The sequence below is a fragment of the Clupea harengus genome, chromosome 22 (assembly GCF_900700415.2).
Source record: "Clupea harengus chromosome 22, Ch_v2.0.2, whole genome shotgun sequence".
Taxonomy (NCBI): domain Eukaryota; kingdom Metazoa; phylum Chordata; class Actinopteri; order Clupeiformes; family Clupeidae; genus Clupea; species Clupea harengus.
The window spans coordinates 21,442,609-21,728,440 of NC_045173.1; the positions used below are offsets into that span (position 1 = coordinate 21,442,609).

The 285,832-nt window shown below is 43.2% G+C and overlaps 13 protein-coding genes, 1 long non-coding RNA gene and 7 other non-coding genes across 40 annotated transcripts in view; 15 read left to right on the forward strand and 6 right to left on the reverse strand.

Annotated features, from left to right (window-relative positions):
- zgc:154142 (uncharacterized protein LOC555481 homolog) overlaps positions 1-2,967 on the forward strand; it is a 34,251-nt gene extending 31,284 nt beyond the window's left edge. Inside the window, exons 24-25 of the mRNA XM_031560071.2 lie at positions 935-1,095; positions 2,383-2,967. Coding sequence (XP_031415931.1) covers positions 935-1,095; positions 2,383-2,586 — 365 coding nt within the window. The 3' untranslated portion in view covers positions 2,587-2,967. The remainder of the gene's footprint in view (positions 1-934; positions 1,096-2,382) is intronic.
- A 1,322-nt stretch (positions 2,968-4,289) lies between these two features.
- fam13a (family with sequence similarity 13 member A) lies at positions 4,290-68,164 on the forward strand. 5 transcript variants are annotated; one of them, XM_031559304.2, is made up of 26 exons: positions 4,290-4,530; positions 10,163-10,358; positions 11,388-11,597; positions 18,536-18,713; positions 20,830-20,983; positions 22,891-22,977; positions 24,514-24,606; positions 28,224-28,498; positions 37,129-37,170; positions 44,521-44,562; positions 44,819-44,998; positions 45,729-45,927; positions 50,275-50,348; positions 51,162-51,201; positions 56,663-56,774; positions 59,466-59,531; positions 61,439-61,655; positions 61,816-61,957; positions 62,075-62,156; positions 62,475-62,680; positions 62,850-62,933; positions 63,757-63,852; positions 65,102-65,185; positions 65,778-65,974; positions 66,094-66,195; positions 66,397-68,164. In XM_031559304.2, exons 1-26 carry the CDS (start codon positions 4,504-4,506, stop codon positions 66,518-66,520), a joined length of 3,309 nt encoding a protein of 1,102 aa, XP_031415164.1. In that variant the 5' UTR covers positions 4,290-4,503; the 3' UTR covers positions 66,521-68,164. The 5 variants fall into 5 exon arrangements, with proteins under 5 accessions (XP_031415164.1, XP_031415167.1, XP_031415165.1 ...); XM_031559307.2 differs by lacking the exon at positions 65,102-65,185; XM_031559305.2 differs by lacking the exon at positions 37,129-37,170.
- Positions 68,165-70,007: 1,843 nt separating this feature from the next.
- Positions 70,008-103,762, reverse strand: herc3 (HECT and RLD domain containing E3 ubiquitin protein ligase 3). 2 transcript variants are annotated; one of them, XM_031559310.2, is made up of 26 exons: positions 103,636-103,762; positions 103,158-103,252; positions 101,069-101,425; positions 99,113-99,272; positions 98,462-98,538; positions 97,973-98,194; positions 97,270-97,361; positions 96,846-96,976; positions 92,250-92,407; positions 90,996-91,069; positions 90,294-90,418; positions 90,087-90,146; positions 88,422-88,533; positions 84,710-84,899; positions 84,392-84,555; positions 84,055-84,168; positions 83,302-83,325; positions 82,878-82,967; positions 82,246-82,416; positions 81,570-81,713; positions 79,769-79,935; positions 77,888-77,954; positions 75,646-75,728; positions 73,385-73,568; positions 71,125-71,227; positions 70,008-70,716 (listed from the first exon to the last, which is right to left on the reverse strand). In XM_031559310.2, exons 3-26 carry the CDS (start codon positions 101,292-101,294, stop codon positions 70,508-70,510), a joined length of 3,147 nt encoding a protein of 1,048 aa, XP_031415170.1. In that variant the 5' UTR covers positions 101,295-101,425; positions 103,158-103,252; positions 103,636-103,762; the 3' UTR covers positions 70,008-70,507. The 2 variants fall into 2 exon arrangements, with proteins under 2 accessions (XP_031415170.1, XP_012674344.2); XM_012818890.3 differs by lacking the exon at positions 103,158-103,252.
- Positions 103,763-105,209: 1,447 nt separating this feature from the next.
- On the reverse strand, positions 105,210-116,290 carry LOC105892575 (probable E3 ubiquitin-protein ligase HERC3). Its single transcript, XM_042702979.1, has 24 exons — positions 115,934-116,290; positions 114,978-115,098; positions 114,819-114,895; positions 114,024-114,245; positions 113,677-113,768; positions 113,437-113,567; positions 113,210-113,337; positions 112,774-112,850; positions 112,566-112,681; positions 112,380-112,439; positions 112,183-112,288; positions 111,709-111,901; positions 110,986-111,143; positions 110,751-110,873; positions 109,136-109,213; positions 108,953-109,042; positions 108,705-108,821; positions 108,472-108,615; positions 108,141-108,307; positions 106,839-106,902; positions 106,668-106,726; positions 106,333-106,516; positions 106,145-106,244; positions 105,210-106,015 (listed from the first exon to the last, which is right to left on the reverse strand). Exons 1-24 carry the CDS (start codon positions 116,148-116,150, stop codon positions 105,801-105,803), a joined length of 3,039 nt encoding a protein of 1,012 aa, XP_042558913.1. The 5' UTR covers positions 116,151-116,290; the 3' UTR covers positions 105,210-105,800.
- Positions 116,291-117,426: 1,136 nt separating this feature from the next.
- Positions 117,427-127,198, reverse strand: LOC116218313 (probable E3 ubiquitin-protein ligase HERC6). Of its 2 annotated transcripts, none has more exons than XM_031559312.2 (23): positions 126,850-127,198; positions 125,872-126,022; positions 125,691-125,773; positions 125,385-125,612; positions 125,136-125,227; positions 124,826-124,953; positions 124,311-124,462; positions 124,133-124,188; positions 123,918-124,018; positions 123,755-123,811; positions 123,528-123,630; positions 123,225-123,405; positions 121,233-121,384; positions 120,599-120,730; positions 120,446-120,508; positions 119,908-120,084; positions 119,614-119,754; positions 119,353-119,519; positions 119,164-119,230; positions 118,992-119,062; positions 118,636-118,819; positions 118,190-118,292; positions 117,427-118,038 (listed from the first exon to the last, which is right to left on the reverse strand). In XM_031559312.2, exons 1-23 carry the CDS (start codon positions 127,070-127,072, stop codon positions 117,827-117,829), a joined length of 3,024 nt encoding a protein of 1,007 aa, XP_031415172.1. In that variant the 5' UTR covers positions 127,073-127,198; the 3' UTR covers positions 117,427-117,826. The 2 variants fall into 2 exon arrangements, with proteins under 2 accessions (XP_031415172.1, XP_031415171.1); XM_031559311.2 differs by having other exon boundaries at positions 120,410-120,508.
- A 2,764-nt stretch (positions 127,199-129,962) lies between these two features.
- LOC116218521 lies at positions 129,963-130,171 on the forward strand. The gene has a single exon (XR_004162911.1). It is a non-coding gene; the product is annotated as a small nucleolar RNA U3 (small nucleolar RNA).
- Positions 130,172-131,056: 885 nt separating this feature from the next.
- ppm1kb (protein phosphatase, Mg2+/Mn2+ dependent 1Kb) lies at positions 131,057-140,533 on the forward strand. Of its 2 annotated transcripts, none has more exons than XM_012818895.3 (7): positions 131,057-131,466; positions 132,297-132,804; positions 133,238-133,338; positions 135,191-135,347; positions 136,339-136,483; positions 136,788-136,922; positions 137,660-140,533. In XM_012818895.3, exons 2-7 carry the CDS (start codon positions 132,359-132,361, stop codon positions 137,789-137,791), a joined length of 1,116 nt encoding a protein of 371 aa, XP_012674349.1. In that variant the 5' UTR covers positions 131,057-131,466; positions 132,297-132,358; the 3' UTR covers positions 137,792-140,533. The 2 variants fall into 2 exon arrangements, with proteins under 2 accessions (XP_012674349.1, XP_012674348.1); XM_012818894.3 differs by having other exon boundaries at positions 131,059-131,366.
- Positions 140,534-144,441: 3,908 nt separating this feature from the next.
- Positions 144,442-161,693, forward strand: abcg2d (ATP-binding cassette, sub-family G (WHITE), member 2d). 2 transcript variants are annotated; one of them, XM_012818874.3, is made up of 16 exons: positions 144,442-145,465; positions 147,166-147,392; positions 149,067-149,126; positions 149,490-149,604; positions 149,777-149,929; positions 150,671-150,828; positions 151,113-151,264; positions 151,452-151,553; positions 152,278-152,528; positions 155,192-155,274; positions 156,962-157,051; positions 157,297-157,421; positions 157,636-157,790; positions 158,150-158,239; positions 158,541-158,638; positions 160,383-161,693. In XM_012818874.3, exons 2-16 carry the CDS (start codon positions 147,181-147,183, stop codon positions 160,528-160,530), a joined length of 1,992 nt encoding a protein of 663 aa, XP_012674328.2. In that variant the 5' UTR covers positions 144,442-145,465; positions 147,166-147,180; the 3' UTR covers positions 160,531-161,693. The 2 variants fall into 2 exon arrangements, with proteins under 2 accessions (XP_012674328.2, XP_031415821.1); XM_031559961.2 differs by having other exon boundaries at positions 144,442-145,461.
- Positions 161,694-161,958: 265 nt separating this feature from the next.
- On the reverse strand, positions 161,959-170,895 carry pkd2 (polycystic kidney disease 2). Of its 2 annotated transcripts, none has more exons than XM_012818869.3 (15): positions 169,722-170,895; positions 169,529-169,642; positions 168,818-168,951; positions 167,817-168,067; positions 167,372-167,596; positions 166,833-167,061; positions 166,226-166,396; positions 165,736-165,917; positions 165,244-165,364; positions 165,043-165,141; positions 164,780-164,901; positions 164,547-164,664; positions 164,055-164,215; positions 163,465-163,612; positions 161,959-163,149 (listed from the first exon to the last, which is right to left on the reverse strand). In XM_012818869.3, exons 1-15 carry the CDS (start codon positions 170,170-170,172, stop codon positions 162,934-162,936), a joined length of 2,742 nt encoding a protein of 913 aa, XP_012674323.2. In that variant the 5' UTR covers positions 170,173-170,895; the 3' UTR covers positions 161,959-162,933. The 2 variants fall into 2 exon arrangements, with proteins under 2 accessions (XP_012674323.2, XP_012674322.2); XM_012818868.3 differs by having other exon boundaries at positions 164,055-164,218; positions 169,722-170,894.
- Positions 170,896-177,363: 6,468 nt separating this feature from the next.
- On the forward strand, positions 177,364-177,577 carry LOC116218538. Its single transcript, XR_004162928.1, has one exon. It is a non-coding gene; the product is annotated as a small nucleolar RNA U3 (small nucleolar RNA).
- A 299-nt stretch (positions 177,578-177,876) lies between these two features.
- On the forward strand, positions 177,877-178,090 carry LOC116218519. Its single transcript, XR_004162909.1, has one exon. It is a non-coding gene; the product is annotated as a small nucleolar RNA U3 (small nucleolar RNA).
- Positions 178,091-178,393: 303 nt separating this feature from the next.
- On the forward strand, positions 178,394-178,607 carry LOC116218540. Its single transcript, XR_004162930.1, has one exon. It is a non-coding gene; the product is annotated as a small nucleolar RNA U3 (small nucleolar RNA).
- A 1,288-nt stretch (positions 178,608-179,895) lies between these two features.
- LOC116218539 lies at positions 179,896-180,109 on the forward strand. The gene has a single exon (XR_004162929.1). It is a non-coding gene; the product is annotated as a small nucleolar RNA U3 (small nucleolar RNA).
- Positions 180,110-182,626: 2,517 nt separating this feature from the next.
- LOC116218529 lies at positions 182,627-182,840 on the forward strand. Its single transcript, XR_004162919.1, has one exon. It is a non-coding gene; the product is annotated as a small nucleolar RNA U3 (small nucleolar RNA).
- A 937-nt stretch (positions 182,841-183,777) lies between these two features.
- LOC116218520 lies at positions 183,778-183,991 on the forward strand. Its single transcript, XR_004162910.1, has one exon. It is a non-coding gene; the product is annotated as a small nucleolar RNA U3 (small nucleolar RNA).
- Positions 183,992-186,240: 2,249 nt separating this feature from the next.
- vps37a (VPS37A subunit of ESCRT-I) lies at positions 186,241-192,893 on the forward strand. Its single transcript, XM_012818911.3, has 12 exons — positions 186,241-186,822; positions 187,274-187,348; positions 187,471-187,588; positions 188,300-188,400; positions 189,191-189,359; positions 189,518-189,588; positions 189,724-189,851; positions 190,089-190,147; positions 190,317-190,385; positions 191,511-191,654; positions 191,909-192,027; positions 192,487-192,893. Exons 1-11 carry the CDS (start codon positions 186,713-186,715, stop codon positions 191,987-191,989), a joined length of 1,125 nt encoding a protein of 374 aa, XP_012674365.1. The 5' UTR covers positions 186,241-186,712; the 3' UTR covers positions 191,990-192,027; positions 192,487-192,893.
- Positions 192,894-193,762: 869 nt separating this feature from the next.
- mtmr7b (myotubularin related protein 7b) lies at positions 193,763-202,677 on the reverse strand. 2 transcript variants are annotated; one of them, XM_031559615.2, is made up of 14 exons: positions 202,408-202,677; positions 201,633-201,752; positions 201,185-201,347; positions 200,827-200,984; positions 200,431-200,559; positions 199,520-199,654; positions 199,014-199,146; positions 198,720-198,829; positions 198,434-198,559; positions 198,029-198,078; positions 197,535-197,735; positions 197,013-197,147; positions 195,993-196,125; positions 193,763-195,232 (listed from the first exon to the last, which is right to left on the reverse strand). In XM_031559615.2, the coding sequence occupies exons 1-14, from the start codon at positions 202,429-202,431 to the stop codon at positions 194,885-194,887; spliced, it is 1,965 nt and encodes a 654-aa protein (XP_031415475.1). In that variant the 5' UTR covers positions 202,432-202,677; the 3' UTR covers positions 193,763-194,884. The 2 variants fall into 2 exon arrangements, with proteins under 2 accessions (XP_031415475.1, XP_031415476.1); XM_031559616.2 differs by having other exon boundaries at positions 195,038-195,232; positions 195,956-196,125; positions 202,408-202,676.
- A 4,543-nt stretch (positions 202,678-207,220) lies between these two features.
- On the forward strand, positions 207,221-209,146 carry LOC122128658. Its single transcript, XR_006151549.1, has 2 exons — positions 207,221-207,532; positions 207,999-209,146. It is a non-coding gene; the product is annotated as an uncharacterized LOC122128658 (long non-coding RNA).
- Positions 209,147-214,837: 5,691 nt separating this feature from the next.
- On the forward strand, positions 214,838-262,609 carry mtus1b (microtubule associated tumor suppressor 1b). The gene is given in 18 exon segments (XM_031560343.2): positions 214,838-215,535; positions 222,212-222,255; positions 222,592-224,518; positions 226,483-226,750; positions 230,465-230,677; positions 232,906-233,067; positions 234,469-234,561; positions 242,673-242,747; positions 246,841-247,121; positions 253,242-253,308; positions 256,815-256,999; positions 257,001-257,030; positions 258,284-258,389; positions 258,539-258,612; positions 258,860-258,955; positions 259,417-259,533; positions 261,026-261,123; positions 261,504-262,609. Coding segments are annotated over 16 exon segments (3,768 nt in total). The 5' UTR covers positions 214,838-215,535; positions 222,212-222,255; positions 222,592-222,823; the 3' UTR covers positions 261,712-262,609.
- Positions 262,610-263,205: 596 nt separating this feature from the next.
- LOC105892577 (fibrinogen-like protein 1) lies at positions 263,206-267,360 on the reverse strand. Of its 3 annotated transcripts, XM_031560161.2 has the most exons (8): positions 267,250-267,345; positions 266,652-266,731; positions 265,921-266,149; positions 265,258-265,417; positions 264,943-265,040; positions 264,768-264,856; positions 263,932-264,134; positions 263,207-263,702 (listed from the first exon to the last, which is right to left on the reverse strand). In XM_031560161.2, the coding sequence occupies exons 1-8, from the start codon at positions 267,296-267,298 to the stop codon at positions 263,528-263,530; spliced, it is 1,083 nt and encodes a 360-aa protein (XP_031416021.1). In that variant the 5' UTR covers positions 267,299-267,345; the 3' UTR covers positions 263,207-263,527. The 3 variants fall into 3 exon arrangements, with proteins under 3 accessions (XP_031416022.1, XP_031416021.1, XP_012674318.2); XM_031560162.2 differs by lacking the exon at positions 266,652-266,731 and having other exon boundaries at positions 263,206-263,702; positions 267,296-267,360; XM_012818864.3 differs by lacking the exon at positions 267,250-267,345 and having other exon boundaries at positions 266,652-266,816.
- Positions 267,361-267,385: 25 nt separating this feature from the next.
- Positions 267,386-285,832, forward strand: part of pcm1 (pericentriolar material 1) — a 36,457-nt gene continuing 18,010 nt past the window's right edge. For 3 of the 8 annotated variants that reach the window (XM_031560154.2, XM_031560160.2, XM_031560158.2), the window contains exons 1-14: positions 267,386-267,571; positions 269,560-269,680; positions 270,338-270,583; positions 272,344-272,640; positions 273,749-273,919; positions 279,158-279,277; positions 281,604-281,781; positions 282,377-282,486; positions 282,962-283,211; positions 283,642-283,792; positions 283,955-284,155; positions 284,297-284,466; positions 284,816-285,060; positions 285,312-285,430. In XM_031560154.2, coding sequence (XP_031416014.1) covers positions 269,579-269,680; positions 270,338-270,583; positions 272,344-272,640; positions 273,749-273,919; positions 279,158-279,277; positions 281,604-281,781; positions 282,377-282,486; positions 282,962-283,211; positions 283,642-283,792; positions 283,955-284,155; positions 284,297-284,466; positions 284,816-285,060; positions 285,312-285,430 — 2,360 coding nt within the window. In that variant the 5' untranslated portion in view covers positions 267,386-267,571; positions 269,560-269,578. Of the gene's footprint in view, positions 267,572-268,513; positions 268,654-268,673; positions 269,189-269,559; positions 269,681-270,337; positions 270,584-272,343; positions 272,641-273,748; positions 273,920-279,157; positions 279,278-281,603; positions 281,782-282,376; positions 282,487-282,961; positions 283,212-283,641; positions 283,793-283,954; positions 284,156-284,296; positions 284,467-284,815; positions 285,061-285,311; positions 285,431-285,832 lie in introns of those variants that run through there. The other 5 variants (XM_031560155.2, XM_031560156.2, XM_031560157.2 and 2 more) reach the window with 5 other exon arrangements.

Below are 285,832 nucleotides of genomic sequence, written 5' to 3' on the forward strand. Positions count from 1 at the left end.
TTCTGTTGGGGATTTAATAGCCAGCTCACAATTATTGTACATATGGATGGTCCTGATCAATTGTTGACATTCTCCAGCAATGCACAACATAAAGATTATACCGTGTGCATTTGATTTGTGACTGCATGTTCCTCCACTAAAATTAAACCTATGCTTTGTTTTAGTTAGAGTTCCTGAGGCTCTCAAACTAAATTCTGGTAATATAACAAAGTATTTCAGTCTTAAGAATCCCTAGTGCATAGACAAATATGTCCTTCTGTGTCAAATCCAAGGTATGCTCAGCATCCCAAACTCTGAGCTGAAGCTTAACAGGACTCCTGTAAGTCTGATGCACACTGATGGGGAAAGGGTCTCTGGTTGGCATCTGGCACAGTGTGGCAGTAATAAGGCCACTGTCCCTTGGCAGAGAAATGCCAACTGGCCTCATTAATACGGCATGGGCACTGCCCAAGAGGCTGTGCCAGTCTCTCCCCTTGCCAGCCTGCCTCAGTCAGTCTCAGGGGCACATTGTGTGCCTGTGACCTGTGGTTCTGGCACTGGGCATCAACGGGGATGAATGTAGGTGGCAGCTTTTTGGAATGTTTGTGTTTGTTCAGGCTGTTGTGGTGGAACAGATGGCCCATTTCTCCCTAAAAATATTGTAAGAGGGATTTGCAAGGGCTTTCCTACATCTTCACCATAATTAGCTTGGAGGAGCTTTGTATGTACCTTTTGGATGAACACAACAACACAGACGCACATATACATTTATTTTTAATCAACACACACACACACACACACACACACACACACACACACACACACACACACACACACACACACACACACACACACACACACACACACACACACACACACACACACACACACACACACACACACACAAACACACACATTGCGTCTCACCTCCCACTCCTCTGTCTCTCCCCTCCAGGTAGTGTAATCCCGAAGGTGGCTGAGAAGCTGAATCAGGCCCCCCTGCCCGTGGTGCCCTACTCCACCTGCAGCAAACCCCAGTACTGGTGGGACAGCCTTCGGCCCTCTATGGTCTGTGCAGGCTACGAGCTGCCAGATGAACTCAAGTCAGCATGCCAGGTACGATGCATACAATACAGGGCATAGGCGACATTTGACAGGGTGTTGGGATGGAGGTAGGGTTTTTCATCACTGACCTGGGGTTTGAACAAATACTGTATGATACATACACACACACACACACACGTACATTTATATGCCTGTCAATCACTTGCAAAGTTAATTTGCTGTATGCACAAACATGCACCCATGTTCAAGTGATGCAGAGGTGAAATGACCAACTGTCCACTGTCATGCAACAGAAATGATAGCAATAGCCTCTTGGATTATGTAAACTGGTCTATTTCCAGTCCCCATATAATTGGACCGTTACATAAGAAAGGGGCATGTTTGTCTGACAGAAGTGAGATATAAAATGGCCGTTGTCATGGTGGTTTGATAGAGTGATGTCCCAATTAAAGCCTTACACTCTACTGGTCGTTAATGAGAAACAGGAATGCAATCGTCCCACCCAGCAACAAGCACTAGGAGAGATAGCAATGTCAGTGTCACTGCTAATTAGTGTGACCTTGAGTAAGTGCAAAGAAAACAGTCATGCATGCCATAATCAGTTCTGAGAGAATGAGTGAGGTGGTCACGCACTGCACATTTTTTTTACAGTCAAACTTGAACACAAGGAAGCATTGTGATTCTGAGGTCCTTGCCACGGCTTCATTTCCTGCCCGTACATATTTGTTTACTTTATTTCCTGAAATGGAGCAGCTTGGAAATAAACGGATTAGCCCTGGGAAGTCATGTTTCCCGTTGTTTTAAAGGTTTAATCAAAGCAATTAAAGTAGGTTCTGCTCAGTGAGCCATACACTCCTGAGTGAAAATGGAGAATAGAACGAAGGGGTCTTGTTAAGGTCTTATTTGTGTTTTAGCGCATATGTTCTTTTCCCATTCTCCTTCCTGTTTTTTTTTTTGCTCTTCCTCCATTTCTCCTCCTCTATTCCTGTGCCACCTTCCTCCGGCCATGTACCTTTCTTATTGTATGGCTTTGTTACGCATACCACTTTTCAATGTGTGAATGTCTGCCGCATAAATCATGTCTTATTTGTTTCTTCTTCTTCGTGGTCTTTCTCAATATGTCACCCACCTCTCTTATCACCTTCAAACAATCTTCTCTTTCCTCTTCTTCAACAATCTCCTACTCCCTGCAATGTTCTTCTTCCGGCTCTCCGGTTATCTTTCCACCATCTCAACACCCACCCATGTCTTTTTTTTGTGCACAAATGGAAAAATTATTGTGTGCAAGAAGAGTTTGTTTAAATATATTCCATCTCAATCCTTGCTCCTGCTCCATAGGGTGACTCTGGTGGCCCGTTCGTGTGTCGGCCGGGGGGTACCAAAGCCTGGGAAGTCCATGGCATAGTGAGTTTCGGCCCATTCGGATGCATCCAGGACAAGAAGCCATCAGTGTTTACCCGCACATCTGCCTTCTCACACTGGGTCGAGGACAACATGAAGAGAGTTATCTACGAGAGCACCAGCAAGCCCAGTAGAGAGTGACATTCAAATGGTTTATATACCCAGCTTATAGAAAGACTGATACAAGGGGGATGAGAAAGGGGGGGGGGGTAGATAAGAGGGAATGAATACAGAGAGAGAGAGAGAGAGAGAGAGAAAGAGAGAGATATTTGGTGTCTGCAGATACATTCAACCAGTCACACCTCATTAAGTTTTACTGCTATTCCATCAGTACATGAGCCTCAGGAAGCCTGGAAGCCTCCACCCATTTCAGTCTGTTTTTTATCTCTCATATTTAAGGTATGATGTACAGTCTCTTCTTGCTGTTTTAAAACTGTCTGTTTGTTTTTGATTACAAATGCCTGAGTGTTAAATGTTAATATTGGAAATGCTACAGTGTCATATTAAAATCTGTTAATATTGGTTTGAAAAGTGTGATTTTGTCATTGGAATAACAACAATCATTATAAGGGGATAATTATTTTGTATTTATACCACTTCCTTTCTTCCTTTCTTTACTGTCAATTTCACAGCTGCATATATAATTTAATTTCACTTGGTCTTACTTATAGTTGTAGTTCACTGTTATGTTATAAATTATGTTATTGTGGGCCACTACAGTTCAAAAGAAATGTCCTTTTTTGGAAAGAAAAGAAGTACAATGTAGACTTTTTTTAATGTTGTAATGAATACTAAAGCTGGGAATAGCTGATTCTGAATGGAAAAGGCATAAAAGGTATATCTTCTGCCACCATCATTCCAGTGTTTCAATGGCACAATATGTTAGCGAATCCAAAATTATCATGATTAAAGGGGTAATCAATCATGAGAAAACCCTTTTGCAACTACGTTTGTACAGCTGAAAATCGTTGTGCTGGTTATGGAAGCAACCTGATTATCAGGAACACTAGAATTGATTATGCTCAGAAGGAAAGGACTGCATTAGTCTATTATTAAAATTAAGGTTATTTCATGCAAGAAATTGGCGAGAAACTGAAGATATCTAACAAAGGTGTGTACCACATCCTACACAGAACAGTTCAAACCGACTCTAATCAGAGAACTAGGAGGCCCCAGTCACAACGACTGTATGCCAGTGGGGAACATCAAAGAACATTTAAAATCTCTAGGTTGAGAAACATGCCCTAATGGTCCTTGTCCTGCACCTTGATTCATTTAATTTTTAATGTAATATACACTACTATAGCAATAGTTTTATTAATCTATAACAAGTCAGAAACCCAAAGCATCGCTCCAAATGTTTTAAGACCTGTTAAGTGAAGACCCACTCAAGCTGAAATACTGCAAATTTCCAAACACAAACTTGCCTTTTCAGGCAGAGATTGAACTTTGTCAATGTCTTGACTATATGTACGATTAATTGTACACCTTATTTGGTGGATAAAAATATAAGTTTTCCTAGTCTCATTTTCTGGGTGATACCAAACTTTTGAACTGTAGTGTATGAGCACAGACAAGATCCTGGACAGATATGAGATATTGTAGCCCAGACACATACCACATCTCCCAGCTGCCTCGGGGCCCTCATTCTCTGACTCAGCCTCCTGTGGTGAGACACTTTCAAAAGTTCCAGCCTGCTGGTCACATGGTTTGATGCACCAGCCAATGGCAGAGCAGGGCTCAGATTTCAGCACTGGAGGAGACACTAATCTGTGTATAGGGGTAGTCAGGGAGGGAGAGAGGGAGAAGGAAAAAAAGAGAGAGGGAGAGCAAAAAGGAGTCGAACTCGGGGAAACTCCTGCTCAGCCCTACTGACACTTCTAAAACTTTCTCAGGAGTATTGCAGGCCTCGTTTTCAGATGGCATTTTGGAGCTGTGAAGGGACTACTTCAGTCCATGGACCCTTTTACAGAGCATTCTCAGGAATCTAAGTGAAGAAGGGAGGATTTGTTGCGGATTCATCACTCGTCCTTTCAGGCTTCTGGGGGCAGAAGGAGAATGGGGGCCGGAGCACTCACCATCTGTGTAAGTACATAAAAGAGCCGGCCAGGCACTCAACTCAACAGGCCCATCAGGGATGGAGTTTTTCTGTTCAGGCAAAGGTTAAAAGAGAATGAAAGACATAGACTGTAAGAGTAAAAAAGAAGTCTCTGAGCTATGATTGCTATGTTTATGCACACATGTTTTCCTCACAGTGTGTGCGTGTGTGTGTGTGTGTGTGTGTGTGCGTGCGTTGGCAGAACTGCTATGCTTACAGTGGTCATTTTTGTTTGTCGCTCAGCTCTCAGCCCTCACAAGGCTACCTCATTCTCCTGGAACTTTTGGAAAATCCTTTCCGTGCCCGTCATCTCTGAGCAACTGTGAAACACGGCCAAATAAAGTTTGAAACGGCCACTATAAACATCTTTATGAGAAACCCCATTGTTCACAAAATGGGGATGAAATGTTGACTCAGGATGATGACCAATAAAACCAAAACAACTTCTGGGCTGACAAACTTTTCCTCTATCCCCAAAGATGTGTTCAAAAAACGTATTAACACATTTAAGGAGGAGTAAGCCAGCATTTGCAAAACCATAAGACTTACTTCCTTTTCATTTTAATTCGTCAGTTGATGATTGACCATTTAACACTTAAAAGACAAATATATCTTTGCTCTGAGGAGACAGCCGGGGGTGAGAGAGCTGTTGTGTAGTTTTGAAACGTTTTACTATTTGAGAAAATGTATAACAGGTTTATAAAGATTAAACTTTTGGCAGTTAGATAACAATACTTCCGACAGATACCTTTTTTTTTTTACACTTTTACTAAGAATGGAGGTGGCTACTTCCACAGGGCAGGAGTGGAGCAGGCACATGAGTAACTCTCTGTAGTGCAGCTGTTGTGAATGGGTCTTCATGCTACCCTGACTTTGCACCAGTTGCTCTCGGGGCCCACCCACAAAGACATCAAGAGAGACAGAGAGGGAAGGAGGGGGGAGGGAGAGAGAGCATGCTATGGCTTGTCAGGCACAAAATCTGGGCATGTGATGCTGTGAACAACAGGAGGAAGCAAACATAAGTTCACAGAGATGTTATAATACTGTGGAACAGTCAGTGGAGCTGCCCACACATGCATGAACAAATACATTTAGATTTCAGAAGCAGGAAAACATGCATTTCTACAGTGAAGCATTCCAAATCTTGAAGCTAGAAAAAGACGTATTGATTTTGTTTATTTGACTCTGTACACTGAACACCTGCAAATATACACAAACTGCATACAATTAACTTTGGGATAGTGGCCTACAACATTAGTCTAAGGCAATATTCTGTGAAAGGTTTTGTCTTGCTTACATGAAAGAAGTGTGGCATGTCAGTGTTATATGCCATCTGTGTATGACATGACAGTGAGGACTCACAGAATGACAGTGAGTTGGGGGTGGGGGCTGGTATTGATGGTTTAGTGTTGAGGTGTAGGGGGGGATGGGATGTTGTGAAGTGTAATCACCAACTTCCCCATGGGAAAACAATGGGTTGCCCACCTCCAACAATTACCATGAGCTTCCATGAACACAGTGTAGTGAGAATGGGGGGTAAGACCACATTGCCGGTGCACAAAATGCGTGGCTGAGAAATTTCACTCTGTGTTTGAGTGTATTTTGTAAAAAATCACGATGGATAAATGTATATTGCAGACCATTTGCAAGATTAGAGATGTGAGACACACTGGCTTAGAGGGTGAATGGCACACTTATCCCTCTTAGGACACAGATAAACCTGAGTAGTGGGCTGATCTCTCTCTCTCTATCTGTGTGTGTGTGTGTGTGTGTGTGTGTGTGTGTGTGTGTGTGTGTGTGTGTGTGTGTGTGTGTGTGGAGGGTTAGATTTAAGGGACATATGTTTGCACAGACTTGTAAAGACAGTCATGAGCAATATAGCTCAGACAGGCTTATCTTTTTTACACCTGTACTGGGTACCATTGACATAATATAGCACCCACTAAACAGGGAGTACAGCGTGATGTGTCTTGAATATTTCACAGGCCTTGTCATGGTTTAATTGTTTTGGCCATTCAGCAGTAATCTAAAAAAAGATTGGAGCCACCCATGTGTGGGCTTTTGAGAATATGCAGCAAACCTCAACAGATGTACTTGTTTTAAATGTTTCTTTAACAACTAATAATTACAATGTGTAGTTGAAGATACAGTCTGCGATTCGGTTTCATGAAGGGTTGTTGATATTTGAGCTCAACAGCCAATCAAATTACACTGTGTTTGCCAGACGGTTTATGGCTCTGTACGAGCCACTATGTTTGTTTTCCATTTACAGAGCCAGGACTGATTATGAAAACTATTTTTTAGGCGCAAACACTGAATGATCAACTAGATGAGAGTGAAGAGCAATTTGCTGAATTTGATGAAAAGTGTATGGGATTACAATCACAGACTATGCCTTTAAAGTACAACATTTACACATTTCTGCAATTATTATAATTATTATTTTATTGTAATATCTGAGCAACAAAAGCAAAGATCATTGACTCCATGAAGCTGCCACCAGTACAACCAGTAAAAACTTGTGTTGTCATGTTGTCATGGCCAGTAGCAGTTCTAGATGGTATGGCACCTTGGGTGAACTCACCCCTTCAGCCAAAAAAAAGTACCATTCTGCACTAGATTCCTCTGATCCTCCTACCTCCTTCCAGTGGGGACACTTGAGGTCAACCTAGCCCCCTCCCCATTTAGTACTTCTGAGTGGGAGACCGTCCCAGCTCACAAACTAGCATCAGGCTGCCCACTCTGAAAAGGTTAATTGACACACAGTGACACAATATCATTGTCATGACATGCAAATGAAGGATTGGAAATCTATTAAACAAATGTCACCATTCCGATTTTTTTTGTGCGGGCGTCCGGGGTCCCAGCAAGATGCCGACCTGGGCGGCTGCCAATGTCGGCCATACCTAGATCCGCCCCTGGTCATGCCAACCCTGCCAACACTAGAGCAACATTAACAAGACACATCCCTGGCAATGATTTCTTCCTCTTAGCTACTGTTAGACTGCCAGCCAAGCGTAACATTCCCTCAATCAAAAGGCCAAAGTCTTTTGGCAGAGTTAATGGATAATGCTCGTCTCTGTGATGCATTTCATGTGTATCAGAGAGAGCACACAGTAGGGACAGAGGCCTGCAGCACAGAGCATCTGCTTCTTCTCCCAGCCTGGTCTGAGCCATCTTAAGTGCCATCTGTGAAGTTTACTTCAGCAATGGATGCTTACTCAAGCCATGTTTGGTCATTGCCATTACTCCAATCCCATCAGGGCAACTGGGGTGTTTTCCTAGATTAGCATTAAATCTGGTTTGGGGGTTAACGCAGAGAACTGTATTCAGAATGAAATGCTGTCCTAGAATTCATAAATAAATTAATGATAATTATATATGTGAGTTGTAGTGTAAGAAATTACAGTAAGAAATGGCACAGTTTCACAACAACGCCAGGACTAGTTGTGGAAGGCTGTTAGGGGAGAGGCACAGACTTTGCTAATGAATGCTGCATTTTTGAGAGATGGCAGCTAAAAGGCCTCTAAAAAGAATCCCACCATTGTGTTGGCATGCCACCATGACCTCCCATTCACCAGGGGAATAGATGCGCCACCCTCTGGACTGGCGCTACCGTGGGCAGGAGTTAAAAGAGTCTCACTATGCCTGCTTTGACATCCTTGGAGTGGTGAGTCAGGGTACTCTTTCCTCAGGGATGAGGACTGATCCAATTTGGCCAAGTGCCTTTCAGTGAAAGACAACTGGCCAACAGGTAGTATAGTGTACGTTGCTATGGGTGCTTTGGAATAGATATAAAGAGGGGCGTGATCGAAGTTAAGTGCTGGAGGCCAAAGTGCAAGTGTTATCAAAGTGCCAGTCAGGCAGAAGGTCAGTTAATGAAGAGGGAAATTAGTTTTAAGTCACAGCTAAGCTGTTATTTAGAGGGATCTGGTGTGCAGGGTTTTATTCAGATAATATATAGAGACCTTTTCTTGTGTGAAGGCAAGGGTTCAGGTAAGTCCCTAAATAAGCTGGGTAAAACAGGTGTATTAGATAGCTGGGTCAGGGCCAGGGTAAGTAAGCCTAGCAAATGACCAGCGGATGGCTACTCTTCCACAGGTGTCAGTGTCGGAATGTTTGCAAGGTGATAGGATCAATGTGGAAATTAGTTGGTAACCCTGCACAACGACTTTTTTGTATTTCCGCTTATTCCATGTGCTGTCAAAAACATCAGTGCAATGACACTCCCAGAGAATTTCTAAAAGCACCATTGTTACGCCCCTCTGAACCCCCACTGGCTTTGCATTGGCGGGGCAAATGGGTATAATTAGCTTGATTGTCCACACATGAGGAGGTGTGGATAAAGCCAAGCTGTTGGCGTTCAGAAGGTGGGCCTTGCGTTCTCACCCTGCTTTTGCTGGTGCGCACTATGCGGTTTTTTTTGTGTTTTGCATTTACTATTTTACCCCCTATTTTGTTTTATTGAAATAAACCACTATTTTTGTATACACTGTGGTCTGTCTCCAAATTATGTTGCGGCTCACGAGCCGGGTCGTAACACCAAGCGTTTCCATGGATACAGGTAATCAGATTGACAGCTGACAACAACTGTTGCCTCACATGTGAATGTTGTCAATGTACAGTTACCATTTACAGTCCGTGTAGTTTTATGCTTTGTGTAATCGTTAGTTATATTAAGCAATATATTTCACATTTTGTGTCATAATACTGTGCTTGAAAACAGCGGAGATGCCACTCTGGCAAGTTCCCCAAAAACGTCGAACGTTAGGCAGAATTAGCAGATCTATGCAGAGGAGATGGCTGAACATGGTGAGTTAGTTAGCGAAGCTATGGACCTGGTGAAGGTCATCTTAATTCAATTTAGTTCACTTGAATTTAGTAATCATATGTTTGTACGTGTAAATGAGTTTGTTGTTACTGAGTTAGTTACTATCAGAAAGCTGTCCTTAAACTGTAATTTTAGGTCAGTATGACCATTACCATTGGCTAGCTTGCACCTCCAAACAGTGGAAGTTTAATTTGCATAGCAATAGCTCAATGTCAACTATTGTAAAATAGACATATGCCTACTCTAATACGTAGCCATATCACACTGGGCTATGGCATCACTGGTTTTACTCTGGACTTGATCAACGCTTAACTGTGTAATTGTCTTAGGTCTACCCATAATAGACTGTATATTATGGTAGGCTATCTTGGCCCACCTAGGCTCACCAGTTTCACAAGAACACATTCTCAGTTTTCTTTACAGAAGGCAGGCTGCTGGTTGCAGTTTTTCTCTGTGAGCATGAACTCCATTACCTCGTCTGGCTTAGCTCAGCCCATTTTTTTTATTACAGCTAGGCTGAGTCAGCTGCCAAAGCCGTCTGTTGCTTCCGGTGCGTTTCCCACTTGCTGCACACACCCCCTAGATACAGGTGCACGGCAACCGAGGTAACAGATAGCCTACAGGTCAGGGCTCTCCCTTTAGCCGTCGGAGAAACAGTGCGAGCCTGGTAGTGGTCCACTGGTCCACTGTATGCCTGTTTTAACAGGACATCCGCAAGTATGTTTCAGCCAGTCATGGCAGTGCCTGTGGTTGGACAGCTGACCTCCTCTTTTTTGTGTTCCCGAAAGCACAACAAAGCAGCTGTGCAGATAAAGGAGGACATGAAGAAGATGGTGCAGCTGCCTATGATGAAACCCAGGCCCACTGCCACAGAGGGGAAAAGGGTGTTTGGTGTGTCCCTCTTACAGCTGAGGGAGCTGGGCTTGGTGGCGGATGGAGTGCCCCTGGTGGTCCGAAGCATGGTGGAGTACCTACAACAGCATGGTAAGGAGACATAAGATATCATCTGCTACTAGATATGCTACTAGCATCACTTTATCGGTATATTAAAGTAAGGGGCTGGTGCATGATTATCGTTTAAATAGCATAAGGATGTAATAGATTCTCCTGTGAGTTGTATGCAGGAGTCTGGAGCTGGGGGGGGGGGGCCCATCTTGCTGGTTCCTTGTATTCAGTAACAGACAAGCTATATTTTACACTGATGATTGATGTAAAGACAGAATGTGCAGTCTCTTCATATAATGGAGACATAGTCATGTTTGGAAGAGAATTCCCTCCTCAAAGGCACAAACTAATTTTCATGTGACCTTTAGATAAGATGTTCAGTTGGAGTTTAAACACTAGGTGGCAGCAGATTGCTTTGCTGCGCCCATGTACCCATTGCTTTTTCTACCTAAGCACAGGTGTGAATGACTCCAACAATCACTTGGTCCTAGACTTCAAATGGTCGATCAAGTCCATCTGTGGTGAAATGTGTTGCAACTCCATGCCTATGATTGCTGCTTAGCCCATCATGAACTTGTAAACAGTATAATGCATGTTGAGAAATAACCTTGATGTTTCCACCCTATTACCGGTTACCATAGTTAAAGCAACACTATGCAACAATTAGCCATTTTTTTAGGTATGTTTTTATAAGCAACCACATTTGGTATAATCTTCAAATTCATGTTGATGGTATATAGTCATGGTTGTTGCATGCTTTGTGGGTAGTTAGGTTCCTGATTTTAGACCAAAACTCTATTGTGCTGAATTGTGCGTTAGATGAACTAAACTAAACACATGAACAGAGCTGGTTGTCCAACACCATCTGGAGAATACTGTTGAAAGATTCTTAGAGCTGAAAGATTTTCTGCAGAACTGAATAAATTGCAAAAAAAAAAAAAAAAGATGCAAAGAACCCACCAGAAAGTCTCTATACATCACCGATTTTTAATTGATTCTAAATGGTACCTCTTTTTGTAGGAGTGTACTGTTACTCTCTGGTCAACAGCATCCCTCTTCTCCCTGTAGGTCTTCACCAGGAGGGCCTGTTTAGGGTGAATGGAAGTGTTCGTGCCGTGGATGCTCTGAGGCAGCGGCTGGAGCGCTGTGAGGTGGTGGACTTGGCCCAGGAGTCTGAGGTGTGCACAGTGGCCAGTCTGCTAAAGCAGTTCCTCAGGGACCTACCCGAGGGCCTGGTGAATTCAAGCGTGCAGGCCGCACTCATCCAGCAACACCAGGGTGAGCTATGTCTGTAGCTTAAAGTAGAGGAGCAAATTAAAACAGCAAAGTTGACTGATTGCTTTTGTCATTGATGCTTTTGTTAAAAAGAAAAGTCATCCTTGTGAGTGTTGGCAATACCAAACATGTCAAAGATATGTCAAAACATACACAGTTACAAACATACAAGACTAAAGATTCCCCAATTTTAGTTATACACAGGCCAAGAAATGAAATTCCTTGTGCTAGTGGTTAGCGTCCAGATGTCTCATTATCATTCGTTTGTTCATTCATTTGTTCTGGACTACAAGCACCAGGTCTAGAGTTCCTGGTACATTTACATTATGGTTCATGTAACCAATGGCAAACATTGCAACAGTTGAGAAACTATATAACATTAAATGGAGAGAACAATTAAATGGAGAAAAAACGGTACAAACAGTACAAAAAAAATGTGTTGTAAATAGCAAAGCATTTACATCCAGTTGCCAGTTGATTAATGCCGATTATTACCAGTCAGCTCCGTACTCATAGCCAATTTGCATGTATGCTCACACTGACTCCCAGCTCTCTCCAGGGGCTCCAGTTAACTTTGCTGAGTGTGTCATCGGCAGCTTGGCTGGATGGTTTGCTGTGTCAGTGTCTGAAACTCTCCCCACGGCCTTTTTAAGTGTTCTCATACACACACCCCTACTGCACTGTGTGCCCAGCTCTGATTGAGGGCTCCATGCCAAAGAGAGGCTCTGGCCTCGGCTTGAACCAGTCCTCTGGGAGGACAGATGGGGTCTATCTGTAGTGCTAGTCTATGGATGCGGTAGAGTGGGTCTGCGGCCTTAAGAGATTAGATGGGGAGCGAATAAGTGGTGTATTTCTCACCACCGCTGCCAGGAGATGCATTTATTCTCAGTAAAGAGGGGCTCACTCTGCCCTTTTCTGTCCGTGTACTGGAAGGCTTAGCATGGTGGTTTAATTTATTGATGCTGAGTAAGTGGTAGGAGAAAACGAATATGACTTTTACGTTTAGACAAAAGTGATGGGAGGATGGATGGATGAATGATGAATGAACTTCTTTTTAAAAAAATGTATAAATGTTCTTTAGTATCTTAGAATTAAATCTCGTAATTTATTTACAGCCTATGTTTGATTCAGTTTTTTGGGTGTTGTAAGGCCTATGTAACTGGAACTTTATAAGTATTTTTTGGCTTGGGGGCTGTCGTCTCTGAAGTAATGGATTTTTTTGGCTGAAAGAAACCCATTTGTAGACCAAAGTGGTCGTTCATATTTTGTGAAACAAAGCCTTCTTTTACTGGACATTCAGCAAGTTTGATTTCTGCTGGGGAGTTTGAATTATTTGATTCTTCCAAAACCCAACTGATCAGGTTATTTTGTTCTGGTTCAGTAACATGAACATGAGATCCACCCTTTTCTCACTGACCGTGGTTACATGGATTCGAATAACTGCCTTAGTCGGACTGAAATCGCATTATCCGTTTCATGTAAGCACCTTAGTCGGATCGTAGTCGGACCGCACATAGTCGGACTAACACCCCTGGATAACTCGATCCGATCCAGTTGATAGTTCGACTATTGCGGCATGTAACGGTGAATTGGATAAGGAACTGGACTTTGCGTCTTTGCGCATGCTCCCTCTCTCCCTGCCAGGTCGTGACCCGGAAGACGAAAGAGGGATAAATTGTCTCAAATGTTCATACTAATGACACGGTTTTTTATGAATATCCTGCAGACTGTCTCACAAGCTTATTCTTGTTGATTATGAACAAACATAACAGAAGAGGACCGAAGATATGAGCACCTTTACAACCCCTCCTTAAACACGTATAAGGACGTTCCACATTTTATTTGCTTAAAACAACAGCAGTACTGTCAAATCAGCTGTCACTCGGCTATTACCTGACCAAGGTTCCATGGCAATGTTCCGAAAGCCCATTTTTCCGACAGCCCGCTGTTCCGAAATTGTGAGTACAGCAACGTGAACCACTATTGCCCACATGCACATCCCAATGAATCACACAATCATAAACATATAAATGCCTTTATTTCACAAGCATTAACTTGAATTCAGAATATTATTATACACACATGCATTTGCATCGCGATGATACAAAAATATTTGTATGATTGCCAACGCATGCATGCTTTGTCAGTGCTTGACAAGATCTGCGTAATGTCCTGCGACAATCTGCCGGTGATTTCCTTCGCATGAGTGGTAGCCTACCCCATATTCAAAACCAGAGTAGGCTAAGTTAACAAATATTGCCTAGGAAAAGTTATATGCGTGATAGCCCGGTGAGCGTCTCCGCTCTGCTGTGCAAACGAAATGCTTTGAGTGTTTTGTGCCACTTAAAATATTTCTAAATTTTGCCAGGGGGACTATTTTTCGGAATATTGAGATTTCGGAATATCGGGCTTTCGGAACACTGGGCCGTCTCCCCTGACCAATACCTGTCAAACTTGGTGATACTATTCACAACTAATTTGTCCTTCATTTTATCAAATATGATGAAATTTGGTATTGTGCCCGCGAGGCACGCCTGACTTTAGTTGTGTTCAGTTATCTGGCGCTGAAAAAAACCACGAAAAGGTACTGTCAAATCAGAAAGCAAATCAGCTGTCACTCGGCTATTACCTGACCAATACCTATCAAACTCGGTGATACTATTCACAACTAATATGTCCTTCATTCTATCAAATATGATGAAATTTGATATTGTGCCCGCGAGGCACACCTGACTTTAGTTGTGTTCAGTTATCTGGCGCTGAAAAAAACCACGAAAAGGTACTGTCAAATCAGAAAGCAAATCAGCTGTCACTCGGCTATTACCTGACCAATACCTATCAAACTCGGTGATACTATTCACAACTAATATGTCCTTCATTCTATCAAATATGATGAAATTTGGTATTGTGCCCGCGAGGCACGCCTGACTTTAGTTGTGTTCAGTTATCTGGCGCTGCCCTCTAAAGACAGAGACGTGACAGGTGGATCGAGATATTTTCCCGTAAATACCTTTACCTAAATACCTTTATAGACAACATCGATCATACACTCCCATTGCACTCAAACAACCACACTCAAACGAGGAGATATTGTATCAATTAGCCTATTAAGTACTGTATTTATTGATTGCAAAGAGTTCAACGTTACAGCAACATAACTTTGCTCCGGTCGCTAAATCTGATATATCCGTGTGCATCATCGCTCTCCCTCTCTCTCTCTGCCACACCCACCCTGTAACCTACGTGTTTATACATTATAGAAGCAAGACCATTATATTGTAACAAATCACGGAAGCGTGGTATATTTGTTATGGCTTTTTATTAAACACAACACACTGTCACAATGGCACGGGCTTTATGCCCACGAACAGACTGTGCTACCGTCACCCACCTGTATAAGCTCTGTCCCAACACAGAACAACGACATGTAATTAGAACGGTAAGGAACATATAGCCTAGGGAACGTCATGCATAACATAAAGTATAACAGTATGCGCCCGCTGCACGGCATTACGGGGCGACTATGCCGGCACGTTATAATATTCTGGTGTAAAGTTAATGCTTGTGAAATCAGCTGTCACTCGACTATTACCTGACCAATACCTGTCAAACTCGGTCATAGAAAAATATCATGAATGCATATTTATTACGATGGGGAAACTATAAAATCGGAGTACGGACAACTAATGCCCAGCGTTGACGATGCAGATATAGAGCTGGAAACAGCTAAATGAGCTACAGCCCAAATGCAGTGAGCTTTATCAAGCCCTGGAAAGTTCGGCACATTTGCCCGTTTCCACAGCGTCTGCTGAGCGGTCATTCAGTACAATGGGGCGTCTTAAGACATATCTTACGAAGTACGATGACTGACAAAAGACTGACTGGACTTGCTCTTATGAATATTCACACAGATTTGGAAATCGACAGCGAAGAAGTACTTAAACAATTTGATGCAACTGGCAGAAGGGCAATGCGTTTTGGCTGTAACCCATTATTTGCGCGCGTGTGTGTGTGTGAATGTGCATGCGTTTCTCTCGCCTTTTATCTTTCACCTTTGAATAATGTAACTTATAAACACATCGGCCTGGCAGAAACAAACAAACAAACAACCCAAGAGGCAACACGCATTTCTGGACCGATGAACAGACGCGATTCATGCTCAATCAACTGTTGTTGTTATTGGTAGTGGTGAAGAGGTCAAGCGGAAAGGGCTGTATCACCACTAGTTGTAATAAAAACAGCGCCACCTATCGTATCGGATATGACATGCTTTCGGCCAATGATTCGATTTATTCACTGCCATGTACATTGGGATAATAGCACCTACCCTCGAAAGAAAGCATAGTCCGACTAAGCAAAGATTCGAATTATACCATCATGTAAACACACTGACTGCTTTTCCACTGTCTGTCTAGTGAGTTATTCTTGTTTCTTGTCTGGTCTTTTTAAGTCTTCCTTTCAGCCTTCATGATTCTCTATTCTTTTTCATACCTCTGTCTTTCTACACTATATCATTCATGAGAGTTCTCTCTCTGTCCCCCACAATCAGTTCATCCTCTTTTTCTTTAATCCCCCCTCTCATTGTCCATGTGTGTGTTGTCCAAATCCTAAACTTCCATCGCCTCTAAATTAAATCTCTTTCTCTTTCTCTCAATTTCACCCTTCAACCTTACCCTTTATTTATTTCCATCCCCTCTCTCTTTTCCTCTCTTTCATTTTATATTTTTCTCTCACTCATTCATTCTCTCTTCCTCTCTCTCCCTCTGGTTCTCTTCTCCATCTCTCTCTCTCTCTCTCTCTCTCTCTCTCTCTCTCTCTCCCCTGCTGTTTTCTCCGCTCCTCTCTCTCTGTGGCACGTGTGTCTTGAGCATTGTGCACAGATGGTGCAGCCTGGTAGCCAGGACAGCCTCATAAAAGGCCTGTTTGTTTGAAGTGATAACATGCACTGTCACAGGTAATGTTTCACTGCCCTTGCTGACGTCTACTGTTTCACCTTTCAGGAAGCATGTGACAAAATCCTTCACGTGATAGAATCCTGGAGTTGCTGAAGTGGAACATTGCGATTGTAATCGGATTAAATGCGATCATTTGAAATCGAAAATAAACAAGGAAAATGTGTAATAATAGAACTGAAAAGGAACATCAACAGCAACGTTCATCTGTTTTGGGTTTCTGAATGAAAGCCTTTTAAGTAGTGGGATTTAATGCTAAAGACAAACAATCTGTGTTGAGACGTCGATTCAATTTTTCCCCAAAGGAAAAGGATCAGGAGAGATTGGGAACAGATTGAAAATCAAAATAGGATGGGGAGAGTGTACTTAATATTAAAGCTGGACATTCTCCTCCTGTTAAGCTACACTGATCACTGCCCAGCCGATGGTCCTTTGAGTAATCCAGATTCTTTGTATGCCCCACACTGATGGCCCTGGCATGACCCTCTCTCTTAGCCTATGCTGTATGTTTTTGTTTCGTTTTTTTTTATTGACTTCTTTCCCTGTTTTGTATAGGATAAATGCTATAGAAAAGAATAACACTCTTAGGGTAATATGTTCATGGCTGTGATCTGACTGAACATAGTTGGTCTCTGTTTGAAACATTGTTTCTTTTCTCTTGAGGCTGTTGCCTATAACTGAGTGGTAAAAAAACACTCAAAGTCATGTAACACCCTGATAACACCCTGTGTCAGCTATGTGGGCACCACGTGGGCCTTCCAAAAAAGTGTGATTAGTGAATAGTGGATAGTGAACTCTTCTAACTTCAAGGTTCAATTATGTCTCAACTAGGCATTCAGCCAATGAAACAATCAGTAAGCCCATCAAGCATTATAAACACAGTATTCATAATGCATTATACCAGCCGACATAAGTCTATATAACTATTTATAAATAGACATGACTGCACTCATAAAGCGTTATGATGTTTATAAGCCCAAGTATTATTATGGAAGCTTGTATGGAGTCACATATAGCTCCATAAAGAGCATTTGATGAATAAACAGCTTATGACATAAGGCAAAGATGTCATCAATACCGTTATCAAGAGGTAAAAGAAGCTTTGTTATGCATTCTGATACTTCAAGCTGTAAGGGCTTATACTATAACTGTAATATTTCAATTACATTTTATGAGTGCATTCATTACTCTGTATTTATAGTTATATAGACTTAAACCAATCATTAAAAGGCATTATGAATACTTTATAACCCTTTATGAATGTGTTTATGATGCTTTATGGATACTGGGTTTAAGTAAAATGTTCTTAATCTTAGTAGTGGAATACTCAGCTGACAGCCTTTTTAGGATAATGAACTCTATATCATGTCTCTCTCTCTCTCTCTCTCTCTCTCTCTCTCTCTCTCTCTTTCTCCTCTCTGACAGACACACAAACACTCTCTCCTTTTCTCTCCATTCTCTTTTCCCAGTAACAACCCCATCGGCCATTTCTTTTGATCCAGCTCTGACCCAATTACCAATGTGTGCTAATGGACTTTGTGGGTGGGTGGACCAATCCTCTGGATATGGAAATTAGCTATTTATTGGTCATAAGCTGAGAGACTGTCACCACTTAGATCCACTTAACACACATGCTCCAGAAGTTTGAACTGTGAGCTCAGTTCATGCACAGATGATTCAGAACTCCTAAATTGCCATTATGACAGTTCATAGTCAATGTACTTTTGATTGAAGTGCCATATATAAAATGATCAATAACAATTAAGGTGTCTTTGTATCAAATGTATGTAGTTTAAGAGGGTATAATACATGGTGCTGGTCTTTGTCATTCGTCATTCGCTCTTTCGAGAGAGGTCGCTGGTGTCAGCTATATCGATGTCAGTGTCTGACTCACTTGTACGAACTGCCCTCTCTGCATCATCTGCGTGTCATTAAAGCCCTGTGTGTCTGTACTGCCCCCGTCTCAGGAATGTGCTCTCTCTCCCACAGAGTCGTCTGAGGAAGGGTGCTCCCAGGACACGAGGGAGCTTCTGCAGCAGCTACCAGACCTGCACCACAGCCTGCTGAAATACCTGTGCCACTTCCTCACACAGGTGGACCAGCGGAACAAGGAGAATCGCATGAATGCCCTCAATCTGGCAACCGTCTTCGGCCCCAATGTTTTCCAGTGAGTCACTATAGCCAGGACTGGGAACTAATGCAGAACATCACTGCGTGCTGCCAGTTTCACATAGCGGCAGTGTGACCTGACTCCATCACCTGTCGGAGAGATTAATGGAATAGGTTAGACCAAATAGAAAATAAACCCTCCTAGATAAAGTTTATGGGGAAAAACACTCTTGTCCGCCTTGGTCTGGCACAGAAGGTAATCTGGCACGAGAAGGCTTAAAGCCCCCTGACATTTCTCCTGGCTATGTTTGTGTGAGTGCCTTACTTCTATATCCTGCAGTATCTGAGAAGTGGGACATTATATCCCTTTTCCACGTGTGTTAAAAAACGTGGTGGCTTGTTTTGTATCCGTGAAGCCTGTGGTTAATGCTCGTGTGCAGCACATCTATCATCCTATGTGATCCCCACGGTCACAGTGTCACAGGCGGTTTGCAGGCTTGCTAGGGTGCTCAAGTAGAACCTGTGGGCTGCCTGGAGACATCCGGCATCAGACAGACGCGTAGTTGGTGTGGGCCACCTAATTTTAGCTTTTGGGGGGTTTCCATAGACATTTCTTCCCCGCCAGCACTGCACTGACACCCTAGATTGGCCACTAGATTTCTTCAAGGTACACACCGACTGGTGAAAATGTTGATACTCAAAGAGAATTTCACTGAGAGGTGAAACAGGAGATATATTTTCTAGTCTTTGGCAAAATTGCCTACGTCTTCTGGTTCCTTGATTTCACTGCTAAAGGACACATGACTCCCAAGAGAGGGTGCTGTACTCCAGTCAGCTGAAGCTAGAGGCTTCTCACAGCAGGGCTCATCGTATTAGAGCCAGCGTGAAGAGCATACTTCAGGGTTGGAAATGACCCTGTTTCTTAGCTCTCCAAATTGATTTTGGACAGTGATTCCATCATTACAGCTCACAAATCATTCCTTATTTACCATGAAAATGCCTGATGTAGCAAGGCACAAGAGAACAGATCACAATGGTGCCACAACTATATGGAGTTAGAAAGGTATTTGTTGTCATTTCAGTTTTGTTTAATCTAAAAAAAAACAAGTGTAACTCCCTTTAATCCTAACTTGCAGTTTTGGTTGATAGCGGTTGTGATTTGTCTTGCACCAGTTATACCTAACTAGTTGTATTCCTCCTTGCCATGTGTAACAAAGTTAAGTCTCAGACTACTGATACTGTTGGAAGTAAATCAGCAGGCATGCCGTTTCATGTTTAAGAACACTGCTTGCAACAGCAAAGCATCTACCTATTAATACATCAGTCTTTGGCACTGCCAGAGCTTCCTTTGCCAAGGTAGATGAGGAGCTGCAACAGGAAGTGCTGAGTGGTTTGAGGGATGCGACAGCATTTCCCTCTGAACAACGTGTACCCTCTATCATTCCAGCACTCCGATATTTAAACCCATAGTGTGTGTGTGTGTGTGTGTGTGTGTGTGTGTGTGTGTGTGTGTGTGTGTGTCTCTGTGTGTCTCTCTGTGTGTATGTGCATTATTAAGTGAGTGTGTGTGTATGTGTGTGTGTGTGCATGATTGAGTGAGTGTGAATATGTATGTGCATGATTGGGTGAATGTGAATGCATGTGTTTGTGTGTGTGTGTGTGTGTGTGTGTGTGTGTGTGTGTGTGTGTGTGTGTGTGTGTGTGTGTGTCTCTGTGTGTCTCTCTGTGTGTATGTGCATTATTAAGTGAGTGTGTGTGTATGTGTGTGTGTGTGTGTGTGTGTGTGTGTGTGTGCATGATTGAGTGAGTGTGAATATGTATGTGCATGATTGGGTGAATGTGAATGCATGTGTTTGTGTGTGTGTGTGTGTGTGTGGGTGTGTGTGTGTGTGTGTGTGCGTATGATTGAGTGAGTGTGTGTGTGTGTCTGTATGTGTTTATGCACACAAAAGTGTGCACCATCTGCACAGTTGTTCACGTAGGACTAAGCATCCCATGACAAGATGTGCAAATCTAAATACGGCACTGGGTTTGCTAAAAATGTTTATGAACATATTGTTTACCTGAGAATCTGAATATCTTTTAGCTGAACTGAACTGACTAGATTAGCAATGGCACCCTCTGACATTGGTTTGTGTCTCCTCAGGGTTTGACATTGGTTTGTGTCTCCTCAGTGTGTCCTCAGGGTTTGACGGTATACAGGAACAGAATATCTGCAACAAGATCATGGCCACGTTGATCCAGAACTACAGTGCCATCTTTGAGAGAGACATAGAAAAGGGCAGTTACATGCAAGAGATAGAGACTGCCAAAACCATCATAGTAAAGGTGAGTACATTTCAAGATCATATTACTAATTTACGCCTAGTGCCTCCACAGAGTACACATGCACATCCTCAGATGTAAAAAATTAGGTTACCTCACTTCTGCAAGTGAGAATTGTGCAACCTGACAAAAGATACTGTTGAGTCTTGGAAGAGGTACTTTAGTGTGAAAAAACCTTGTGTACAGGACTGGCATTACTTCTCTCTCCTATATAAACCTACTGTATACCAATCCATGACCTCATGTCCAATCTTCTTGTACATCTCCATATGGCTGTTAAGTCGATTCATCTTTTTGATAGGCAGAAACAGCCCAGGCATGCAAGTCACCCCTCCGAACCTGAAACGTGTTGTTGGCATTGGTACAGGGGGAAAGTCATTGATCACAACCAAAATAGTCCAGGGTGCTTGACACTTATGTGAGTGCCGGGTCACCCCCCTCTCCTGTGTCAGACATAGACCCATTAAGGAGGAAGGAGGCAGGGCGCCCCATATCTGAAGGAAGCCTTTGAATCAGTTGAATGTTGTGCTGAAGCATCCCCTGTGTTTTGATTTTCCCCTGTCCAATGAGATATGATCCGATTAACTTAATTTCCAGATGTTTGGAGACACTCACAGGAAGGGTTTCTTCAAATAAGATCAGCAAAGGTCATTATTGCATCGGAATTTAAATAGTGTAAAACACTTAGTATGATAAATAATCATTAATGATAATGATTTATAGATATACTATTTCTGTGAAACTAGAATTTTAACTGGACCATAGGTGAACCAGCCCATTTCTCATCATGGTGACTGCCTGTGGGCTTAATGTATTTCCATGACCTGTAGAAACCAAGATTTCATGTGACTATATATAGTTTTTCTGTTGGCTTTCTGGAATGGAAGCCTTAATTTACCATAAATTGTTGAATTTTCGAGAGGTGGCGGTTATGGTATCAAAATGACCACCAGTTATTATCGTAGTAAATAACAGGCCATTTATCAAATACTATTTCCAATTCCTCATTATGCATTTACTACTTATGGGTAAACTATGTTTGCTTGAATGCGTTTGAAATGGAACTTCGGTGTTGGACTGCATTCCTGCAAACCTGCAAAATTTCAAACACAAATGATTCTGCACCTGCACGAGTCCTATATGTGCAGCATTAAGGCCATTGTATAGTCCAGGCAACAGTTGTCGTTTGACAAAAATAGTGGGGGTCTGGTGGCGGTGCAGCACCTGTGGGATTTCATAGTCTGTTGCTGATGATGAAAAGTCGTATTAGCCATGGAAGCCAGACAGCACAATCCGATAATAATAATTGATAAAAACCCATTTTCCCTCAATTGACAAAATTACATATTTAGATGTTTTTTTCATAACGTTTTTGTCATTGATACACTGCAGTTCAAACATGGAAATATTCAGCCATGGTGTTAACTGCTTATTCTACTCATGATATGTTGTGTATCAAATAAAAACCCCATATGGACATGGTAACAAGTTTAAAAACTTGATTTTCACTGGAGGGAGTCTTTAAGAGGGGTGTGTGCCAGTCTGACTGATGGCCATGTTGATGATGGGGTAAGTGACCCCAGGTGACCTTTGCCCTTTGACCTTCAGTGCCCTCAGCATTTGATACCACTGGCTCCTTCTCAGTACCTCAGCTGAAGGTTTAGGTTGTCCAGCCCAACTACATCTCATCACGTCATTATGTAAGAGATCCAGTGTGCCAGTGACACCTTGCATCCCTTGAACCTGACCCCCTGTGACGTAAAACCTAAACTTGTATTCTTTGAAAGTTGTTTTTGGTCCTCCCTGAGACCGCAACCACAATCTCATTCACATGGCCTCTTCTTTTGGTTTAGCTGCATTTGATGACGTGAGACAATCTGAGCTGTTTGTCCTATTTTTTGCCCTCCTAGGAAGTCCAAACATCTACGTCAGAAAGAGAGAAGTCACCCTACTCGCCCACTCCAAAGGCACGAACACCAGTTCCCAGAAAGAAAAAGGTGTGTGTGTGTGTGTGTGTGTGTGCAGAGATGGGCAAAAATACATCAAAATGTACATCAAAATGTATTTTGATACAAAATACAAAATACCCCTCAAATAAATGTATTAAAATAAAATACTAAATACAATACATGTATTTTGTATTTAAAATATAGGAAATACTTTTTCTGGATTTTCCGTTTTCTCACAGTTTGGTATAGCAGAGCATTCAGGTTTTGGCTATATAATGTACACAAAGCTCTGGTGAACCCCACAAAAAGGAAGAACAGTCACAGAATGTCAGTGTAACTAAGCAAAGCTATTAAAAGACAACCACTTGATTGATTATGTATATATATTTTTGCAGGCAGCAGCTGTGTGACTCATGTTTTCACAAAACAGGGCTCTCAATGCATCTCTATGGCTCCCGGGAGGGCTCGCCCCACCGTGCTTTCGTCATACGTAATTGCGTATAAGGACGTCATACGGCTTTGATCAAGTCACATTCTGTAAAGATGGCTAACGTTCAGTGCAACAACTCGATTCGCTCTTTGAAAGAACCTCCTTTTAAGTCGGCGTACTAATGAAGATAAATTGACAAGGATCAAGACAACTATCTAAGTTTTCGAACACAGCCCTGTATTGTGAAAAAAAATTGATTTAACATGAGAGTCAATGAGAGAGATCTGGGGCGATTTCCATTTCGCCCCTAAAAGGGCCATTTGAAGCACCACTTTTGCCTGACTGTTGCCTGATTCGACAATGACATTTAGAGGCAGATCAGACGGTCTAGTGGTAGAATCCGACAGGAAAAAAATCTGCCTAAACACTGGAGAAAGTATTTTGAGTATTTTAAATGCAATATTACTCCACTCTAAAGTATTTTGTTACGAATTACGTTAGATTTTTTATCGGCCCTATCAAATAGAAATGACAAAATACTCAAAGTAATTGAAATACGTATTTCAAATACAAGTAATATAAATACTGCCCATCTGTGTGTGTGTGTGTGTGTGTGTGTGTGAGAGAGAGAGAGAGAGAGAGAGAGAGCAGTTCTAAATGCACTTGGATGCATTGCTAAAATGCATTGCTAAAGGCTGACAATAATGGCTGATTTTCTGATTTGCACGTTCTTTTTAACCCTTTTTGTGTTATCTTCTTCAATTTCCACACACTCTTATTTTTGACATCAGTCATGTGTCTGTTGTTGGTGCACAAAGCAAAAACAATACAGAAAGCTAAAAGGCAGGAAGTGGCTGGACCTTTAGTCAATTGTGTATTCAAGTCAATAAAAGGGTTGATGATTCCATACTAGAAGCATGAAAGGCAGATGTTAAATTAACCCTGAACCAGTTTGTGGCATGTGTGGAAGCTGTTATTAAAACTGTTGCACATTCTTCTATATCTTTTTTAAGGTTGTATGTGCTGTTTTTTAAGAATACAAGTGCTGTGTTAGTGGCAGCCCAGGGTAGTGAATGTCTTGCCATGTCTTTAGTTATCAAATTACAGATGTTCAAGTGACAGGTCAGTTCATCGTTGTTTTCTTGTCCCCTCAGGCCTTAACCAACAAATCAGTGGAGAACTGCAACACAAATGCATCTAAAGATTTAGCCTCCGAAAGTCCCACAGTCACAACAAGAAAGAAAATGGTAAGCCTCTCGTACAGCACAAGAGGAAATGCCAAATGTCCACTGTGATACAAATGGGTAACTGTCTAACCATTTTAGAGTCCAGTATTTGCTGTCTCTCACAGAACATTGCAATGACACTTCTATATTTAGTTTTAATGCTGAAGCCAAATAAATTCCTGGTTGCCAAAGCTATTGTAGTGGCATAATTATTATTATTATTAGTATTATTATAATCAGTAGAAGTAGTAGTGTAAGTAGTATTAGTAGTAGAAGAAGTAGTAGTAGCAGCAGTAACAGTTACAGTAACAGTAACAGTAGCAGCAGTAGTAGTAGAAGTAGTAGTAGCAGCAGCAGCAGTAGTATTAGTAGTAGTAGTAGTAGCAGTAGCAACAGTAACAGTAACAGTAACAGTAGTAGCAGTAGTAGTAGTAGTAGTAGCAGCAGTGGTAGCAGTAATATTGGCAGTAGTGTCAAGTCAAGTCAAGTCAAGTTTATTTATAAAGTGTGATCTTATGTGGGGGAGCTAACCCTGTGGATGCACGTAGCAGTTTATTGATCTGGCAGATTTTCTGTGTGTGCATTAAAACTAGTAGCTTCTGACCATCCACCTATCTGTTTGCTCCCATCTGCATAGTTCAGCAAACATCAGCTAAAGTGGAAGATAAGTGGTGTTTGCCAGATAAATACAGTCAAACTGATTGAGAAATGCCAACAAAACTGACGCCTTGCTGATGTTCTGTTTTCCGACTCACACAAAGCATCTCACTAGTTAGCACACTAGCTGTGGTGGCTGTGATCAGACTTAACATTTTGGAAGCATTTATTGTTATTAATTTGCAATCCCAATTCCAGCACTATGCAGCCATTGGGTTGCCTTTGAGTGATCAAAGTAAAGCCAGCGCTCTGCAGCCATTGGGTTGCCTTTGAGTGATCACAGTAAAGCTTTTCTAGCGATCTCTGTGGCGTATTGTTAACAGTCCAGATCGGTCTAGCTTTATCAGCACAGATGAAGAATTGCCACAGTCTAATCTATGGGGTTATTTCGGTTTTTGGCAGCTTCATCTGTTTTGTGGTCCATGAAAAACAAGTGTTAAATAACCATCAGCAGAGATAAGGGAATGATATCGCCACGGATCAGGTTTAGGCAAGAGTTTTGGATATAGAAAGCTTTGACTGGCAGCAAGTCCTTATATTACTAAACGGTGTGAAGCCACTCTTTGTGCTGATTACAATGATTACAACAATCACCGACATTTTTCCTTTTTTGTCTTTGATTGTCCATCCTGTGCAAATTGTAAATTATTAATTTGAATAGTCACCACTGCATGGATGTTTTGTTTGTGTAGTAGTGTAGTAAAATAATAGTGTTATCAACTGATTTATGTTTAGATTATTTGAATAAGCATAGTCCACTAGAAGTAATTAGCCAGGTAGAATCTGGAACACTCTCAGAGAGAGAAAACCAAGGACAGGCCTAATGAAGAAATTATTTGCAAGACTTATCAGTGCCAAACCCCTCACGGGGCTGAAGGTTATGTGTAAATATATAACCAATAGAGATCGGACTTGTGATTACCATGGCTGTCAATGGTGATTAGTGCCTTTAAAAATCCTGAGGCGATGACTGAGCAGCTCACTGAGCTCCCTTCAATTGTCGAAAGAGGATAGGTGTCTGCTATGAGTGTAGCCCTGTGTGGCTGGACATCTGCCCTCGAGTAAGATGGGTTTGCACTGAGGCCAGGTAAGATGAATATGAGATCAACAGTGTCACTATACTAACACTACATGCTGGGTTAGGCATGAAGTGTAGAATTGATTTTTTTTGTAAGGGAGGAATGGTCATTTTATGTGCTGTTTGAATGGTGGAAAGAAAGATTTCTTTGACATTCCCAGGCTTTTCCCCCTGCAATGTAGCTGCCCTTGTGGTGAGTTTCTTTGATACGGTGGTCTTGTTTAAACTGTGGGTTGTGGAGCAATGCACTGGTAACAGCAAATTCCTAGATTAAAATCCTGGATGGAAAAACGTGAGTGTGCAGTTATCTGATAAAAGCCGTGCTACTGTAAATATGGACTTTGTGCAGGTCACCTTCCGTCCTTCAGACCTGCCAGTGCTCACATCAGATTAGCTAGAATGTCTGAGTGAGTTGGCTTGACCTCAAAAACCCATTTTAATGGTTTAGGTTTAGAAAACATTAGTTTATTTGATAACAATAACTTTTCAAAGCCAAAGTAATCAATACACATGGTTGGCACATTGAGTGGGGCAAGGTTTGAGATTTTAAATGGTAAAATGATTAAAACACCAAGCTTGTTTTTTTTTTTTTTTTTTTTTTAGGGATTTGGCATTTTTGTTTTTATTTTGCTTTCATTTGGTTGAATATTATTCAGTTTGTTTGTTTCACTCTGTTTTTCTGTAGTTTGATCTAGGGCACGCTTTTCCCCTGGTACCACTCAGAGCTCGAGCACAGAGCTTTTATCCACTGGCCCACATCTGTGGTTTCAGATCATTGGATCATTAACACAGTTCTACCAGACCTCACTTCCTTCTCAGTCACACTCTGACAAATCTCATCACCACCACAGTTGAGCTCAGTACTTTGCCCTCACCCACCCTTGCCCTCTTTGAGGTATGGGGAGGTGCTTTTGTTATTAAAATCGGAGGATTTAATGGTACTGGTGAACATTGATTATGAAGTGTCTGAGGAGTAGAGACAGCTTTGGAGAGGTTGAGGGTCCGAAGAATATTGAAACATTATCTGTTATGAACTTTCTCTTCCTCTTTAAAGATGACCCTTACCTCTATGATGGCAGCAGGTTGGCTTATGCAACAATAAGCAAATGAATGACATTGCTGTCACTGTGTCTGTCTTCACCAGCAACTGGGGAAGAACTGAGTGCTTAGCACAGAGCAAGCCTATTATGCCTCTAATCAATGGCCTAACCCCAGGCCTAAATTAACACATTATTAAATCAGTCAGTGTGAGACATTTGCAGGGACGGTGTGATTCTCTCGACTGGCAGCACTTGCCATGCATCATGGAAGTCCTAATGGTTTGGCGATCGACTTCTACGGAGTCTGACCCAAAAAAGCCCCAGAAAAGACAAATGTTGTTCATTGCTGTTCTTTCGTTTTCTGTGGCTGTTCCTCTCAAGCTTTTCTCTTCGTCCCTTCACTGTCACTTTTGCTGCATTTCACTTCTCTGTGTGTGTTAAAAGCTCAAAAATCGCTTCACTCAAAAAGTCTTTTATAGCATGAATTGTAACGAAGGGAGTGACTCGGCTTTTCTCGACTACAGTAAGTTAGGTGTCAGAGGAGATGGCACATTCGGGCTTTGATGTTGCTCTGATTAGGGTTCGTTTCTACACCTATTCCATCAACCCTCAGAATTTGCAGCCGCTCTGTGTGGGAAAGGTAAGAGAGTTGTCAGAGACAGAAACAGAGGTTTTATTCTTCAACCGTGCTCAGGTTTCATATCTTAGTTTTTCCACTATCACTGGCTCTTTGAAAGCATGTTTTTTTTATAGTTACCTGACCAAAGGTCGAACAATTTGATTGGCCATCGTGTAATGGCTCACCAAATCTTTATGAGGAGTTAATTTGTTTGATTCTCTTTTTCTCTTGCTCTTTCCGTCAGGTGAAGAAGCTCAAGAGTGAGATGTCAGGGCAGCAGCGAGTCTTGCCCCAGCCTGCTCTCTCGGCAGGTCTCCCCAACTCCAGACCTCTGCCTCTGGCTCCAGACCCATCCTCCAGCCCGAGGGCCCTGTCACCATCCCTGCTCACCCAGGACTCCAGCCCCAGCACCTGGACACCCACGCCCCAGCACTCCCAGACCCAGAGCCAGAGCCCCGAGGCGATGGAGCTGGCCCCAGAGGGAGTCAGCCTCAGCAGGAGCGTGGAGACCTTGAGCAGGTCAGTGTGTTCCATCTGAGCAGGATGTATCAGCAAGCTCTGAGAAGAAATGTAAATATAAGTGTCTTGTTAGGGTTGTGTGTCTCTATTTTGTTTGATGCAACCATAGCAGATAGGCTATTGTTATTTGAGAGACAGGGCATCATAATTCGTTTAAATGCAGGTCTTGAAACACACTATTGCTATTTCTTTACTTGACAGGAATTTGGTTTGCCTTGTTCGTAATCAAATCTCCACATGATTGAAAGAACGTGATAGCACTTGTCAAATGACTGCAAGAACTGCAAGCAGTTCACCCAAGCCTGCCAAATCTTTAGATGCTGTTAAGGTATACTGTGACAGATCTCGATGAAATATGAGCTTGCTTTTATGCACTTTATGGTTTTACAGTCTGTGCTTAATTGCAACCCACTTTCAAAACAGACATATCAGACAGCAATCAGCTTTTACAAGAGGTTAAAAGTCAGACCTTCCAACCATCATAAACATAACCCTCCTCTGGTATAAGAAAATAAAATGCTTGTTTATTAGTCATGCTTGCGAAGAACTAAATCAGTGGTCTTCAAACGCCAAAACGAGCAATTCCATAGTATCCCGGTACATTTCTGTTGCTGTTGTGTTGTTTTGTTGTCGATACATCCCCATATTTGAGGCCCAGTCCTGGCTGCAGTGCTCCATAGTGCCTATTATAAGCCACTGAAAGCCGAGCGGAGCCAGGATCGGGTATCTCCAAGAATAGCACCTCTGCTGCTGTTGTTTTTTCTTTTTGTTGGGTGCGACCCTTTCTCTTTTGTCCTTTCTGCTTCCCTCCTTCTTTTCTCTCTTATCATGTGTTGAGGAGGCTGCAGCCCCTCTACCTCAGCACACCTCTCCTGTGTCTGTGGCAAGTGGCTCTTACATAGCACTTAGAGCTTACACTTTAAAGCAACACTATGAAACAATTTGCCTCTTTTTGAGGTATGTTTTCATAAGCAACTACTTTTAGTATCTTCTTCAAATTCATTTTGATGGAATACGATCATGTGAAGGACAGATAAACACACCTGTTGTTCCCACTAGCCGTCCAGGATATGCAGTATGTAGTTCTGTGATCCGGGACGGAACACCACGCGAAAATTAAAGAAAAGCCTTCACAGCACGACATCACAAACAATACCACCAAAAGATGCCAGGTATCGTGTTAGAAAGCTTTTATCAATGCCAGCCCAGCTGTTGGTGGTGTTTACAATGTTATTGCATGCTTTTAAGGTAGTAAGCTTGCTCGTTTTAGACCAAAACTCCATAATGCTGCTTTAAAGTAATACTGTTAAAAAAAAAAAATCTTTGAATTATGTAATGATTTACTATTTTTAATCTGAGTTTGTTTTCATAATATCAGATTATGGGCTCTAATTTCATTGATAGGCAACGCGTCTGACAGCACATAAAGTCCGTCGCACATGACCTTAGGCTAATATAATTACTAGCAAAATGATTTTGCTATTTTTATAACATGATCAAGGTTCTTATCGCAAACATGGGTGAGTCAGTGCTATGCTGGGATGGGTCCCGCACAGACATGGAAGTTCCATGTATAAATGAGCTCCCTCAAAGCCAGAGACCTTTTTTCTGTGAAACTTCTAATCTAAATGATTTCACGCACAAGAACCTCCTTCTCCTCTGGTGTAAACCACTGCACTCACAACAAGAAATGTGTTGTTTACTCTTCTGTTGAACAATCACTGAGCTCTGTGTGAACATTAATAAAGTATGGTCAAATCATTATGATTAGATAATAATTACTTCATTGCCACATCCACTAATTACTCAACCCAATTATGATTGATTCCACTCTGCTTTGTGTCAATGAAATTAGCGAATATAAGCATCCCCGCCTATTCTCACTGTGCAGTTGCTGATGCACAAAGTCTGTTCCCTGTCCTTGTTGTCCTATGAAATAAGGGCCGCTTATCTTCAGCAGTACAGCTAATTGGCTAACCTTTGACTATCACAAGTTGATTGTGTGAACGTTTTACACATGCACCCAAAATGTGAAAAGTGATAACAGCCAGTATATGAACACGACTGTGGGTGGGGTCAAAATATGTTTGCTGAGCAAACAAATGCTGGAAATGGGATGGGTCTCAGGTTAGTACAGTAAGCAGCATGTCCAGATCACAGCGTGGCAGAACCTAAACATAACTCCGACCTTTCCCGATCATTATGCCATTATTGTCAGGATCTACGTGTTACATAAAGCAATGCTCAGTGTCAGTTTACGCACTAAGGCACTGGTTGTACATCTACTCACTCACACACACACACACACACATAAATCGTACCCAGCATGCTCTGTAATGCTGCAGGCATTGGGGGGGGGGGGGGGGGATAGTGGGCGGTGGGGGTGACGGAAATACTCCTGACACATTAGTGAGCGCTTGATCATGCCAAGATATGTTATGCTATGCTACACTATACAGGGCTGGGTTGCACATTCATGTCTTGTGACCTTTAGTCAGGGTTCAGGAATCAAATCTGGGGTTCCCTACGACACATAAACCTAGTCTGGCTGTTCAGCTCTGCCTTGGTGGAGCGGGGCTCATATTTAGATGTCCAGAGGGAAACGTCTGAGTGGCTGCTTTGTTTGTTGTTATGGTTTTCCTCATTTAATTTGTCAAGTAAATATTAAATGTAATTCATATGTAACGATTGTATGGCAGTCAGGGACGTAGACGGAGTTGCAGCTTTTCTAGCTTTATTCTGGATTAAACAAACATGCAAAATTCGTTGGTGTACGTGGGATCTCAGACAGGCATAACTCTTCTGCCTGGCTATGGCAACAGCACACAAATATAACTTGTAGACCTGCAGTACATCACATCCCCAAAGGTGGCTCCAAAACACTAACACTAACTAAACACGCTTAATTATGGCGAAACTCACACTCTTATCTATTTACATTTCTAACTCCGTTACACATACCATACATTTGCCATATTTTGCGTCATTTTGCGTCATATAATATATCACATCACATTATATGTCGTTTTCATATAAAGGTAAGCTCTAGAACCCAGATGCCCACCTGACATGTGGGTTTAAATTCAGTGACTATATGTCAGTGAGCTCTCACATACTGCTGTTGAACTCCTATACAATTCCCTGTTTGTGGAACTCTCTGCAGTCAGCCTCTCACAAGTTTAAACCGGCCAGGTCCAGTGCTGGCCGGCACCGGGATCCCATCCCAGCAACCAGCGTGCCTCTGCTCAGCTTATGAATGAGACTCAAGGCTTCATGCTGGCGTCTCACCTAAGTGGAAAAAAGAACTGGCCCTACTGTAACGCCCTGCTGCATGTGTGCATTTAACAGTGACATGCCTCTGTTCCACCTCCTCTGCAGGTCTAGAACACCAGTGCGACAGGAAAGGCAGCGTCATATTGGGTATTGTATAACTACAGAGCACTAAAACACTGCTCTTATGTCAACGTGCAGGCGCTTATGAGTGGTGGAAGTTGCTTATACAAAATCAGGAACAGCTGTACCTTTGTAGTCTCAGCTATTGTTGTTTTCTTCTGGACTGAGGGAAGTCTTGCAGTGGCAATCCTCCGCCTGTTCTACAAACACCTATTCATTGAGGGGTTGCTTGTAGAGCGTCATGGAGGGAATTTGCTCAGCACACAGTAGCACGGGTATGGTAGACCATTAGCACATTGTCTATGCTACTAGCTGCATGGATGGGCAGATAGTATGAGGCACCTATACAGTAGGTGGTTGCCATGGGAATGATGTAACTAGAGAGATCTGGGGAAACTAGCAGTGTAGTGACACCTGTTTGGAATCTCTTTCACCCAGTGATAGGGTTCATCAATCACTCGGCTAGACCACAGTTAGCCAATGAGCTGTTCAACCGGAATGAAGGAGCCAGAGTCAGGGTATTTTAGACTGTGCATTGACTACAGCATATGTTTACAGAGGTGAGAGGTCAGAAAATGCATTTTGATAAAGAGCGTGAAAAATGCTATGTTGATGAGCAACACCATCCTTTGCCTTCACACTTGTTAGGGCCTGGAGATTACTGTACTCTTGTACACTTGCCATGTGGCCATGCTTAACAACCAGATTCTTAGAGCCATGCACACATGCATAAATACACACATGCATAACTTTCACATACCTGAGAGGGCAAGCCTGCACGTACACACGTACCCCACTAGACCCTCCACACGTTTCTCTCTCTCTCTCACACACACACAAAGACACACACACACACACACACACACACGCACACAGTCACATATACACACAGACACACAAATAGCTGTTGACACATGCAATTTGTTCTCTCTCTCCCTCTCATTGAGACACACATAAACACAGAAAACAACTAACGCACATGCAGATTTAGCCTTATCCTCCTGTTTTGTTGCTAGGGCGGTGTGTGTACGTGGACTTGACCCCAGTAGCCCAGGGTCTCTAGCACAGGTCAAGGTTCCCCTCACTCTATAATAAAGCCCCCAACGGGCCCCCACTCACAGCAAGTGTTCTGCAGCGGTGTCTTCTTCCCGCTTACAGGCAGGACGCCGTCCCTTCACGCTGACGTTTGGCATGTGGTGTCGAAACTACCTGCTTGCGTAGGTGCTGCACTAACAAGCCAGCTCAGAGAGGCTTACCAACCATTTGCTGTACTGTACTTTTGTTGGACTTACAGTTGAAGCATTCTGGGAATGTGTGGCAAGCTTCATCCTTCTTACCCGGTCTCCTTTTATGGAATTGCATTGCCGAGTGAGAGGTAGAGAGTACAAGGGGACACAACCAAGTTTTCCCAGTTTTCAAGCTCTCTCTCAGGTCTATTTCATCTCTCTGTGGGCCTATTGTTGTATTGAGCTGATGCATATTCTTAGCTCTGTTGTGGATACTCCTGAAAGCAAATACCTGAATATGTGCACTGGTATAGGTACATGCTTACCCTTGTTGTTCAGAGCCCTCTTTCATCTTTTGGCTAGACGTGTTGTATGGAATGTTTTATGTGATGTCACATAATTACATACAGTACATTGGATGTGTCCTTGGAATGTACTGCAATGTGTGTGTACCAACATTTGCAACACTAAAGCAGGCTAAATACACATTAGTCAGTATGGATCGTATTGTAAATATGAAGTACAAAGCACTTTTTAAATGAGTACATGATGTGGTCCATGGGGTTAGGGTCAGGATGAACGGATCAGATAGGAGACCCCTCTACAATGCGTATTTGAGCACCTTACAGATCCTATCAGCTGGACACCTTTGGCTAAAAACAAATGCAGTGGTGTCAGCAGCATCAAGAAAAAAGAGATTGATTACCAATTGTGGGTATGTCAGAACTGCATGGAGTGCACTGCTCACCTGTGCTTATTAAAACTTTGTGAAAGGGCTTTGTTATTCTCTTAATCAGGTGATAGGAAGTAGGGATTTTCTGTTTTGAAATGCATGACGGCACACATATTAATTTAATACTGCCAGACTGTGTAACACCACTCCAAGTAACAGTGAAAGGGAAAACACACTCTTGTCCAGAAGCCTGGTTGTGAAATGTCACATTGTGCACCTGGTACCTTAGACCTGATTTCTAGAGAAGTCCAGAAATGGTGTACAAGAAATTTAAGCGCAACTCTCACTGATAATAAGAACAGGCATCAGTCAATATTACTGACATTATGAACCTTTTGATGACACTATCACATTAATATTACCGTAGTAATTTATTCTCTCTCACACACACACACACACACACACACACACACCTCCATTCACTTTCTCCCAATCATGTAAACACACTTTCCACACAAACACACCTTCTCACTCACTCACATTCCTCCAGAGGTGCCGTCATGTGATGCTGTGAGCATTTTTAAAGTGGGCTTGAACTTTGGCCTTGTTTTCTTGGCTCCGGGGTGAATGGGACCTAAATCCTCTGTGAGGCTGAATCGCAGAGCCATAGTACATACACAGGTTGCACCAGTCTCCTTCTTTTTCCTCCTCCTCCTCTGTCTCGGCTAAGGCATTACAACACTGCCGGTGGAGGAGCTGCATGTACAGTGGAACTTACCATGCCAAGGGGAGACGGGAATTGAGTGAATGGGCCATTTAACAATGCAGCTTAGTGTCGTTAACGCCATTGTTTCGCTGTGTCCCTGTGAATGGCTCAAAAGCACTAATGCGGATCACTAGGGCCCTAAGCCCAGTGTAAATGCGCCTTGTACAGTACCCACATCCTGCAAAAGCAATAGAGTGAACTGATTCTTTTTCAAAATTAATTAGGTAAATCTGGTTTTTGGGCTTGTATCTGATTGACTAGCATAACTGCAGGAAGTGGAGGGTATACCACTGTCACTGGAGTATACCTGTCACTGCACTAAAAATATCACATAGAATTTATTAAGAAATGGATTGAATTTGAATAATAACTTGGAGTGACTTGGAGGAGGTCTGACCTGTAGTGAAGGCAAGAAATATATGATCGCATTGTGTAGCTTTACCAGTCAACGCTCGGCTCAAAAATATATATATATATATATTTTTTTACTTGAATCAGTTTTACCTCATGTCTGTGGAGATTGGTGCTATCAGAATTACTGAGAGCGACTTTGGTCAGTTTTGACAGGTCAGGGCTCCTTAAACTATGCAGGGTATGACCATGAGGAGGGCAAACCATTGGAAAAATGTTTTGTTCGTTCATTTATTATTTATTTAATATTTATCATATAATGATTTGTGTTCATTTAAAATGTCATCGATTGTCAATAGCATGACTTCAGTCTGTTTGCCTAGCTAGCTGCCTTTTCTCTAACAGTAGACACTTAGGCCTAGCTAGTTAGTGTTACTGGTTACTGACTGGTTACTGAGTTCTTATCTTTTTTAGCCAATGCGTACATAGGCTAAATACACACACACAGTACATGATATTAGTGGACAATACACAGTTTACTACATACGTGTAACATTCCAGGAACCAGATGCAGGGTCTTTTATTTAGTTCCACCCAAACAAAGGAGATCAGAGAAACAAAGATACGTTCTTTTAAATCACTAAACAGATAATCTCATCAGGCTCTCAACAATTTAAGGCAATCTCATCAATACTTCACAATGAATAACTGAAACTGCAGACGTTTCAAAAGCAGTTCATTAGTTCACAAGGCAGGTGAGTCCTGAATGCAGACCAGGCGACCTGTCACTGTTGACAGCAGTGGATGAGACTGGAGAGGAGGCTGAGGGTGTGATGGTAGAGCAGGGGGCTTGACTGAGCGTGTGATGGCAGAACAGGGGGCTTGCCTGAGCGTGTGATGGTAGAACAGGGGGCTTGACTGAGCGTGTGATGGTAGAACAGGGGGCATGACTGAGGGTGTGATGGTAGAACAGGGGGCTTGACTGAGGGTGTGATGGTACGCATCCTTCAAAGAGGGAATCTTTCTACGTATAAGACATTGTTTGCAGGTGTGGTGTTCAAAGCTATTACTTCAGATCTAAACTGATTTGATGGCTATTTTAGGTGTATTTGATTACGCCAGTGTGCATTACCTTTGTGTATAAAATATCCCATAAAATAAAACTGCACAGCCTGGTCTAGCTGGAAGGCCACATAACGGTGCAAACCCATGACACTGTTACGAGCGACGCGATATTCTAATCCCATGCATTTCAACTGGAGCCAATTCATTGTGACGTAGACCACCGTTTTGGGCGACGCGACCGATAAAAGTAGGAAAAAGTCGAATCCTATGCAAATGAGGAGTGATTTTTCCCGGCAGCGGCCAATCAGATTATTTCCACACGCTACAACACGCCCACTCAAAGCGATGGAAGCGTATCGCGTCGCTGTCATGGGTTTGCACCGTAAGTCATAACTAATATGAATAAAGGAAGTGACGAAGTCCACTTCATTGCACTACTAAGTCCAACAAGAATCGTTTGCCTTAGCATTTTAAAGTCATATTTGTCGAATTTCTTGATAATATATTTAACCTTTTCCCTTTTTAAATGTTCCCAGATGTGTTCAGCTTAGATCATATCAGCTAGTTCATCTAGTGGATTTAGCCGGACTATTTTTCACAGAACAAATTGCTGCATTAAGTTAGGCTCTTGCGAAATGTCCAGCCTGAGTGCATCAGTATGTGAAAGTTAAGCAATGTAATCATTAAGTTCCTCTTTTATCATTGCATAATTCCATCATGTGTCACTGGCAGAGTTCCAGTGTGCATGGGTGTGTTTGTGTGTGTATGTGTATGTATGTGTGTATGTGTGTGTGTGTGTGTGTGTGTGTGTGTGTGTGTGTGTGTGTGTGTGTGTGTGTGTGTGTGTGTGTATGTGTGCGCACACTATATTTTTGCTCTGGGCTCGACCGAGAGCCAGTCAGAGTAATAAGCGGAGACAACCACAACAAAGGCACTGGACTGTAGCGCTAGGTGCTCATTGTTCCACACACAAAAGGCGTTCTTTTTTTTTTTTTAACACCTCCCCCTCAGTTTTTCGTTGCACTCTGAAAAACAGTTTCAGGAACATATGAGAGGTGGAAGGGATAAAATAACCCCAACAACAGCCAGCTTGTTTGGGTCATGACGAAGCCTAATCACACCGTAACCAGTTGCTTGTTTGTTTTTCCCAACACAGCTCCCAGGAAGAGGAGAGACCAATATCCCCATTCTTTGTGAGGTAGGCCCTCCCCTGTGATATTAGTTTGTTTGTGTGTGTGTGTGTGTGCAATGATTTCTACATGCTAATACAGCTTTTATTTGGAATAGGAGAGGGGGGTAGTATGAAAGAAGGAAGAAACTAAACATGAGTGGGAATAGACAGAGTGGGAGGGGTGTAGTTACAGACAGACATGGCAGAGCGTGTGTCAAACTGTGCAGCACTGTGCAGGGCAACAGAGCCAAGCAGCACCTACCTCTTCTTCATGTTATTGTCATGTGGACGAAAGTACACTTACCTAAATCATGTCACAGTACTTAAACAGCTGACATAACATTAGGCATTTGTTTGGAACCCAGCCTGTTAGAAATAACCACATGATTGATTGTCTGTAACCAGTATAAGACAAAGAAAACATGCACTGGGAGTGATGCACTTGCGGTGAACACTTGGGGCATCCTTTATTGCGCAAATTGTAGTATGATGTAAAACAGGCAGGAAGTTCACAAATTCTTACTCTACAGCTTCATAGTCATCGAATATAAGGGAGGACGTTATTAGAGCAAGATATTATATATATATATATATTTATCTTTTCCCCGAGAGATTCCTGACCCCTTAACACGTCCTTGACAGTACTGTGCCACTTCAGTCCAAATAGCCAAGTGACATCCAGTTTTACTTCCAATCTAATCCAGTCTCGAGTCCACATGCCCTTCATGTTCTGCTTTTGTGGCGCATCAGCCTATGGCCAGTCAGAGGACCATGGTGCCTGATCTCCACTAAACATCACCGCTCGTGCTTACTGTGTCCTACTGTCCCTACATGCACATGCAGCCTGTAGCCATGGGACTTCATGCTGCCCACAGTCACACACAAACGCGTGCGCACGTGCGCACGTGTGCACGTGTGCACGCACACACACAAGCTCAAAGAAAGTCTGCACATGTGCATTAAGACACATACACACAAACAAATGCTTGTCTGACAACAAACAGAGTAACGCACGCATACATGGCTCACAGATCCCTCAGACTCTTGACGTCGGTGTGTGGCTCAGCCACAGCCCCACAATATGTCCCTCCCCCTCCTTCAAGCACACTTCCTCTGCCTTCTCCTTTGCCTCTGCTCCCTCCATCCTCCCATCTCCCCACCTCTTCTCTCCTCCCCCCTTCCATTGTTCTGGTCGGCCTGGGCCTGGGCCTGGGCCTGGGCCCGGTACCTACTTGCTTTTAGTCACATCCACACTTCAAAAGGTTCAAAACAGACTAATCCATTTGCCAGTCAAGAGGGGAGGCGCCCCAGACCAGACCAGCACACCTCTTGATCATAAGCGTGTTGACAAAAGAAATGAGTGTTCTCAATCCGACCTAAAGACTGACTTCAGAGTGGCGTAACATGGCTGGGATTACTTAAATGCTTTATTGCACGGACTGCTTACATATATTTTCTTAACTCCACGTCTCCTGGTGCGAGGAAACCAGGAACAGCGGGGAATAGTATTTCCTGGAGCATGTGTGGGTGTGTTTTTGTTTTGACTTTAGGGGTCCAAACAGAAATACTGCTGGAACCCTGTTGTTTTTGTTCTCATTAGGAGTCCAAGCAGAGAAGTTTTTGTTTTTGTTTTGTTTTGTTTTGTACAGTTGATGCCTTGTGTCTTGCCAACATATAGTCTGATTTTCACGAAACTTCACAAGTGCAATCAACAGCATTTCATACAAACGGATCACTAGGAGGCACTATAACAAAAATAGAAACATTTCAGTAAAACTTCAGATTGGTACAGTGGCTCAGAGTAACATTTTCAATTTTTTTCTCAAAACATCGCTTTGATAACTTTGTCAATTTGGCTGACTGCAGCGAATCAAATTTCAGCAGCTTGTAAAATTCAAGGTTTTCATGAGGAAATCAGTTGATTAAATTCAGGCATCAAACATTCACCCTTAGCATGATCCGAATTTCCCAGAGTCCAAATCCAAGTCCCCAATCTCAAGGTACAGGTCTTCAAAAAATCCTTGGTATTTTGTATACTTGCGCACACACACATTTAAACTCTCAGTTGTTTAATAGAGAGGTAAGGCATTATTCTCTCAATCTAAAGGTCGAGGGTTCAAATCCAGCTTCTGGCAGATGCAACTCTGAAGTGTCTGCTTTCTCCTCTAGTTTACAGTCACAAAAAAATATTTTGCAATGAATGAATTCTTCAATAAGCAACAAGGGTTCTAAAGTTCTCATTCTCTCTGGACCCCATTATCGCCGCTTGTGGATATTTAAATATGTTTTTGTTTTCAGGCCACTTTCTCTCACCCTTTAGCTTCTTTGCAGTTTTTCTTTTTTGAGCTCCACGTGGAGTGTACGTGAGCCCCTGCATGTCTTTGGATGTGGGTGTCAAGTGTTAAGTATGTGTGTGTGTGTATTTATGTGGGCGGGTGGGTGTTTGGAGTAAATGTATTACTCTCACTCCTTAGGGCAAATCTGTCAGCAAGTATGTGGAAATGCTCTTGTTGTTACAAACCTCAGTAGAGCTTACATATCTGGTTCTACCACTACTCTGTGACTTGTCTGTTCAGGACACTATCTTTAGAAAGTACTTACAGCCATTTCTAGGCATTCCTAATGTTTACTACTGTAAGTCCACATGGTGAAACTTTTAAAAGATATCCAGTTATGTTGCTACTTGCTGTCACAAACCATTCTTGAGCGTTACTTTGCAAGACTACGTTAACATCAATTGCCATTTTTATCAGCTAAGTAGAGTGACCTATTGTGGAGGTCCCTAGTTGGCCCAGTAATTTTTGAAAATCATGTTTTTGCATCCATGCTTTCCTGTCATATCATTTGAATGCACTGACCCATTTTGAAGAGAATTCTTGATGGAGCACCGACTATCCTCTGTGTAATGACCTTCTGTGCTCGCTACAACTGTACATATAGTAGTGTACTGTACAGAACATCCAGGATTGGTGCTTGTCTCCTCTAGTTAGTGTAGCACGATGGTCTTGGTGGTGGTCCACTGTAAGTATAGTGACCTGGTAGTTGTGTCATGTGGACTCATTATTGAGTCTTCCTCGTTAGCCTGTGTGTGTGTACTCACCCTTGCTGTAAAGTCATATTTCTTGTGAAACCAGATCTCATCCCTGTGTGTTTTCAGCTGTTTTGCAGAAGCTTTGTGGAGAACATTCTCTTTACCTTGACAACATCTGCCAGAGTTAATTTCTGGTAGTCTGTCTGTGAATGGCTGTTGCTTGTTCAGTGTGCTTAATTCTGGTCCTTTATACTGATAGGTCAGTTATGTAATGGTCAAGGGCCATCATTGTGACTATGACTCTGTAATGCTCAGCACTTCAGCAATAGCACAATGAGCCTATTCTCAATTTGGATTACACTGGCACTCTTTTAAGAACAGCCTTTATGACAGAACTGTCTCTGACTGGTACACTATCTCTCTTTTTCCTTTTCTCTCTCTTTTTCTTTCGCTCACTCTTCACTCCACCTCCCAGTCTGCTTCACTTTATGTCTGGACTCTTAAGACTCTCCATCTCCTTCTTCATCCACATGTCTACCTTTCTGACACCTTTTTTGCTTCCTCTCCTCCTCTCCCTTTTTCACTTTTCTAGTGAATTCTCCTACCTTATGCTGCCCTCTCCCTCTCCCTTATAATCTCTCTTATAATCCTTGCCTCACTGTTTCACCATCAGGCTTTCTGTCTGTGTTAATGTCAAGGACTCCTTTCTGTCACCACCTCTAGTTACAAGCACCAGACACTTCCTGGCACTGTCCTTCCACCAGTGCCTCTGGTCCCAGGGAAGCATTCCCTTGCCTGTAGTGACCAACCCCTTAATGGAAACCAGCCGTCTGGTGACCCTTTCTACGATCTAGTAACTGAGGCCATCAGCCTGGTATTGGTGGGATTTACAAACGGTCTTCCTGTTGTTGGTAGGAAGCAGTTGTGGCACACTTCACGTCTGCCAGTCAATGGCCTCCCTGGGAACTTGTTCCGGGAACGGTCTAAATATGGACGACACGAAGACACAACAGAAGATAGTGCTCAGAGTACAAATAGAAAGTGCCAGTGCACCTGTGTATGTCCACGTACACAGAGGGCATTACAGTGAGTGCCCGCTGTAGTTCAGGGAAAGGGAGTCACTGTCACTGTTGTCACAGATGTACTCAATCAGAATGCTTATAGCGACCCATCTCTGGCTACATTTATTTATTTACACAACTTTCTTTTTTACAACACTTAGTAAATCCCCTAAATCAATTACCTCTCAACCAGCCCTAACTCTCAACTCTCCATGAATTAGCTATAACCCTAACCTGAACCTTAACCTTAACCTTTACCTCACACAAACCCGTAACCCAGTCTTTACCTTAAACCTCAGCCAAACCTTAGGTCTAGACCAGTTTGTATTTCTAATTGTCAGCAGTTTGTGAACAGAAAAGTGCTGTCTAAATTCAGTGGGGCAGAAATTGTGTTAACTAAGCATGGTATAATAACACAAATTCCACAGATTGAGGGCATTTCTTGAAATTCAAATTTCATTTACAGCCACACACACACACACACATTCCAAGCAACAGTTATGAATGACCAAGAAATACCCAGTGGTGCATAACGGTGCATACTTAGCCGGAAGGACAGAAGAAAGGTTAGTTAAGTAAGACCTCTTAACTGCTATGGGTGTCGGGTCAGAGAGTGTGTTAATGATTCTCACCTCAACACTTTTTCACAGTAATCAAAACCATTGCCCTGTCTCAATGTCACCTGTCGTATTCATTACACATTAAGCCGTCTTTGGTGAGTAACCGTTTTGCTGAACGTAAACCATGCCTATTTTAGGAAATCCTGCCCTGACAACTGGTCGTTATTTCACCTTAGTCATTCTCTTGAACTACATTTCTGTTAACGTACCCAATGTGATTTTCTGGCAATGTCATCGCCTTGATCTTCATAGTACATGAAAAAACGGTTTCTGGTATCTCTGACTCTGAACTTTGTGGTAATGTTTTGTTTAGTGTTCTTTACATCACCGTTCTCAGTATACAGCCCTTTGCCCTGGCTTGTGGAATTTCACTTAATCTGAATGTCACTCTTGTTGCTATCTGATCATCATCTGTTGCCTTTTCACAAGGCCTCATCAAAGCTGTGGTGTCACTGTCAACATCAGTGTTTATGTAGAACCAGGCCCAGGGTCACCCGTGCTCACGCTCAGATATACACAACCTCCCAGACATAAGAGTACATATATATATTTACATATGAATACTAGTGCTGTCAGTTTAACGCGTTATTAACGGCGTTAACGCAAACCCATTTTAACGGCGTACATTTTTTTTAGATTTAGATTTTTGAGATTAACGTTCTTTTTGGCCTCGCAAACTGTGTAGTATGCTAACGTTACGGTTTGAGTGAATGGTGAGCGCGATGCGGCGAAATGGATGATAAAAAGCTTCTGAATGGAAAGTTTACTTTTAAAAGTTGTGTTGTGCAAAAGAAGCGAGCTTCACTGTTGTCTGAAAATGTCAACAGGCAGCTGGCTGAAAGCAAAGAAGTAGTAGGCTTACCTTTTATTGGTAACCTAACTGTTACGGTTCATTGTTTCTGAAATAACAGGCCTGACTGCTATGTTCCCAGCAAACTTGAAAAAAAGAAAATATTAAGCCATGGTTTAACTGCACTATAGGCTGAGTCCTTGTTTACCTGAAATGTGCACTTTATAATTTTATTTTGTACCGCCCTGTTTGGCACTGTTGGTTTTCAATCAAATAAAACATTTGCATAAAGCAAGCCAATCCACTTTTCCATGTTGATAAGGGCATTAAAATAAAAGTAAAATGATGGAAAAAATTAATAAACGAAGGGACATTTAGAATAGATACAAATTTGCGATTATTCGCGATTAATTTTGAGTTAACTATGACATAAATGCGATTAATCGCAATTAAATATTTTAATCGTTTGACAGCACTAATTAATACCTTACCATATCATAATAATAATAAGGTTGTAAAAGAGACAATGACAGAACAAAAATGGTAAACATGATTTTAGTTTTTAGTTATGAACTGAAGATAAACAAGAAGTCCTAAGTATCATACAAGGCAACACATTTTTCAGGACAAATAATTAAGATGGCTCCAAATCTTTTCGGTCCTTGTAAGGAGGACACTGTGAGGCAGGTGATTCCTACCAGTGTTTATCAGGTTGCAGTGTCACGTAAGAGTCATCCTGTGTCACGTAAGGGTCATCCTGTGTTGAGACATCAGCCCAGTAGTCATAAACCAATGGGGGCTGCCACGTGTGCAGGTGTGTTAGCTGGACGACTGTCTCAGAAAATCTGTCTCAACACAAGGCTGTTTGGGGAACACAGTTGCTCTGTGCATTTGTGTAGAGACCAACTTGTCTTTGCTCCTGAAGAACATCGATAGCAATTCTGGGCTGATGATTTCAAATCCCAGAAACCCCATGTACTTACATCACACATGCCTTCACTACTCTGTGAGTCCTAATTGCTCTAGTCTTCAGATAGATGACTTGGGTTTATTTCATATCCACTGTAGACAGAAGAAGGGACATGGCAGTGGTACAGGAATGAGGCTGAGTTAGAGCTCAGCTGGCCAGACAGGTGTCTGAAAGACGTCACACTTGTACACTGTTCTCACATGTCTGTTTTCATACAAGGCCCCCCCAGACAAGCAGACACACACCAACCCACACTCACACACTTCTTTTCATCCCCTTACTTTTCACATTCCCCACACTGGCAACTTGGCACTGGTGCAGATTCCAACTAGTACTGTATGTCTGTCTGGGCATGTAGGCGCCATGCCCAGTCAGTGGTGTGTGTGCTGCCCGTGTTCTGACAGTGCCTGTGACTGGAACACACAAGTGTTCTGCAGAGCAGTCTCCGAAAGACTCTCTGTCTCTGTCTCTCTCCCTCCCACGCACGTGCACACACACACACACACACACACACATACACACACACACACACACACACACACACACACACACACACACCACGTACACCATATTCTCACAGGAATATTACTGAGACCTAAATTTTTATGTGGGGAAACACACTCATATCCATTCATTTATCTTACATGTATCACATTACACACATGGCTTGCGTTTTCCTATAGCAGAATTGGTATGAGGGGCAGGGGATAAGGGTTAAACGATGGGTTCATATGAGGTTGAGCACAGAGCTGAATGACACTGACAGAGACTTCTCCTGTGCCTGATGCTAAAACTGTCAACAGAGGCTTAATTTGCCTACTCACTGTATGTACTGAATGCAGTCTCTCTAACGCTCTCTCTTCTTCTCTCTTCTTCTCTCCCTCTTTGTCTCTTTCTGTCTGCAGCCCTCAGATCTCCCAAGATAGTTGCAGACCTGACCTAGCACAGTAAGTAGCGAAATCATTTTAGGTTATATTAATCAAACCCAACTGCAGAGGATCATGCCTTGTCTCAATCCATTCACTCAAATCAAGTTGTTACATTTCTATCGTCATAAGTAAAAGACAAGAAGGAGAAATGTCATGTACAGTGTGTGTGAGATGCAGTGGTCCTTGTTGTCGCATATGGAAGGACCACTCTTCTTTTTTTGTTCTATTGTTCATCTCTCTCTCTCCCTTTTTTCTTCCCTTTGTTTTCCTCTAGATTCCTGGAGAGGACCATTCGCTCTGCAGTTGAACAGCACCTGTTTGATGTGCACATGCATGGGGCTCAAAGTTCAGACGACCCCGACACGACCAGTCCACTGGCATCTCCTGTGTCGACGGCCCGTCAGAGGCGACGCCAGCAGCGTGAGCTAGACGAAGCCCAAACACAGCGAGACAGGTGAAATAAGTGTGGCATTATACTATGGCAGCTGTTCTTTCCTTCGCCCAGTACAGAATTGTTGCATGTCCCATTTGACCATATTAATGGTAAAGTCTGGTGTGTGTGGTTTTCTGACATTTCTTATCACTGGCTTTGTGGTAGAGTATGTCAGATAAAAGACCCACGGGAGCACAGGAGACCACCTGGGGCCAAAAATCACTGGATGTAGGCCACGTCCTTTGGAAAGCACTGGGTTGTTGTCCAAAAACAGTCCAGTATAATGACCAGTGTTTCCAGATTTCATCTCATAGTCGGTGTGAGTTTTAGGGGAAATGTGTGTGCCTCGGTACCCTTCTAATCCCTGCTGATACAGACCTCAGGGAATCCTGCCAAGCCCACACTGAAAACAATGGCTTAAGGGGGAAGTGTTAGGTCTTGATAGCACACTTTGGTCCAAACAGAATTAGGAGGGGGGGGGGCATCATAAGAACTTTGTTGTGTTTTGATATTTTGGACGTTTTTTTCTTCCTGCCTCTGTATTTATATGTGGTAGTGACACCACTGTGGTAGTGAAGTGGTCATTTTACAGTGCCCTCATGAGTCGATCCCCAGGGAGAGCAGCGGAAAAGGAGAAAATAAATAGTTCCTGATGGTTTCCTTCCATGGCGTGATCTGAAAAGCAGATCTGTTTCTCTCTCCCTCTCTCTCTCTTCTCTCTCTCTGTCTTGCTTTCTCCCTCCTGCTCCAGGGAAGGCATCAACAAAGAGAACGATCCCTCAATAGGAGTTATCAATAACGTCAGTGTCGGAGAGCACGGCCCGGAACACACCCGCCCGCACACACAGACGCATGCCCAGAAACACTCTGTGGAGGGGCCTAGACACAGGAAGAGCAAACACGTCGTTCCCACGCTGGCTGAGCTCAGGGACAACCAGGACTCCCCCTCGGTGAGTCTTACAGCCTGCGCTTTGATGTGGAATGATTCAGCCAAATATGGGTTTTCTCCGTCTGTCTGCCTCTCCCTCTCTCTCTCTCTGTCTCTCTCTCTCTCCCTCTTCCTCTCTCTCTCTCTCTCTCTCTCTCTTGCTCTCTTGCTCTCCACTGCTTTGTCATTTTCTCTCTTATTTGCTGTTTCTCTCTGTCTCAGTCTTGATTGGTTGTGAACTTGTCATAATCTTTAAAGAGCTTGACCTCTCCCTCCGCTTGTTTCTGTTTTTCTCTCTTTCTCTCTCTCTGGCTCTGTATCTGCTCACTCTAATTTGCTTGACCCTGTTCAAGCTCATGTTTTTCTTCGATACCCTTGCCTCCCTTACAGTCTTTATATGCCCTTCCTCTGTCTGCCTCTCACTAGCTATGGTTTTAGTTAGATGCAGATCAGTCTGGTAGACGGAAGGTGTGCAGGGATGCTCTTGCACTCCTGAATACAAATCAGACAGGCAAAGCCTCCAAAGAAAAATCAGTTTGTCCAGACAGTAGACTATATTATGGTGCCTTTCTGACCCCCTCATATTTTACCAACCGCCTCTGACTTACTCAACTGCCCTCAGGACAGTCTTATTTAGTTTGTACAGTTTATTGCAGTGTCTTGAGTCACAGTTTTGGAAGGACCATATTGTTGTGGAAATCTCACAGACTGTTAATGTAAGTTGCTATTTTTCAGACAAAATAGAGTCCTATTGTTGATCATAAAAATTGTGTTAATATTTCAGTGCTAATATGATCACAATCATCCACTCATTCTATTAATAGGAACCCTATGAGAACAAACACATTGCATACCCATTAAGCTGTTTTTTTAACCTTTTCTTTGGATGTTGGCCCTCCCTTTTCGCCCCCGATCAATCTTGTATGTATCATGTATACCATGTTATATCGCATATATACTCTGCGTGCATGCTAATGTGTTATATCCTGACTGACGCGAGGGCAGATGGGTCCCCCCTTATGAGCTGGGTTTTGCTCAAGGTTTCTTCCTGTTAAAAGGGAGTTTTTCTTTGCCACAATCGACTTACGGCTCAGGCTCTGGGCACTGTAAAGCGTCTTGAGACTATTTCAATTGTTATTGGTGCTGTAAATAAAATTGAATTGAATTTAAGTTAAACAAACTTATATTTTGTGAGAGTAATGTGCTTAGTTGTTTTGTTGGCTTGCTACACTTAGCCCATCATAGTGTACCATACAATTTTGTTTTGAAGCCTGAAGTTCAGCCGTGAAACCCTTTTCTCGGAATTCACCCCTGTGAGTTTGTGCTGGAAAAACCTCACTTTTGTTTTGTTTTTGTTTTGGGTGTTTATGTTTGTGTGTATTTTTAAATCCTTTCTTCTAATGGCTGGGGCCCATGCCAAGCCATTGGTAACAGGACTGTTTCCCTTTGGAAGGTGAATTGTGTTTGTAGGGAGAGAGTTGGGGGGGGGGGGCTGAGAGGCAGTGACAGGAAGAGACAGGAAGAGAGGGACGTGGGTAGACAGTGAATATGAGAGAGTCGGGAAGGCAGGAGACGGGAAATCACACGCTTCATGCGCTAATATAAGCAGACTGGTGAGACGTGTGTGTGTGTGTGTGTGTGTGTGTGTGTGTGTGTGTGTGTGTGTGTGTGTGTGTGTGTGTGTGTGTGTGTGTGTGTGTGTGTGTGTGTGTGTGTGTGTGTGTGTGTGTGTGTGTCTGTGTGTTGCATCATGCAGAGCCAAGCAGGGCTGTGGAACATGATGAATGGTGTAATGGCACCTCAATTAGCCAGAGCTTTTATCCTGATTCAGACAGCCCCTGGCCAATGTTTTTCTCCCACACACACCGTGTTTCTATGGTGCTGTGGTACAAAGTCACCAGTGCTCTAAAAGACACACACATACACACACACGCACACACACACTGACGTACACTGACACACACAAACATATGCACACACAAACACACATATTTATAATGTTTTGTGGCCTGAAAGAACAAATGGTTCATGACTAGCTCATTAAGTGAAGAAGGGGGAAAAGAATGGAAAGGACATCTAAATTAAGGGACAAAAACAAACAACAGCATGGGGCTTCACTTCAAATCCATGGCCCTTTGAAAACATAGCAGCTCCTCAGACATGGCAGGATGTGATCCAGGACACATGAAGTTCCCCAAGGTTTATTATTTTTCCCCCTTATCCTTTGGCTTTGCCAAGAGGACTCTCAGACCCAGATAGAGATACCGTCCACATGGTAGCTGCTTTTGAAGCCCAGCAGTTTGCCATAAAGTAAAACGTCTCTTAAAAAGACTGTTACTACAGGACAAGACTTTCATTTTTTGTTTCATTGGAAACCCCCGTGTGTGTGTGTGTGTGTGTGTGTATTTTAGGGTGCTAGTACTTTCTGGGAATTATGGCACCCCAGGATAGATGAGTCGGAAGAGGACTTCAGAAGTGGGTTGTCAAGGCACTGCTCCAAGAGGCCGGTGGCCACCCATGTATGTCTGTGTACTTGTTCTGTGGCGATGTGATTATTTACGAACTCACTGTACCTCTAAATCACTTCGCTCATATCTCATTCCACCCTCATCAGTGGCCCGGCTCCCTAATGTAACCTTGATCTTGACGACAGCGGTCTAACACTGATGAAGCCCTAGCCGAGGCTCTAGGTGGCTTTTTCCATGCCACGGCTTACATAAGAGCCAAGAGGACACTTGACACTCTGACACACATCTGATAGCGTGGGGAGCAGACCACCGACCCCCACTAACCCCAAACAGCAGCAGATACTTAGCCCATATGCCCAGGGTGTGACTGGGGTTGTCTGTCCTTAAACCTAGAAGAGCAACAAACCCATGGCCACCTCAGCAACTTTCAAGAGACTATTTATGGAATGTGTTAATGTAGTGGACAGCCTCCAGTTGGGGGGACAGTGTGTGTGTTTCTGCATGTGTGTTGGTTGGTGTTGGGGGGCTGGGGAACGGGGGCAAAATGTTTCTCAGGAACACCTGTTACAGCTATTGGCCATTTTTGTCATGCTACTATTCGAAGTATTGAGGCTATCCTCTTATTCTCACTGGTGTTGAAGAACTTTAGTGAGTGTGTATGTGGTGGTCTATTTGTTTATGAATGGAAAATGACTAGTGCTGTCAAACGATTAAAATATTTAATTGCGATTAATCGCATTTATGTCATAGTTAACTCAAAATGAATCGCGATTAATCGCAAATTTTGATCTATTCTAAATGTCCCTTCATTTATTTATTTTTTCAATCATTTTATTTTTATTTTAGTGCCCTTATCAACATGGAAAAGTGGATTGGCTTGCTTTATGCAAATGTTTTATTTTATTGAAAACCAACATTGCCAAACAGGGCGGAACAGAATAAAATTATAAAGTGCACATTTCAGGTAAACAAGAACTCAGCCTATAGTGCAGTTAAACCATGGCTTAATATTTTCTTTTTTTCAAGTTTGCTGGGAACATAGCAGTCAGGCCTCTTATTTCAAAAACAATGAACCGTAACAGTTAGGTTACCAATAAAAGGTAAGCCTACTACTTCTTTGCTTTCAGCCAGCAGCCTGTTGACATTTTCAGACAACAGTGAAGCTCGCTTCTTTGCACAACACAACTTTTAAAAGTAAACTTTCCATTCAGAAGCTTTTTATCATCCATTTCGCCGTATCGCGTTCACCACAGTTTGCGAGGCCAAAAAGAACGTTCATAAAAAAATAAAAATAATAATATCTCACGTTAATCTCGCGCTAAAAAAATTACGGCGTTAAAATGGGTTTGCGTTAATGCCGTTAATAACGCGTTTAACTGACAGCACTAAAAAATTATTAATAGAACATGCTTTCTTGGTAGAAGTGCTGCGTGCAGCTGCAGTAGTGATATTTATACCAGGGGACTAACATACACATCCAGCATGGATACTCTGTGTTTGTGCCACCTTGGAACTTTTCCTTCCTCTGCATAACCTACTTCAGAGCACTGCAGTTGCTCTTTTCTGATTTTCCTAACATAATTATCTATTCAGTCATATAGAGAAAGAGTTAAAAGAAGTTCAAATGAAGTTAAAATCAGTGGGTTTTAGATGACTGAACTACCTCTACCTCTCCTTTGGTCTCAGCTGGGCAAGCAAATTATTGCTAAATGTGGTTAAAGAATTAGTCATAATTGAATAGAAATGATAAATACAATTATGTAACTGCGTCAGCAATATGTTACCTTTCTCCATTTCCCACTGTAAATGTCCCCCATTTGACAATGTACTCATTTCCAGCATGGATGCGGTCATCTCATTCTTTCTTTTCTTTTTCTTTTTTTGCTCTTTTCTTGTCACAGCCCAAGGAATGTTTCAAAGCATCGAAAGCACATGACCACACACCAACAGAGAGCATGGAGTACACAGATGACTGGTATGTAGTCCGTAAAGGTCCCCTCAGTTTGGTAATCATGGCGGCATGAGGAAATGAGATATGCAAAGACACAAGGAAACAAAAGACAATGTAACCGTACACAGTAGCACCTAGCAGCTTATTTGCTGAGTGGGATTTGACATGTTTTTTGGCTAAAATAACATGGGAGCATTTCACCCCTCTTCTCCCATGGCTGTATAAGCCATCACATCCACCCATAACATTTGAAATACTTAAACACAGGATTGTAATTGGATATAGTTGTGAGAACTGGTACATATTAGAACATCTTGCGATCTTGCATCTATTTTTTTGTTTGTTTTTTTATTTCCTGTGGTAACGCCTAAAAATTGTAATCCCACCAGGATCTTGCAAGAGTTTGTTGTGTATTTCTTGTTGCCAAAAGTAACTAAATTCTAAATAATTGCAGATAAAATTATTGTGATATGATGATTTTAAACTAAATAAAAACAATTGCAAATAATGTAGGAATTCCATGACTTTTTTGCCAAAATATTGTGGTAACAGCCTTGAATTTGTGTGAATTTGGGAAAACTCAACATGGCAAAATCCTGGAGAGACTGCCATGTTTTAGTAAAAGTAAAGTCCTCAACACTATTGCCATCTTGTGTTGGCTCCCTAATGGCTTAGATCCCAGTGTCTTATCAGATAGAAGCTACTTGCCATAATCAAAAGGCAGCTCTGTCCAAAAACACTCCAGTGCCTTTCTGTGTGCTCTGGCCTGCAGAGGCCTGTGGAATGACTGGGAACCTGGAACATCAAAATGAGATAAGTTTGCCCCTCTTTTCATAGGGATGAACATCACAAAGACGGAGACACCAACTCAGCACCGGTGAGTGTTAACCTCTTGATTTGTTCTGTTGTCTTGCTTGCCTCTTTCGCCTAGATGTCTCCTGTTCACTGCTGATTTGTTTATATTCATCTCTTTTAATTTACTATATGCTTTCATTGAAGGAGATGTGTCTTATGTTGTACAATTTAATCTACCCTAAATACACAAAACTGCCAAAACATTGGACAAAAGGACAAATAAGTAAAAAAAATCAGTATTATGTTCTTTCGTTTCCATTTGCCAAGCATTGGTTTGCCATGTGAGGCTGGTGGTCAGAAACATGTCGACTGGTTCTGCCACCTCCTCTCTTGAGGCTGTCTGCGGTATCAGGGAAGGCTCTTTCCGCATGGTCTGTGAGAAAAAAAGGAGTTCCAAAAGAAAGCATTTACCACAAGCATAGTTTTGCCTAGCTAAAGGAAAAGAGAAACTAGTCCCCCAGTACCACCAGCATTAGTCATGTTTCATGCGATCACTGGAGATAGCAGTAGCTTGCACAACAGATGCCCTTCCCAGGCTCCAACGCTGAGTGTAAAACAGCAGTAACCCACACACCAGACCGGCTGTGAGCAGGCGGTCAGCGGCCTCTAATTCGTCTCTTGGCCGAGGTGTTCACCTCTGACACAGATTCCCTGTTTGAAGGGCGCGGCGCTCCAAAAACAAGATTTTACTCAATTGCCTCCAACCGATCCATTGTTTTCAATGTGAACATCCTGGTCCTGCGGAGCCAGAATGGTGGACGTGTGCCTGTCCAGACTCACAGTCTGCGTTCCAGCTATCATGTTTGTGTGTGCATGTGAGTGTGAGTGTGATCCCGCGTGTATGTGCGTGTGTGTGTGTGTGTGTATGCGTGTGCTTGTGTCTAAATGGTGCGCTCATTTCTCTGTGTCCCTGTATGTGTATACTGTGACACTGTGTTTTGCACCAGAGAGGAATCTCCGGCACACGATCCACAGATGGTTGGGGTGGAGGTTGCACTCCTTCCCCTTCGCCACTGACTCAGGCTGGTGCTGCCGAGCCATCTGTTGCAGCATGGCAAGCTTGGTGCACTTGGCATGCCAACAAGCTCTCACTATGGTTTTTTAGCACCAACCTAGTGATCCCATCTGAACCTTAAATCCACCATCTTCATCCTGTCTGCTCCAATTCGGCTCGTCAGTCCTCCTGTGCAGTTCACTCCTACCGCACATTTCAGTAATCAGTGTCCATTAATGAGCATAACTGTCCGTTGAAAGACTAGTGCTAGTAAGGCCTAGAAAATACTTTGTTAAATAAAACAGGCATCATATTCACAAACAGGCGTAATTATATCCTTGGATTTGGTTATACAATTGTTTCACAAGAGTGCTGTATTATGTTTTTATCACAATACTGGACTGGCTTAATGGCTGTATTTACAAGACACTTGTTTATCATTTGTGTCCTAGAGTGTTTGGGTCTTTTTTTTACATAGTAAGTGAGCACTCAGCATAAACATGCTGACACACACACACACACACACGGATCCAGATCACATGCTCCAGTGGCTAGAACACGCTGTCCCGTACTATGCCATACATACGCTGCTCCTCTGTCACTTCAGACATGCTGCCTCACATCTAGAGCAGGCAGCAGGGGATTAAGAGATTACTCACTTCAACACCCACCTCTCTAAGTCCACCCAACACTGGGGAACAATTCAGGGCTTTAACCTTTAATCATTACAAAAGTGAATAAAGCCACTATAGATTAAACAGAGCTGTTATATTGAGTGAGTTATTTATGAAGGACACTGTAATCAAAGCGATGCCGATACTTTGTGTTTATGGATGGTTTGGTTTAGCTTCCTTGATACAATTGCAGTATGCACATATTTTAGACTGATAATGTCACTGTTCACGAGTGTCTGGTCGTATCTTATTGATTTAAACTGTAAAGGTTTGAGATATATTTAAGTTTTTACCAGAGTTCAAATACAATTCAATTAGAAAAAAATCAAATGTGTGAACAACATCTGTCACCTTCACCTTATACTCAGCACAAAGTGGACAGATGGGGCGACAGTTGCTACATTTCTGTGCATCAGGCACATCAGGCAAAGTCTCATCCCTTTCAATCCCGTGTGTGTTTGTGTATGTGTGTGTGTTTGAGGTCGTAATTCAGCAGTGCTGGGCCAGACCTCCCATGCATAACCAGTAGAGATTATGTAATTGGAGCAGAAATGGACAAACTCAAGCAGTGCCCGCCATCACACCACAGCTGAGGGACTTTTATTGGAACCCCTTAGCTGAGTCACACAAGACACTTATTGGTCTTTGTGTGTCGGTAGTCATTGCACAAATGGTCAAGCAATTAGCACACCAAGGCAGCTTCTTTAATTAGCACACCAAGGCAGCTTCTTCAATTAGTACACCAAGGCAGCTTCTTTAATTAGTACACCAAGGCAGCTTCTTCAATTAGTACACCAAGGCAGCTTCTTCAATTAGTACACCAAGGCAGCTTCTTCAATTAGTACACCAAGGCAGCTTCTTCAATTAGTACACCAAGGCAGCTTCTTCAATTAGTACACCAAGGCAGCTTCTTCAATTAGTACACCAAGGCAGCTTCTTCAATTAGTACACCAAGGCAGCTTCTTCAATTAGTACACCAAGGCAGCTTCTTCAAGGTTTGCTCTGTCCTTTTCAAAATAATGTAAGAGCCTTAAATGAATAATGGCTGCCATGTAACTTTTAAGTGGGCTCTATGCCAGTTTTGAATGTCACACTCTTCAGTAGCATAGCTGACCTAATACCATGATGATAAATGATTTGCTAAATGGCCCTGAGTCACCCTCCTTCCCAGTCATACACAACACCTACGGTCGTTACTCACCTGTTTTCACCCTAGTTCATACCATTTCAATCAACTGATTAATGTGTTGTCATTGTGGGGCAATTGCCACTGTGATTGCATCACGGCCATCTTAACCTGTGCCTAGGATTGAGTACAAGATTGGTGAAATGGGTCTGTTATTGTTGTGTGTTTGTATAGCTGTACCAAGTTTCTGGGACACGCATCACGTGAGTTTCACCTCAGAAGCTCACTGAAGTCAAATGGTCTCCATTGTTCTCCCTGGATAAGTGCTAATGGTTCATTCATTAGGTTGTCAATGAGCAATTTGCTTTGAGTTTGTTTTTGTCTAATACAAATGTGTGGTTGTGTTAATGACATCATGGTTGATTACACTCCTACCATTTGATGAAGTATACTTTTGATTTTGGTTCAAAGTTTCAGTGTACAAATGATGGCCTACACCACTTTATTACCCCTCCTGAGATTTACACTAGCTCTTGCATGCACTCACTTTCCCAGTTAGAGCCCTTGGTAAACAAGAGGAAGGATGGAACAGCAGATAAGGGTGAATACATATTTTGAAGTTCTTTGATAAAACAGACCATGGCAAATCTTCTTTCCCAACTGTTGTTGTGACAAAGTAAACATGCAACAATTGTCAGTTGTGGACGGATTCCTCGAGGACAGCTTTAACATCGAGTCTGTCATGTTCAGTAATGGACTAGGCTTCTACACTAATGCGGCCACAAAAATTAATGTTGTTAAAAATAGACACAAGCAAATATGATTCATTTAATGTATTAATGCTTGGCTTACTAATGGTGACCAGGTTTCACTGCATTTTGCATAGTCTTTTATTTGATACAAGACACCTAGCATGATACCCCCCCGACCACTGCCTTGAGTTTTTAAGGAAACGGCCGGTGAACTCCTAGTGTACAGTATGTTTTTATTTATTTTTCGGAGCCAAACAGCATGTCCAAGTAAACAGTCACAGTAAACAGTCACTATTTAGAGAGAGAGAGGAAATTTCCACTGCTACAGTGTGTGTGGGCCAGAGCAGATGTTGTGGGGCATAACTGTCCTTCAAACTACTACGATCCACATGAGGACTCTATGGCGGCTGACAGCTGGAGTGGGCAGCTTGTATTTCCATCTCCGTGGCGGCGTTTGTGATGTTTGTCACTCCTTGCACGAAGCTGCCGTAGCACAGACATAGTAGGCGAGGACGCATGGTTCGACTTGAGGCGCAGTGGATCACATTAAACTAATGAAGATGAATGAAGATTAGTCTCACTGTTCAAGCAGTCGTCTGTGCCAAAGATGGCTGTTACTCATAGGCAAGGCAATACCCAGATCCTTGCCTACTGGCATATGCCAAATGGGTTACATCCATTGGCTATCTGGGTCTCAGATAGCTTTTGGTGTACAGTAGTGATAAAAATAGCAGTGATGGTCACAGTGGTTTGAAGAGCTAGTAACATGCTGTAATTGGAGTTTGTTGTCATGGATCCCGACCGGTGGGGTAGCTGGGGGTGGCCGGGGTGAGGTTAGGTCTGGTTTAAGAGTGGCTTGTGACTTGCTTCCAGCAGGTAATGCTCCGGTCTGATCTGATCTGATCCAAAAATAGCCCCCCCCCCCCCCCTCCAAGACCCATGCACCACGGCCGGAAGTGTGAGCCAGCATGGTCAGGGCTTAACTCAGGGTCCTGGCTGTGAGCACGCCCTGCCTGCATGGTCAGAGAGAGAGAGAGAGAGAGAGAGAGAGAGAGAGAGAGAGAATGAGAGAGAAGGAACACAGAGAGAGAAGGAATACAGAGAGAGAGATAGAAAGAGGGGGGGGGGGGCATAAGTCAGAATGTTCAGGAAGGAAGACATGAAAAACACAGTACTGGTGATTGACCAGTGAATGTAGCATATTTTCTAAAATAGCTGTGCAGAGCAGATGGATAGATTGGTAAACAGTGTTTGTGAGAGAAAGAGCAGGCTAGCTAGAGAGAGGTATGAGAGACTTGATCATGTCAGTGAGCAGGACTTCCAGGCAATCCTGCCTGTGGGCTTTGCGTGCTCAGCCTTGCTGCCTGCTCTGCCCCTGCCTCCTCCCTTTCCCCCTCCCTCCTCCCTCCTCCCTCCTCCCTTGCACTAGTGAGACAAACAACTCTGAAGGTGCAGTGAAGCGGTGAGAGTAGGCAAGTTTCAAAAGAGAGAGAGAGAGAGAGAGAGAGAAGAAGGAAGAAAAACATGGCATATGCCAATGTACTGTCATGTACACACACACACACACACACACACACACACACACACACACACACACACACACACACACACACACTCACACACACAGGCATGCACACACACACACAGCAGATGGGGGGTGAGAGGGGGGTGAGAGGGGGGTGAGAGGGGGGTGAGGGGGGGGGGGGGGGGGGGGCTTGTTTTTGGCCAGTAGCCTCAGCCAATCAAGCAGCAGGGGTTTGGGGTTTGTCCCTGCTGGCCCCACCCCTTCTCTCTGTGACAGGCTGCTGGAGGTGGAGCCAGGCGGGCACAGACACTGCATGGGAGAACTTAAGGAGCACGCAGCCCCCACTCTCCTCTAATTTCTCATTATCCCTCATTCCCCTTTTTTTCTCTCGACTGCGTGAAACAAACGGCAGACGCCTGCCATGAAGATCCAGGAGACTCTCAGTGGCTCGGATCCGGGAGAGGGCTGTGCAGACGTGCCTCGTCTGGACCTATCCTCCCTCACGGAGGACAACAACTGGGGAGGTGAGTCTCTCTCTCTCTCTCCCTCTCCCTCTCTGCTCTCTCTTTCTCTTTCATTGCTGCGTTCGTCCTCCCTGCCTCTTCCCCTTCTCTGTGGTCTGGGTGTGTAGCACATGGGTGGCAGCTGCTAGGCTGCTGCATCGACTTGAGTTGTTGCCCCATGTAAGGAATTGAAGACCAGATGCATGCTTATTTTCAACAAGGCTTGTTTTTTTTACATGGGCTGTGTCAGAACAAGGCTTATGTTTTTGAGAGCCTCACTCCCAAATGCTGGAATAACAGGAAAATCTGGATTTCACAGCCAATGTTTTTCCTGTTTTTTTGTTGTTGTTATTGTTTTTGTTTTTTTGTCAGCTAGAAATATTTTTGATTACTCAGCTGTTGCTACTGCAGGGAGCTTCCGTGCAAAGATGTTGTGTTGTGGGGCTAATGATTACTCAGAGATATCTAAGGTGTGAATGGTCAACAAGTGGCAAGGAGTGGCTTGGGCTGCTTTTTAAAAACATCCTCGTTGTCTCTTCACTTTTACTGGGTTTCAAGTACTTATTTTTTCCCGTAGTAAACTGGTCAGCTGTACAATCAGCGTCTTTACTGATGAAGTGTTATTTTGATCTGCGCTTAAATATGAATTCTGCCAAATTCATACTTTAGTTTGATTTTATTCTATTAAATATAAGAAATGTAATCAGAAATCCACCCATGTCTCATGTCTCACCAGTAATACATTTCCATGAAGGACTTTTCAGATTAATGTTTGCTGGGACAGGATGCAATATTGGTTGGATATTGGTTGGATAAAACATTTCTTCCCTGCCTCTGGCTTGAAACCCAGCCCTTGTTGTGGTTATTCATTGCCTGTGATCAGTGCACATTTAACCAGAGGGCAGTAGAGAGTTCGCACATTGGCTGACTGTTACCACCGCCAAGGAGGTTAAGTTTTCGGTGCTATAGGTTTGTTTGTCAGCAGGACTACTCAAAAACCCAGCCCGATTTTCATGAAACTTGATGGACGAGTGTAGCATGGGCCAAGGAAGAACCCGTTAAATTGAGGTTTAAATTACCCGTTAAATCCACATGAATCATTGTGATATTGGCCTTGGCGGAGATCTGCGCTCTCCGAGTGCCCTTCTAGCTATTTTGTGTGTAGAGAGCAGTATGGTGAAATACAGGAGGAGGATTGCAGTTTGAATGTGTGCTGGGTTGTTTTGCTCATTTAGCTTTAGGAATGGAAAACATCTGACCTGGAGGGGGTTAAATCCTCTGTCTTCCGCGCTCTGCATTGTCTTTGTCCCTGGGCATCTGCAGATCTGCAGCCTTGCATAAACATGTTGGCGACCTTGGTAACGTGAATCTAGCCAAAACATAGTGTGTCTTGTGTGTTTGTGTATTACTTTGTACAAGATGGGGGTAGGTATGCCTGTCGTTTGGCAGCGCAGGTGTGGCAATCTCTATTATCACCAGTCCTCACATACACACACCCTCTATAATGCTCTTGGAACGCTGAAGAGCACCCATCACAGGCTCAGCACTCAGCTGGCACCAAGTGCTGTCTGTTGCCTCTGGCAAAGCCCATAAAACCCTGGCATCCCATGCCACACCAGAGACTAACTCCCTCTAGTGGTCACAGCGGCACAGCACTTTACACCACTGCCCTTTGGCAGACATAGATGAAGTCTTCTTAATTAAATAAGGACAAAATGCTTTCCACTATGCCACATGGAGAGATCTCCCTAGCAACTCATCTGGGAACTGGGAGTGCATTTCCTTGCTCGTGTGTGTATGTAGTTTCAGTTCTCTCAAATTAAGAGTTGATTGGAAGGAGAAGAGAGCTTTCACATGTCCCCATAGACCAATGCAAGGATTGTCTCTAAAGGTGCCTCTCTACCCTCCCAGTAAAATCAATACTAGTCCTAATTCTAAAATCAAGCCCCTAAGAATATCTGTCAATACTCTTTAGCTCTTGGCTTATTTTCCCTGCTGGTGTCTTGATGGGTGTAACTGTCTCGCTGTGGTCTTGGCCTTTGGCAATGGTTGCCTTTGATAGTCCCCTGTGGTATTTGACAGTTTTGAGAGATACTCTTTGCACAGTCACAAAAATCCTCCACTCTGGATTTGGCTAGGCAGTAGGTGGTCTCCTGGCAGTCACAGCCCTCTGTGTACTCTCTTGATGTGCCCTCTTGAGATGCTATGTCCTTAAGACATTGTTTAGGACAGCAATACAGCAAAACAGGCTTCTATATGTGGACCATTGCCCCTTCCCAGATTCTAGTTATGAGAGTACTTAAATAGATGTAGACAAAGTCTAGGGAGAGCGGCACGAGTGTGAGTTTGTGTGTGTGTGTGTGTGTGTGTGTGAAGCGTTTAGGTGAGGGACCTTTGGCCCAGTGGTGGTGCTGCCAACCCTGTTTGTCAAGAGCAGCGACAGGTGTCCATGCCAGCGCACTGCCCAACTGTCCTCCCTGCTGCCAGGCAGACAAGCACCCATGTCTCTGTCACACAGATGGACTCTATTCTACCTCTGTTTTCCTTTCTCCGCTCCTGCCACCTCTCTCAGTCTCTTTCCTGTCCTCTTCTCTCTGTCCTCTTCTCTCTTCTTCTTCTGCTGCTTCTTCTCTTTTTGTTCCCTCCACATAGATGCTCACGCTGTTTTTCCCCCTCTCTGTTCTTCTCTTCTTCTCTCTCCACCTCTGCTAGATTCGCCGTTCTTTAGCGCCCCTTTCCTTGATTTCAAAAACTTCTTCCAGCAGTGTTACTACGAGGGTAAGTGGCTGTTCCAGAGGGCCGTTACCTTCTTCAGATCGCTTGAATGCCTCTGCCCCCCCCCCCCCCCCTCCCCTCCCCTGCCCATGACATTTAATTCTGCACGGCAACATCATAAAGCATGGCGATCTGTCACGTTCCAGATCCAAATTAAATATACTTGCAACCTTTTAACTTTCCAAAGACGGGACAGAATTATGGGCCCTTTATGGGGCGTTGCTACGGAATAACAGACTGGCCTTCATTAAAAAAGGCCCGGCATCCCTGCTAAGATGGTATTTCAAAGCCGACACACTTGGACTCCATTGTGGAGTCAGTATCCATTAGGAAGACTTTAATGCTTTGCATGTCGATTGAGCAGTTTGGTAGTCGCCTCCTCTGCCCAGACATGCCTAGACATGCCCCGTGATAACAGCCCTGGTAGCTCTCGGAAGCCTCGGCCATGGCCGCTGTACTTCCACTCTCCCCGTGCATATACTACATCCAACCAAAACACACCCTCTGCCTGCGGGGAGCCAAGCATGTGCATTACATGTCGGCCGTGTGCGGAGCGGTGGCTTTGTCCTCCACGTGGCTGTGTCCTCTGACTGCTGGTTTCTCATCTCTTGGCTTGGGCGAGAACTACATGCTGCAGAGCACCATTCAGTGCCAGAAGAATGGAACTATAAACAACAACTCCACAACAGCACAGAACAGCGTTGTCATAGGAACTGTGCCAAGCTCCAGTTACCCCCACGTGTCCTCCCCCATACCATTTAACCCTGACTGTCTTCCAGTTGGTCCGTCCTATTGCCTTCATGCTTGTGACTCAGCCCAGCTATACACGAGGTAATAAAGAACAAAGCAGTAAACACAGAGCACATCAAATGAACAGCTGAACAGCTGTGTACGATTGTCCCTCACTCTTAGATAATCGTCTTTGTATAGACCGACCCATCTAAGACCTCTGCTCCTTACAGTCCTGCCTCCCCCATCATCCAGTGGTGGATGCAATCAAAATGCCCCCTCTGTCAGGTTATTTACAGCAGCTGGATCACTGCAGGCATCTGGTGTGGTTATTTTCACTGGCAGTCGTAATCATCGTCTTTGGCCCAGAGTTGCCTTTGGCCAGAGTAACATCTGTCACAGCCTGTGGAAATTTACTCGACTCGTAAAACCCAAAGCGGTGGCCTTGTTGAAGGGTCTTGTGACCAGTGTGGCGGGAAGGACATTGGAGGAGTTTGTAGGTTAGGGAACAGTCTAACAGTAACAGTCACTATAACAGTAGCAGCACCTCACACTTAGTAATAGATATGCCTATACACACACACACACACACACACACACACACACACACACACACACACACACACACACATACACACACACACACACACACACACACACACACACACACACACAGATAAACCTGTACATGTGGAGTGGTTGGCTCCTCCAGCAGCAGATAGTGTTTGCTCGGCTTCTCTTGGTAGCCTTGTGATACGGTTGGCCAGCTCTCTCTCCTCGGCCAGGCACTGATAAAGATGTTTGCTTTGACCGAGCGCACTGTCATGCCAAGTTCCACAGTCCACGCATTGGCCTAGCGTGTCTGCCTGCGACCCTCTGCCACGCTATACTCGCCTTGCTCATCTAAGTGCTGCTCTGTCATGCGTGATGATGGGCGAAGCATCGTTAAGAGTGGAACTCCAGCTCAGCGGAAGACATTTGAGCCACTTACATCCTGCATTTGTGTGGCTTAACACGATAGCAGTTTACGCATGTAGCATTGTTGTAAAACTGTGCCTTGTTTCCTGCTGTGTGGTTTCTGTTTGCTCAGCCTGAAAGTGACCTAGATGCCGAATTCAGTAGTGCTTTTTAAACTTAGCACGAGGTATAATGTGTGTGTGTGTTTGTGTTTGTGTGTGCAGACCCAGTGCCAGCGTACTCCTCCTGGCAGAGGGAGAGCATGGACCGCGAGGAGGCTCGCCTTTCGCCCCACGCTGGGGGCAGACTTATCCGACAGCTCTTGGAGGAGGACAGCGACCCCATGGTCTCACCACGCTTCTACGCCTACGGCCACTGCCAGCAGTACCTGGACGACACAGAGGTGCCTCCCTCGCCTCCCAACGCACATTCCTTTGCCAGGTGAGTGGGGAGGAGTACAGAATGGACATGCTGGATGCTGGAATTTTGGGAGTTTTGTGTGTGAACTTTGGAACTGAATCTGAACATTTTCCATGAGTACCAGGAGATTGAAATTCATAACTCTTATTTATCTATCTTTCTTTTTTTTCCCCCCTTACAGTCGGCGGAGAAGTTCATCTCTTGGCTCGTGCGATGATGACCGTGAAGAGCTCACCTCAGCTCAGCTTTCGAAAAAGATTCACAGCCTGAGAAGGAAGATTCGCAAGTTTGATGAGAAGTTTGAAGAGGAACGCAAATATAGGGTGAGTACGACAAAATACTTTGCTCTGATCAGATTACAAAATTGCTGCCACTCATTTGATACACTATAATGTGACCAAGATAAAGAGTATTGTTTTCCATGTTGTTCTCCTGCACAGCCCTCTCACGGCGATAAAGCTGGCAACCCTGAGGTCCTGAAGTGGATGAATGAACTAGCCAAGCTGGGCAAAGACCTGAAAGGTAAAAAGAGGAAAGAGGAAACGATTACCATTATTAGTGTGATTAGCATGTCGTAAACCACATTAATCCAACTCTCATGACATTTGTTCAACCAACAAATCAACACAACTCTATGAGACGTCATTGTTATCAGTCTAATGCTCCATTCATTCAAAACAAATCTTTTTTGGGGGGGGGGTGGGGTGCATTAGAGGAAGTCGCACCGCCAGGGACTAAATCCAACTTTTCCAATCCAAAACAATTTTTTTTTTCCTCCCCCGACTCCGTGACCGTGTGAAAATGGGTTTTGTTTATTGTTTCCTCTTCTTGGTCTCTCAGAGCACAAGCTGCTGAGGTCTGAGGAGGACCTGACCCCTCTCCCACGTCAGCGGAGCAACACCCTGCCCAAGAGCTTCGGCTCCCAGCTGGAGAAGAAGCCAGCTGAGGCCAAGGCCCCCAAGCCACCCGTGGAGACCACCCTGGAGACCGTGATGGCCAAGCTGCAGGAGAAACGGCTGGAGGTGGGCCGCCCAGAGGATGTCAAGGTACGGGCCACAGCACTTAGCCTCCAAACTATCACCTTTCCCCTGGGGAGTCCTACTCGCTCCTTTTCCATCAGTCATAACGTTTATCTTTGGAAGGACTGAGGAGACTGATCGTGAATTAGGTGCACAATGGTAAACAAAGCAACCGTGTTTCTGTGTGGCCATACAGGACATGACTCGTGAACAAATTGCTGCGGAGAAGGTTGCCCTCCAGAAAGCCCTGCTGTACTACGAGAGCATCCATGGGAGACCGGTAGGTTCATATGTGTGTGTGTGTGTGTGTGTGTGTGTGTGTGTGTCTGTATTTGTGTTTGCCTTACACGTGATATATCTGTGTAGTGGTCCTCTGTCATTTGCTGCACTCACTTTTTCAACAAGTGCGTTATACTCAGCCTCTTCTCCTGACCCAGTTTAGTGTTAGAGGGGTGAGTAATCCCATGGAGCAGGTTGGCTGAGAGGGTGAGGGATAGTGTCTGTTTGGCATTCCACACCCACTCTCCCAGCTGTGCGCTTCAGCCAGTGGCCCCAATTCTGTCCTTAGGCTTTCACACAGCTCTTTATATAGCTGCAATATTTACTTCTCATGATGCCCAGTTTGCATGAGTATTGAAATCATCCAGTCATTATCATTGTCTCAAGTGTTTATCAAAATCTGAAATAGCGGTAATTATAGCTGTAAACAGGCAATATAGTGGACTAGAAAACATCCCAGCACCCAGCATCAATAGCAAATTCTAATGGAGCTTGAAACACAAAGTCGTATATGGCATTGATTCTAATTGAAATAATTGCTATTACCAAGCCAAATGCAGTTCCACGGTTGCTCTGAACCTCATGAAAAAGATGAGCTGAAGGACGTCGGCCCTTTCACTGACCTCAATCGGTCTCTTGGGGACATAATGTACAAGGGGGTAGTTCACGACAGAGATGCCTTTTGGACTGGCTGGAGGGAATCTAGGTCAGGCTGTCATCTTGCAGTATTTTAGAATGAGAGGTAGGCTACAGAAGATCCATCAAGACAGCTGTAATTTAATGAAGTATGCTCTCTGTCTATCTCTCTCTCTCTTTAATTCAAGGTCACAAAGAGTGAGAGGCAGATCATGAAGCCCCTGTATGACAGATACCGCCTTGTCAAGCAGATCTTATGCAGAGCATCCACCATTCCTGTCATTGTGAGTATAAACCTTCTCCCCTCCCACACCCTTTTTTCCAAAGCACCAGCCGAGTCATTGTTTGAAATATTAATGTAGCCGGGGCAAATATGGTAACAGTGCAGGAGGTCGTCACCAGTTCACTGCACTGCATTGATACGAAACATGAATGACCTCATATTGTTAGCAGAGCTGAAATATGTTTTTCAGTCATTGTTAGCCACCATGCTAGCAGGTCTTCATTAGCCTCAGAGCTAGAAGTCGTTTCAGCCAAGGTGTTTAGCCTCAGTGCTAATGTTAGCATTAGCTACAGTCTTGGCCCCATTACACGGAGGGTCCTTTGAAGAGATGCTAAACCCTGGGTTTAAGCTGGCTCAGGCATGACATGAAAGGGTCAAATCTCAGCAGGAATCGTTGGACAACACACAACCACACAGAGATGGAGAGAGTGTGGCCTAAGAGAGAGCATTTTAAAAAGAGGTCACATTTTCATCCTGTAAAGGGATTTGACATGGATTTCACCTAAGATGAACAGTTCATAACTCGTAGCATATCAATATTTGTCCAGTCTCATTTTCTTCAGATCTACAGACAATACTAACATGTTTGTATTATAATATCAGGCGTGTTATTATATAATCTGTAAGCTTTACACTAAATATCTATCCATTATATAATACCTAAATCCCTATTATATAAATTGGAACACTGACTTGCACCCCAGAGAGCAGATTGTGCACAGTGGAGTTTGTGCCACTAACAGTAGTGGAACTAATGCCCTGTTCTCTGTCAAAGAACAAGTCAGCCTACATTGTAGTGGAGTGACATCACCCTGTCAGTTTTGAACAACCGCTGAAGGGTTTAAAGCCTGATATGTCTGCACTTGGTCTTAACAGCACTACCAGGTGCTGACGCAGACACGGCACTTAGGTGTTTATAATGTGAAGTAATGTTCCTGGTTCCCACGTGTCTGCTCAGATAACACTGTACTAGAGTGAGTCCTTTGGCCTCATGTGTCGACGGTGCATAAGCACTAAAATCATGGTAAACATGTGTACCTCTGCGCATGTTCTCAATGTGGCGCACGCATTATATTTGGAGTGTGCAGGCTGGCTACACCAAGAGAAAACGAATGGTGATGCGGGTAGCTAAACGGGCCGTGTATCAATAATTGTATTCTCGCCCGCATATTAATTGTGTACGCCTATTACTGCCGTAAGTGAACTGTCAACGTAGCGTTAATTGTAGTGTTAATTGACATCTACAACAGGGCTCCCCTTCCAGCAAGCGCAGATGTCCTCTGCTACAGCCCATTATTGAGGGCGTACCAGCGCTGTTCTTCGATGACATCAAGGTGAAGAGCCACCGCAGCTTGAAAGCTTGAATCACGCCTCCCCTGTTACCCTCCCACCCCACTCATGACCCCCATCCTCCCAAATCCCCCAAGAAAACTTGATTGCAGCCTGTTCAAATCAGTGTGTTCAATCACTAGTTGGCCTTGATTGACTGATTGTGTGACTTCTCAGATCAAATCAGGAGCAGTAGGCTTTTGCTCGTGTGTGGTGTGTGAATTTACCCCAAGGACAAGTCATCAAATCACATCAAATGGATACTACACATGTTCCAGAGTTGCGCAAACTTCCCTAACAACCCTTTCCCCCCCTCCGTAAGCAAAGCAAGTGGCTGTGATTGCTAACGTCTCCAAGAAGAAAGCAGTCCCCAATCAAAAGCTGGCTAAGAAATAGCTGGCTTTTCCTTCAGAGCATTTTTCTGTTGATATGTTTGGGTTTTGGATTCGTTTTTCTCTGCGTGAACCACGGTGACTAACACAATGCCTGATTCTGCAGTGAGAGCAAGCTGCCTTGCCTATAACCCTGCCGTTAGTCAGAACTTTCCCCAAACACCAGGCACTTCATTGCTCCATTTCTCTCATTCTTCCTATGCAGGAGGAGGAGGATGGCTCTGAGGATGACGCAGAGTGCAAAACCCAGTTCACAGTGACGGTGAAGCCCGAGCTGAACATGCTAGGCTTCCTGGACCAGCTAGATGAGGGGGGAGACACCTTCATCTCGCCCGTGGATGAGCTTTCGCCTTCCAGGAACAGCACAGACATGAGGCTTTCCAATCTGCACGCAGCCACCATGTAAGTTACACACCAGGAGGGCACCATTTGGTAGTTGAGGTTTACACGGTTGGTTCAGATCTAAAAGGCAGTGGAGTTGAATACCCTGAGGTCACCAGGTGCTCCTCCTACCCACACAGGCCAGAACTGGTGGAGCACCTGCAAGAAGCCCGCGAGGAGAAGAAAAGAATCCGTAAGAACCTCCGAGAATTTGAGGATCAGTTCTTCAGACAAAATGGAAGGTAAGGACAGATTGTCTTGCTTTTTCTTTTGAAAATGGCCATACACAGATTGAAATTTTATTTACATTTCTCGACTCTTGAGAGCACTCCCTGTTGCAACACTTCATTACTCTGCCAGTCTGGCACTTAATTACTGGTTGTCAGCCATTTCCTAATGTCTGTATGTTGTGTCTCCCTCCATCCCTCCACGTGTTCCCATAGAAACGTGCAGAAGGAAGACCGCTCGCCCCTGGCAGTGGAGTACAACGAATACAAGCACATCAAAGCCAAACTTAGGCTGCTGGAGGTCCTCATAAGCAAACGTGACTCTTCCAAGTTCATCTAGAGATGCGCGCAGAAGCAGGCAGGAAAGCCGGAGACTATGCTCCCACACTATAATCAAGCACCAGCCACTCATCCATCCACTCAAGCATCCGTCCGTCCGTTGCTAACACTTAGCCACCAAATTGGACACGTTTTTTTTGCTCTTCCTCTCTCACGCCATCTGTGTCACACATGTACATTTGGCCAAAGGCGGGGTGAAGTACGGCCTGACTCCATCAAGATCTCCCCGACCAGGCCAGCCACAGTGGCCCAGGCACAGTCCTTCAAGCTGGGCCCGGTGGCGCTCCCCTGTTGGGCCTCATCGACCTGGAACTCTGCCTCCCTTTCTACACTAACAAACCCACCGCAGTTGTAACGCTTCCGACCTGAGGCAACCGCTGGAGAAGGAGCGTGAGAGAAGAGGAGAGACCCAGGGCGAGAGGATGAGACAGGCTTGTTTCCAACAGCAACGAGCTGTAGTAAATGAAGATCTTAAACCAGACCTGGAAGAGCCTGTGTGGAGTGCTGAAAACCACCCAGTCTGTGTTCATCCATGAAGTGGATCAGTGGTGCATTTCAAGTATTATACACAATATGTCGCTTTTATTTATTGATGTACTTCTTCCATTTCATATGTGTTGACATATATGTGTTGCAGTTGTTCGTCTGATCAGGACACAAACTCAATGGGTTAAGGTGGCATCTGAGAGAAAGTCGAACACATTTTGATGTGGGGATATTGTGACAAGATTTTGATTGTCTTTATTATGTGATCGAAAATATGATGAGAGTAATATTGGTAATTATGTTGAAGGGAGTCTTTCTTTGTACATACAAGTTTAACAACAAATGCAATCTGCCTACAAATCATTTTGAGAACTATATAGGCATTTGGCGGGGAAACTAAATGTTGAGTCCTCTGACTTGTTTTTAGTTGTTCATTGACTTGTGATTGGTGCCATAATGCAGAAAATGGTTCTGTTTGACTTTTCAACTAGAAAACACTTTTTTTACTCACTTGTATTTCATTTCAGATTGTTTTGTAATGTTAAGTTCTTGATTGAGTCTGTTTAGATAGAATCATTATTTACCTCGAGGTAGATAGTTTTCTACCGTTTTGAGTTTTTCTTCTGTTCAGAGACGTGAAATCAACATATTTGGATGTTTTTAAAAACCAACATAACGTAAAGAAGATTAACTTGTGCAGAATAATAATCCAAGCTAATAAGGTAATCTATTATTGTAGATATGCATTTTGCTTGTGTAACTTTCTTTGGCATATTTTTCTTCCAACTGCAAGATAAGCTCCCAAGTCTCACACTGGTTGTCAGACCTTTGTTGTTCCTGTTCATTGACGACTCCAGCTCTCACAACCCCAATGATCAAAACGGTCGCCATGATTTGCATGGGGCGATCTCAATTCTCAAAGAATTTCTGAGTGACTTTACTTACCTATTTCTGTCCGATGGACATGGGGCTACACCAGCGTTTCCGGGCCTAAGTAGGCATATACCCTATCCTTTTTTCTCTCCAGAATGGATACTTCCAGTGTGACCCGTTTTTACTGAATGTAAACACTGATGGATATAATTGATATGAGTGTGTACATTTTAGTACATGATTGTATTTTGTACATATTATATAAAGCAAAACCTATTTTTACTGATGATTTTTTATGTGTATTTCATTTGTGTGTGTGTTCTGGATGAGGGCAGCATACTGTACGCGAGCCATAACAGACTCATACTAAGCTTGTATCATGGATGTGTGCCATCAGAGTTTAATAACCAAAGTGGAGACCACAAATTGAGGTGGAATTAATATTTTATTTGCTTTGGAAAAAAATAGATAAATAAAATAATGTCTTTAATTTGAAAGGTAAAAAAAGTAAATATACTAAAATAATCCGATAATAGCCACACAGAAGCCCTTGTTTGCATACATTGGCAGGGAGATTTTTTTTTTTTTATAATGAATTACCAAATCAGCACAGCACATGGCTGGAGCTGAAAGTTTACAGTATTGGGGGTTCAACCCGAATCCCCCAGACCTTTCACCAGCAAGTTTCACACCAGCTCAGCAGCAGTGTGTTTATAGATCTGTACAAAAGTGTTTATGGTTGAACACAGCTGGGGATTGACAATAGGAACAGAACGATCACTTCAATTAAATGTCCTGTGTACATATCTTCAGGTAAAGAAAAAATTATCCTTTAAGCTTGCACACCCCACATTATTTGTCTCTTTTGGCAGAATAATTTTAGAAATCAGAATTTCATGGTGAAGGTATTTGGTAAATGTAACAGAGGAATAGCGGTTATGGACACAAAAATGACTTGACAGGGTAATATTCACTGATGAACTGCATATCACACTTCAGTGAAGAGGTGATTATTACTTATGGTGGAAGTCTCTATAACTCCAGCTGCAGTTATCACTGCATGGCTGTGTGTTATTGCTATCGCTTTAAAGGTCAGTTCTTTTCTAAACAAATATCAGACTCCAGGGCTTCCTGTTCTTCGCTGTGTGGCTACTGCATACATTCCTTTTGGTGGCTCCTCTCTGAGTTAGTGCCACCGCAAAGACAACCCTGAAGGATGTGAGAGGAGTTTCATGTGTCAGACAAACTTAATCAAACATCAACTCATGCTCTTTCACATCCATCTGTGTTGATTCCAAAGTGGTCACTACCTGTGGTCAGGACTGCTGGGAATGTGCATTTACACTTACACACACACACACACACACACACACACATATATATATATATACCTTAAGGTGTTTATGTGTTTGTGTGTGTGTATTTTGTTAATTATTTGGATTTGTTTTATATATATATATCATACGAGCAGGCTGAGCTTTCACTCCCAACAACACGCTTACATGCACACTTATTATAAAGTACAAAAAGAAAGACACCCTAGGCTTCTTTCCCCCAAATCATCATGATGTAGGTTTTCCAGTGGCTCACTGTACTGAAGGCAAAAAGGCTGCTAAATGCGAACTGGGGATACACTGAACTCATTAATCCCCCCCAAAAGCCGGAACAACTACGGTGCCAAACACAGGAAGAACAAATATGATTAAAAACAGCAGCCTGTTCTCTGGGTCTCAGCCCTTCAAAGAGCCAGTCTGGTGCCATTGGCTAAAGGACTGTTCTACATCGTTGTCGTCGTCATCGTCATCATCTGCAATCTGTGCTGTCTGTGCAGCTTGATCCCAGAGCAGCTGGCTGCACTAATGGTAGACATGATGCACAGGGATCACTGACCTGAGGTCAAGGGTTACAGTAGGAGGGGATTCTGGGATAATTCTGTGAAATCCAGCTGAAACGATTCATCAGCAGTTTCAATGTCCTCAGTGCCCCAACCCTTAAGCCTAACCAGACCCTCACCTAACACACACGGTCCTTTCCAAGAGGGAACAGAACAAAAACAATTATGACATCACGAGGCTCAATAAATTAGCTGATAAGATCATTAGTGGAAAAACAAAACCCCCAAGGTTGGATTCCAAACCCTCCATTTTATTTACAATGTGTATGTAAAGGGTCAAGGATTGGAAGGGGTTGTTAAACATTTCTGTTTAACTATTTCTGTGTCTAAGATGGCAACCACCCACAGGGAGAAACAAATAAAAGGAATTTGGGATCCTCTATAAGAACTGTTGTATTAATAAGTATGTGCATCTCAATCATATGTAAATTAAAGCTCATAAAAAAAAAAAATACCAAAAAGAATCACTTTCCTCAGTATTCTCTGTAGGTGCTTAGCCAAGGTTGCTATCTAGAACTCTCTCCATATGGTCCACAGGTTCCCACACCTCTATAACTCTCTCTATATCGTCCACAGGCTCCCCCACGTCAGTCCCACCCACCACCCCTCTTGTCTTTTGGTGGTGTTGGTTAAAGTGCAGCATTAGTGACGTGGCGGAGAAGCTCCTCCGCCTTTCTCAGCACTACCGAGATCCCAGCTTCAGGCCCCGTCCACGGAGTCCCGGAGGCCGGGCCGTCACACCAGGCTGAAGCCCTCGTACTGCTCCACGGCCTGGGTGAGGCGACGGCACAGCGTTTCTTTGGTGCGGTAGCAGGGCATGTCCAGCAGGTTGTAGCAGGTGTGTGCCACCGGCAGGTAGTGCTCGTCGGCCGAGGTGGACTGGATGGCGATGTGCAGGCTGGCCATGCCGTGGATGGGGATACGGTCGCTGCCAGTCAGGAACACTGGAGCGCCGGGAGAGAACACACAGATACCTTTAACCACCAACCAGCCTCAGTGTGCTGAATGTGAAGAAGCTAAAGAACTAAAAGAGCTCTACTAGCTTTGTCACCAACACGAGAGGGTTGCTAGATGTGCCTGCTCATTTGTAGACTGATTATAATACACAAATAAAAATCCATTAATTTAGCTGAACCCTTGATGCTCCTATGATGTTCGTACAAAATTGAGATTTCAGCATTCCCATTGCAGTGAAGGCATCAGGTCTAAAACTGTATCGCTGTCGAGCGTCAGAAGTAGCATGTCGTGAACTATGTGGAGGACCTCTGCCCAGAACCCCTGACACCATTCTGTAACTTTAGAGCAAAAGAGTCATAAATCTCGGAGCTGATCATGCGTGGAACCACTCTTACATAAGAACTTCTTTTTCTTCTCCAGTGGAAACTCGTGGAACACCTCCCAGAACATGCGCACGGTTGGGTGGGACGGCGAGTACTCGCCCTTATAAACAGCATTCTGAGAAAAACAAAAGAGATGGGTAGATAAGCATGGTGTATACATGGTGACTTGCATGAAGATGAAGGTGCGGTAAGATGCAGGTGCGGTACAGGCCCACACTGAGTGAGAATGCGGGCTACTATATGACAGAGACACTCTTCTACTGGAAGAGACCCGTGGGATTTCTATCACTAGTGTGTGAACGACAAGAATGTGTGTGTGTGTGTGTGTGTGTGTGTGTGTGTGTGTGTGTGTGTATGCCCTTGTGTTTTAATGTGAGAAGACTTAAGTGTGACTGGCGAGGGTGTCCATGATAAATGGTCTGGTGAGGCACCCATGACTTTGTGTGTGTGTGTGTGTGTGACTTCCAAGATTCAATACAGTGCTGTGAAAAAAAAAAAAAAACACAGAAGCGGGAAAGAAAAAAAAAGAAAACGTTCCCTGGAAGAGCTGACACAAAAGACTCACAGCACCCTTCTTCCCTTACGCAACATGGGGCCTCGCAAGCTCCACAATTACGTGCTAGGCTACACGTCCAACCGCACGTCCCCTCAGCTGAGGGCAGGCGGGGCGGGGCGGCCCCCTGCCTGGGCATCCCTCTCTGGTTACCCTCCCCACAGGGTCTCCTCTCCTCTCAGCCCAGCCCAGCCCAGCCTCAGACCTCCCTCCTCAACCAGCAGCTCTGAATCAACTCTCCCACCGCCCGGCGCCAACACTAATTTCGGGTTTCCCGTTTCCCTGTGTGTCCGTGGCAACAGAAACCCACAGCAATGGCGATGACTGGCATTGCCATAGCAACGCTCTGGTGCTGCGGGAGGAGGATGCGGAGGAGAGTAGCCATGGTGAAGAAGCGCGTCCTTGTTTGTCCCAGCTCGTAAAAGAGATCAAAGTTTATGAGACTTGTGTGTGTGTGTGTGTGTGTGTGTGTGTGTGTGTGTGTGCCTAGTGACTGTGCTTGCTTGTGTACGTGTTCTTCTTAATGGTTTGTGTACCAACCCCTGGAGCAATAAGGCAGTGAATGTCATCACTGGGACCATTTCCTCAAATATATGAACTAGACAGTAAAACATACATTCATATACAGTCAGAGCCTATTGGATCTTATTGGCAAGATGTAGGTTATAAAAAACATAGATATACACATTTAAGCAAGTATTATGGGCCTGAGTGAGGTTGATGGAAGCTAGACAAGAAGTAAATCTCCACTCAGAGCTCTGACTGTAACCTTGGTGAAGGAGAGGAGAAGAAAAGGACAAACCAAGATTCCTTGGTCTACTAAGATAGAAAGGAGAAAAGGAAAGAATAGGAGAGAGGAGGAGAGGAGAGAGAAGATAGAGAGGAGAGAGAGAGAGAAAAAGAAGGGAGAAAGGAGAGGACAGAAGAGAGAGAAGGGAGAGAGGAGAGAAGAGAGAGAAAGAAGAGTGAGAGAGAGAGAGAGGGGAGAGATAGGAGGAGAGAAGAGAGAGGAGAGAGAGAGAGAAGAGAGAGAGTAGAGGGAAGGAGAGAGAGAAGAGAGGGGAGAGATAAGAGGAGAGAAGAGAGAGGAGAGAGGGAGAGAGAAGAGAGAGAGTAGAGGGAAGGAGAGAGAGAAGAGAGAGAGTAGAGGGAAGGAGAGAGAAGAGGGAGAGAGTAGAGGGAAGGAGAGAGAAGAGGGAAGGAGAGAGAAGAGAGAGAGAGAAGAGAGAGAGTAGAGGAGAGGTGAGCTGAGGCTGTCAGGAGTCTGAGCGCATGTGAGTGTCTGGTCTGGCTGTGAACTCTGTCTGCCAGAGAAAAGCCCACTGACAGGATTAGTGAGGGGGGTGGCTTATTCGGCAGCCTCCATGTGGAACAGGAGTTCTGCTACCTGCCGTGAGGTTCCCTCAAGTGGGCCGAGTCATGGATGCTTCCTAACAATTCTCTATTATGTGTGTCTCGCCACTCATCAGCTTATCCAATTCAATTCAATTGTACTTACATAACGGCCAAAACAATCAAATGGTCTCAAGGTGCTTTACAGAGCCCAGGGCCTGAAACCCCCTATATGCACATGTGACTGGGATATGTGTGTAGCATGAAGGCATATGTTTCTGTCTATGGAGCGGCCACTGCTCTGCTCTGCTCTGCGTTGTATTGTGTTGTGTTGTGTTGTGTTGTGTTGTATTGTGTTGTGTTGTATTGTGTTGTGTTGTTGCTTACCTTCTCCATCTCCTCCCAGTTGTAATTGCAGTTGCCCACTACCATGGCCATGAGCTCGCAGGGCTGAAAGAGGGAGAGGATCTTCCCCCCACACACCTTCAGGAAGCCACTGGAGAAGGCTGCGTAGAGCTCCTGCACCGAGTCCACAAACACGTAGCGCAGGTACGCAGACACAAACTCCATTCTGGGGAGGGAATACACACAGGCATGTAAACAAACACAGACACACACACACACACACACTTGCATACATTGGCGCAAGTGCACTGACACAGGTCATTTGCATGAAAAATCCTCCTGGTGTTGAGGAAGGTAAATAACACACACACACACACACACACACACACACACACACACACACACACACACACACACACACACACACACACACACACACACACACACACACACACGTGGGGCACGTACTCACACACACACACACACTCACATCTCGCCCCTTTTTCCTCTACTTGAGATAACATATCTAGCTTTGATTGTGTGCTCCTTGCCTGAGAGGTCTATATCGCTGCTATCCACGTAATGGAGAGCGCACACACACAGACACACACACAGACACACACACACACACACACACACACACCCCCAGGGTACTCTTCCACTATTCTGGGCGCTCTAATAGAGGGGACATTTCTGTCTTTCTCTCTGGGCTTTGAGAACTGAAGTATCTTCTCTTGTAGTCCCCAGTCCCCTACATGTCAGTGGTCTTTCATTTATGAAGCTGCCTGTGTGACGAGGATGAGGCAAAACAGCAGTTAAACTCCTCCCACTCACTCACTCACTCACTCACTCACTCTTATCGGGTCATGTGCAAGCTGCTCTCACAAGCAGGGGACAAGCTCCAGACATCGGCCTGTGTCCACCGCATGTCACACCAAGCAACTTAATCCACCCACCCACCCACACACACACACACACACACAGCTGAAAAGTGTATTAGGATTGATAATCTGGCCTTGTCTTAAAGGCATGTAATCTCTATAACAAATCAGATGGCAGAGTCAAGGCTGTGTGTGTGTGTGTGTGTGTGTGTGTGTGTGTGTGTGTGTGTGTGTGTGTGTGTGTGTGTGTGTGTGCGCGTGTGTGCGAGAGAGAACTATGATGAAGCCTCACTGTGCCCAAGAGGGTTGGACACCTGTCCGGCTTCCCATACTGCTGGGCTGGAGTGCAAACCTGACCCATCAACTCCTCTACTACCTCTCTACTACCTCTCCACTCCCCCCCCCCCCCTCCCCAGCTCCCCCCTCCCCAGCTCCCTCCCTCCCCTTTCTCTCTCCCTCCCTCCCTCCCTCTCTCCCTCTCCCTCCCTCCCCTCTTGTTCTTTTCTCATCTCTTGCGAATGACAGTGACACAAACACATACACACTTTGGCTTTCCACAAATGCAAAAAGCAAAATGTCCCATCTTGGTATGAAATTCAAATGATCACAAGTTGGCAGGACACACACAGACACATACACACACATACACAGACACACAGGCAACGCAGACACACAGACACACAGGCACACAGACTCTCTGTCTGGTGTGATGCCCCTGAGGATTTGGCCCTGAGACCAAATGGAATGAAAAATAATAATGCGCTCGTTGTGGATTTGTGGAGCGGGGTGGTCCAGTTTGTCCCTGTGTGTGTGTGTGTGTGTGTGTGTGTGTGCATGTGTGGGGCTAGGTGCATTTAAATGGCAGCATGCATGTCACTGTTAGGAAAAGAGTGATATGTGTATTTATTGAGGGTATTTATGGGTGTGTGTGTGAGTGAGAAAGAAAGACAGAGGGAAAGAGATAGTTTGTGTTTTGTGTGTGTAAGCTTTTTTTTTTTTTTTTGGAAGGTCCAATCTGTCCCAGACACATTCTCTTAGTGCTTTCATGGCAGCACAGCACAGGGAACACACACTCTCTCTCTCTCTCTCTCTCTCTCTCTCTCTCTCTCTCTCTCTCTCTCTCTCTCTCTCTCTCTCTCTCTCTCTCTCTCTCTCTCTCTCTCTCTCTCTCTCTCTCTCTCTCTCTCTCTCTCTCTCTCTCTCTCTCTCTCTCTCTCTCTCTCTCTCTCTCTCTCCTCCATAAATCCATCAGACAGATTTTAAAATGCTAAAATGCAGAGTAAAACATGGGGATTTCTTTTTTTTTAGGATTTCAAACCATTTGGAGCATGACACCTCTGACACCTCTGGTATTTGGGTCATGTATTTCTCCACTGCATGCTTTAGTCAGTAAGGCACTTCTGTGTCTCTGTCCACACACACCTGTTGGACTTGTCCACCATGATGCCCTCTCCTCCTGGAACCAGCTCTTTGACCTCTGTCAGCCCATAATACTCCCTGGTGATCTGGAGACAGACAGAAAGAAAGAAGGTATATTTAAGGTTTAAGGTATATTTAACAGTATGGAGGCTGATAAGATTTGTTTTGCAGCATTGTCAGGTTCACAGTGTAATTGACTGTACACTCATACTGAACTACAGGCACCAAGAGAGAATGATCAGTTTCATAACGAAAAACAAAAACATACATTAAAGCAATACTCAAATGTAGTGATTTATTTGAGACTCCTCCATTGCATTTAGAAATGTTGTAGCACAACGACCTGGTTCACGTATAGTTCACGTTTTTACACCACTGTCTTAAATAAATAAATTGCGATTTGAGACCCCCTTATGGACAGTGGTACACATACTTTATTCTTCAGCTTGTCAACAAATACAACATTAGAAGCTAAAGAAGCATGTTGACTGACAAGATAGAGTAATATTACAAGATTTTACACAAATATGACTGTTTTATTTATTGCGACATTGGAGATGAATGCTAACAAAACCAAAGAATAACTATTTTTAGTTCTGTTGAATATACATTGTTTTCTAAGCGTTTGAATGTGGATTATGTGTAATCTAATAAAATGTTGTTGGCAACATGATAAAGGTACATATTTTGCATAATCTACATTGGACAGTGTGATTTATTACACGCTAGCCGAGTTAGGTTTTCCAGGGCTTAGACTGACGAAGACTGATCAAACGTATTGCCGTGAGATAAATGTATTTATTTGGATGTTGGAGACGGATACTTTAGGCATCTGGAAAAACTGCATATATCTGCAAGACAGGGATCACACTGTTAAGGTTACAGTCCATAGGAATACAGTCCAGTGTTACCTAAATTTCCCTCGGGATTAATAAAGTATCCATCTATCTATCATGTCACATTCCTTCATAAATAACATTGGCAGGGATATTTATAATAAAAACTAGAGTTGACAACTTTCCTAACACAGCCAAACATCAAGCAAACGCAACACAAGACATAGCCAGACAGCTAATTTGTTATTACTGACTAGTCCAAAAGAAAGAAGGCCAGCTCGGCATCTGATTTGCATCCTTCTGTCTCTTTTAGCTCTCGCCAATAAGTAAATGCCAGTCAGAGACTCTCTCGTTCAGTCTCTTGTTCGGACACTGTCTCTCTTTCTTGCTTTCTCCAAAAATGATTTTAGGCTCACTTTCAGATTTATGAAGAGATTGGGCGTATGTTGTGCGGAAAACCTCTCATGGTTCTAGAGCAAGTTGTACACAAAGAGTGATACATTTGGCCCACTATCTTTCACCTCTGCCATAGTCTGCTAGTCTCTAGTCTCATGTACTACTGAAGATGAATGTCAGACTTGCTCTTTCCTTTACCCAGAATTCTAAGGTGGCTGCCTTTCTGGAACAGTTCAGCAGCAGCGGTCTCGCAACTGTTGCATGGTCAAGTTAAATCTCCATTAACCACTTTGCAGCAAAGACCTTTACATAGACAACTCACCTGCCTCTGCCTTAGTTTATCTGCCAACAGATCACCTCCAGGCTTGCTAGCCAGGTGGGAGGACTGAGAGCCCCGATAATTGGGTTAATGACATGCTTCGGTGGCAGTGCCACACGTCTTCATGCTAGAGTGCCAGGCTCAGACGTTCTGATTGGCACACCACACATTTGAACCGTCACCTTTGAACCGCACTCCGCCCCGCTTTGGATAAAAGCCGAATGAGTGAACGCTGTTCGGAATGAAGATTTCCACATCTCTACTGGAACCAGTAGATGTTTACAGCTGGAGACTGAGAGCAGAAAGCTGACTCATTAAACAGGGAGATGACTGGCCTCTGATCTCCAGGCTTTTTCTGGAAATGTTTGTTGCACAACTGGTGCCATATACGTCTGAAACATTTCCCGTAAGACAGCAGCCTGAGGCTTGAAGGGTTTCCCCAGAGATGTTTGAGGGATCCGTTTCTTTTTGTAGGGGGCACTTCAGCTATGTAGAGGCCTGGTGCAGGGGTAGCAGAATGTCACTCAAAGAGGGGGGGGGGGGGGGGGGGGGGGGTGTTACAGACTAAAAGAGTAGCAAAGCAGGTGAGGGTATTGCAAGGGGGCCGCTATGGTATGAGAGGGCAGTACTGCAGTTTGGGCAGCAGAGTGGAGCTGAGGGAGGTGGTTGTGCTAGTGGAGTTAAAGGGACTCACCGCAAAGTTCAGACAGAAGGTCTCCTGAATGTCATCTCCCTCATAGTCCACAAGCTGCTGGAGACTCCTGGGGTGGAGAGGAGGAAGGTGGGGTGGGGGAGAAGATCAAGAAAGAAAAGCAGTTAGAGCTCTATCTTAAATTGTATTTGTATTCTATTTATTGTATCTAAAAGTATTGTAAATATATATATATATATATATATATATTTTTTTTTATATATATATATATATATATATACACACTAAATATAGTATTTTTTTTTATCTACATCACTAATATATATATTCTGTCTCCTGTATCTACACTGAAAGTTAGACTCCGCCAACCCTCATTCCATTTTTCTATTCCCAACCTTAATGTTCATAGGGGCTAAAAAAGGCTCTCTGCACTCCTCCAATGCCATAGTGGAAAAGAAATCTGAGACTGCAGACTCAGGCAAAGAGTCCAAGCCAAGAGTCTTCTCATACTCTCTACACTACACAAGGCACAACGTCCAGAATGTTCTAACCCGACACAGCAGAGCTTGAACAGCGACAGAGTGAGGGAGACTTAACCAAACATGGAATAATTTCAATTTACGGTACTTACATTTAAAACCAACTCGTTTAATTAACCGGGATTAATTTGGTATGCAGTATTCAAAGATTAAACCAGATTCTGGAACCATTTTGTAATGTTTCGTTAAGTGCCGACATTTAGGCTTATCCTTAACAAGCCTAGAAAATGTAGCTACTGATGAACCATACTCTATGTGTTATTATTGATAATGTTATTGCTTGGGAGATGATTTAGTAGACACATTTGGCCTATTCATCTACTAATCACACATGTCTAATGAGCAGGAAAAGGGTGAGGCTTTTAGGTAGCCAGGTAGGGGAACGGTGCTGAACACAGGTAAAAGAGAAGGGTTTTAGACCATGCACGAGTCATGCAAGGAAATAACGCGTCTCTTGGTCAAGCTGTACTACTACTACACACTGGCACTCTCATTAGGTCTTTCTTTGTTTTTGTGAGTCAGTTTTGAGGGATATTTGGGATATATAGGCTATATTTGATCAATATAGTACTTTCAGTTTCTAAACTGCATGGTCCATACAGACACACAGACAAAACACACACACACACTCACACACAAATAAACAGAATCCATCTTTCGTTCCCCTTTTCCTTACTATCCAAGACCAACAACCACAAACAACTTTGTTAATCACAAGCTGTTTTTTCTGTCATCCAGACAAAAGCCAAAGAACATGCACACGTGCTCCACCAACCCATCCCCACAGGAGGCTGTGCTTTCAAGCAGGCGCTAATTACACCCTTCCTCTGCTGAGGGCACATCTGCACACAATTACGCCCCAATCACTAAGCCAGCGCATGGCCGGGCTGAGAAAACGTGCTGTGGAGCAGACAACAGCTCATTTAGTGTTATGTAAAAACCCCTGTTACATAAGAAGAAGGTACATGGGGAGAGAGACAGCACGCTCTGGTCACAGATGAGGTGGCGTTGAACATGCTCGCCTTCTCAACTCCCTGCTTATTTCAACCCTCAGACTGACTCCAGGCCTGGCATTTTTACACACACACACACACACACACACAGACACACACACACACACAGACACACACACACACACACACACACACACAATCCCTCACTGCTGTGATCAACAAATGGATACACCATCGGATCTTTGACCAAATGACCAGCCATGAGTAATATGATATGTACTGACCAAATGGTAGTTACGGTATTTTGGGTTTTGGTAAATGTTAAAACATAATTCTCAGAGAGTGGGATCAGCTCCTATGTAATGTTTTCTATGCTTGTGTTTCTATGACTGCACCTCCAACCTGTGGTTAGTGTTGCTGTGTTCCAGTACCTGCCCTCAGTAGGAGACAGTTCCTTCAGGTCCTGAAGGGTGGGGAAAACGTCTAGAAGCTTCTTGTAGAGCACCATTGGGAAGTGCAGGTCCACCACCGTGGAGTTGTAGATGGCCAGGCCGCAGATAATCCCGATCAAATGGAACCAGTTGTGCTCAACAAAACACTGTGTGCCATAAAGCAGAGAAAGTTGCAGTCAGAAAATTCATCTACCATCTGACAACCTCATTCTATTGACTCGATATTTAAGGATTTTCACAATCAACGTCACAGGCAATGCAAAACAAATATTTAAAAGTTAGTAGCTATTTCAAGGAGTAGTGAATACTCAGTGAGAAATATGTAACAACTTGTAAAAGACTGACTCTGAGGTATCATTTCAAAAGGCGTTGTCCCGGACAAACATTAGGCCAAGCTCTGCACTGCATTTGGCTCGGCATGTGGAATCTCTGGTGAAAAAGCAATATATTCCGACCCAAGCCCTAATCCCTGCCTGGGAACCCGGCCCACATGGACTAAATCATCATAACATGGGAGCTGAATGAGGAGGTGAGAGCACCAGTGCTCAGGGAGAGACGGGCGGCATGTTTCCCACAGGTGCCTTGTTTGGCACACGTCGATGTTCCCAGTGCCATCACGCTTCAGTTAATGCTGAACACGGGTCATTTCTCTTGGGGGAAAAAAAAGCCTATCTAAGCTAAACGCAACAGGCCCTACATTAGATGCTGCTTTGCAAACATTACGTAAAAAGGTTGACATTCACGTGCCTTCACCTTGAACTCATCACCCGAGAGCGTCGGTATGGTAACCTGAAGCCAGAGGGCTAAGAGTGATTAAAAAGGAACAGTAAACACATGAAACTGTGCTGCACATGAAGGCCATGGGGGCTCTGTTCTCCATTAATAAACAACTCCTATGAGGGAGGGCAGGACTCAGCAACAATGTGTGTCAGTCAGACACAACGACACATTTCCAAAACATCAGTGACCCGCTATAGACAAAACTATCTGTGTCTGTGTTTGGGTTTTCTATCAAACTTGTCCTTTCATAAAAGTGGAACACAAGTATCCAAACAGTCTAGTGTCTCCCCACTCTAACCCACATTACCTATTCATTGTGAATGACATGAGAATCAAATGTACACGTGTGAGGGGGAATACATATGAGAAATTGTGTCTGGCTCTGGCAGTGAATGTTATCTACTTTTAGCTTTACATTGATTCAATCTGACACGACAGGCAGAGCAAGGCCTACATACATTATTCCAATATCCATATTATATATCGCAACAGAATATTCACACAGCTGTAACATGCATGTAGTATGCCACTGAAACACAGGAATATCAGATGTCATGTATCTGCATAATGTGTCTGATTGGAACAACCTACACATCTATAACAGGCTAATTAGACCTAAGCAATAATACTAGCTAGTCTGAAGCTGAGGGGTTTCACCTTTTTTGAGCCATGTTTTTGCTCAAGGTTTCTTCTGCTCTACAGCAGTATCTATCCCATTGGTTAGAGCAAAATATCTAAAGCTTGAGGATCAGGAAGAATGACCTGCTCCCAATACAAAGCAGACAACCTTCCACACTATTCATTCTAAAGGAGATCTCCATTTAACAGGAACATTAACCAACCCAGCACAGGTCTGCAACATGGCTGCCTTCTTTTGAGAGTTAAATGTGAATACTTAAGGATTAATCAGTCTTCATCTTGCCCACCCCAAAGGTGCATCCACAGGATAACAGTGTACAAATGCATATTAACTCATGTTTGTCCAGTGCACACCACCAACCTTGTCAGAGAACCAGAGCAGGTTGGACTCGGGGTAGTGCGTGAACATGCCATAGACCGGGTCCATCAGCTCCTTCAACAGCAGCAGGAAGAACTCCTTGGTGACTCCTCCCGCATCCACAGCCTCCTCCCCATCAAAGATCACCTGCAGTGGAAGAAGGGAGAGCTCAGCCAGAGAGCAACCTAGCCAGCCAACTGCTCACTCTCTGAAGTGTCCCTATACAAACCAAAAATGCTATTAACATTTAAAATGGGTAATCGTTATTTGAAGTGGAATGTAGTGCCATAGCCACAGAGTACAAAAAAATAAGTTTACTCACTATATCAGTAAGAACCTAAGAAACTCTATTGTTCTGGGATAACTACACTGCAGCTGGGAGTGCAAAAGCCTGTTCATGTGTGCTTGAAATGATCAAGTATCCAATCCAGTTTTTCACTCTCAGTATTGGAGTAATACGATACTGTTAGCTGTGCTGAACTTCAACTTCTTATAAACGGAAAAATTCAAGTTTGACATTTTCTGAGCAGTGCTGATTTGCTGCATAACGTGCAGACTTTGCTTCTCCTTATGTCACACAGAAGAGCTGGCCTCTCCCCTCCCTGACTGACCGGCGCATCGTTTGACACCCATGTGTATTAGGCGCTGATCAGCAGACCGCTGACCCCTGAACTCTGACCTTTAGGGGCTTCTTGAGGTCGACGTCAGAGTAGACGGTGAGCTCTCGCAGCGCGTCGCTGACCAGGTGGTCGCGGCGGACGTGCAGCACCAGGAAGGGGTTGCGTGCCAGCAGGGGCTCCAGCGTCAGCAGCATGAAGACGTTGTGCAGGTTGGCACCGCTCACCGCCATCTTACCAACCCAATAGGCACACACACGCCGTGCACACACACACACAAGCACGCACACACAAGCACGCACACACAAGCACGCACACACAAGCACGCACACACAAGCACGCACACACAAGCACACTCACACACACACACACACACGGGGGAGGAGGAGGAGGAAGGACAGAAACACAGAATGACAGAAGAGAGAGACAGAGAGAGAGAGAGAGAGAGAGAGACATATTCTATGAAATGCAGCAACCCACTAGCAGACTATTTCAACACATCTGACACATCAGCTAAAATGAATGACTCTTGATGTTTGTGACTCTGACAGTCAATAAATGGAATGCACATCACAACTTACATATTAGCTGAAATTTTAAAGATTTTGTAAGACATGTGCCAGTGATACTTTGCCATCATTTGCTGAATGAACCCTTTAATTAATTGCAGACAAATCACAGAAGGATCCTTCACCTGCATTTGCAGCTCTGCGTCCGTTTGCAGCATGGTTGTCTTGGCTTTAGCGTTCAATATGAACGGGTAGGCACAGAGGGTCACAGAGTTCTGAAGGACACAGAGACAGAGGCTCCATTAGAGACAATCTACCATTCCATTCCACTTACACCGGTCTCATGGCCATTACATTAACTGAACACATGAGGAATTAGGACTTCATACAATTCCACTTCCACTTCCTCAGAAAATCGGGAGAGCGCTCTCAAATCATAATGGCAGTCTCAAAACCAGATGTTTGGCCTCCAAAAGCCAATGATTGCTGAGGCTAAACAAAGATTGTGGATTTTAAACAAAATCACCGAATCAGAGACTCGGTTAGTAAACTGGTTGAATTGTTCCTGTTCCTATTTCAAAAATAAATCAGAAGGTTGATATCCCATACCTGTACTGCAGGGGTCCTCATTTTCTGTAGACAGAATGAAAAAAGAGAATGTGTCAATGTGACGCATGATTCAGATCAGGACATCGCTCAGGCCAACACACACACACACACACACACACACACACACACACACACACACACACACACACAGACACAGAGAGAGAGAGAGAGAGAGAGAGAGAGAGAGAGAGAGAGAGAGAGAGAGAGAGAGAGAGAGAGAGAGACACACACACACACACACACACACACACACACACACACACACACACACACACACACACTAAATTCCACGGTGTGCCTACTGTTGACTACTGTAGCTGAAGACTGGCTGAGTCCTAGGAAAACCAATCCGCAGTATTTCCAACCATACCCAAGAAATATGTGTGTACACACCCACACACAACCCCACAAATACCCCAAACTCCAAAGGGAGTCTACATTTCACAACTGTGACTAGAGCCTTGAAAAACACTGCAACAAACATTAACTTAAAATTCCCTTAAAATACATGACATGATGTGTGTGTCAGAGGAAAAGCAAGACAGTGTGTTAGAGAGACAGAGAAAGAGAGAGTGAGCAAGAGAGAGAGAGAGAGAGAGAGAGAGAGAGAGAGAGAGAGAGAGATAGAGAGAGAAAGAGAGAGAGAGCAAGAGAGAGAGAGAGAGAGAGAGAGAGAGAAAGGAGGAAAAGAGAGTGAATGAGGGTGAGTTCAGGAACCCAAATAAAGAGTGAAGAGACAAAAGTAGTTCTTACAATCTCAGCTTTGCTCAAAAACCACTTGAGGTAGTCCTCCTGGATGTCCACCAGGCTGGTGATGTCAGGGATGTAGAAACAATTATACTCCACATGCTGAGCTTTCAGGTTCACCTGCCACAGAAGGAGAGAGCATCTAGATGAGGATGCAGCAGGCTGAGCAAATATATAGAATCAACACCCCAGCAGCCGGTCTCAATAAACAGACTCACTCATTGCACATACTCATCACGGTTTTCAATGTCAATGTGGTGGCGACTTTCAAGACACAAGTAATGTTTCTCATTCATTTAAAACTGAAACACCAACTTTACTGAGGCTCTTGCCTCAGAATTACCTTGTGGAGTTTTTCCAGGAGTCTTAGCGTAGCGCTAATGTAACTCTCCAGAAATGCAGGGATGAGAAGGGCTTTCCCTCCTGTCAGCAGGAACACCACTATGCTCTTGTACATTTCCACCAGCCTGGAGAAGACCTCACCGTCCACCAGCGACCACCAGTTATCTAGAAGAGAGGAAATGGAACAGTGTCTCTTAGCACCTGAGACAATTAACATTGGAATTCGCTACGGACTACAACTCTCAAGGGCCACAACATCACCATGGTCTAGAGCTAGAATGTCACCACCAAGAGTCAAAATGGCTGCCTGGAAGTTTACCTAGCACTTTACTGGGGTTGGCGTCGAGCCTGAGGATGGCCATGGCGAGAGGGATGGTGAGGGAGATGTAGTTTTTTGAGTCCTGCAGAGCGGGGCACTCGTACAGGATCAGGTAGATGCGCATGGCCTCCACATCTGGAGGAGAGACGGGCAGCTGAGGGATCAGCAGGCTCTCAAAGCTCTTGGTGGCCTGAAGAGGACACAAACGGGGATGATGGGTAAACACACCAGCAGTGTAAAAATCATGCACTCTAGCGTTTGGGTGCTCAACCCTCCTCTTGGTGATCTGCCGTCCAGCACAGTTTTATTAGCAACCATAATCTAACGAGCCTGATTCAGAAGGTGTTCAAAGGCGTGTGAGTATGACAGTCAGGTGAGTTAGGGCTGGAGGCCTACCAGAGCTGGGCTTGGGCAGGGCTCTAACAGCATGTTGACTGCAACGCAAAGACTGCATTTTATAGTATTATAGTAAATAATTCTTGACACGGCTTATTTGACTCCACATCTAACAAACGGCTTGGAAGTAATCACTTTTCAGAACATTCAGAAGTGTCAACAAGAATTATATTAGTTAAGTTTCCTGCAAGGACAAACCCTTGTGGTTTGCTCAATTGATTCGTTATATTTACTTGCATAAGGCACATGAAGACATTATGACAACATGGAACTCGCATGAAAATAATGCAGGATACCGCTGAGACTACGCTGGCTACAACCAAGGACAGCAAGATTACCACATTCTACCACATTCCCACAAGGCATTACGAATATCATATAATAACATAGTGTAAAGTTCAACAACATCATTATCTCACAAAACGGGTTCCAACAAGCTCTGCAGCCACAAATCCCCCCCAAAAAAAAATAAATAAATAGAAAAATAAATACACCCTGTCTGGACATCAAATAGAATCATGAATCATGTTGAACTGTGGGAAAGAAAATCCTACACACATTAGTATTAGCTGTCTAGCTCCACACGGCAGTAGTGGGGGGGGGGGGGGGCACGGCAGTAGTGTGCACCATCTAATCTCCGCACCACAGCACCGCAGCAGGCAAACACACACACCAGAGCAGAGCAGATAAGGATGGAGCAGAGGAGGAGAAATAGCGGGAGGAAAGCAAAACGAGTGGTGACGCCGTCATCGGGTTCGCAGATGGCACAACAGTGGCGGGCCTCAACATCAACAATGATGATGACACAGAGAGGAGGCAGAGAGGTTTACGGATTGGTGTCAGAACAACAATCTGTCTCTGTGTGTGGAAGAGACAAAGAAGCTGATTATTGACTTCAAGTTCAGGACAGACTTGCAGTGACTGCATCCACTGTGGTTCTGCTGTGGGAGACAGACAAAAGCTTGGTGTGCACACTGCAGGCGGCCACGCCTGGTTGTTACAGAGCATCCTGACTAGCTTCATCACTGTCTGGTGAGTGAAACTGCAAGATAGTGGTGCACATGCCTGTTCAGAAGACAGGAAGAACCTCTTTGGGCTCTCTCTTGTTATACTTGAAGAACCTCTTTGGGCTCTCTCCTGTTATACTTGAAGAACCTCTTTGGGCTCTCTCCTGTTATACTTGAAGAACCTCTTTAGGCTCTCTCCTGTTATACTTGAAGAACCCCTTTAGGCTCTCTCCTGTTATACTTGAAGAACCTCTTTAGGCCTCTCTCCTGTTATACTTGAGAACACCTGCTTTGCAGAGCCTGCAAAGAACCTCCACCCACCCAGCTCAAATGCTCAAATATCTGACAGGAGATACAGCAGCATCCGGCCAGCCACCAGACAGCAAAACAGCTTCTTCCTTCAGGCAATCATGCTCCTAAACATCTTGCTCCCTCCCAACATCCCCTGGCTTGACAACTGAGCAATGCACACATATACTACACTGTACTACCCATCTACTCACACAGACACTATGGCACTATGCCTGAACATTACACTATTGCCTTGTTGCCACTGACTAGCACTACTTAAACTAAACTATGCCCATATTGCACACATACTATTACTATCACACATACAGTGCCCTCCGCAATTATTGGCACCCCTAGTGAATATGAGCAAAACAGGCTATAAAAAAATATGTCTTTGCTGTTTATCCTCTTGGTTTTTCACTCAAAATATTCACAAAAATCGTACCTTTTCATTGAAGTAAAATTATTGAAAGAAAAAAAAACTGTTGACATTACATAAATATTTTTCCCCAAAACATGTGTGCCACAATTATTGGCACCCCTAGAAAAATCTTATAATTAAAATCTAACTGAAGTATATTTCCAGTCATGTTTTACATTTTTAAGTTCACCTGTTTGATAAGGAACTCTTAAGAGGTCAACCATGACTTCCTGTTCCACTGGCGTACAAATATGAGGTGACACAGGCCAAATTTCATTAGTCATTCATCACTATGGGAAAGACCCAAGAACACAGTGACGATGTGCAACAGAAAGTTGTGGAGCTGCACAAATCAAGAAATGGACACAAGAAAATCTCTAAAGAGTTGAAAATACCCATTTCCACTATCATGGAAATAATTAAGAAGTTTAAAGCGACAGGAGATGTTAAGAATCAGCCTGGAAGAGGACGTGTGTGTACATTGACCCCATGCATCGTGAGGAGGATGGTTCGACTGGAAAAATAGACAGAAAGACAGAAACATAGCCATACAGAAAAGACCCCCATACCCAATGTGAAGTATAGTGGCGGATCTTTGATGTTGTGGGGCTGTTTTTCTTCCAAAGGCCCTGGACATCTTATTAGGATACATGGTATCATGGACTCCATCAAATACCAGCAGATATTAAATGAAAACCTAACAGCCCCCTCCAGTAAGCTTAAAATGGGCTGTGGTTGGACCTTCCAGCAGGTCAATGATCCGAAGCACACCTCAAAATCAACACAAAAATGGTTCACCGACCGCAGAATAAAGGTTTTGCCATGGCCATCACAGTCCCCCGACCTAAACCCCATAGAAAATATGTGGGATGAGCTGAAGCCGAGTCTTAAAACGTTGACCTCAGAATCTGAAAGATCTGGAGAGATACTGCATGTAGGAATGGTCTCAGATCCTGTGCCATGTGCTCACCAACCTCATCACGCATTATAGGAGAAGACTCAGAGCTGTTATCTTGGCAAAGGGAGGCTGCACAAAACATTAAATTAAGGGGTGCCAATAATTGTGGCACACATGTTTTGGGGAAAAATATTTATTTAATGTCAACAGTTTTTTTTTCTTTCAATAGTTTTACTTCAATGAAAAGGTAAGATTTTTGTGAATATTTTGAGTGAAAGACCAAGAGGATAAACAGCAAAGACATATTTTTTTATAGCCTGTTTTGCTCATATTCACTAGGGGTGCCAATAATTGCGGAGGGCACTGTACATACTATTGCACCATGTCCAGCTGACCTATCTTTTATGTCAAATATTTTGCTGCCTACCATTACACTGTTGTATTTTCTCCTTTGTAGTGTCATTGTTACACCTGCACCCCTTATACTTGTGCCTCTGTCATGACTTGCACAGCTTTGCCTTCACTGGGTTCTGCACCTTTGTGATCCAGGTCGTAAAACAATCCAGGGAGTGATGTGATTGTTCAGAGTACGCTAGCTAGCAGGTCCTGGCTCAAATTCATCTTTCAGGAAAGAAATGAATACAAATCTGACATTTTTTCGAGAGAGTCTGCAATGAGGTGTCGATGTGGCCATTGTACCTGCTCCAACAGTCTAGAGAAGTCTGGCTTCATGAGCATGTCAAACAGTAGCCGCACAGAGTTGAGGTCGATGCCTGGGATTTTGGGGTTGGTTTTGAAGTGGCCATCATCGCTGTTGAAAACAAAGAGGTGAAGAAAAGTGAGAATGATTCTAATGACAAACAAACATATGAGAGGAGAAATTAAGCATAATTTACAGAAACCCAAATGAACTAGACTCATTAACAAACATCACACCGTTTCAAAAAATGTCTGGGCCTCTTATTGTTACCTACCTGTTTATACAAATCCAAGACAGATTTTCAACTCAACACCACTTGTACTTTTTTTCAAATAATTATATGAAATGTTACTCTATGATGGCCTAGTCACAGGGTATTATGGCATGTCCTTAAAACGTTCTGCAATACTGTACATGGTGAACTAAATTACGATATTTGTACGTAAAAAGCCTTAAATCCTGGCTGACTAAAGTCAAACTAAGCACACGATAAGTGAGAGCATGTGTTGGGCTGTCCTGACTAGGGTGTTGAGAGGAGGGTATATTTTGGGTATGAGGCACAGGCTGGTAAATCGTGGCACGTGGCAACATTGGAGAGGCAGGAGGTTGGCGAGGTGGATTTGGGTTTCTATCCCTCCACCCCCCACACCCAATCCCTGCACCTTTCCATCTCTGTTATATCCCTCCCTCCCTCCCTTCCTCTCTCTCTCTCCCTCTCCCTCTCGCTGTGCTCGGGATGAGCATGAGGATCACAGCACAGGGAGTAAACAGAAACGGCAGGTATTTAAGCTCATTCCCTCATTCGAATCCACTCACCGTGGAAACAGTACCGAAGACACCCGACACCAAAGCACAGTGGACAAGCAAGGGAAAAACACCCTGCATATTTAAGCAGCCCCCTGCATGTTTATAAAGGCCATTAATTGTAAAGTTGTGTCGAATGTCAACAGCTGACTGACAGCACAGACCCCTGACGATGGATATGTGAGATTTCACTCTAATGCCAGGCGATACCTGCTGCCATTGCTTGTGTTGGCACAAGCACAGTGATTCCATGACATCACATCTACCAAGGCCAAGGGCTAAGCATGCTACAATGCTTTCTGGGTAAACGTGCTCTTATGTCGGTGGTGTGCCAAACGAGCAAGCACAAAGGATGGCAGATGACAACCATGTAAACCATCTAAGAAAGTGAGGGGTGAAAGGAGAAAGGTCTTTTTATTTTGTATTGATTTATTTTTTACTTACAAAAACAATTCCATTTCCACTTTTGAAAAGTCAGCTAAAAGACACATTCTCAACTCATTGTCTTTTTTTTAATTATTATTATTATTATTATTATTATTGTAATACTGCTTTGTTTGGAGAGATTAAGGGACGACAGAGTGTTCTTGGGATAATAAATCATTCCCATGACCTAAATTCATGACTCGTAGAGCGTAGAGCTTGTTGTTTTTGTTTTCACTTTAAAGACGTAGGTCTAATAACTGACCACAGAACCTGACCTGGCTGAAAAACATAAAATCATGTCATCCTCTGGCGGCACCATCTCTTCAAGACAGCAGATGCGAGGAGTAAACATAACCACCCACACCACACTCCAGTGAGTCCACCCTTTCACCCTGAACCATGTCCCAACAGACAGAGGAGTGGACAGAGCTAACCTTTGGTCCAGAAAGCTGGCGTTCCAACATGCAGTGGATGAGAGCAGTAGAATGGCATCGCTATGAAAAGAAAAGACGGAGCACACTTTATTAATCTGTGGAGGTGTACGGCTGTTTGATAGCTGATTAGCTGACAGTTCATAATTCACTGACGATAAAACTCACTTAAAAGCACTTTTGCAGACACTTAATCTAACACACTCTTACTTGGTTATGCTGGAGTCTGCGCTGTCAGACAGCTTCAGTCTCAGCATGTTCAGGCTCTCATAATTAATTAGCGAGATGCTCCTGGAAGTGTTGATCATGCGGAAGTCTTCCGGGACTGCAGAGTCCTGTAAACACAAGCAGAAGCGGCGGGAATGAGATCTCCATGTTTGATCAAAAACACTCTCCTCAGACAGCCACAACAGGACATCTGTTTGGGCTGACTGCCTCCTCAGTGAACACACAGACGAAAAACAAGAGCGAGGAGAAACAAACATACACAAGACCAACACAATGCCTTTCCTCCTATCATTTCATGGCCCTTCCATTGACTGTCTGCCTCTTGGATAGCAAGATTTTGAGGGGTTTCCTATTATTAGTTTGTCATATTTAGTTTCACACTGTTTTACTCAGTGTAGTTAGGTAAATATGTATTGGAATAAATAAATACAAATGTCATGACTACACCCAAGGCCTACAATGCTTACATAACAGCACCCCCTTGTGGATCATGTGTAGGTCTCTCCGCAACCAAACCCAAGAAGCAACATTTTTTCCATGTCCTGAAGTTTATGACGCCTATATTTTCACACGGCTCCAACCATGCAGTGGGATCATGCCATCTGCATGCCATCAACCAAACATCAGCTAGAGTCAGAGTGGTAGTGCGTGAGGCAGAGCCTGGCATGCAGAGTGATTACTCACTTCATCGTTGCCATACAACAGGAAGTTATGGTCTCCCCCGCAGTAGATTTTCCTAATGACGAACTGCTCCGGATCTACAGAGGACGGAGGGAAAGAGTGGAACAGTAAGAAAGGATGAGGCCACAAGGAGTCAGGGGCGCACAAAGGTGTCACGACATGAAAGCCTACAGGACCAGCAGCGATTCATGGAGAACACACAAGGACCGGTGCGCTGATGCCATGCCACGTGAAGACGGTGGACACTATTCTCACACAGCTCACAAACATGGAATACTTTACATGTGCATCCTCATCATTCAAGACCTTACCATGACTGCTTTGGCGAAAGGTCTCACAGAGTTCAGAGTTCGTGCCCTTTATTACCTACTGTAGCTTTGGTAGCTATATGCTAGCGCTGCCAGAGTGGCCTCTTAAGGCTCCTGTTTACCCTGCACTGAGCTGCTCCAGCAGCAGCAGAGAGCTTCCCTGGCGCTGTCCCTCAATCTGTCTGTCCTGGATGCCTGTGTATCCCCTTACGAAGAAAGAAGTTAATCTTAGTAAACATACTAAAAACCAAAATCACAATTGGCTAATTTTGTTAATTTATTTCAAGCAAATGGCATTATTGTACTGTGTACTGTGTGTTAAGATAATATACCACACATTTATGATATACTGGCTACAGTACACTAATTTTGCAATTTGTTTGAAATAAATTACCCAAATTACCCATAAATGGAATCCAACTGCCAAGCCACTATATGTTTGTCACCAAAAAACACACAAATACATCATTAGAGCTGAAGACCGTATAAAAGGTTGTGTCAGCTGCTTGGGCACCAGTCTCCAATGCTGCTTAGGGCCGAAATAGCACCTGAAAAAAATCTCAACTCTGTGATCACAACAGAACTAAAAAAAAAAAAACTAAAAAAAACATTTACACAAATGATTAAGGACAACTGGCAACCATGGATAACAATTGTTGAAATCTGTAAATACACTCCTGACACCTGACACATTTAACCACTAGAGGGCAAAACTAAGGTGAGCAAGTATGTGCACCTGAGTGTGTTTGTCTACACTACGTGTGTGTGTGTGTGTGTGTGTGTGTGTGTGTGTGTGTGTGTGTGTGTGTGTGTGTGTGTGTGTGTGTGTGTGTGTGTGTGTGTGTGTGTTAAAAAGCTGAAGCCGTTTGGTGGTTCGAAGGTGATTGTTCAGCTTGTGTACATGTCCAGACGCAGCTGCACTAACTCAGTCTGCTCCTCTCCTTCTCACCTGAGGACTGTATCCTGGCTATGCAGGAGGGAGGGACGCTGCGGAGAGGAAACGGGCTCATGATGTCAGTCGTGGCACCGATGCCCAGCTGGCCATCAGCGTTGCAGCCAAAGGCGTACACCAGGCTGGACGAGGGCACAAATGCCAGGGTGTGGTGCCTAGACACATGAGCAGCGGTATGTAGTCAAACCACGAGTATACACGTCTGAAACCAAAACACACTCAGACAAGAGGGCAGCCTAGAACCAGCACGAAGAAAGACAGGAGCCACATACTCACATCATTTCTTAATAAAGTGCCTGCCTTGAAATGCTTCATGTAGAAAAGACCCTGAGTTGCCCTGAGCGTTTCTGCGTTTACCGTCTGTCTAATTAGAGGAATGCTGACTAAGAGTCCTTTAAAAGAACAGCTCTTTACAGGATCCTTCTAACTTTAGATTATACAGAACTAACTTCAGCTATACAGAAATGTTAAGCAGTGCCAAATCCATTTCATTACTGAGTTGTATGTTCAAAAAAATAAATGACTGAATGGATGAATGATAAATACATTACGGGACAATAATGACTGAATGGATGAATGATAAATACATTACGGGACAATAATGACTGAATGGATGAATGATAAATACATTACGGGACAATAATGTCACCTGAACTGGCAAGGGCATGGGGGCCAGGGTGTGGCGATATGGGCACATACAGTAGCTGAGCGAGGCATGCTGTCAAACTACCTTCACTTTACTGTGGGCAAATACCAGCCTACGGACAAGAGTCTTTGGAAAGTGAAAGTGACTGATTCCAAACAACCCAAACATAGGTTAGTATCTAAAATAGGAATTAGATGTCTGGCACAGAAAACATGTACTATACCTATACGCCAAATTAGGGGTGGGCGATATTTCAAACATACTCGGTTTGCTCTACATGGGATGTAGTAAATGGCTAAATCGTGAACACCAAGTACAAGTTGTCACGGAATTTTTTTTAAACCACTGTCATGAGACTTGCTTGGTTGTTTCACTTCTCACACTCTCTCCCTCTCTTTCTCCAACCACACCACTCTGCTTGCCTGAAACTCCACCTACACCAAATAAAACACCGAAGCAACCAGCCAAGAAGCAAATGACTCTGGCTTCTTTGTTTTCCAAATAAATCCCATATGACAAAAAAAAGTCTGAAATAGAAAGAAATAATGACCGCAATAACCAACTACATCTCCAAAGACATGGCACTAATTAGTGTAGCAGAAAAGCCCTGATTCAAAAAACTCATTAAGACACATTTTTTTGCAGAGAAAGCTCTCCCTGAGTTTTCAGTGAGAGAAAAGTTGCTCTACCAGCTAACAAATGTGACCTTCTCCACTATCAATTGGGGGTCCAGCAGTGTGGGCCATATCGGAGTTTCAATTGGGAGTTGAAGAGTGCGTGCCTTCAAACAAGCTTTTTACTGGGAGATCACACTGGCGAGATCGTCGCACAAGATTTCTTTACCATTTTAACATTTTAAAATGTTTGCTTTTATTCTCAGAGAGGAGCACGAAAGACTGCAATATGGAACGTATTGTTGCTGTTGCAAGATTGTGAGCAGCTTCACATTCAGCTGGAAGAGGAAGAAGACCAGGCCGCAGCGCAGAAAGAGCTAAATATCCCTGCACACCAGCTGATCAGCCAATTACAACAGAGTTATCTGCATACTTCCAGTCTGTTGCCACCGACAGTGAATCAGATCCCTTTGCAATGGTTGAAGGACCACAGGGAAATGTTCCTTAACCTGAAGTTTTATTTTTGCAAAAGTATCTGTCCACTAGTTCCCAATCGGAAAGGGTACTTAGTCCCAGTGGGCACATAGTTACATGCCACCGGGGCAGCTCTCTAGCCAGTAGGCTTGTGTTATTGGCACACATTCCCTAGACGGCCTGTTGGTACTGACGGTTGTCACAAACACACGGGACGCCAAGCACAAAATAACAATTGAACACCTGTGCACACACACACCACACCTTTGCACACACCACTCTTGTGCACACACACAAGCACATACCCACACATCCCTCTCAGGCCATATTCCCTCACTGCTATGCAGAGTAGCTTGTCACAGCACACACACAAACATACATACATACAAACACACACGCACACGCACTTCTGTGATGTTACTGTTGTTGTTCTGTTATTCTGTTATCGTTTGCCACAGTGACAGCCAGGACTTATGCCTATGACTAATGTTCACACCAAGGTTATTATCGTTAACGAAAACTAACGAAAAAACGAAAACGAGGTGTGATTTTTTTTTTCGTTAACTGAAATAAAAATAAAAACGAGGCTTTATAAAAACACGATAACTAACTGAAACTGTATTGTGTCTTTATAAAACTAACTAAAATAAAATAGAATTATAGAGAAAATGTCTTTAGTTTTCGTCTTTGTCAATGTATTTCATAGATGTCAATTTATTTCATACATAGCCTTATAGTCTATCTTCCGCCGTACCACTTTTAGTACACGCCCCTCACCTGGTTTCATAGCGGCAAAAATCGGGAGAAAGCGACAGAGTCCTATTTGGGATTACTTGGAACAGTAACGTGCGGTGAGGTTCGTGGCTGGTGAGGCACTTCAGAGTCAGATTTACAAATATATAAACCCAATACAGTAGCTTAAATCACCATTCTATTGGCAGCTTGCACTTTGACTACTGGTTGTTTTTCATATCAGCATTCTTTACACACACATAGTCTGGTAAGGTGGCTACATACAGTTGGCAGCTGCTAGCTTGTGATGAACTCGTGTTAATATGTGTGATTATGCACTCGTGAATATCAACTCTTACGAAGTTGCACAGGCCCCCTGAGGGTCTCCGTTGTACGTCCAAAATCTATTATTGAGGTTCAAAATATTTTCAAAGCAATTTGGCTTTGGTTGTGAGAAGTCGATCGAGTTATCTTCTGTCCCGTCGTTTGAAGCATATCTTTTAGCTACGGCATTGGTCTCCCATTATTGATCAATTCACGTTTTGATTGAAAGTCTAGTTATGAGAAATGTTTTAGCTTAGCTATAGAATCTTCCATTTTCGTAGTCAAGGTCAAATATAAGAAGAGTAACGGCAGAACAAGCATAAACCCGACCGGTGGGCTCTCGCATGCTCCCTTCATTGAAGCAGAGGTACTGTTTGCCTCCTCTCCATGCTTTTTCACTGCGGCTTTACGTCAGATCAGCAAGGCTAAATCAGTTCTATCCATGCGCTCAAACCAGTTTGTGAGGGATTGCGCAATCTGAGATGAGGCACAGCTCGTCGCTGCCTCACCGTCTCCCTGTCTCCTGTCTGTTTGAACAGGACATGTGCAAATTCTGACTGACACACGTCTGACACAGATCTTTCATAGTTGTCTTTTGTGGATGGCTGTTCATCTGTCCTAAGTGAATATTTTTTTTTAAATAGTATGTTTGGTGAGTTTTTATTACATATGATTTATTATAGCTTGTATCTTCTATTCATTTTGAGCATTTTGTTTTGCAAGCAAAAAAATTAAGCTTCCCTGACTGGCCCCCCCTTGGTCTGTTGCATTCCGTGGTAAAGACTAAAACTAACACTGAAACTAATAAAAACTAAACTCAAACTAAGCATTTTAAAAAAATAGAAACTAAACTAAACTAGCAAACCGCTTTAAAAACGAATTAAAACTAAACTGAAATTGAAAACAAAAAGTCAAAACAAAATAAAAATAAAAACTAGTGAAAAATGCAAAACTATAATAACCTTGGTTCACACACTACGCTATTTTTATTTGATTGTTTTTTAAATGACCTGTTGTCACAAACATCATGCACAAAAAGTGCACTTAAATATATGTAGTTTTGAAATCTCTCTCAGGGATTCTTGAATGTACATTCTTTTGAGCTCTGTTTTTGCTAAGGGTATGTTTTTGTTGCCTATATGTGCAATAGCCTGGTTGGAATACATATTGTTTTGTTAAACTTAACTTGGTTGTGATTTTTCCCATTTTTGTATGCAAGTTACAATTTTTCAATAGGAACCACTAATGCACATAAACAAGAATGTTTGAATGCAGACATACGTGGCAGGGACTAATAGAATCATCATTATGGTGTGATTGTATGAATCAAAGGATTAAATCGAGCATTTATGAAAAGGCTTTAGAGAAAAATCCGCCAAATGATATTAAAATCTACACAGCAAATGGCAGTATTCAGTTGAGATTTGCGAGACTGCAAAGCAGCAACACTGCAAAACACTGCACTGGTAACATGAGGGCTTTGGTAAGTCTGCACATATAAGGGTACACTTTGAGGTGGAATGACTTGACAATATGTTACGTGTTATTACAGTAATCTGAGAACGCCTGCACTTTCCCTGTGTTATTACTGTTCAAACCTTCAGACACATATAGAAGTGACTTAGTATGAGGCAGTAGTGACACTCCTCTATCGGTGTAGGGGTTAGGGGTTTGGAGGGGGTGCAGTGGTAAGGTTAAGGTTAGGGGTTTGGAGGGGGTGCATTGGTAAGGGTTAGGGTTAAGGTTAGGGGTTTGGAGGGGGTGCAGTGGTGAGGTGAGGGTGAGGGTTAGGGTTAGAGGTACCTGCCACAGGCAATCTGGGACACCTCTGTGCCCATGAGCTCAAGGACTCTGCGGGGGAGGGGCTCGTTGTTGATGGAGTCGTGGCCCAGCTGGCCCCTGGAACCACTTCCAAATGTGAACAAACCTCCGTCCTGCCCCAACACACAGACACAGACACAGACACAGACACAGACACAGACAGTCAGAAGATACAAAACAGAAGACATCAGCAAAGGATTGTGCCCTGCGATGAGTAAAACCTGAAGATGATGACTGTATTATTAGTAAATGAGGACAATCAAATAGGTCCTTCTATTTTGGCTTTCTCTGCCTCACCATCATCTCTGCAACGTTCTGCCATTGTCCAAGGAAAACAAGAATTCCTAACACGGAAAATATGACTCTGAAATCTCTACTAGCCATGTGATAGAGAGATGTACCACACCTTTGTCAATGCAGCTGTATGCTCTTCTCCACAGCTGATGTACACTACTTTCTGGGATCTGAGGAACTTTATGTGGCAAGGGACGGCACGATCTGGGGAGGCAAACAATAAGGAGCAATGAATGTGCTGAACCACTACAGTGACTGAATAAGAGCTCAGTACAACACACTAGAACACTGGATTTGTACTGCTGTTTGTGTATCTGAATTATCAGGGCTAATTAAAGGGTTTATCTTGTACTGATTTTTTTAATGTCTAATGGGTAACCCATTTCAAACAAGCATTTGCTAACCCACTGACATTGTGTTTGTACTTAGATGAACCTAAGGCAGATTCACTTTAAACATTGATCTAAGTCCAAATCTTAAAATGCTGGGTTAAGATCGCTGCATGTAACAGGTCATAAGAGTGATGTACGTAAGGTGACCTCCTGCCCCATGGGGAGTTGTCTGCTTCTGCCTGGTCCATTATATTAGCAAATCAACAGCTCACTGATCCATTATCCTTCTCCTCATTCATGGGAACACTCAAAATCCTCAAAAAGCCTAGTACGTACATCACCAGAGCTCCTTTAATTACTTCACAAAAAGCACACATCAATCCTTTTCATAGCAGTTTCTGTACAATTCTGTATGTATTGCCAAATTGTCGATCTGCACCATGTATTTTCCATAAAGAGAATTGAAACTCCCTTTATGCTTACCTTGCTCATCATTCAGGCCCAGCTGGCCAGTGCTGTTTTTGCCCCAGCCAAACACGGCCCCTGAGAGGGACAGGGCAAAGCTGTGGTCTCCTCCAGCACTGATCTGAGACAGGGGGATCCCCACCAGAGACTTGAGGGGTTGGGGGGACAGGGTGCTGGACTCCCCCTTCCCCAGACCCAGCTGACCGTTGGAGTTCTGGCCCCACGTGAATATCTGCCCGTCTGAGGATAGAATTAAAGGGGAGAGATCGGTACAGGGATTGCATTCATGTGTCTCAACTAGAGATGTGTGGCAGAAGCTGATGAACCTGAGCGTTAATAATTATGCGTTCCTGATTAACAGAGTTGCTTTTTAAGTCTGTAAATACATCAAAGGAGGCTTTTGCCTCGAGAGACTACCATGTGTCAGTGAAATGAAAAAAGGAAAAAAACAATAAGCACATATAATCCCTATATTGGACGTTAACGGCTGAGGGTGCAGGGTACTACCTTTGGAAAGTGCAATGCAGTGCCGGTTGCCACACATCACCTGTGTGATCCGATGCTCGCACAGCTTCTTGATCAACCTAAACAATATCAGTTGTGAAAAATACAATCTTCAGCAAAAATCTCAACTAAAATCAATATAAAATACATAATATGACAAACGTCCTTTAGTAGACCCTAAAACGTTCACATCTAGAGAGGATGTACTAGGATGTACTAAGAAGGACCAAGAAGAAAAAAACCTGAGGACTTTTTTTTTTTTTTAAAGGGTGTATCTCTCTGTAACCAAAGATGAAGCCCTGTTCCCTGTTCCAGCAACATACTGATCAAGTGATACAGGAACAAACAGATGAAGTTACATGCTAAAGAGACTAGGCATAAGATGCTGCCTCTACCATGTTTCAGTGCTAACAAAAACACTAGCTGAGACGAGATGTTCCCAACAAGGGACATTGTCATACAACACACCCATAAACATTGAAAACTGGGATAACAAGGGTGGCATTTGAATTTCAAGAGGGCACTGGACAGTTGCCTTTCCTTTTTGCCACTGCATTATTCCAACAGTAGTATTTGATTGTAAGAAATTGGTAACATGGCCTACACTTGCCATGATGCCTTGATAAACCCACCAGCCCGTCAACCCTACTGTACCTAGGCACTCTGACGACCTGCTCTGCCATGCCCAGCCCCAGCTGGCCCTCACCGCCGGCCCCCCAGGCAAATACTTGGCCCTGCTCATTCACTGCCAGCGAGTGGGCAGAGCCGCACGACACGCCAGCAATCTTCTGAGCATCCAGAGCCCCCACCAGCTCTGTCGGTGGGTGGGGCAGAGAGACAGAAAACCAAAAAGGACAAGAGGAAGGAAGACAAGAAGGAAAGGGAGACAGTTTTCAGCATTGAATTCCAATAGCAATATTCGTGCATGGGCTATTCTCATTGTTATTGGATGGTTCTGAGATATGTGTCTACCCAGAAGTCAAGTGTGTGTAGCACCAGGCTGATATACACTGTGTGTGCGTAACACTACTACTGTGGTAAGCCCTCTAGTTTTAGCGCTCTTGGACTGCCATGTGTTCATCAGTTAGACAGACCTTACCCTTAATGATAGAGGAAGGAATGTAGCTAATTAGCATCACTATTTAAAAAGCAAAAGTCAGCACATCATGTGCAGATGATTCATGGAAATGACTGAATGACACTTTAATATTCAGCAGCAATTCTGATATAGGCCAACAGTTTAGGAGTTCACTAGTACACCCAGCAGAGTCGGAACTGAAATACCAAAACAGTTTGTAAAACGGAGGATCCCAGTGTACAGTTCTTTAATGGTCAGAAAATAAACCGAAAAAACTACTCTTTATCCCACTGGGTGTTTCTAGTAAGAAAATGACTAGTCCTAGGTGCAACTGTTTTTTTTTAACTAATTACATTTTTTAACCTAATTATTTAAACCAAGTCTGTCAATATATTGTTGTGTTTGAACTTGAGGTCACAGCTATCAAAGTAAATAGATCTGACAACGGATCAGAAACCAGCACCATGGCATATCTGGAATTTCCCCAAGCTTTTCTTACTTTCATTACTAGCTCACCGATAGAAAGTAAGCTGCCCACATCCTCTACTGCAAATGCTTTTCCTTTCCTCATGTCTTTCTAAACCAAATCAGGCTGAAAGAGAACTACGGATGGCTTTTAAAAGGCACTTAATTTAAGCATTCAGCCCGGGGTATGGCTTAAATAATGCATCGTCTCGGTGTACGAAACGCAGAGGAATTTGGTGTGTGGCCACCGCTGCAGCTTGTGGTGAGATGGCAGGCATGCAATGCTGTGTGCAGCGTGCTGCAGCCTGGGCCAAGTGAAGCTTTCTCACGCTCGAAAAGCCAGATTCACCTAACAGGTAGACAGAGATGTGAGAGGAGATGTGGCACAGGCTCCAGGGGAAGCAGCTAACAGCAAAGTCATCGTGAAACAGGTTCATTTTGGCTGTTTGTTTTTGCTTTGGCCTATGACTCTTGTTTTGATACCTGACAGCCTGATCTCCCTCCTGCTACTGCAGGCACATGATGAGCCCACTCACATGCAGGCACACCTGATCAAAACAGCGCAGCGGAGTGGCCGAGGCCATCTGGATCACACGTGCACGTGAAGCTGTGTATCTTCCTGGGAAAGAGGCTACGCGTCTCTACAACCTGTAGCCTGTGAGGGATTAGACACCTGGGTAGAGAAACTCAGAGTAAGTGCTAAAATAAGAACCCTATGGCTTTGTTTTGCTTGGAAAATTAAGCCATGGGCCTCCTCTATTAGGAGGTTTACCACTTACTCTGAGTTAATTTAACCTAGGTTTGTCACTAAACCACTTAAACCAGGTTTATCACTAAAGCACAGTCTCATAGGCATTATAACTAGCGCTAATGTGTGAGGGTGACTGAGAGGGTGCAGACGGTACAAACAAGATCATGTGTGCCAGGCTCTAGGTGTATGTGTGTTTATGACAGTATGAATTATGTGTGTGTTCTCCCTCAATGTGAGTGAGTGTGAGCCTCTGAGTGAGTGTGTGTGTGTGTGTGTGTGTGTGTGTGTGTGTGTGTGTGTGACGCGGGACCCTCACCTGGCGTGCTTCCGGCCTTCTCGTGGCCCAGCTGTCCACTGCAGTTGGAGCCACATGTGTACACACTCCCATCATGCAACAGGAAAAGCGAGTGATACCCCCCACAGGCCACCTCCCTCAGGGCCCTCCCGCTAAACACCCGACAGGTCCGTGGCTCTAGGACCGAACTCTCCGGCTCCCCACCACCAAGCTGTCCAGAAGACGCACTACCCCAACATAGCATCATGGCTCCAAAAGTAAGACGGAGAGAAAGACAGAACAAGGGCTAGAGAATGGATGGAAGAATGAGGGGAGAGAGGCAAGGGGGAGCTTCAGGCTAGGTCGCCCTGCCTTCTCCCTTTGCTGAGAACGACAAGCCTGCAAGGGAGAAAAGAAATGCTGGCATTAGACAGCAATAAGCAAGAACTCAATACAAATATGGAGGGCGGAATACACCGCGTCACTTGCTCTGGTCCAAAGCGTCAAGTGGTATTTTCAGAATGACAGTGAGGTGAGACAGGGATGGGATGCCTGGAAGGGGTGGGGCAAGTTGACATGTGGCCATGACGAGATAAGGAACCTTCCCCAGTGCAGTTAAATAAAACTCAGCCTCCTCGTTAATCCCCCATCTAAGCAGCTTCAATCTGCCAGGGCTACTCCAACCGGCACGATGTCCTCAGAGCATATACCCAGGGACTGCGTTTATGTGTTAATTTACGAGCTTGGGCTGAACAACAAAAAGGTCACGAAGCCACAAGTTCATCCACCCAAACCCCAAACATCCCGCCCACCTCCATGGGAGACTACTAGAACCAATAGTAATAGGAAGAGCTATGTCTTAAACAAGGACACATACACAAACTGATCCGACAAAAATATGGCAAGACATGGAAACTGTTGAGTAACGTTACTTTGTGGTTGCTTCTGACTGTGACGCGTGATAAAATAAGTTTAGGCACAATGTAATTGGCAAAAATATGTCAGGTAACGTGTGTCTTGTGTACCAGTTTTATCTGGCAATTCAACCTCTGGAACGGCAAACAAATGTTGTTGAATATAACTTACAAACGTTCACTGTTTCGACATTAACATTTGAATAGAGAGATCTAATTGTATCGGCTAGGTTAGCAATGATATCTCCTACCAGCACTGGCCAGCACTGTCATGCTTTTCAAGTCATACTGCTTCGTATCCAGGGAGATGTACTTTTGACCAGGGAGTAGAAGAGACCAGGGGGGTATTCCACGTACGTGGTTTAGTGACAAACCTGGATAAGTTAACTCAGTGTAAGTGGTAAACCTCCTAATAGAAGAGCCCCATGGTTTTGTTTTGACTGGAGAATTATGTGATAGGGCTCTGCTAATTGGAGGTTTAGTAATTATTCGAAGTTCATTTACTCAGGTTTGTCACTAAAGTAAGACACAGTATGCACCAATTTAGCAATTTTTGAAGCATGTTTTATTGGCAACTAAAAAAGGTTTTGCTTCGATTTTTTTTAATCATATATTGACATATGAAGAACAGATAAACACACCACTTTACAACTACAGCCGCCTAGACTAAGCACTATAAATATATGTGTTTTGGGTCGTACCACCCCGCGAAAAAAGGTTTTACAGCAAGACCTCGCTAACTATATCGCCTAAATATATGAGTTAGCATGCTAGCCTTTCATTGGGGTCAGCTGTGCTGATGTTGGCATTTGGAAGGTTTTTGCATGCCTTTTCAGTACTGAGTAGTAGTAGATTGCTAGTTTTCGACCACAACTCCTTACTGTTGCTTTGATTTCTGATCATATCTGACTAAAGAAAGCTATCTAGCGTTGGTGGTGGATTTGCACGGCAAATTACGTAATAGCAAACTAAATACGTCGGTAACTAGCTGGCTAGCTTCACTGTATTATTTAATTTTTAACATAGCAGAAACTGAAACTGCAGTGGTTACCGTTACTTGCTCATGTTATCCAACAATATTACATTATAAACGTTAACAGATATTGGATACCACTTCGACTATCGAGCCATGAAGTCAAGAACCAAGCTATTAGGACAGCTTACGTATCCTTTCTTTTTAAGTTATTCAAGTAGACAAGAAAGAAATGTTAACTTACATTATAAACAATGATAGTGCAAACTCACTACGACATCCAGTCGTTCAATACAATTCTGTGGTTATGACTACTGATGACACTGACGAATTTCCGACCTGAAACAGTAGCGATAGATATCAACTTAGCCAGCTTGATAGAAAATGACTGACAATCACTGCAGATGCATTAGAGCTAACGTTACCGACGAACCATCACTTTGATAATACAAACATAATCATAACACAGACATAATCGTGTATTTTTAAACGATTTGCACAGCCAGTTAGTTAATATAGCTAGATAGCTAGCTAGTTATGCCAGGCAATTTCTTTCATATGCTACCACGCAAACAACTCGGAAATTGTCTGCTAGCTAACAACTCTGTGTCACTTGGAGGTTTGAATTCTGGCAATAGAAAAAAGTGCTGCTATCTCAGTGTCAAATTATAGAGACGGTTCACAGGAAATACAGTTTGTGTAGGGATAATTTAAGATAGTACCTGTGTTGACACATTCCTCGAATCCTTGGTCCAAACGTTTTGACAATAACAAGGAAGTTATGATTCAGATAATTGTCAAACGTCATCCGTCACGTGACTGATCTGTCAACGTCAGTTGCAACACCCTTCACTGCAGTTTCCTCCACTGCCGCTGCGCTCATATCAGCAGCGATTCGCCAGCCTATCCTATGACATTGGTTTTTGGCAATGGCGGCTGAAAACTGTTCAAAACATGTCAAAATACTAGTCTACAAGACTCTCGTAACGAACGATGAGTGTTGAAAATTAACGTAATTAAAAAGCCCATCATAATTTGCATGTCTGACTGTCGTATTTAAGACAGTGATTAGTATTTTGGTTATCATCTGCTTTGCTAAAGTGTGAAAAACTTAACATGTAGGTCTACATAGCCAAGAAATAGGAGTGAGTTCATTATTTTATTTCCAAATTAGATTATTTTTTTCCATAATAATAGGCCATGTTCACGTAGCGTACGCAGCCTTTCGAGTGTGTGGCCTATTGGCCTAAAAATGTTACCCCCTAAATAAATGGGTCAAATTTCTTTATAAGAAGGGGTAATACATGATTCTGAAATAAAAAGAGGGGAATTGTCGTCCGTGTGGCATCCACAGCCTGTCAAGTGTGTGGCCAATTGACCTCTATAGGCCGAATTGCAAAAGAAGAAAACTAAAAATTGTACCCCCTCAATATATGGGTCAAATTTCTTTATTTGATGGAGTAGAACATGATTCTGAACTAAATACTGGGGAATTGTCGTCCACGTGCTGTACGCAACCTTTTAAGCATATGGAATTTTGTGCACAATCATGTTTTACACCTTATAATAAATACATTTGACCCCCTATATTGCGGGGATACAATTTACATTTTTCTTGCAGTATCAGCATATGTCAATTACACCTGTAGAGGTCAAAAGGTCACACGCTTGAAAGGCTCTATATGCCATGTTGATGATAATTAACAATTTGTTTATTTCAGAATCCTGTTCTAAACCTTCTAATAAAGAAATTTGACCCCTATATTGATATGTCAATTCGGCCTCTAGAGTTGAATAGGCCACGTGCTTGAAAGGTTGGACTGAACTTTTTATTTTAGAATCTTGTACTGCACCTTGAAACAATAAAATTTTACAATCTATGTACCTCTCATATTCAAGTAGTTTTAGTCGATGTAAAAAGAGCATTTTAGCTTATTCAGTTCTCAATTCATGTATATCAGATCAATTTGGCTAAATGTTTGCTAAACTATTATAACTTCCTGAATAATACAGCTGTATTAGGCAATGTTTGCTTGTAAAAATATGTAGAAACTATTTTAATGTATAGACCATTCTGGTGTCTGGATGTTATTTATTATTATAAATTAAGCATCTGATTCAAAATGTTACATAGTAATCTTTATTTGTTACAAATCAAATCTGTGAAATTAAGGGTCACATATGTGAAACATGTGAAATGTTGACAAGGTGAAATGTGAGATTTGGCCGGTCATGTAACCTCGTTTGTGGCAAACGCATGAAGGGGTAGTCTCACAGATGATGGACAAACATATTGAAATGTTTATATGTTTATTTCTTTGTTTTTGTTCATATCACAACTTGGATAACTACATGGAGATGTGAGTTGCACGTCTCGCAAATATTGTAATTACCGCAAATTGCTGAAGTATGGATAGATCAAGCCTTCTCAAAGTTGTTCTATTTATTATTTATTTTTTTACTTCATTGTGCAGTGACATAAGTGCCGTTAGAAAGGAGGTAGGCTATGGTTTTTGTTTTACGATGAGATATCTCTCTGAACAATTGCGAAATTTGTGCAGTTTGATATACCACACTAAAACAACAATGGTGCAATAGGGTGATGTGGTAGGAGTACATATGTTTTTAGAACATTCAATGTCAAAATGCTTTATCGCTATGTGGATTAAACTAAAGTTAGATCATTTAATTCATGTTGTTTCTGACCAGCCTACAATTTAGACTTACACGTAGACTTTGAAGGATACCAAACAACAGGCCAACTCTTAGCCTACACAAATTTATTTAATCAGTATTTACAAATGCTTGGCGTTGACATTTAAAATAATTTAGCTATCAGTCTAAAACAGTAAAACTGTGCATAACTAACAGACAGGAACTTTTAGAGCTAAGCAATTCCAAACACATCACAGTAGTTAATAGCATGAGTAAGCTTGTCGCGTAATATGTCAATGCTACTGTAATTGGGAAGCTGTAAAGTGCCATAACAGGTGTTGGCCCTGGGGAAGTATTCGTCAGCGCTGTCCATGTTCACCTTCACAATTATCAGGTGGCGCTTGGCCAGCCCTCCAATAGGAAGCCGGTTTGTTCCGTAGATGAAGGCTGACATGAAAGAATATTGGAAAAGTTCTTAACAAATGAAAGGGTTTTTCTCAAATATGTCTGAAAAGTTGTTCTCAAATATATTTCAGATGATGTCTTGTACTTTTAAGGTAAATGATTTGAACTTACTCAAAAATTTCAACTTGTCCTCTTTCGACAGCTCAAACAGAACTCTCCAGAAATTCTGAATCAACAAATCTGCACTCTCACATCCCTCGTACTCAGCAATCTGCAAGTGAGCAAATCAGTACACACTAATCATTACTACACATATCATTTAACTTCCTGGTGTTACAAGGTGAGGTGAAGTCATTTACCTTCCTGAGATCCTCCCACTCATACTCTGCCTCTCCTAAGCTGAGTATCCTTAACTCATCAGGATAGAACATCTTCCATGTCTGGGCAGGGCATGCTCGAACAAACCCTTCTGCAAAGGCCTCAAACTGTCGTGCCACGGATTTGTTAAACACAAAGTCCACGTACAGATCAACAAATCGTTGCCTGATGATAAACAGTAAACAGTTTGTTAGCTCTTTACTATAGGCCGATTCACCGTTTCATTGCTTCACAGTTGTTCACTGTTGTTGATCACTTCTTTTTTTTTCTTCAAACAACCATTATAAAATTAAGGCATACAAAAAGGGCATCTAACCTGTTGCCTTTGGTCACTAAAACCTCTCCCCCGTTTGGAATGAGATCATGTCCTTTCACCTAAAATCAATTAAGAAGTAAATCAATCAATGTCAGTGTGACTGACAGAAAAACAACTGTTCATTTTCTACATATGCCAAATGCAATCATGTTCTTACATTTAAATACTTACAGTGAAATCTTGCTCCAACTGTTCTAGGATTTCATTCTCATAATCCAGTAATGCTTCTAAAGACCTGATGTGATCAACAACAAGATAACAAGAGACATATACAACATTAACCTCACTGTCAGCGTTTACCTCACGGGAAGGCATTATTAGTACTTATAGTAATTAGGATTCCTCCGTCAGGAGGAAACCTATTGTTATTGTAGGTATTATTATTATTATTATGTTGGTGCAATGGGAAGTCAATGGCAGCCCCTAGAACCGTATGGTAACTTTTTCTGAAATTTGGCAGCACTCATTAAAGGACAGTCCCCTTTCTTTTACTCACACCAAGTTTCATGTCTCCCACTAGACCACACTAGCGCCACCAACGGGTCAAAGTTGAACTTTTGTTAACGCACACAACTTTTGAACCGTTTGACCGATTTTCAAAAATGAGGTGCCATTGGATTCCTTGGATCAAGACGAATTCGACGTTCAATGGCGCCAATTTTCGGTTATATATATTTTCCGTTATTTACGGTTTATCAAACTGCTTTGAAAGCCTACTCTTCCTACAACTTTTCTCAATCCCATATGGTAACTTTTTTCTGAAATTTGGCACACTCATTAAGGACAGTCCCTTCTTCCCTCACAACCAAGTTTCATGTCTCCCACTAGACCACCACTAAGCGCCACCAACGGGTCAAAGTTGGACTTTTTGTTTAACACTGTAACTTTTGAACCGTTTGACCGATTTTCAAAAATGAGGTACCATTGGGATTCCTTGGATCAAGACGAATTCGACGTTCAATGGCGCCAATTTTCGTTATATAGATTTCTGTTATTCCCGGTTTTATCAAAAAACCTTTGAAAAGCCTACTCCTCCTACAATTTTGGTCAAATCTTCTTCAAAATCACCAGAGATGATCTTCAGACCAAGCCTCACAAAAAACAAAGAATAGAATTTTGATCCTCACAACCGTTTGTCCGGTACAGCCACTCAAATTCAGCAGAAAAGCAAGAAGTGTAGTAATATCTAAGATAATCTTTGAGATATTAACCTGGCTGTCAGTGGTGCAGGGGTAGAGAAGTCGTTTCCTAATCAGAAGGTTGTAAGTTCAATTCCCTGTCAAACTGCCTTTAGCAAGACACTTCTTTCTTTCCCTTCTTCACTCTTCTTTCCTTCTTTTACTCTTCTTTCCAAAATTGTGAAGAATATAGATTTTCCCCTGGTTTCGCAATCTTTGGAGGAATCCGCATCGCTGCTTGCAGCTATATTTAGTATTATAATTGGTAATTATAATACTGAAGTTGAAAACATACCTGGCCTGACATGGTGACAGTTCCTCCAAGTCTCTTAGTGTTGGCTTCTCCCCCAGAAGCTTTTTGAACAGCGCTGAAGGAAAGGGAATGTTCACTAGACGGTGATTGTAAAATGCCATTCCGAAGATGGTGCCTATATCCCTGTAAACGTCAACAGCTTTGCATTCCTGTAAAATATGAACAACGTGTAGCATGTTAACATGTTTGTGTATATGCTTGTATGTATAGTCTGTGTTATATACCTTTCCATTTATCAATCTATCTACGTTCTATCTGTGTTAACTTCATATTTTATTTTAAACTGTACATTCTTGAAGTTTCAAAATCTCACATCTGACATGAACCACACAAGTTCAGATTCCTCAAAGATCTCTAGCAGCTTGGAATCCTCTGAGATCAGAGCTTCACCGAAGAGGCTAAAGAATTCCTGGGATACACCACCATCATCAATGCCGTTTTCTTCCATGAATATCACCTGATAGACACGATAAAACTCATTAAATAAGTAATTTCCCCTGTGAATGAATATTGCTACATCAAATTGATCGTGCTAAACAGACAGACCTTCAATGGCCTGCTAAAGTCATGGATGTTCCTTCGCAGATACTCAAATGCGTCCTTCAGTAAAGTCTGTCTCCTTACATGCAGCGCGTTGCCATTTGTCTGCAGCATGATAGAAGACTAATACAAAATGGAATATTATTGACCACATTAAATTGAATGAGCATTCTTATCAGCACAACAAACATGTTTCTCGGGGCCATCATATGTATCACATGTTAGAAATTATCAAATTAAAAGTCTGGACTCACACATCTGATTCTGATGTCCACCATAAACACATCCTTCTTTGCATCCATGTCAAAGATGCAAGGGAATGTTGTTACAGACATGACTATTTTCTAAACATGTAAAAATCACAAAACACTGTATTAATAAATTGGTAAGCAAGTTAAGGTAACCTTTAGAAAAAGCCATAATATATATTTATGTACCATGTAAAGGTTTATAAATTGCCTGAGCTCTGCAGGTTCCCAGCCGTAAAAAAACACATTGTAAAACCCTTGTGATACCTTTTAAAAACACAAAAATACAGTATTAAGTGTAGTTAGTTTCCATCTACAGTGCCCTCCAGAATTTTTAGATACCTTGTTAAGTATGAGTAAAAAAGGCTAATGAAAATTATAAGAAAACCTCAAGAAGAAGTCACAGCTGATCACAAAATTCACATAATCACATAATTCATTCAACATGTGTGTCGCAATTATTGGCACTCCCGCATTTAGTATTTTCTGCAACTCCCTTTTGCCAACAGAGCTGCAGAGTCCTGGCTCTTCATGAGCTCAACCCACAGGTTTTCACTTGGATTTAGGTCAGGGGACAGGGGACAGGTCACGGCAAAAGCTTGATTTTGTGTTCATTTGTGTGGTGTTTGATGTGTGCTTTGGATCGTTGTCCTGATGAAAGATCCAACTATGACCAAGTTTTAGCTTCTTGGCAGCTTCTTGATTAAAATCACCAGGTACTGGAGGAGAAACAGTTCCACAATATCACATATCCTCCACCCTATATTTTTCTTTTTTTTAGATTTATTTTTTGGGGCTTTTTATGCCTTTATTTGGACAGGACAGTGAAGTGTATGACAGGAAGCGAGCGTAGAAGAGGTGGCGAGAGGACTGGGAAATGACATCAGGCTAGACTTGAACCTGTGTCCCCGTGGGCAATGAAGTGTAAATGGGGGAACTTATCGGCTTGTGCCACCGTGCCCCCCATCCTCCACCATAACGCTTGGTTTTAAGTGCTTTTCTCTGTAGCTATCTTTATTGGTGTGTGGCAAACTCTGAGCGCTTTTGCTTGTGAAGAAGAAATAGAAAGTCTTCTTTCTGGCATACCTTCCAAACAGTTTATTGGCATGGCCCGGGTGACGTGTTATGATGGATTTGTAGACATGGTGACCCCAAGACGCTACCAAACTCTGTAATTCTGAAACTGGTCTTTGGAGTTTTTCACTTCTCTGACCGTCCTCCTCACTGTGGCTGCTGACAAACTGGCCTTGTGCCCTCTTCAAGGCTGGTTCATGATAGTTTTACATTTCTTAAACTTCTTAATGATTGCCCTGGCTGTTGATATGGGCATTTTAAGCCAACCAGCTTTTTTTCTATCCATTCCCTGACTCTATCCAACACACTTTTGCCTTATTGCAATGGAATATTATTGAATCTTTCCCATGTTGATGGATGGATTTGGGCCCTGTGTCACCTCATTTCTATACAACAGTGAAACATTAAATCATTGATGACTGCTTAACATTTCCTAAACACTTAGGCCAACTTTAAATTAGTTAAATATGAGTAGGATCATACTTAATTTACATTTCCTTCAGTCAAATTCTTGGGGTGCCATAGGGACATTTGTGATTATTTTTCACTAATGGTTGCCTTATTCTCAGACTAAATTTACCTCAAATAAAGGTAAGATTTGTTTTCTGTTTTCAATATATCATTGAGATTAATAACTGATACAGTGATTTTTTTTATAAGCCTTTTCAATCATCTTTATTTAGGGTGACAATATTTCTGGAGGGCACTGTAAGTATTCTCATGTTTAAACACAGCTTGTATGCTGACTACTGTGTGGGGGGCTATTAATAATACTTACAAATGTGAAGAAGTCGTTAATCTCCGTCACATGAAAATGACTGTCACTCAGTCCACTGTGTCTTTGGCTGTTAACCTGCCAAAGGAAAAAAAAAAACAGGGAGTCATTTCATGTGTTTGACAGGATGGAGGGGTAACTTTTTAAAAGCACATCACATGTCATTAATGCAGTCTGGAGAGGGGCTTACTTCATAAAGCTTCTGTAGCAACTCCACAGTTTTCTTCAATGGCTGTGAGTAGTCTCTCTTCTCATCTCTGATCCGCTCAAAGAACTTTATGGATACAGAGTGGAAGTTCTTGACCACAGTTCTGAAGAAAGAATACCCAATTCTGGACCAGTAGCTCTCTGTAAAGTGAAGATATTTAATACTATTATTACATCTTGTGTGTGTGTGTGTGTGTGTGTGTGTGTGTGTGTGTGTGTGTGTGTGTGTGTGTGTGTGTGTGTGTATATATATATATACTGTATACCATATCACAAATGTATACTACTTTGCTGAGCAAAGAGGATAGATTTTGCAATAAATACTACCATATCATATAAATAAACCATATCATATGCATAACAATTCCTATATGAATACATCCATATACATGAATTTACTAATAGGGAACTATTGTGACATGTTTTGCATTGCCCTTCCTGCCACTACTAACCTACTTAATGGATTAAATTGATGAAAATGTGTCACATGCAGGTTTTTGTCTTTTTGCAGTACAGTACATAATGCTAAGGTTCTGTATACATTTGTGCGCTAAAGTTCTGTATACATAGAGGTACATTAAAAGTCAAACCACTGTAGTGCAAAGTCATGTTGCATATTAATTCAAGTAATGTTACTTCTCAACCAACGAAATTACCACATAGCTAGAGTTAAGGGTTAAGGTAAATAATATCAGTGGCTGCTCACCAAGAACCTTCAACAAATCAGGATGCAGCCTGAGAATGGCCTCAGCCAATGAGACAGCGAGGTCTGTCCCCAGCTGCTGTTTGAGCAGCACCCTCAGCAGCTCAGGCAGGATGAGGTAAACCCTGAGGGCCTCCACTCCAGCAGGGCAGTGGCTCAGGGAGGGGAGCAGATGCCGCTGCACCACCCTCTCAACCTGAAACAAACACAGACAGGCAGAGTGGAGTAGCCACAGTCTTCACATTGCTTAAGGGGCTGCAGGTGTGAAAACTAGGTTGAGACTCACTGTTCTCTCTCTATCTCACACACATACACAATAGTATAAAATATAAAGATTGAATCATCCCATAGCAATACATTCTTATTGGTAAGACAATATTTAGCAGAAATCAATATGAACGTAAAACAAGATTTGCCATTACATTACAAATCTCAAATTGTCGTAAATTGAGCAAAGAGAATGAATATGAATGTTACCTCTTTCAGAACCTTCTCTTTCTGTGACAGCTTCTCAAAAAACTGGCGAGTCATGGACAAATCCAAACCGCACTGATGTTCTGAAGTCGAGTAATGTTTGTCAGAGCTGCACACAAGTACGGAAGGTCTTAAAAGGGTGTATGTAAGAGAAATACTGTGTATAGATCTATGAAATATGATGAGCAAATGACCTCTACCTTTTTTCAAGAAAACTCCCATTGATACATGAGACAGATGAGAAAATCTTTGTGATGTTCCTAGAAGTATGGAGTGAATGTGTATTTTATTTTGTGGGTTATAGTATTTTTTTAAGTTTTTTTTACCCTAGAGTACATACAGTTAAAACCAAATGGTAACATAGTAACTGAGCCATAATTGGTTACCTCTTTGTCTTTGTCCAATGTTTTGGGTTGCTAGAGATCCATCTGTCTGCTATCTCTAAATCTAACTCCCATGCCTTCTTCATTGGATCAAAATTAGGATGACCGGCAACCCAATTCTGTAGAATAATGTAATGTATCAAGTCTTGGAGTACAGAATAAAAGTGCAATAATGCAAGTTTTCAATTGAAGGATTTTTCAAACAACATACCTCTCCAGGCCTACTAACAGCAAACGACTGGTTAGCCCCTGCAAAAATTCTCTTCATGGTGTTGTCATTGTTTTGCTCTGTCAGGGTTTAAAAAAATTGCTGCCACTCAAAAAACAAATCTATTTATTTAGCAAGTTTATATAGAGGACTTTGACCACCTTGATTCAAGTGCAATACCAAAGTAACAGCCATGTCTAGTGTTACAAAGGTCTACCATAAAAAGTGCTTATTGCCTTGAAGTATTAATGTTCCATCAAAAGTATATCAATAATATTTACACCACTGCCAAACCGTTGAGCTATATGCTCCAATACACAACAGAAGAGAACAGCTAGATCAGAATGTGCCTGTTTACCTAAGAAACAACTAACAATAAAATTGTGTAAGGATGCACAGCACAGGGTTAACTATGTGTGAAGTGAAAGAGATGTTTTACCTTGTGGTAGATCAACAGGTAGAGGAACAGCCTGATTGTTCGTCTGGCCACTCCCAAGCTGTCCTTGCTCTCCACATCCAAATGCATAAATTATGCCTTGGGGCTCAACAAATGCCAATGTGTGATATCTTAGACAAAAACATATGTGCACTGAGATACAGCATTGATTTCCAAGTTTTGCTTTTTCATTTTTTCTGTTCTAAATACATTTCACAAATGAATGTTACCTCCCACAGGCTATCTGAGACACCTTTGACCCCCAGAATTCAGCCACCAGTCGTGGTCGTAGTTCATCTCGGAGAGAGTTGTGCCCCAGCTGGCCATAGCGTCCTGATCCACATGTAAACACTAAACCATCCTAGACAAAGAAACACATGAAAAGTTTTTCCTATTCTGTATGTCAGGAGTACACACACATATATACATATACATCCAGCACACACAGACACAATGAAATATCCCTTTACCTTGGTTAACACAGCAGTATGTTCTGCTCCACAAGAAATGAAAATGGTCTTCTTCTGATTAAGGGAGACTACAGGGGCAGGACTGAATCTGTCTGCACACAAGAGTCACAATACGTAAAATCAGACCTACATATAAACAACAAGTACCAGTTCCACCCCAATGATGTAGCATCCAATACCATCCCAATGATGTAGCATCCAATACCATCCCACCCCTAGTTATTTGGAGATGTTATAGAGGGCAGTAGTCAACATAGAATTTACTGATGGCTTAAATGAACCATTATACAGTATAACTTATGTTGCTTCACTGTGAGGCAACAATCCTCTGCTTCCCCTGTACAAACCTGAATCATCTCCAAGGCCCAGCTGGCCAGCGCCGTTTTTGCCCCAGCCAAACACGGCCCCTGAGAGGGACAGGGCAAAGCTGTGGTCTCCTCCAGCACTGATCTGAGACAGGGGGATCCCCACCAGAGACTTGAGGGGTTGGGGGGACAGGGTGCCGGACTCCCCCTTCCCCAGACCCAGCTGACCGTTGGAGTTCTGGCCCCACGTGAATAACTGCCCGTCTGAAAGCAGAACACATCTTCACAGTGTTGGCTTCAGCAAACATCAAATAACATCCGTTTTGTTAAATGACACAAAATACATTTCCTGCCAGATCTTCCTTAATCCTCCATGGGTAATAAGAAAGGAAATGAATGCTCTCCAAAGGAACATATATCTCATCGACCATGTTTACTGTATGGCATTATTAAACTAATGGTTTTATTTAAAACAAATATCACCCACTGAGAATGTGTGTATGCCAATAAAAGTTGATTATATGTGTAGCGTGATGGGGGTGTTCCCAGCATGCATTGGGCGTGTGTGTTTGTTGTGGTTATTTAGTTGTTATCGTTCTGGTAAGTTGTCCCTTTTGTGTCTAGTAGAGGTGTTTGTAAAATGTCCATAATTTAGCTTGTCTCTTGCGTTGATTCACATCTGTGTTAGTTTAGTTGTCCACCATTAGTGTAATTGTGGGTTCCTTGCTATGCCTCGCTGCAGCCAAAACCAGAAGCAATGCTGTTTGTTGTCTCTGCAAAGAACCCTTTGAGTGACACAATATGCTTTACATTTTTTTATATATATAACATTAATACCTTTGGTAAGAGCTACTGAGTGATGGTCCCCACAAGCAATCTGTACAATTTTTCTGGTTTGAAGGTTTGCCAGACACCTGAGTATGGAAACCAAAGACATGTGATGAGCTTGGCAAAGTACATGATAGTAAACGTAGCTGTGGAACTACTTTCACCTACTTTGGGAGGCTGGATACATCGGAGGAATTCCAATGAAGCAGTGTGCCCTCTTCAGTAAGCAATGCAACATGTGTTGCTCCAACACAAACTGCTACAATCTTGCCATTCGTTGTTAGACTGACTGCAGAGATAGAAAGTGAAAGGTGGGTGAAAGGTACATTTTCTAAATTAAAAATAATGTTGACTGTTATTTATATAATAGATCAAGAATGACATCTGCTTTTAAATGTTTTGTGTATTCGTATATACATAATGCACATGCCATTGCCAAATATATGGAATGTCAATGTTGTATTTGTGTACTTTTGTGTCACAAATTCCTTCCACAAATCAAACTGTAGATCCTGCAGTAGAAATGTAAAGCTGTACAAATGCCCTTGCCCGGTAAGCGAAAACAGGGGTGAGGTATACTGTAAAAAAGAGTAGTTCCTTGAAAAACCACTTGTTTGTGTGGCCATCGAATGTCCATTCCCATTAGATTAATGAGTATAGAAACTGGTAGATAGAGGGCGCTATTAAAGCAGATATTTTACTTCAAATTCCTCGACAGTTGTTACACGCCTAATTTCTGTTCGTGTTTACATAATCCGATGAAACTCATATTAGAGCTGGCATCAGCATGTCACGTTCAGAATTTCAGCTTGTAGGGCAGATTTGTCATTTTTAAATTTTACGCACGATGTTGACTGCACAATTGTTGCGTTTTGACAGGCAGCAATTAGTCATTTTGGAAATACGATAGCCACTTTTGCGAGCAAAGATTCGACATGCAAATGAAGATGGCCAAGCCTGATAGGCCTAAATAGGCTACACTAAACTTAACCATAAACTGCTAAACCTGTTTTACTTGATGAGAATACTTAAAAAGCCTCCACTTTGAGATTAATAGTAGGCTACCACCTTGTTGGTCTGTGTAATACCCTTTACACCACCATAACTTCTCTGACGCCACTTACTTTTTTTCCACGTTGCTCCCTTTTGACTGTTTAATCTCACTGCCACTGATGCACTTCCATTTTCCCTCAGGATCGCGGTCACTCGTTCTCCGATAGAGAGGTCGCTGATTGCTGCTACGGGGACAACCATCTGTACCGCATCGGATGTATGACAGCACTTATCCTTCTTGTTAAGAATATTAAATTCTTGAAGTTTAACTTCCCCCCAACAATACATCTTAAACTGTTTGGTCTAGTTTTACATGTAATAACGACACTTAGCCTACTACTGGCAAGGACATCAAAAACATAGATTCTGAGTAATCTGAGAGCCATCTGTGAGTGTTCATGAGGAGGCAAGTCAACACATAAGTAGTGTTGCTGACGTCGAGACCGAAAATGAAACTCATCGCCTAGGCTACAACAGAAATGAAACTCGCTGGTTTCGAGACAGCTATACTACTCACAGAGCAAGGCCTTTTTGTCATCCTTTGAAAGCTCCTGGACTGCCTCCCAGAATAAGAGTTTTCAAAGAATCCAAATTCATACAGTGCATTTTGGAGACAGATTCACATGCCAACAAACTGAAATAATGTACACTACACAGTATACTAAAACATCCCCCAAAGAACATACTCAAGTTGCACAGGCAAAACAGTGATATTTTACTAAATGTTCCAAACAAGGGACATATTTGACCTTTAAACAAGTTCAAGAAACATGATGGTAATACAGAGATTGCTTAATAACCTCTGTAAATTCATGCCCATTACCAACTTGACAGTGGTTTCCAGAGGCTCACTATTGTAGAAACTAATTGTTCATTACTGATATATATATATTTATGTAAAGTATGTACTTTATGTATAAAGTATTTTTTGTTTTGTTTTGTTTGTTTGTTTGTTAGCAAAACCTACTTGCCCGATTTTCAAGAAAATTTGCGGAAAGGTGTAGCATGGACCAAGGAAGAACCAGTTACATTTTGGAACGGATGGAACTACACGAATTTAGTTTCGTTTTCGCTAACATTGCGCGATATGGGGCGCCTAGGCGAATTCAGTTTCGCTTTCATTAACGTTGTAATAGACGGCATTTGCCCTTGGCAGACGAATACGCTCCACTGTGTGCCATTGCAGTTATGTAATGAAATAGAATATGGCCATGAGGCAACTGGATATGAAAGAAGTGGAAATTCTGAGCCCGTGAGGATTACCTTTTTTTGTAATTGACATTGCTTTATCTGATTCTGAACATGAATACGGATTAATTTCAAATACATTACATTATTTTTTTTTATCAAGGAACTGCCTGCAATGCAAGACTGGATTTATCTGTTTTTGCTTAACCTGTTTGAGATTGTTCCAGTCCAAAGTCTGGACTTGACTCTGCTTGTGTAATCAATAAATACATTTGTCTTTTTTCTGTTGAAATCAGCCTGCACAGGTAAAATGAGCATGAGCGCACTTAAACATTATTGCATAGTGGAAGGAAAACATAGGTAAACATAGGTCACCTTTTAAGAGTTCATCAGATCTTTATAGTCACTCATGATGATGAAAGTTCTCTGTTACATTACATGTACAAAATAAGTGTACGTCATTTATGCTCTTCCAGTACTGCGCAGCCATACCTCAGTTAGTCAAAAATGCAACATACAGTGCTGTCAATCATAGTCATGCATTGCTAAATAGTCACTTATCTGTAAATAATACACTTCATCAAAGAAACAGCATCTGTTAGTGCACATGAGTAACATTATTCGATGATTTAAAAGTGAATCTTATATTTCTTTTCAGAGTCTACATAAACTGAATAGGTTTCATTAATGTCAAAATGTGTGATACAAATGCAATGTGATACATGTGTGATGCAAGAGATTTTTCTGTGACACCATGTAAGGACTGTGAGGGTTCGTCATTCTTTCCAGAAGCCTCTGTTGTGGTTCAGAGCCTCAGTGAGCAGAGTCTGGAGTCTCTCTTTGGACTGGTACATGGGAAGGTCCAGAATGCCCTGACATGTGAGGGATTCTGGGAAATGATTCTGAGATGACTTGCGCCTGACGCGTATGGTCATCCTAATCTGATCCATGCCCAAGATCGGCACTCGACCACAGCCAGTCAGGAACACTTAAGGAGTACAGGGATGGGTAGAAGACAGAGGGAGAGTAAGCCAGTGGCGAAGAAGAAAAACAAACAGAATCAGATCATACATCCATGCACCTGTTATGTCCTGAGATTGTCTACCAATACTATACTGGAATGTGTGTGCTGGACTTACAGAGGAAGGCTTTCTTTTGATCATGAGAAAGCTCGTCAAACACCTCCCAGAACATTTTAATCACAGGGTGGTTTCCATGGTATCCTCTCTCATACACTGTGTTCTACATGAGATTAACAGTTAACAGTTTAGCAGTGTAATAACAAAACAAAACAAAAATGAAATGATATGCAGAATGGCCTAGATTTTTTGCATCAACAGTAATATAGATAGATAATGTAGATACTGTTGCTAGCAGCAACAGTGATATAGATAGAAAGCTGATAATACACTAGGCACTGTTTCAATACAAAAAACTGCTTTTCATCAGGGCCATACATCCATAACACACATTATATGCCCAGAGGTTCAAATTCACTGTAATGTTTGAAAAGAATACTAACTATGAAGTAGTCCAGTGTATCATTATTGTAAGACTGCATAGTCATAATAGGTAGACTAATCACCTGTTTTAGTCTGTCCCAGTCGTAGTCCTCCCTCCCCACCATCATCGTCCTCAGCTCCTCTGGGTAAAACATTTCCACCACATCTCTGGCACACACTTTGAAGAAGCCCCTCTTGAACTCCTCAAACACCCTCTCCACTGATTTGTTTAAGGCATAGTTCACATAGGACTGCACAAACTCTTTCCTGTTGGCAAGAATAGGCAAGTATGACATGAGATGCACTGCAAAAGGAAATTCCATGTCCATATCTGGATTAGACTGGTTACTGATTATGTGGAGGTAAAAACATGAGAAGATCAACCTCAGTCAGTGTCATTAGAAATGGAGAAAAATAAGGTAAATATGAGGTGAAGTACTTGTTTTTGCTTGTTACAAGTTTTCCCATTTCTTTTGGATCCAGCTCCACTTTAATGTCATCCCAGGTAATCTGTCAATATGATGTACATGAATTCCTTTCACGTGGCTGCAAATTATTTGGTTGTATGCTTGCAGTTAATGATGATTGTACTTAACCTCCACAATACTTACTGAATAGGTCATGTCTAGATTTTCAATTTCATCATCAGTATAGTCGTACAAGATGTACCGCAAACTCCTTTAGAAACAAAACACATATGAATACAATCCAAAGATGTATGTTGCACTAGTATTGCATTAGTAGTAAATAATAACTCCATCAGCTGGTTAATGCTTATTAAGTTATGTGTGCATACTTACTCTCCAAGAACAGGACTGAACTCAGTCAGGTCTTCCAGTGTCACTTTGACACCCAGAAGTTTCTTGAACATAGCCAGAGGAAACGGCAAGTGTACAATGTTGTTGTTGTTCAAGGCTAGACCACAAAGTATTCCAAAAAGGAAGTACTTTTTGGTTTCATGTTTTGGCTGTTAAGGAAGAGAAAAGGTCAACAGATAAAGAAGAGTTCAACAGAGTACAAGGGAGGCAGCTCTCTGTGGTTAAAAAAGGAAAATAATTTACCTTAGATGGGAACCAGACAAGAGTTTTGGTGTCATCGTACATGAACATGCCAGAGTCAGGTGCAAAAAACTCATCAAACGTGTGAAGGAAAAAATCCTTTTGGTGCACAAGTGTCAGTTTTGACTCGTCAACAAACTGGACCTAAAAACACGTCATTATTGGACACCTCTACCACAAATGCAGTGAACACAAAATGCAAAATGACAATGAATATCAGAGATAAAGCTATGACAGTCCTTATCATTCCTAACAACATAAAATAAACCAGTTGATCCACGAGCAATATGTGCTTACCTTCAGCTGTTTTTGGAAGTTTTCATGGTCACTAGCGGCCAGTTGCCTAAATGTATCCTCCAGGAGATGGGTGCGTCTGATTTTGAGCATGAACACAGGAGTAGGGGTCTCCTCAGGGATGAAGCCAGGACCTTCCCTCCCAGTGAAAGATTGCTGATGCATCAATTGGTGGGATGCCTGACATACAAATAACCCAGACAATGTCAGGATTATGGCTTTAAAGCAGAGATGCAAGTGTTGTGAATGACTGTATATTCATTCTTATCCATCATATGGGACCTTTCAGCCCTAGGTTCATGCTGTAATAAATTCTTACAACCTATTTCTTATTTTCCTAGTAAGTCAAGTTACTGCTGACCTGTTATTCTGAGTAGGTGACATCATTTAGCTTTCGTAGACAAGTTATAAGGTAAGGCGCTCAAATGTTTTATGATGAGTAATAAGAATATAGAATAGCATAACAAATATATTGAGAATAATAATTGAGGAGAAAGAAGTATACCTGTGTAACATGAGCATCATAAAGGTAAATTAGCACCTTGCTCTGAAGATCTAAGAGGAATGGAAAACGGCAGAAAATCGCAGGTGTCAGTTCTACTTCCTACAGGAAACAGACAATGAATACATTAGCTAGTATCCATGCAAATTCATCAAGATATGGGAATATTGTTAGAATATTTGGCACTGATACCTGCACTTGTGACCATTTAATTTGTCTCCACAATGTCACATCTGTCTGAAGCATGATAGGGTCTTGGCCGAGCTCCTCTGTGTAGAAATCAGTGAAAGGAACTTGCTTAGACTTCTCAGGTTTCCTGTTTGCCTTCAAAGAAAATTTGAGAAATTTGATACATCACCATGACAACAGAGCTGAGCAGGTGTATGTTCAAAGCTCAGTACATCTTATTACAGTACCTGATTTTATTCATTTATGGGTTTTACCTACCAAGCCTCGATTCTGGCCAAATGAGAGGGGGTTTATTTTGAGAATATGGATGGATAGACAACGCTACTAATAAACCAGAATATACAGCAGACCTCACAGCTATACAAATGTGTACTTCTTTAATAAAAGTGGCCCAGGTGGCGTAAGGTCCCACAAATGATCTTTAATCTACCCCAAGTCTATGTGCACAAATGAAGTAACCATTCATGAATGAGTTGACCCTTTTATTGTGCACTGTGTTCATGTATTGGAGCAGTGGTTAGAGGGGGGCAGGGGATGCACCCCCCGCATCAGGTTTTCCATTCCTGCAATGCTGCAGTAGTACCTTAACATTTCTTAGACTCATGAAATGCCATCAGATGGCTAAAGAAACACTCACTCTGTGAAGGTACTTGAGGACCTCGAGAGTAGCTTTCACCTCAGGGATGTAGTCCTGCATCAGGTTGGCTCTCAGGAGGAAGGACAGGGCGTGTTTCCACACCTGGATGTGCTTGGACATCATCGCTTGTCCCATGGATCCCCACCAGCCCTCTGTGTGTCACAGACATCACTGTGACATTTACCATGTCCAACGGCTTTCAGGTACTAATGTTTCAGTTATTGACTTCACAATAAGACGAGAAGAGAGGAAGACAATAAGAGAATTCAAACTCAAGAGTTGATATAAAACTCAGCACCTATCGGGTAAGACAGAAAAAAGACAGAAAAAAGTGCATCCTATAGCCATAAGTAATTGCGTCAACAAACCCATCACCTGCTGGGCCAGCCAGTCAGCAAGCATAACTAGACATAACTGAACACATAAGAAAAATAAATAAATAAATAAATAAAAAAATGTATATCACTGGGCTACAGACAGCGTATGTTGTACCCTGCAACCCTAACAAAGCTTACGACTAAAATCTCCACATGTACCAAACCAAACTAATTGCTAAATGGCAGCATAACTAATGCTAAACCAAACTAAATGCTAAATGCCAGAATAGCTAAACACATCTAAAACACATGCAATACCCCCCTAATCAACATAACTGGGCTACAGACAGCGTATGTTGTACCGTGAGGAGTGCGGAAGATCCCGGGTACAGCACACGGCGCGTATTGCGACTGTCACCAGCCAACTAAATACTAAATAAAATCCCCATACACCCAGCCAGGCAGCCTCTCTCTCTCTCTCTCTCTCTCTCTCTCTCTCTCTCTCTCTCTCTCTCTCTCTCTCTCTCTCTCTCTCTCTCTCTCTCTCTCTCTCTCTCTCTCTCCCTCTCCCTCTCCCTCTCCCTCTCCTTTCTTATCACATTGCTAATACCTATAACCCACTCACTCTGTTCTTTTTCTTTCTCTCCTAATCTAGACTATCTTCGCCATGGACGCTGCTGTAGTCTCTCTACCCGGTCTACCTGCAGAAACCCTCGACCCAATTGCACCCACCGCCACTGCACTGCCGTACACTTACTCTACCTCATACCCTATGCTAGCATTTATATACAATATATATTATTGCCACCATTGACATGTTTCTCTGTTCCTACTCCCCTTACCCTGTAATAGTAACCCTATCAGCACAGTGTATATCACTAAACTGGTCTTGTCTGTATCATGTATTTACCACTGGATGTCTGTATATATATTATGTACATCTACCAAATGCAGGCTATGTACAACACCTGTTGTTTCCCTTCCCCTTCTGCCACACAACCCTCCCCCCTTCCTATCTCCACCCGGCCGACCTCAAGCAGATGGGTTCACCCCTATGTGCCGTGGTTCTGCTTAAGGTTCCTTCCTGACTAACAGGGAGTTTTTTCTTGCCCGTGTTGCCATTGTGCTTGCACTAAGGGGGTTTCAGGCTCTGGGCTCTGTAAAGCGCCTAGAGATAATTGTATTGTTATGGCGCTATATGAATAAAATTGAATTGAATTGAATTCAATTCAATTTAACTATTCAGTCACTGAATTAAGTTTCATGAGCTTTTGTTGGTCTGATGTGACTTTACGAGTCAAAGCAGGAGAGATCCAAATATCACAGCAGATTTCTGAACGGTCAAACATTATTTGGTTCATTATCATTTCCACACAGCATGTATGTACTACATCAAGAACAGGAAATCTCAACATAATTGCAGTTATTACAAAGGTCACATGTGTTTTCCTCATATACAGGTCACATGCAGATCAGATGGATGGCAACCAGACAGGTTATCAAAAGATAACGGTAAAGGCCAGGTATTTAGCAGATGCTTTTATCCAAAGCCACGTACAGTCCACTTACAGCGATCGAGAAACAAACCCTAGTAAACCAAAAGCAGCAACGCTAACTACTGCACCACCGTGCCATAAACACACCACACGGTTATCAAAGGGTCACATGATCTTACGTAGAATTTCCATGACAGAGTCACCAAGGTTAGTTATGGCCACTGCGAGTGGCAGAACCAGATTAATGACATTCCGGTCTTCATGGAGAAGGGGACAGACAGGAAGTAGTAGGAAGATGTCCGCTGCCTTCATAGCTGATGAGGAACAACAAAGGGTTTTCACCAGTGGTCTGATGTCTATCTGTGAGGACCGAAGAAAACATATCAGTAAAAGAAAACAATGTTTAGTATCTTCATAGACATTATTCATAGATTGTAGTTGATTATAGTAAAATTGAATATTGAAAAGGTTTATGACTTAACTGCTTTGCGGATCCAAGAAACTTGCAGCAGTTTGTCAAATGCCTCACTTGCAGCTTGTAAGTCTATTCTAACAGAATTTGCTGTCATCTTAGCTTGAGGCTCACTGCAATTATTGAGACCACATTAATGAACATACATGATTAAACTTTATATTCCTGATCTCACAATATAGTGCATTCATCAGTTCCACCTGATCCTGTTGTACTGGAAGTGACATAATAACTTACATGTCCTTTATGAAACTTCCCACAAGACTTGAACTTGATGAAAATATCCTGGAAATTCTGTAAGAATCCACAGTAAACTAATCAATGTATTTGCATACTAAATGTATTAATAGGCAATGCTGTGTTGAGAGTTAGGAGGCTGTAAAAAGACTACTTAATGCACCTTTCAGCCTCGGCACAGTTTTGATCACCATTGGTGATTGTTAGCCATCTCTGCAGCTGGGCATCATTCAGTTTTCCAACTGGTTGCAATGGTGACGTTGCCTGAAAGAAATAACACCCATGGTACAGGAATGCTATTGTTTCATTATAATATTATCCATTATCACCATAGTACACTTAATTGAATTGTTTGCCAGCACTGCTTATGACCCCTACCTTCTCAGGTCGGAAGAAAACAAAGTTGGAATTCCATCCCACTGAGATGTTGAAATCTAGTTGTTGATGAGACAGTTTAGTTCAAATAAAACATATTCATCAAATCCATTGCCTAAAGATGGGCACAGTAAAGACAGCTAAATAATAACTGCCATCTTGTGATAGAGGTCTTCATTACCACTGACTGCTTGTACTTCCACACCAGCCCAGGTCGGTTCCACCATCGTGGGCTGTGTACTGTTCTCTGAGCGGCCATTCCCCAGCTGCCCTTTGACTCCACTCCCAAAGGCCCAAAGGCGATTAGAAGATCCCAGCACCAAGGTGTGGTGGCTGCAAAGGTAACATCAGCGATGAGCTGCCTCTACCTTAATACCGAAACTGACATGCCAGTTGGCTACCCACATTTAGTATCTGAGAAGTGACAATTTAGTAGTGGGATGGATGATAATTAAACATGATTGTGCATCGCAACTTCAGGAGCATTGTAATGTCAATATGGATGTTGTGTTTTTAAGCAAAACTTTTTTTCCGTAATGCTAAACCAGTGGCAAACCCTGCGGCATCCACAGGAGCCAATAAATGATAACCTGCAGCCTGTGTAGAATGTTTTGTCAATAACACAAATGTGCTTCTGCTTACATATAAGCTACACTACAAGGAGTTCTGTTGTTTACAAATACACTTAAGTACCACCTGCCACAGGCTATCTGTGAAGCTGGCCCATCTAGGCCTTCCACCATCCTGGGTTGAAGCTCATTGGCTGTGGAGCTGTGTCCAAGCTGCCCTTGGGCCCCCTCTCCAAAGGTGTAAACATGTCCATTCTAGGCACCGAAACACAATGACAGTTAAAAATAATAAAGTTACTGATTTCACATAAGGGATAAATAAATCCACAGTCTCTCTATCTCTCGCTATGTGTGTGTGTGTGTGTGTGTGTGTGTGTGTGTGTGTGTGTGTGTATGTGTGCGCGTGCATGCACGTGCATGTGTGTGTGTGTGTGTACCCGGGTGAGAACAGCAGTGTGTGCTTCTCCACAACAGATAGACCTTATGTCACGATCTCTGAGGGCAGGCACTGAGCATATCCCAAAGCGACCTGTCAGGACGGCAAAGAGAGAGAGAGCCTTAAAGAGGTAGACTGTCAAATAGTATACAAGTGTCTCTATACCACGTATATCCTTGAACTCTCTTAATGTCATACTTTACAAAAGAGCGTGTAAAAGATAACAAATGAAATTGACAGTGCACTGTACCTTTCTCATCCACCCTTTTGAGGCCCAGCTGTCCTGCATTGTTGGCCCCACAGCAATATACCAGTCCATGGAGTGTGAGGACCAGGGTGTGGGCTCCTCCAGCTGAGATTTGTGTCACAGGCACCCCCAAAAGGGCACGAACTAGACTAGGCACGGTCTGGAAATCCACTGCCTTCCCTAAACCCAACTGACCATGGCTATTCTTACCCCATGATAAAACATCCCCTCCTGCAAGAATTTAAATGTCATCATCATCATATTGATCATCATCTTTTTTGGTAACTTCCGTAGATTTTAAATATTTACCTGCCGATAGAGCCAACGAGTGAACATTTCCACAAGCAACTTGTGTGATCAATACTGGCCAGGGAGCTTGTATCGAAACACATCTGAAAATGAAATAAAGAAAGAAAGAATGAATGAATTACTGTTCTAGGCCTAAATTATTACCACATAAATCAATTATTAGTCCACAAAGTTGCCATACCGTGGCTGAGACATCTTTGACCGCTGATAATCTATCCCTAGCTGTCCTTCATCACCACGACCCCAGGAGTAGACCCCTCCAGACTCACAGAGGGCCAAACAGTGCTCCTGACCACATGCCACTGCCACCACTCCCTCTAGACCCTCTACCACTAGGGGAAAAAAGGATATGCCATTTATTATGAGGATGGTTATATAATCTTAGACAGGTCATGAATAAACTGGCCATTCATCAGACCGACATCTGTTTGTTACAAAATCTACATGTAACGTAAGTGGCACTTTAAAAAAATATATATATATTATTATATTATATTAAATATATATTTGATTACGTATCTTTTTTTAAATAAAAATTTACATATTTGTAATTTTAATATCATTTTTTGACTTCTTGTAATCAAGTCTGGGTGGGATGGATCTGTTTCTAATGTTAATATAAAAACTCATGTAACTCTACTGACCTATCTATGTTTCTAATCTGCGTTTTAATAACAAGAGGTTTTTAAAAAAATACATATGATTTGTAAAGAACAGGTATACTATTCAGTGGGTGTGTATGTGTGGGTGTGAATATGCCACGTGAGTATCGAATGGTCTGGATGCAAGGTTTAAACTTCCCAAACCGGATGAAGAAACGAAACTAACGACATGTGCTAACATGTCGCCTCTACTCTTCATGAGCTAGTATGTTAGACTGCTAGCGATTATTGAAGAAAATACGTAGGTCATGCTCCCACCTTTGTGAAATGAATTGATTTATATAGCACTGCTACAACTACAAAACAAGAACAAACGTTACAATCAAATAAAACAGGTTATTTAAGAACCCCAGAACTCAGCCTATTGTTTGATTACTTACTTCTACTTATAACTGCATAGGCTATTTTATTAGGACTTATTTGTTTAGTTATACTTATTTGGCTCATTTTTTTCATACCTGTCTTTGCTTTGTCATAGGTTTAACCGTTTAGCTTACCTCTAGAATCTTTACTTTTCCCTCTTCCCAGTTGCCCTTTATTATTGCGACCACATGAAAGGACTCGGCCATCAACTGTAACAAAAAGGGTATGCTGCTCTCCACAGGAAACCTCAGAAATGGTTTCTGAGCAAAATACGACAGGTTGTGGTACATCAAAACACGTGAAATCCTTTGAACGCGAACGCAGCTGTCCTCTCGACCCATCTCCCCAGCTGAACATTTCGGAAAAACTCGGCGTACTGTGGGTGTCGCACTATTCACACGGTAAGCTCAAACCTCTGACCCTCTGTCAGATCCTCCCACACACACATAAACTCACACACATACACAGGTTAATTGGGGTTGGGATCAATGTGGGCTATGCTACATAACATATTAAGTATGATAGCAGGCATCGTTATCATCAGTGTCTAGCAATTGGACGAGCTATGTATAAAAGAAGAAATTATAGACAGTTGACATTTAATGATTCCATACAATGCATTTATTCAGTATTTGCAATTGTTCTCTGTTGTCTTGTCTACACATAGAAGCAGGCAGTTGTTCGGGGGTTGGACGCTTCTGAATGGTAGGCTACGTTTTTTGTCATATAGTGTTTCCGGTAACAATCCGCGCCACAGGTATGTTAATAATAATAATTAATTTTATTTGTAATGCACTCTTCATTCAAAAGAATCTCAGAGTGCCAAGTTAGCTGTAATACTTACACTTCAGGCTAGTAGCCACAACAACGAACATTAGCATAGCCATAACTTATACATGTTAGCATTCTAACGACAAAATAGTAATTATTTTACAGCTCTGTTAACAATAATTTACGATGGTAACTTCGTTATGCAGTTTGTATTAGGAACTCATGACAGCAAGGGCAGCTCCTAAATGTTTTGTTTGTTATGAATTGAGAGTGCTGCTTTCAAATTTCGTGACGTATGTAGGCTATCAATTAGATAATTGTTTAGGTAACCAAAGGTAGACAACATAGAAGCCTCTGGTCAATGTCAGTATCACAGACTTCGTAATGTTTACTACTCCCCTGCTGTATAGACTGATTAGGTGTCTTCTTAGTCTACCATTAATAAATAAACTTCAATGGCTATCAATGTCTTTTTCTCGCCAGGTTCTTGAGGAAACGGCACGCATGTCCCTGGAGAGAGAAAATAAACCACAGGTAACTAAACTGGATACAAATTAACAGACACTATCTGATCTAGTTTTGAAATAACTCATCATAACGAACATAGTGATTGATGTGACGCCTTTATTGTGCTTCAGCATCATACAAATATTACCCAATAAAACACTCACTCACTAATACACTCCTAATAACGTTACAGTTATGGTCTTACTGTACTTTGTTTGATTCAGTGTGGTGGAAATTATTGTTATTGTGTTGAAAAGAAAACAGATTAGAGACTCCTGTTGTCCTTTTTGGAGGTGAGGAAAAATTCACGTTCAACAACGCCTTGAAACTAGCCTATATGTTAGAAAAAGATGGCTAGGCTCATTTTTAATAGAGCGGACATGCGCCTAAGATGGAACGTCTATGGATTGATCACCCAGTGAAAAGCTAAGAAAACAATGAATTGTTCAAATGTAGAAACAATGATTGAGGAAAGCTATGCAAGAGCTGATGGGCTCTTGCAGGTAATATGTGAGTGTCTCAATCTTTGCAATATGGTGGTGGTGGGCCTGCCGTGAAAAGTTGGGGAACCACTGGTGTTTCGCCCCTCTGCACCCCCCCTGGCCTGACAGTGGCAGTGCAACTGCCTATGGGTGGTGCATGGGAATCATTTGCTGGATTGTCCACACCTGAGAGGGGCTTGGGCCCTGTTCGGTCTTTTTTGTTTAGAAAGGTTCCTAACTTAGTGAAAAGACCCGGAAGTTCAATCCCTGACTCCGGCCTGACAGAAATAACAAAAATGGCTTGCTGTGAAGGATAAATAGAAGTTAAAAAAATGCTTGCTGTAAACGATAAATGTAAGATGAGTTGATTATCAGAGTAACACTGTTTCAAACTAAATCTCAATCAGGTTCATCCAACACTCTATTTTTCAGTTCATAAGCATATTCATTTGTGTCATGCATTTTTCTGTGTGTGTCTGTGTGTGTGTGTGTGTGTGTGTGTGTGTGTGTGTGTGTGTGTGTGTGTGTGTGTGTGTGTGTCAAATTGCAATGCAGCAAAATCATCATTGTGATTCATGTAATTCAGTATGCCATTTTTTTGCATTGAGGACTCGAGGCCTTTATACTTCCATAGCCTTAGAACAACTTGTATACATAGCCTACAAGTAGAAAGTAGCCTATAGCCAACAAATCTTCAGTGCATTTGGTTTATATAGGCTGCCATGTATTTACAAATATGCAGTCTGCAATGAACAATATGCACAATTTCTTAGTAGGAGTCACAAAGATCGCATGTCGAGGCACAAATGTACATAGACATACAGTATATAGGTCCTATATATGTCTATGCAAATGTAGGGTACAAAAAGGAAATAGACTCACTGGTCTAACCTGTCAATGGGGCCCACAGGTAAATAGCTATTCTAAAGTTATGAAGAAACTGCAACGTTTCATAAGACCCGACCTGAGACTAAAGAGAGCACTGCATGGGACATGAAAGTAAAATACAGTTTAAGAAACTTAATTTTCAACGCTATACAACCCGTATACAGTGTTTCATTATGGGTAAGGACAGTAAATGTTAAATTGTATAGTATTACCTATGGCAACGATAACACTGTTGACACGCTGGCTACAACGAATACATATGTAACCAAGAACATATTCAAATCGATTAAAACGAAGATATATATTTAAATGTTGGTGTTGTTGTCTTCTTCATCTAATCATCTCTATAACATCAATAATACTTCTTCTTAATACGTGATTTTGAAGGTGTGGATGGTCTTGCTTGATTAGTTCAGAAGTGTTTGATTACATATATGTATATACGTTCTATTGGCATATAATTAAGATGGGAGAGTAATTTCGAAGCGAAGTTTTTGTTGTGTGCCCCCCTCGGTACCGTTAATATCCACGTCATCACAAACGTTACTGTGAAATATAGGTAAATAAGACACTATCTTCAAGAGAACAAGTACAGTATTATGACTCTACTGTCAGGGATCATTTCTACAGTGCCTGACTTAGACATGCGTTTCGTAAGTTTTAAGTCTTGCCACCCACGATGATGATCTGGGATATTCCTTTCTGTGCGTGAATCTGACAGAGGTCAATGTAAAAACTCCACGAGATGTTTGTCATTGATGAACGTTCCCAATGGTCTTTGTCATGGGAGGAAGGGAATAGTGATGGGCAAATGAAGCTTTGGTGAAGCATTGAACCATTAGGCACATTGTTTCAAAAATCGATTCATGACTTGAAGCTCAAGTAACAGTGAACTCTCCTGGTGATGTGCCAAGGCTGCAACTAAATTAGCCCAGCTAGACAGTGGCACAAAGCTTTAAAACAATGACAATCTAGTGTGCACGCACCAAATCCCCCCCCCCACACACACACACACTCACACACACACATGCACCCGTATACAAAGATTGTGATACCATTTTTTTTTACAAATAAAGATTCATTCTTTTTTGTATATTGTGTTATTGAAGAGAGAGTGCTTGGGGAAAGGATGTGCTGGACAAATATGGCACAAGTTGGGTGTGCTTGTGTAACCATGTTGGATAGGGAACAGTCAAAGATTTTGATTTAAAACATTATTTGTTCTACACTTTTTGGACTGAGCCTGTTGATATAGTCTACTTTTCCTATAGCCTAAATATTTAACAGCCAGCGCACCTTATCATGAGCGATCAGAATAAAGTGTTCCCACATGTCAGAACGACCTCTCTTCCTAGATGCTTTCATAATGATGATAAATCAATACGAACGTAATGACTGTCACAGAATGAGATAGGCTACTACGAACCAAACGCAATATTGTGCGCGGAAGTTTTTATGCTTTGAAGGCGCTACAATTCAGACTCAAAACTAGGCAACTGACTGTTTCGTTCGTGGCGCTGTGAACCACTCATCTGGTTCATTCGGAGAAAGAAGCAGTTGCTGTTTCGCACGTAATATGTCACGTGATTTTTCCGTACCAAAGCAACCTTCGAAGCAGTGGTTTTATGGTTGGTGTAGTTTAAGGTATGAAGCACGTTCCGGCGCTTCAGTGTCAGGCTGCCATCACTAGAAGGGAATATGGTCAGAGCGGATAGTTTATGTTGTGGAAAAATAAAGTGTGGTGGTGAGTGTAACATTGGGGAGGATATGCGACTTCTTCTATGGATTGGATACCTCCCTCTCGTATCCGCGTACCAGATGCGGACAAGGGTGTGGCTTTACCACTATTGCCGTGTTCCTATTGGAGGGAATGAAGCTTAGGGAAAGCCTTCCAAGAAAAAACATGTGAAAGCGATATGTAAGCAAGCGTTGAAACTATCACAAGGACGTTGGACGTGAACGACAAGCGTAGGATAATTGGAATTCGACTGAAACAGATAAGGGTATGAAGAATATTGTTCTCGTGAAGTCATAGTTACATAATCTACAGCTTCGGGACGGGGCTACTTTAGTGAAATGGCTTCTCGCTAAATACAGCTAGGGGTAAGGTTACCCAATGGTGCTAACTTTCAATCGCGCAATCAATCGTCCCTGAGCAAAATAATTCAGTTTTTAAGTTAGTTGAGCAGCTGCATGTATGGACGTTATTTATATGGACGTTTGTGCATACAAAACACAATCGCTGTTTGGCATTTGTCAAGTTGCTGGTTTAGGAAAGCCAGTTCGCCGATGCTAGTTGCTAGTTGAATAGCTCTCTATCATGACATTTAGCTTGATAGCCAGCTAGCTAATGTAGTCCAGAACCAGATGGAATGGGGAGGAGGCGTTGCTGGTACTGCGAGTAACCATGTTATCTGCCGAGCTTGTTGCATCATGCGGTAAACTATGGTGCATGCTAAGATGGTAGTAGTTAAAAGTCTATATTTATAAGCTATACGTGGCTTTAAGGTGAGCTAGTTCACATTGGTATGTGCCACTGCTGGTAGACATGTAATACATCAATAAGAAGGCATATAGATACATATAAATCCATAATGTTAACTTTAGTTTGTTGTATTTTAGTGTACTGAAGAATCGTATTTAGTTCATTGTATATCAGGTGACCCGTGCAAATCCTTGCGTTGTTCGATGCTAGAACAATTCGTGTTGGTAAAACGTTAACTGCTAGCTGTCTATTTACCAGTCCAACGGATACCAAAATAACTTGATTTGCTGATATACTTAGTCGTCAGTCATCACACATTTTCTGCGGAGTACCAAACAAAACCCGTGGTGAAGGTGATGACAAAATGTAAGATGTCATGCAAGTAAATTGTTTCAATTACTGCACTGAGATGTGCTGACCTACTTCTGTTTTTGTTATATCCTCAAAGCATTCTCTGAACTGAACAGCTGCGGCCTGTTCCTTACTGGAGGGCATTCCACCCCTGAGGTTATGTCCACAGCTGTACTCCTTCGCCTGGCTAGGTCTGCAGGAGGGCCCCAGCTATGCCATCGTGCCGCCCGGCAGATTGCCTGTGCCCAGCAGCAGGAGAGCCCGCGGCGGGCATTAAGCACCTCCAGCATGCCACTGTCCAGCAACTCTCGCTTTGACCCAGACAGCAGTGGCCAACCCACTACCTGGGACTCGTTTGGCATCTGGGATAACCGCATTGATGAGCCCATCTTGCTGCCGCCCAGCATCCGCTATGGCAAGCTCATCCCAAAGGTGAGCCTGTCTAAGGTGGGCTGTGCCTCGCTCATTGGCCAGAGGAAGGAGAATGAGGATCGCTACCAGCTCTCGCAGATGACTGACAACATCATGTACTTTGCTGTGTTCGATGGCCACGGCGGGCCCGAGGCAGCCGACTTCTGTTACAAGTTTATGGCAAAGTACATCAAGTAAGAGCCCCTGCAAGACGTCACATACTCTTGCTGTTCATTGGTGTCTGTCGTGGCCAAGGTGTAAATAAGCTTGTGTTGGTTAGGAATATAAATGTTAGGAATCACTACAGGTCCTATGATATGACCTGATGTGATTATTAAGGATTTGTGATATGTATTTTCATAGTAGGCCATGTTCCCAGAGCAAAACTCTGATACTTGGGTAATCATTTCAGCCCCTCTCACCCCTCTACACAAATAGTTCACTGTTGGTAAGGCTCAGAAGTAGCAAACAAGTTATTTGTTCTACTGTTACAAGAAGGTCAGAAGTTCACACTTTAGTTCAGACATGCAAGTGACGTGTAGAGAAAAGTATACACTGGCAAAGTCAGGGAAAACACCATGCATACGCAAAACTTTGCCCCTATAAACCGTGTACTTGTTGTTGCAGAGATCTTGTTGGTGGAGAGGAGAACTTGGAAGTGGTTTTAACCAAAGCATTCCTGGAAGTAGATAAAGCCTTAGCAAGGCATCTTCACTTCTCCCCAGATGGTACGTACTACATATTGAGATGTGAAATACCACTGTGTCTTGCACATTGAGTTCTTAGGGTGCTGCCGTCTGTGTTGCGTTTGGCCCTGTCTTGTCTTAGAGCATGTAGGGAAGCTTCTCTAAACTGACAGTATTCTGAGTAGATGTCCACTTAAATTTGTCCATATCTGCCCATATACTTAAGACAGAATAACATATCTGTAGATGATGTACGTAATTGCTATCCATACTTTAAACACATTAATCATATGCTAATTGATGTACCCTGTACTGCATTACTGAAGGCTTTAGTCAGAGCAAGTAGATCTAATCCCATTAATTTATCATTGTTTAATCTAGCTTGTTTGACTCTACATCCACATACTGCAGTAGTTCAACTCCATCAAGACCTAAAAAAGGTGGAGGTGTAGGTGTTAGATCTGTTAGATCTGCTAGATTCTTCTGTCGGTGCATTGATTGTGAGGCCCAGCCCTGGGTCCTGGTGCGTGCAATGTACAATTTTGCCCTTGTGTGTGTGCGTGTTATTCACGACAGCTACGGACCCAGCTAAAAGCCTCTAAGAGCTGAAGCTCACCGGTACCTTAATGGAAGGCGGGGGGCTAGATTGGTCCAGCGGGTCCTTGCCTGGACTTCTGGAAGGTTCCACAACTTTCTCAACCTTTTTTTCTTCCTCTATATCTCTCACATTCTCTTTATCTTTTCTATTTTGCTCAAGTGGCTTTTCTCCTCACGTGCAGTGTTGGTAAACAGACACTTGGTCTTTACTGTAGTAGTGCAGGTGTCTGTATTAAAGTGTAGAGCTATATTTGTAGCCTGCTGCAGGCTGCATTTGATTTATAACACACATGGCCTTTCATTCCCCCAGAGTACGCTAAAAGATGTGGCCAGGCTGATACCATGAGCCAAGATTGGAGAAGTTGCTCATTTGTTTTAGTTAATGGTTGCACTAAATGGTTCACAAAAAAGAGGAACTTTTTAAAAACCTAAATACACATTTCAACCAAACATAGAAAAAGCACACAGAGCTGCAACATATTTTACCGTCTCCATTTTAAGGGAGTATACGCTATAGGTACCTCTGTTAAAGTGTATTTAAAAGTATCGTGATTTGCTAAAATTCTTTGAAAATGTTTTAGTTCTATAGACAAGACTTCTTGGAACAATCAGCTCCATACTGTAACCTTACTGTGAAATCTCTCCAGATTATTACATTTTGGCAGTCAGGTACCCTGCCTTGGGCTAATTATACCTAGCTACCGTCCGGTTAAAGTGTACCCTTTGAACTCAGACTGTATGCTATCGTGTCATCCTGCCTGACTGACCACCGTAGTGCTCCCACACTCTCCACTCACTCACTCGCTCAGTCTTACTGAGGAATCTCCTGTCACCCTTCCAAAGGAGGCCCTGCATGCCTAATTCTCTCTTCACTGCTCAAGTTCATATCCTGTTTTGGAAACAGAACCTCCCCTCCTCTCCTCCTTCAACCCCCCCCCTCCCCCCCTAAAGTCCCCCCCCTGTCCTCATACTGTGGAGTTCAGTAGCTAGCGTGATGGCATCAGGTGTCTGAGCGAGAGAATGTGTATATTGCTATGTGGTGTGTGTGACCGAGAGTGGACTAGATAGCTGTGTGTTTGTGTAGCCCATATGCATCCATGTTTTGGAACAAAGTGCTTACTAAGAAAGTCATCCTTGTGCATGCCTTTTTGTGCTTGTGAAGTGTGTGCTTGTGAAGTGTGTGCTTGTGAAGTGTGTGCTTGTGAAGTGTGTGTGCTTGTGAAGTGTGTGCTTGTATGTGGGAATGGGTGTGGATGAGCGTGCTCGTGTAACCCTTCACATCTCTGGTGCATTGCAGCCACTCCGGGCACCACGGCAACTGTGGCGTTGTTAAGAGATGGCATCGAGCTGGTGGTTGGCAGTGTGGGTGATAGTCGGGCAATGCTGTGCCGTAAGGGCAAGGCCCTCAAGCTCACGGTGGACCACACGCCGGAAAGGAAGGACGAGAAAGAGAGGTGCACATACTGATGAATATGCAGACATACAAATAGCCCCAGTGTATGAATATACAGACATACAGCTACATTTCTCAAGGGGTTTGAATAGTTTCAAGCTCCTCTCACACTGAAACATGCATGCATATGATCACACTGGTCTAACACATAGGCATTTGCAGTCACATGTGTACGGTCACAGCGATTTACACGCACTTGTCAGTAGGGGTGGGAATCTCTTGGCACCTCACGATTCGATTCGATTCCGATTCAGAGGTCAACGATTCGATTCTAAACCGATTCTTCGATTCTAAACCGATTCTCGATTCTAACCGATAAAACGATTATCGATGCATCTCGATTTTTAAAAACATTGAGTTTGCTACTCAGTCTCAAATCACTTCCTACTTTGTGTTTGATTAATAAAGAAAATCAACAGATCTATTTTTTATTAGAGAAAAAGTGTGTCCTTGTCACAATTATGACTTTCTATGAACAATGCAATAATCGATGCAGCTTGCATTTCAACAGAAAATGAATGTGTAAAAAAAATAATATATATATATATATATATATATATATATATATATTAATATTTTTTTATTATTTTTATTTTATTAAAAAATCGATTATGGACTTTTCTGAATCGAGACAGAATCATTCTAGAGAGAATCGAGGAGAATCGACTTGTCAGTATAGGCAGATGAAACCAATGTAGCAGCAGCTCCCATTTAGAAACGGACTAAACTCCGTATGTTAAAAACATCAGTTGTTGCTGACTACTGACATTAGCTAAACTGCAGTACCATTTCACAACATTCTCTCTCTACCTTCCCTGTATCTTATCTTGCAGTAAGCGCAAACAGTGTTTAGGCCCCACAAGTTAAACATTTAGGGAATTGCCTTGAGTAGTGTGTGCCCTCCAAACAGGTCTGTGCCTCCATGTGTTTGTGTGTTGTGGCCACAGTTGATTCACATGTTCTTGATGCGTTTTCTTGCTCTGTCCCCGCAGGATTCGTAAGAGTGGGGGCTTTGTGACCTGGAACAGTCTGGGGCAGCCGCACGTCAACGGCAGGCTAGCCATGACCCGCAGCATAGGCGACTTTGACCTCAAGAACATGGGGGTCATCGCTGAGCCCGAGACCAAGCGTGTAACGGTGAGCAAACTCCCTTTTACACGTGCACGTACACGTTTTACATGTTCTCTCAGTCATCTACCAGCTCCATTTTGGTAGTGTGTGAAAATAAGATGTACCACAACAAAATGGCAACATTAATGGTGGTTTATATCAGAAGTCAAACAAACTGGGTCTGAAATCACTAATCGCTCTAAAATGTTCGGTGCAGTGGCTCCATAGGTCAGTGCTTCATGTTTCTGTGACTGTATGTGCATCCATTGCCTTGTGTGTGTGTGTGTGCGAGCGTGCTTAATTTTTCTGTGACTGTGTGGTTGTCCACCAGCTGCATCATGTCCACGACTCCTTCCTGGCACTCACCACTGACGGCATCAACTTCATTATGAACAGCCAGGAGATCTGCGACATCATCAACCAGTGTCACGACCCCAAAGAAGCAGCCCAGAGAATCTCTGAGCAGGTATGTTATGTCAACACACAGTGATTACACATAGTGGTCACATGCTTTGAGTAGCACAGGCCCCAGGTTAAACCCTGTTTAATTAACTCGCTTAATCCTTCAGTAACCGCTAACCTCCTGAGTTCAGATCATTTAGGCACTGATTGTTTTCAAAATGTATATTTAGTCTGTTTGATTACATAAGTAAAGAGACCAAGAGACACTTTCTGAAGCATGTTTTTATAGGAAACTAGAACTGGTATCATCTTCAAATTCATATTCATGGTATACGGTCATGTAAAGGACATCTTGAAAAAAAATTGCAAGACATCGCCCACTATATTGCCAACTATATTGTTTGTCAGTGCCGACTGTGCTGTTAATGGTGATTTAATAAGGTTTTTGCATGCCTTTTCAGTAGTTAATTATTGACCAATTATTGACCAAAACGGCTTACTGCTGCTATAATATTGTTAATTGCTCTTAAAAATAAGATCTACTTATCATTTTTTTTTTCTTGTGGATCTGTAAGATTTAGCCTTTATGACCTGGAAAGCAGCTGATGTACAGGCAGGTCATGTTACAGACAAAACAGAAAGGGCATGCACACTGAATGTGTGTGTGTGTGTGTGTGTGTGTGTGTGTGTGTGTGTGTGTGTGGTGTGTGTGTGTGTGTGTGTGTGTGTGTGTGTGTGAGTGTGAGTGTGAGTGTGTGTGTTTCATTATGTGTCAACTCATGTGTCTATTTGTCCTGACAGGCAATACAGTACGGCTCAGAGGACAACAGCACCCTAATTGTAGTGCCGTTTGGCGCCTGGGGAAAACACCAGAGCTCCGACGCCAGCTACTCCTTCAGCCGAAGCTTTGTGTCCAGTGGCCGCTGGGCTTAAGGTGGAGAGAGAGAGAGAGAGAGGTGATGGAAGGAGAAGGAGAATGAGAGGCGATTTTTATCCCCCCGGAATGGGATGCGTCCAGTGTGCAATATGTAGAGATCCAATCCAAGAACCATGATCCAGCGCCTTAGAAATATCACATGTTCTAACGCAGTATGTAGTGTAGGACTGGGAGGAGAGGGCTTAGAACTGGGAGTAATGTGCACTTACCAAGGGACATGTCCAATTCATCAACACGCTGCCACATCATTTGACTCCTGACTCTTCAGGCGAGTGTTGCACAGAATGATTTTTGACAGTAAGGTCATTGTTAAGCTGTAGAGTAACTGTTTCTAGCAATGTTTCCTCTGCTTGTTTGTGCCACAGTGGCAATTGCGATTGCAAAAGGATTTGCACTCTGTCACCACCTACAGGCTTGGACCAATTCAGACAGCAAGTGATATTTGGTGTTGCATAATGGCTCACATGTTTGAAAATGTGCAATCATTTCCCAGCTGAGTCCTTTACCATGGGCCAGAGTCGATTGGTGCGGCGGCCACTTACACATGAGGGCCGAGTTGTCCTCAGCCGTTTTGAACTGTGGTTAATCATACTGTGTGTGTGGCAGATGTAGGCAGTATTCTGGTTACTGAGTTGCAAGTTTTGGCCCTGGGTTAGAAGTTTTCTAGTAAAAAAAAAAAACATCCAATGATGTTGCCAGTCCAAGGTGTTCAAATATTACCTGGGTATACATTTTAAAACTTTCATTTTGCATTTACACACTAAAATCAGCTGTTTGAGTTTGCACTTCAACTGTTCCTCTTAATGTTCGGATTGCCTGTCTATAGCCCTGCCTATTGATAGAACTGCAGATAAGACATTTGCACAGTTTCCTGACATTTATGTCACATGCTATAGTTTGTGAAATAATTACCTCAGCCTCAGTTACAACAACATGTTAAAAGTAAGCTAATTGCTAATTGAAGGAAGATTCAATCAGCTTCTCTTCAGTGGCATTTTCAGCACTCTCATAATTATCAACTGGTTTTATGTGTGTAATTCCCCATGCTTCCGCATGAGGTTGTACTTCTCCTGTTTTCTTGAGTCATTCTCATTCTGTCAGTAATAGGCTGTGCTGTGTCTCTTCTGGTTTTGAAATGAGTTCAGAACTTAAATGGATGACCAGGTTGTTCAGTTAAAAAAAAAAAAAGGAGAAAAGGAGAAGGTGTAGTTTTTAGATGTTCGAATGCATTAAGAACAAAGAGGTCTTGATGGCAGCTCTTTCAATGATTGGCCTTAGTGGTGACTTTGTGGAAAACTCCTTTCTACGCACACCATACAGACTTAGTCCAAAAAGTAATGTGAGGATAGGATGTGAACAAAGTGATGTAAGTGATTTGCACTGTCCTGGAAATGACCCCACCTCCTCAGTCTATTCCATAAACCTCATCGGCTAGTCTGATCTACTGAACATGTTTAAAGTAGTTTCTATGCCTATGGCATTGCCATTCTGTGGCTGTGTCAGTGGAAACGGTAAGCACCAGCTTTCAGTGTCAGCCACAGAACTAGCAGCACCTATAAGGGTTAAGTTTGGTTCCATTAAGGAACTCTGTTGAGGAAGGACTACTAAGGCCTTCATAGAATGTCTAGTTTGATGAAGCAGACATGCTTTCTGTCCCAGTCAAGTAAAGGTTTTATTTATTTTCTCGATCCCTGAAAAGTGCATTGTATGTAAATCCTCTTGTCATTTTTGTATAATAAGGTTTTTGTATATAACTATTTATATATTTGATGTCAGTATACTAAAGTTGAGTTCAGTTGGACAAAAAAAATGTATACTATTGTATAGTGGTTGCTCAATTGAAATTTTCAAGTATTTGTGTGGACTACATTCGGTTCTTGTGTTGAGTGAGCATGTAGAACAGAGTTCTGCTGCTGTCATGTTGAGAGAACTAAGAGTGAGGTAACAAAGTGGGGAACTGTGGTTGAGTTCGTTGCTCTGTCTCTGTGAACAGTGTTGGTGTTGGGAGCCTTGTGTGACATGAGAATGTTTCAGTGAACTCATGCAAGTGGGTTGAAATCTTTTGAAATGACTGATTTGGACTTAAAAGGAGAAGGCATTATATGACTTGGTACGGCTTTATGTCTTCCCACATGTGTTCCTTTTTCAGCAATCTCTTCTAAACAAACTAGCTCTGAACTCTGGCTTTTGGCTTTGTGGGCCTCTAATGTAGTTATATACCAGGCACAGCATCTCACAAACTTTCTATTTTTTATGTACCAAAATACATGTATCAGATTGTTCCTGTCAATGTGAACAACTACCAGTAATGAATGTATGAGGTGTATTATGAACACATTTGTTCTCAAAGAAGGTCCTAATTCAAATCCTCCTGCCTAGACCAGAGTGCTACTTCCAGATTGCTTCCTGTTTTGGCTTACTTTTGTTGTGTTTGTTAACAAAAAGATTTTAACTATCAATTCAGTCCACTCTTCAGCCCTCCTGACTTTTCCCCCACTATTAACATAATGTAACATATATCATCAACATTCAGTGCAATTAGTGAACCTCACTATCCATGGTAATGGGAAGTCTCTCAATATGAAACCAGCTATTTTTACTTCCTATATCTTGGAAGTAATTGAAATATTATGCTGTACAGTATGTTTAACCATTTCGCCTTCCCAGGTACAATATACAGTTTGTTTCCATGCTGTGTACATGTGCTAAAAATCTCTTAATAAACTCAAAATGAGAAACCGTTTGTTCATCCTCTTTTAATGCAACTGTATAGTCGGTTACTTGTGAATGCCTCTCACTTGCCATTATAGGCTTTGTTTTACTGGTATCAGCACATTGTGCAATTCACACCACTTTATGCAGCTTAGCTATGTGCTTTCAGCTTTATTGAAAAAGATGTGCTTCTCACTGACGCACTCGCAGTCTGTGATGAAGTGCAAGTGTTTCTGTGGATTAGCGGTGGGATATGGGCAGGTGATCTCGGTACGGTTTTAATTTGAGGCACGTTCAGGCACTGGAATTGGAGCCATTAGTATACTTTGCAATCATCACATTAACAACCAATTGACTATGAATTTCAGAGTCAGTTCAGTTGTTTGGGCTACTTTACACTACACCAAAGGACTCCATTTAGTGTACTGTGCAATGTACATTTGAGCTTTTAATGTGAACCCAACGCAGATTTCTCCTTTCCTAAACAACATTAAAGCCCACAAGATGGCGTTGTTATTGCACTCCCAACAGCATGCCACAATACCTAGAGGGCACCTCTTGTGCTGCAATACCTCATCAGTGATGGGTCAGTATAATGGAAAATTATGGAGTGGTGATTTATACCCAGTTTTCTCCTTCGAATGAGGCCAACTGGCTGGTTTGAACTTGAACTGTTCATTAAAGAAAAAGAACATCCTAATCTTATGAAAGGAGTTGCGCCACTAGACTAATACCTAATAGGTCTACTTTGGCCATCTGTACCACAGTGAGGAGTGAAAACCTCTGGGTGTGGATGACTAATATAGTGTGGCAGGGGTTATTGAACTTAACTATTTACGCCAGTCTTTGGCAATGCCCAGGGCTCGTCACCTTTTCTTGATGTGATTCACAGAAGTTTATCAGAGGTTATGACAGGTATGAAGGCAACCCATTTGATTGTGTTCAACAGAAGAGCTTTAACAAGATGTTTTAAGCTGGTGCCGTAAAAACACACTGGTCGGACTTACTATGATCATTAACTAGGATAAATCTCCTTCAGTGACATTTTGTGATTGGTTCTATTCTTGTTAGATGTGTGCTTTAGGTCCTGGCTATTGTTTAATGGGCCAGTCATGTTTGACATCAGCCAGCAATAAATCAAAGTTACAAAACGGCAGATAACTTGTTTCATAACGTGAACGTGTGGTGTTATGAAAATCGGAATTATGTCAACATTCACTCTTACAAAAGCATACATTTGTAACTAGCCATGTGTGAAGGTCAACGAACTAAAGTCAAACTCAAACCAAAAACAGACAAAACCAGCCAGAAAGACATGTTATCTAATATATTACATACTGTAGTCTATCCATTATCCTTTGTATTACTACAACACTTCTATTCCCATAATGTGCAGAGTAAATAGCATAAGAGGTCTGTTTATTGTGCATGTAGCCGGGCTGGATGTGTTTCTGAATTCTGAAGTTGTTTTTCCCTTGCTTTCTCTGTCTGTGTGTTTGTATTTTTCCCCTCTGTGGATCTGGGGTTCAGTGGTGGCTGTGGCGTGACGTTGTGTTTGGGGTACCACGCTAAGATCCTGGTTTTACCCCATCCTCTGCCTCTTCAAGAATTGTCCGGAGGCAGAGGTTGTGTCTTATTAAAATGTGTATTGCTTCTGTCTTCATGTTCACCAGATGTATTACGTTATCTATAATATTGTATCTTGTATTGAGTTATGCAGGAGTCTTTTTTTTGTTGACTTCGATGTATTTTTCGGTAAATTTGCAGAGTGATAAATATTCCCGCAATGGGATACAATTTGGTACCATGTAAAAAAAAAAAACGTGTGGGCCTGTCTGTTCAAGCAACAGCCGGGCGTTCTGTATGTGTGTATTGCAAGTGTGTTTTTACAGGCGGCCACGGTTGGAGTGGGTCGCAGCTCCTACCTGCTGCAGGTCGTGTGTCGTGCCGTTGACAACTCTCGCTCTTTAAGCACTGTCCCGCGGTAGAGGAGCTCTGACGCGGCTTGCTGGCTTCCAGCCTGACTTTGTTTATTTAAGTTTTAAGTTTAATTTGTAAATGCATTTAATATTTTTGCTGTACACTAAAGCATGAATTACTCAGACATTACAACAAACATATTGCTCTTTCCAAAATGTATTGAAATATAGTTTAATAATAAATGTAAACTATAGCCTTTTATTTTCCCAATCAGTATTTTTATTGAGAGTTACTGTATCCATAAAACTGGACTCTATGGAGGGTGGCGAAAGAAAGTTATTGTTTGAGGAGATCCACATGAAGGTTCCTTAAGATGTGACAAAGGGTTTTTAATGGTCATTTGAGACCAAAAAAGAGCTTTCTGGACCATCCTCAAAGTGCTACATATGTCGTAAATCTGTAACTGGCAATGAATCAAGAAACACCATCTTAATAATTAATTGGCAGTGGTAACATCATGCTGTGGGGATATTTCCTGTCTGTAGGAATTGGGAAGCTTTTTAGTATTGAAGGTTGAATGAAAAAGAAATATTGCAAGAAAACTTGTTGCTGTCTTGGGAGAGGGATTTTCTTTCAGTTGGACAATTACCCAAGCAACACATTACATTACATTTAGTCATTTAGCAGACGCTTTTATCAAAAGCGATGTACAAAGAAGAGAGCAATCGAGCTACGAGCAACAATAAATACTATTTTACATAACTAATAGAGTGCAGGAAAGTGCAGGAATGTAACTACTGTAAGTGCAAGTTAAGTACTAGTAGAAGTGCAAGTTGTGCAAGTTACACTGAAAAACTGTAAAGTGAATCTTCTGGAATGGCTCTGTCAAAGTCCTGATCAAAATCCTACTGAAAATCCGTGGCACTACAGATGTGGACAAAATTGTTGGTACCCTTCCGTTAAAGAAAGAAAAACCCACAATGGTCACTGGAATAACTTGAAACTGAAAAAAAGTAATAATAAATAAACATTAACTGAAAATGAACTAATGGAAATCAGACTTTGCTTTTGAATTGTGGTTCAACAGAATAATAAAAAAAAATAAACTAATGAAACTGGCCTGGACAAAAATGAAGGTACCCTTAGAAAAGATTGAAAATAATTTGACATGTTAAACTAAGGTGTGTCCTCTAATCAGCATTACAGGTGTCTTCAAACTTGTAATCAGTCAGTCTGCCTATTTTAAGGGTGAAAAGTAGTCACTGTGCTGTTTGGTATCATGGTGTGTACAACACTGAACATGGACCACAGAACGCTAAGGAGAGTTGTCTCAGGAGATTAGAAAGAAAAGTATAGACGAGCATGTTAAAGGTAAAGGCTATAAGACCATCTCCAAGCAGCTTGATATTCCTGTGACTACAGTTGCACATATTATTCAGAAGTTTAAGGTCCAGGGTACTGTAGCCAACCTCCTTGGAAGTGGCCGCAAAGGGAAAATTGATGACAAATTGAAGATACGGGTAATACGAATTGTAACCAAAGAGCCCAGAACAACCTCCAAAGAGATTAAAGGTGAACTCCAAGATCAAGGTACATCAGTGTCAGATCGCACCATCCGTCGCAGTTTGAGCCAAAGTCGACCGAGGAGGACACCACTGTTGAAAGCAAATCATGAAAAAGCGAGACTGGAATTTGCCAAAATGCATATTGACAAGCCACAGGGCTTCTGGGAGAATGTCCTTTGGACAGATGAGACAAAACTGGAGCTTTTTGGCAAGTCACATCAGCTCTAAGTTAACAGACGCAAAAATGAAGCATACAAAGAAAAGAACACTGAACCTACTGTGAAACATGGAGGAGGCTCGGTTATGTTCTGGGGCTGCTTTGCAGGGTACAATGAAATCTCAAGACTATCAAGGCATTCCGGAGTGAAATGTGCTGCCACGTGTCAGAAAGCTTGGTCTCAGTCGCAGGTCATGGGTCCTCCAACAGGATAATGTCCCAAAACACACAGCTAAAAACACCCAAGAATGGCTAAGAGCAAAACATTGGACTATTCTGAAGTGGCCTTCTATGGGCCCTGATCTAAATCCTATTGAACATCTGTGGAAGGAACTGAAACATGCAGTCTGGAGAAGGCACCCTTCAAACCTGAGACAGCTGGGGCAGTTTGCTCACAAGGAGTTGGCCAAAATGCCTGTTGACAGTTGCAAAAGTCTCATTGAAAGTTACAGAAATCGCTTGATTGCAGTGATTGCCTCAAAAGGTTGTGCAACAAAATATTAAGTTAAGGGTACCATCATTTTTGTCCTGGCCAGTTTCATTATTTTTTTTTTTTTAAATTATTCTGGTTTTTTATTTCAGTACATTTGTATTTATTATTACTTTTGTCAGTTTCAAGTTATTTCAGTGACCATTGTGGGTTTTTTCTTTAATGGAAGGGTACCAACAATTTTGTCCGGGTCTGTATAGTCCATGAATGCCATCCCATCAACCTAAATCTTTTATAAAAATTCTACCCAGAATAATGGGGGGAGACACTGCAAAAGAACAATGTGTAAAGCTGGTACTTTCACTTCAGAATACTTAAGGATGTTATTTAGTAGAGAAACAACTTATTTAGCCTTTAGACATATGCTACAATATAAGTGTTCAGATAAATATGTCAGTATCTTTTGGAAACCAGAAAATAGTGATGACTTCAGAGGGGTTGAATACTTTTGCAAGCCACTGCACTTAAACAGGCCTCCAAAGGCAAAACGCGTAGCCTAGTTAAATGTAGCATATGGTCTAGGGGTCTAGGCCCATAGCATAACATTCTTCTTTATACCTGTGACTGTGACTTAAGTCACACTGAAGTTTTCACGGATCATCTGAGGCGAATGTGCTCTGCCCACCTCCCGTTTAATTCAACAGCTTCTGGAGTCTATATAAGCAACGCGTGGTATGGCACTGAGTAAATCCACTTGAGGACACTCCGGGAACAATTGCAAGGAAAAGTCTGCCTGTTACCTCGAAACTGAATTTCTTCAAGGCAGGTAAGGCATTTTGTCTTTTTTGTGTCTACATTGGGCCAGTTTCAGCAGTCGTGGTTAGAGCGCTCGCCTATTCTCCTATTCCACATTGTAGTCTAAGCTCGCGAGGCATAACGCGCGGATCTGTCGAGGAAACTGCCGGTGACACCTCGCGCTTACGGCAAGCTTTCGTAACCGTAGCCTAACATGTGCACATTTTATTTTCCCTATGAATACTGTCAAATCATGTTGTGGAGTCATTTTTGACCGGTTTATTTAGTGGAAAGTCCTTGTCGATGGCTACTGTTCCCCCAACCCTTAGGGTGCCAAATTCATCAGTTTGTTTGAACAGGGAATGTATGTAGCAAAGTAAGCGCCCATACATTCCTCTCAGAGTGATGCTTAGCCTATCTTGTATACGGGAACTACTTGAACTGTGAAGGGTAGTATGAAAACTGTTAGCCCTTAAAACTCACTTCTCAGAAGAATGCTTCAAATATATTGCGTTTCACGATCTACAGAGGTCTAGTATGACAACTACCACCCAAACATGAGGTGTGTCGTTACAGTGCGTTTGTGAGAGAAGCTACCTCAGTTCGTACTCAGGCAATGATCAATGATGACATGCGATAGACTTGCAATAGCTTTAACTTCCATGTGAGGAAGGATCCTAACCCTTTTGCTCTCTGTGTTACTGTCTCTTTGAATCACTGAGATCGTTTGCACAACATCTCCAAACTCTGGATTCTCGCCACTCTCCAACTCTGCTGTTAGGTCGCATGATGTTGATTTCTGAACATCCCATAATTGAATACACTCAGATATGTGGATGGTGAACAATGTAGCCAATGTCTGTCACTGCTCAGCTTTTGAAGAGCTTGCACGACGATAATAGTTATAGTCATGACTATGAGCTTCAGAAAGGTAGTAGTGGGAACACCAATAGTGAAGATGACTCTGCACACTGCCTGGCATTATTGAACAGAGCACCTGTGCCCCTGAATGCCACTGCTGATGCTCCGCATCTATCACATTTTACTTGCTCATTTAGATCATGTTAAAACAAAGAGAAAGAAACTTATCTGCAGTCAACTCAACTTGCTGTTTCACTTATTTATTTAATTTGCCCATATTTACATTTTGTACAGGTGTTTGTCATATCATTAGCACAAACCTCAGCCATCTGTTTTTCTTTTGTTTTCTTTAATGATTTACACATATTAGACTAATGTAAAAAATTCAGTCATTTTCTACAGAAACAGACACTGAAACTGGAACATAAACATAATTTTCTACAGTTTCTTTACAGTTACAGGCACAGGTCTATCTCTGTAGGGATCCTTTCCATGTTGTCAGACACAAGTCTTGACTTGACTTGTCAGGCCTGTCAGTGGCAAAAACAAGCAGTTCATTTTGACGCAGATGCCTTCCCCATGGAAGTAAATTTACATTTAGCTGTTGCCGGTTATAGTGTTCTAGCTGAATACTGAATCGATCTTCAATTGTCCTTAGTAAAGGTTTGGACCTGAAAAGATCTATGAAATAGGGCCCAGGTAATGTGAAAAATCCCAAAGTTTCCCTTTAACAAGTGGGTTCTCTGTTTAGTAAGCTCAAATATAATTCACAGACTGACAACCACTACATAGGATTGAATTGGCACTGCTTTCTCCATGCTGTTGCCTTGTCACACATGTAACTGTAGTTGCAAATTTGGTTTGGTACAGAGACGGCCATAGGAGATGGCGGATCGGGCAAATCATGTCAACATACAGGTGGTTGAGGACATGGGCACCAATGGCCTGGTAGGGCCAAAGGTCATCACTATGGAAACAGGCAAGACTCAGCGTGGTGCTGTTGTCAGCTTTCACAACATCCAGTACAAAGTGGAACTCAAGAGTGGACCCCTATGTAAAAGGAAGACCACCGCTAAGGAGATACTTGTAGATCTCAGGTGAGTCCAAACCGTATAGCCACTCCCTTTAAAACAGTAGTTTACATAATGCTGTGTTATATAATGTATGACATATTATGTAAAGTGAGAAAGACCGTAGCTCTCATCTAGCTTTTTTATGTCACTGAAGAATATAACTTGTTTAAGTTAGGTTAGGACTGAAGTTAGCCTCACATATAAATAACAAATGCCTTCGTCAGTATTAATGACATGTTTACTGTATCCTAAAACTGAGAAAAAAGACAATCCTGTACCTGTATTTCTGAATCAAAATCATGAATTAAACAACAGCCTAACACAAAGGATAGATAGATCCACAGCTTATTGTAATTGTACATGTTTTAACTTGGTAGTTGTGGGTCCCAATGGCAGTAAATGCCTCTGACGTTTCCCAGGGCAGCTCGAATGCATAATTTTGCCTTTCTCCATAGTGTTAATTATAGGCTATTAAGCATGCCTCCTTGCGTATAATCTCTTTGATATACCAGAGTGCAGCCTGCCAGGGAATGGAATTAAATGTTGTCACGTGAGAGGCGACAAGACTCTACTTCATTTAGTTCCTTTTTTTTTTTTTGGCTGAAGGACTGGTTTGTGTAAGTCCCCGATAGAACCTTTCTTTGCAGTCTGAGTCTGTGGAATGTACCAAATAGATGTCCAAGTGCATTTACTTACCATTAATTCATTTCAATGCTTTTCTAACAGTTAAGTGTATTTCAGATCACACATGGTCACAAATATGCTTTACAGAGACCATGAGATAAGCCCACTATTGCTAAGTGCCCGTAGATGTGTGTTTTGGATGTGTTTTGCTACACTGCTGGGCATGAGTTTGGCACTGCTTTATTAAGTATAGCTACTAAAATCAGTACTGTTCAGTACGGTTCCTGTTAAACAGGAGGACAGGCTTGTATATTACTTCTGTTACCTTCTTGAGTAACAAACCTTTACAGTGTAACTAATATTATTGCTATTCTAATTAATACTGCTGAACACCTATATAGTAGACATACGCAATGTATGTATATTATATGTTTGTACAATACCCCTATATCCTTGTGCCACATACCACTGGAAAGTGTTATCTGCAAAAACATTTGGCTGCCAAATACAAATGAAGTGCAGTGATATTTGGTTACCAAATGGAATTCGTTGCCAAGTGTGAGGATGGTCTATGTGCTCTACTCTTCTCCTGACACCTTCAGGCCAAGGCCAGGTAATTGGCTCGGCTGTTGAGAAGCTGGATTATAGCACTTTTACTCAAAGAACTGCCCAATTCAATCGTCCTGCACCGCAGCTAAAGATTTTGGCGTGAAGGCAAGGTTTGTTCAATAAATGAATAAATGTGCTCTGTCCAAATTTGACTTTGGGTGAAAGTTTGCTTTGCGTGACTGTGTTATATCTGTGCACACTCCGTAGGGTGTTGTCCTTTTTCATCTACTGATTGTTTCACTGTTTTTGAAATATTTGTTTACATCCCAAATTTGAATGAAAGTAAAATGACTATTAACGTTTTACTCCTGTCTACTGGCCATAACGTTTAACAAAAACACGCTATTATCAGACCTGACTTCACTCTATCTGAAAGTGTCTCTTATGCCCTAGTGCACTTGAGGAATTTGACAAAACCAGTGAGTTAACTCTGATCAGATCTCTCTCTCTCTCTCTCTTTTTCAGTGGGATCATGCGACCTGGTTTAAATGCTATTTTAGGACCCACAGGAAGCGGGAAGTCTTCGTAAGTACATTGAGACATTGAGACATTAAACCTTACGAACATTTTAAAATCCACAAATGCACTCCCCCCTTACCAGGACTGCTCAGTCCTTCACTGAAGATAATATTTATTATTATTATTATTATTATTGTTATCATTTACTTATTTTTAAGAATTACTTCCCTCCTTATGTAGTTACATGATTTTATATGTGTGCACTGTATTACCGTATGTCAGTTCCTGTGAAATGCCATCACTCATGCAAGAGGGGTAACCTGGATGCTCTAGCCCTTCCATGAGAGAATCAGAAGCCGTAAAATGTTATCTATGTGCGCTTGACGTTATCTACCCTTACCTATACACATTACTTCATTATTTCTTAAGGTTCCTGGATGTGTTGGCTGCCAGGAAGGACCCAACAGGTCTCTCAGGAGAAGTGTTAATAGATGGAGCACCCCAGCCCCCCAACTTTAAGTGCCTGTCTGGCTATGTGGTCCAGGTAGCATATACTTCCTGGCTCTCACTGTCTGCATACAGTATACTCGCAGAGAAATGGCATACTCTGTATGGCTAATGCCGTACCCCATACTATGAGACCCTGTATTGTTATGTCTGTAATGCAGAGGTTTGAGTGGTGGTGTGGTGGTGGTGTTTGTGTTTTTTCTCTGCAGGATGATGTGGTGATGGGAACGTTGACTGTTAGGGAGAATCTGCGTTTTTCCGCAGCGCTGCGTCTGCCCGCCTCAGTGGACCAGAGGGAGAAGGAGACGCGTGTCAACCGGCTCATCGAAGAGCTGGGACTCAGCAAGGTGGCTGATTCAAAGGTGAGGACACTGTCTTTAAAACAATTCAAAATAAAAATCTCTCTCTCTCTCTCCTAGTAAGGTTTCTGGGTGATTATAGATCACTCTGAGGACCCAGAGAAAAGACTGCTGAATTTCCTTGGGATATAGGCATGTTGAATTGTCGAAATAACTGAAAGCTGTCATAGAATTTCCCCAGATTCTCTTGGAGAGAAATCCTTAACATGCAACCGCTTGCCTTTTATCATCACGTGCATTTGTTCGAAGGCTTGGAAGTCAGCCACGTTTGTGTTAAGGTGGCAAACACATGGACAATTACACTTGCATAACTCACAGTTACGGGTAACTGAACACACACAAGAGACTCCATAGCCACTCATCGCCCCACAACACACTCACGGGCAGATACACATAAACAGAGCATATTTCTCTTTGTTCCACACATACATATACACAGAAACTCTTACCCTTTCCCTCTCCTACTCTCTCTCTCTCAAAGACACACACAGTCCCTTTCTCTCACTCCTACTTGGATAAGAATGATCTTATTTATATTTACTTTCAATAATGTTAAGTTGAATGAGCTGAGCATAATATAAAAAAGAAATCTTCAAAATTAGTCTGTTTGTAGTAGCTGTGTGTTTTCTTGAACATGTGTTTTTTTTTTCATGTCAGGTGTGTTGTATTTTCTGTATATGTTTGTGTCTGTGTGGGGGTGTGCTGTGTGTGTTAATATGTTTTGTGATCTTGTGCGATGTGCAGGTGGGCACCCAGCTGATCCGGGGCATCTCTGGAGGAGAGCGTAAAAGGACCAACATTGGCATGGAGCTGATCATCGACCCCTCTGTTCTGTTCCTGGATGAGCCTACCACTGGTCTGGACGCCAGCACAGCCAACTCAGTCCTGCTGCTGCTTAAGAAGTACAGACATGTTAAACCCATGCATATGATGCAGATACTCACACACACATATACACAACTAGTCATTCACAGAGACCCACACATGCAAATACAAACAGAAAGGAACGTAAACATTGGTTTGTGCCCACATCATATGTGTAGAGGTATAGTCCTTCAAAATAAAACAAACAAATGCCATGCAGTAACATTACCTGTAAAATGGAATAAACAGAAGCCTAAATTATAAAATAACATTCTTGTCTGAGGCCAGAAATTATAAGTCTAACTCTTTTGTGTTCCTCTAGGATGGCTAACCATGGACGCACCATTATAATGTCTATCCACCAGCCGCGGTACTCCATCTACCGCCTCTTTGATTCCCTTACCCTGCTGGTCAGCGGCAAACAGGTGTATCATGGGCCAGCCCAGAATGCACTGGACTACTTTGCTAATATAGGTCAGAGCTATGTGTACTGTTCTGCTGCACCTCCATAATCAATAATTCTGCTTAGTTCAGACTTCTTAGAAGTCTGTGCAGCAAAACCGATCACAGGTCAATGCAGTTGACAGGCAGGATAGACCTGTCATGCTTTCCATGAAAATAAACGTCTGTGTTTGCTCACACTTCTGATATTGTTCCTCAGGTTACGCATGTGAGGCACATAACAACCCGGCAGACTTCTTCCTGGATATCATCAATGGAGACTCCACGGCAGCCACCCTTAATAAGATGCATACCTCTGGAGGTACAGTTATGTTGTGCTGCATGTGTGTCTAGTGGCAGACACAGGGAGTGGCAGAGAGACTCTTGTGCTCTTTTTTTACATACATACTATTTTATCTGACATGGTGTCGGTGTAGTAATTGCAACAATACAAGATCACCTTGTTCACTTTCTAAAAGGGTGGGAATCTCCTATTTCTAGTGTGTTTCCCTGCCAACTAGCATAAGCCCATACGAGAAATTAGACACAAAACAAGCACATTATGAAGAGCAGAGGCTTTGATATGGCCTGATGCAGTCAGACAGATGAACCTTAAAACTCAGCGGTGAGCATTGGACAATTTCCCACTCAGGATGTCTGGATGTTGCCAAATCTTTAATCTGGAATCAATAATATTGGGCTCCTCTAAGTGAATAGCAAGAGGGTCAAACAGTGGGACTGACTAGGTTTTCTTTTAATAACTTAAAAGTAACTAGGGGAAAAAAACATTGCGCCCATATAATCATCATTGCATTTAGAATAATATGAAGCAATATAACAATGTTCTCGGTCACACCTGATAAGTGGATTCATGCCCTTCATCTTATGAGGCCTGAAGTAGACCTATACCTTTTCTGAAAGCTGTGTATGTTGCTTGTAGCTTTGTGTTACCATGTTTGTACAGTTTGAGGAGAACCCTGAACCATGTTTGTTCTGACTTGTAAAGTTTGAGGAGAACCCTGAACCATGTTTGTTCTGACTTGTAGAGTTAGACTTTGAGGAAGGAAGCAGCAACCGACGGAGTATTGAGGACCGATTGGTCGAAGAGTACCGTAACTGCAGCTATGCCCGCAACACCAAGGCCGAACTGGAACGCATCACCAATGGCAGAGACTACACAACTCTACACAAGGCCCGCACCATCACCTACAACAGCTCATTCCTGCATCAGCTGAAGTGGGTGCTCAAAAGAACCTTCCGGAACCTCATGTTGAACCCACAGACCTCCGTGGCTCAGGTAATCAATGTTGTTAAATGCCTGAAAAAAAGATACAAGCTAATAGATCAAACTGTAGAAAATGCTGCAACTTGCCTTGCTACCAACCTTGAATGTAAAGATGCAGAGGTGGGGGGAAAATGTATGTAGCAAACAGCTCCTTGACAAATTAAGCCACATATTTGCAAAGATAATCAAGAATCCACATTCTGCTTAGTGTACTTAGTTATATGTTTTAAGGAGGACACTCTCTTGACCACAACATTTTTGTTAGATGTTGACAAAGACTTTGTCTAAAGAACTATAAACTGCCTGGCTGATCACTGTTATCCTGACTGGCTGCTTCCTCAGGTCAGGTCAAAGCATGAGTGCGACCCTGGGGTCAAAAAGTTGAATCTGATGAACTAAACACCTCAGGAGAACTTGTGTGAGAGCAGGGGAGAGCATACGAGGACCTTTGTCTTTTTTTTTTTTTTTTTGCTTGTTATATTCAGCACTAGTTTAACTTGCTTGCAGAAGTACCGAATCTAAGCTAAAACACACACCACATTATCATAGGCACGCTCTCAATCCTCAGAGACTCCTGAGCAGCTGTTTAGCATCATGCCATGCTACTTATGGACTGAGGTACTGTTTGGCACCAAACACAGTGAAATGTTTCACCACTCCATCCCTTCCTAAATAGAAAGAAAGAAATCAGAAAAGAAAAGGAAACAATTTTGTGAGATCCTGACGCTGACGACCTTATGACAGGACTTACCCGGCTTGAGTAAGTGACTCAAGAGTAAGCCTGGTACTAATTGCCCACCCCGCCACCCTGTCCGTCTCTGAAAGGGAACTTTATGCCCTCATTAGCCCCCCCCCCCCCCCCCACTGCAGTGAAATGCCAGCCACTGGAGCCCTCACTTGAAGCATTATTAACAGCTAATGGGCTCACGGATGAACCAGACTAATCCAGGGCGTCCTGGCCTCCTAATCAGATTTTGTGACTGCAGTGACCCCTTGGTTGCCCCCTTTGGCTGGGATCTGAAGTGATATCATATCTGGCAGGTGGAGAAAGGGAAGGCATTGGGAGAGAGCGGTGCGGTGGGGTGGGGTGGGGTGGGGTGGTGAGGGATAGAGCGGTTTAGTGTCACATGACTGGGGCCTCACCTCTGTGGTGGTATGTGTTTGTATCTGCTGGCCAGGGATCAGGGAGTTTTAAACTGTCTATCCCCTGTCAGTCGAGTGAAGATTTTATTTTACATCTCCAATCCTCTCACCCCCATCCTGCTTCACCACCAACTCAAATGTTTCCATGTTTGTCCAGGCATTCTCACAGTTCACACCTTTTCCCATTCTTTTTTGACTGTTTTATTCAGTTGGCCTCCTCATGACTTCAGAGGCTCCATTCCTCAGTATGGAGAGGGTTGGTGGCTGTGGGAACAATTCTCAGGGGGGGGGGGGGGGGAAACCCTACCACCACCCTCTATCCACCCTACTCATATGTGTGAACAAGGCCAAAGATACGTCAACATTCTTGGAAGACTAATCCCCTATGCTAGCCCCTCACAGCGAGTGTTCCGGTTCTCTTCACAGATCAACTGGCTTCATGTAGGTCATGTGTGCCTCCTCCTCCATAGTAAGTGCATGTTACCTTGCATGCAGTTAGTGCTCAATTGTGTGGAAACCCTGGATCCCTTTGTTTTTATGTAATGGAATACAGGGGTGTAAGTTGTTGGCTACATTATCATTGCTAATGGGGCACGTTAGCTGCCAGAGCATGTCACTTGAAGGGTCACGGGACTGTTTGGGACCACAAGGGCTGAGAACATGGCTTTCCAAACTTATGTCAGTCACGGTACAGTCACTCTGCTAGTATAGCAAGTATTCCCTGCCCTCACCAACCAGTAGGAGTCACCAAAACAGTCTACAGTATAGCCCACAACTGCTGCTACAAGAACTGCTCCCAAGGCATGGATGCTCATGTTGATCAACTAGCAGCAGTCTTTCCTGTGCACACTCGGTGATCCTCCCTGATCTTTGCGTTGGTAAAGCACTAGGTTCAGCGCTATGGCCCCCTTCGTTCAGTTCAGTTTAGTTCTGTCCCCAGTTCAGGTCTCAAGGTGTTTTAAAAGAAACTTGGGTTGCGGTCGGATAGTGCGTCCTATCGTCTTTTCCTAACCTTGGTTTTCCTTGATGAGGTGATTTTCCACTTTTCCTTGATGGAAAACATGATGAGGTCAAGGAAATATGTGAAGTAGAATTCACAAGGACTTAAGTGCTAAGAGAATCCGACTGCACTTACACTAGGCTACTAATTATGTGAAGGCGGATGATATTGACATGGGTCACGCTGATCAGATGTTGATTGGGTTGTTGTTGCTGCCGCAAGGACCTGCGGGGCAATACTTTAGTAAAAAGGATGGTCCAGTGTACCCTATGCTGAAGGAGATTGGAAGCACTGAAGCATCTTTCCTAAGCATTTAGAGAACCCTTACCCTAACCCTTTTATCAATGCTGCCACTTGCCACTTATGCTGGTACATACTCCTGGGTCATTTCACTCAGTTAGGAACCTTCCTAAGCAAGAAAGACAGAACAGGGCTTTAACAGCCAAGAGTAAATGTCACATTCTTGTTGCCCATGAGACATGAAGGCCACAACCTTTGACCTCTCTTGTCCTCTTCTTTGTTGTTCCTGTAGCTTGGCGTCACCATCTTCCTGGCTCTCATCGTGGGGGCTATTTTCTTTGGTGTGAAGGATGACCAGAGTGGCATCCAGAACAGGTGAGTGGAAAAATCACTTCATATATATAATATGTGTATATATAGCATGCTATACCCAGTGTGAAGTATGCACATGGATGACAACATGCTCAAAAGAAACTTGCATGCATAATGTAGACACTTGAATCTCAGGTTTTTTCACCTGAAATTGTGATAATTTATTTGATTTCTTAATGCATGACAGTTTTAGTCTTTTCACATGTAAAGATTGAGGACAACCACAACAAAAACCTAAAAAAGAACTTGAACAGTGCACAAACTAAGGAAATTAAAATGAAAACCTCTATAGATTGACAAATTCACAAAGTGGTCTTGTTTTCAGAGTTGAGTACACAGACACAATGGCAAACAGCAAGCCAAGGCCAAAATGGCTGCCAGGGCATTTGATCTGATTAGAGTCCATAGCAGTGTTAAGGAATAGGTCCTTAGATAAATGCTTTAACCTAAAGTGTTATAAGCTGAATAACATACCCTTTGGGACCCTCTTTAAGGTAAGAGGCTTACACTTGCCACTTAATCACACGCAATGCACATTATTTGATTGGGCCAATTACTGGCCCCATTTCTTGTGCTTTGAGGTGCAGTGGAGCACATACGGTCTACACACGCACACGCACACAGACACAAGCATGCACGCACACGCGCACACACACAGACACACACACACACACACACACACACACACACACACACAGGCATGCACTTATACACATAGTTTCATACGTTTTCATGTCATGATTTATATGTGCACAACATCAATCAAATGATCCAGCTCTTTCCTCACCTTGGCTGGCTCATGGCGGTGTGTTTCTCATGCCTGAACTGGCTAAATGGAAGGATTTAAATTTTAATGCCACTCCAGTCACTTGACATTTCGTCTGGCTTAGAAAAACCCTTGAATTGTATTATGGTTTGGTTTGTCATTATTCAACAAATATGTAGGAATGTAAGAACCACAGTAATCCATAGGTCATGGGTTTTTATTTGTGTGCATTGATTTATTCACAATAACATGAGGCTCATTTGCCACAGTATGAGTACAGTTGGTTTAAAGAAGCGGAGTTATTTATTCATCATGGAGACGCTACAGCTCAGCACAGTGCACAGCACAACCTAAACTAACCCTCAAAGCATAGCAGTGTCTCCCTGCCTTTGGCCTTTGGCAGTCCTGCTTTTGGACGTATTTATGTACTCAGACACGTAGGGCCAGCAACCGTCAATATTGTCGTGTACATACAGTACATGGCCTTAATATATACATCCTCTCTGAATAGCTAGTAGAGAGCATGACACCACAGGTTAAAGCAACAAGAGACAGTATGCAACATTTTACCACTTTTTGAACTATGTTTTACTGGCAACTAGTTTTGGTACTATCCTCCAATTCATTTTGCTGGTATGCGGTCATGTGAAGGATTCCCACTGACCACCCAGGCTAAGTGCTTTGTTGTTCCAGCTTTCACAACACAACATCGCCAGCTACCCTGTGTCACTTAAAGACACCTGTTAGCATGCTACCAAGGTTTTAGGACCAACTGTGCTGTGTTTTGCATGCCATTTAGTCCAGTTGTAAAGGTGTAAGGAAAAGTTACATTGTACCATATTTTTGTAATTATAAAAAAAATTCAGTTTCTTAAATGTTGTACAGCAGTGGGGTTTTACAAGGTGTGCTGATCTCCTTCTGCAGATTCGGTGCATTGTTTTTCATCACAACCAACCAGTGTTTCAGTACGCTCTCAGCTGCTGAGCTCTTCATCACCGAGAGGAAGCTCTTCATGTATGTACCACAATGTGTGTGCGTGTGTATGGCTTGTCATGCACAGGTGCATTTGTCATTAGGGGTTTCAGGAGGATTACTTGATATTATATTGATGTATTGCCAATACGTGATATAAATTCCCTCCTTTAGTCAAGTGGCTTTCTCTTATATAAACAGTGCTGATGTGTAAATAAGGGTTTCTGCATTTTATTTGGAGGCTTAAGTCCCTGATCTGAGAGACGATCTATGTTATCTCTCTCCAGTCATGAGTACACTAGCGGTTACTACAGGATCTCTGTCTACTTCCTGTCCAAGATTCTGTCTGACATCATCACTCTGCGCACAATGCCATCAGTCATCTTCACTTGTGTGGTGTACTACATGATTGGTATGTCTGCTTGTATTATTAGTCCACAGCAATAGTTAACAGTAACCAGTAAGCAGTAGTCACTATTACAGTTATTTAGTGGCTGTAGATGTGTTTTACTTGATTATAGATGGTTGAATGGTGATTCTACATTGGAAATGCAAGCTTCTACCATTAAGAAATCACTGTGTAATGTTCATCACTCAAGAGTTGAAGTTACAGTGTTATTTGACAGGGTTCAAGCCCACTGCTGGGGCCTTCTTCCTCTTCATGTTCACGGTGACCCTGGTGGCCTACACCGCCACGGCCATGACCATGGCCATCTCAGCCGACCAGACGGTGGTGGCAGTCGCCAACATCTTCATGACCATCAGCTTCGTCTTCATGATGGTGAGTGCACCTCCTCGGACACATCACTTACATTCAACACTAATTTCCTGACAGATGACCAATACCAAATATGACCTATAGAACTAAGGACCGAAAGAGAGAGAGAGAGAGAGAGATTGATCCTGCTTTAAAGTTTAAACACATACAGTATGTCTTCCTTGGTTGGTTTTGCAAATGGCAGATTAGCCCATCTCAGTAAGTTCTTGTGTTGATATCAAGATTCCTGAATATTTGCTATGATTTTGACAGGATGTCATAGCAATTTATAGAGCGCATACTTTTCCTCCAATTCTGTACTCTATGGTACCGAATCCTTAAAGCATCTAATTGTTGTCAGCTTTGGCATATTTGTTCTATAGATATTCTCTGGCCTACTGGTGAGATTGACCAGTATCATGGACTGGCTGGCCTGGCTGAAGTACTTCAGTATTCCTCGCTACGGCTTAACAGTAAGTACAAGTATTGCTAGCTCCCTACAAAACAGGATGAGGTACAGGAACATTCAAGTAACAAAAAAGATAGAGCCACAGGCATTGTAACACAAACGCTCACCTGATTCAAATGCTCGATGTATGGATTTGAAAAAGACAGTTTCAAAAAGACAGAAACCAAGTGGTAATATTCAATATTTACTTTACTAGTCAAACTTTTTTGTTCACTATTTGACTAAAAAGCATAATGAGCAAGAGAGTTAAATAAAACGTAAACCTGTTAAAGCATTTCTTGTGTTCACCATGTTCGTTTGAACAGGCTTTGGAGATAAATGAGTTTGTGGGTCTGGAATTCTGCAAAAACCTCTCCATCACCTCTCGCATGAACAACTGCACCATAAACCCTGTCGAGCTGACGTAAGTACACACGGGGCATACACACATACAAGTATGTGTTCAGGCACACTTAAGCACAGAAGCACACGCACACACAAATATGCATGCATACTTGCATTAGAACAGCGGTACTCAATAGGCGGACCGCGGTCCGGATCCGGACCCAGACGCAATCAAATTTGGACCGAAGCCAAATTCAACATTCTACTTTAATCACGATCCAAGCGAGTTTTCATTGGTGTGTGATTTCGCGCTATATATAGTTTTCCAACTCGATGTGGTTTCAATCTTCCGTGTCCAATCCAGAGGTCCAATCAGGAGCTGTAATAACAGTCACTATGACAACTCACTCACTCAATGTTGACCACGAGCTCTGTGGGTCACGCAGGTTGTGTGTGTCAAAGGCAACAAGATAGAGGTAACAACAAGGCAGGTAGATTTGTGAACGGTATCTTTTTTCTCAGCAAACGGAAATCATCGCGTGCTTTAAACCCGACAAAAAAAGTAAAAGTTGATTCCAAAAATCGCTAATTTAAGACAGAGTGGACTGACAAGTATGCATTTGTGCTGCGTGTGGGGAGCACAAAACCGACGTGTTTAATCTGCAACGAGACGGTTGCCCTTGTCAAAAGTGGTAACGTGAAACGTCACTATGAAACAAAGCATGCACACTTTGAACAAAAATACCCGCAGAACTCTGAGGTAAGGGGCAGAAAAATAAACCATCTGCAATCATACCAAGCAACATGCAGTGTAATAGTTAGATCAGCCACACAACAAGAGCGTGCATACCTCAACATACTGTTGTGAGTCTGCCTTTTCAACCATGAATATGGTGAAAAACAAATACAGGAGCACACTCATTAATGAACACTTACATCAGTGCTTCCGCCTGGCCTTCACACCTTTCATGCCCAAGTTTAAACCACAAAAAAGTGTCACCTTTCACACAAATAAGGCCACATCACCTTTTGTGCATAGTTCGAACGTTTTTGTTGGAGTTATGTTTTTGGATTTTGACCTTCACTGTTCCGGACCCTGGACTGAATGGAAATTTGGCGAGTGGACCTTTTGGGTTTCTAATTGAGTACCCCTGCATTAGAAGATGCACTCAACATTAGAAATTAATAACTTCAATGGCGGTAGATGTGACATGCCTCCATTTTTAAAGGTATTGCATTCCTGTCACTCAGTTGTCACGCTTTTTAAAATTCAGATGCAGTGGTCTGCAATTATTAAATCCCTGAATAGTCGATTGCTTATGTTTATCCCAGTCCTCTGACTGTGAACTGCACTGTCTTTCCTGCGCTTAGAGCTCTCTGGCGCCATCTCTTGACAGATACCCAGCAGTGCACATCATTTCCATCTAGGGATCCCAACTCATATGCTCTCATGACTAGAGCCAGAAATTCACAGAAATTCATAGTGTTAAGTACAGTCTGGCATACTTAGAGACGAAAAGTTCATATTTCATATTTATAGGAAAACTAAAGTTATGGTTGAAGTGAAGATTATGGATGGGTAAGTACAGGAAATCAAAGTGCTGTCATACTAAATAGTGTGTTACACTAACTAGTGCTGTCCCTTGTTAGTGTAACACTAGTTAGAGTGAGTTACACTGTATGTAGTTAGTGAAGTACACAAACATTACATTTGAAATGTAAGGGTGACCAATGGTGTCTGAAAATTGATCCTGTATGTGGTGTGCTGCAACTACTGCACTGTCTGTTATGACTAATTGGCTGCTGGTCCATCTCATTTGTAGTTGCACAGGCGAGCAGCACCTGAAGGCCCAGGGCATTGATTACTCCACATGGGGGTTATGGGAGAACCACGTGGCTCTGGTAGTGATGACCATCATCTTCCTCACCATTGCCTATGTGAAGCTGCGCTTCATGAAGAAATTCACATGATCACATAGGATTCAACAGCTCACCCATTATGCTGAGTAGTTCTGCTGTTTTGGTAAATCACACTGCACTAGCAAGAAGAAATAAAACTGCCCATGTGTACAGTGTTGAACACAGGGGTGGGGGGTTTACATTACAACCGAAGTTGAAGTTATTTGTTCTGAAATGTCTCCTTTTTCACTTTGATATTTAATCTCAGTATAATGTTGCTTTATTGTATGTGCTATTTATCCTTACAAATCATATTGCCTTTGTTCTAATTCTAAGCCAAATGTTTCAAAGTATTTAAAAAAAAAAGCTGATCTGAATCATATATGTGTGTGTATATATAGCAAATTGAAGTGCCTTTTATATTGAAGATATGTTTCTGTTTCTTGTGCTTTTTCACATTTTGTTGTAAAACAATACTGAATGTTTTATTGTAATTGTTCGCTTGTGAAATTGAAGTGCATTTTGTATTCAGGATTTTCTGAAAGCTTAATTTAAGTTCTCTTTTTGCTTTGTGTGTGTGCCCTGGCGTCTGTTTGAACTAAAGCTATACTGTTCTGACTGGGTAGTGTTGCTTCCTGATGACAAACTTGCCAAAGACTAACTGTGCAGAATTGGTCTTTGGTCCATCTAGATGTTCTAAAAGCTGTTTCGTGATTTAGTGGGAATACATGTCTGTTTGTTTTTAACACATCACTTTGAAGTGCTCCAAATGTCAAATATGAACAGGTTAATGATGGTCTCAAGGACTCATTGCTGGCAGAGGTCACTGAGTTCTTGACCTTAAATCCAAAGGTCTCACATCATCCTAATCTCTCTTAATCAGTTTAATCAGTCCACATCAACAAACATCAGTCGGTGGATTATCATAACACGATCTCATGGTCTGCACACACATTTCACACCATTGCTGTTGAAAGCCAAATCCAGAGATTTAAACTGAAATCCTTTAAACCCCCCACGGCTGTTCACACCTAAATTATTAGCGATAGGAATCCGTTTTAATGTGAGGAACCCCTGAACTACATGAAGTTAAATCACAACTCAAAATGGTCTTTCTGTGAGATTTTATTGAGTATCAGCACAGTCTCAAGATAACGTCAGGAAATTATATTAAACACACTCAGGCTTACATTAATTCCGCAAAGTACAAAATAGTACCGACAATTTCACATGGGCTTCCCATGAAGCTAAGATGCACTCCAAATCGAAGTTTGTTTCAAGTTACAATGTGTACCATATGTGTTCCAATATAAAAGAGTTAACTACGACCAAGCTATATATATATATATATAAAAAACAATACCTAACCAAATGTGCCACACTTCTGTGTACCTTAAATATAAAAATGAATTGTGAATCCAATATTGGTAGAACCTGCATATCTAATCATAGATAAAATAAGACAAAGCTCGTGCCTGACACAATGCAGATGGGAATGGGAATGCAGATGAACATTGTGAAGGTGGACTGTAGTTCCCTTTAAATTCATCATAACACAAACTTTGGCATTGTCAAACTATGGACATGCACCCCACAATAACCCACAGGAAACTCTGCGTCTTCAGGGCCAAACCAGCCCTGTATTCCACCGTGTGACATTTACATATGGATATGGGATTGTGCTACATAAGCTTGATAAATGCATGCAATACTGAGTGTAACTCAAAGAAGGTGCGTGACTAACAGACAGACTGCTCCTCTGTAGAGTGAGACTAATGGTGCCTTCACTTAGCTTTTTCATCCCCAAGTTTCACACCATGTCTTCAGTGCTTGCTGATGTTGAGGAGTTGTGCAAATTGCTTCATCATATAGCGTGATAACCATATCAGTCATCATGTAACACTGCATCATTCATTATTGTATAATAATACTATTAATAACACCATTGGTAATGGCAATGCTGCCTTCTGTTCTGTATTGCACAGACGTGAACACATGACTCCTTCATAAGATTAGGCATAGAAATTAAAATTTGAGCTCAAACTGCACTTTTTTTCTTTGTGCCACAGATAAGCCAGCAATGCAAGCTTGACTGAAGAAATAGTTGTACTCAGTGAGCAGGAGCTATATGTGTGCATAACCCATATTTTTGGTACATGTTCCTTTCATCCTAGTCCGTTCATAATTATTCATTGGCCTCATGATCAATATAATGAAAGGAATGTTTTTTTTTTCTTCGCTTTGAAAGTTATGTGCTAAAGATCCGAATCCACTTTAACAAAGAATAGCATTCCAGGGTCGGGTTGCTAGTTGGTATCTAAACATTTAAGCCTGGCTAAGTAGTAGAGGGACCATCTGTTTGAATTCTTTCTCTTGGTCATAATTATTGTAATTATTATAATCAATGAGCTATTTCTTTCATTTGGTCCCTGGTCCAGCATATTCTTCATTGTAGCATCACAAGGGGGAGGAGTCTCACACGTTGCCCCCGGCGTCAGTTCCCTCAGTGGACAGTGAGGAGGTGGGGCGGGCACTCCGTGGGCGGGGCTGAGCTCCTGGACTAATGGGAGTGCCCTGCTGGTGACTGACTTGGGAGATGGTATCGTCTGACTCCCAGCGCTCCAGTTCCTCCCTCACCAGTCTCTCCATCTGCTCTCTGTGCTGCTCAGGGTCCCTGCCTGTGCGCTCATCCTGACAGGGAGAGAGACAGAGAGAAAAAGAGAGAACTCAAAAGTCGTTCTGTGGAAAACAGGAGGACAGTGACAAGTCTGACAAATCAATGAAAAGTCTTGTGATCAGTGATTGCCCAATAGTGCTTTGACTGAAGAGTAACAATGTCATTCCACATGACACACGTGTATGTCGTTTAGACAACAGTCAGGAGTCACCTAATCAAGCTACTCTATACTATTAGCACATTCACTGAAGATACAGAGGGAAATGCACAGAACAGTGCCGCCCTGCTCTGATCGGTTAACAGTGCTGGGCTTTTGGTTCTGTCCTCACCTCGGTCATTCCATCCAGCAGTCTGCCCAGCACATCCTTCCTCTTCAGCTTGGCTCGCTCCATGGCCTCCAGCTTCACAATGACGGCGTCGATCTTGGACACGATGCTGCCGATGGAATGCTCCATACGGTCAACCCTCCGCACCAAGCTGAGTGGGTGGAGGGTTACAGGCATAGTTCATAAAAGACATTCCAGTATATTTAAACATATTAGTAAGGTTTCATGTAGGAAAGGAATATAATTTGAGGTTCCAAATTTAGGTCAAATTCCCTAAATAACAAGAAAACTGTGAAGTACTGCTGCACAACCAAACCTATAGTTCTTGCCGCTTCTACTGTGTATATAGTGTGTACTTGTTTATGCTGAATGTGTTGATTACTGGAAACTAGGCCTATACATCAATATTTGCATTCATGTGACAAGATGCAAAGAAGGTTGCCGTGTTGGAACAGTTTGGGTAATGACATTCAAATGTCTATTGAACTGGTATGCCTTGTATTGAGAGACTTAGCTAAGCTTGTGATTTTTGTAAAGTTCATCAGTGTCAGTGGGTCTGGGGTCTTTAAAGGCACTGGCTCTTGGATACTTACACTTGGAACTCCTCATAGGACACGCCTCCAGAGCTGCTCCCACGACGACGTGAACTGTGGCCACTGTCCTCGTCATCATCCTCCTCCGAGTCCTCATGGCTACGAGAAAAGCTCCGGCCACTCATTGGCCTGGGCAGTGTACTCCGCTCCAGATCCAAGTCCTCCTGGCGTGTGTGCGAGAGACACTGAGTATCCGAGTGTGTGTGTGTGTCAATGTATGTCAGTGTGAAAGACATTGGGCATCTAAGAGTAAGCATACATACCAAGAAACACAGGAGTATCTGAGAAGTCTGTGAGTGTGTGTGTGGGTGGGTCTGTGCTTGCATGTGTGCAGACATGCTTTCTGTGTGTAGGAAACACTGAGTGAATGAAGTTCTTTTGTTCCTGTTCCTTACCAAGCCATGAGAGTCTTCACCATACCTTCTATGTCTACACCAAAAGCTCTACTGTTTCTTTTTCTCACTCAACCATACAACACCGTTTGTCACGCACTCTCTCTTTCTCCAGGTCGTCTCTCATCTGCTGGTGCTCATGCTCAGTCAGCTCCTGGTCTCCATCAAGGTCATACTTGGCAAAGATGGCCTCTATCTCAGCGTCTGTGTGTCCCTTTCTGCAAGACACAGGCATTCTCACACTCATTACTGCATTCAACGTGGAGACACTGAGTTTTAACATTTCTCCTTAGGAGCATAGTTTGAGTTTAGTTCAGGCATGGCTGTAGTCACCCTTTGAGGTCCTGACGGAGCTCATCAAAATTCAGCTTCCCTCCTGCCTGACGCAGACTGTCTGAAATGTCGTCCACAGTGGTTTTCTTCAGTCTCAGTTTCACCATGGCTTTGTAGTACCCCTGACAAAAAGCACCAAAGGAAAACTACATTTGCGCTGTCCACTACACATACATATATAGTTTATAACTCCCGCTCACTGTCAGTGTTAGGAGTTACAAACAATGACTTTACACATTGAATGTTTCTTTCTCTCGTCATACCTTCTTGATGAGGTCGCTCATCTCCATCTCAGACCGCTGTTGGGACATGTCTGTCTTCACTTCAGAATAGGTGTCATTAATGATGGCCAAAAACATGTTCTAGCATACAGAAAGGAGAGAATATAAAATCACTCAGAAAAAGTGGCGTTGTGTTTATGTGGCAATCACAGTAGCTCAGGAGCTCCAACTCAACTGTCTTACCAACAAGATGAAGAACATGAAGAAGACAAACGAGGTGAAGTAAATTGGCCCGAGAATCCCATTGGCCTCTTCAATCTCCGAGAAGTCAAAGTCTCCCAGAATGATACGGAACTGTGTGAATCTGAATGTCAACACACACTGGGTAAGCTTTTATCACGTATAAGACATAGGTCATCATCTGAACACCATCTTCAAAACACAAGGACAATTTTTCTTTTTTAGCTAATGTTACCCTGCTTTTATTTTTTATTAATTTTAACTCTCTTTGTGATATTGTGCCTCTGTTTTACTTCCACAAATAAATCTTGCTTTCACACAAGCTACATCACTGCCAAGACAGTACTGGATGTTACAGAAGGGACGGCCATAGTTAACAATCCAAAGACATCATGCATCCTTAACTATAAACTATAGCTTGACGATATGTACAGTGTGATGTTATCATATGGAAAACAGACGAATGATACACACACTGCAGCCAGAATAACTCACATGCATGCTTGGAAGGTACTGAAGTCATTCACTTGGGTCCCAAACACCAGGTAACCCAACTGCGCATAGGCCAGGAAAATGATGAAGAACATGATGGCAAAGCCAATGAGGTCTTTTGCACAGCGTGACATGGTGGTGGACAACTGGCTCATAGTCTTGTTGAAGTTAATGAACTTGAAGAGCTGTGGGTAACAGGAGGTTCAGATCAGCACAGAGGAACATAAAGTGTACATTTATTATTGCTCCCACAAGGATCAGTGGTTTTAAAATCAATTTGAAAAAAAAAACCTCAGCTTGTGTACTGAACTCAAGTTATAGCAAACTGGTTATATGAGGGTAGTGAGTTGTACCGTAGTAGTCTCACACCTTATCCAAACCATGATGTCTTAAGGGGTTATACAGAATGCCACAGCAGTGACATAACTGGGCATCGAATCATCCACCACTTTACCACACAATCCACATTCAAATGATACAATTTTAGTCTCACCTTCACCCAGGCCAGGAAAATGATGACGGCTGCCAGGTTGTTGAACTGCACCTGGAGTCGGGCCAGGGACACAAAATTGGGGTAGGTGGTGTGGTTCTCCAGGAGGTACTTCAGGTTGCTGTTCACCATGGCGGTCCTGCAGATGTTCATGATGATGGCCGGGACACACAGCTAATGGAGGAGAGCAGAAGAGAGGATGAAGTGGGATGCTCAGATATTACACATCAAACACACATTGACCATATATGCACAGCTGATGGTGCATCACTGGATGGTCTGTGGAGGTTTTAAGACCATACGTGAACATACACAAGGTACGTATGTCTTCTGGTGAGAACAATCCTCCAAATTACAAACGTAGCAAAGGGTAAACCCACATATTTCTTGTGTGAACTCTCAACAGTTTTGCTCTCGGGTTGTAGCATTTTTATAAATACTCATTTCACTTCTGCCTAGTCATCTACATAAGGTGATACCATGACTGCTCATTTCACTTCTGCCTAGTCGTCTACATAAGGTGATACCATGACTGCTCATTTCACTTCTGCCTAGTCATCTACATGAGGTGATACCATGGCTGGTATGGATAGTTCAGAAAGGTGCCCACTATGATGATGAGGACATCCAGGCAGTTCCACAGGTTTTTGAAGTAGTGCAGGCGGTGCAGACGAATCTCCAGAGCCTCCTCTACAACATAGTAGAGCACGAAGAAGCAGAAGGCCACTTCACACAGCCCAACAAAGCAGTCCCAGCTGGACGCGTAGCGAATCAGACGCACAGTCTGGAATTGCCAGGAGGTGATGGCGCCCCCTGTGGCTGGGAACTCAATCACTAGTCTGAGGAGGAAGGAGTGAAATCATGTCATGAATGATGATGAATGAACTGATTAATCAATTAAAGACACACTAGGCAACACTGAAGTATGTCTTTATTGGCAACTAGTTTTGCTATCATCTTCAAAATCACTTTGATGGTATATGGTCATGTGAAGGTCTAAAGACACAAGTTAGCATGTTAGCAAGCTTTTATCAGTGCCAGTGGGGGCTGTTGGTATGGTTAAAGCCTTAAAGGATTGCAAGTGCTGTACAACTGCCAACAAGTGTTTGATGAACTCGTGAAATTGTATTATGATGTCAATTTCCATACCTGACAATGCAGAAAAGATTGATGTTTCCATTGTAAACAGAGAAGTCCAGAAACACTGCCCTGGTTCCGCGGTCCAACCAAAGATTTTCCTTTAGCACTTTCAGCTGATTGGCTGACTCATCTCGGACTCGGGACAGGTCCTGGTAGTACCCACCCCCACCATAAGTGGCCACCTCCCCCCAGTGGCTGCCTCCTCCGAGGCTGCTCTCGTCTGAGTACACCCACCTGGGAAGCACACACGTTCACATCAGCTCCACCCTGCTAGAGCAGTTTCCATCAACAATCTTGACATATGTCTTGCCTACACACAGTATCCTACAGTATCCAATATTGTATAACATACTGTACCTGGAGCAGGCTCAAATACAATGCACAACAATGAGTAAACAAACATTTGAACTGCTGTTTACGCCACTTTGCAAAAAAAAAATTAAAATATACATACGCAGTGCCCTTCTTGAGCCCGAATGCTGCTTTGTCTTCACTGTTAGGAGAGTACATGCTGTAACATTCCTGGACCTTGTCCCTCAAGTCTTCATGGACAGTGCAAGATTCATTTCGAACTTTGACCTGGTGAAGACGTGGAACCCCCAGCAGGAGGTTTTCGTAGTAAATGAGGCTCTGGTTCTCCTGAAGGGTCTTGTTGTTATACCACACCTCCCAATACATGCCATTGAGAAAGGGCCCTTCTGCAAACTGGAGAGACCACAGGATTTCAGCTGCATATCACTTAAAAGACTACAAACCTCAAAACTGTTGATTCTAATCTACTAATTCTTCTATCATAAGCAAAGACTAAGGCCTGAAATGAAATGTCAGTGTAACTTATCTTAAAAAAATATGCGAAAACATGGGTGATATGTTGCAATTCATATTACCAGATTTCTACTACAGCATTTTTAATGTATATAAGATGTCCACAAGAACAGTTGCAAAATCCACATCTTAAAATGCAAACTATTGCACTTTGCATCCACTCCAGTGGATATTTTTGCACTTCCACACAACACAGTCAAAGAAAATCTATACATTTGACATTGCATGTCATGCTTAAAAAGCATTCAAAAGCATAAATCATTTCCCAAACATCCATACTTCTCCAAGCTCTGTAGCTTATGATCTGGAATTAACCATTTACGACGTACCAATCATTTTGTACAATCCTCCTTTTCATTAAACATCTTATTATCACATACAGTATATTACATAAAACACTTTGTTTATTATAATCAGTGTAAACTTCACTTCTAGGGCTGTGCAGCAGTTTCAGATACAACATGGAGAATAGGCTACTTTTTGCCCTTGCCATATTCTTAAGATAGTTTCATACACCTGGGTCAGTGTGTATCACAAGACTTACTTTGACTCCGTTGCAAACCCCTAGTTTAGGTAAAGGGTAATGTCTGCAAAGTGAATGTCTGGTGGTGGAGTAAAAATGATTCTTACCCTCCAGAAGTCATCCATGGAAGAGATGCTTTTAAATGAGGTTGGATCTCCATTGGCTACTGGTGTGTCCAGGAAGAGCTGAGACATTACTTTGGTGTAAAAGTACATGTTGGTGCTCACCATCCCATATGTCACTAAAAAACACATTTAAAAAACTGTTGGTTAAAAAAAACATTAGACAAGGTTATTGCCTAAGCCAACACTGAAATTGCATTGACTTGTTAAGATATCAGCAGGAGCACTCTGCAAAGGGTTCTGTCAGAGACTTTCCATCAAAGAGTTCTAAGTAGAGAGGCGAGGGTTCTTGAGTATACCCTTTTTTTAACAGTGTTCCTAAATCATTCCTCTCTCTGAATGTGCCTGCCCTCTCGCCAGGAAATTATTTCCTGAGCCACCCAAAAAAAAACAATTTTGGCTCTCAGCCTTTTTTCCGCCTTCATGAATTCCTTCCAAAAGAGTGCGGGCAGCGAAGAGTAGGAGCAAGCGAAATAGACCAGGACAGCCAGATGAACCGGTGTCCTACTACTCCATGGCCTTGGGACAGCCTGCTGCTTAACATTAGTCATATGCAACAGGATTTCAGTGCTTTTGATAGCAGAATAAGCAGTGGTTTCACTTCATCTTTGTAGCAATTAAGACACAAACAAACTACCATGAATATTTGAACCATTTCGAATACTTTCTCTAGAGGGCATACATTAGGTCACTTACAAATGCAGAGAGTGATGAGGAAGACGATGTAGGTCATCATCTCGCGGAGAACATTCTTCAGGTATCTCTCTCTGCTACTATCACTGTCCTCTAGAAGCCGTGTACCCCACAGAACTGAATAGAAACGTGTTAAATGAAAACACTGAGATATTCCACATTTCAATTTAGCAAACAACAACTGGATTTTACATACTTCTTATTTTTTCAAGAATCCTCTTTCCACAACTACGGTGATCATGCCTCTCTTGTTGGGGGACATCCACAATAGGTGTTGGGTAAAGTCCCCTGTGTATCCGCGTACTGCTACCCCCAGTGAAGCTCCCAAGACCGCTGCTCCCACTGCTACTCGAACCCGTGGACACGGATCTTCGGCCAGGACTCGCCGGCGGCCAGTCCGATTCCATCATCTCCTCTTCGGGCTCAAACCCTGGGTTGTCACGGCTCCAGGCTTGCCTTGAGCTTGAGGTAGGGGGTGATGGCGTCCCCGGAGTTGCTCCAGGGTCCAAGTTCGGATGATGTATTCTCTCCATCTCAATGCCCTCGCTTGGATCTAGTCTATGCGGCAAAGACACACCCGCGGCGTCCGCTGTTGACCGGCCACTCTGATTTTGTGACTGATTCGTTTTGATTCGGGGGGAACTCATGGTTTGTTTTAGTACAATCTGAACTTTGGTGCTAAGGTAGTAGCCTAGATTAACTAGAATCCCTAACCCACGTTTACAGACTCAGATAGACTCCCCAACCCACGTTTACAGACGCTGTGTAACTCCCCCCATAGAAAACAAAGTTTAAACTACCTATTTGAAGCAAGTGTGAAATACTCAAAACAATTACAGTAATTTCGCTTCACTGTAATGCTATGCTATAGGCATAACACTGCATCGATTGAGCATGAAACAACCTAAATTCAACTTAACTTTTTAGAGGATCTTGAAGCGTCTTCGCAACTGCGTAAATATAATACCAGCAGTTAAAAAGATATTTTTCTGATTAACAATCCCAAAATCTATAGTTGCTTACAAAGAAGCAAAACAAACTCTTCGTTTTCAGACAGCCATCTTGTTCCCAGTTGTTCCCCCAAATCGGTGAATCTCATTTGTTGGGGAATCAAATTACATTAGAATCCGTTGCGTCACTCCCACAGTGGCACGAACCTATGGAAAATTCAGTCACCGATTTTACTCCTCAGTTTTTCAGTAAGCTAATGCTTTTTTGTTTGAGCGAATAGGACAGTTTGCAGTGTATGAGTTTGCTGTTTGGCAGGTCTACTTTAAGCTGCTCGTTGTCGTTTTTGCTCAATAAACTAATTGCACAGAGTACTGCTCGAGTGTTATATGCATATGTGCACAAGAGTTCACCTCGAAACATCAAAGCCGCCAATGTATCTCTCCTAATAACGTGTTGTGTGGACTGCTGCTGCTACGCAACGCCCCACCTATTTGAAGGGCCGTGATGCACTGAATGACTGGCTTCAGTGATCCCTTTCCATTGAAATTATACTGAATCTCTAATCACAACACTGAGAGTAATATATCACACAAACATAGTTTACACGTTATACATTTTACACCCTGTAGGTCGGTTGTCCCCAAACTTTTCATGGCAGGCCCTTGTTTCACAATGAGAAAAGCAATTGCGCCCCCTCATCCCAACACCACGGTGCATGGATTAAGACGCGGATAGCGCCTATTACCTGTTTTAAATAATAAATAAATAAATAAATAACAGACGCACATCAACTGTTGTGTAGCTTATCTTTAACATTGTTTCTACATGTCTACATCAGTATAAATTCATTATTTACACTGAAATATTTGATCAGTTAAAAGTAGCCTACAGTCCGCAATTCTAATTTTTGTTACATTCAGCTAATTGCTCCTCAAAGTCCTCTAGCTTTAGTTTTTGCGCTCAAAAAAGCTCCTGTGCTGGTTGGGGGTATTCCAAGTAGTGGTTTAGTGACAAACCTGGATAAGTTAACTCAGAGTAAGTGGAAACATCTTATAAAAGAAGAACCCTATGGCTTCTTTCTCCTAACAAAACAAACCCATAGGGCTCTTCTATTAGGATAATTAGTTGGCTATATTCATGGTTTAAGCTTTTATGCTTAAATCACTGTGCATTGTGGAAGAGTTTTTCAGACATTGCTATGTCACCTCACAAAGTCTTCAAGTATGTCTGAACAAGTCTGCACTGTTTGTCTAAAAAGGTTGTGGTGGTATCACCTGGGGATGTAGACATGCTCACATTTTTCTGCACAGCACCACAAGACAAAAAACAAGGTGGGCTGAAAACAACAAAAGCTCTCTGCAGCTGTTTAGACATGAGACTAAGAGTGAAACACCCGTCTGGATTGCAATGTGCAGCCAAGATTGAAATGAAATTAATTACCTCAGTACTGATAAACATTGCTTAATCTGCGTCAGCATTGCCTGAGGTTATATTACTGGTGCTCATTCAATTATTATCTACCCTATCTCCTTGCAGGTTCACAACAGGGAGCGTAATATAACCACAAACACCAGTCTACACCTGCATGTTGTTCCTGCATGATTCTTATTGATTTCCCCCTAAAAAACATCTTTGAGACTCGGTGTGTTCTCATTTCACACCTCAACCATGAGAGTCGACAGTGCTTTTACGGTGGCGGCTGTTGTTATCATCTGTGCTATATCACATTGTTCAGAAGGTATGCCAGTCTTTATTCAATAGAAACTAAATCTTTCACATGTGCTCAGTTTTGTTCAAGAGCAAGAAAAATATAAATATGCAGACATTGCTTTTTGTGTGACCTTTTGTTTAACATTTTCCATCAGTATAATGGAAAATGGGGCTTGACCTATATGTCTGTGCTCTTCAAGTGCATCTTCATTTATTTCGTTTTTGTTGTCTTTGTAGTTGTTTGTTGTTGTGTAGCCTATAATTCAAAATGTTTAACTTAACTTAAATGTATTACCTTCAGCAATTACTTTTCTATGCTACAGAAAAAAACCTGTCTCATTTGTTTTAACATGTAAAATGCCCTGTATTTGCACACAAAAAAAATGAATTGCATTACTGTTTTCAGCAGTCCACCAGCAGCAAGTGGACGCCAGTCCCCCATTTCTTGAAAGCTCTGAAATGGACGTTGAGAGTGAGGAAAGAAGCAGTGGATGTGAGATTCATGAATTAACCACCAAAGAAGCCCCACTCTCCCTGGCAACTTTGTCAGCTACCACAGAGCCTCCCACAGCTTACGTCAGCACCACAACACCTCAAACCACAAGATCCACCCGTCCTTTTGTGTATCGTGGCGAGTCCCTGATGATCTACATGCCAAGGGGAGGCAAGGAGTCACCCCAAAACTCTGGCAGCACAGCTCTCACTGAGGCTCAAAGACGCTACCTGGATATTTTGAAAACTGCTATTATGAGAGCAGAAATAAAAGCTACAGTGGTCCATGGGAGGCGTTTACAACCCATCAAGCCTGAGAGGAAACCAAATCAAAACAATACAGGGCAAACATCGAACAAACCATTGAAACGTATGATGGCTAATCCTGCCTCTCCCATCCCTATGCCCAGAAATGGTGAATTTGATCAGTCCAGTTGGTTGCAATCATTGCAAAATGGACGTGCTAGCCAGGCAGGAAATCAAGGACCATCTCAAAATGGATCTCCTCAAAGTGGATCAAACCAAAACAACTTGCCCCAGGGTGGATCTCCTCAAAGTGGATCAAACCAAAACAACTTTCCCCAGGGTGGATCTCCTCAAAGTGGATCAAACCAAAACAACTTTCCCCAGGGTGGATCTCCTCAAAGTGGATCAAACCAAAACAACTTTCCCCAGGGTGGATCTCCTCAAAGTGGATCAAACCAAAACAACTTACCCCAGGGTGGATCGCCTCAGTCTCTCGCAAGTCTATCAACCCGTGATAAAAGTATATCAGGGACAGTGAGTAAGGCAAAGAATTTAATTGCTTGGCCAATGAAAGACTTTAGATCAAAATCTCCAATCAAACTTCCTCTAGTGTGGAGGCTGTATTCACATATGCATGGCTAAGGGAAAACTGTTCCAGACCTGGAAATGACTTAGCTGAAAATAACTTTAGGTGCACCGGTCTAGACTCAAATCGGTCCTGACTTGATGTGGTTAATAATGTTTCAGAGACCTCCTGAATAACAGTTCAGATGGTCAGGTGATGTGTTTTAACGTGTTTAATTCCAGACATTTCCCTTTTTTTTTGCATAGGTGTTGAATATTACACTTGGAGTTAAGGTTTACATGGGTTTTCTTTAGGGTGGTGATGATTTCTCATTGGACTCATGGGATTTCCTTTTTCCTCTTCTACACTTGCAAAGTGCTCAAGTAAAGAATTATGTTATTTTTTTCAGAAACTACAGAAAAGACACTGTACATACTTACTTAGTCATTGCTCGTAGCTTGACTATTCTCTCCCTTGTACGTCGCTTTGGTAATGTAAATGTACTTTTTGAAATGTTTCTCTGAAGCTCTCCTCATCTTCTTGAAACCAATTCAAAAAGTTTAATATTGTCTTTTAAGAAACTAATAGAAACAATAAATCAGGCTACAACTCACTGTGCAGATGTATGTGTGTGTGTTGTGCTTACTACATTCATTGGCTTACAATGCCCTTTTGCTTTGACACCACTGTGCTCATTGAAGCCACATTTCAATAAACAAATGTTGTGATGTATACTTTTCCACTTCCCTGCTGCACGGCTACTGTGAAGCTCTGAAATGCATTATAACGGCTTTCTTTGTAATATTAGATATTACATTAGAATTATAGCGTCTTCCGTTGCCGTGGAGCAACCTGAGGAAAAGCTTGGCTTTCACATGTGTAGTTGACAATCTATGTGGCTTGAATGGTGGTAATCTTTACAAATGTTCTACTCTGGAATGGATTACCACATGGGCCTATTGTATTTGTACTGTAAAAGTAAAGAAAGAGAGAGAAAGAAGACATGTACTGAAGTGCAGGTGCAATTCAGTTCCATCCAGTTCCATCCAGGGGGTCTCTGGAACCTGTTTTCAAAGTTTTCAGGGCCCGAAAATCACTGATGTCGTGTGGCTGAAAAGCCAAAATACAGCAAAACTTTATTAACTTTACTTTAAACTGTATTATTAATAATAGTGGTGCTAGTCATTTTCATAGTGATCACGTATAAGCAACATAGTAAAATTCAACTGTTGAGTTGACCTTAAGTTATCTAGAAAATGTCTGGTTCAACTGCCTATGTTGATGCTACCACTGGAGAAATATAAACATTATTTTGTCACTTTCTGCACCACTGTAGAAAAAATAAAAAGTCTGAAACGGCCGATTACTCTAAACATTTGTGCCACCTAAGAAGTGCCCCAAGCTCCTGCAGTGGAAAAGTGCCTTATCTTGTATCTTGGACAAAAAAGTCAGAGCTGCAATGTTAGCTAATGCAAATACAGAGCTAATGTGGAGTAGCAAACATAACATTAACTTTAAACCAACTAAGTTAGCAATTATGTTAGGTAACATTAGCTATTCCCAATGTTGTCTGTACTCCATAACTAGCTGACTATCAAAAATATCCTAACAGCCTGTTAGCATCATGATCAAAAATGACACTCATTGTTTAATATACATGAGAAATATATTTTATATTCTATATAAATGTTTCACATTGATGACATGCCCCTTGGTGCTGACTGGAATCACCCCTTTTGCTGTCATAGACATGCAATACCATTAAGTATAAGTATCTTGCCCCTACAATTAAAGGTGTAGCCTAGGCCCTGTTGCTACTCGATTAGCACCAGCTGCCCAGTCCGCTCTGCACATGCTTCTGTACTCTGCACTTGGAATCACAGCATATTCCTGCCCCGTTTGTGTAAATGTAAATGTGTAAACATTATACAGTGTTTGAACCATGTATAACACATTGCAAGCATAAGTTGTTCGACATTGTACGACATTGTACGGCCAGTCCGATATCAGCCAACATAAAAACATGTTATGTTTTACTAAAATGAGGTGGGCATCAATTCAGAAATAAAAGGAATATGGTGACACAAGGCCGCTTGGAGTGCTTCCTTTTTTGTTTCATCATGAGCTGCAAGTTAGGCCTGGGCATTTTATCTAGTGTTTTTCGAAAACTCTGGTTTAGGCTACCTGCCTTTCCCTGCAAAAAAAAAAAATGGAATGAAGCGGACAGTGTCGTAGAAGATGATAAATTCGGATCGGGCAGCAAGAACGGATCGGGCGGCAAAAGGCGAGTTGGACCCCTGAACTTCCAGATACCTGGAAGGCGAATGATCAAGACTGAAAATTAGCAGATGGAATTTGTTAGGGTGATAAATAGTGGGTTAACTATTACCCCCTGAATAATGAAGATGGTAGTTTAACAACTGAATATTTTGGAACTGTATTTTTGGATGGTGAATATTTTTGCATTGAATTTTGAATACTGGAATTGTGTTGTGTTGTGTTGTGTTGTGTGTGTGACATATAAAACCAAGATGAATTACAGTGCAGAAATAAAGTATTGTTATTTCTGTAATTATTGTTATTATGTTTTATTTGTATTAGGTTGAAAATGCAGCAGAATTATTATTGTGGTGTCTTTTTATTCAGTTCAAATAATGTGATGTATTTTTATTCAATTCAATATGCCATTTTGCAGGACTAAAGGCATTATTAAACTTCCATAGCCTACAAGTAACGACACACATATTTAGTGCATTTGATTTATATAGGCTTCAAATCTGCAATCTGCAATGAACAATATGAACCATTTAATAGTAAGAGTGACAAAGATTGCCCAGCAAAAAGTAAACATTAAAAGGCTTGCATATGACATTAGTTATGAACATCATGATCATGTAGATGGTTTAAAGAGTTGGGCATATGTTAAAATCTAGCTCGTTACTAAGATGCGCTTCATGAGTAGACTCGTAAATAGGCCATCTAGGTTAGCAGCCTATTAAGTTTGTGTGACAGACTGACATGCAAAAATCCATTGAACGATGGCAAATCTGTATGTTTTAACTTGATCGCGGCTTGTGGTTTATTTATAATCCGGAAGTAATTCGTATGGATATTCCACCAATAACCTACACCGGTTCTTTAGTTCTTTAATATTTCTGATGAAAGTATTTGTTTGAAATACAGGTGTTCTGTACCCAGCAACACGATGGAGCACATTGTTCGAGGCGGTTGTTTCTGTCTAGGCAGAAATTGAGGGTGCACACAGGAAATGGACTCACTGGGATTAACCTGTCTGTTTTCTAAGGGCTAACAAGTTAGTGGTTCGGAAATTATGAAAAAATAAAACAATGCAACGTTTCCTAAGACCTGGTCTGGGACTGAGGAGCGTAATGCATGTGACATGAAAGTAAAATACAGTCAAAGAAACGTATTTAAAACTCGTATACAGTGTTGCATTATGGGTAAGACATTTTAATGTAAAATTGCTTAGTATTGCCACTGAAAGCGATTAAAATGTCGAAACACCAGCCAGAACGAATACATATGCACCCAAGAACAGTTAAGAATCGGTTCAAAAGAATATGTCAATTTAAATAGTGGTGTTGTTTTTCTCATCTAATCGAGGTCATCTCCGGTGCCTCAGTCATATTTTTTCTTAATGTATTTTTCTGGAAGGATTTAAAAGGTGTATATGGTCGTGCTTCGTTAGTTCAAATAGTTGTACAAAATTGAAACTGTTATATAATAAATGAAACTGGCATATACTAAAGAAGAAAAACCCTTCCCCCTTGTCAGAGTCATCGGTGTCAGCACAACCGTCACAGTGAAATGTATGTACATGAGACACTATCGTCCAGAGAACGTTGAGGAAGTTAAGACTATACTTTCAGGGATCATTTCTATAGTTATTGACTTTGAAATGCGTTTCGAAAGTGATGTGTCTCGCTACCCACGATGATGAGCTGCGATGTTCTTCTTTGAGCGTGAATCGGATAGAGATTTTTGGATTCTTCCATGAGATTTCTGTCATTGATGAACGTTCCTAGTGGTCTTTGATCCTAGGAGGAGAGGAACATGATCAGAGTGGTTAGTAATGACTGTATAATATTAGTGGGATCACGACAGAACGCAGTTCTCAACTAATTCATCTTCAACAGTCATGGATCTTTCGAATTATTTCAGCGTACGTGACTTTAGAAGGGCTCCGTGTTTTATTACGAGTATGTGCAAAGCTGGACTTTTTTTTAGCATATATTAGGTTAGGTGAGTAATGTCGTTATAGAGAGAAAAACCCTCCCCCTGAATCGAAGCCGTCGGTGTCAGGACAACCGTCACTGTGAAATGTATGTACATGAGACACTATTGTCCAGAGAACATTGAAAAAGTTAAGACTATACTTTCAGGGATCATTTCTATAGTTATTGACTTTGAAATGCGTTTCGAAAGTGATGTGTCTCGCTACCCACGATGATGAGCTGCGGTGTTCTTCTTTGAGCGTGAATCGGATAGAGATTTTTGGATTATTCCATGAGATTTCTCTCATTGATGAACGTTCCTAGTGGTCTTTGATCCTAGGAGGAGAGGAACATGATCAGAGTGGTTAGTAATACTTGTTCAATATTAGTAGAGTCACGACAGAACGCAGTTGTCAATTAAAACACTGTTTATAGTCATTGATCTTTCCAGTCTATTCAGCGTGCGTAACTTAGGAAGAGTGTGCTCCGTGTTTTAATACGAGTATGTACAAAACCGGACCTGTTAAACATACAATTACGTTAGGTGAGTAATGTCGTCGCAGAGAGCAGAATCCTTCCCCCTGTATTGAAGCCATCGGTGTCAGGACAACCGTCACTGTGAAATGTAGGTACATGAGAAACTATCGTCCAGAGAACGTTGAAGAAGTTAAGACTATACTTTCAGGGATCATTTCTATAGTTATTGACTTTGAAATGCGTTTCGAAAGTGATGTGTCTCGCTACCCACGATGATGAGCTGCGGTGTTCTTCTTTGAGCGTGAATCGGATAGAGATTTTTGGATTATTCCATGAGATTTCTGTCATTGATGAACGTTCCTAGTGGTCTTTGATCCTAGGAGGAGAGGAACATGATCAGAGTGGTTAGTAATGATTGTTTAATATCAGATAGTCACGATAGCAGATAGTTCTCAACTACTTCAGCGACCTCCGTCATACAACTTTCGAACGTATCTAGCTGACATGATGCACTGAAGCATTGTTTGAGTCCGCTGCTTCACTTTTGGCAGGAATCTTCGACTGTAAGATAACTCAATTCCCAAATCTATCTCGTAAAAAAACCGAAATAGTATTTTCCCCTCATGTCACACAAGCACAATCACTGCCCCCTGTCCAGTTTAAAGCAGCAATACGGAGTTCTGTTCCAAAACTAGTAAGCTAACTACCTAAAAGGCATGCAAAAACCTTGCAAACACCACCAACAGCCCAGTTGACACTGATAGAAGCTTGCCAACACACTAACTGGTGTCTTGGCAGTATAGCTGCGAATGTCATGCGTGTGAAAGCTTTTCTTCCATTTTTGCAGGGGGTTCCAGCCCGTTACACATAACTACATAAGGCATATCTTGGATGGCTAGTGGGGAAGACTGAGGTGTTTATCTGTCCTTCACATGACTATATGCTATCAAAGTGAATTTGAGGATGGTACCAAAACCAGTTGCCTATAAAACCATACCTCAAAAAGTGTCAAATTGTTGCATAGTGTTACTTTAACAAATCACTCTCACCCCCTTTTCTCCAGTCGAAAAACCCCATTGATGCCCTACTAAACAGATATCCAAAAGCACTTAAACTGCCCTCTGTTCTATAATGTCTGAATGACATATAGGTGACGATACAGGTAATTAGAAAACGCTTTTGTCCAAAGAGTCGTATTAAAGCTAGCCTTCGGGAATCGAACTTGGATCATTCGCATGCTGAGTGACAAAGCCACCTGCTGCAACTACTGTCAAATATTCACTATTTGTTTGGAATCAAGGCTGATGGCTAGATCAAATGAACAGTTTAAATTTCATTATGGAATTACATTGAGCAAAACATCTTGTAACTAAATAATATATTTTTTTCACCATACTTTTGTTTGTATACAATGTATTGAACCATTGACCAGCAGGTGTCAGTAGAGTGCTTTCGAAGCCTCGAGAAATGAACCACTTTTGAACACATCTGGCTGGAAAGCTTCAAGGTTTCATGAAGCTTCATTTCGCCACCGCTACTGTTTGGCATATACTTAACATAGGAGAGTAAATTCGAAATGAAACTTTGCTTATGGCACAAAGAGAAACCCCTCCCCCGCATCAGTTTTCAGCACAACCGTCACTGTGAAATGTAGGTACACGAGACAGTATAGTCCAGCGAACTTTGAAGAGGTTAAGACTATACTTTCAGGGATCATTTCTATAGTTATTGACTTTGAAATGCGTTTCGAAAGTGATGTGTCTCGCTACCCACGATGACGAGCTGCGGTGTTCTTCTCTGAGCGCGAATCGGATAGAGATTTTTGGATTATTCCATAAGATTTCTGTCATTGATGAACGTTCCTAGTGATCTTTGATCCTAGGAGGAGAGGGACATGATCAGAGTGGTTGGTAATGGTTGTCTAATATCAGTAGTTTCACGAGAACACGTGTTGGCTAGGTGTCTCTGCGTTTTTGATCCTGTATCTTTCGAATTTATTTAGCGTACGTGATTACTGAAGGCAAGGCAAGTTTATTTATATAGTATAATACATACACCGTGGTAATTCAATGTGCTTCACATACATAAATACACAATGGCAATACAATGTGCTTCACGTAAATAAAAGCAAAAGGTCAGTACATGATCATAAAACAGTAAATTATAGGAAATAAAAGCATGAGAACATTAAGGCATAAAAACAGTAAAAGATAGGAAATAAAAGCATAAAAAATAATTATAAAAATCAATACTCTACTACAGTAAGCAATAATGCTTCGAAGGAACTGTAGATTAGATTAGATTCAACTTTATTGTCATTGCACAGAGTACAAGTACTGAGGCAACGATTCACAGTTAGCATCTAACGAGAAGTGCAAAGCAGAAGAGTGCAGAGTATGTGCATGATGGTAGTATAAATATAGATAAATAGGATATATCCAGTATGATATAAGATATAAGTGGTATGAACAGTAAGAACATGAGCAGCAATAATGGTGATTAGTGCAGATGTGATATAGATATATGTAAAGTGCAGGTGAGGTACAGGTGAAGGTGGCAGTAGAAGTTATAAAGTTATAAATGAGGTAGGAGATATGATAAGATATAAATACGATGAATATGGATATGGACAACAATTTTAAATAAATAGATATAGACAAATGAACAATTTTAGTGCAACTGTTCAGTGGCTGGAGGGAGGTGTGTGGCAGTCAGGCCAGGGTAGGGGGGGGGGGTACAGTCACTGTAGGAAGGAGTGTGAGGGGGCAGCCAGGGGGGGCTATCACCGTGGTGCAGAGTTCAGCAGTGTGACAGACGCAGGGAAGAAGCTGTTCCTGAGCCTGCTGGTCCAGGAACGGAGGGCCCTGTAGCGCCTCCCTGAGGGGAGGAGGGCAAACAGTCTGTGGTTGGGATGGGAGGTGTCCTTCTCGATGCTGCGCGCCTTCCGCAGACATCTTTTGCGCTGGACAGCCTCGATGGTGGGGAGTGGGGCAGTTTTCACTACCCTCTGGAGTGTTTTGCGGTCCGCAGCTGCCATACCAGACTGAGATGCAGTTGGTGAGGATGCTCTCAATGGTGCAGCAGTAGAAGTTCACCAGAATCTGAGGAGACAGATGGGCCTTCTTCAATCTCCTCAGGAAGAAGAGACGCTGGTGAGCCTTCTTGACTAAGGTTGAGGTGTTGAGGGTCCAGGAGAGGTCCTCGGAGATGTGGACACCCAGGAATTTAAAGCTGGCGACACGCTCCACCTCCATCCCGTTGATACAGATCGGGGTGTGTGCGCCACCTTTGGTCCTCCTGAAGTCCACAATTATCTCTTTGGTTTTCATGGTGTTGAGAGCCAGGTTGTTGTTGGCACACCACTCTGCCAGGTGCTGAACCTCCTCCCTGTAGGCCGACTCATCGTTGTTGCTGATGAGGCCAATCACCATTGTGTTGTCTGCAAACTTTACAATGGTATTAGAACCATGTACAGCTGTGCAGTCGTAGGTGAAGAGGGAGTAGAGGAGAGGGCTCAGCACGCAGCCCTGTGGGACAACAGTGTTCAGGATGAGGGTTGAGGAGGTGTTGTTGTCTAACCTAACCTGCCAGACTGGGTTCTGTTGGTTAGGAAGTCCAGAATCCAGTTACTGAGGGAGGTGTTGATGCCCAGATCACTGAGTTTTGTGATCAGTTTGGAGGGGATTATGGTGTTAAATGCAGAGCTGAAGTCTATGAACAGCAGTCTCGCGTAGGTGTTACTGTTGTCCACGTGGGAAAGGGCAGAGTGTAGTGCCGTGGAGATGGCATCCTCCGTGCTCCTATTCTGGCGGTAGGCGAATTGGAGGGGGTCCAGTGTGGGTGGTAGACATATTTTGAGATGAGCCAGGACCAGCCTCTCGAAGCACTTCATAGGCAGTTAGCAGAAGGCATCTGAGAAAAGTTTGGTCTTTAGTCTAGATTTAAAACCGTTTTTTAATGTCTTCTGGAAGTCGGTTCCAGAGGTGAACCGCATAGTGGCCGAGTGCTGCTTCACCCTGTTTAGTTTGGACAGTGGGTTTTACTAATATAAATTTATTCTGCGATCTGAGAGATCTGAGTGGTACGTACTGCCGAAACATGTCAGATAGATCCTTTGGCCCTATCCCATTAAGTGACTTGAAAACAACCAGCAGTGCTTTAAAGTCAATCCTGTAAGTTACTGGGAGCCAGTGTAGGTATTTCAGTATAGGGGAAGGGTGTGCTCCGTGTCTTCATTACAAATATGTACAGAGTTGAAACTGTTTGGCATATAATTAAGATAGTAGAGTAATTTTTAAGCAAGGATTTTGACATCGCACAGAGAAAAATCCTTCACCCTGCATCGGAGTTATTGGTGTCAGCACAACCGTCACTGTGAAATGTAGGTACATGAGAAACTATCGTCCAGAGAACGTTGAAGAAAATGAGACTATACTTTCAGGGATCATTTCTATAGTTATTGACTTTGAAATGCGTTTCGAAAGTGATGTGTCTCGCTACCCACGATGATGAGCTGCGGTGTTCTTCTCTGAGCGTGAATCGGATAGAGATTTTTGGATTATTCCATGAGATTTCTGTCATTGATGAACGTTCCTAGTGGTCTTTGACCCTAGGAGGAGAGGAACATGATCAGAGTGGTTAGTAATGATTGTCAAATATCAGATAGTCACGATAGCACAGAGTTGTCACCTATTTCAGCGACCTCCGTCATACAGCTTTCGAACGTATCTTGCTGACATGATGCACTTCCACACGGAAATCAGTGGTGACATCTGAAGCATCGTTTGAGTCCGCTGCTTCACTTTTGGCAGGAATCTGCGACAGTAAAATATCTCAATTCCCAAATCTATCTCGTAAAAAACCTGAAATAGTATTTTCCCCTCATGTCACACAAGCACAATCACTGCCCCCTGTCCAGTTTAACAAATCACTCTCACCCCTTTTCAGTCTGAAAAACCTTATTGATGCCCTACTAAACAGATATCCAAAAGCACTTAAACTGCCCTCTGTTCTACAATGTCTGAATGACATATAGGTGACGATACAGGTAATTAGCAAACGCTTTTATCCAAAGAGTCGTATTAAAGCTCGTAGCCTTCGGGAATCGAACTTGGATCATTCGCATGTTGAGTGACAACGTCACCTGCTGCAACTATTGTCAAATATTCACTATTTGTTTGGAATCAAGGCTGATGGCTAGATCAAATGAACAGTTTAAATTTCATTATGGAATTACATTGAGCAAAACATCTTGTAACTAAATAATATATTTTTTCACCATACTTTTGTTTGTGTACAATGTATTGAACCATTGACCAGCAGGGGTCAGTAGAGTGCTTTCGAATCCTCGAGAAATGAACCACTTTTGAACACATCTGGCTGGAAAGCGTCAAGGTTTCATGAAGCTTCATTTCGCCACCGCTACTGTTTGGCATATACCTAACAGAGTCAATTCGAAATGAAACTTTGCTTATGGCACAAAGAGAAACCCCTCCCCCGCATCAGTTTTCAGCATAACCGTCACTGTGAAATGTAGGTACACGAGACACTATAGTCCAGCGAAGTTTGATGAGGTTAAGACTATACTTTCAGGGATCATTTCTATAGTTATTGACTTTGAAATGCGTTTCGAAAGTGATGTGTCTCGCTACCCACGATGACGAGCTGCGATGTTCTTCTCTGAGCGCGAATCGGATAGAGACTTTTGGATTATTCCATGAGATTTCTGTCATTGATGAACGATCCTAGTGGTCTTTGATCCTAGGAGGAGAGGGACATGATCAGAGTGGTTGGTAATGATTGTCTAATATCAGTAGTTTCACGAGAGCACATTATTGCCAACTGTTTCAGCGTCTTTAGTGTAATATATACTTAGGTGGGTTTCCATCCCATGTTTTAACGCGCATATCATGCCAATAAATAATTCTGGTTGGAAACGCGTGCGATGCGCACTAACTTCCCCAGTGCGCATAGAAATTCGATTCGCCAGATGGAGGTGGTTTTAACTAGTTATTCGAATTGAGTTAATGCGCTTAACGTAGATGGAAACAGTTTATTAGAGTGAATCGCGTCATTTGTGTTTATGTTTATGTTTATGTTCGGAGTTGGACTGTAGGCTACGTCCTGTTGCAGTGAAAGACAACCGTGCTGCTGGCTGCCCCGAATGTGATGTTCCTCTGTTGCTTCTCAGACTACCAGCTAATACACCACATCTCATGCAGCATATGCAGTTGCTGTTATATACTAGTATAATAATATAAATAATATATATATGGTTTCTGTGTGTTGTTTCCCCTCATTGCCCATGGACTCCTAGTTTATTGTAGGCTAACCGATGAACTTGATTTACGTGCAAACTTTGAAGGTATATCGTTTAACTGTATTACCTTTATTATTAGGTTATCATTATAATTATTATTAGCCTACTACTATCATATCAAATTAAACAAATGTTTCCAAAACCTTTAGCCTACCTGAAAAGCCAAGAGGAGGCGAAAACAGCAGCATCGTGCGCGCTACCGGGTGTTCCAACACAGAAATCTCTAAATATCAATTTATCATCAACAAGGGCTTGAAGAATGATACTAAGCCATACTTTAAGGTTGATTAAATCCCGATAGCCTGCTGCTGGGGGAAGTATGGGAACGTGAGTTCCATCCAGTGCACCAAACACCTGCGGGACATGGTGTGCGCGGTTGTTGCGGTCAGCAATCCCAAGGTCGGGTAACTTTGTATGTTGTTTGGCTTGTTCACGGATGGCAAAGCATACTGCATACATACATCTATGGCCAGTAGTCTTGCTTACGCAACCCGGTATTCTGCGCATGTTGCGAGTTTATAAAGCGTTATAGCAATGCGCTCGTCTGTGGGGACAGGCTTTCGGCAGCAAACACTTGCAGGCGACACAGCAGGGCCTATCAGTTGGCGCCAATTCTTAGAATGCTGACCTGGTTAGCCTGAAGTTTTCCACCCACAGCTGATCAGTGAAGTGGGCATTCACCAAATAAAAAAACTCCCTAGCCCGCGCTCGTTCCCAGATGTACGGAGGTCTGTATGGGTATGGAATTCGCTGCTATCTGAGTGCGTAAAATATGTAAAATCATTCCACGCCTTCTCCTTCTAGCAGCTATTAAAGTAAATAGCTCAATAGCTACAGCATTGATAATTCTGACTGCGGAGAGGAGGGCGTCCATTATAGCCTACACAAAACTCAGGACTCAGGTTGAAACGGTCGCTGATGCGCATTTGGTTTGTGCGAATCACCGTGAATGCGTAGGCTATAGCTAATGCGAACGAGCTGAATGGAAACCCACCTTATGATCATAGGAGGAGAGGAACATGATCAGAATGGTTAGTAATGAATGTATGATAGCAGATGTACTACTAAAGCACGCGATCAGGGGCCTGAGAAGTCGGACGAATATTCTGAGAAGTGGAAACCCAACAGTTTTGCAAACTTCAGTGTGCAATGTATAGGAGAAATCCCTCATATGTGGTGATAGACTGTTTTGAAAGATGGGACCGTTTTATCTGTTGAGACGTTCCCAAATCAATGCCAATAAAGTGAAGAGTATGAGGACTGATTAGACTGTACAGAAGTGTTATATAGCTTGTATGGGACTAACCACAGCCATGACAGACTCAGTCTGCAATTGTTTTGTGACAATGAAAATGGTCCTGGCATGAAGAACTCTAGCCATATTAAATTAGGTGTAACTCACGTTAAATAATCAGAGAATAGTAGTCTTTACAATAGAACAATAGCTCGTTGTGTTTTTGAGATGTACCTGGGACTTTGATTCCATTAGAATGGAATGGGATTATAGTCTATGCTTACAATTAAAATTAAAATTATATATATATAAATCCCCCCACCCACGCTTTTTTTCTTGTTTAAGTAATGTCAAGTAGTTTTAGGCCTACTATGTGTGAACATATTTATGTCTCGCGTGAATTAATTCCTTCGACGTTCAAACACACGTCCGCAGGTTGTTAGATTAGCATACGTATGTTGACGTCGCTCCAACGTAGCTTCTTCCCTCCCCTCTCATATGGTGGTTGTTGTCTTTCCTGAAAGCAAGCTTCGTCTGTGTTGTAGGGGCAAGTTTAGCTAACCACAGCAAGCTAGCTAGCTGCCACACATGATAGCGCAATTTTGGGACACGTGGTTTCTCCAAGGGATATAAGACTAATTATCTTAATTTGAGTCAAGATATGTCGCCGGACATAATACTGGTAGCCTCTTAGATGGTACTTAGCTTTTCGAGGCTGGCTGATGAGCTAGCTAGCTAGCCTTTTTGCTAGCTCTGAAGTCTTACGTTACATAGAGTAAGCTGACTAACATTAGCGTTTATGCTAAGGTGGAAGGCAGCCGACAGCGTCGATATATCGGGCTTAATTTCGTAAATTCACCTTCATGTGTGGTCAGTTTTCAGTTAGACTGACCAGTGATATACCTAGTAACTTAAATTACTTAGAAAGCACGATCTGTTTCTGCCCAGCCTGAAGAGGATGAACTGGATTTTCCCTTTGTCAAAGGGCTCTGGACCAATCCCACCTCTCAACAGTTTACAACAACAGAGACAGAGGCAAATCGAGTCACTCAAAACTGCCCACGCGAAGTAAGTCATTTTAATCAAGCGATTGTAGTTCACACTGTATTATCAGGTTTGTGTTACTTAACGTAGGTCGTTAATTCTAGCGATAGCTCTCTGTGTTGTCGATATTGTGTCTCCTTGTCTTGATTGTCATGCCAGGGGGTCAGATTAAAGTATTAGCTAGCTAACTAGGTAACGTAACATGCATTGTTTACACAATATCCCAGACAGGCCTCTTGAATCTCTGTACCTCGCAGTGCTGTTAGCTCTGTAGTGTACAAAGAGGATTGCACAACAACTGTTGATGGCGTGCGGAATCCGTAGCTTGCCTAGCTGGCGAATCTTGTAAACAGCGAGAGGCCTGCTCAGAATTAGATTTGTCGGCAATGTCGTGGTGTATGGATATAAACTTGGTTGCTGACACCCCTTCATGTTATTTGATTAAGTGGTAATGCAGTTCTTCTTCTTTATGTAGTATCACAGAGATTCAGAAAGATGTGGAATACAGAATTCCTTTCACAGTCAACAACTCGACCATCAGCGTCAACATGTGAGTTTGGGACCAGATCATTGTCAGGCTGTCTTTCTATGTTGTTTGGGCACATAGATATTTGATTGGAAATTGTAGTCAACTGTAGATCCCTGCCACATTGCCATCTCTTCTATCCACAGATTGCTTCCACCCCAGTTCCCTCAAGAGAAGCCGGTGGTGAGTGTCTACCCACCTGTGGGTCATCACTTAGTAGACAGCAACAATGGCACAGTCATCACTAGCCCACTCCTCACCAACGTGAGTACCCATCTCTCAACCTTACTGCGGGTATAGCTGTAATCACAGGGGGAGTGAGCACAAATAGTAATATGTTCCTTAAACAGACAACGTCAGTAGGTACTCCACTTCCACTATGTACATGAGGGATAGTACCAAACATGGAGGCATAGTATGGGGGGTATGTCTGTTGAGAAGCTGTGCCGTGCCCAGAGAAAGATAGACTAAAATAGTCTACAGTGCTGCATATGAGGGTGGGTTAGTAAGTGCTAGAGTCGGTCGCTGATGAAACCGAAAGTCAGAACACATTTGGATTTTTATTCATGTTGAAAAGTTTCATTCTGAGGTTGGTGCAGTCATAGTTCATACTTGAGCAAGTGGGGTTCCCCAACATCACTATTACCCAGTCACACATGCTTACATGGTAGAGGCCTGAGTATACTTGTAACAGTTTGAAATGGTGCTAAAGTACCATGACCTATTTTCTGTATTAATATTAGTACTCTTGGTGAATTAGTATTTATATATATTGTCTGTTTTGTTTTGTTATGGTTTGTTTATTTATTGTTCATCTGTATTATGTACCCTCAATCAGGGCATTGCTGCAAAAGAGCCCTGTGCTCAGTCAATTCTCCCTGAATAAATAATGATGATGATGACGATATAATGACATATTTTCCTGGAAATGTTTGACCTCATTCTCTCTCTACCCCTTTTCCATGATGTGTGTAGTTCGGGATGCACTCTGATCTGGGGAAGGTTATCCAGAGCATCTTGGATGAGTTCTGGAAGAGCCCACCAGTTCTCATGTCTGGCACCACAGGATTTCCTTTGTGAGTAACTGGTAGCTGTTTATGCTTGTCACTTCTTTTAACCTGTTTTAGTCACTTACTAAAATAATATTTGTGGCTTTATTAGACTTCTGTAATCAGTGAATTCAACATTAATTTCCTAATCACTGTCATAGTTTAGCCTCCAATACATGCCCAGTGCAAAAATGCAAATGTTAAGTGCCCTGATACTGAAAACCATTTGATAAATACTACTCATCTGGCTGTAATGTCATACTGTTAAACTTTTAATGATGCCTCAGGCGTGTAGTTACCTTAACCAGTGCACTCAGCCAGTACTTACTCGAGACCTTGTGATAATAAGAGACCAGCGTCACATGAGGCATTGTTACTTCAGCAGAACATGGCAGCTGATCTAGATCGGCAACTATGGAATTCAAATAATTGTGCACTAGCTCACTTTCCTGCATGCATAGGTTCACTTTCTCCCCGTGGGCTAGCAAACATAAGTGTCTACCAATGTCAAGTGAAGTCTTTTGTTTTTTCGGGGAGAAAATCTACAACGAAGCATTCAAGAGCTCTTTTTGCTAGGAGGAAATGTTCGGGCATATAGTGAACATGGATCATGACTGTCTACCAACCGTACGGAAACTAAAGCAGTACTTTTGTACCCAATGTTTTAAAGACCATTGTGTTTTGACTGAATAGGACATGCTACCTGACAAGGACAAGAAACCAGCTGACACCCCTAATAACAATTACATTAATTACAAAATCAATGTCACCATTTCACACTGACACATTCACTTCCTTGTTTCCATCCCTCATTCAGCATGTACAAGCCATCTGGCATGCCCCCATACTCTCCCCAGAGCTTCCACTTCGTCCCCACCTTCCCCCCGCAAGACAGCCAGCGCCCCATGGGCCCCGCCCGCCCCGCCGCACCGGCATACGGCCTCATCACAGACCTGCCACTGCCCGTGCCCACCACCGACTCGCAGGTATGGAGGCAGCATGGGAACAAAAACGCCTCTACCATGGAACATGTTACATTGCATTTGCCTGGTTGTTTGTGGACCAGGATAATACACTCTTTTAAATGCTCAGGCCTTGACCTTTGACCTCTCTTTTTTTTTCTTTTTTTTTTTGCTTGGTTTAGGTTGGGATGAACGGACACATGTACAAGATGCCTGAGATCCCGGAGTTATTTTCAGAACTGACAGATATGAGGTAAAAATGAATATGACGGGAATTGACAGAAACCCTTTCCTTGAAATAGAGTTTTCCACTTGCCTGTTCTGGGAAACGTTTGCCATTGTTTGAGCAGCTGTATTAATTGACTGATTGATTGTCCACGTCTCCTAGTTTGCCTCAGCTGAAGGACATGAGTGACAAGGAGGATGTTCTGCTGGAGTTCTTCGTGTCTCTGCCCCAGCTCAAACAGGTCACCAGCGATAAGGAGGACCTGGTCAACAATATTGTGGCAATGGCCAGTGAGTACAAGCAGCACCAAAACAACCTGTTTGCAGATACGTCCAAACATACACAGTGACGTGTGGCTTCTACCTCTTTGACAGTTGCTGAATGGGTAACAGTTTGGCAGTCACCAAACACTAGGGTCCAAGGCAGCAATACTAAATAATATAATGTGTATATGCCTCTCTTCTTGTGGTTGATTCATTACTGATTTAACAAAAGAGATTCATCTTTTCCCTTCTTCCTTTAATTAGAGAAAAACCTACAGCTAGAGCCCCAGCTGGAGGGGAAGAGACAAGAGATGCTGTTTAAGGTAAACCCCTTTTCAGAGTTGCATTTGAGGCAGGCTTCTCTTGTCATCCAGCTGTCTGGAAACAGTTTTGTACTTTGTAGTTGCATCAGCTAAAACGCCATAGGGTTTTGGATTTGTCCTAGCTGGACTGCAAATATTTATTTAGTGTGTTTGTTTTTGGTCTGCTCAGTACGAACAACTCACCCAGATGAAGTCCAATTTTGAAACAAAGATGCAGAGACAACATGAGCTGAGTGAGGTAAGCTCTAACCCTAACCATAACCATAACCCCTAACCCTAACCCTAGCTGAAGAAGCATATTACCTCATAGTTTCATGATTAATCCCCATCACTACTACAGTTTGCGACGATGAGGTGTTGTATTTGGTTTCCAGTTCTATCAGCACATCTTTTCTTCCTGTTTAGTCAAACCATGCATCTGATCTACACAGGACACAATTGTCAGTTTGTCTCTTGTGTCAGTTGTGGCTGAGACCGTGTCTTTCCTTTAAGTTATTTTGCTCTGTCTAGAGAGTATTATACTGATCCTCCACTGGCCTCCGTCTACAGATGGAGCTTCTCTTACTCCTTTTTTCAATCCACACTCATCTCTGTGAGTCCTCTTTAGCTGTTCTCAGACCAGTGTGCTTACTACTGAGCAGACATCCTCTTCTCTTCTGTACAGAGTTGACAATAACCTAAAGCACATCTCTAGGTCAGTAATTGGTGACTTTATGGCCCCACTTTCCTTCTCTTTAGTCAAGCTTATGACGCATGGACAACCTCTGTGTGGTATTATTTGAGTCATAGTTGCTATGCACGAGACAGTTGTGTTTAGCATTCTGTAAATAATAAGATTGCCGGCACAGTCACAATAATATTGTCAGATGTAACCTCTTCCCTCAGAATGAACCACCTGGACACATATTCTTCTCATGCAATCACTCATGCATTCTTTTTTCTTTTTTTTTTTTTTTTAATCCATACGTGTACCCTAACATTGGAGGACTTTGTATGTGAGTGGTCAACAAGAAAATGACTCGAGAGCATCGACCTTTTCAACCATCCAGAATGTAGGTTGATCTCGGTTGACATCGATTGTCAGTGAGAGTGGAGCATGTAGAGGATGACCTGGAATAGTGGAGACTTACTAGTCTCTCCGCATGGTTTCCATCGTTCCCTACTCTGCATATAACTGACTCAGCCTATCAATGGCATCTGATTTAAACAAGAGGGTTCTACCCCGAAACATTCTACCCCGGGTTAATCAAGTGCCCCTAGAGCAGAGATAAATAGAACATTTTCAGTGGATAGGGCCTTAGGAGCAGAGCCTGGGGTTCTAGGTCAACACTGGGGCGTTCATGAGAGCTCCTCTTCCCCTCAGAGCTGCAGCTTGAGTGCCCTGCAGGCGCGGCTGAAAGTGGCGGCCCACCAGGCGGAGGAGGAGTCTGAGGAGACGGCTGAGGGCTTCCTGGAGGGCAAGACAGAGATTGACGACTTCCTAACCAACTTTATGGAGAAAAGAACGGTACAGGACGCTCAAGCGGGGAAATACTGGGACCCAGTGTGAGAGATGGGGGTGACTTTGAGTTGAGCATTGTGTTGAATAGTGGATATAGGAATGTTGCATTTATGTGTTTTTTTTTAAATATCCAAATCAACTTTAAACTGAGAGTTATTACTTACCCTGTAAATCCACACTCAGATTTTAGTACTAATATTCTGGAGGATGTGCAAGATTTAGAAGGCCTGTGTTGACCATCACATTGTCGCCCCCCACAGCTGTGCCACTGCAGAAGAGCCAAAGAGGAGAAGCTGCAGCAGTCCATCAACACCCATGGACAGTTCTCCACCACCCACTAGCTCCAAGCGGATGTGGTGTTTTTTTATTACAAAAATAGGTGTGTTTTCCGGGCGTTTTTGAAATAAGTTTTACATGCTGATCTAACCTCGGTATTCACTGGTGCCATTCAGTGTTTTTATTTGATTTCCTCCATGTCATTAGGTAATGGCAGGTTTGTTCTTCCACTACGGTTTTTATTATCATCTAAATAGATGATAGATATCCTCTTGGGTGTTATTAGCAGTGATGGTACTAGAAAACCACAGCTTTTTGTAGGCATTTTTCTGCTGTAGCTGTGTGCATGCAAGTTTTTAAATGAACAAATGCTGAAATGGTAATGGCAGTGAAGTCAAATACATCTCCAAGTTCACATACAACTTGATACACTTGCTCAAGAATGAGAAAGAGAACGATTTAATATGTTGATTAAAAGAAATGTGATCTAAGTCCTCTTAGTATTTGCAGCTTCTTTACTTTCTGGTTCATGGTCACTTTGTTTCTTTGTGTGCCTTCCCAGGTTTGGATACGACCCACCAGCAGAAGGGTGTAACACATCAAGATGAGAAGCACATTGTGTTACTAGGCAGTGAGGAAAAGACTTGTGATGAGTAATTGCCCCCCTAAGAGCTAGGCGGACATCTAGGAACTGATATCGGCATACAATGTTTAATGATGATGATGATGAAGATGATGATGACGATGATAATGCTATTGATGACGAGTTTGTTTGGGGGTCGATTTGGGGGTCCATTTACTTGAATCCGATTGGTCAACTGTGTTAATGCTGCCGAGTACTTACAAACTTAACAATAAATACTGTATTTAAATAATGTTGATAATAGGCTTTATTATAATCAAAGACACTGTGTATTATATGTTGTTATTTAATTTGTTGGGTTAATTAAAAAAAGACATTCAGAAAAATTCCTCTTGTGGTTTTGAATGCTTTTGGTCCAGTGTCAATGTTCTTTGTAAAATGGATGAATTTAAATGAGTGTTTGTGTTGAACATATGTGGGAGCATACCACGGAACTACATTTTTTTTTTTAGAATTGATGTCTGAGGGTCATGTCTCATTTGTATTTTGATCATGTGATTCAAGTGTGAGAAGTCATGTGACAGTCAAGTGTGATTGTCATGTTTACTTGCATTGTACTTGCAGACTTTGGTTGACCTAATGCAGGAACTGAGATATTCTGGTTGAAAGCTTTACTCAGTGTTGTTTCTAACCACACCAGAATCTAAGTAGTTTTAGTTCTTTGTATGCAATACAGGGTACTTTTTTTACAAGATGCACATTTTCCCTTTGCAAGAATGACTCTCTTCCAAATGGCCGCGTAATGGACTGTAGTCATCATTTCTACAACCCTAAAGTTCTTTGGAGCTCAGTGTAGTGCACGGTGTTCTGAATGGTGATCGCGATGTTGGCTTCTTCCATGCTAGTTTTAATAGCTTTTTTCATCTGTATGAAATGTGGCTAATACTTATGTCTTAACAGCTCTAAAGGTGGATGAGCTGCATTCCTTGCCCAGATCCTCATCCCGAGTTAAAGCCAGCACTGGAGCTCACGTGTATGAAGTCTGACTCAACTCAGTGAATTATGTGGAAGTCCATCACACGCCTTAGAGGTTTCGAGTGCCATTAATGTGACTCATCTTTCAACACCTCCCTTCTTCAGCCGAGTATTAGCAGTATAAATTGCGATCCTATTCAGAGGGAGAAACCACAAACAGGTTGAAAAGCTGGATGCGCAGGTCAGGTTAAACTCCTATGTATGAAAGCAACTCCAGTTGTAGTGGGATCATGGTTTTTAATTGGTAAGGGTACAAATAACAAGGTGTACCATACATCAAAAACAGCCTAGGTCAAGTATGATGGGGATAGTGTGGAATGAGATGCCTTTTCATTGACAGAGGGAAGTTTTCCTATGTGTCACAAATGTGAAAAGCACTCAAGAACAGTTCAAACACAGTAGATACACACATTCACAAACAGAGAAGTGGGAAGTACACCACCCTTTTCCCCTCACATTTAGTTTCATCTGAATTGTACAGGTGGTTGTATCAGACTTCCATGTCCCTAACTACATTATCCTATAAATTCAAGAGTAAAGACTAAAATTGGAACACTGGGTCCAAGATGCAAACTGACTAGCATAATGTTTCCATCTCCGCTAGACTAAAACCTCTTAAAAAGCTCAATTGTAGTTTTAGAGAGAAAATGTATGAGGTTACTTTGGTGTTAAATATGTATGAGTATTGTGTAGTTTGGCAGTAAAATGGTCCCAATTAACTATAGCCGAGGTCGGACTAGTTTTACTGACTTGACTTTTTTTCATCTGACTATATTGCTATTCTTGCAATTAATGTATGTAGCTAATTACTGAGATAACTGATTCTAGATAACTACCACTTTGCTAACCTGAGAAATAAAATGGAAAAGCTCTATTCTGAGTATGGAAAACTACAACCAGTGTCATTGATCTGAAAACATTAAAGTGCACCGCTTAAAACAGCACAAGAACATAAAACAGGATGACATAACTCAGTAAAAAAAATGTTCAAATGATACAAACATAGTGGCCTAACATAACATATTGCACTTATAATAAATAGTTGTTTCCCTTAACTGTAAACAAACTTAAGACATTTTAACTCTTTGTTCGCTTGCCTCACGTAGGCCCTGATCAGCTCTGTGGCTCAGTGTTTGTGTGCTCTGAAACACGTACAGTGTATTCCCACTGACACCACCTGCCCAGAGATTAGATTTAAAAAAAAAAAAAAAAAACAGTTTTTAAAAAGTTGGCTCAAAGGGTTTTAGGGGTCACATAAACATCCACCTAACCTCACCCCACCCCACCCCACCTCTAGCTACCTTTCCCTATGTTCCCTTTTCTGGGTGGCCTGGATTTGTACTCAGGCAGTGGCGTAGGCAGCCTCGTACAAATCAGGGTCCTTGTCGTTTCCGCTGCTGGAAGAGCGGCTGCTGAGGTCAGCCACGCCAGACTCGAGGTCACTGCAGGCTGAAAGGTCATCGGGTTCCCCCACATCTAAGGCCGATGCGAGGGGCAGGGAGAAGGGCGGAGCCTTACACTCCCTCTCCGGGGCGGAGTCCCAGCAGGGGAAGTAGTCCTGAGGGCTTTCGGCCACGCCCTCTTCCCCCCTGTCCGAAGCAGGTGGGGCCCGCCTGGGTGTGCCGTCACTGGCTCTGCTCATCCTCTTCACTACAGCCTCCACCTTCTTTCCCGTCAGCATAGCTATTCTCTGTTAGGAGACAGGGGCGCAGACCATGTCAGAGATGAAATACAGTCTATCAGGAGTCCAGTGATGTGACCAACAGAGACGCAATTTATAAAGCATTAAGACAAATCCCGTCAGACCCCAGGATTAAAAAAAAATTGTAACCATTGTAAGTTCCACCATGTATTTGAATGATGAGATGGCTTTTTTTGGCTCTGCCTTAGACCACACAGCAGTGGATGCTGGATGCCTCTGATCTGGGCCTAATATGGTCTGATCTGGCCCTAATATGGTCCTGCTCTGTGGCAGACTCAGAGGTGCTGCAGAGCTGCCATTCACAGGTATGCATTGGAGTGCAGCCAGCAGATGGGCATGAGGGACCATGGGCATGCATGGGACTCCTTTGGTGTATTTACATGCATTTGTATGAATGTGTGTCTGTTGTCCAGTACGCACAGTAAACATAGTGGTGTCTGTACATACTGAAGGGATGTATGTGTAAGTTCATGACAGTGGAGGGAACATTCGGGGCTGGTTTATATACCCCCATGTGTAAGACCTCCTAAGTTTACAGTGCATGATTTTGTTGTATTTATACTTGTCTATGTGTCTGGCTGTATGTGAATGTGTTTATGTGTGGATTGTGTACGCTTGCTGTAGGTGAATGTCTATAAGTCATACGATCTATAAATGTGTGCGTATTTATGTTTATACGTGTGTGTGTGTGTGTGCGGAGTTGGTGTATGCCTTGTTGGGTGGGCGAGCGGACCGTCCCTCGCGGTACCTCCTGGTGGGTGGTCAGCTCCTCCTCCAGCTGCTGCGTCTCCTCGCGCACGGCAGACAGACACTCGGATGCAGACTGGCGTGCCGCCACCGCAGACGGCTTCTCTGCCCGGTTATACATGCTCTTCCAAAACCTGCAGCACAACCACCACACGCAAGAGAAGAGGGATGGAGAAAAGGGCGTATGGACAGAGAAACAAAGCAACACACACACACACACACACACGTAAACACACACACACACACACACACAGAGAGAACAAAGTTCAATAAACAATTAGTAGGAATTTACAGACCTGTCTAGTGCTTTGCCATTAACAGTACTGACAACAAAATGCAGTGAACCACTTATTAAGTAGATTAAACTAGATGTTGTTTTCCGTGCAGACCTTTCTTTGCCTTAATGTTTAAGACCTAACAGCCACATGGCTTTGCATTTGCTACGATAAACAGGGCCCACACTTTGGATAAATCAAATGTCCCCTTCAAATCAAATCACCATGTTCCCTCTCCCAGTGAATGGCTTACTTGTTCGGACTTGCTCATTTAACCTCATCATCTGTACTATCAATAACCCTAAACCTTACCTGTGTCAAACTGAGTCAAACTAGATCAGTGTTCCAGTTGGGAGCATACTGCGATACCAAACGTGGTATGACTTAATCAGTCAGCACCCAATACCATGATATAGAACAGCAATGCCACCCACAGCAGAGTGACAGTGACAGCATGGTCTCACGGTCCATGAGTTCTTTTGGTATCTTATAAATTTGGAAAAATGGATGCCACATATTTAAATATGAAGGTATATTTGTGTGTTTAAATGTAACGTGTATGCTAGTCTGCTGTGCTTATGAGCATTGTTGAAGCAGTGTGTAAGGGTTCTTACGTGATACAGTAGCGGTAGATGACGGTAATGACATTTATATTCTTCCTCAAAGAAGAAAGGAGACTGTATATGCTGTGTTTGGTCGGGGTTATGGGTGTTTTCCGGTGCAGACGGCAGAGGCTGGACACTCACTTGAAGCAGTGGGGGGTGGTGACAGGCCGCAGTACACCCTGGGTCTGGCTGGGGTCGTCTCGGTACAGCGGGTTAAAGAACTCAGCCTGCTGTTCCCACAGGACCGGCCAGACAGAGTGGGTTCGCTCACGGAGCCTGGGGGACAAAGCAGGGCAGGAGGGACTCAACCAGTCTGGCACACTAAGTCATACAACAACGCTCTGAAGATACAGTGTGTGCATATTTCTACATTTCCCCTGTTGCTTCATGCGAGCTGGACTACACAGAGTTTGAGAACTGGAAGACTCAAACTGGACATATACTGTATATGCTTTGCTTGTGTCACTTGAAAAGAACGCCCATCCTTAAATAATGTTCCAGTCCCTAAAATCATCGACAACATTCAACAATAGCGCAAAGTCAGTCCCTTCTTAGGTTCAGTGCCAGTCAGTCAGTATAATTAAGACCTGTGATCTCAGACCAAAACAGCAGAGCCAAATAGACTGGGGGAGAACATAAGTGGGTTTGTGCACCACTGCTCACCTAAGGTCCCTTCTCTCCTTTTGGCAGTTGCCCAGGAAGTTGCCGTACTGGCAGGAGTGCACATGCATGTGCAGCTGGAGCAGGAAGCGCTCATTGAACTCGAAGGCACATGGGAACTGCTCCATCAGCTGCCACACACACTCCAGGAACTGGTCGATCACTGGAGACACCTCCTTAGGGTCACCCTCCAGGTGAGCGTACCTGGAAACAACGGTATGATATTTTTGTTAGTTTTATGTTTTTCAGAAATGAAATTGAATTCCTTTGTTGTTTTTTTACATTTTATTTCAATACCAATACCAGTGATATTTAATGTTTTACAAAAAAACATTCTTTCTCTCCTTTGCTACTATATTATTTGAAGATATTTTATTGTAAGAAACAAACTACAGACTAAGAATACATTATACAAAATACATTTATTCTGTCATTTTAGATTTTATTGTTTCGGTTGACCCAAGAGGAACTAGATCTTGTATTTTCAAATGCTGTACCTGTGAGAAAACTTGTGTCCAAACGATACCCAGTCTTTTTCGATGAGGACCTTTTCAGAACAGATCAAGAAAAAATTAAGACCATGAGGTTTGTCAAATCAACTGAGTCATGCAAGGAGGGACGTTTTTTCTGCAAAACATGATCTCTAATGTTGCAACAGGACTCAACATCATATGACTAGACGGTGGGTCTGTTGATTTCGCAAGTGTACTGGATGTGTCTTGATGGTGTTGCTCATAAGTGATTGCGTGTGTGCGTGTGTGTGTGTGTGTGTGTGTGTGTGTGTGTGTGTGTGTGTGTGTGTGTGTGTGTGTGTGAGAGAGAGAGAGAGATTGAGACAGTGAGAGTGAGCTTTAACAGAATGAAATGGTGTTTGTCTGTGTGTGTGGTAGATGGGTTATTACCATGAATCCTTTCAGGGTGCGATAGTAAGGGTCCAGAAGGACACTGGCAACTGAGCAAGCCTGTGCTGTGCGGTCCCAGCCATCTGAGCAATGGACTAACACACTGATCCCTTCTTCTGCTACAGCCTGTACACACACACACACACACACACACACACACACACACACACACACACACACACACACACACACACACACACGGTCAGGAAAACTTCATAACAACAACAACTGAGACTCGAAGAAACCAACCTTGGCTTAGTAGAAGAAAGTAGGTTTGGGGTCATACCCTTGCTATGAAGACACCAGCATCCAGGACAGCTTTGATGTGCTTGAGCCAACCAGAGTTCTCCAGGCCCCAGAGGAAGTCCCCCATGGAGGGGGACCTGATCTCTCCCACTGCAAAACAGGTGACTTGAGCTTAGTATAGCACCTCTAACACACACACACACACACACACACACACACACACACACACGCAAATAAACAAGAACCAGGAATGTCAGAGATAGAAACACACAAGCACATACAGTATACTAGAAGAGGCTTACATAATCATATTGAGGGATGATGTATGACTTACTGTCGACAATTCTCTGTTGGCTGTTTCTCATGACATGGATGTTTTCGATGCCAATGAACTGCAGTTTGAGGTTGGTGTAGTGGTCCTCGTTCTCATAGCCTTTTCCTGCTGCGCGATTGGCCATCGCATTCAGCTGGGAATGCACAGTTACAACGTGTATGAAGACAGACATGAGCACAGTGATTCCATCCACAGTGCTTAGATAAGATCTAGATTATAAAGTAGTAAAACTGAGCTGATTAAGTTACACTGTTAAGACTTGACAAAAAAAGTGACTGGAGCAGTGCTTTGCATTTTACAATAACATCTTACATTTAGTCATTTAGCAGACGCTTTTATCCAAAGCGATGTACAAAGGAGAAAACAATCAAGCTACGAGCAATAGAGACCTAGTGTAACAATAAATACTACTGCACAAAACAGTACACACACACACACACACACACACACACACACACACATACACAAACACACACACACACACGCATGAGAAGGTTATCAGTCACCTTTGGCCTTGTGTCCACCACATACATGAGCTCGCTGACTGGGTTGGACTTCATAATGGCCTGGATCATCTGTTCATCCTCTGTGGAGCGAGCGCTGAAGCCAGACAGTGGCTGACTACTGCGACAAATAGAGGCCTGGAGAGAGAGAGAAAGGAAGTAGCTCCTCATTAAGGCAGCATATTAAACTATTCACCATTTATCTAAAAGCTTTAGTTAGTCACAGCCATTGACGTAGCCTTGCCCATCCCAAATTTTAATATATTAACTGCTTACCATGAAACACATTCATTACAGCATTTACATTTAACATTGGTCGTCAGCCAAACTCAGGCATTCCAACATTTCACCAGGGTCAATGACCTGAGTTCTGAGTATGAAATCTGTCTGGTCATGGTGGTAACGGCATAGATCATATGCATCATAGCATCTGACGCTAAACATTAACTTTCTGCTCACATAAGATGCTATTGTAAAAGTCCACCTGGCTTTCTAAGCAAAGGTAGGCTAACACAGGCGCAAAGGGTGTAGTGCAGACAACATTAAAATATTGCTGGTGTTTGTCCTTTCTCTCTATCTCTCTGTCTCTTCTAAAGTAATGGACAAGGGGAAACATTGAAACTCTGCCTTTGTTTCAACATGGTCACGTTACATCTCATGAGAGAGGATCATGACTCAGCAAGAATACCGAGCAGACCATTACAAATCAGTTTTCAGTAACGTCACACTGACATTTAATAACATAAGTACACAGAGCAGCTCATGATGGAGCGATGTAGGCAACATTCTACAGAAAATCGAAATTTTCTCCGCTTCTTTTCTCTACTTTTTGAGATAGCAGCATCACCATTTCAGCTACCAGGCAACAGAGGTGCTGATAAGTGTGTAGAGGAGTAGATAAGCAAGACACTTACACTGTTGTCCCTGTGGTAGTAGGACAGGACAGGGAATCTTCTCCGGCTCCTGAACTTGGCACTGCCCACAATCATGGGCGGTGTGGCCGATTTGGGCACATACAGATCAGAAGGGTAGGTGTCACACACCTGGTGGACACAATAAAAACAACAAATTGATCTATTTTATTGTTCATAAATCATAATCAGTAAAAAATGAGTGACAAGCCAGTTGAATCACGCTGTTTTATAGTATCAACCAGTTCAGTGCGTTCACACACACAAAAGGGCTTTTCACCCCCTACAAAAATCCTTAACTTAAGAGTCCCGCCCAGTGAAGATTCACAACCCTGTAGAATAGATCAATGACACGCCTCATACTGCTATCTAAGTACAGAACATCACATGGGTTCCTACCCGGTACTCGCTGTTGGCAGGGGTGTGATACCAAAGGTTGCTGGGAATCCCCATTCGCCCATACTCAGCCCGTAGGTCTATGAAGCTCCACGCCTCTTCTCGATCATCCTTGTTCACGTTGGGATGGTAGGAGAAGCATGACAGCTCAGTGTATCTCTCTAAGCATAGAAGACAGGAGAGAGTCTTAGACACTAATGCTCTTGCATGTACCAAGCAGCAATGGCAGGGTCTCTGTTTCTTTAAGACTGAGACATTTAAGAAAAAAACATTTAGCCTTTTATCACAGGGGCAGATAAAGTGATTTGTGTAATTGTTACTCAAGTATAATTTCTCATGGGTCTGCTGCACATGAATTCACCCGGTCTGGAGAGGCGTGTCAGAGAGGCCTGTACATCCAGACAGTCCTTCTCCTGAGGGATGAGGAGGTGGTAGGCCTGGAAGTTCTTGCAGCGGATGATCAGGGGACTGCCAGAGGGGTTGGTGGGGGGACGTTCGATACTGTTGACCAAACTGTGGAACACCTGCAAAACCAGAAGGGATTTTCACTTGGGTATTCTTGTCTTTGATATAGATGAACGGCTGTTTTGCTTATGGTTATTTTGGATAGTTGGTTCGGTTACTGAGGAAAATAAAACATGAAATTAAATAAATAAATAAGACTGACAGCCAACAGTTGAAATAGTCTGGAAGCCAATCTTCCAAGGTGGTCCAATATAAATCAGGAAATCATAATAAAAAAAAAAAAGGAATTCCGACAGCTAAAAAATTTTTAGCTCTCGTTATATTGTCAGGCATTCATCTCCTACCCATGTTTCCTTGCGAGCCTCTGTGTTTTCAACGAAGATGCTGTGCGTGGATGAAAGATACAGTGTCCCCGGAGCTGACTTCCGGGGGGTCACTCTGTCGATCAGTCTGACATTTTCGACCTGTAAAAGACAGCAAAAAAACCTCATACTGTAAGGAGGTTAAGCACTAATCATCAATACAATCGCATCAAAGGTTAAAAAAATGAAATTACTAAATTCATAGCCAGAAGAATATAACAATGCAAAAGAGTCCAAACAAGAATTCGTTTTTTTCAGTAGGCTAATTATTAACACACAGTTCCAACAGCCGCCGTGAAATGCGTATTTCCCATGGTAAGGACGTGTTCCTCAGCTATTCCATCCGTGCTCTGGTAATGTGGCATTTCATGTGGTCACACACAGGCCCTATTGCCACAGCATTTCACAGACTTCCTCTCTCGTCGACACAGCTATTTCACCATAACCACCACGCACCAGTCAAGCGTAGCCTAATCCTATTTGCACGTTCCCAAACTGGAACGTGTGCATGAAATAGATATAGTATATGCAGGTTCACACGTTACAGTCAACAATGAACAGATGACTGCGCCGATGTACGTTTCACGATCGGCTAGCAACCCCCCCCCCCACACACACACACACACAATAACGACTATATGACACATCGTAAACACAATGTTTGGTATATAATCTAGAGTAATGAACAGTGATACTGAGTTGTATCTATCTGTAACAATAGCGAACCCGCAGAAATGAACAAATGGGGCTTACTTACCTTCGGCGTCCTGATATGCTCCATCCTCGATCGGAACAGCCAAAATGGTGCGCCGAAGAAAATCGTATACAACCTTCTCGGAAGACACTTTTTTCAGTAAGATACCAGCATGCACTCCATGTTCAGAGTGAGGTTAATGGACTGTCCCGCAGGTAGCCCACGCCATCGTCCATCGTTGTCCGTGAGGCGGTGCGACAGGAGATCTGCGCCCTGCACCCACCAGCCCTCTGTTACAGATGACAACAACACGTATCGCATTCGTAGAGATTATGTTATCGAGTAGCGCTTGCGCAGACTACCCGGTTTCCCGTCAGTTGGGGGGTAGGAACATAGACATAGTATACTATGTCTATCCTTCACTTTCTTAGTATACTATGTCTATGGGTAGGAATAGATCTGAAGACGAGACTGAATAAATGCTTTTGGCCTATATGCTATGTAGACCTGACCTTGCTTTATGCTTTTAAGAAAGTGAAGGATGAATGATAAACTTATATAGTGCATTTGACGTAATTCTCAAACAACATTTATAAAGCACATTTAAAAACAGCTCACGCTGACCAAAGTGCTGTACAAATTAAATCACAATAAAATATCAAAACAAATAGAAAAACAGAAACAAAACAATTAGATCACAAAAAAATCAAAAATCAAATAGAAAAACAGAAGCAACACACTCAACTAAGCATCTATATACACATCGAAAGAACAGAAACACCTCTAACAGAAAGCAAATATACAAATTATCAACTAAAATCAGGGGGATCCAAATGCTAAGGAATACAAGTAGGTTTTGAGCCGGGACTTGAAGGAGTCAATAGAAGGCAGTCTAGGGGCTGCAACAGCAAAAGCGTGGTCACCCCTGGATTTAAGTTTAGATTGGGGGGACTGCCAGGAGCCCTAAGTTAGACGACCTGAGGGGCCTGGTGGTAGAATAAGAGGTTAAGAGGTCTGTGATATAAGACAGAGCCTGCCCACTAAGGGCTTTAAAAGCAAACAGGAGCACCTTAAAATCAACCAACTTCTTTATAGGCAACTGTTTAACACTCAGATGACATGCCCTTACTAATCAGAATAGTTAAACTAACGAACGACAAATTGTCCACTAAATAATTTGCTATTTTAGGCCTACACATTTCTACACAAATACATCCTGTTCTCAGGTATGAAACACACAGGGCAGCAATTCTTTATATTTGCCATTCATCGCTAAAATTAGTATAATCATATTTTAATAATCCTGTTCTGTGATCCTCTTTTCCATGGCACAAGCTTGGAGTAGATAAACCTGCTTATAGCCTGCCACCTGACCAGGCTTCAGTTCAACGGCAGAAAGATTTTTTACTAGTGGTAATTATACTGGCATATAACTCAAGAAGTCTGAGACACTTGAGTATCTTTGCATTATGGCAGTTGACGTGGATAGAATAGTTTAGTTTAGTGATTTCATGTGAAGTAGGACAGTTTGTCATTATAAACACCATCAACAGACTCTTTCATTGATTAACTTGTTGGTGAGTGAACTTTGAGGTTGAGTGGGACACTTGTAGACAAAGTTGGACATTGTTGGACATGATAAAACTAAACTAGTCACCCTCTTGAATATTTATTGTTAAAATCTTTTAAAAATTATGTTAAAAATGTTCATATATAATTAATATAGATGTATTTCCAAATCATTCAATTTCAATTGGCCTGTTGCATAAATCCCATCCATAAACATTAATGGTTCATAAATTGTATATGTTATGTTATGTTAGGCCTTTGTATTCCTTTCGGAACATAGGCCATTGAGGAATTGTTTCCACCCTCGTCTGTCCTGAGCCATCCTCTCCAGCTGTTTCCACGTCAGACCCTTCTTCTTGAATTCCTGCTCTGTGCTTCTTCTCCAGGTGTTTTTGGGTCGTCCTCTTCCCCGTTTGCCTTGTGGGTTCCATGTCAGTGCCTGTTTTGTTATTGCTGTCGTGTTTCTTCGTAGTGTGTGTCCAATCCAGCTCCATTTTCTCCCTGACAGCTGTATATCTACTGTTTCTTGTTTAGTGCGTTCCCACAGGTTGATGTTGCTAATTGTGTTTGGCCAGAAGATTCCAAGGATGCGTCTTAGACAGTGGTTTATGAAGGTTTGTAGTTTGTTTGTGATATTAGTGGTGGTTCTCCAGGTTTCGGAGCCATAGAGCAGCACGGTTTTAACGTTGGAGTTGAAGATTTGCAGCTTCGTCTTGAGGGAGATTTTTTTTACTTTTCCAAATTTTGTTTAAGATGTTAAATGTTGTTCTTGCTTTCCCAATTCTTGTCTTCACGTCCTCCTCTGTCCCACCATCAACTGCTATCACACTTTCCAGGTAGGTGAATTTGTCAACATCTTCCAGCGTCTGGTCCCCGATGGTTATTGGGTCCATGTTCTTGGTGTTTATCCGCATTACTTTGGTTTTTGGTCCATTTATTTTGAGTCCAAGTCCAGCTGCTGTTTTTTCTAGCAGTTTGGATTTGTCCTGCATCTGTTGGTGGCTATGGGAGAGTAGTGCGCTGTCACCCGCAAAGTCGAGGTCCTCCAGATGTTCTGTTAGACTCCACTGGATGCCAGTCTTTTTTATTGTGGGTTGATTGTACCATGATCCAGTCAATGCACAGAAGGAAGAGGAAAGGGGAAAGGAGGCAGCCCTGTTTCACGCCAGTGAGCACTTTGAATTGAAAAGGTAAATTGTATAGTTGCCATATAATTTCTGCTGCATCAGAAAACCAAGGATGGCACTTCACAGGACGGCCTCTCACTATTCCCTTCCCATGTCTCTGCATTGCCGTCCAGGGGACATCCTTGTTATCCTTGGCCTCTTCACTCCACCAGCTCCTGACGGTGCATTCATCATTTCATCCCTCAATTTTCCCTTTGTACTGTCTTGATGGTGCAATCATTCATTAGTTTGCATATCAATCAACCAATCAATCAATCAATTTATTTGATCAAGAGGGACAGAGTACTACATTCATGAACATTAAAATGTAAATGCACCCAATTATAGCCAAAAGGCTAGTTTCCATTGGCAGTTCCCCTGCCAGAGTGAAAAAAAGGCTGTACAACCTAAAAAAAAGGCATTAACATATACATCAAACATAACATTGACAATATATTAAAAACATTATAAAATAAAATCCCAATATACAAGTTCCACTTAGTCCTTTACCATGGGTAGAAGGGAAAGAACAAAGTGGTTTTAAACAAAAATAATTCTACTGCTTACCCACTAATGATTTTTTATCAACCATGTTTTGAGATTTCTTTTAAAGCAGTTGAATGAGGTTGATTCTCTAATGTTCTGTGGGAGATGGTTCTATTCCTGGGCCGACCTAACTGAGAACCTTACCCAACACTGACAGTAGATGGCAGCAAACTTTCAAAAATTATTTGTTTTCTTTTTTTACTAAGATTTTTAAAGTGTACCCTCAGATTCAGGTTTCACTGAATTTAGAAGTCGTGTAGCCCTAATGAACCTACAAACTACTACCTTTCATTTTAACATTGATGCAACATACATCTTTTGTCTTTTTATTTACTTCACTAATTCAAGCACACGTGCCTTACGTTTTCTTTAAATTTCATCTAAATGCAGTGAGTGCCTTCATGACTGTTGTAAAGTGTCGGGACAGTTATGACAGTGGCCGAAGCCAGTTATAACATGCCAGTTTGAACGGGTAAAATTGGCAACCATCAGGCATTATTCATACATAACATTTCTTTTAAAAATGCCTTATGCCTACAAACCAAGGGTGTCGCATTTTCGGAGAAGCGGCTAGCCTAGTTAACTTACAAGCAATATGCTTGCAGGTTGCAATCGATTGTAATGCGCGTTGTCCCCAGCTGAGGTCTCCTTATATTTTATAAGATCATTGGAATATAACACATTGTATGCAGCTAACAATTATACTAGCATCTAGTTCGGAGATAACTAATCACAACCACTTATTTGCTCCTGTCAAAACGCATCAGTTGTGCAGTCAACATTTTGCGCAAAACTAAATTACATATTTGCCACACAAAACGACTTCTGCTAACTTTTGACAGATTGAGACACAAACTGACAATTTAAACGTAGCATGCTGATGCCATCAAACATGTTGTTTGTGAGTTTAATCACATAACACGAGTTGAGAAATTAAGCAAATCAACCTGCAACTGCACCTGGTCTCCCCTAGTCCTTCCATCAAGTGTCCTACAACACCAAGATATTACTAAACTAAATGAGCCTGGTGCTTGTGGCAGCTTATATTCAATTTCTCCTGTGAGGTTTACTGAAACATTTTCAAATAGCTAGCCCATGCTGAATGTAAATATGGGTTTAGTGTACTTATTCATAGCATTTGTCCACTGATTATTTCTCCTGGGATAATATTGCAGGAATCACAGAAATCGTGAGCTACAGAAATATTACAACAGGCTATGTTAAGACTGGTGGTCCACTGGAATTATGTAATTAAATAAAAATGACTTCTACACTCCATTATTAACCTTGGCGGTGTGATGCGATGGTCTCTTGGAATATTACTCTCATCCCTCATTACTGCACCCTTGTGCTCATAAAATAGGCTACACCTTGAGGTGCCCACTTTTAAGTTGGTCAGAAGAGCTAAAGAATAAAAACAGGACTGAATGTCATCACAAAATCATCTACAATCATCTACAGTCATCTACATCACAAAATATACCTAATCGGTTTAAATTTATTGACTTGTAAGAATGGCGGGATTCTAAGGGCTTAAAAAAAATCACTGTGTTGAATAATAATCTCGCACATTTCATGTCTAATTATTCTTAGCCTTTTATGACATTAAACATTTGAGTACTTCAAGATTAATTTTTAGGGTGCAGGTATAGCTTACATTAATTAATGAATCAAATGATAGTGTGACCAAGCGTCGAATAGTGCCATCTACAGATAATCAGCATATACCTTAAAGCTCGTGGATACGCAGGCATCGGGACTGCGGAGGCTAGTGACTACGTGCTTGTGCAGACAAGTACGTCACACTTAACACAGGTGTAGCGGATTTCAACATGACAGTCTCCAACCTGACTGCACTGGCAGACTGACGTGGCTTCTGAGTTGAGTGGAACACAGAAACGTAACCAGTAAGTCATCTAATCAGAATTAGTATTGAGGAAAATGTGTTTGTTCAAAACGTGACAGTCTTTCTTGACTTTACAGAAAGTGAGCATGTGTTACTGTGACCCGATTTCAGCAGAGGTATCTTAAAATTGCATTAGCTGTTTCGTGCCGAGAGCGCTAATGTTTTGTGTCGAGACGGCAGCCTGAAATTTCAGACCGCTGCTCCTAATACCAAAGTGACCAATGCCAAGAACTGAAAGCTACTAGCTATAACCATTGATGGGATTCCTCCTTTAGCTTCATTGTTGAGGTAATATACCACAATTGTATTGACCCCATGCTTATTGGTTAAGATCCACAAATCTTCGAATGCCTGCTACCGACTATTAACTTATGTGATCACTGATCATTTTGAATGACAAGATCAGACAGCCTCTAAATGCAATTGATGTCGTGCTGCTAAAGTTCTCCAAACATCCCCCCACTTAGAAACTATCTGCAACCACTGAAATATTCAAGGGAGGCGATTCTCTAGGTAGCTGGCGAAAGATCAAGGTCAGTATGAGCACAAGGACTGATTTAAATATTATCATAGACACCTACGTAGTCTGTATGTGTTGGCAACACATGGATTGTCAGAAGGCCAACAAAAAATATAAGACTTTTCAGTGAGTCTTAATATGTCCCCACACCGTAGGTCTCTATTTTCATGAAGTGGTGACCAGTGAAGTGGTGTTTTAACAGTAATAATTCTGAAGGAGAGATACTAAAAGATACCTGAAACCCCAATGCTCATATTTCCCTAGGCTTTCTGTGTCCCTTGTTCCTCTGCTTTGAGTGTATCATTATGTTTGGCCCTGACAATGTATAAACTGAATAATGTTTTAAACGCTCTTTCAGTGGGTATGCTTTACAGTATGTAGCATACACATCAACTCTAAACAAATGTTTAATTCTTACAAAACCATCTTCCTTTATCAAGACATTTAGCTTTCTGGTTGTTATGCTTTGCGATTGCGTTATACGGAGGGGTAATCCTTCCCAGGGATATGTGATGTAATGGCTTTGTTTAAACCAATAGAGTGCCACTTCTGCCGTGCAGCAGTGTCTGCATCTGGCCAAACTGAGGAGTGAGAATATTCTGTTTTAATTACAATCCGGCTTAAGATGCAGCGCTGTTGTCCTGGCATGTCATCCCACATCAGGACTGTTAAGTCCCGTTTACACAATGTCCAGAGGCTCCTTCATTGCCTTGTGACATGAATTAGATGTGTGTGGAGTTTTATTTTTGTTTTCTTCTGCACTGTGTCCATAGTCCTATTTGGCTGTGTCACTGATTTATTTTTGTGGTAATTTGGTGATTGTGTTCATGTCCTGTTAGATCTGCCTTAAGGAACATGTGTAAGGGTATTTTGTGTCCTTGACTACCACTGTGGTGATGGCTCCCACTGGCACGGGAAGGTTGAGAGGGGAGAGGAAGTGTGTGTGTGTGTGTGTGTGTGTGTGAGTGTGAGAGAGTGAATGAGAGCTGGAGAGTTCAGTATGATATCAAAAGAGCTGTTGAACCAAGTGTTATTGACCCACGTAAGATGGCTAGTTACTAAAAAATTATTAAAAAAAACAAAGCAATAAAAAAAGGGAGATGAACAGTGACAGATTAACAGAACACAGCATAGTCAATAATCATTTTAAGAAGTGACTTTTGACCTGTAGACGATTTCCAAAGAAAACCACACCTTTTTCAAATACTAAAGTTGCTGCATGGACTTGCCCCAGCTATTATTCTGTCACTGACAGTTCAAATCAAATGAACCACAATGGTTAAAGATTTTGTTGTCTGAAATCTTAACGGGTAAACAGTTACACCCTTAGATGTTCTTAAATGTCAGTCGTTGAATGGGCGTGATCTCCTGAATGTATCTTGAGAGGACGACTGAACTTACCTAACCTAAGATCAGAGTCCAGTTGTATATGACTGACTGTAAAACAATGAAACTCAAAGGTGGTAAACTGTACTTTCTAAGTCAGCACAGAAGTGCAAGTTTGAATAGATATGTTCGTTGCTAGGCTTTCATTAGCTTAGAGGGCTTACTTAAAAATTCACACTATCCAGTTGTTAAGCTGTTAATGCAGTTCATCTTTGAAGTTATTTTGCATGGGGTCAATACTCATTAAGAAGTTAAGGGTGGTCTTAGTGCTGTAATCCTACCCATTTAGTTTTACTACATGTTTACTCCTCTCAGACTCTCCCTGTCCCCCTGATCTATTTTTGAAGGCCAGGCCTCCTCGATCAGCCTGTGCCAGGTGTAGAGGGCGCTCGGGGTGTCATTGGGTGTCCTATGTGGCTGAGACACTAGATAGGATTGACCTAATCTTAATGATGGGTCACGACCCAAGACTGTTTTCCATGCTTTAAGGCCCATGGGAGTAATCTTGAAAACACTTAAGGCTCTTGATATTTTTTCTTTCCCTCTCCTTTGTGCTGCCTCAAGTCAAGGGGTTCACTCCCGGCATGAGACTGATGGTGCGACCTGAAACTGGATACCCCATGCTGATCCCTCGAGTGTGCCGGGAGCCTTGATAAACAGCCTCCTTGACTGGCCAGACTGTTATCGACCTGTCAGATACACATGGGTCTCTGCTCTGGACTCTGTCACATTAACCCCATACAGCAAGGACAGGCTCTGTTTGCAGAGAGACAAGAGGGGACCATGTGTGCTTGAAAGATGTTTGTGTAGTCTGGTGGAGGGCTGGGATTGAAAGCATGGGGCATGAGCATAAGTGCCAATCTGTTCAGAGAGGAAAATGACTATCATTTACTTTGCATCCCCCGCCACCCTCATTATCTTAAATGTTATCTTAAATGTTTTGTCACGACAACCTGGTTACAAGGAATAATGGTAGGTGCATACAGTGCCGTTGAAGGTTGCTTTGTTTAAATATTATTGTAGGAGTCTAAACAAAGAACATGTATGGAACGGCCGGTTGCTGGGGACTCACAATTATGGGTCCCCAAGAGGTCCCTGAGGCCCCAAGGTGGCTCTTGAATTCACTGAGGTGTCATGGGAAATGTGTGTCAGTGGTAAAACTTCATGGGTGGTATGTGTGTGTGTGTGCTTGCGAGTGTGTGTAAGTGAATTGGGATTTTAACACAGAATTTTATACAGAACATTTTAAGAAGGTACAAGTACAGGGTGGTGCCTTTCAGTATACAGTACAAACATGGCAGCAGAAGTCCGCTATCTCAATTAAGCATATTGACGAAATATACTTGACCCTATAAAGGCATATGCAAGAAGCTGGAGCTATTTATATCATTAGCAGAGCATCCTTTTCGAATGAAACACACCACCCTGAGCGTATTGTGCATATCTCTGAGTGCCACTGTCAAGATACGTTTTTTTGGGGGCCTACTATAAAAAAAAAACCCTGTTATCAGAGGAAACTTCTCACAGCTCTGGCAGAACTAGCTCCTTGTCACAGACACTTGAATTCCCAGTCTAAACATGTGCACTCTGACAAGCTTCTTATCTGAGAGACTGTTCACACCTGGCATTAAACGTCACCCCAGCCTTACTCCACCCACTGCATCGTTTTGGAATAATAATATGGAAAAATATCTATTTTGTTAAACTCTGCCATGCATATTACCATAATAAATAAATCTGAAGATCAACTAAAAGACTAGGGGGAAAGCACATTGAGCACTTAATACGGATATTACCCTGGGCCCAATGTAGTCCGTTTAGAATCAACATTAATATCTTCTATTTAAAAACCGATTTCTACACAAGCGCGTGGATTTTTGACAAACATGGGTGAGTTATCTGCGAGCAAGTGATCGAAATAGAAGAGCTTTATGGCTTTGTTTTGATAGGATGATTAATTTACACAGGTTTGTTACTAAACCACGCACTTGGAATACCCTCCAGAGTCCAGATCGTTAGATGGGCTATATATGTTTCTGTTTACTAAATAACCGGCTTCATTGACATTATGTACAAAACTAGAAATCTATATTTTTCTGAAAACTAGCCATTTTAACCACACTTTTGGGTTAACGAGGGGCAAGGAGTAGCTGCAGCAATAGTCTATTGTTAAAATTGTTTAAAATAGTTTTTGCATTCCTGCATACACATACGGTATGCACTCTTAATATATCTCTACAGGTTTTTTTTTAATTGTCAGACGTCATGGACAAAGCCAGCTTTGAGTACATACTTTGAGTCAGCTATACCAATCCACACAGGCCTAGTCACTGTATGTTCCATTCCACTCCTGATATATGTTACGAACTGACTTACTGTTGTACATGTAATCTTTATGTGCATATTGCCTACTGGGTCATTCATGTAGTCACACATACCTTCATTCTCATGCTCTTATTGTAGAATCTCACCGATTTTTTTTTTTAAGTGAATAGGATGAAAGTTGCAATCTGTTCTAGGGGAAAGGTTTCCTCTCTCTTTTCTTGGCTCGTAAATCTTTGCAACATGATTGGTCTGGAGCGTTCCCCAAAACATTTTCCATACTCACCCCAAAATGTAGGATAATTTTCCACGGGTTGTACTGTAATTCTGGATAATTACACCTAATCCTCTTGTGGGTCTGGTGTTGATCTTGTGATTTTTACATCATGCAGAATGGCTTTGAATCCTGCTGTATGTTGAAGTCTTTAACTTAAATCCATATACAGTCTTATTTGATTCATGAAAACTCCTGCTATTTTGTTGACTGTTATTGGTTAATTGTGGCAGGAGTGCTGATGTGTTGAACAATGCGTGTGATTGTTCTTTCTCCCTGGAAACATTCAAAGCCTGGTTGCTTTCTTGTCTATTTTGGTGTCGACTTGTGTGAGTTAAAGCTACTATCCTAGTTCCCCCCTCGTCTTTTGCAGATATTTTCTCCTCTTTCAGTTTTGAAACAAATCCTCTCATTCCTCTCTCTTCTAAACAGACAATGGACCCCCCTTAACCATTTACTTGATTGCAACCATACTACATCAGTGAGATTAGTTCCTACAGACAGAAATCATCCACACCCCCCCGTCCCCCTAACCATCTCTGCTGTGCTGGTCTGTCCCACACCCCCTCTGGGCTGGGAGAATTCCAGTCCTCACTCAGCTCACTGATGTGGAAAAGTTTTCTCCTGGTCAGCCGTAATCTCTCTCGTGAGTGGAGTGATTGTGTGGCCAGTTCTCAGCACCGAACAAGTTGTTTTGATTTCCTTCGTTTGTGATTTTAAGGATATTTTCCATGAACGGGGAAAATTGAGAAGTAATTCCTATCTTTTGTTCTAGTGAGCTCTTGGAATATGGGTCTGTGTGTGTAAAAGTGGTTATATGTTTGGCTGTGTGTGTGAGAGAGAGAGAGAGGGAGAGAAATGTTGGGTGGCAGGTTATCTTGGCTGTTACTGCAGTGGTGGGCTTGTATAAGTGTTCCATGCTCCTGCTGTGGATGTGAAGTGTCTCTGTCTCTCCCTCTCTCCCTCCCTCTCTCCCTCCCTCTCTCCCTCTCTCTCGCTCACTCTCTCCCTCCCTCTCTCCCTCTCTCTCGCTCACTCTTTCCCTCCCCTGTCCTCCCTCTGGAGCACATCTGCATGTGGGTAGACACATGAAGAGCTCACTGGGCCTCTTTTTATTTACATTGGTTGCTTCCAGGAAGGGTGTGTGTGTTTTAAATATGTCCTTTACTGTGTAGGTGTGTGTGTACGTTAGAGGTTGCATGCATGTATGTGAGTGTGTGCCTGGCCGTGCCTGTACTACGGCAGTGATTCGGGCGACTCAGCTCATTTGTATCTCCATCCTGTCCAGCACTGCAGCATTCCCCCATATGTCTCAGCATTAAGGCAGCACTGCCACCAGAGGAAGCTGAAGCCAAGACCCTGTCCTGCTTGTAATCGCAGATGTGCCTCATCAGTCTGGCAGTGAAGACACAGTGTAAAACTTAGTAAGGTTGAAGGAATAAACAGGAAAATGTGTCAATTATGTTTTGCATTGGTGATGAAATATTGGTGTTTGTACAATGAGAAAATAACAATGTCAGTACTCTCTGCTGTGGTTTTCCCAAGTCCTGGAAGCACAACAAGGAAGAAGTTCATTAAACTCCATAATAAATAAACTCTTTATGCACTGCTCTGTACTGTAATCAGTAGAATAGTTCTTCTGAATTTGTACATTTCAATGCCCTGCCGTTTTTCAGAGAATCAACGAAAGTAGCTTCCAGGACATTGCAGAAACACTTAAGTCAGGGAGGGCTAATGATTTATTGTGTGTACTGCTGGTAGCGGGTAGAGAGGAGTGCTGTGGTAGGATGGATTGTCTCCTGTGTATGGTCTGTGTTTTCCTCTGGAGCTGCAGTATAACCAATTATGTCCTGGAATGAGAACAGTGGAATCTCTTCCTGTCAGTGTAAATGTCATTGATGCTCCCATTCGCTCAGTGTTGCCCCTCCTAAAGCAATCCATACTGGGTGACCGTGTGTGTGTGTGTGTGTGCGTGTGTGTGTGTGAGAGAGAGAGAGGGGGGGTGTGTGTGTGTGTGTGTGTGTGTGTGTGTGTGTGTGTGTGTGAGAGAGAGAGGGTGTGTGTGTGTGTGTGTGTGTGTGTGTGTGTGTGTGTGTGTGTGAGAGAGAGAGGGGGGGTGTGTGTGTGTGTGTGTGTGTGTGTGAGAGAGAGAGGGTGTGTGTGTGTGTGTGGAATGGGAATGGGAATGGGGATAGGGGAATTCTTTCTTCATATTTTCTAAGATGGGATGTTCCTACATGATTTCTAAATAATGACGTACTGTTTAACTTACCATGTTGATCTTATCTAGGCACATAATGTTTTCATCCTCTTACTCTGTGCGTCATGAACAACCCATTGATGCTGCTGCTACATCAGTGACGGAGAGTTACGTGTTCCCATGTCTGAGTCTTACAGTAATTTGAACTGTGGATAGGATATCACCCATTTTTGTACAGCTCATTAGGGAACTGTTAAATGGCAGAGACTATGTAGCATTTTAGGACAGCTTTGAATGGGCTTCTGAATGGCTTTCCCGCTTTTGTAGGCAGCTCAAGTCCAAAGCTAACCCTCAAGTGCCTGGTGAGGGCTCACTAATCTGCTTGTGTGAAAGGAAAGTCCTGTTGCAGGTTTAAGTGAGGCATCTGAGAAATACCTGATTAGCTGTAATCACACAGCAGGCTCAGTTTGTTTTCCCCTCCCTCTGTGTCTCCCTGCAGGGAAGGCTTCTCTGTCTGTCCTTCGCCCAAAAAGCAGCCTGGTTCACCATTGACTCAGCCAAAAATTCAGGGAGAGATCTAGCTGCTTAGCAACAGCGAATTCCAGCTTGGCCTGATGGACAGGGGGGCCCCTCCCTCACAGGGAAGTTCTTTCAGATTTTGGCGAGGGGAGGTTAACCCTCACTTTCTCTGGATACCCATCCACTGTTTGCCTCTGTGTTGAAAGCCATAGAGATCTTGGTACTGTATCTTAGAGACCCTCCCACTTCAGACCTTGAACTGTGTGTGTATGAGAGAGCAAGTGAGTGTAGAGCCTACCTGGCAGAGGTGTGCTGTAAGGATGTATGTGTGTCGAATCGCAGCAGTGCGCATGAGGTGTGTGTGCGTGCGCACGTTCACGCTGCAGAGGGTAGAGCTGTTGTCGCTGCTACTGCCACTGCTCTTGGCACGACTGGCTCCTGGTGAGGGGGCAAACACATTCCTTGGCATCAGCGTAAAGTCTCTCCCACTTAGACATATACATACACACACACATACACACAAACTAGCTGAACAGCTTTGGTTGTTACCACTGCTGCATGGTTTGGCTGCAACTGAAGTCTGGAGGGGGGGCTAATGTTTAGTGCTGGTCAGTCTGGGATTGCTCTGTCGTTCAGAGCTGTGAATAGCATTGGAGGGATAACAGGCATCTGAACATCTGAACTTGGATAGTACCTATGTGACTAGTATGTGAGCTGTGTTCTCGAGGGAGCCTACAGCTGTTCAGTGTTTCTGTTCGCTGATCTAAAGGAGCTCTGTTTCAGGTAAGCAAGCCAACTCCTGCAGAGTGTGGCACAACAGTTTGTTTGTTTTCGGCTTCACGTAACTGGAATTTAAAATTACACATATGTTTAATACCTGTGCATGTATAATACGTATTTAATATGACAACGAGGTTGATATGTAAAAGCGAATATAATTATTTATCAATCCATTTTTTCTTTGCAGGTTACAATCTTATTTGCGGTCACAACTTTCCAGTGATAAAATCAAATTGGTATGCGCTCGCGCTCGTTCGGATCAATTAATCTACTGATATATTAACTGTTATGTGTTAACTGTAGGCTATGTGTGATTTTTTTATGTAATGTCTTTGAGTGACTCAACACCTGCGCTCTATTATTTTGCATATTATCTGACCGTTCAAGCTCAATGCTGTAGCCATTGTCGTAGTAACATAGCATACTTCACCTCACTGGCGAGGCAATTTACAGTGAGTTGCGTTACTTCGGTGCAGTCCATATTATATCTTCACAAGTCATGTAGCATGTACTGAGCCTGGCACGGCTCCAGACCCTGTTTGACGTTGGCAGGGAAAGATATTGATTGGCCCGCTTATTTACGCGCGTCACTGCGACGGCAGTCTGGTCCAAACACGGTGTGAAGAAACGGTGTTGGTTCAGCAGTCACGTGACTGTGACTCTTAAAATTTCATCGTCGTCCTTCCACGACCTCATGAAGCTAGAGGAATCCGCTTCTGTAAGATATTTGTTTTCACAACCACGGGTTTGTGGTGACTTCAGCTAATGTTCTATTCAGCCAGATAGTTTTATTACACACTAAACCACACTGACCATCATAAGCTCAGCCAAGACAATTTCCCAGAGATACGAGTTATGGATATATTTGGTGTTACCGAACTGCGTAGGGAAGTTCTTGTGACACATCCCACATGTATTTCGCTGTTGTGGATAGATAAACGAATAGGCCTAGACAACTAATGATTGACATTCATACAGGCATTACTTATTAACCTGCCAGTTTAGTAAACTTTAGCTTCTGGTGGTCAGCGGACAGGCCTGTGGGGGTCGCAAAAAGTGCGGTTACACTGGAGTTTAATGTGCGGAATCTGATCAATCTTTTGTGTAGCCTTCAGGGAGTAGTCCAGGTTGTTCAAAGTTTTATAAGATGTCGATTAAGATACAAGGTGAACAGTATTTCGGAACACAGATCTGATGAGGGTGTGGTACACCACTGTTGCCTTGACGTGGAATGTATAGTCCATATTGTTTTACAACCACATAATAATTTAGTTATAGTTAAAGGAACAGGTAGTTGGAATGAGAAGAACGTGAGGGCAACATGTTTAAGATGCCATTAGCATTTGCTCTCATGAATCCAAAGTATCCACCTGTGTGTTTCAGTTCCAAATTTCAGTTAGACTTGTGGTTGGTATAGAATGAGCTCGATGTTTGGTTATAAGCATTTTCAGGGCAACTGCAGGAGTATGTATGTATGTGTGTGAGTGAGTGAGAGGGAAATCTCTGGTCATTGGAGATTTAAGAAGATATTTAATTAAAGCAGGATTAGTTCCAGGCAATAACCAGTCGATTAATGAGATGTATGACCCTTTGATGCGATTGTCGCTATTTTTCAGTAGCCTACCGTTTATATCAATGATGTATTAAAGACCTGTGGGTTTCTGAAGGGGACTACATTTGTCAATCTAAAAGCAGAAACAAGTGCTGTAAAACATATCCATGCAACTGTGTCGGGTAACATTAGTCTGGTCATTAGTCTGATGATGCACGTTTAACTACTTGCTCTTTTCACTGCTGAATTCAGGGGATGTAAACATTTTAAGACCCTAAGTCAAAGTCAGTATCCATCCTTTCGTGTGTGTAAACTGCAATGGTGACCTGTTTGTGGAGAGAGGGATGACCTTTAGAGGAAGGTGGTCAGCTTTCCTTGATAACCCTGTAAGGCGCTAAAGCAGATAAGCTGGAGATGTTGGCAGCAGGGTGGGGAGGTCCCCTCCAGGGCTGCGTGATGGCTACCATCTCCGGCTTTAGAGCACGACAGCAATGCCTGTGTGTGTGTGTGTGTGTGTGTGTGTGTGTGTGTGTGTGTGTGTGTGTGTGTGTTGGTATGTGCTCAGCGTGTTTCTCTGCTTAAAGTGACAAATATGTAGTTTATGTAGTCAGAAATGCCTTTAGGCAGTAAGGATGAAAATACAAAGTCTACTGTGCATTCTCTACATATCGATTTCCGGTTTCAAGTCATTCTGTTGAATTAAATTGTGTTTCTTCTGCTCTGAAAATGTAAACAGTTGCTGAAAAACACATACTGGAATAGAATCATGATGGATAACATGTGTTCTTGCAGCCATACATCGTTATGGGAGGTCCAGAATTTGTTTTAATATTTTGGCAACAAAAACTATTATTGCAAGGAAGAAATACAGCGGTTCTGCCTCAGTACTCTCCAAGTTTACCTCAGAGAAGAGGTAAGCAAAGACCAGCTTTTTCAGTCTCGATCTCTCACTTGCACTTTCTAATGACTCCATCCCAAAACAGGTGGGTGTTCAGGCCACTTTCTTATTTTGGCGCTATATAAATACAATTTAACTGAAAACACAGAAGTCTGTTTCTCTCCCTCCATTTGCTGCCCCATTTCCAACTCTGAAGTTGGGCTTCACTTTCTGTTGCCACCGGCGGCCATTGTTGTTCTGAATTCCCCCTCACCCACCTTCCTCCCCTGACCCTTTAACAAATCTGAAGTCTCGCTCGTGCCCTAGTCCCAATCCCTAAATTCTGGCAGGGCCAGACTGCTAATCCCAAGCAGTGTACCAGCCCTGCAGCTCTGCCCTGCCTGGCCGTGCTCCAACACAGAGAGAGCGAGAGACAGAGATAGAGATGAAGACATATGATGAAGGGCCTGAAGAGAGATGAAGTCAGATAATAACCTGAAGACGGGAGAGATGACTGAGCCTCAACACAACTGCTGCATTAAAGTAGACTTTCTCCTCTCTCCTTTGTCACGAGAGTAGTATGTGCTGAAGTGAGGACTGAAGAAATGCACTGTTTGTCCTGCAGGATGTGAGCAGTGGGACACAGGGATTGCTGTTAGAGAGGGGTTAAGGGGGAACCAACTCTGTACCTCCAAACGGCAGTGGGGCCAAAGGCAAGCGGCTATGATGCGGCTATGATGTGTTTGTTAGTGTACTTGTTACGGGTCCTGCTCACGTACTGTACCAGATCGTATTGCTCAAACCTGTTTCTCAAGAGTAGCGTGTAATAAGGAGAAAAAAAATAAGGCATGCCATTTGACACGGTGAGCTGGGGCAAATGGAGAGAGGGAGCAAAGCCTTGTGTTTGAATGAAAGAGGTAAAGCTTAGTATACAAAAATACCCCTAAATATACCCCATGTCCATGCAGGAACATTCTTCAGAGACATATGACAGGTGTGTTGTCTTTGTGTGTTGGCTTTTCACTTTTTCATTGACCATATTTGCCTTGGTTAGCATCATGAGCCCCAAAGTGTACATGACATCTTTATGAATCCAACTGCTGTGGGCTACAGTGATTGAATTGACTAAACTCCCCATTTCATAATGTGAGTTCATTATGCAAGTCGAGTTTTCATAGAGAAACTGTGTCTGTGCATGTGTGTCCCAGGGACCGTTGTATCATTTGTGGAGAGGAGGTCTGTAAGAATAGGGGTTGGGGACACTACTTCACTCAAAAACCTCATTGCATCATTGATTTTGGAATACAATCCTTGTGTTTCTTGGATGCTGGGTGACTAATTGGATTCTGGCAGGTTCGTGGACAGGGCTTGTGTGTGTGTTTGTGTTTGTGTGTGTGTGAATTACTTTACAGAAGTCCTTTCATCCACACAAACATTTTCTGTTGCCTTCTCTACTTTAGTAAGCCGAGGGTTCAGTTTCAGCCAAGCCTCCATATGAGACGGGTTCTGTTGATGGTGTATAGAGGTAGAACAGAGATATACCTTACATAATAGGTCTGGTTTTGCCAGCATTTTTCCCAAAACATAATTGAAAGGCTGAGGTCATGAGCCCTATCATTTTGCATTACATTATCAAACACCTGTAATATCACTTCCTTTTGTGCACAAACATAACCTTGACTGAGGTTTATATGATGTGAACACAAGTCTCTCTCCCCATATCAGAACGCAGTGCAGAGACCTTTGCACGATTGACAGAGTTCTGTCCGACAGCAGTGGCACCCCTGCGCCTTTCCAGATGAACGCTCCTAAAGTCCCTGAGGGCGAGTGGCCTGTCCCAGAACACCCCCCACTCTCTTCTCTACCCCACAGACAGAGTGACATAAGCTAACCATTTGACAACTTTATGTAATGGTTAGTCAAGGAGAAATCCTCTGTGATTTAAAATCTTTGTGTGGATGTGACCAAAGTACACGTGGGGGGGAAAACAAACAAAAACGGCTTCCGTCTCTGTGTTTCAGCTGCCTGTGCTGTAATTGTTCAGCCGTGCTAGTCATGGTTCCTTACCCTATCTGTGTGAGGAGAGCCATGAGCCCTCATCCTTTCTGACAAGCGTGCAGAAAGAGCGAGGCAAGGCCTCCCTACATTCCTCTCTCTCTCTCTCTCTCCACCCAATCCTAACAATTGCCCTGCGTGGCAGATTATCCATCCACTCCAGGGGGGAACAAAGCCATGTGATCTTAATGAGAACAGACGCCACTTTTTGACTCTGTGCAGACAATAGTTCTCTCTCTCACTTTCCCTCTCTCTACCTGCCTATCTCATTTCACAGACTCTCTCACTCTGGTCTTTCTCATTTCTCCTGTCTTTGGTCTTACTTTTTGTAATTATTACTTTCTCGGTCTCTCTCTCTCTCTCTCTCTCTCTCTCTCTTTGTGTCAGGGTGTCTCTCTCTCTCCCTCAGTGAGAGATTATCGAGACTCAGCATGCAGAGACGTCAGTGCAAGTGTAATTATCAATGTTACAGGATTAAAGGCGGCACCCATCCCACGCTTGCGGATGCCGTGGACATTTGTGCAGGGCACGGTTCACGTGCTGATGGGTGCTGCAGGGATAGGACAAAGTGTTCATTCTCTCGGACTTTCAGCTTGATTCGTGTCTCCATGAACATCAGTCAAATGAGTATGACCTCACTGGAGCAAGAGTCAGGGATATTAGGCTTAGGGATCTGGTGCCAAGGAGCAGGGATTGCATACAGTAAACACTACACAGTATGCACTGAATGCAGTGTGATTTACGTTTAATAACACGTGAATGACATTCTGTAGTTGTGTCTACAGAGCAGTATAGAGTAGAGTAATTCATTAACCAGATACTATTTTTGTTTTAGTTGACGGTTCTTCCATTTCATCGCATACCTGATCAATGCAAAAACAATTGTTGATTTTCCAGCAGTGCTTAACATGGCATCCAGAATGGCAGGCTCTTTAGTTATATGTTTACAAGTGTTACATGTGAGCTATGTGATGTAATATTGTATTGTATTCGGTTCTATTGGGGTGTGAAAGCTTTGTGAGCTGTAAGGGCCTAAGGTCTGAGGGGAGTGGCACGGCAGGGCGCAGGTTTGGCCTCAGGCCCTTTTAGCCTTTCAGTAATGCCAGTGTGACTCATTTCCACCTTAGTCATCCCCCCTTTCTTTCACCATCCCTCCCTTTTCCTCTTCACCTATTTGTCCCCCTCTACGGCCCTCTGTGCCTCCCTTTACTCACTCCATTTCTCCCTTCTCTCGCCATCTTCTGATTCTCTCTCTCTCTCTCTCTCTCTCCCTCCCTCTCTTTTCTTCTCTCCTTCTCTGTCGCCTCCCTTTAATAGACGTGTTGTTATTTTGCATTGGTGATGATCTCAGTAAGACAGATGAGCCTTGCAGTCAGACACTGAGCCAGAGGGATGAGGAGAGGTGTTGAGTTACAGCATCAGCTATAACACCGGACCCGGTGCTGCCCTTAGCCAGACACTCATATAACACCACACGACTCTCAGGTCCCCGGGTATCATACCATTGAGTTCATGGGAAGGCTAGCTGGCCCACGCTACCAGATAAGGGGTTGTGTGGTCAGAGAGAATTCAGATGCCACTGCACCCAAACGAAAGCCCGGGCATTGTTGCCCAAATGCTTGCGTCGGAGGAAGTTGGTGTGGTCTGAGGGAGGTGGCTTCTTGTTCCACCCTTCCTTAAAGGAAAAAAAAAAAAAACAATCAGCCCGTTGGCCTGGCGTTGTTTGCCTGGGCCTGTGTGTGCAAACACAAGGCTCCTTTGTGATTGGTGGTGGGGGATTGTAACGGCACTGGCTGCCCTGAATCGAGTGGAAATAATAAAGCTCTTATCCTTATTTTAGCTTCTCAGTCTCTGACCCAAATTAGCAGGGTGCTGAGTGACAGGCTAAACCACCACAGTCCTGTCTGTGTGGGTGCTGCTGTGCATTATCTAACATTATACCATGATCTGCCAAAAAGCCAAACAGGAAACACGAGTCACTCTAGAGAGCTGTTGGTGTTTGATATATTTTAGTCCAAGTTCAAGCAATCGCCTCCAAGCCAGACCTTTGTTTCTAGCACTGGAACATTATATCATGGAAACTCCAGCAGGAATTCACCTCATTAGCCATTAAGCGCTAAGTGGAAGAAGTGACTCCCCTAAAGTATTCAAATTATGTCTTCCTGCAATAATGACATGGGCTTTTCTGTCATTAGACTCAGAGCCTGGCGGACATCGTTGACGTTGACGTATTATTGAGGTAACATTTCCTTCAAGTAAAAACACTCATCCTTGCTTTCAACATCATTTATGGCTGATCTGAATTAACCACACTACTCCACTCTAGCCATTAGAGGGCAGCAGCAGTCTCTCTAAAGCAGACACCTCAGAGTCAACGCAGTTGAATTGTGTAACTTGCCATCTGTGTGAATCAATGCAGATCCCTACTGTACTCTATTGAGGCCAGTTCACTCGTGGGAGGGGTGCTGTGCGGAACACTGCGTACATTTGAGCGCCTACAGATGAGGGAGAAGAAGGAAAAAACACAGGCGGTCATTTAACCTTCTTCCACTTTTCCACTCTTCTTCTTTTGCAGACACTTTTCCGAGGAGGACCACTGAGAGCAATGAGTTCCACTCTCCCACGTGAGTGGAGGGACTACAGCCACCTCTGCTCCTGTGCAGAGTGAACTTCTCAGAGTTGTTACGACCTTTGACCTTGACCCTGCGGGACCTGTGCTGCTCAGGAGTAGCCCATGGGAGCCTCGGTGATTTGACCCTGCCGTGTGTAAATCTGCAGGAGGTTTGTACCCAGTGTGAGCTGCAGACATGAGCGACATGCAGCCCGTGGAGGGTCCGATGGGCCCTTCAGAGGGCGCCCAGCACGGCATGACACTGGCCTTGCGGGACGGAGACCAAAATGGGAATGCCTTTGCGGAGTCTTCCTCCTCTTCCTCTTGCTCCCCGTCCTGCCAGAGCGAGTCGTCTCCAGACTCCGTGCGCAGCTCCAGCAGTCTGAGCAGTGGTCGCTCTGACAGTCCCCTGGATGTTGACATGCAAGAATGCACTGAGAGACAGAAGCTCCTAGCTGGCAGCAGTGGCCATATTGAGATCCCCAAAGAAACGCCAGTGCTGGATCCTGACAACGTGGTTCAGCAGTGTGACTGCTCTGAGTCCAATGAGATCTCCGTTTCTGTGTACCTGGATGCCCGTGACCATGACGACGACAACACCTGGAACAACAATGAGAACCTTGCTCTGGTGTTCATCCAGGAAGACACCCACGGTGACCACGGTGATATCCATGGAAATCACTATGGCAACCAGAACGGCAGTCGCAGACGTTACTCTGAGGACTCACCGGCCCCTCTGTGCTCCTCGGAGAATGACGATATTGATGATGATGATGATGATGATGAAGATGGCGATCAGGAGGACTTGTTCCTGTCAGTGAGTTCAGGAGACATGGTTATGAGGAGCGTCACCATCAGCCTGGACGGCTCAGAGCGAGCCCTCAGCAGTGTGTCCGTCCTGGCCGACTCGTCCACCTCCTCCTCCGACGACCACGAGCCCCTGTCCTCACACTCACCCCCACTCACAGAGAAGACCCAGGGTCTGGGATCATCTAGTCTCACCACCCCTGCCTGTCCTGAAGGTCTAGCTCTCACAGAGGATCCGCAGCAGGAGCCTGTGGATGCTGCTGCTGAGGTGTGCATGGTGGATGGGACGGAGAAGGAGAAGGAGAAGGAGGGGGAGGAGGCAGATGGGGAGGTCCAGGAAGGGACAGCCAAACTCTGTTCCGCCTCAGTAATGAATGAAACAAAGGTGGAGGTCCCCAGTGTGCAGGTGAAAGACACCCCTGAGGTCCAGACCTCCACCCCAGTTGTTGCTGTCCATAAGGCCAAGGCGCAAACTGCAGTGGCTCGGGCCAAACCGGCTTGCCGTGCCACCAAAGCGACGGCATCTAAGCCTGGCAAGAACGTTGTCAAGAGGTTTCCCAAGCCAGACCTGAAGAATGTGAAATCCAAGATAATGTCTCTGCCTTCATCTGCAACAAAAGTGACCAGGAGTGACCAGCAGGCTCGAGGGAAAAACGTTGTTAGCCAGCTATCTCCATGCAACGAGAAGAAGCTTCCTGCCACAGCACTCAGACCTGCCCAGAACAAACAGGAAGGACCAGGAGGTGGCGTGAGGAGGCGATCCTCTTCCTGCCAGGCAAGAGTGGCTGCACCCAAACCAGCTGTGGCCCGCTGGTCCAACCAGAACTCACGAGCAGCTCCACAGCGGACCAGGAGGAAGGCCTTGCTGCTTAACGGCGTCCGACGGAGTTCAGAGGTCATCTCCAGTGACGACCCCAGAGACATGGGACTCGTGGAGGAGCCCGTGCCCCATCCAGAGGATCAGGAGGAGCGAGCGGAGGGAGCTGGAGAAGCTGCTTCCCCTGAGCGCACTGACGGCCCTGATTCTGCTGCAGACGCAGCAGTGAAGGAGCAGTCATCAGAGCTGCAGGGAGATGGTGACCAGGTGAGTGCTCTCGACACCATACACACCCTGTTTATTTACTTACTAGGGTTGCATTTCAAGTGTCCATGTCATTATCTGCCAGCCATAACAGAATTGGGTGATAGTATTTCTTTATTGATAACTAAATGATGATAATTAATGATGATCCAGTCCCTGAGCATAATGTGTACAAGTATGATGTATGTTCTAGCTGCATCACGCCAAATTTTTCAGTAATGACATTTTTTATTTGATTCATGTACAAGCCTTAGTGTATCCTAAAATCTTTTAAATTTTTTATGAAAGCTTATGACAACACTGAAAACACGTATATGTATGATTCACTTGCTCAGCTGAACTACTATATTTTTTTATAACAAAGACCGTAAGCATGTTTGAGCTAGCTTATGTGCAATTCTGGATAATGTTAGCAGCCGCCTTGAGGGAGTTTGGATTGAATGGATTACACATTGGTCTAGTAGCCTAGCACCTTAGGCTGTTATGACTTACTTTAAAGGGGTTATAGACTTAGGTTTTGCGTCATGTTGTTGCTGCTTCAAAGAATGTGTAAATCTCAAAAAGGTCATGTTTGCTGTAATGCCTTTTATAACCTGTTGGAATTAGCTAGTTTGTTGTCCGTAGGCTATTGTGGCCCCCTGCAAATACACTGTAGGAACTGCCTCTGTTGGGCTTCACTGGCCTTAGTGGATTCTGAAAGTTGTTCAGTTGTTCTCTAGTGCCATTTTCTCATCACTGTCGATGCCTGAGGTGTCTCCAGCACCATTGTTTTCTGTCATAAGCTGTCAAGACCTGTTCTTGCAGGTGTTTGCGTTTACTAATGACTGCCTGGTGTCGGTTGAAGGGAGTTGCACTTAGAAAAGGCCTTTAGTTTGCCAGTTTCTTGTCCGTGGTTTAATTGTCTTGTCCGTGGTTTAAGTCTGACCTACACGTTGTTTTTGCCTCAGATCAAAGGTCAAGAGAGATTTAACCAAAGAGTTCCAATAGTTTTGACCTGAGCTGATGAGCACCAATCATTTTTTTTGTTGACAACAGAAACGCCTCCTCTGGGGTGTTCGGGTTGTGTAGCTAACTGCTCAGGCACGTTGGCTCCATAAGTTCCATGCGTGTGGTCACATGACTCTGCTATGTCGCAATTCAGGCTGAAAGGGTGCATTAAGGCAGGGCTTAGCGAAATGTCAAAAAGTGACTCTCGCACCACAGGAACTTCATGGTGTGAGTAATTGCTGTACAGCAAGTCCAGGACTGTCTTCTCAAACCGTAGAGCGATCCGTTTGGAATTTTGGAATGGTTGTTTTATTGGCTGTTGGACATTTGTGGTAGGGCTTGCTTTTTTCGTAGTCACATGTAGTTAGAAGGATTTGCAGCAACAGCAAAAATCTGCTGCTATATGAGTTTTAAAAATTTTCTCTGCAAACAAAAGGAGGAAAAAGTAGAGATGTTGCGAGTGGACTAAAAAAGACGTCAAAATCTCTCGTGTGCTCTTTCTCTCTCTCTACCCCCTCTCCCTCTGTCCTTCGCTCCACAAACTGGCTCCATGTGTGCGGAGTGTTTATAGAGAGGGGGGAGAAGATGGCAGGAGGGAGGGAAAGTCAGGAAAGGGAGAAAAAGCAGGGCTGGTCCTGGCACTGATGCCTGGAGGGAACTTTTCTTTTTTTTTTTTTTTCAGTAAAAGCCCGCGTGTCTTATTTCTCTTGAATCCCTCCCTCGTTCGCTTTTTTTTTTTTTTTCTCTCTCTCTTTCTCCTCCCCTCTCACGCCGCCGCCTCCTCCTCCTCCTCCTACTCCTTGCGTCTGTCAGTGTGTGTGTGTGTGTGTGTGTGTGTGTGTGTGACGCGCTCGGCTCCGTTCCTCTCCCAGCAGTTGTGCTGGAGCTGTGGAATGGCCAACACCATGGTCACGCTGCGAAGCCCCGAGCTGGGCCCCTTGGGCTGGAATGCCGTCACTAAACGCCAGCTCTTCCTGCAGACCGTCTCCTCCAAGCTGGGGCCCAAGACCGGCCTGCCCACCGCCGTTGCCTCCGTCGCCGCTGCCAGGGGTGCCTCTACCACCTCTGCCACCTCTGCCTCGGGGTCCGTGCCAGCGCCTGCCTCCCTGGTGTTGGGTGCCTCTCCTGGGACCGCGGCCGCCTCCAGAGTCAAAGCTGGAGTCGGAACGTCCACCACCTCCGGCCGGGACAGTCGCACTACGACAGGGAATGTGTCTCCTCCGAGGGGCCGGCAAATCCAGGCGGCGGGTGAGTTATATACACACACACACACACACACACACGCGCGCGCACTCACGCAGGCAGGCAAATGTGTGAGCAGATGTGGTAAACACAGGCCTTGAGGTGTCTTCAGTCGCACTGAGTCTCTCTTTCTTCGGCTGCCTGCTCTGGAGAAGCTGAGTGTAGCCTGTGAGTTAAAAGAGCTCTTCTCGTGCCCAAGTCTTGCGGTTTTGTTTGTAGTGCTGAGTTAGTTCCTGGAGCTGTGTGGGTGAGAGAGAGAGAAAGAGAGAGCGGGGAAAACAGTGGTTACAAACTACAGACTTTCACCCTGGCAGGAACACTGATGCTGTCGGGCTGAAAATGCAAAGCAGAAAGTGAAATGCCTTCACGTACCTCTGTACCCCCACTTAACAGACACGCACACAGTTTCTAACTCTGAGCTTGTACTGCCAGCTAAGGAGCTGCTGATTGACTTACCATATATCCTCTATATAGCAGTGTGTAAATATATGCTGTGTGTTTTTTAGAGGGAGAGGGGTAAGGGGAAGCAGCTGGTGTTGAGAGAGCAGTACAGACCTTGTTGTTTAACAGGAGCTTTAACTCTGTCTAGTCACTGCAGTGTTATGTAAGGCAGCCTTTACGCTCTCCTGCTCGCTCTCTCTCTTTCTCTCTCTACCTCTCTCTCTCTCTCTCTCTACATCTCCTCCGGTCTTGCCTTTCCTTGTCACGGTGTATTATTTAAGCTGCGTGTCTGAGATGTTTTCGAGGCGTTTTGAAACACTAGACTCTACACTGCGCTGTCCTGCGCTGTGCTGTGCTATACTGTACCCTTTTGGTCTCTTGAGTTTGCCGATCCATCTCAAAGCACCCACGTTTCCACAGAGGAAATGGGAGAGCATGGGCAGCATTTTTTCTCTTTCTTTTTCCTCTTTTCTTTCATTCTTTTCTCCTTTCCTCTGCCCTTTGCCTGGGGGATGTTTCCACCCAAGTGTTTGTTCCCATCACAAAAGGCTCACTTGTGTCAGGAAATGGAGATCAGTGTCCGTGTGTGTGTGTGTGTGTGTGTGTGTGTGTGTGTGTGTGACTGTCCCCTGTCTGGTCTCCATGCTGTGTAACCTATCCCCCTAACCAACCATCAGATTTCCTCTCGATGTGTGTCTGTGTTGTGGGAGTGCTGTTTCACTATATGCAACAGCGTGTTTCCTTTGTGTCTGTTACTGTGTCAGTCTTCGTCTTATGTGTGTGGCTTCTGTGTCTGTGTTTGGTGTGCTGTACAGCAGTTCCTCTCTGATTTTGACGTGTGTGTGAGTGTTTAATGCACAGCTGCTGGGGGTTTGCGTGAGGGGAACCTACAATTGAATTAACTGAAAAGGGCAAATTCCTCATGGACAATTGCTAGATTGTTTCTGCCCTCCACTCAGGTCCATACTCCACACATCCACAGTCCAGACCTTTTAGTTGTGGCTCACTCTTTGAGAAAGTCTGTGAACTGTGTGTGACTGTCTTTGGGGGTCAAAAGGTTGGTTTGAAGAGGATACATGTTAGTCAGAGTTCATTATTTACTTACCGTTTTACATTCGACAACTCACAGTAGACTTAAATGCTATTGTTTTAGCTTTTGTACATTTAAATGAAATTATTCTGAAATGTATTTAGCCCAGGGTTAATGGGCAAGAGTTATAAGGGTAAATGAGAAGGACAAATTTCTCAGCATTCTAAGCATTCTTAAGGTTTTGGCCACAAAAAAATAGTTCATCCGGAATGTCACTGTTCTGTTCCGGCAGTACTTCAATGCAACAGTAGAGGGAGCATGTTCAAAACAGTCATCTGCTGTTCTGCCTCTCCTCCCTCTGGATTGAGTGCATCTAAAATCTCAGGCTAGTAAGGGCATTACCATGGAGACAACACCGATAAAGATATGACGTATGTTTTTCATGCATGCGCACACACACACACACACACACACACACCCAAGCACCACTTATGGTGCCGAGAGGAAAGGTGAGTCATGTGGAGTGTGGGGGGTGTATTCATCCCGTTGGGAAGTGTGTGTTGTCAGAGGAAATAAGATGGACAAGAGACCGGAAGCTCTCCACTGTTCCCACAGCAGAACCTTAAAACTCAGCTCAACAGCACCTGAGCCAACCACAGCAGGCCTCTATAGGGGAGATAAAGAGGGGTCCCATGGGAACTGTAGTTTTCTTGGTAAACACATGACTGAATCTGTTTGGCACACACGGTGTACAGTGTAAGGCTGTGCACTCAACCTGGCAGTGCTTGTGAGAGAAAAGAGCGGGCGTATGCTGGTCGGCCGGCCTGACAACCGCAGTGTCATTAATGTATGGATAAACTGCTGAATCGGCCCAGAGAAAGACCTGCACAGCTCACAGCCCACTGGGCTACATTCTGCACTCTGTGCTGTGATGTACATAACGCCGGCAGGCGCAGGGTGCTGGGTCTGCTGGGCAGGCTGCCAGGTGTTTTTCTCTCTCTCTCTCTCTCTCTCAACTCGCTCTCTCTTGCTCACTCTCTCGAAGGCCCAGGATGTTGATGTGTGAATCTTGTGAGCAATGGCCCTATACCCTTGAGTCACCGTACCTCATACTATCTGCATATCTTGTTCTCTTATTCCCCATTTTCTGTCTTTATCTTGCTCTGTTTTCACAAGCGTCTGGACTGTGTTATCTCACTCCTTTGTTCTGTCACATCCTCTTCTCTCTCCTTCTCTCTTTCTCTCTCCATCAGTCTGTCTATTCTATTCTATACTTGTCTTGTTTGTTTTATTTTCCTTCACTCACTCACTCACTCACTCACACTCTCTCTCTCTCTCTCCTCCTCCTTCCTCTCTGCTCGTGAGGTGTTACCCCCTGTGTACCCCCTGTGTACCCCCTGTGTACCCCCTGTGTACCCCCTGTGTACCCCCTGTGTACCCCCTGTGTACCCCCTGTGTACCCCGTGTGCTGTGATGCCAGAGTGAAGAAGTTGCTGATTTGCCCTTCGCAGTCCCTCAGCGTCAACCCTGCACTCAAACATGCTGAGTGGGCCCTCCTCTCTCGTTTCCATAGTTACTCTTCCACACTTGCTGCTGCTGCTGCTGCTCTTTCAAACTTTCACTCATCCTCTCTTTGTCTTCCTCTCTAACTCTTGCCATCTCTCTCTCTCTCTTCTCTTCTCTTCTCTTCTCTTCTCTTCTCTTCTCTTCTCTTCTCTTCTCTTCTCTCTCTCTCTCTCTCTCTCTCTCTCTCTCTTCTCTTCCCTCTCTGCTTTGCTTTATGATGATTTGTCTTTGCCACACCACATCTCTCGCTATCTCTCCATCTCACTGTGTCAGGGTTATCTTGGGTTCCTGTCTGACTCGTCCTCATCTTCTGTCCTTGATGACTGCAGACATCAATCACTGTCTATTTATGTAAACACATTTTAAGCCTGCATATGTGGGTGTCTGCCTTCTAGACCTTAGAGAAAACAAAGGGCTACTCTCTGTAGCATTAAACTTATACTGAATACATCACAACATCTGTAGCAATAAAGTATTATTAATTACAATTGCATAGTGAGCAAGTAACAATTTTCATATTTTAAGCCAGTGTGTATCATGCGGTACTGAAAGGTATAGTGAGACTTCCGTAAGGTCGTTAAAATGTGTATATGTGGTATAACAGCCATGCATTTTTGGTTTTTCTCCTCGATGGCGACTGTGTGTTAATTGTGATGGGTTATTTGGGGGCTTTGGTGTTGCAGGAATTCCAAAGATGCGGGTACCCGAGCGGAGTCTCACTTCCTCGCAGCCCGCCCCTCCTGCTTCTTCCTCAAAGTCCCCGAATCCCCCTGCTCCTGGCATCACCCGCCTCCCCAGCTCCTCTAAGCTACCCGTCAAGGGCCTAACCACAAGCCTCAGCTCATCGTCGCTAGGTAGCGCCACCAGTGAGACCAACCCCATCACCACTGCAAGAGGTGAGGGAATTGTGTTGTGTGTGTGTGTGTGTGTGTGTGTGTGTGTGTGTGTGTGTGTGTGTGTGTGTCTGTGTTTGGTGCGCGCTGGAGATATGAATCAGGTTTGAAATCTACTCGTTTACATCGCTGAGCAACACCAAAGCTTGGTGAGTCATGTTGACTTTCCCCAGGACCACACATGCATCTCATGTTCTCTCTCTTTCTCTCACACACACACACACACACACACACACACACACACACACACACACACACACACACACACAAGCTGTTCTTTCCAACCCTGTGGTTCTGTGATTCCTGGCTCCTTCTTCCAGTCTGTTCCCTCAGAATGGACGCCTCTTCTAATTAAACCCATTCCTCCCTTTGACTGAATGATGATACCCTCACCAGATCTTCCCATCATCCCTTTCTCTCTCTCTGTCCCTCCCGCCTTGCCCTTCCTCTGTCTCTTTCTCTTCCCCCCCCTCTCAATTTTCATCGCCCTGCTTCTTCCTCCACATTAGTCAGCCCTTCACTATTGCCTGCTGGAATGTTGGTCGAATCCCTCCCCTGCCCCACATGGTGTTCCGGAAACCTCTCTGTAGAGCGGAGGTCACATCTGGATTGGTTTATGTGCGTCTGCTCCCTTGACCCACATGTTCGTGCCGGAGCGAGGGCTTTAATCCACAGGATTACATGTAGACCCTTCTGGGAGTGTCTCCCTCGCTCTCCTGAGATCAGTCATGATTAGGACTCGTGTAGCTTCAAAAACCCTTTCCCTAGTCCACACCCCAAATGGTAAACTGGGCAGACAGACTTTTAAGAAGTTTATATTCTAAAACTCTGAAACTCTGTGGGTGTTTTTAAGGAGAGCGTTAAGAGGAAAACCTAAAGCTAATCCCAGGTCAGAGAGGGGCTGTGTAGTTTTTAAGCCGCTGCTCTCTCCCCTGTCTACTTGTGAAGCTGATGAAGGTCTGTGTGCTGTGTTTGGCGGTAGTTGACTGACAGGCTGAGTTGATAAAGCACTAGTGATTGAGCTGTGTCAAGGGATGCAGTAGCGAGCAGCAGCTCTTTTTGGAGCAGTTATTTACAGCTGCAGCTGCTCTGCTTTCTTTCGGCTGGCGCTGAAGGCCCGGTGGCTGCTGAAGGTTTTGGGACGCGAACAAGACGATAGATCAGTGTTCTGTCAGCTCCCAGCACATGCACCACCGTCTGACGGGGTTTTCAGTGTGTGGGACGGTGCTCTCTCTCTCTGCTGTTCTGAACAGATTGATCTTTTTTCCTGTTTGAGAAATAACAAACAGCAGAGTGTTTTTTGTTTCCTTTTCTGTTTTTGGTTTCTGATCCAGCAGACCGCTGAGTTTTTGGCTGCTGGTTTTAAACAGAGGAGCCTCATGATGACACGGATCTAAATGACCCCTTCAGTTCTGAGCTGAGCTCAATGAGTGGCTGTGTGGGCTACAGTAGAGCCAATGCAGTATTTCAAGAGAGAGAAGGGAGAGGGTAGGTGGGTAGGCAGTGAAGAGATGAGTCAAGGGAATGGAAAGAATTCTGTATATAAAAGAGAAGGATGGGGACAGACAAACTATAAAGAGATATTAGAGCGGATGAAGGGATGATTTCTCTCATTCATTCCCTTCAGGTCACCGTTTCACCTATTTCTATCCATCAGCAGTTTTCTCTGTTTGTGTTCCATCTCACCTCCTCCGTCTGTATGTCTTCTCTCTTTCTCACTCTTTCCTGTATGGATGTAAATAAATATTCAGTTGGTGGCTAAGCATGTTGTCATGGTAACAGATGAGTGCTGCTTCTGAGGGGGGGTCACAAACTTCTATGTATTTATGTACTAAAGACACTAAAAAGGCCATGGTTATATTCCCAACAGCCTGAAGGCTGTTTTAAGATGCGTATCGCCTCCCTAATTGCAGTCATCTGCCTTTACAAACGCTTCAAATGCATAGGCTGATTGGACTGATTTTAAGTGGCCGGCAGAGATGGTGTTTATGTGGGTCTGTCTGTGCAGTAATCAGCTTATTAATGACTGTAATCATGGATGCCATGCAAGCGAGCTGTGGCCTTTGATGAGCATACTTGCATGATGAACGGGGGGGGGGGCTGAAGAATATTAGCTTTTGCTGTCCAATTACATCACCCACAAACACACACACAGGTGTATAATTTATAATAACTCTAATGATGTCAGTCACTCATAGCACCTTACTGAAAAACCCTTTGTCCCTCCACAGCTCCAAACTCTGCTCCAGGAGCTAAGATCACACACCCAGATGAGAAGCCCAGTCGCCCTGCATCCTCAGTGGGCCCGCCGGTCCCAAACAAGCCCCTCGCCACCAAACTCGTGGGCATGCGAAACAGGACCACCTCCATTCCTGGCAAAAGCTCAATAATAGGTGGGTGTGAAATGTCCACAGTAAGCAGGCACTCCCACTCCCACACAGGCATGCACAGATGCACACATACACAGAGGTACAGACATGCAAATACATCATGACCTTAAGAGCGACTGACTGACTGATCTTTGGTAAGATTTGTCTCGCGTGGCTCTTTTTGCAGATATTTTACACCACATGGAAAGGATTTCACATTGAAAACTTTCCTTGTGGAGTTAAACGAGATTAATACTAATGATTTCAAGTATGATATTGTAATATCTTAATACTTCTTAAGCGCAATAGAAAAAGCCCATTGTTCAATTGAAACCTCCTTTGAGCATGTGTCTTCCATGTAGCAACCTCTCTAATCAATGCAGTGGTTAATGGCAGCCCTTTAATGTGTTCATGAGACATTCACCCTCTGATTGCTCCACTGATGGGTTTAGCCCGGGGTTGTGTAATAGGCCTGTTCCCAGCCTGTAAGGGAGAACCTGTGTGATTAATGCCAGATAGCTGTGCAATGGGCTCTTAACTTTTATACCTCTGTCTCAGAGCCAAACGTAATCTTTTGTTATGCATTGCATTTCATCAGAGTTTTTATAGCAGCTGTTATAATGGCAAGCATGTGTTTTTCAGGCATGTCTTTGTTTACCGTACTCCCGCATGGGTAATTGATTCCCTAAGGATTTGTTCAATAGTCAGTGATGGGGTACACACATTACTTTTATCTAGAATGGTCTCTCTTGAAGAATGGACCATATGGCAAAAGCGTGTGATTTTTTTTTAGTTGGTTTTCACAGATACAACCTAAAATTCTGATCTATTATGATCAGATTCGCTGTCTTACCAGACAGACTCTTGAATCAAGAAGTAATGGAAAGGTTTTGGAAAAAGTAGTACGGACATTCAGTTCCCACAATAAGTGACACAGAAATGTAGATAACATGACCTCATGTGGGGATAATACATATTCCCAGCTCAAGCTGATCAAATATAGATGAACATATGCTGGCTAATTTATAACAAGTGCAATACAAGTGAAATTGAACTGAAATCCATGGCCTGAAAACTGATATCCAGGGTCCATGGAAGTCAACCTAATCTGAAATCTTAATAAGTATCTAAATCTAGAATAGATTGAGTAGAATGAGTGGGTGGGATGTTAATAGATGTAGTGGAGAATACCCCACCCTCCAAGGAAACACACCCTCATGCCTACATCACAATACAACCACCCATATTTAAAGGTATGTGGAGATCCACTGGTGACAGCGTCCGACCACTAAGCCCTTTGTAAAAGGCCTAAAGGACTGGGATGGACTGGGTGAAGTGCACCCAGGCCCTGAGTTTAGAACAGGGACCCTGCACATAGAGTGTTATTTCCTGTCCTCTGTTAAGGCGTTTCACCTGTGTGACTAGGCCTGAAGACTCCTGCGCTGGCCAAGCCGACCCACAGCCCCCTGCAGAGGAGCGCCTCCACCCGCCTCAACAGAGCGTCCGCTGCTGCAATGGGTAAGGACAAGCTCTGGACCTCACGCCTCGGTGTGAGTCGTCTGTGTTCGTTTGTGCCCGTGTCACCTGTGTTTGTGTGTGTGTTGTCAGTGTCTTGAGTAGTTTCAGTGTTTTGTTTTAGTGGTTCTGTTTACCAAGTCCATTAGGTCTTCAGTGACGTTTGGACATTTTCCTTACGACTGTCCTCTTCATCCATTTGAGGCATTTGTACCATGTCATTTTTCAGGGGTCAGGATCTGGCTGCGTTGGCCCATGTCATCAGGGAGGAAGTTAATCTTGAGCGTTTCCCTTTTACATCACTTGTTTTTATTGCACACCGCCAACACACACCCATCTCAGTATTGCTACTCGGCCATTACCTACTCCCTCCTCCCCAGAACAATGCACTCAGTTCGTTTAAAGGGGCGGCGCAGCTCCAAACAACCGTTGCGCAACACCAACACGCTGAAGGGAAGTTTGTTTTTTTTGTCTCCTGGGGACTTGTTGTGGGCTCGCTGGGTTCTAATCGCACGCCTGTCCGGCAGCGGTGTTTGCCAGCGCTGACGGAAAAGCTTTCTTAGTTCCAAAATGTATCAGGATGCCAGCTTCCTCGTTTATTATACCCGCCACCCTCCAACCATCGCAACCAACCCCAAATCCTGTTACCTTGATTTGATTAGCACCAGAGGACGCGCTGTGCAGCCTTCCAGCTCGTGACCATAAAACAGCAGAGAGGGCATGTATTTGACGTGCGCTCGCCTCCTTGCAGCTCCTTCTCCATTTAGCTCCTTCATGTCCTCTACACCTCGGCATCCCAGTCATGCACCTCCTCTCGCTCACCTCACTCTTTCATAAACAGCTGTGTTGCAGTCGCAGCCATATTGTTTCCGGAACCCTACAAAGAATAGAACCATTTTTGAGAATTCCAGATTTAGAAATACTTTACAGTACTGTACTGTACATCCAGGTACTTGAGTTAAAACGTGTACGTATATCGCCTTTCTGTTCTAAGATATCCACAGCCCTGTCCTCTTAAACCCCCAACAGCCGTAAAACTGTACTGAGGCCTGTAGTTAAGTCCTTAATGTATGAGTTTGGCTGAAGCCTGCCTTTTGTGCTGCTGCTCAGTGGAGCAGGTGCTGCTATTGTGTGTGCTGAGTCCCTGTGGCTTAATGCCTCGCGCCTGGCATTAAGATTGGGTTCTGTCTGTAACATATGGTTGCATCCGAGGCTGTTTTCAATAGTGTTGTAAGGATTATTCCTTTTCTGCCGACGAAACCCATGTCAATGCCACCACGCTGGCACCAGTACACGGCCTGTGGCAACATATGTCACAATAACAGGAAAGAGGCTGGTTTAGGAGGGGATGTTTTTGCAGTTAAAGCGTTGGTTATTTGTGAATGGGACTCCAGTGAGATTTCATGTCTGTCTGAGATCTGCATCTTTTATTGGGGCTGTAATGGGTGCGGCGCGGTCAGATTTGCAATGAAAGTACAGTGTTGTGGGTAGAGCTGGACTCTCATGCCAGTGCTCTCTTTGAATGCATGAGTGGGGTGTGTGCATGGGTTTTTGCATCTGACTGCCATGTCTCTGTGGTTAATTGTGTGTGTGTGTGTGTGTGTGTGTGTGTGTGTCTGGATATGTATCAGCGTGTGTGTGTGTGTGTGTGTGTGTGTGTGTGTGTGTGTGTGTGTGTGTGTGTGTACAATTGTGCTCTGCAAGCTGCCCATCTCAGATGTTGTCCGACATCCACAGTCTTCCAGTCTGGGAGTCCTGTCTCAGCCTTCACCACAGACTCTAATGGAGACCAGACCAGACCAGAGCAGAGCAGGCAGGACCACAGGGCTGCCCTTTACCGAGGCTAAGAGTGAAGACACACAGTTATGACTGAGTTTTAGACAGCACTAAGTAGTAGTGGAAAACTATATAAGAACACTCAGCACTTGCATACCTAAAATGTACTGGAAGTCTTTGAAAGACAGGGAGTTAATGGTGTTAATCCGACAGAGAGCTGAACATGACATTACCATAACATCACAGTGAAATGTATTGTTCATAACCAACAGGACAAATGGATAATCTGACAGGGGTTATGTTTGCTTAGAATACGTTTCCTCCACACCATTTTGGGTTAAGGACCTCTGCCGTGTGATAGCCGTGTACGTTAGGTCGTGTATGAAGGGCATTAGGGTGTTGTCAATGCTAATTCATGTTTTTTATAATCAGGAGCATTGTGAAGGCTAGTGTGCATGATCAATAGAGTTCCTGTCCAGTATATTCCTTAGAATATAGTTGTCTTCAGTTCACCGCTCCTGCCAGTTTACCCGTGTTCTCTCTTTCTCTCTCTGTCTTTGCCTCACAAGCAACCTGTCTATCAGCGTATGCTCTGTCCTCCATTCCAACAACGTCTGTCTTTTTCATGGTCTTTCATATCTCCCTCCTCTCAATTCATCTATCTCGCTATATTCTAAGCCATCTTTCATTTTTTTCTGTTTCTTACTGTCTCTCTCTCTCTATCTATCTCTCCACTCCTCATTTCACATGCAAATAAACCATATTGGCATGGCGCATATACACATACTAATATTTCCAAAGCACTCTTAAATCTCTCTTTCCAGCCCCCTCCCTCTCTCCCCCTCTGTCTCTCTCCCCCATCCCTCTCTGTGCTTGGGGGAGATGCTCTGTGGCCTCGGCCCTGAGAGCTGAAGGATGGGAGGGATGTGTGGCTGTGGCTCCAGATGGCTTTAATTAGCATTGGAAAGCGCTGGCGTGTCCTTCCTCTCCTGTGAAGTGCCTGCGATCAGTGCTGGAATGGGATGAGTTGTGTGTATTTGTGCGAGATTGTGTATATGTTGAGTATGATTGACTGTGTGTGTGTTAGTAAGAGGTGTGTGTGTGTGTGTGTGTGCGCGCGCATACTCGCTATACATGGCACTCTGGACCAGTCAGCAGCACACCATGTCCATATCCTCTCCTGTAGGTCTCTATTTTCAGACCACCTATTTATTATTAGGAGCTGCTATCCAAGACGTTGTCATTTGAAAGTGTGTATGTAAACCAGGGCTTATTATATCTGGCAGCACAGGATTATCGCTGTCTAGTTTGGAGCTGCTGTGGTGCTGGTGGTTTTCCTCTGTGAGTGAGCCACAACAGTGGGCAAGCACCAGGATCCACATGCTGCTGAGAGCAGCTCTGCAGAACAGCAGCACTCATCAATATTCCAAGGCATGAGTTCTGTGCCCCCCCCCCCCCCCCCATCCATGAACTCCCACCCTCTCTTTCTCTCTTTCATGCTGTCCCTCCTTTTTGTCTCTCTCCACTCTTTCATGCCCCCTCTCTTTCTCACTTTTGCCCTCTCTGTCTCTCTCTCTCTCTCTCTCTTCTCCTCTCTCTCTCTCTTTGTGACAAAGACATCCATTGACAGATTCCCGCTGCTGTAATCCTACTGTGCCCCCCCCCCCCCCCCCCTCCCCCAAGAATGATCTCAGCGTTGCACCTGCTGAAGAGAGGGGAGGAGGCAGGGAGACCGAGAGGGAGACCAGGTTAAAAGCAGAAATATGGAGATGCTTGAGGCCAGATTTCAAGAAAATGTAAATGGAACTAGACTGGGTACAAATTGGGGTTTGGGAGATGTAGGTCAAAGCATGACCTTCACAAACCTGACATTTGCTTTAAATGTTCTTTTTTTTCTGATCCTATTTCATCAGCTGTAACCTTGATAGCAGGCACCGGTGTCCAACATCCCTGCCTTACTCTCTGCTTTCCCTCCCCCTCTTTTTTCATACTAAGAGAGAGCGAGAGAGCGAGAGAGAGAGAGAGAGAGAGGACTCTCAGCCCGCCCACTCCCTTCTGTGCGCACACTCCTCCCCCTTCCTCAGCTTCTCTTCTCTCCCTCCATTCTCCTCCCCCCCTCCCCCTTGCCTCCGAGCATCACTCGCTCTGTGTGAGTGTGAACGCGCATGTGTGTGTATCAGTGCGTGTGTGTGTGTGTGTGTCCCAGTGCTGTAGCAAAGGGATGCTGAAGCCGGGCTTTGTCTGTGTGTGACTTGCTAACGGACGGGAAAACGAGAGGATTCTGAGAGAGCGGCAGAGAGGATTATCTTTTCTGCACTCGCTGTGTTTGTGTGTGAGAGGGTGTATGTGTGTGTATATGTGTGTGAGTGAGTGACCGTTGTCCTGGAGGATTCCCTGTTAACGACTCTCTCGTGGCTACATCCTGTGGAAGCCTGTCTTCTTCATCATCCTCAGCGCTGCTGTTGTCAGTGGAGCTCCATCTCTCTCACAGCGGCGTTTAGCACTCTTCGGCTGAGTGGTTCACGTGCAAGAGCAACTCGGAGAACAGCAAGACTTTTTTTTTTTTTAGGGCATTTTTGTTCTTTATTCGTTTTTTTTTGCAGTTGTTTTTACCCACTCTCTCACACTTTCTTTCCACTCTCTGTCTCCCAGCAGTTTTGGGATGTGATAGCAGAGTGTTGTGGAGGCTTTGTACGAATTTGTTTTACATTTTTTTGCGGCTGTTTTTTGTTTAGTTACATTTTTGAATTCCTCTGTTTTTGCTTTGAACTCTCGGTACGCTCTTCTTCTCTTCTGGGGATTGTTCCTCACACATTGTCTTCCAGAGAGACGACATGTTGTGGTCTCCAAGACTCTCACTCTCCAACTTCCACGTGAAGTTGACGGCCAAGGGATTGTTCCGGAACCTTCAGCTGCTATCAGGATGCAAGAAGAACACCATGGTGTTCCATGCAGGTCTGTTGACCCCAAACCTCCCTCCATCTCTTCTCCCTCTCCTCTTTCCCCTTCCCTCCCACGCTCTCTGTGGTCGCTCCTGCATTCATGACACCAAGACCCGATTCGTCATTGTCTCTACTCAGTACGGCTGTTTACAAAGAGCCGTTTGTGTGTGTGTGTGTGTGTGTGTGTGTGTGTGTGTGTGAGTGTGCATTTGCGTGTGTGTGAGCGTATTTTCAGCACGAGTGCTTCTATCGTGGCATGAGGGGGCTGGGTGCCATTTCCAGCGCAGGCTGTGCCTAGCGGGCACCATGTGTCTTGCCACAAATAGAAACCCTACTCCTCCATCTATATACACATTTTTGCTTGTTATTTTATGCTTTAATTACCACCTCTGTGTGCGTGTTTTTTTTATAGAGGAACCACTTGTATAGAAAGTGAATTTTCTAAATATGACTTGCATTCGGTGCATTGTGGCGTGTTCAGATCGTGCGTGTTTACTCATGCCGCTGTCGGTGTTTCCCCGGTAGGCGCAGGGCTCACGTGGTTGGCTGTCAAGCTCCACGTCTTTTAAAGGTTCAGAGACCTAGTTGTGCTCGCAGGCACGCAGGCAGAATGTAGGTTAGTTCAGCCTTTTGTCACTGACAGTTCATGCCAGGATGCCCGCTCTGTGCAACAGTAATCTAGATGTGCACACACTCATAACACTATCATAATCACACACACACACACACACACACACACACAGTGTTTTTCTGATTTTCTCTCACTCTTGCTTGTTGTTGTTCTGTCTCACCCCATTATTCTCTGGCAGCGTGTGCTTCATAGATGAGCTCAGGAGATTTGAGGGAATTGCTCAAAATCTGTACCAATGATTTTGATGTCTGTTTTTTGTTTTGATATATTGTGCAGCTGTGTCCGCTTAGCTCCTCATCTGAATATTGGCTTTATTTTCAAATTTTCTGTTGGAAAAATTGGACAGGGTTTTGTTATTTATTTGAGAGGGTTGTCTGTTGTGGTGCTCAAAATATTCTTAGAAATGGAAAGCTCCCAACACTTGTTTGAATGCGGTGGAAGTTAATGAACATTTATCGTCAGGCACCTTTATGGGCATACCCTCACATTAGAACTCCCATTGCGCCTTGTCTTAAGGGTCCACAAAAGGTGCACACAGTTCAATCCAGTCACATTTGCACACATCATCCACCAGCCGTTCTATCTCCATATGTAGGTTACCATGGCGACTGTCATGTGGGAGGATGTAACGGTATCATTATCTGTGAAGGCGCATTGATCCTGCCATGGTTTATGACCCCCTGGATGACGTCAGGTGTGTGCCAGCTCTGCGGAGAGGAGAGGAGAGGAGAGGAGAGGAGAGGAGAGGAGAGGAGAGGAGAGCAGAGCAGAGGAGAGGAGAGGAGAGGAGAGGAACGCCCACCACAACACCACAGAGCACTGCTGTTCTGAATAGTCTTCTCAAGCAGGGCACCAGGAGCCCAGAGGTGCTCAAGTGAGAGTGCCTGGATTGGGTGTTTTTAAAAGGATACCCATCCTACATGAAGGGTCTGTTTCCCCCTCCCATTAGGGGTGTGCATCCAAATCCGATCAACCCCACTGGAAAAAAAGGCTGTTGTAATGCCTTCATCCATAGCTCTGATAAAGCCTGATGAAAATCCTCTCACGTGTTTGGATGCTCAATGCAACCACGCCCCTGCACCTCTCTTCCATGCGCCAGTGTGTCGTACAGCATGTGCTGGGAGTGTTAATGCCACCCTGCTTTCACTTTTCAGCTCTCAAATTTGAGATGTATCTGCCAGAGGCGCCTGGCCTCACCCCTCTAATCCCCTCATGTAGATTACCGCCTCACAGCGGGTTTACCTTTACTCAGATCACGTGTGTGTGTGTGTGGGTGTGGGTGTGGGTGTGTGTGTGTGTGTGTGTGTGTGTGAGGAACAGACTGTTTTATGGTGGTTCAACCTTTGCCTCGTCAATTTTTATCTTTGAGGTTCTTTCTCTTGCGCGTAGGTTATTTTTCTTTCTCTCAAATTCAAAACCATGGCCCTATTGGATGAAAGTGTGCTGTAAAGAAACCTACGGTGATAGACACAATAATGAAAAATCAAGGGCAACAAAGGGGAAAATGAACAAAGATGTTTTGATGTACTTGAATATGGGCTTGAATAATAGGCTACTCAAGTAACATTTCAATATTTAGGCATAATGCACTCTCTAAAAGGTCTAATGTACTGCATCTCCTTTTGCTCGCTCTCTCTTTCTCTCTGTCTCTCATTCTCTCTCTCTCTCTCTTTCCCTCCCATTCTGTTTGCAGCGGCGTGAGGTAGTGGCTCAAGCCGACCCTCTCTTTAATCCTGTGTTAATCTTCCTCAGAAGTGGGTCTCTCTTTAATGTGTACTGTCCAGCAAGCATTCCAGACAGACAGGATCCTCTTTCTTCTGATGAATGTCTACAGTCCTCTCTGCCATCATCTATCTCTCTCTCTCTCTCTCTCTCTCTCTCTCTCTCCCTGCCATTTTCTCTCTCTCTCTCTCTCTCTCCCTCTCTCCCTGCCTGCCATCATCTCTCTCTTTCTGCCATCATCTCTCTGTCTGTCTCTCTCCTCAAAGCTGCTCATTTTATGTCCACACATCAAAGGCTCCACACTCCCTAGGCATTCCCTATATTCATTCCTTCTTCATACTTACATCACTCAACAGACATCTTATCTACACTGATGTCTTGCATAGTAAATGTATGCCTTTTAGTAGTAGTAGTAGGCAGTCCTTGAAACTCCCTCAGATGTAGTTTTTGTTTGACAATGTGAATGAGCTGTTGTGTGAGGTAGACCGAGGGGAGCAGGATGTGATAAGAGGATGTAATTAGGGGAAGTGTTGTGTTGTGCTGTGCTGTGCTGCGTGGAGAGGCTGTAGACTGAGTGTGATCAGAGAGCAGCGATGCATGGCACAGAGGCAAATGCAGAAGAGGTGGTGGTGTGTGTGTGGGGGGGGGGGGTCACCCAGTGACACGGTGGACAAACACAGAACAGCCGTGTGTGTGTGTGTGTGTGTGTGTGTGTGTGTGTGTGTGTGTGTGTTTGTGTGTGTGTACAAGTTTGTATGCGTGTACAAGTTTGTATGCTCACATTTTCCACCCAGCCTACTTCTTTCTTTACATTTTCTTGCCAAGACATATACACACACACTCACACAGCAATCCCCCCCCCCCTCCACCACACACCACCAATCCCCTTCGTGCCCCCTCCTTCCCCCTAATGAGCCCCCCCCCCACTCCCAGACCCTGTAATAGTGGGCTGGCCATGTGGTGCGCTGCCTTGTGTGTGTGTGTGTGTGTGGTGTGGCTGGCTGGCTCCTCTGTAATGACGTCCCTGGTGTTTTGTATTACAGGCCGTGAAGGCAGACGCCTCTCGCAGCAGCCAGACTGGGCTCAGGCTCTCTGCGTCCCCAATCAGCTCCTGCTGGGTAACACACTGATCCCGTCCAACCCCACGTTCCCCCTGTCATCACACCGTCTTATTACTGTCACGTCCCCACACCGCTGCTCTCAGACCAGTGGCACACTGTGGACTGAGGAATATATCTCACAGCGCTGGTCTCACAGATACACAAGCTTCTGCATTCTGACATGTAGTTCTCCTCCAAACTCAAACTGGTGTCGTGTGCGATGAGACGGTGGCAGTTTCAGAACCGCTTTGGTGCTGTCTGCTTTGAGAAAGGTAACACTCTGCCCCCAGAAATGCAGAACTCTCTTGTGCTTGTAGCGCTGCCGGTGCTGGTCACACAAACAGTGCGTCTTCTTTGGATCAAGGAAAGCATTTCTCGCTTGCGATGTGCGGCTGACTTCAGTGTATTTTACATCGATGCTGGTTGCAGTCACGTTTAGCCAAACTGATTTTTACCAAGCGTGCAGTTGTAGAATACAGACCACACATGAGCTGCTGCAGTGCCCGTTTCTACGCGGGTGTAAGTGCCAGCATCTTTTACCCTTGGCGTGAACTGTGGGAACAGTTGATAAGGGAGCTTTCGTAGCTTTGTCTCCAGTGGCGCAACCATGATTGCGGGTGTAGTGTTTAGTCAAAGTGACTGAGCTAAATTTTTGGAGGTAATTGCCTCTAATGAGACGAGACGTTCCGGTGCAGGCTCCCGTGGGGAAGCCGTGTTGATGTGGGCGAGGGGAAGCGCACCTAGCCTCAGCTCCAGGATGTTATTGTTTACCCCCCTCCCCCAAAATCTCCGTTCTGCTCTGTTTGGTGATTTTTGTTTTTGAAAAAGCTTTCAGGGGTTACCCACAGCTGCCTGCCGGTCTGTTTATCGGTCTGGGCGTTTTGATGTGTGGCCCATGAAAAGGGAGCACCAAAGTGGTGTGTTCAGTGTGAATCGGGAAGCGTGAGATGAAAGGAGTCCCCAGTGTTTTGGCGTGCTGCTACAGGCACAGGGACATCCGGCCATGCCAGAGGACATGCTCAAGGAAGCAGAGAGAAAAGTGTGTGTGTGTGTGTGTGTGTGTGTGTGTGTGGTGTGTGTGTGTGTGTGTGTGTGTGTGTGTGTGTGTGTGTGTGGTCTCTCTGAATGTCGTGATCTTGGTCTTCTGCTGTGAGGGGTGTGTGTGTGTTGTTTCATGAGTGCGGTTTGTATGTAGACTGTTTTCTGAATATGTTTGTTTGTGTGTGTGTGTGGGTGTGTTGTACCTCAGTGGCTGCCATGTGTGGGAATATCAGCAGTGCCGTCTCTCCCTGCTAAACAGTCATTATCGTTCAGAGAGCACACTAATTACACCCTAACCCACAGCTCACCACCAGCAGAGCCTCTCTGTCTCTCTTTTTACCTCCTTCTCTCTCTGACCCTCTATCTCCCTGTCTCTCTTTCTCTCACTCCTTCATTAGCCAGCACTGAGGATCCACCCCCAGAACAGCCAACGTCTAATGAAATGATGGCTTACAAAAGTCTCTGTTGCCGTCAAAGAAACAGTTTGCTCAGCGACGAGGGATTTAATGTCCGAAGTCTCAGTGCTGCCGATTTAAACACCCCGCTCTATTCTCACTCTCCCATTAGCACACAGGCTAACCTACACTCAGCTACAGTGAACAGACAAGATGGCAACGACTGCCACCCGCTGTTGTGTTTAGGCCTGCCGTCTTGTGTCATACACTGTGTTTTCCTGTGGGTAGTCTGCAGAGGTCTTCATCACCATCATCTTCATCACCATTATCATCATCCGTATAGACAGCTCGCCCCCTCTGAGTACTGGGTGTCCTCTGATCTCTCTAGGGTTATGGGTGGCTGCAGGCAGCCATGTTTCGAGGCGAGCGCACAAAGTCAGATGGGGGCAACACAAGAGCCGACCGCGAAAAGGGAACAGTGATGGAAACGCAGCCTCAGCCTCAGCGCTGTGTTCAACTAGTGCGGATTGGCCGTGCCTCGAGCTCCTCTGAGGGATTTAGCAGCTTTATCTAGCAACCCGCTGAGGGATAATGAAGTCGTTGTGTTTTTTAAAGCTGTCCTTAAATTATTTATGACGAATTATATATATATATGCAATATGCCGGTGAGTCGTCTAGATTTAGTGACCGTTTTTATTTTTATGTCCCTGTCTGAGTCCACTCTTGAGCACCCATAAAATGAACCTATACTGGGGGTGCGCGCACGCGCGGGTCAGTGTTTGTATGCTGATCCCATCCCATGATATTTTCAGAAATGTTTCTACTGGAGGGGGTGACCAGCCCATTCACCTATAATCCCTTATGGCAGAGTGATGCTTTTCTCCTGCATGCTGGTGTTTCTGTGACCTTCATATTTATTTGCATGTGTGAGTTGTGAGGGTTTAGAAATATAAATGTGTCAGTGTCTGATGGATACTTGTACGGATATGTATTATATATGCTTCAGTTGACTATCAGCCAATCAAACTGTAGCACATCTTACTGTTCTGCTGTGATGGTGGTGCCTGAGTTGATCTCCCTAGCAACAGGCTCCACTGAGGTAGCTATGTATAAAGGGAGTGTTGCGTGTACATGCCAAGAGGCTGTGGTGATTGGACGATGACCAGAAAGCTACCAGCAGAGGGCAATCTAAAAATACAGACACCCCTCAGCGCTCCGAGCTACTCAAACACATACATACACATACACATTCAAATAATACACATCAAAGACACTAACAGCACACAACACTGCATTTAATCCTGGCTAACATTTGATACTTGTTCTAATTGTTTAATCCTCATATACTACTGTTTTCCTGATTTTGGGTCGGCAGAAGTGTTTTGATAGTAGTGCATCTGTTGGTGTGTAGGTGGTAACACAGTTTGTCACTTCCATGACCAGTGATGTTCTAACACCTGAGTGCTGTTAGTGGAAGTGAGAAACGCCCGTTGAGCCACCCCTCTGGGAAAACATACCCCCTCCTCCACACCATGTAGTGGGAATGTGTGCATTGGGATGGCAATGGCTGACTAAAGTGGTCCTGGATTTAAAACTATCCTGCACCTTGTAATAATAATAATAATAATAATAATTAATTTTATTTGTAACGCACTCTTCATTCAGAAGAATCTCAACCTTGTCTCACATTATCACAGGAAAAGAAAGAAAGAGAAATGCATAATGATGCAATTATGCATGCTGCCTAAATAAAGAGAAGCGTTATGGGAGTGGGGAACGGAATTCTGCCTATGCGTCCCATAATTCACAGCGCTGAATTAGGGCAGTTTTCCAATCTTAGTCCGCTGTTTTAGCAGACCTGCCACCGTCTCAGTGTGGTCATTCTTGTGGTAATATGTCAGGGCTTTTCAAATGTAGTGGGCTGCACAGTGTTAAAGTAATCTTCCTCCAACTGTAGCAGATTTTTGATGTACTCATTACACGTGAGTTGTCAATGCAAGCTTGGTGCACTTGAGATATTCCTGTAAATCAAGGTATGCTTAAGGTATGGATCCCCAGGGAGCAAACACATGATAACTTTTATATCTGTGTGGTAAATTGTTCTGGATTAAAGCATAGAATAAAAATGAATTGTGAATGTGCCATGGTAGGGTATTTGTACAGTCTTTGAGTGCTGTGTAAAGTCTCATTTCAGTCCCAGCTCACTCTGAAAACAGACTTCCTGTGCTCCCTTCACGTTCCACTCAGACGTCGTATTTTCTGCCGGCATGGACAGGGAAGCCTCTCTTGGGGTCCTAATTGCCAGGCGTATTAGATGCGGTGGTAATGCACTGTAAATGCAACCCCCCCCCCCCCGCCCTCCTCCCCTCCATCTTACTGTACAATACATCTTCATTAGGAAACAGTCCCAGAATGCATCTGGGCTATTTGTGTGTCCGAGAAGCTCTGGGAGTTTCTGTGCCAGGGCGTGTGCTCCTCATCTATGTGTCTGTGTTTGTTTGTCTCTTTATTTGTGTGTTTGTGTATGTGTGTGTTTGTGTATTTGTGTGTTTATGTGTTAAGTATCACCCAGCTAAGTGTGTGAATAGTGAGCTGCTGGTGTTTGGGAAGTGGAGGGGAGGTCGCTATGCTGAATATCGTGACCACTCTGAACGTTGGACATTGCTCTCTTGCAGTGGACAGGAACAAGCTGAAACCGGCAGCTCCAGCTTCAGCTCCAGTGTCTTCTCCAGCATCTCCTCCGGCTCCAGTGGCATGCCCTCGGCCAGCAGGGACCCGGGCCAGTGGGCAGCCGGGGCTTCCGCCACCAGCGGGGGAGAAGCCCCTGGGCATCGCCCACTACCGGCAGCAGTGTGAGGGGAAGAGCCAGTGCATCCAGCAGCTCCGTAAGCTCCTGCTGTCCGGCAACCGACGCCTGGAGGCTCTCGCCCTGGTCGTCCAGCACGTCTTCGCCGAGGTGAGCCCCAATGTCCATCTCTGTTTGTCTATCTCTCTGTACCTTGTTCCATCTCCTACCTTCGTTTGATCCAGTCTTTAGTCTAAAGATGTTTTATATGGTTCCTCTCTATTTCTGTGATCTTTCTGTTCTCAGCATAGAACAGTTGAGTAAGGAAGTGCAGCTTGGTATGGTGTCATATTTCAGCTGCGTGTATCGAAGTGTATGTCTGGTAGAGGAAGGCTCAGTCTTTCATGAGATGTGAGCAACTCTGTTTTTTTTTTTTTTTTTTTAATGAGGTTTTAGAAGCTGTTTGGCTGCATTTACAGGAGGCTTCCATTTTGTGGTGAACACACGGAAGTTAAAGTTTCATGGTTCACATACCAGCCCTGTCATTTTTAATCAAGTACTGTTTGTTTGAGTTTGTATGTGTGTACATTTCACCAGTCAAAGGAGATTGCATACGTACTTGTTGATGTGCATTCTAGATTGAAACGTAATTGTTGAGAAATGTATACTGTCGAAGGATGTGACGTTCCTGTAGTTTTATATGTGTAGAAGAGAGACTGAGCGAATCCCAGTGCATTGTTTTTGACCAAGGTTGTCACGCAAGGCCAATAATTGTCTATTAGATCTCCCTAGCCTTAGTGTAGGGCATGACTCTTAGCCTTAGTGTAGGGCATGACTCTTACCATCACAGATATTTATGTGGGTGTACATAGTTACATATTACTGTATGGTAAATATTGACTGTATGTTGTAGTACGCATGTTATCACCAGAAAGGCAGAGGGGTATCGGCAGGTAGAAATGTTTAATGTTACCTTAAATGTGTCATCTTTCTATGTGTCTTTGTTCCAAAGGATATACACATGTATCATGATGCACACCAGTTCAGCATAGACCTTTTTAAATGTATCTATAGAACCTCACTATTCCCACTATTTCTTAATAGGACACAGAAAACATGTTTTATTCTGCAAATGTTAATAGTCGTCGTCACTCATCACTAGTTACTGTATACCACAGCACTGGTGATGACGTTAAAGAAAGCTGTAGGATGAAGATCCTGTTTTCAGTGCTGTAGGTTTTTTCTAAAGATGGCAGCAACCCTGGGTGTCAATACAATGGAATTGGTTTATCCAAGGATCTAGGTGTGGCCCATACCCTTTACTCCTCGTCTCATTGGCTAGTGCCCAGACATGGAGTATTTGCAGAGTAAATCTCCCAGTCTTTGTGTCAACTTGCAAATATTGTCTTGTTTAACTTTGCTCCTGTCACCTAGCAGCAGGGAATGGACATTTTAAGGCTTATTTAATGGCTGAGAGAAAGGGAGAGGGAGGGGGAGAGGGGGGCACAGTGTGGAAGTAGTGCTGGTCTCAGTTTTCTCCTGTCAATTTCTCAAAGAAGATTTGTTGAACCAGGGCTAAACATTAATTGCATGCCCTTTCGCCCAAGCCCATGACTGATGTGAATAACCTCCTGGGTGCAGGCCAACCCCGCGCTTCCCTCAGTGTGTATCCAGGCACACGAAGAGCACCACTGATTGTAAATCACGGTGAACGGGGAGGGTGGGGCTGACAACCCAATCAGGGCAGGGTTTGGATCTTATAAAATATTATAGATTCCTCTGTTTAAAGCCACACTTGGTGGGGGAACATTCTTGGAATTGTTGTGTGCTTATTATATTCCCCTCCCACCTTGAAGTTGTCTCCTTGGCGGCAGATTCCGGGCAGAACCGTCTGTTTTCACACCCTTTTTAGGGGTTTTCTGGGGATGTGGCCCTGTCGCATATGAGTGACTGTTTCAACTTAAATTGACAGGAAGAGAAACAGTGAGTTCACAGTGAAAGTTGTAGTTGACAGAGAGAGACGTCTCCACTGGGTGGGTTATCTGTTCTTCGCTGGCTATGGGAGACACAGGAATGTCTTGCCTTTGGCCTTGTTAGCTAGTCGGCCACTGAAGTCTATAGTGCTCACCAGTACATTGAGGAGATGCACAGTATGTTTAACCAGCACATTGAGGAGATATACAGTATGTTTAACCAAACATCTCTGGAATGCTTATCCACAGTCTCAGACTGGTTCACTATTTGCCCCAGCCTCACCTGCCAAGTTGATGAGCAATCTATCAAGGAAGCTTGGTGTGTGTGGAGGTGTGAGGTTTTGGAAGATAACCCTCCCATTAAGTTGATGAGCAATCTATCATGGAAGCCTGGTGTGTGTGGAGGTGTGGGGTTTTAGAAGATAACCCTCCCATAAGTGTCCGTGAAAACAGGCAAACAGTAGGGGGAGGATTCCACAACCACTACATTTTTCGTTAATCAGTCAAATGAGGGCAATTTCAGCAGACGGCTTGTCATCCTCAGATAATGAAAACTCACCCCAGCTCTATAATTAGCTGATTTGAGGATTAGTATTCAGTTCTAGGCAGATGGAACACTAGACCTGAGGCTAGTGGGTTATCTGTTTGTTTGTTTGTTTGTTTGTTTGTGTGTGTGTGTGTGTGTGTGTGTGTGTGTGTGTGTGTGTGTGTGTGTGTGTGTGTGTGTGTGTGTGTGTGTGTGTGTGTGTGTGTGTGTGGATAGTTCGATGAAGATCCTTCAATCCCTTGTGTAGGATGTTATCCTCAGGCCATCTGCCTGCCCAGAGTTCAGATAATAAACAACTTGTCCATATTGTTTTGTCTGTCTGTCTATCTCTCACATCTTGTTTTCTCTTATAACTTTAGCTCCACTTTCATTTCTGGCTTGTGCCTTTCTTATTTGGTACCTTGTGTATCACAGATATTTTTATCACACATTTTCTTTGTTTCATATTCACCCTGTTGAGTTGTGAGGCTAGCATGGCAATAATGCTTGTTAGTCTATTTATCTCATTTGATTGGCATGCAACCTCTTGTGATTCATCTTCCTTATTGCTTTGTTGGTGTCTTGCCCTCGTGGTCTGTTGCTGTAAAGCAGAGCAGCATCAGCAGATGATACTGATCACGTTATCTATAGATCCTTCTGATGATGCTGATCACGTTATCTATAGATCCTTCTGATGATGATGAGCCCAACCCCAGTGAGCCTCCTGTGAGAGACAGACAGACAGACAGACAGACAGACAGACAGACAGACAGACAGACAGACAGACAGACAGACAGACAGACAGACAGACAGACAGACAGAGAGACAGACAGATAGTCAAGCTTTCTCTGTGAATGCAGGCATGGCCACTTAAGCCATATGAATGACAGAGCCTCATTAGCCTCCACAAACACTGTCTTTCCTGTCTCTGCGGGAGAGCATATCTGTGCTTTATTTTCACCTCCTGGCTTATCAAAAGAGATGAAGGAGGACAATTAAACGCCACAGCCTGATTATCAGCAATGATTGATTTGGCGTGTGTGTGTGTGTGTGTGTGTGTGTGTGTGTGTGTGTGTGTGTGTGTTGTGTGTTGTGTGTGGTGTGTGTGTGTGTGTGTGTGTGTGTGTGTGTGTGTGTGTGTGTGTGTGTGTGTGTGTAGGGGGATGGGTTGTTAGCATGGAATGCACCAGCTGCCCTCGTGAAGCCTGGAAGTTGGCTCCAGGACAGGGGCGTGTCTATGCACCTCACCTGCCAGCTGTTTGGCTGCTGAAATAACCAGCAGCCCCCTAAGGCAGCGCCGTAAACCCCCAGATAGATGTGCCCCAAATATTGGTCCTCTTGGTGTGTTTGATACTAAAAGCTTGTGTAGGCACCTTCTTTTACTACTTTTTTTTTTCTTGGTTGTGAGGGTAAGTGTTGGACTTCAATATATAAGTATACCAAGTACATCAAGTGGTTCTGGTTTATTTTGAGGAAGGACTTAAATGGTGTGGATTTTCTCACTTATCGCTGTAGATGTGTCCCCTACGTGGCTGGGGTTTTCTATGACCTGAGGCTTTCCATGTTCAAGCAGGCATGAAGATTGTTTGCATAATAGGATTATACACATCTTCCCGTGTCATAATTTTACGTAATTGTAAACAGTCTCTGTAGATGCCCATGGGCAAGAGACTGAGATGAGGCATGTTGTTACTCTTGCTGGAGAGAGAGAGAGTAGGCTTTTCTTACCCTACTCTGAGAGACCCAGATAATCTTCTCTTGAGACCGTGCAGCTCTGTGAGGTTGGCTTCAGTGCTGGCAAAGCAAGCACAAACAAATCCTGCCTCTCTGCTGAACGCAGATCTTAACCTTGGTGGGCTTCCCTCTTCATTCAAAGTTCAGTAGGTTGATTTTTCGCCCAGCTGCTTCCCCTCATCTATAAACATCATGGAGTTGCAGTGGTCAATGGTCCAGTCAGCGCGCTACCATTAACTCACATTGATCTCAGACAACCTGGATAGACACCGGTGGGCATATCTAACTATGACGGACTGGCCTCTGTGAGACCAGGCTAGGTTCGCTGTGATGGCTGTGCTGTTATCGTGGATCCAACCTCATGAACTTTGAGTTGGGCAATCCATGCCCTTTGTATGGACCCCCCCCCCCCTCCCCCCTTTTTCTTAGGAGAATGTTGTCATTAGATTATCAGTTACTCAATCCATAGCCTCCTCCCCCATCTGTTTTTCAGCTCGTCATCTTTCTTGTCGTCTCCTCCTCCCTGCCCTTCTCTTAGAGTGAGTACGGCCTTAAGTGAGGACTATGTGCTGTGTCTCAGAGACTCCGTTGATCAGAGAGACCAGTTCCCTGACGAAGAGAGTGCAGGGTATGGGGAGAGAGAGAGTGAGTGTGTGAGTGTGTGTGTGTGTGAGTGAGAAAGGGGAGAGGGAGGGGAAGGAGGGCGAGAGGGAGGGTGCGACCTGCAGAGTTCCTGACAATTGGAGTGGTGAGACTCGTGGGTCAGAGGGCGACTCTGGAGGAGTGTGGTTGCTGGCGGGAAGAACAACATGGGCTCCTCCGACAGCAAGGCCTGCCTGAAGAACCCGCCCTGCTTTAGGAAAAAGAAAGCTAAGGTTCTTTTGTTTTTAACTTTATTTCTCTTTGTTTTGACCTGATGGTGAAGTGTGTGTGTGTGTGTGTGTGTGTGTGTGTGTGTGTGTGTGTGTAGTGGGGGGGGACGTCAATAGTTGTTTTGTCTTCTTTCACTGTCACCTGTTGAAAACAAAAGTGGTGCATGTGCTCTTCCCATTAGTTCTTTCTTTTTGTTGATCTTACCAATTTGCTCGGGAAGGAAAATATGTTGTGGGAGCTAACTGGCACATGGCTTTGGAGTCTAACAACAACAGGCCTGGGAATGAAAGAAACCTCCAATGTGTGACGATATTATTGTTATGGTCAGCCTGCTGTGGTGTTTTATGTTCAAGTTGTTTTTTTTATTGTGGTTTAGTTGAAATCATTTTAGGTTCTTTGAGGGGGTGAGCTTGAGTATGTGTACTCAGAAGAAAGTGTCTGTCTGTCTGTGTGTGATTAGTTCAGGGGTGTAATCTCTGATCCTACAATCTATGGTCATGAAGCTTGTGTGTGTGTGTGTGTGTGTGTGTGTGTGTGTGTGTGTGTGTGTGTGTATGTGTGCATGTGCGAAAAAATGGCAAAAACAGTAGGATGGGACAAGTTGTTGACTATTGGAGTCTTTGGGGACACAATGTGTTAAACAATGCACCATGCACAATGTGTTAAACAGTCATTAATGTAAGAATGTGTCTAGACGTATTGGGGTCCAGCCCATAAACAGGTCTGGTTTGTAATGTTAAGTATTTTACACACACAATGCACTGATATCAGTATGACAGTCTGGAATGGAATGGAATGGAATGCAGAGGATCTCTCACCTTCCTGGAAAACTCAACGGCTCTAAGCTCTCAGTCTGGGTGTCGACTGACAGTTGGTTGATTTGAATGGTTTCAGGTGGATTGCGAAAGACTGAACTTAAAAAAAGGTTCTCTGCCAAGAGCATCCTGCCTGTGATCTTCTCTCTTGATCTGCCCCTCTCTACATTTCCCCATTGTTCTGGTTGCTCTATCTGTCTTGCTTCTGTCATTGGGATTTCATTTTTAAATTGACCCAAAATGATTGGTGTCTTCATTCATTCAGTTGCAAATTGATGCTTATGTCCTGTATTACCAGTTTTTTAATGACTAAGCGCTAACCTGTGTGTGTGTGTGTGTGTGTGTGTCTGTATCTTGTGTGTGTTTGCAGCGTGAGGAAGACCTAAAGCAGAAGAGAGATCTAGCAGGAGAGTTGAGTACCATCAGACAGGAACTTGGTAAGGAGAGCACATGTATATTTCACACACACAAAGACACACACACACACACACACACACACACACACACACACACACACAAACACACACACGCACGCACGCACGCACGTGCCAAACAAATATGTGGGGGAATAATACAGAGCATGAAAGCCCATAGGGAAGGGGTTTGCGATCTACTTCACTGGAATCCTGGTATTTATGACATGCCCGTTTCCTGTATGGTTTCAAAGCTGGCTCTGATTTTCTCTGTGGCATGTGTTTGTGTGCTTTCCTTTGTGTAGATACACAGTATTTAAACACACAGACACTCATTTCATCAAATTGTGTGAGTGAGTGGGAGAATGTGAACTGAGGTCATATTCTCATCTTATTCCACTCTGTGGAGAGTAATGCCCTCAAGTCAGGGCTGATTCCCAGAATCACCCTGGAATTATAACTTCACAACACACTGCCTCTGTGTCCATTGTACAATTATCTATTTTAGTGTGTATTTGAATATGACCGTGCATTTGTGTCTCCTGTGTGTGTGTGTGTGTGTGTGTGTGTGTGTGTGTGTGTGTTTGTGTCAGGGTATGATTGCATGCTTTTCACAGTCTGTCTGTCTGTCAGAAGGTTGCTAGTTTGATTCCCTGTCGAAGCGTCCTTGAGCAAGACACTGAACCCCTAATTGCTCCTGATGTGCAGTGTGCCATCAGTGTAAATGTAAAATGTGTATACATTGTAAGCCGCACATATGTAAGTCGCTTTGGATAAAAGCGTCTGCTAAATGACTAAATGTAAATGTCTGTCTGTCTGTCTGTCTCTGTAAGTCTGTCTGTCTGTCTGTCAGTGTTTGTGCCTTTGTGTGATTGTGTGTGTTGTTGGCAGTAGTTTTGGTGTAACTGGCGTGGTGGAGGCCCATGCTGCGGCCACAAGTCCGCAGTAATGAGTCTCCTAGCAGACAGAGGCTCTTTTGTTCAGCCTGCAGGGGTGTCATCCTTCAACTCACACATGCTCATCACTCCTTGCCAAAACACCACACACGCACGCGCGCATGCACACACACACACACACACACACACACACACACACACACACACACACACACACACACACCACACACACACACACACACACACACACACACACACACGCACTGAAGTGGCTGAACCATTTAGAGTTAATCACTCTGTCCAGATGCAGACTTTACCCATCACTATATAGAAAGAGTTGGTCTGATTCATGGTAACATGTTTAACATGTTTAATAGTAAAGCAGTGAAAAGCTGTATCATTCAGAATGCATTGTTAGCAAGTTGTAATTGATCTGATTAGGCCTACTTGTGTAGTTGAAGAAGGCCTTATAGAGGGCAGTTAAGGGACAGCTTGGCTGTATACAGCAAAGTTGCTTGTGAATTTAACCGTTTGATCTAGCCAAGTGAGATCTGTTGTCAGTAATAGGGTGGAGTCACAAAGTTTTTTTTTTTTTTTTTTTTTTTTTTCCGCTATTACATCAGTACTGCCCAGCCATGTTCCTCCATTCCAGACATCTACTGGAGTCTTTCCATGAACATTCCAGAACATGAGTCCATTCTTCCAATGATGTCACTCACCGCTTCTGAGAAAGAGAGAGAGAGAGAGAGAGAGAGAGAGAAAGAAAGAAAGAAAGAAAGAAAGAAAGAAAGTGAGAGATTATTAACGTGAGGAAGAGAATGAATGACAGAAATGCAGAGATATTTAAAGAAAAAGACAAAAAAGCGACAAAGAGCGAGATGGTGACCATAAGAAAGAGAGTGTGACGGAGCAAGAGGTGTGTTGATGTGAGGTGCTGTTCTGTGAGGTAGGCCTTGGCAGGGCCCCAGGACTGTAATGTGAAATTAAAGGAAAAACAACAGGCGCATTGCACGTCCCCCATGTGCCTCAGCACAGCGTAGCCATGAAGCAGGTTCCTTTTCCAACGCAGGCACCTGGGTGTTGTGCCCCGCAGTCATCTGGCGTCATATCCAAACAAGCTTGAGCGTGTTTATGTGTGTATGGACGTGTGCGTTTGTGCATACATCAGTCAGCACCATGAAGCATTTCTAAATCCACCCACCAAACGTATGCAGAGGACGTCTGAAGACCCTTACATTACAGACATACACATGCACGCTGGCATGCCTAGATTCTCTCTCCGGCACACATAGGCATACAGGGACACACACACACACACACACACACCTTAATATCCATAGATAAACACACACACAGACAAGCCAGCATGCCTGTTTCCACACACACACACACACACACACACACACTCCCTGACACTTTCACACCCACACCCTCCCACATGCCTGTACACACATGCGGCCTGCAGTAGGAATGCCTGGGCCGCTGTGCTCCATGAGTATGGCCTGGTCGTGGGGTTTCAGGCCTCTGACCCTCTTTATGCCTGTGGTATGCAGAGCGGGTGGACGACACACTCTCACTCCTTTCCCTCACCCCACCACCCAGCTCCTCTCATGCATTACAGCCTCACAACTTGTATGTTGCCACCTGTAACGTGTTAAGTGATTTGCTTTATATGAAATGTATAGATTCCTTGCATTTGTGTCATGGTCTCACGCTTGCGTATGAACAGTCCAGAGCTAAACTAGGTGGTGCCGAAATCTCCAGATTACTCCCAGGCCCACTGTATCCCTGTACTTTGACGCGTTTTATGACGTGTGTCTTACGGTTTTTATTTTTTAAACACAAACGCTGCTTCACACTCCCATCATGTTCAGGTCAAATGTCGCAACTCTGTTTACGAATACTGACTCACTCTACCCCAGCTCTCAAAATATGTCCATTGTCTCCCCACTGTCCTAACTCTGTCCTCGGCTTGTCCCCACTATCCGACTCTGTGGGTTCACTGGGGTTAAGACAAAGAGGGGATGATGTCACACCTGTCCTCCCCCTAATAAAGCCCAGGCCTGTTCTGCCACAGCTGCTGTCCTTATGTCATCATACCCACAGCAACAGCCCCTGTACACTCCTAATCTAAAGGCAAGGAGGCAACTGTTTGGGCTTGCCTTTTGAAATACAAACCTACTAAAGTCTGGGGGCATGTTCACTCGAGTCATCTTATTGGAATGGCACTGTATCAGTGACTTATTACTATAGCAGTAACTGCATTATTGTAATGCTTGGTTGTTCACCTATTTTAGTGCAGAAGCATTCACTTGGCACAACTGTGGATCTTTGTAAGAGGCTAACTCAGACAATTGTGAGCAGCTAGATGTATGCTGCTGTGCAATTAAGCAGTTTATAAGGGAATAAAACCGAGAGGAAACATTGTGTTCTTGCTGGTAGCTGAAACACTAAGCTGCTACTCATGGACTAATGTTCAACTGTCTCCACTTAGGCTGCAGTTAAGAACATTCAGGCCACTTCAACTTTTTCTGCCATGATGTCGTGGACAAATGAACAAGGACAGATGATTCTAAAGAACCAACTCTTAAATTCTTCTCTCCCACCCCTGTGTTTGCCTCTCTCTCCTGTCAGTGGGCTCTGTCTCGTGCTGTGAGCGTCTGGAGAAGGAGAAGGAGGAGGCGCGGCTGACGTTTGAGGAGACCCTGCAGACGCTACAGGAGGAGCACCAGAATGATCTCACACAGCTGGAGGAGCGGCTCAGGGCCTTCTACTCCGCAGAATGGGACAAGACCCACCAGGCCTACCAGGAGGAGGCCGGACAAGTGCCGGGCACTCATGCAGCAACAGGTATGTGTGTGTTATCAAAATGCATTGGTTGACCATCCCTTACCCATGGGTAATCTATCTAGTTGTGGATTGGAACATATTTTAGGATGACTATGATATATAATTTAGCATCTGCTCACTTTAAGGTCCAGACCTTGTTTACTTATGGATTAAACAACCATAATTGTTTTGGCCTCTACATTTTGTTTAGCTTTGTAAGTTCAGTAAAACCAGAGAGAATGAGTAACTGAATTAATGCATACTGTATTCATGCAGTATAGCAAAGGAATAACTTGAGCAGTGAAGTTCCCAACACCCAGTGGAAATTGTGAAGATGTATAGGCGCACAGAAATGGGTTTTCGAGGGTGACTTATGACTCAATATTGTGTAGTCTAATAAGTCTCACCATCCATGCACAGCACTGCGTGGCATTCGGCTATGTGCAGTTTATGTAGCCCTGGGCTATCTGGCGATAAAGATGTATGTGGTTGTAACTATGATGAGTTCCAATTACATTTCCAGTGATTGAATGCCTAGCCCTGTTTTAGACATGGAAAGGGCTGTGCCACTGTGCCAATAAAACTGAGGATTTATGGCTGTTGCCATGGCATTTATTCTCCTTCACTTTGACTGTTAAAATTTAAATGGCCTATTGGGCTTGGGCTCTTATCCATCAACCTATCACCATCCTCCGTTACACATAATCAGCCCGCCCCTTCTCAGAGTGGCCTGCTCTAATGCTGCCACAGCATCTTCTCTGTCAGGCCACCTCTGTTGCCAAGCGATCCCAAAGCCACCACAGGAGCCCTCACCACAGAACATTCAGATACTATGCCACTACTGAGAAGGTCGAAGCAGAACATTCAGATACTATGCCACTACCGAGAAGGTCGAAGCAGAACATTCAGATACTATGCCACTACTGAGAAGGTCGAAGCAGAACATTCAGATACTATGCCACTACTGAGAAGGTGAAGCAGTTGGCAGAAGCTCTTAAAGACATGGACTTTTAAAGGACTGCATTTATACAAAAACAGGAATGTAATAAATGTAAGCAAGTTCCACATGTGTAAGACGTTAATGAATTAAGTCATTATGAATGGAGGTAATGAAGGTGTTTGATGAATTAAGTCATTATGAATGGAGGTAGTGATGGTGTTTGAGGACAAGTTGCTCTTAGCTTGACTGTTCTCTCCCTTGTACGTCGCTTTGGACAAAAGCGTCTGCTAAATGACTAAATGTTGACTCAGCCTTGCCTTCTTTCACCGGGCAGGTGGAGGAGGTTCGATCCAAACAAGAGGCTCTCCGGCAGGAACAGGAAGTCAACAACGCCCGGCAGATGGAGGCTCTCAAACAGCATTATGAAACAACCCTCCAGGGTAAGCCTGCTTCCCCAGCCTGAACACTCCCTCCATATCCCCTACATCATCTATACATTTTATATAGAATAGTGGATATAGAATATGTATTGAATATAGAAACAGTCATTGATTTTTTTTTTGTGTTGTGTGTGTGTGTGTGTCCTTAGAGCTTCAGATGACTCATGAGCAAAACGTGAATGCCTTGGACAAGACTCTCAAAGACTCGGAGGCATCTCTCTCTGTAAGTTCACTTCACTCGAGGCATTCTGGTAGCTCTCTCACTGAAGGAAAAAAACGTTTTGTGTTAAGAAACATGCCTTTACCTCCATAACCTCACATCTACCAATCATAAGTCATTTCTGTGACAGCCGGCTGTTTCAGCTCGAATCTCACATTGCCTTAGGACATGGTGCAGAAGTGTGGTGCGCCAGGTGGTTTCTCTCTCTCTATGCAAATAAACACTGACCGTCGTAACTCTTGCCCGATAGCGACAGATTGAGGAGCTGGCAGTGGAGAACAACGAGCTCAAGATGAAACTCCAAGCCGAAGAGGAACGGAGGAGGATACTGTCTGAGAAGAGCCAGGTAAGGGAACATTTCTGCATTTGTTGTAAAAAAAGGAGGATGATTCATGCGCACTCCCCAATGCGTTCCCCAATTAAAAGAGAATGATGTGTGCTCCAGTAACTGCACACAGACCTGTGAGTATCAGACATTTTATGTGTTCTGACCTTCCATCATGTGCCCACTTTCCTACACATTCCACTCTGTAAATCACCCACAAATCCCATTACACGTTGCAGCACTCAAAAAATGCTGATGCATCTTTTAACCTGGATTGAAAATGTGAATTGCGTGGTAGACCTCATGTATTCACAAAGAATGTGGAGTGAGACCCTCCGCAGCAGCACCCTCTACTGGGTTTAAATGTAACTGCACATACCATCACACTGAATTCTGAATCGACCCAAAATCGATCTAAATCAAGGGCTTCTCTCAGTTTCCCTTAATCTTCCATCTTTCTTCGATCAATCCTCTCTCTGTAGAAGGATGCCCACACTCTGTACCTCGAGCAGGAGCTGGAGAGTCTGAAAGTTGTCCTGGAGATCAAGACTCAGCAGCTTCACCAGCAGGATAAAAAGATCATGCAGATGGATAAACTAGTGAGTCTTTATGTTTGTTACCTGTAAAATACACACACACACACACACACACAGAGAGAGAGAGTGAAAGAAAGAGAGAGCATATGCAGCTAGAGCATATGCTAATCTCAATCCCTCATCCTTTGCACAAATGAAATAAGAGGCTATTCTTTGTCTTCAGTATTATCTCTGAGCGAGGGCACCACCAGTTTTGTGCACAGTCTTTTATAACATTTATAAATCATTCATAGTAGCTTACCATCTGCAGTGCAGCCATTTCCCAAAGCGGTCAGGTATCTAGGTGGAAATATAGTGAACTTGGTGCATAAGTGCAGAAAAAGCAGCACTGTATGAATGAGAAGTGAGAACATGAATGGTGATGCGTAGGCTATTTAGCAGTGGCAAATGTGTGTTCTGACAGATCTGATGTCGCCATGCTGATAACTGAGCTATGCATACATTTCACCCTGAGGGCTTCATTAGTTCAGTAGTCAATATAACAGTTGTACATGATGTAAATGACGCATGGTATATTGAATAGACAGTTATTTGTCTGCAATTATACAGATGCAAAAAATCTATAGAATGGTCTGGATTGACATAAAGGAGGACAGTTCAAAATAATAATTTAGGCTTTTTGAGTTTCATGTGTTTTAAATGAAATATCCACAATGTCTCTGTCTATGTAACAGTTAACTTTACTTGACCTCTAACCTCTCCAATGTAATCTACCTGTTCATTTGCTAATGTGGTGTAGCAAGTCAGTGATGTACAGCTAGTGTAGCCAGCAGACCTTTACACTTGGTCAAATGAGTACGAGTAAAACACATCAGCATCATATATATCTGAGTACAGACTACTTTCTCCTATGTCATAGCATACTTGTTCTACTTGAATTCAGTTCTATGACTCATTAATCTTGCCCCCAACAATGGTTTCTTAGTCAGAAAAAGCATTTGATTTTGAACCAACACCATTTGGGTAAACACTGTTTGCATTAAGAGTGTGATTCAGAATACGGTTCGTAAATGTTTAGCTAGATAATAATAGAAATCTATTCATATCAGTTTGCTGCCAGCACCTGCAGTCTCTAGGAGGTTGGGTGTAACTGTGTTGCCTTTCAGAAGAAGGTGTGGCATTCAGACTTACCACAGGATTGCTTCCATTTCAGTGTTTTCGTTGAGTGTTTGTTTTGCTACTTAGTGGCGTGACAGATTGTACAGGAGGTGTTTTGGCTTTGAATCAGGAATGCACAAGCAGGTTTAAAATTATCTTTCCCCAGAAGAGATCTCTAAAGGTTTTGCACCTCACCCACATCACTCAACCAATAATATGATTGGAGTTTGTTTGGAACTGTTTTGATTTGTTGTTGGCTTTGGTGTCTTCACCTTCTTGTCTTTAACCACCTCTGATGGAAGGGGACTTTGGCGTGTTGAAAGCTAAATATCCAGGTTGCTCTGAGTGCTGGTGGGTATCTTGTCTTAGAGGTTTGCTCTGCTGCTTTGATTGACAGGTGGAGTCTAATGTGAAGTTGGATGAATACCTTAACAAGGTGCAGCAGGAGAACGAAGACTACAGAGCCAGGATGGACAAACACCAAGCGCTGTCCAGGTAAGAAAACCATGTATTTTCTCTTACACACACACACACGACCTTATACACACACAATGCACATCATATACATATCTGCTTCTCCCTTTCAACATTCCCCCAGCAACCCCAGAAGTCTTATGAGACTATGTGGTTACAGAGGAATGTGTCTGTCCACTCCATACATCTGTGTGGGGGTGGGTTTGACATGTCTTACACCTCTTTGTGTGATTATGTAAAAGGGTTTGTGTGAGCACATGTGCTGGTATGTAACTTTAACCGAATGTGTTCATGTTTTTCTGACCGCCCCCCACCGTCCCCCCCATTCCATCCTTTCTCTCTAAATCCCTTCTATATTCTCTTCCCTGCTCCTGTCTGCCTCTCTCTGTCGCCACCTGCAGGCAACTTTCCACAGAGCAGGCCATGCTGCAGCAGACCTTGCAGAAGGAGTCCAAGGTCAACAAACGTCTGTCTATGGAGAATGAAGAGCTCCTGTGGAAGCTGCACAACTGCGACCCGAGCAGCCCGCGCCGCCTCTCGCCAACCTCGCCCTTCCACTCACCCCGAAACTCTGCTGCCTTTCCCACAGCTCCCCTCTCCCCAAGATAACCCCTGACACCAACCCCAGCCCTGGGCGCCCAAGGCCTCCAAAGACTCTACAACCTCACCCGGACACCTTACACCCCCCTATTCCTTAAAACTCTCCCGTCTAGAGCTATCCCAAAAAAACACAACAAACAGATCCTGAACGGACTTTTGTGACGCCGTTCATATCTCTTCTCATTGTACAGTTTCAGAAAGACTTTAAAGATTCTATAACGTGTTCATCCAAAATAAAGAGTGGGAGAGAAAATCGGAGAGAGCCAGAGACAATGTCGCACGGATGCACTTAGGGAGCGAGGGACTGCCCCCCCACGCTCTCCCGCCTTTTTTCTCCGACTGAACAAAAGGAGAGGAGGAGAGAGAAGATGATGAAGAGAGGATATGGTAAACCTCAGGGCTTGTATATAGTGTCTTGCCAGTTTTATTTTTGAATTAGATTTTTCATTTCAGCAGGTTTTGTGTACTGTGTCCAAGCGATAGGGATGTTCCTGCTAATTAGTGATGTGTGCTTAGAACACTCAAATCTGAGTAATTCAAAGGTCCATAATCAACCCATAATCAGTTTTGTGTTTTGAAAATCCTCTTTTTATTTCTCAAAATGAATTGGTTTCTTCTGCCCTACAGGAAATAGACTTTTGAATCCCTCAGACACATACAAAAGAAAATGAAATTGTGAAGAGTTGCTCATAAGTAAAATTGTTTGCTATCCAACATCTTTACCTTGTAATGAGACTGTAGAATGTACTTCCCTGGGTGTTTTGATTTCTTTCCAGAATGTTCTTCATCCATAACACTGTGTTAAGGGAATAAATCCCTTCCCCTCACCCGGAGTGACCTGCTTTCCACATTTCTTTTTATTTTGAACTCAATAAATACAGTGCTATAAAACCTGGATAAAAACATATGAAGATGCCTCGTATGTCTCATTGTTTTTAGATAAATTGATTTACATTGAGTGTTTGATCATATCCAGAGCAGTAATGTCCAAGTTTTAGTTGTTCAGTTCCTAACCAATCCTCACCTCCTTTGTCCATGAAGATACGCAGGGCACTTTCTGAGTACCATAGATGGAGACTCTGAATACTTTAAATTCACAAATCCTGCCTTTATCTGTGCATGTTCTCCCTCTTCAGGAAACCGGGAAACTTTATACCAGGATGAGGATGTGTCTGGCCATCATTTGTGATCACTGGCTTAAGTCCTCTCTCTTTCCTCCCTTCCTGTCATGTTTCATTCCTTTTTAGGGATGTGTTCTTGCATATTACTGTAGCCTCTTCAACACTTTGAAACAGAAACTTAGACGATTCTGTAAGTCAACCATAATGCATGCATATTACACAAGAAAAGGCTAAAATCATATTTTCAGTTGGATAAATCTCTTCTGACAGGTCAGCAGTACCATGAAGCTATTTCTGCTTTAGGCTTGTAGTGTTTTGACGTTCTGAAGAGATTTAATGTTTGAGTCGCTTGTTAGGCTGTGTAAATTCAGCTGCCCATCGTCTGACAACTTAAATGTCAATAAACAGGCAGAGCCTCCTGTCCTACAACCATGAAATACCCTTCCAAACATTATGTGCCAAAGAGGCTTATGCTGCCATTTGAGGAGTTCATTTTAGTTTTCAGTGGTGTGTGTATGGAGGACATAACTCGTTGCATTTTACTGTAGTAATAAGTTGTCATTTTACCGAGTCCATTTGAGTCACTGAACTCAGGAGAGTATATGAATATCATTTGTTTGAAAAACACATTCACCCAGTGTTGATGCAGGGTTAGTTTATTAACTATCTGACTAATGCAGTGCTTGACCTTTTGCTGTTTTCTGTTAGCTCTGTTCATGCCCTGCTTCTGGCTCTTCCAGGCCTTCTGGCCGGATCATCATGACCACAGACTTGATGGTGTACCAGTAGCCGTGCCAGGTGTACCACACCAGCCCATCATCTGTCACAGCCTGGTAGGGGCCGTTATAGTGATGGCCATTCAAATTACCAGAGTGACACCTAGTGGACAAAAAAGAAATTACACGAGGAGGACTGTTAAGTGGTGTTGCTCTATGTGGGTGCATAACTTTTGACAAATACTTGACTCATGATACCGACAACAAACCAATGAGCTAGTATAATCAGTGTATGATAGCCTTTGGGTTCTCAAGGCTTTCATTGTGCCCTGAACCACATTTCAATCACAAAACAGATTCCAAAAGTCCAAAAGAGGTCTCTATCGTGATACCTGCTGGACCACCAGCCAGACTTATCCTGGCGAACACACTCTGGATCCTTCCCATGGTTGTTATGGTCGTACGTGCTGAACTTCACTCCTTGGTGGCCATTACCCTGTGGGTCATACCACTGGCTGCTAGAGTTGGGGTGTGCATCAGCCAAAGCATCACCTGCATTCCCACTGTAATTGCCCACCTGCAATTCATAGTCATCCTGACAAAAGACACGCCACTCAGTTGAAAAGTACAATTATGGATCTGTGTGGCTGTACAAATCACATTCCCAGTGTTGGTTATTAATTGTATGTCTGACTCGCTTCAGGTCAGCACAAACACATCATCACCAAATAACAACATCAGTTGGCAAGGTCCCTGTTCTGTTTTGCAGTCAATGCACTAGGGTCTTACACTGCCAAAATACAATATAGATCCCCATCCCTTAATATTTCTAGAAATCACTGCAAGTAAGAATGGTAGAGAGTGATTGTGATTAAAAGGAACAGACAGAGAGAGGCTGATAGAGAGGAAGAGTGTGTGGGAGGAAGAGGAAACGAGAGCCAATCACTATATGTGTATACTGGCCAACAGGAGAAGACCAGCAGCTTATTATGGTCTGCTCAGGCCTGAAAAGCCTCTTCTCACACCAACCTCGAACCAAGGTTGTACATCAGCCTAAAGGGAAAAAGAGTGGCTGCAGGGTGGCCTTGTCTGTTTACATCACATCAAGCTCCATAGCCCACAAAGACATAATATACTTATCTGGAATATACACACGTGTGTGGTAGAACACACAGTAAACTGGGAAATACTTGGCATTTCACCAAATACACAAGCCACAGACACACACCTTTTCATCTCCCACGTGAACGTTTTTGTACTCAGCAAAGCGTGGGATACCACCATAATCCTCCAATTTTACCTTGAGTTTATAATTGCCTGTGGACAAGTTTAAAAGATCAGATCAAAGTCAAAATGAATACTTGTAAACACAATTTGACTACAAGTGTCCTTATATCTCATACCCTGTGATGTGAGGTAGTGTAAGGGGTCATTCCCCAACCAAAACTCCCCATCATTGGAGAGGAGATCCCCAAAACCATGCTTATACTCTACCCAGGTCCTGCATGGAGACAAGAAGAAAACCATGCTACTTTTTTACAAGCTGGCATTTTTTTGCCAAAATACTTTTACAACACAGTTTACTCTTAAAGTTATTAGTTCAATATAATTTAAAGATCTGTTTATAGCTATTTATTGATCTGTGACTAACTCCTTTAGTCACATAATGGAACGTTTGTTCCTTTTTTATCAGAATGTACACTAGAACAGGGCCCCACCTGTCAAAGGACTCATGTCCATCTTTCCTCCTCTGAAACACCGTCCAGCCTCCCCCATCACTCATGTCACAGAACACCATGACGGTTAAAGGGGACCCTTTTGGTTTGACCCTGTACACACCGCTGACCAGATTGCCATCCTCAAACACCTGTGAGCAGTCTGACGGAAGACAACAACAAACACACCTTGGTTTTACATAAGTGTTCATGAAAGACCCTGGACAGGGACAGGAATTCAAAAACACAAAAAGCAGCACTCTAGATCACAATGGTGTAAAATAAAGTGTATCTAAATATTTAAGCAAATTAATTTGTATATACTACTTTCTAATGTGCTTTATTCAGACCATTTTTGACTATAATCTGGATTTGCAATATTCAGTAATTCCTTGGCAAACATATTGTTCAGTGAGCTTTAAATACTATGTAGAACCGTAGTATTTAATTTAGTAAACAATCTGCTAGTTGTTGTATAAAATACATTTGTACAAATTCCACCACAACTTAACTGCCTGACTTGCACAAAAACAGTCAAAATAGCTTGAGGATGACAAAGTTAATGTAACTTTAAATAAAAAAGTAAAGTGTAATCTTTTACAAGTCAGCATCTCTTGTAAAAAAAAAACATCATTATTGAAGTATTTTCCTGAAAATGTGTCTGACCTGTGTACTCTGTTTGATTGCCTGGCTGGGTCTGGATGTTTGGGCTTTGGGGAACAGCAGATCCGTGCTGCTGATCTGTGCTGGCCTGACTCAGCTGGTCATGGAGTTGCTGGATGTACTGGCGATGGGATAGCAGACTCTCCTCCAATGAGAGCAGTTGGGACCGCAGCCACAGCACCTCATCCTGGCAGTTAGATGGAGCAGGCACCTGATGCTGCTGCACAGGAGCCTGGTGTGCACACATATGTAACTTTGTGTAAATGTATGTATGGTCAGACATGCACGTACACAGTAAATTGTCCAGTAATTTGCATCTCTCTCTCTCCCTTTCACAGACACACACAAATACCAACATCCAAAACACATTACATATTCCACACGTACCACATATAATCAGATAACAATAAACATTTCCAATATGAACACACACAAAAACAATGCCTATTCACCAATACATATATTAGATTCACTGGACTATACATATCCATGACAATATACAGAGTAAATGGTAGCCTTTGGACAAACAAACAATCTACAGAGACTTTACAGATTTTAACGTATAACACACAACCATGGAATTTCCACAACACCATGTGGAAAAAATGGGTTAATTTCATTGTATAATTGTGTCTGTGTATGCCCGAGTGTCAATGAGTCTAAAGTCAAAGTCATATTCATTATGAATAAGTTTTGTCCACAAAAGACTAGGTGAATAAAAATGAACCACTTACCGACAAGCAATTCTCAGAAATGAGCAAATTTGCAATGAATATGACACGTAACATAGTACTCCACAGACTCCTCATTGTATCTGGATGAACCACATCAGATGAAAATAGTGTTACAAGACTGACTGTTCTTAAGAGGACTAAGCACACAGGGCTCTATAATCAATCCTCCCAATGAATGGGAATTCCCATCCTCATATTAAGTTACGTCTACTCATCTTTATCATAGGCCAAGGACAGGAGTCATGGGTATTGTTGTGTCTCATTTCCCTCACCTGCTGTTGGGAACTAAGTAGTAATGTCCTTGAAAGTGAGATTGAAAGCCTGACACTCCTCAGACAGTGTGAATGCAGGCTTACTGTACATATAAGGTAAGCCTACATCAGTTGTAAGCTGCTAGTTGAAGCCATAATAATACTAAGAGTAAAATTATTGGATAAAAGCTGATTAAATTAAGAAATAATTCCCCAAAACGTATAGCTTCTCTTGTTAAAATAATGTGAATCTCCTCTCCAAGTGTAAGTTGCCCATGGACGCTGGTCCCAGATGAATTACTCAAGGCAAAACGTCACCCGACTTCATTAAAAAATCTTCACCATACCTACAAAACAATGACAGCATAAATCAGATTTGGAGGGCAACTTCACCATTGGATCCTTAATAAGGTGGAATCAGTCAGTAGAACCAAAGGACCAGCGGTGTGCAAGTGCAACACTATTTATTAGTGCGCGTGCTCAGCTGCCCAGTGAAAGATGGCCGCGAGCTGTGTGGCAAGCGCTCTTTGAAGGAACTGGAGTCCTTATTGTGTTCGACATACATTTGAGGCATTTTCAGTTAGTACGGAAAATCTGTTGTCTTTGACGAAGAAAATGTTTAAGTAACCACACGCTTCGTTGAGAATTTATTTAAGACATAACACTAAGGTAACTGTCATCTGAACGCTGTTTTCTATAGCTAACACTAGCTATTGGTTAGCTGACTGCTTGCCTTGCAGCAATGCTAGGCTAGTAGCTATACAGCTAACGTTAACTTTGCAATGTTTTGGGGTAACAGGGAAAGGTTTGTAGAACCACCACTGTCCGGGCAATATGTTGCAGGATTTCAGTCATAGAGAGGCGTACCTAATTCTTTGGTAGCTAAGTTGGCTAACGTTACTTCAGCAACTGTATTTTACATTGGGTAACGTTAGCTAACATTAGTATATATGTAGCAGAGGCTTGCTAATTTATCTAGCTTTGCTGAAGTCTACTAGCTAGCTAACATTACTTAAGTGCGTTGACTAAATGTGAAGGAACTTTCTCCGTTTTGGCAATGTTGGATAACTGAACGACATTGTGTGGTGAAAAGACAGCTTTCTTGCTAATCCTGTGATTTAATATCAGCAATGCAATGATGGCTTATACCAGATGATGCTATGTGATGAATAACGTTGTTGAAGTTTGACGTGATTTTATGATGAGCTTGTTTGGTATATTGGGTTAAGTGTTATTTAGTGTCACAGATTTGTTCCTTTGAAGTTAGGTTAGATGATGTGACATTATGTTATGATGCTAACTAGAATGTACCTTCATCGTTAACTAACATCAACTTGCGCTTGTTACTAACGCGGCAGCTTATGACAAGCAGATGATGTTGTTGGTTGCGTTTACCTTTAACATTTACCCGTATTAACTGTTTAGTTTACGTGTCTTAATGGCTAAGAGACTTTGTTGTCATTAGACCTGTCATTTTCTTGTAAGTTGTGACGTTTACAACATATGTGTTTGAAACGTACGGCAACCCATCTTACGTTTGCCAGCTTGGTTAACGTTATCTTCTGTCAACCAGTTCATTTTGAATACTGTTTAATAACTGATGTCTGGCGTTCTCATGTATTAGTTAATAAGCCCATCAGTTTGAGATTATGTCTTTGTCAGTGAACCTGCTGTCTTTGTCACAGGAGTGTGCGTGGTTGAATGACTTGCGACCATTTTCCCGGGGGAAACGCGAGCTTTGTAGGGCTGAGGTAACGTTGCCATGGTTACGAGAACAAAACTTGGTCTTGAAAAAGTTATTTAACTCAATTATTTTATCCTCTGTAATGTTCTTTGATTACACCCAAAGCTTCAAATTCTATTCAGAAGTCATATTTTTTGTAAAAACGGATGTGAAGAGCTGGAGCATCAAAGGCACCTAATCAGCCAGGTCGAGCTAGATGTTGATGGAACAGGCTACGTTAGGTTTAGGTGATTCTCACTAGGAGTTTTCGTGTTGTCATTGGAGAGGGCGAGACCAGTGGAAATCAATAAACAGTCGTTTGGTTGCTAGCCAACCCTTTCGACCCGTTGGACATTTGGAGGGAATGTTTTCAATTTACCGGGAAATTGGAGCTGGTCAAGTGCAACCGTTGCAGGTCCTCCCCTTGAATAAACAGGGCAGGTAGTTAGTTATGAACTTGGCGATACGTAGTGCGCTAGCTGCAGTAGTTAGACGTTAGCGGTAACGTTAGTTACACGTTGTCTGTTGTCCAGATTTCCTCGAGGTATTTTCCATTCCAATCGGTAAGACAGTCTATAGTTATTCAGTACCAGGAGCATTGTTTAATGGTGTGGGCTTAAGCTGTGTTCATTAGTTCATTAGTGCCTACACTGTGTTGCTGTCAAGCAAATAATACCCATGTTTGTGCATTTTCCCCGAGATTATTGGTCTTGTGACAACGCGGCGCACCGCCCGCGGTGACTGCGACTGATTTCGTGTTCTCAGAGTTTAACTGTTGATTTGCTGACTTGTTGACTGTTGTTGGCTGACGTTATGTTAGGAGAAAACGGCACTTTGTATTGTCAGGCATCGCTTTCTTTTTTATTGTCATGTACGCAGGTCTTGTTAAGCGTTGTAGTCCGCATCGATTGACTGCTTATGTTTTACCTCTCAGCAGGTGCTGAGTTGTCGGAATGGCGACTGGAGGGGATTCGTTTGATGATTGCGCAGATGAGCAGGAGCTACATAACTGGACTGTCACCAACAGCAGTCTCGAGGATCGTCTCAACAATATGGTATGGAAAGACGAGTTACAGTATTGTCTGTTTGATTGAGAGTGAGGACTGCTTTAAAGGTTAGCACTGTCCTGTGGTCACTTTGTCTGTATTTTGATAAATTTTTCTGAGTGTGGCCAATTAGTCAACAGACAAAAACGAATAAGGCTAAACATGACCCAGCAGTTTTATTTAAATCCAGTAGCCAAACTTAAGTACTCTTGCTAGCTGGATGTGTTAGCCACTATTATAGGAGATCTGTTGTTCAAGTTCAAATTTGACCAGTTATTGTTGTTGTTTATGCAACAGAGTTTACCATACTGGCATACCAGATGGGTCATGGCGATGGTACTTTGCTCTGTAGTGAGATCTGAGCTCTGTTAAACAGACTGAATCAGCTAGTTAGTCTTGACCAGACTGGTTTTGTATAAGTAGAGTCTGCTGTTTTGATATTCCGAATCCTCTCACAGTGGTATATCAATATTTTCACTTGTATGACAGAGAAAAATAATGAATTTGATTTACTGTGCATGCAGGCAAAAGCACAGGTACATTTCATGTGTACCATCTAACACATCTCACATTTTCTTCACATTTGGCCTAGTAGTTTGACTTAATTTTACCCTGAAGAAGTCATTGTGGCTGCGATGCTTACTCTGAACACCATTCTGTCTGCAGGACTGGGGCACTCAGCATAAGAAAGCCAATCGCTCCTCTGAGAAAAACAGGAAGAAGTTCTCCGCTGTCTCAGAGAGCCGCTTGACCAATGACATCTCTCCAGAGTCGACACCAGGAGCTGGGAGACGGCGGGCTCGCACTCCGCACACCTTCCCTCATGTGAAGTATGCCACGCAGATGTCCGTCCCTGACCAGGCTGAGCTGGAGAGACTGCGGCAAAGGATCAACTTCACTGACCTGGATGAGGTGAGTGGCAGGTAGCTATAGAAGAGTTTAAAAAAAAAGAATTGTCTTTACAGAGGTTCAGGCCCTCTTTGATGTGTTTTAGTAATAATACATAGTATTACTTTAATGGATATTTGGGAAGAATAGTTGGCTCACTTGTTTTGGACAAAACTGTATCTTAAATATGCCACCTGAAATCCAAATGTGGCCCTGGAGTACTATTAGGTTGGCTAAGGGTTTTTCTGGATGTATTGAAATGGAGAAAGAAGTGAGCTTATTAATGTTTTTTAGGTCATGTGTTACTTAGTGTCTCCAAATTTCTTGCGCATAGCCATAATTTCAAGCTACCACATGTGCTGAACACTGTTAAATGACTAGGTTAAAGTTATGAAGGCCATACTTTTAGTTTGTCCAGAAAACCTCTGGGAGGCTAGCAGGCTAGCTAGCCTTTATCAGTGCCAACTGTGCTTTTGTTGTTTACAAGGCATATGGTGGCTCATAGCTAGTTAACCTGCTAGTTTTTGGGGAAAACCTATTGCCAACTTTCTTAATCTGCAAAATGCTCTCACGCGATGAGCTACTGAGTGTTAAAGGCAATTAATGTTTCAGTATGGCCTGATTCTTCTTATTAAAACACACAGACGTGGGTTAGAATATTCTTAGCAGGTCTGGTGAAGTATGCCAAGTCAACACACAAGAGTAAAGTCTGAGGTAGGGACAACAAACTCTATGGACCAGTCCCAATTCCCCACCTTGGCCCTACACCTCAATTTTGCACTCTCCCACGCATTCAGAGGGTGCACACACATGGCTTTGTGCGGAAGTCCGTAAACCTGCCCATTTTTTGTAAGTCCATGCGGCCACTACTACAAGGGCACCAACTGTTAATGTGCAGCTCCAGCACACTCTAGAAAGTATAATAAGAACAACTATATGTCTGGCGTCCCCAGCTGTCTGTGGGTGCGTCCGCAACCGATGCCAAGCCGCAACATGGGACATGGCTACCGATGCAGAGAAAGAAGCCCATATCTTCGCAAACATTCATATGTTTATATATTTATTATGTTTATATAAACATTCATGCAAAATGAAAATCTTAATTGATGTAGATGCTAAGGATTATGGTATTTGGATTGTTTATAACACATATTTCAGATAAATTGCTAATCACGATAGCAATAGAACTTTGAGTAAATGACGATTTATGAGTGAGTGTATATTCCATGTCCTGTGTATGAAGCTTGAAAAATAATCCAGCAGCAAATTTTCTGCACTTAACCGCTCTGATATCAGGGCAGACATTTCTATGGACAGGAACTGAATTTTCCCTCTTTATAGGGGAATATAAAAAAAAACGTGTGGGCACTCAAAAACAAGGGGTAGGGGTACAAATATTTTCAGGCTGCCCAATACAATATTTCTCAATTAAATACTTATTTTCTGTAGCTTTGGTATACAACAGAATGTTTGCCAATGGAAATATGTTTTCAGTCATTCTAAACAGTGTGCCGAATGGCAAATAATCAATTTAGTTCTAAATTAGAGCTATTGCGTGAGGTTACTTTGGTGATCTCGGCCATATAAATTACACACCTCCAAATCCCAGACAGGACGGCAACACAGAGGAGACAGATGTTGGTTTGAATGAAAATGAAGCCAAGCGAAAAAGACACATTCTTCTGACCTAGGCCTCCTTTTAGCCCCCCACCCACACACACAAAAGTCCCCCTCCCCCTCGCCCCTTTGCACGTCTTCACATGCTGCTGCTCTCTCCCTCACAGAGAAGCATTGGCAGCGACTCCCAGGGCCGGATCACGGCCGCCAACAACCAGAGGCAGCTGGCGGAGAACAAGAAGCCCTTTAACTTCCTGCCTCTGCACGTCAACACCAACAAAAGCAAGGCGCCGCCCACCGCTGCTTCCCCTGCTTCCACCCCGGGGGGCAAGGAGCCCAAGAAGCAGAGTCCTGGGAGAGACCTGTTTGCTCCTGTGCCCACCTCCAGTAATGAGGCTTTTGGGCCAGAGAGGGGGGGACCCATAGAGGGTGGCCAAGGGGAACCCATCATCGACAGCAGTCAGGTACTAGGAATTTTATGTCTATTGGGTTTCCTTTTTGCCTTCTCTGTACTGTAGATCACAGGTCGGTGCATCAATGGGACGTAGTTGGTGTCGTGTGTCCCACTGAATCATAGTGTGTGTGTGGAGGAAAAAGAAAAGTACAAGGGTATTAGGGGTGGGGGGAAAAATCGATTCTTCGATTTATCTCGATTCTCTCTAGAACGATTCTGTTTCGATTCAGAAAAGTTCATAATCGATTTATTAAAAAAAAAAAAAAAATTGATTTATTTTTTTTTAATTTTTTTTTAACACATCCGTTTTGTGTTGAAATGCAAACTGCATCGATTATTGCATTGTTCATAGAAAGTCATAATTGTGACAAGGAAAAGCTTTTTCTCTAATTAAAAAAATAGAGAAGGTAATTCATCTGTTGATTTCTTTAATTATCAAAACACAAAGTAGGAAGGTGATTTGAGACTCTGAGTAGCAAACTCAAATGTTTTAAAAATTGAGATGCATCGATAATCGTTTTATCGGTTTAGAATTGATAATCGGTTTAGTATCGATAATCGGTTTAGAATCGATAATCGGTTTAGAATCGAATCGTTGACCTCTGAATCGGAATCGAATCGAATCGTGAGGTGCCAAGAGATTCCCACCCCTAAAGGGTATTGTATTTTTTTTTTTTTTATATCAAACTCTATTATCAGCGTCCTCCAACTGGTGGAAAATCTCACATGGTAGGAATATTTGTCTCCCTCAAAAAACTAGAGCAAGGATGGTGGAAGGTTTCCAATGATGCAACCAGTCTAAATTCAGGGCAGCTTAAAAATATGCCACCATCCGCACAGAGGTGTTCAGCATGCCCCTCCTCTCCTCTCTTCCCTGTCGTCTTTCCCTCTCTCTCTCTCTCTCTCCCTGCTATTCCCTTCCTCTCTGTCTGTATTTTCACTGTCTGTCTGTACCCCCCCCCTTCTCTCTCTGGCTCTACCTCTCCCACCTTTCTTCTCTGCTTTCACATGCCCTGGTTCTGCTGGAGTCAGTGCTGTCTCTGAGCTGCTGTGTGTGTGTGTGTGTGTGTGTGTGTGTGTGTGTGCGTGTGCGCCTGCCCGCATGTTGGGGGCTGCAGGTTGTCAGTAAGCTGGTGCAGATCCGAGAGTCTATTAGCAAGGCCAACTCCATGCGGGACGACATGCTGGAGAAGAACGATATCCCAGCTAATGTGGAGCGGCTCTCTCACCTGATTGCACACCTCAAGGAGCAGGAGAGGTCCTACCTGAGGTTTCTTCAGAAGATGCTGGTGAGCTTTTGTTTTTCGTTAATTTTTCTGGGGGAGCAAGAGTTGCCTGGGTGCCTGTACTTGGGAGCAGGCTTTGTTTTGTGAAGTTGTATTTCAGTTGGTCACAGCTCATAATTGTTGTTTTGTATAGTTCTAGCTTTTACGTAGGAAATTGGATGCTGTTGTAGTTTATTTATTTTAATCAATGTTGTTAAGGGATTTGTAGTTTTAATCTAAGGTGCATTAGTTTAATTACATGCAGCCTGTCCAATTATGTAATGGAGTGAACCCGGTTGTATACTCAGCTCTCTGATTTGGATTCACAACACCTCATAGTTTCAGGGGACGGTGAGTAGTATTTCCTCAACTGCAAGTATTACAGTGACAATATGATGTATCACTATTTAGGAGATCTGCCTTTAGGACAGATTCAATTCAAAGCTTTTAAATGCTCCTTGGATGGAAATGCTGCATGTGATGAGTGATATTGTCAGTATCAACAGCACAGACCATTCTCCATGTACATTCTCCATATACATCATGGAGCCAGAACCCAATCATTTATTGGGCAACAAAATGGAGGGTTTCGACAGCAGCCGCTGCATATATTGCATGAGACTCTTCACCAACCCTTCCTCCTGTTATGACTTAAGTTTTCCCAGGCCACTCTATAGTCCTGATTTTACCAGCCATGACTTGGCCATACCCAGCCTCATGTTTGAAATAAGCCTTTAAGCACCATGGATAAATCAAGATTGTGATTTTTAACAGAATTTGTAATCAGTGGTGTATTTGAACTATTGCTGCACGATGAATCTAATCGCGATGTGCTATTATAGAACTGCAAAAGGCTGCAATTTAATAAAATCAAATAATTTGCGTGTGTGACCGTGACCGTCTATTCTTTGTTTGTGTGCAGTCTGCTCATTATCAATGCCTATAATAAAGAGATGACCAATCGGTCTCTGTATAGGCATCTGTAGTGTATGGTCACATGACTCTCAGGTGTGCAGACCAGGTGGAAATGGATGCCAACAAGCAGGCTGGCGCTGAACTGGTGGCCCAAAAAAACACAACCTCCTGTTATGTAGCGATATATAGCGAACGGGGCAACACATGTGGAATAGGCGAACACAACAGGCTTTCTTCAGAGGAACAAAGTGGCTGAGTTCCTCTCGATCTCAATAAGGTGCATTGCACACAAATGGAGACCATCAACTCATTTTGGACATTGACTGATTCATATTGTAATAGCAGAAGGTGTGTTGTCTGCGTATATGTGCAAGAATGTCATTGGGTCTGTAATGTTAGAGAATTGCTGCCCAGCACCTCCTTGTTAGAAATTGCTCATCCAACAGGAGAGTTAAACCTTTCTTTCAAAAGTGTTAGCATCCACGTCATTGCATAGGCTACGGTATGTAATGAATCACTGTTGCTGCATCGATTTATTGTTCTATTTTATTTCATGTAGTGGGACTATTGGATAATCACCCTACAAAACCCCTTTGTTAGTTCATGCTTGGCCCCTGTGACTGGCCCAGTGGAATTCGTAATGTATTATTGCCCCGGTCAAATGGTAACTGTGCTAAACAAGTACAATTTGCAGGCTATAACAAACCTTGCTAATGCTAGAGAAGTACAGCAGAATGTAGACTTGGGTGCCTAGGAAACCAGCGGCCCTCGTTGTACAAGAAGCCACTGGCCTGGTTCTATCAGTGTGTCACTGGCAGTCTCTGTGTAATTTGTAAGGGGGAAATCTAGGGCATGGAGGCTTTTTATACATTACATTTTTAAAGCTTGCTCTTCTTCTCAGTGACTTTTGCCATGTATCATTGTCATTTCACTGTTAGGAGAGCTCCAGCCCCTGAGTGTGTATCAGCCTCTGGCTGGGCTCTGTGGCTCCAGCCCCTGTGTGTGTATCAGCCTCTGGCTGGGGTCTGTGGCTCCAGCCCCTGTGTGTGTATCAGCCTCTGGCTAGGGTCTGTGGCTCCAGCCCCTGTGTGTGTATCAGCCTCTGGCTGGGGTCTGTGGCTCCAGCCCCTGTGTGTGTATCAGCCCCTGTGTGTGTATCAGCCCCTGTGTGTGTATCAGCCCCTGCGTGTGTATCAGCCTCTGGCTGGGGTCTGTGGCTCCAGCCCCTGTGTGTATTAGGGCTGTCAAAATTGCTCAAAAATGACGTTCGAATATTCGCTTTAAAAAAAACACATATATTCGAACATATTCGAATTTCTGGTTGTGCATTAGGCATGTCAATAACAGGACAAATTAATACAACGAGACATAACTACTTGTATAGGTAATTTATTTAGGTTTAAACATATTTCACAACATATTACCTACACAAAAATACGTAAATGAACTAATGGCCAAGACCGCAGACCTTGGCCTTTCGCTCGCACACTCACTCTTTCTTTCTCTCTCTCCCGCACCGTCGCGCTCTCTGCGCATAGCGGTTTAAATGAACGTTAACGTTAAATAAAATGAGGCACACAATTCCGAGAAATGTGACAACAAAGAACTTTTACCCTGAGGTTCATAAAAAATAAAGTGCTATTAAAAACGAAAGAGGCTACTTACATTCTTGGCGCTTGTATAAAAACGGGGGGGAAACTGACTGCAATTTAATCCATTGTCACGGATTGTCAAGAACTTTTAGTGCACGCCGGTCACTGTCGGGTCTTAGGCCTGAAGGCCTACAGGTTATTTGCCAAAAACACAAGACAGTCCACATTTGAAGGGGCCAGTGCTGATCGATTTTTATTGACTATATTCCCAGCGGAGGAAAAGACGCGTTCAGAGCGGACTGAGGATCCAGGGATGGAAAGATATTTCTTTGCCCTCTGGGCGAGGTGAGGGTATCTCCCAGAGCCCAAACTTTTCCACCACATGAGAGGATTTTGTTGAGCAGGTATTGGAGACTCTTGTTCATACATCGACATCTCTCTTTGAAGCAGCAGATTGATGTCCTGGTCTGGGCTGTCCGTGCAATACGTTTCTCCGAAGAGACACCCCATAGCAGTTAAAGCAGTTTTTTCAGCGGGTTGCTGATCATGGGGTGGTCCGGCAGCGGCCTCGCTGCCTGCCACATTTGGTTTCATCTCCTCCAGTATAGCTACCTGCACCTGCCGTCTCTGCTCCTCTTTTAAATGAATGAGGCGATGAAAGCGTGGATCCAGATAACTTGCTTTGTTAAGCAGCATAAAGGCATCCTTTCCCTCGCTATACCGCTTCTCCAGATCTGTGATGATCTTTGGACCTCTTGGACCTCTTGCACCTGCAATAAATAAGTAAATATAATATGCGTTGATATTAGATTGACAGGTTTGCATTTATCCATCGTATTAATAATATTCACACACAGTAAATAAATTAGGGCCATCATTCTACCTATTTAAAAAAAAAAATGAGGACAGTTTTGCATTTGTCCAGCCATTACGGTACATATTTCATACACTATGCTCACCTTTTCCATTAGGGACCATTCGCTTGTGGTCAGCTCCATTCTTGACAGTTTTTTCTCGAAGATGACAGCAGACACAGCTGCTTGCTGCTCCGATGCACGGCATATCATTTCATATGTGCTGTTCCATCGCGTTGGACAGTCGTTGATCAGCTTCTCCGTTTTCAATCCCAAAAGTTGTTGTTTCTGCTCGAGGAGGTATCTGTCGCCGGGAGATTTGCTGAAATGTGAGGCCGCCACTTTCAGCCTACTAACGGGGATTTCAATGGCTCTGACCCCGAGGCCTTTACGCACAGCCAAGTTTATTGTGTGCGCCACACACGGTATATTTACCGTTTGAAGATGTCTCTCCACTGCATTCACATAATTAGTGGCATTGTCCGTTGTGATGGCAATCACAGATCCACGTTGTATCTCAAAAACGTCCAAGATCTCTTGAATGCATTCGCCTACATTCTCTGCAGTGTGGCTTACCTTAAGCTCTTTTGTTCTTAGAACATTATTATGCATTTCCCAATCATCACTTATCCAATGGGCCGTTGCTGTTACATAGGATGCTGTCGCTAGGGATGTCCACCCGTCCGTGGTAAGAGCCACATCTTTGTCTTTGATTAATTTCTTTATTTTGTCAGAGGTGCTGTTATACGTTTCTACAATTCTATTTGTGACGGTTCCACGGCTAGGGATATGGTACCTCGGTTCCAGCGCTTCACAGAACTCCCTGAAGCCTATCCCATCCACCACACTGCCTCATATCCTTGCATACAAACAAAACCAATTTTTGCGTGCAGGCCTCCTGTCGTTGCGCAGATAAAGAACTTGTGGCGGGCGGCGCAAAATACGTATCGAGACGTGGCTGTTTCGCTAAAGTACCACATTCTATGCCGTATTCTCCTGGGTGCACATTCTGGAGATGCAGCCTCAAGTTGCTTGTTGTTGAATGGTACGCTAACTCTTGTTTGCATAGCTTACACACTACTTTAGTTGTAGGCTCAACCAGTTTCCCATTAACTGACCAAAATCCGAAATGTTTCCACACGTCACTTTTTAGATTTTTGGGAGTTAATATTACTTTTTCTGCTGCGGTCAAGCTGGGTTCTCCACTTTCTGCCATCTTCAACTGTCAACTGTCAGCAGTGACACTGTGCCAGACAGTGTGACTCATAGACATATATATACATGTATACATGTATATATAAACATGTATATATGTCTATGGTGTGACTCCTGTGCCCTGTCTCTGACCTCCCTCCGCGCCCACCCGCAAAGCAGACAGTCGCTCCGCTTTTTTTTCCGCTTTTTTTTTTTTTTACATTCGAATATTAATTTTCGCATTCGAAATTCGGTTTTTAATAACTATTCGAATATATATTCGAATTTAGAATATTCGTTGACAGCCCTAGTGTGTATCGGCCCCTGTGTGTGGGTCTGTGGCCACATGTTAGTGAGCGTCTCTGTCTCTGGGGCAGGGGGATGTCTCACACTTTAGGGGTGGCTTTGTTAACACGACCAGTCAGCCCTCAGCCATTGTTTTTAGTTGCCCTGCAGCCTAAAGCGCTGCTGCGTTGTTAGCTGTAGCTTGACCTCGTTACACTAGAGTTTGCATTCAAGCCTCAAGGGAGTCTGTTAGTAGCGCACGTCTGTTTATCTCTTGCATTTTTAGAATAATCTGCTTTAGGGGGGCACTTGTTGTGTTCTATACTTCCACATACTTGGCCGCCTTGTTGTGCCAGTGGTTTCTCAGTTGGTAGGAGTTGGCCTTGCCAACCGAACTGACTGTGCTTCCACCTCCTCTGCAGGCAAGGGAGGAGGAGGAGGAGGAGGACAGGGGCACTGTTGACTCGGCCGTGGGCTCGGGCTCGTTGGCGGAGAGCACGTCTCTGAACTTCGAGCCTCGCTCCGAAGCCCCTGATGTCACTGTGAGTAGCCCGCTCCGCACCACTGCCTCCACTTCCACCTGGCTTGCTTGCTTCACTTATCCAAGAGGAAGCCAATCCCACCCATGGCTTCTGTCTGTCTTTGTCTGTCTGCATGCTGGCATGCTGAGCAGAGTCAGTTGCTCATGCTATTTGTAGGCCCCAGTGCTGCGATTGGGAGAGGGGGTAGAGGTCAGTCACGGCTAGAGATTGGAGTGGCTTCCATTCAGTGTTGTCTTTGGACTGAAATAAGGATTGTGCTGTGTTTTGACATTTTCTCTTAGGGTTTCAAACATTCAGTTTGTCCTCTATCAAGGGAAATGTGTCTATACAGTATCAGCTAAAAGAGACGCTGTAAAGCACTGTGTCAGTGGAATAGGAGGCTTTACTGTGATGTCATCTGGGCTGGCTGATTTAGAGTGTTTTTCTCATCCCCCCCATCTCTCCTCCCTCTGATGCTGATGTTCTCTGGTGAGCGTGACGACGCATGACTGCTGTGCTGGCTCACTCTTCAGGCTGGGTTTGTACTTGCGGGACGCAGGTGACTGACTGCATGTTTGGGAGTTTGACTGGTTTGCCTGAGGCAGCACAGTGGAGTCAGTTCATTTAACTCTGTGCTTAGGGAGTGTGTTTGTGATTCATTGACCCCTGTATGCTTGGACAGCAATGCTTCAGGACTCTGCAGATCATAGGGAACGTTAGCAAAGTTAATGCTGGTTCATGTGATGTTGCAATATAACTCTCTATAGGCTGTGCCGTGAAGACAGTAGTGGCCGAGAGGTGCAAAGATGACAGGACCTGAATATTTTTCCAAACTAGTCCCTACGTCCTCTCCCTACCCAGTTCTGCTCCGTTTGTGCATTCACGTGGAAGGAACGCCACATTAAGCGCCGTCCCAACCCAATTAGCAGGGAGTGGAGGTGGGTTATAAAACAATGAGTTTATCCAACAGTGAGTCTGCATCGATGCAGGCTTCGTGAGCATGTGCAAGAGTTTGTCTCTACCCGTCAGGTGTGGGTTTTTTTTTTTTTTTTTTTTTTTAAATGGCTGCATGGCCGTATTTGTTTTGAAGAGTAATTCACAACATAGCAGCATTAAAGACCTACTTAAAGCAACATATGTGGACATATTACAGCGTATGGAAACAGCTCCACACACATATAGTGAAAGGAGTCAAGCGGAAAGAAACCCTCTATTTTCCAGATTCTCCTAACTGTATATTTTATGGTGTTTATAATATTTATTATGTTCCTTATTTCAATTAAAACAACTCTGATGTAAATTTTCTAGGGCTGTCAGCGTTAACGCGTTAATCTATGTGATTAATGTGGCCGCGATTAACGCGATAAAATATTTTAACGCAATTAACGCAACTTTTAAAAAAAAAAAATTATAATTAAATATTTTTTTTTATTATTTTTTTTTTAAAGCCTTTATTTGGATAGGACATGAAGTTATGACAGGAAGCGAGGCGGAGAAGAGGTGGGTAGAGGATTGGGAATTACATCAGGCCAGACTTGGCCTACCATTTTATGGGAGCGATGAGGGACAGGTGGGGCTTGAATAGCCCCCCTTGTTCAAAGTGGGGAATGACAGAAAAAGTTTGAGAACCACTGCTGTAGTTGAAGATATAGAGAGCTGAGGGATTGTTGGGCGGAAAGTCTCTGTTTAAGAGCCAAAATGACGGAACAATCGACAAAACTAAAGTTGTATGTAGCATTTGTCAAGCTGAATTTAGCTATCACAGAAGCAGCTCGTCTTGAAGTTATCACCTTAATGCAAAGCACCTGACAGAAAGCAGTCCCAGGTTAGATGATCGCCAACCCACACTCCATGACTTCTCTAGGAAAATAACTAGACCAGTCCGTGAAAAGGTTGCCATTTGGGTTGCCGGTGACTGTCGGCCCATCAACATAGTTGAGGACAGTGGGCTGATTGAGGTGATTCGAATTGCTTCAGGGGAAATTCTTACGATTTACCGTCAAGGGGCACCATTGTGTTTAAAAAAAAATATACAATTAAACAACAGTGTCTAAAATACATGCTGTATGAAGTGATGCCACGGCTGAAAACAGACTTCGGAGGAGTGGGAGTGTGGAGGGTCCGTTTGGGCCCCCCATGTCTTGCACAGATGTTGCCTGTGATGGTGTTGAAATCGCTACCTTTTCCCATTATGGAGAAATATGGGTTATTAGCCCTGCAATGACTATAGGGGGGCTCCACATATAGATTAGAACCCATGTTCTGCAACAAATCACTCATTTACAAACCAATTTTTTTTAATTGCTAAGTACCCCCTTTAAAATAAGTGTGTGTGTGTTTTGGGCAGGGTCGAGGTGTGCGCGGGGAACAGGAGGAGGAACTGGAGAACCTGCGCAAGCAGCATGACCTGCTGAAGAAGATGCTGGAACAGCAGGAGCAGCTCAGGGCGCTGCAGGGCAGACAGGCGGCGCTGCTGGCCATGCAGCACACGGCAGAGCAGGCCATGCAGGTCATGGATGAGACCGGTGAGGAGCAAGGAGGGGTGGAGGGATGGATGGAGGGAGGGATTGATTGATTTGCATTTGCTAACTGGAAAAGGGATGAAATCAATAGATGTATAGATAAAGAAGACAGTGGTGATGGGAGAGGGAAAGGGGGCTGAATGGTTGACCGACCACACAGCAAGCCTGCAATACAGGCAAGAGACCAGGTTAGCAGAAAGCAATAGACTGACTGACTTATCAGCCCTGTAGCTGTGCAGGTCCTAGATGACGGAGGAGTAGTGAGAGAATGGGAGGCTGATGGTTTAGTAGAATGATCAACAGATGTAGTTGTTGTAAAGGATATTGTACAGCAGTTGCTTAGGATAAGGTGGAGATAAGCATAGGTACTTTGAGGTGGGGGGGGATTGACAGGTTGACTGACGTTGCAGTTGTGTATAGATTAGGGTACACAAGACGGATCAAAACAAAATGGTGAGGGGGATGGATAAATGGCCTGCAAGAAAATGGTGGTAGCAGGATGAGTGAATACTGATAAGCCTTATGATGTTCTCATGTCATTTTAAGATGGGCTTTGCTCTGTGTATAAAACATGTTTTGTTTGTGTGATCTGTGTCAGTGGTGACTGAGACCACAGGCAGTGTGTCTGGCATCAGCATCACCTCCGAGCTCAACGATGAGCTGAACGACCTCATCCAGCGTTTCCACAACCAGCTCCATGACTCACAGGTAACCCACGGACACATACACACAGCTGGTCACATACAAACTAGGCAACTTGACATAGCTATTGCACTGCTGCCGCAAGGCAGAAAACTCATTTCACACCAAGCACAGATTCCATGATGCCAGTAAACTTTGAAAAGGTTGATGCGTTTATAGAAGATATAATGGTGATGTGTTCCTGCATTGTGGCTCCACAGGGAGAACTTTATATGAAATTATGTGAAATGTTCTCCACTGACATAGTTCCTTATGCTGAAAGTTGTTTTTGCGGATGACCGTGATTTGTGCTATGCTGTTCCACTTGATGACTGCGTTCATTTTCATTGTTTGGCTTGTACCGGTCACTCACATTCTGAATCAACCATGAAAATGAGTGTGAAGATGATCCCAGTAGTGGTAAAAACAGAAAGTGCACAAACCGTTGCACAGTGTCCCTTTAACAGTGACCTTCTTTTCCTCCCTCCTTCTGCTTCTCCAGGCCAAGGCAGTGCCTGATAACCGGCGTCAGGCTGAGAGCCTGTCCCTCTCCAGGGAGGTGTGCCGCTCCAGGCTGCCCCAGCAGTCCCTCTCGCAGCCCCCGGACCCCCTCTCCCCCCGTGGGCCTGGCGCCTCGGCTGCCAGCACCAAGCTCAGCAAGCTACAGGAGCTGCAGGACAAGAAGGAGACGATGGACAAGATCCTGCAGGAGCTGCACTCCCTCCGGGACCAGACGCTCAACAACAGCTCCTGTGAGAAGCGCTGCCATCTCGGACTCACTGTATCATGACCTTAAGCTAGTTACATCATAACATCATAACATCATCACATTAAGTCCTCGGAATTATTATTATTTTGGATGTTGAAGTAGAATGTTGTAGATTTTCCTTGAATGGTAGTAGTATGTGGAGACAAAGCATCTGAGTGTTTTTGGAGACACAGAATTTGATCTCCCATCTGCCTGGTCAGGACAAGATGAAACAATTTAAAACATTTTTACTATTTCCAATGATTTGGTAGGATGGCTAAAAAAGGTATTTTCTTTTTCTTTTTTGGGGGTTTTATGTGAGTCATACTGTACATACATACTCACCGTTATTGCTTAAACAAGAGATTCTTGCTCTGTTGATTGTGGTTGTCGTTTCCCAGCCCTCACTGCCTGTATGTTTGTTTTTGCCTCAGGTCGGGGAGCATCTCTCTCATCCCAGCGGGGGTTAGGTGCAGGTGTGTCGTCCGAGCGTCCCTCCGTCCTTGGCCGGGAGGCCAACGGAGCGCGTGCAGCACAGCAGGACTCTTACCTGGAGGACACCAGCCACCCTGCTGACAAACTCCGGTACCGTTACACCCGTCTCACCTGAGCCATCATGTTGCCACACCTGTGATACACATGAGCCCCCTCATCACTTGACTGACCTGCACTCAGGGACCTGTAAAGTGCTGTCTTTTCTCTGAGTGCGTCTCGCGTCTCAGACGTCTCTTCTGCTGTGTCTGACAGGAAGCTGAAGGAGGTGCACAAGCGCCTGAATGAGCTGCGGGAGCTGGTCCAGTACTACGAGCAAACATCAGACATGATGGTGGATGCTGTCAACGAGAATGTCAAGGATGATGACGACGATGATGAGGAAACAGATGGCTCACTTTTTGAGGCAATATTTGATTCTGAGCAGGAGAATAGAGAGCCCATCACAACCATCAGGTAGCAGACTCGTACTTAGACACACACACACACACACACACACATACTTACTGGGCTAAATATCAAATACACACAAACACAAGCTCAGTTGTCTGCTTTTGTTCAGGGTTCATTTGATCTGTTTGAATCTCTGCTGCTTAGAAACCCTCGGCACGCTGGTAACTGGATGGATATGAACAGCGTGACTAATGGCCGGGGTGCACTTGGAGCAAGTGGTAGCAACAACAGAGAGGTTCGTCTGAACATTGACTGTGAGATCAACAACCGCTCTGCCACCAACCTCAGGAGCCTCAACATCCCCTCTGCTATCGGTAAACCCTGCAACCTAAACCTGATATTTTATTTATTTCACACACTTCTTAAGGGGAGTTTCTGCTGTTGATGTCCTCATGTGTTTGTGTGTTTGTTTGTATGTGTATATATATATATACACACACAAACGAACAAACACGCCCAGGAATCTGTAAATGATCCATTATGGGCTTCTCTTGCAAGCAAACTCCGTTGTTGCATTGATTGTCTGCGAAGCAAATTCCACAGAATAAGTCATTACATACACTGCAATCATTACATGCACTGGTGAAGAACATTCCCTCAATGAATTGATTTGTAACCAGATTAGATTTATCTACCAATCCGCTCCCTCCACTTGCCCCTCAGAATGCCAATATAACAGAGACGACCGTCAGTTCAATGGCGTGAGGGATGGCCATGATGACGAGGATGAGACTCTGGAGGAAGACGGCGCACGGCGGGGGGGCAGGGACAGTGGCGGCTCAGGGTCCAGTCGGAGGAGCAGTGTGGGGGTAGTAGACGAAGACGCAGAGTTCGCACAGAAGGTCCATCGCCTCCAGACCGCCAAACAGAAGTTGCGCCAGCTCCAGGAGCTAGTTGCCATGGTGCAGGTCTGTGTGTTGGATATGTGTGTTGCTAAGGAACAGCTTTTGTGTTTATTATTTCATTCCTCTTGATGTTTGCGGTGATATTGGTAGCCATGGTTTTTCAACACAAATGTTATACTTCTGTTGCTCATTAGTTTTTTTTTTTTCATTATTTGCTATCGTGAAGAACATCGATGGTATTTTGAGTAGTATTTTATTTTCTACTTGATGCTCTAGTTTGACTGTCCTTGACCTGTTATTGGTTTGGTCTGCAGAGTGATGATACGGATGGCACCACCGGCAATGAGGATGAGGGACTCCACCAGCAGCCTAACAACACCAGGGCTCCTGCCCCCAAAGCCAGGAGAGAGCTGTGCCTCCCTGACAAGGCCCGGTATGCAAATCCCTTCACAGTATTAATAAGCAGAAGTAAAGTCCAGATTATGTATGAGATTTTGTGTGTGTGTGTGTGTGTGTGTGTGTGTGTGTGTGTGTGTGTGTGTGTGTGTGTGTGTGTGTGTGTGTGTGTGTGTGTGTTTATGTGCTGGTATTTACGTGTGTGTGTGTGTGTGTGGTATAGGTATGTGGATGGAGAGGTGGGTGTATGGTATTTCTGTCAGTTGTGGGTTTTTGCGTGTGTGATTTAGTTGTCTTTGGTTTGTGTGTGTGTGTGTGTGATGTGCTTCTGTGTTGGTTCTCAGTGAGAAGCTGTGGTGTGTGTGTGTGATGTGCTTCTGTGTTGGTTCTCAGTGAGAAGCTGTGGTGTGTGTGTGTGATGTGCTTCTGTGTTGGTTCT

Coding starts and splice junctions, on each gene's coding strand:
- ppm1kb (XM_012818895.3), top strand. CDS start 132,359: ATGTCCACAGCTGTACTCCTTCGCCTGGCTAGGTCTGCAGGAGGGCCC. Junction 135,348..136,338: donor AGGAAGGACGAGAAAGAGAG/GTGCACATACTG, acceptor CTGTCCCCGCAG/GATTCGTAAGAGTGGGGGCT. Junction 136,923..137,659: donor CCCAGAGAATCTCTGAGCAG/GTATGTTATGTC, acceptor TTGTCCTGACAG/GCAATACAGTACGGCTCAGA.
- pkd2 (XM_012818868.3), bottom strand. CDS start 170,172: ATGAGTTCCCCCCGAATCAAAACGAATCAGTCACAAAATCAGAGTGGC. Junction 165,142..165,243: donor TCATGTTCTTCATCTTGTTG/GTAAGACAGTTG, acceptor TCTGTATGCTAG/AACATGTTTTTGGCCATCAT. Junction 163,150..163,464: donor TGCTGGATGGAATGACCGAG/GTGAGGACAGAA, acceptor TCTCCCTGTCAG/GATGAGCGCACAGGCAGGGA.
- LOC116218313 (XM_031559311.2), bottom strand. CDS start 127,072: ATGTTCAGCTGGGGAGATGGGTCGAGAGGACAGCTGCGTTCGCGTTCA. Junction 125,613..125,690: donor CTCGTTGGCTCTATCGGCAG/GTAAATATTTAA, acceptor AAATTCTTGCAG/GAGGGGATGTTTTATCATGG. Junction 123,406..123,527: donor TTTCTTGGATCCGCAAAGCA/GTTAAGTCATAA, acceptor CGGTCCTCACAG/ATAGACATCAGACCACTGGT.
- LOC105892577 (XM_031560161.2), bottom strand. CDS start 267,298: ATGGTGAAGTTGCCCTCCAAATCTGATTTATGCTGTCATTGTTTTGTA. Junction 266,150..266,651: donor TTTCTGAGAATTGCTTGTCG/GTAAGTGGTTCA, acceptor TGTGCACACCAG/GCTCCTGTGCAGCAGCATCA. Junction 264,135..264,767: donor TTCACGTGGGAGATGAAAAG/GTGTGTGTCTGT, acceptor GTCTTTTGTCAG/GATGACTATGAATTGCAGGT.
- fam13a (XM_031559304.2), top strand. CDS start 4,504: ATGGGGGCCGGAGCACTCACCATCTGT. Junction 44,999..45,728: donor GCCCAAACACAGCGAGACAG/GTGAAATAAGTG, acceptor CTCCTGCTCCAG/GGAAGGCATCAACAAAGAGA. Junction 62,157..62,474: donor GCTGGGCAAAGACCTGAAAG/GTAAAAAGAGGA, acceptor TTGGTCTCTCAG/AGCACAAGCTGCTGAGGTCT.
- LOC105892575 (XM_042702979.1), bottom strand. CDS start 116,150: ATGTATTGTTGGGGGGAAGTTAAACTTCAAGAATTTAATATTCTTAAC. Junction 115,099..115,933: donor GGGAGCAACGTGGAAAAAAA/GTAAGTGGCGTC, acceptor CTATCTCTGCAG/TCAGTCTAACAACGAATGGC. Junction 112,851..113,209: donor ACCTGTTGATCTACCACAAG/GTAAAACATCTC, acceptor AAACCCTGACAG/AGCAAAACAATGACAACACC.
- abcg2d (XM_012818874.3), top strand. CDS start 147,181: ATGGCGGATCGGGCAAATCATGTCAACATACAGGTGGTTGAGGACATG. Junction 150,829..151,112: donor GTCCTGCTGCTGCTTAAGAA/GTACAGACATGT, acceptor GTGTTCCTCTAG/GATGGCTAACCATGGACGCA. Junction 157,422..157,635: donor TGTGGTGTACTACATGATTG/GTATGTCTGCTT, acceptor GTTATTTGACAG/GGTTCAAGCCCACTGCTGGG.
- vps37a (XM_012818911.3), top strand. CDS start 186,713: ATGAACTGGATTTTCCCTTTGTCAAAGGGCTCTGGACCAATCCCACCT. Junction 187,349..187,470: donor TCGACCATCAGCGTCAACAT/GTGAGTTTGGGA, acceptor TTCTATCCACAG/ATTGCTTCCACCCCAGTTCC. Junction 191,655..191,908: donor ACTTTATGGAGAAAAGAACG/GTACAGGACGCT, acceptor CGCCCCCCACAG/CTGTGCCACTGCAGAAGAGC.
- mtmr7b (XM_031559615.2), bottom strand. CDS start 202,431: ATGGAGCATATCAGGACGCCGAAG. Junction 200,985..201,184: donor GACACGCCTCTCCAGACCGG/GTGAATTCATGT, acceptor TTCTATGCTTAG/AGAGATACACTGAGCTGTCA. Junction 198,560..198,719: donor CTGGTGTCTTCATAGCAAGG/GTATGACCCCAA, acceptor GTGTGTGTACAG/GCTGTAGCAGAAGAAGGGAT.
- herc3 (XM_012818890.3), bottom strand. CDS start 101,294: ATGATGCTATGTTGGGGTAGTGCGTCTTCTGGACAGCTTGGTGGTGGG. Junction 88,534..90,086: donor GCCAGCTTTCTGGACCAAAG/GTTAGCTCTGTC, acceptor TGTTTTCAACAG/CGATGATGGCCACTTCAAAA. Junction 70,717..71,124: donor GAAGAAAAAGAAGTTCTTAT/GTAAGAGTGGTT, acceptor CCGGCGCTCCAG/TGTTCCTGACTGGCAGCGAC.